Raw genomic sequence first — 288,358 nt, forward strand, 5'->3', positions numbered from 1 at the left:
ATGCATATTATAATTGATAGTTTATAAAGATTATGCTTATAAAGTGTGTAATATATAAAAGCATGTGGTTTTATAATAGTGCATTACATTTAATGTGTATTGCACTGTGTAATTTAATATTTAATGTGCATCATCAGTATATGAGTATATTGTGGAGTCCTGTAGCTCAGTGGTTAGAGCACTCGCTTTGCAAGCGAGAGACCTGAGTTCAATTCCAGGCAGAGGGCGAAACCTTGGGCAAGTTTCCTTACTCCACACAGAGCCTAATAATAATCCCTCCAAAACCCAAAACAATAATAAATTGGTCATTTTCAATCTACGACTGTTTGTGGGACATTGCTGTGCGCAATTGGCTGCCGCATTCGCCCACAAATATACAGTCAATTCACTTTACAGTGTGTTCTGTGAAGCGCTTTGGGACGTCCTCCCGACGTGAAAAGCGCTATATCAAATGCAAGGATTATTTATTATATGAAATTGGTCACTTCAAACCACGGCTGTTTGTGGGACACTGCTGTGCGCAATTGGCTGCCTTATTTCGCCCATAAGATATACAATCTACTCACTTTACAGTATATTCTGTGAAGCACTTTGAGATGCCTTGAAGACATGATAAGGCGCTATATCAAATGCAAGGATTATTATAATTACGTTACCAATCAGTGAAAAGAATTACAAATGATTCTTGGTGGAATTTCAGGCCTCAGGCGAAGACAGAATAGTGCTTTCCTGCTCTCTCAGTGGTCAAAACAGTTGATCAAAGCACAGCCAGGTGAGGAGCCACTCAGTCGGGAGCGGAGGTAGGAGCTGAGGTAAGTGAGGGGGTGGGGCGGGCGCGTTTCACAAAGTGACGTCAGCGTGACGTCACAGTTAATAAAAAAAATTATAAAAAAACCCCAGCAACAACAACAATGTCCTGGCAGCCACTGCTACTTGGCCATGATCTGGGAGGCTGAGCCTGCGGACTGATGCCGTTCCGCTGATCGCTCGCTCCTGGTCTCTGCGTGCGTATTTTGGCTGCTGTCCCGACCCTATCTTCCCCCTCTATGTGTCTCCTCCAACCCCCCTCTATGTCTCTCCTCCCACCCCCCTCTATCTGCTACTCCCCCTCTGTCCTTCTCTCCCACCGCCCTCGGCGCCTTCTCTCTCTCCTCGACCCCATCACCACTTCCCTCTGCTCCAGCCTGGGCATCCTCCGCCGGGCCCATCGTGGCTCCCAGCACTGGCTGTCCCAGAGCATCAACCTCACGTGTCCCATCACTCACTCCCTCCGCTCAAACCGCCTCCTTAAGGCAAACCCAACTCCCTCTTCCCTCATACGTACCCTCCCCAACTCTCCACTCACACCACTCTCCACAACCATCTCTCCTGTACACCCCAAAATCCTCTCCACACCACTTTCTCTTCCCTCCCCCCCCTCCAGCAAACCCACCCGCATTTCCCTACAAAACGTCCGTTCCCTCTCAAATAAAGCCCTCACCATCCTCGACCTCATCCTGGACGAGCACTTTGACATTTTGGACTCACCGAAACCTGGCTCTCCCCCAATGACCCCATTCCCCCTAGTGGAAGCCTCCCCTCCAGGCTACACCTTCCACCAACCCCCCGTCCAAACCAAAGTGGCGGCAGGGTGGCCTTCATTTCCAAAGCCTCCCTTGGTCTTATCCCCTACTCCTCTGGCTGCTTCCCTTCCTTCAAGCACCTCACCCTCTTCCACCCCTCTCTCCCATTGAAAACCCTCCTTGTCTACCGCCCCCCCTAAGCCCCCCGGCTCCTTCCACACAGACATCTCTACTCTCCTCTCTTCCCTGTCCCTCTGCTCCGAGCGCCTACTCATAATGGGTGATTTCAACCTCCACCTAAATAATAATAATAATAATATTGTATGCTCTGGCTATCTTGCATTCTGATAAAGAATAATTTATCAGACATCTTTGTTTCTTCACTGTAACACAAACTCAACTGTCGATTTCTCACTGTTCAATGATTTAAAAAAGATTAAAACAGTGGATTGGAAACAGCCACATTAACAGACACGATTGCCAAAATTCTTGCAGTGGGTTCCCTGTCTCATCATGGTCACTGTGGAACGGGTAGCAAGAAGGACTAGCTATTTGTTTGACCTTGCCAGTAGAACAATGTGTTCACTAAAAAATATCGTGACAATTTCTCACAGATTCACTTCCTCATCACGAGAATCATTCTTCTTTCATAACGAGAGACATAGTAACAGAATGAGGATACATACCTATCAAATTTCGATCAAATACCTGTGTCACAAGGAACATACTGATAGTGAGACAAAATGGGGTTGGACTGGAGGCTGGTGTCGTGAGGATGCTGCCAAACAGGATTGCAAAAACAGGAACAAAACCCTGACAATCCAGGCAAGTGGGAACCACAGAGCGCAACTGGAGCGGCGAGGGCGGGGAGGTGACATCTGGGAGCTTTTGTTGCTCATGGCCTCCTGCGGCAGGTGTACCTAGAGCGGAGATCGATGCAGTGCCTGGAGCAGGGCTTGAAGTCTACACTGATGTGGGGTCCGACGACGCCAGAGACGACCAGATCCACTACGGAGACTGAGGCTACCAATGGTGGGTGAAGCCAGTGTGGGATCCGTGGGCTCCGCTGGTCCAGGCGCCACCACGACTCTCCTGGGGAACAAACCAATCAGCTTCCGTCACTTCCGCCCGCCACATTTGAAACTCTGAGCCTGGATTAACTAAGAACATAAGAAATGCCAGACGGAAAAAGACCAAGGTCCATCTAGTTAACCTTCCTGGCGGTCGCATGCACATAAGTCCCAAACGTACTATATCCCCCAAACTTTCTAATCGGTGTTGGAAAGAATCAACATTTCCTGCTTCAACCATCTCCCCAGGGAGCGTGTTCCACAGGTTCACTATTCGATCAGTGAAATAGTGTTTGCGTAGATTTTTCAATCGCAGGCCATGTCCTCTGGTTCTTCTATTCTGGACAGGTTAAAGCAGCCTGTAATGATAATAATAATAATAATAACCCTTCCATTTGATATAGCGCTTTTCACGTCAGGAGGACGTCCCAAAGCGCTTCACAGAACACACTGTAAAGTGAATTGACTGTATATTTGTGGGCGAACGCGGCAGCCAATTGCACACAGCAATGTCCTACAAACAGTTGTAGATTGAAAATGACCAATTTATATTATTGTTTTTGGTTTTGGAGGGATTATTATTAGGTGTGTGGAGTAAGGAAACTTGCCCAAGGTTTCGTTCTGCCTGGAATTGAACTCAGGTCTCTCACTTGCAAAGCGAGTGCTCTAACCACTGAGCTACAGGACTCCAGAATGATCTATATTGTTTAGCCCCTTTAGAATCTTAAAGACAGCAATCATATTGCCTCTCTTTTCCAGCGTAAACATGCCCAATTTACTCAGTCGTTTCTCATAGTCCAGTCCCTCCATTCCCTCAATCATTTTGGTTGCCCTCCTCTGTATCTTCTCGATTTCTCCCATATCCTTTTTTGTACTGCAGTGACCAGAACTGTACACAGTACTCTCAGTACGGTCTCACCAATGATTTATACAATGGCAAGATTACCCCACTATTTTGGCTTGCTGTTGATTTTTTGATAAATCCCAACATCTGGTTTGCTTTATTCACTGACACAGAGCATTGTTGCGAGGGCTTCAATGTGTTGTCAATCAGGACCCCCAGGTCCTTTTCATTTTCCATACATATTATTTTCCTTCCGTTCAAATAATAGTCCCTTCCAGGATTTTTTGTCCCTGTGTAAAGTACTTTACATTTCTCCACATTAAATTTCATCTGTCAACGATCTGCCCAAGTCCCAAATATGTTCAAATCCTCCTGTAACATATCTTGTTCAGCTTCACAATCTACCACCTTCATTAGCTTGGTGTCATCTGCAAACTGTGCTTTGGGATTCCTAGTTCCAGATCATTTTTAAAAAATTAAACAAAAGAGATCCCAAAACAGATCCACTGGTAACATTATCCCAGTCTGATACATTCCCTGCACCACCATTCTCTGGGTTCTTCCAGTCAACCAATTGTGTATCCATTGTAGTATACCTCCACTGATTCCCACTTTCTTTACTTTCAGTATCAGCCTCTCAAGAGGAACTGTATCAAAGGCCTTACTGAAATCAGATACACAACATCCACAGCCTTACCCTTATCAAGCTCCTTTGTCACAGCGTCAAAGAAAACCAGTAAATTAGATTGGCAAGACTTCCTCTTCATGAATCCATATTGGCTATCATTTATGATTTTATTTCTTTCCAGATGCTCCATGATTTTATCCGATAAGAATCTCCATAATTTTACCCACAATGGGCATCAAACTTACTAGTCTGTAGGTTCCTGGGTCACTTCTGTTACCTTTCTTAAAGATAGGAGTAACATTTGCCTTTCTCCAGTCCTTGGTCACCTCTACAGTATTCAGTGATTTGTCAAAGATTTGTGCCAGCGTTTCTGAAACTTCCTCCCTTCATCCTCTGAACTCCTCTCCCTCTGGCCTTCAACCCTCACTGACCCTTCTTCTGCTCTCACCCTCCTCCACAACACCCTCTCCTCCACACTCGACACTCTTGCCCCCCACATCTCCCATACTGTCTCCTACTCTCACTCCTCCCTCTGGTTCACCACCCACCTCTGCTCACTGAAGAGCCAGGTGCAGGCCGCTGAACGCACCTGCCTCAAATCTGGCCTAACGGTCCACCGACAAATCTGGCTGGACCTCCTCAAAATCTACCGCTCCACTCTAGCCTCGGCCAAGTCGTCCTTCCACTCCAGGATAATCCTGGAGGCGAAGAACAACCCCAGGCTTCTGTTTTCTACCACATCCCAACTCCTCCGTCCCCCCCGCCACCCCGCTCAGGTCATCTCCTCCAACCTTCACTGCGAGGAGATGCTGGATTTCCTTGAATCCAAAATCAAGGGAATCACTCCCCCTCCAACTTCCACCTACCCTCCCAACCCTTCCCTCCCACACTCCGACTCCTACCCATCCTCCACTACACACCTTCGAACCCGTTTCCCCACCCTCTGTCACCAACCTCATCCTGTCCCTGAAAGCCACCACCTGCTCCCTTGACCCCATCCCCACTCCACTCCTTATCTCCACCTCCTTGCCCCACATATCACAGACATCGTCAACCTGTCCCTCTCCTCTGGCTCTGTTCCCATTCCCCTAAAAACTCTCACCATCACACCCACTTTGAAAAAACCCTCCCTTGCTGCGTCGCAGCTATCAAGCTACCGGCCCATCTCCAACCTCCCCTTCCTGTCCAAGGTCCTTGAACGAGTTCTCGCCTCCCAGCTGTACTCTTTCCTCTCCACCCATTCATTATTTGAACCCCTTCAGTCGGGTTTCCGTGCTGCCCATAGCACAGAAACTGCCCTGGTCAAGGTCACCAATGACATCTTGACCATTTGCGACCAGGGCTCCCTCTGCCTCCTCGTCCTCCTCGACCTATCGGCAGCATTCGATACGGTCGGCCACGCTATCCTCCTCCACCGCTTGTCCTCCCACCTCAACCTTCAAGGCCCTGTCCTTGAGTGGTTTAGGTCGTACCTCTCCCACCGTCTTCATTTTGTTTCCACAAACAGCTTTTCCTCCGGCCCCCGCACTGTCTCGTGCGGTGTCCCTCAGGGCTCTGTCCTCGGTCCCCTCCTCTTCACCCTCTATATGCTCCCCCTCGGTGACATCATCCGCAGACATGGGGTTAACTTCCACATGTATGCGGATGACACCCAACTCTACCTTTCCTCCTCTACCCTCAACTCCACGACCACCGATGTCCTGACAGCTGCCTGTCCGACATCGAGTCCTGGACGAGAGACAACTTTCTTCAGCTCAACGTGCGCAAAACTGAGGCCCTCCTGATTGGCTCACGTCAGCGCCTCCGCACCTCAGGCGCTGACAGCATCAGCATCCAAGGCTGCACTCTCCACCTCTCAAAGCCAATCAGGAACCTCGGGGTTTTGTTCGACCCTGATCTGTCCTTTCTCCCTCATATCCGCACCACAACTGGCACCGCCTACCATCACCTCCGGAACATCGCCAGACTATGGCACTACCTCACCCCTCACGCTGCTGAAACTCTGGTCCACGCCTTTATCACCTCAAGGCTGGACTATGGGAACTCTCTCCTCGCCGGCCTTCCCGGCACCTCCCTCCACAAGCTGCAGGTCATTCAGAACTCTGCAGCTCGTGTACTGTCCCGCACCAGGCTTCGGGACCACATCACTCCCACCCTCGCTCGCCTCCACTGGCTCCCCATCCCCCAGAGGATCGAACTCAAGATCCTCATCCTCACCTACAAGGCCATTCACGGCCTTGCTCCCTCCTACCTCTCCAACCTACTATCTATCTGCCCGTACCCTCCGTTCCTCTGGCTCCGGTCTGCTCCACATCCCCCAACCCAACCACCCTACCATCGGTGGCCGGGCCTTCAGTCTCTCAGCCCCTAGGCTCTGGAACTCCATCCCCCAGTGCCTTCGCCGCTTCCTCCCTTTCCTCCTTCAAGGCCGGTCTCAAGACCTTTCTCTTTGACGGTGCCTTCAGCTCCCCTCTCGACTCTCTACCCCCTCCTTGCTCCCTCCCTTCCCTCCTCTCACACTGACCATTTCCCCCCTGCTCGGGTCCTGACCCAATTGTCCAGCGTCTTGAGACGTCCTCCCAACGCGAAGGGCACTCTATAAATGAAATCTTGTTGTTGTTGACGTCCCAAGGAGCTGGACAGAGTTTCGGATCCGAGCTGGGGGTTGGGGTGGGGGAGGGTGGAGGGCGGGGGGAAGTAGGGAGATCAAAAGCACGGTCGAAGAGGAGGGTCTTGAGATGGGTCTTGAAGGAGGCAAGGGAGAGGGCGAGGCGGAGTGACTGCGGAATGGAGTTCCAGAGGGTGGGGGCAGATTGGCAGAAGGCCCGCCCGCCAATGATGTGGTGGGCGAGGTGGGTGATGTGAAGCAGGCCTGGGCCCGCTGAGCAGAGGGAGCGAGTAGGATAGTAGGGGATTAGGAAGTTGCAGAGGTAGGGGGAGCAAGACCTTGGAGGGCTTTGAAGGTAGGACCAGGATCTTAAACTGTATCTTCTGTGTGATGGGAAGCCAGTGGAGTCATGCAAGAATGGGGATGATAGGGTCACGGAGCCTGGTGTGGGCGAGGATGCGGGCTGCAGAGTTCTGGATGATCTGCAGCCTATGGAGGGAGGAGTCTGTTAAGGATCTTTGGATGCAATTTATCTCTACCCTCCAATCTTCCCTCTCTCTCTGCTCCAGACGCCTCCTTATCCTAGGCGATTTCAACCTCCACTTCACTCCCTCCTGCTCAACGTCTGCTGACTTCTACTCCCTCCTCTCCTCCCACAACCTCTCCCTCACATCAACTCTGACACCAATGTCCCCGGTCACCCCCTTGATCTGGTGATCACCTGGGGCCTCATCATCTCGGACATTACCATCACTGACAAAGCCAATTCGGATCACTACTTCATCTCCCTTAACTTCTCCATACACCTCGCCCCCACTCAACCCACCTCTATCTCCTATCACCCTTGGAAAAAANTCTCCCCTCACTCCCTCTTCGCTACCCTGGAGTCATCCGACCTCCTGCCCTTCTGGCCCTCTTCTCACAATGACCTTCCCTCCTCGCTCTCTCTTCTCCACAATTCCCTCTCCTCCATCCTTGACTCCCTTGCCCCCCTCATCTCCCGAACCACCTCTTACTCCTGTAAATCTCCCTGGAACACCAGCCACCTCCGATCCCTTAATGCACAAGTGCGTGTCACCAAACTCACCTGGATCAAATCAAACCTAACAGTCCATCGTCAGACCTAGCTAGACAATACCAAGGCTTACCACTCTTCTCTCACCTCCTCAAAATCATCCTTTTATTCCAAGATAATCTTGGAGGCCAAGGGCAACCCCAGGCTCCTCCACCACTAACCGCCTCCTCTGTCCTCGCCCATCCTCTGCGAGGAGATGTTGAACTTCCTTGAGTCCAAAATCGAGAGGATTCACTCGGCTAGCTCTCCCCCATCTCCCGCTACCCCATCCCCCACCTCCCCCTCGCAAGCTGGCCTCTACCCAACCCTCCCTACACACCTTCAACCCTGTCTCCCCCTCTTCCCTCATCTCCATCATCCCAAAAATGAAGCCCACCATATGCTCCCTCAACCCCATCCCCACACCTCTCTTTACAATCAGCTCCACCCTTCTGGCCCCTCTTAACCGACATCATCGACTTCTCCTATCCACTAGCACTGTTCCCACCCCTCTCAAAACAGCTGTCATCACCCCCATCCTCAAAAAACCTTCCCTGGACCGATCACTACTCTCTAGCTATCACCCCGACTCTAACCTCCCTTTCCTCTCCAAGGCCCGAGAATGAGTCGTCGCATCCCAGCTTTGCTATTTCCTCTATTGCCATTCCCTCTATGAACCCCTCCAATCGGGTTTCTGTGCTGCCCACAGCATGGAAACAGCCTCGGTCATTCTGTCCATCTACGACCAGGGTTCTCGCTGTGCCTTCTTGTCCTTCTCGATCTCTTTGCTGACTTTGACGCTCGACCATTCTATCCTTCCCTATAGCCTCTCCTCTCAGCTCAATAAGCTGAGCTGAGAGGAGAGGCTTTATCGTCTGTCATTTCATTTTATTGCTTGATAAAGTTCCACATAAGAGACTTGTAAGCGAAATAGAAGTCCACGGTATTAAAGGGACAGTGACAGCATGGATACAGAACTGGCTGGAAGACAGAAAGCAGAGAGTGGTGATGAATGGTTGGTTTTGTGACTGGAAGTAAGTGTGCAGTGGTGTCCCCCAGGGATCAGTATTGAACTGCTGTTTTTGATCCATATAAATGACCTGGACTTGGGTAAAGGGAATACAATCTCCAAGTTTGCAGGCGATACTAAGCTAGGAAAAGTAGTAAACAGTGAGGAGTATAGCAGCAGACTGCAAATGGACATAGACAGACTGGTAACATGGGCCGACACGTGGCAGATGAAGTTTAATGTGGAGAAATGCTAAATGAGGCACTTTGGGCAGAAGAATGAGGAGAGGCAATATAAGCTGATGATACAATCTTAAAGGGGGTGAAGGAACAGAGAGACCTGGGAGTTCATATAAGTAAATCTGTGAACGTGGCAGGACAGGTAGATAACGCTGTTTAAAAAGCATACGGGATACTAGGCCTTATAAATAGGGGCACAGAATACAAAAGTCAGGAAGTTATGATGAATGTTTATAAAACACTGGTTAGGCCTCAGCTGGAGACTGTGTTCAGTTCTGGGCACCACACTTTAGGAAGGATGTCAAAGCATTGGAGAGGGTGCAAAGGAGATTTACCAGGAGGGTACCAGGAATGAGGGACTTCAGTTATCAGGAGAGGCGAGAGAAGCGAGGATTATTCTCCTTGGAGCAGAGAAGGTTAGGAGGAGACTTAATAGAAGTTTTCAAACTGATGAGGGGATTTGATAGGATGAACAAGGAGAAACTATTTCCACTGGCGGGTGGGTGGGTAACCCGAGGGCACTGATTTAAAATAGTTGTTAAAAGAAACAGGGGAAGTGAGGAGAAATGTTTTCACACAGTGAGTTAGTTGTTCGGATCTGGAATACATTGCCTGAAAGGGTGGTGGAAGCCGACTCGATAACAACTTTTAAGAGAGAGAATCCACGGATTCACCACATCCAGGCTCGACTATGTAAACTCCCTGCTTGTCGGCCTCCCCAACTCCTCCCTCCACAGGCTACAGATCATCCAAAACTCTGCAGCCCGTGTCCTCTCCTGTACCAGGCTCCGCGACCCTATCACCCCCATTCTTGTCCGGCTCCACTGGCTCCACATTAGAGGATACAGTTCAAGATCGTGGTCCTCATCTTCAAAGTCCTTCCATGGCCTTACTCCCCCCTACCTCTGTGACCTCCTAATGCCCTTCTAATGCCCATTGGTGGGCAGGCTTTCAGCCTCTCTGCCCCCACATTCTGGAACTCCATTCCACGGTCCTCCACCACCCCTCCGTTGCCTCTTTCAAGACCCGTCTCAAGACCTTCCAATTTGACTGTGCCTTTGGTCACCCTCCAGCCCTTGTGATCACAACCACAAGCTCAGGTGAGGATCCCTGACTGCCCAGCGCATGTTGACGTCCTCCTCATGGGAAAAGCGCTATACAAATGTAATTTGTTGTTCTTGTTGATATAACTTTGACAAGATTAGAGCAAGATGTGATTATTTGCGTAAGCAACAATTTATAAATGCCTCGAATCACAATCTATTGGGTGCAAAAAATTTGCTAAGAGATTAGCACTGAATTTAACATACTATCCAGTAGCTAGTAGAATAGGGTTTGTATCAATTTTCAGTCACCATATCCCTGTCCAATGGAACTGTGAGTACATAAGAACATAAGAATTAGGAGCAGGAGTAGGCCATTCGGCCCCTCGAGCCTGTGCCCCGCCATTCGATAAGATCATGGCTGATCTTCACACCTAATTCTAATTACCTGCCCTATCCCCATATCCCCTAATCCCTCTATTTTTAAAAAAATCTATCAGTCTCAGCCTTGAAGATGTTCAAGGTTTGTGTATCTACAGCCTTCTCAGTGAAGAAATGTTTCCTCAACTCTGTTCTAAAAGGCTGACCCTTAATTTTAAGACTGTGATCCCTGGTTATAGATTCTCCTACCAGGGGAAACAGACCCTCAGTGTCTACTTTATCAGCACTTTAAGAATCTTATATGTTTCAATAAGATCTCCCCTAATTCTTCTGTACTCTAGAGAATACAGCCCTAGTTTATTCAGCCTATCCTCATAGGTCAGTCCCCTCATCCCAGGAACTAACCGAGTGAATCTACGCTGCACCCCCTCTAGGGCAAGTATGTCCTTTTTTAAATAAGGAGACACAATGCACACAATACTCTCGGTGCGGTCTCACCAAAGCCCTATACAGTTGCAGCAAGACTTCCCTACTCTTGTACTCTAAACCTTTTGCAATGAATGCTAACATGCCATTCGCCTTCTTAGTTGCTGCTGCACCTGCAAACTAACTTTTTGAGACTGGTGTACAAGGACATCCAAATCCCTCTGAACACTAACACTACACGAGTAGGGAATAATTTGTGGGAATTTCAGTCAATTCACTTTACATTGATGTGTGAAGGGGATGTGTGAGCATCTCAAAGCTTTGAGATGTCTTGAAAAGGTGATAAAGCGCTTTATCAAATGCAAGGATTATTATTATTATTTAGCACCAATTTTAACATACTTGCCCATAGAAGAGGGTTTGCATTAATTTTCAGTCACCTGTTCAATGGAACTGGGAGTAAGGAAGAATTTGAGGGGAATTTGAGGTGAACATATCACGTTGAACACTTCACCTCCAATTATTCAGAAGCTATGTCAGTCCCAGGGCTTCCCTTGAGCACCTCCTCGTGGCTGTTTTCAGGGCACCAGTTATAATATCCTGTCTGGGGAAGATGTTCCCTCCAGAACAAAGGTACTTTAGACTCATTTCAAAAAAATGTGCTCCATAAAGTGCTCCAAGACAAAAATAGAGCTTATCAAGGACAATACCAAATAACTGAGGGGATATTGACATGAAATTCCCAAGTGTCTTGATGTAGTTTCATATTTCAGTTGGAGGAAGTTATTGTATAATAAAAAAATCCTTTAATGTTTTGAGATTGCTATACATCAAAGGAATTGGTTTGTGGTGATTTTATTGGCATAGAACTTGCATTTTCCTGCTTCATTTCCAAAGACACATTGAAACGTTTGCTGAGTAATGGTGCCTGGAAATTGTTGCATTATTGCACCATATATTTGTTTTCTGTTTGGGGGTGGGTGGATTGGGTGGGGGAGTGGGTGATGAATGTAATATGTGATGCGTTTCGCCCATAAAATACAGCTTCAATTCACTTTACAATATATTATGTTGAGCACTCTGAGATGGCTCAATGATATGATAAGGTGCGATGTCAAATGCATGAATTACTATTATTATCATTATGAAAATGATCACCTGTGATAATTATCACATCAAGGAGCATTCTTGGCCTGAACAGACTGTTCCTCATCATTGTGGCCTTCGAATCTTAAATAGAACTTCAAAATGGAAAATGAAGCCCAAAGCAGAGCATTGCAGTGTTTCATGGAATGGTAGGATAGGTGTTTGCTCCATCTCATCCATACCTTCATGGCCAGTTACTGAACAGAGGCCAGCCACTTCAACAACACCAAAATTACATTTGTATAGTGCCTTCCACGTCAGGATGTCCAAAGGTGCTGGACATTCAATGTTTCGGACCCGAGCTGGGGGTCAGGATCGGGGAGGGTGGAGGGCAGGGACGAAGGAGGGTGAACGAAGGCATGGTTGAAGAGGAGGGTCTTGAGATGGGTCTTCAAGGAGGCAAGGGAGGGGACGAGGTAGCTGGACTGCGGGTTTGAGTTCCAGAGGTTGGGGGCAGAGTAGCTGAAGGCCCGCCCGCCAATGGTGTGGTGGGTGAGATGGGGGATGTGAAGCAGGCTGGAGCCCGCTGAGCGGTAGGTTGGTAGGGGGTCTCAGAGGTACGGGGGAGCAAGGCCATGGAAGTGCTTTGAAGGTGAGGACCACGATCTTGAACTGTATCCTCTAATGGGGAGCCAGTGGAGCCGGGCAAGGATGGGGTGATAGGGTCGCGGAGCCTGGTACAGGAGAGGACATGGGCTGCAGAATTTTGGATGATGTGCAGCCTGTAGAGGGAGGAGTTGGGGAGGCTGACATGCAGGGAGTTTGCGTAGTCAGGCCTAGATTTTATGAATGCGTGTATGAGAGGTTCGGTGTGGAGTGAGACAATGGCAGAGCTGGGCAATGTTGTGGAGGTGGGGTAAGGCAGAGCGGGTCATGGCATGGATGTGAGGTAGTTGTGGGTCAAACAAGAGACCAAGGTTCTGGACTGGCTTAGTAAGGTTGAGTGTGCTACTTCCTCATAGAAAGAAATAGAGGGAGTCATCAGAAGGGTCCCAGGAGTCAGCAATACAATATCCGATGTCTGAACCATAAAACTGCAGCACTCACACTCCTGAGCTCAGTTTTATAAAAATAATAGTAGTAATAATAATTAGGTCACTCAATCCACAACTGTTATGGGATACTGCTGTGCTGCCGCGTTTCACCCACAAAATATACAGTCAATTCACTTTACAGTATATTCTGTGAAACGCTTTGAGACATCTCAACGATATGATAAGGCTCTATATCAAACGCAAGGATTATTATTTGGAAGCAGAGCCTGTGCATTGTGGCTTCATGTTGAACTCATCGCTTTTCAATTCCAGTTGCACCAATTGAAATGTTACACCTCTTGGCAAAGCTGCTTGGATTTGAAATCCCAAATCCATTTTGCAGGAAAAGCTCCACTTTTTGCAGGTGATCCAATAGTGAACTTTTTACAAAAGCAAACACACTGCTTTATCTGCTTCATTTGTCTGGCTAACAGAAAATCTGGAAAGCTGAGAATTTGTTTGAAATGAGAACAAAATGGCTCCAATGTTTTTCAATAAACACCCCGGGCTATGATATTCTCTTTGAATGAATACACAAACTACTTAGTGCCACACCCACTCCAGAGTTCAAATGATGTGGTTTGGAGCATTGATGTGCTGAATCAACAGAATGTAAGGTGAGTGGTAATATTCCTTCATACTAATGAGAATTCACAAGAGGGTTTTTTCTCTTGATGATTTTCTCCCCTTTTCTCCTAAGTTGTGTGTTGACTGCTTTTCGTTGCACTGTGTATATGTATTTTTGTGTCTTTATTTTTTGTGTATGTAGATGCATGGGGGTGGCAAAGGTAATGATTTCTCTATACCCTTCAGTACATCACCCAAGTGACTGTTTTGATGTGCGACCCTCAACAGCATGCAGTTCTATCATGGAGGAGCATTGTAAGTAGCTTTGAAACTGCCTCCTCACAAGACACAAGATACCCTTCCCTACTATCCCCTCATCACAGTATCAAGCTGCTTTATAAACGTCCCATTGTCATGGCCTCAACCACCCTTCCAGTCATGCCTCTCCCAGGTCCAGGTATACACAGCTCTAGTGGGGTGATGTGGAGGGGGTATATCTCTAGAGATCAGGTCCTGGAATGAAGATAGTTCATGACAGTACAAATTGTCTGGAAGGTAGAGGAAAGAGCTCAATGTCAGTTGGCAAATGGACTTTTTTCGTTCAATACTTTAAGATCCAAATTCCTCTAAATACTGTACAAGAAACACAGATTCCTGGCTGGATCGCTGAATCATTGAGAAGCTGCTGACATTCAGTAATTGTAAATCAGAGGTCATTTGTTCAAGGTCTCCCTGTTTATCTCTTGCATGTTAAACCATACCTTTCCTTAACCTTCCAGCTTCAGAGAGGTTAAAAAGAGTCTTCCCTGGGCTTCCCTGACAGCTCGATGGCACAGAGTGGAACTGAACCACACAGAGCTGGAGGATTCTACGTTTCAATTCCTGGTCTATGCTGAATCGGCTGATCTGAACTGGGGGGAGGGGAAGAGATACAATTGCTTTAACTGCCTCCAAAGCAAGAGGTAAAAGCAAGAACAAGATTTTGAAGAGTGAGGCTCTGTAGCACCTCTCCGCAAAGTGCTTTGAGATGTTACCCTATGTGAACGGTGCTGTACAAGTTGTTGCTATGTATTGGATAGAAAAAAATCAGAGGGAAAAACTGCAAGTTAAAGAGATTCCTAATTCACCAGGAGTGATCCTGGCTGGCACTTAGGATTCAAGAATGTGACAATAGTTGGGAGTTGATCTTTTATGCAACTTCTTGGGCAACAGAAGAACCTGGAGGAGCTCAATGGCAGATTCTTCTCACTAAATTCTCTCAGGGAAATGAGCTGCTGAAAGTATTTTGCATGTAACACTAAATTCCCTTGTCACTATTTGGTGAGCTATTTATTATGTCTCATAACACAGAGGGAGAGGTGACACATAGGTCCCTGACATAGGAAGCGGTGACCATCTGCAGGAAACTGGGTATATAGGAGCTTGTTTGAAGAGACAACTTGCATTTTATATAGCATTTTATAGGCAGGGTCTCAGAGCGCTTAACAGTGTCTGACGCCGATGGGAGAGAAGAGATGACCGTAATCCCGGTCAAAGAGACCAATGTACGTAGTTCATTACGTCCTTTTCTGTCAATGCATAACTCCCCCTCCCACACAATCAGATAAAACCTATAATTCGGCACATCTTAGTGGACTCATCACAGACCGACTTCTGACAGACAGGATTTGAGATTGATTTCACAGCGAGCAAACTGCAGTCACCAAAGAATTCAACAAGATTACATTTGTTTAGCGCCTTTCATGTCGGGAGGACGTCCCAAGGCGCTGGACAGTGTACAGTATTTCAGACCCGAGCTGGGGTCAGTGGGAGAGAAGGGAGGGGAGGGGAAGGGGGTTGACCGATGGTCGAAGAGGAGGTTTTTGAGGCGGGACTTGAAGGAGACTAAGGAGGGGGTGAGGTGGAGTGATTGGGGGATGGAATTCCAGAGGTTGGGGGCAGAGTGGCTGAAGGCTCTCCCGCCAATGGTGGGGCAGGTGGGTCGGGGGACATGGAGCAGGTCAGAGCCGGCTGAGCGGAGGGAGTGGGCGGATTGGTTGGGGGTTAGGAGGTCACAGAGAGAGGGTGGGCTGAGGCCATGGAGGGCTTTGTAAATGAGGATCAGGATCTTGAACTGGATCCTCTGAAGGATAGGGAGCCAATGGAGTCGGGCGAGAGTAGGGTTGATGGGGTAACGGAACTTGGTGCAGGAGAGGACATGGGCTGCAGAGTTCTGGATTATCTGCAGCCTGTGGGGGGAGGAGTTGGGAAGCCCGACAAATTCAATCGGAGAAAGACAATGCAAATAAATCGTTATGAATTTGTTTAATACAATTGCAATACACCGAATAGAAGGAATCATACAAAGAAAAGTTAGTAATCTAGTTGTAGATATTTTATCAAAAGTAGTATCTTAGGATAATGTGTGAAAATATAAGCAATGCATTTAACCATTCTTTCAAAACTATCAGATTATTATACAAAAATACCTTGAAGTTTCACACACTTCAGAAGGGAATAAGACAACAGTCCAAAAGAATTCATAATTCATATATGGTCCCACTATATACAGTACATTTCTTTGTTTGGCTATTGCTCACAGGAAAATGAGCCGATCTTTCTGAAACAGTGCTTTCTACATCCTTTGTTAAAACAGTAATTTTCAGAGAGACGTCCATTCTTATACATCAACAAGTAAATACCACAACATGACCCGATCTAGTCTGACCGAGAGGTTTGGTCAAAGGTCTGACACTTGCTTGGTCGAAGTAAATAGTTTTGTTAATTACAGTTATTAGCAAGCACAGCTCCCATCATATTTCACTCTTGCCAGGAAAACTGCATCCCAATCCCATCCCTTCATATTTTACATACTAGTAGTGGGTTTGCTCTTAAGGGAACATCAATTGGTGTTAAGTCGGGGGCACTCCAATATTATCAATCCCCTAGAGCTGCTTGCATGTTAACACAGTACAGTCCAAATGGAGGATAATGCAGGCTGAGATCACTGTTATGTAGTGTGAGAGACCATCAATCATACCAATAAATTTGAAGATTAATCGCAGTTTGTCAAAAATGGGTTCTTGATTTATGTTTGTACCAGATATGGATAATTTGCTTTTGACATAGCTCCTTATTACGTTGAGACATCTCAAAGTGCTTTGCAGAATATACTGTAAAGTGTATTTTGTGTATTTATGTGTATTTTGTGAGCAAACTACGGCAGCCAATTTCAAAATTCATTCGGACTAAGACTGTTCCACAGTTCCAGCTCAGTAAGGATGAGTGGCAACAAATGACAGGAGATAGAAATAATCACAAGCTCCTTTGCAATTTCTTTAGATCAATGTGATCCCAAACACCCAACAGGAGGCATTGAATACAACACAGGAATGTGTCAGCTTAAAATTATTTTCCTGAAGTAGTATTCTTTCACGACCAGAAGCCATCCTATCCTGCCTGTCACAGACAAGTTTAAAGATACACTCTAGATCGATGGCTGGGAACACGTGTCTATGGGTCCTGGACCCATAAACTCAACAAGCGTTTACAATACTTATACCCTATCCTTATAGCCCAGTCATATTAGACTGTGAGCCATCAATTACAGCACTTACAACTTTCTTTTACATACACACCAGCTCGAGGCAAACATGCACAGGCCTTGCTTGAATCAATTGCTACAATGCTTGACGGATTTGCCTTTCCAAATTTTTACAAAACCACGTTCAGCAAGAACAAGATAGGAGGAAAGATTATTTTTAAGGTATATTTTTGTGTTTCTCCAGAGTAGAAAGTCCTGGTGAAATATTTGAATGTGCGCTGCGCTGGATCAGATTAATTTGGAATAGGTTCTTGAGCTGAAATCTAACTACAACAGAACATTGAGCATCATAACAGGTTATACAAGGAAGGGCTATCTCTAGCCTGTGGCATCTCCAGCTATTAAACTCAATTACAATATCTGGACTTAAATTTGGGCACAAACCTGATCCATGTTTTGTAAACGTCACCTCATTTACCTGGAAATATGCCTTTGATACAACACTCACTGACATGAACAGACACATGTACACAGCATTTGGCAGTTCATGGTATTCATAGATGCAAAATTAAGTCTTTTATTTTGTTTACAAAATATGACGAATAATTGGGGAGTCGGACACATATAGTAATACACACCAGATTCTCCTTGTCCCAACTCATATCTGCATACATATAATATGTTTTCTCTCTGAAACTATGCTTCTTTCAAATCATTATGGTGACACAAGCTTCCCTCTGCCACTCACATTGAACAGCCATTATATGCATCATAGCCACATTTCCCTCTGTGTAGGGAAGTGTGCAGGTTGTAAATGTTTCTCAACTACCACACTCACAATCTGATTATTTTACACAAAAGGTTTCGGCTCACTTTCATGGTCAATGAGATGCACAAGATATGCCAAGCTAACCTGCTGAGTGGTTAAAAGGAACAAAGCAGCATTGCTCAGTATTTTGTCAATGGGAATAGTTGGCATAGAAGATTAAAAAGGACCCTCCATCTGGCAATGGTGGCACTGGAGACACCTGAAAGACTGAGGTGGCCCTTAAAAGGACAACCTGTTCTTTTTATTCAGGAAATGGAAGACATGGAGATGACATTTTGATTGTCTGCCCGGGCTCAAACTAACTTAGAAAATACAGTGACTGAAATGAAGAATATTTTAGTGAGTAGCACAATAAAGCTGGTATTATTATCATTTTACACTCCTCTTTCAAGTTCACCTACAAAAATATAGTCACTACACTTTATTGTGAATCCTTTGAAGCCTCTGAGATGTCCTCCTGATACGCTATATCAATTGCAAGGATTATTATTACTCTTTAATGTAGGGAAACTCAAATAGTTTGATGCATTGTATCAGTTTAGCCTTCAATGAGACAGTCTCACAATAATTGGGAATCAGTGGCATTTCCAAGGGTAAGGGTTAAGATTTTAAGCAACAAAGATTTATCGCAACAATTCCGACTCATGATGTTAGCAACTTCAGCTTGAGAGATTCTGAACTGTATCTAATAGCATTTTAGTTGTAACATATTGGTTCCAGAAGTCATGTGTGATGTAACTCCTTATTCTAGCAGAAAATTTCAGTATCCTATCGGCTAATTTCCTTGTGAGTGTGAGTGTGTGGGAAGAGAAGAGTAGTGGTTGGACCACAGGATATAAAGCTACCTCTCTCACAGTTAACATCGCTTTAAAATAACGTGTTTCATTTCAAAAATTACTAACAACTTAAAAGTGATGATTAAACAACAAGATGGTTCATTATATTTAGTTAAAATAACTAAGATTTTTTTGCACAGACGTTTATAAAATTGTAAAAAAAATTGAAAAATAAATACAAAAATGTTAGTGACCATCTCGGGGCGACCTTTTCTCCAAATCTAGATCAAGTGTGTAACTAGGTGAGACACATCCAATGACCCATTATACAGCGTTCACAACTAATTGTGCCTGAAAGCTTCAGATCAAGTAGATATTGCAATTAAATTCCTATCCAGAATGAGAAAGCTGGAGAGGAAACACATTACCTTAAACATCTGCCATATTACTGAGGGAGACTGCAGTGAAGATTGCCATAAAGAAAATGGGAATTATTAAATTTGACTTGTCTGAAACATTTGTGAGACACAGAAGCTGGCCAAAATCCTTGCAATACAATACAGCAATTAATTCTAAGTATTGCACTTTTCTCTGAGTATAGACCACCGTAGGGACGTCTGCTTTCCCTAGGTAAGATGGCAGAGGTGCCACTAGATTGAGTCTTTCAATAAAATCTCCCCTCTAGTCTTCCCTTTGAAAGATCTTTGGAGAGTACATCTGTTTGGTTGGTCTGGATTGGCTGAACTTCACAAATATCCTCCAGTCTTTTCACATAGTAATAGTCTCATACTATCAAATGTTGAAGGTAAGTTTAGTTTGGTCCAAGAGATCAATTGCAAAAGTCATTTTGAAAATCATCATCTGTTCCTGAGTACTTCATAGTATCAGACAGGTAGGACATTTACAATGAAGATGTATTGTTGTGCCCACTAATTTAGGTGCAAACTCATTGCAAGTTCCTGAGGGAGCCATTATATTGTGCTGCCGTTGCTAAATATATAAACAACTTTTACATTACATTAGACACTCAGGAGCCCTGCAAATATTTGGGGTCCCAGTTGAAATGTATAGACCCCCATGTGTAGAATGGTTATTTAAAGGAGCTGCATGGATCAAAGGAAACACAATCTAACTAGGATGGAAGTTGTTCAGTGACAATTCAGAGTCTCAGGCTTCTCTGGTTGTGACGCCAGTTTGTCATTTTCATAGTAATAAAGCTTTCAAACAGCTTCAAGGATATAATCCAAAGACCAATTAGACACAGTACAAATCATTGCTTTTCAGAAAGTCTGTCAATGGGGCTTAACTGGAAATATTTAATAAGAAATATTTTGTATCGAAATCACTGAAAGTAATTTAGAAATTTGCTAATTACGCATTTCATGTTGAGAAATCTGTTAGGAAATATCGTAGACTCCAATGACTGACTAGCTTGCTGGAGTCCCTCAAACCAATCCAGTGTAGTTTCTTGCAAGACAAGTAAGTCCTGAGTTCTTTTAACAACAAAAAACAGGGTTTAACTATGGGTTACTTCCTAAACTCACTTAAATTCTGAGATCTAGAATATCAAGACATGTTTGTTCACTCGGTTGGAATATTCAAAATGATTTGTATACAGGTACTTTAAGGAGATTAGCCGATAAAACATAACTAGATGTACATTTTAAGAGCTTTAACCATGAGCCTAAACAAGCCAAAAAACAGTAACAGATTTGTTTACAAAGACAGCCACAATGGTGTTCTAACATGTACAATCAACGTGGGACAAAATGAGGCAATACATGTACTGTACAGTATTGGAGAGATATCCCTGATAAGATCAATGTCTGGTTAAGGTCACATTTTCTTCTTTGGTGAACTGGAACTGACCTCATCAGATTTCCACAGTATGTAGTAGTCAAGTGTGTGCAATAACAGGCATGCCAACTAGGTGTCAACCCAATGTAACCCAAGTTGGACAGTAACACAAGCAAACAAAATAAGGTTGGCTGAGACAGGTCATTCAAAGGGGATTCTTTCCTGCTACAAAGTTCTTAAGAGGTCCCACAGACTGTCACGTATCCTTGGGCTATAACAGTGCTGCTTCACAGTAATATTGAGAAGACGGGTCCATTTTTCACTTTACATTTTATGTAGGCATAATTCCTACAAGTGCCTGCTCAAATGTGAGTCTTTATTTCTTCCCCTTGTGTTTAAGACCACAGCATGTATAAATCCACAAGTTTAAAATGTCAACGCGTCCCTTCTTGCACATCTGCAGAGGCCCAACCTGAAGCCAACAGTTATAGTACCAAATGCTCCCTGAGCACAAGTCCAATTGTTTACACATGAGATCTCGACTGTAGCAATTCAAAATCATTCTGGTTAATGAGCACAATTTCCATTCCTCTTAAGACAAGAACTTCCACACTCGCTCAAAAAGCAAAACAGAAGTTTTGCCCATTACAAGGGGAATGGGGGGGGGGAAGGGGGGGTTAAAGAATGGCAACACTTGGGGGTTCACATGCTGTATTTGTCCATTGTAGGGAGACACTGTGTGAAGACAAAGTGGTTCCAAGGACGAACCCTCACATGCTCTTCCTTCTTGAACTTTGCACTACTTTACATGAGTGTGTGTGAGCTTCATGCCAGAGGGCTCTCCAAAGCTTCTCACCATTTTACTAAAGGGGATCCCAGCAGTTGCTCCAGAGCAACGTAGTTAAACACCTGAAAGCCTCTCAGACATACTGTAAAAAGAACTAGAAACAAAGTGAAATGAGGAAGGGTAACTTTGTCAGCTGCTGGCTGAAACGCAGCCTCTGTAGACTGACACAAAGGAAGTTCTTTTTTGCTGTCAAGGTAACCAGTGAAGCCAATCACAGTTGCTTCTCAGGATAAACTGCAGATAAGTGAGAGGGTGAGAATGCTGAAGGACTGGAAGATAGTCTGTGCATGAGCAACTCATCATAAGGCAAACCTGGCAGGACCGCGGCTCGCAGAAGGTGATTGTACATCTGCTGTGAATGGGACGCCAGGAGCTGTCGATGCTGCACAGAGCCAGGAACCATCACAGGAGAATTAGGAAGGCCAGGGCTTAGCACTGAATCTGACTTGCGTGGCTTCACAGAATTTTTATTCAAGTCCACGAGCTGAAAGTGAGCTCCAAATCTCTCTGCCATGTTCTGGAGTTGAGGCACTAATGCTGGGTGATAGCCTCCAAGCAGGTAGGGACTTGATGCTGGGCCTTTCCTGTTGTCCCCTTGACTTGTTGAAGAGGATGCCTGATTGGACAGATTTGATTCCGAATCTCTTTCAGGCGTGCCCTCTTGAGATACTTTATTCAATTGAGAGGCAAGTGACTTCTTTCCAGAAGATTCTTCTGTATCCTTTCTTGACTTGTCTGAATGAGGCAGGTGACTTTGCTCAGCTGACTTTGTGTTGCCTGAGGGAAGTGGTTGACATTCGGGACTTTTTTGGAGATCCTCTGGGCAGCTTTCCTTCATTTGGTCCACTATTATCAACCCAAGGAGGCCATTTTCTGCTGAAGACCTCTGGCTATTGGCTGCAGTGGTGGTCTCTGTGACTGTTTTGGAGGCACCTGGTAAGGATGAGATCTGGGGTGGATCAGGGGGATCTTTGCCCGCTGTCTCATAGCTCAACCTCATTTTCTTCTCTTGAGAGCTGTCAGAACCGGTTGAGGTTTCACTTGGCTTCTGGATCTTAGGATATCTTGGTAGGCTTAAGTCAGTTGGCAGATCATCCATCGTAATTGTGGAACCCTGGCTTGGAGGTGGCTCACTAAGTCCCTCTACCACAGAGCTGGGATCTAAATGTTGAGAATCTCCACTCTGGTCAGTTGCCTCGTTGCAATGGGAATCTAATTTGAGTTTCTTGACCGACTGTTCATCTTTCTCATGGCTTTCCTTGTCCTTGCAGTGGGCTTTGAGGGGTGAAGGGAGCAGATAGGAAGGGGCAGTCTTCTTTGACAGATAAAGTGGTGTATCCATGAAATCCCTAGTTCTCTTTACTGAGGAAGCCCTGCTTGATTTGCTGAGGTTTAGTGGAGAAGATTGTTCCCTGTAGTGTACTGAAGATACGCTGGGTAGTGGTGATTGTTTATTGGATAAGTTTTGAGGTAAAATCTCACACAGCGTTCCTTTATGGTCATATATATAGCTGCTATCTGAGGCCTTGCTTAAATTCAAGCATTCGCTCTTTAGATCCCTCTTCCTGGGCTGAGTCAATGACATTCCATTGGCAGCATTTACAGCCAATGACTTGAATAGCTCTGGTCTTGGGCTGGCTTTATTTTCCTCCTTGAGATTTTCAATATGTTCCAAGGAGCCTGTGTTACATAATAAAGACAGCGGAGATGCATTCTGATTCACCAATTGAATCCCATTCACTTGTCTAAACACAAGCTTCTTCCCTGGCCTAAGAGCCCCCTCGGGACCTGCCGTAGTGAGCCCTGTGGCTACATTGGCCCTTTCACTCTCTCCCAGGGTTTTACAGCACAACTTGAGCACCTGACTGTTCAGCCGTTCCACCTTGTGAGCTCTGTGCAAAGTGGGTCTGGACGCATCTTTGGACGTAGACAAGCCCAGCCTGCTTTTGAGAACATCGAGAGGTGAGACCCCTCTGGGCAGCTGGAAATTCAGGATTCCGGACTGGAGGTGTTGGAACATGGGCACCGAGGGCCGTAAGTCGATCTTTCCGCCCACAACATGCAGGCTTGGTTTAACACTGGAGTCACTGGCCAGGTCCAGCGATGACTTGTGGCTCTCTTGCGTTTCCCCACCTCGTTTTGTTTGCTCCCGTGACCTCAGTTTCTCGGCTTCTATCTTTTCACCCTTTTCTTGATCCATCGGAGGCCAGCTCTTAATTCTGGAATGTTCTCGCACGGCCGATGAACCACCCTCTGGTTTTTCACATTTTAGATGTTGGACCTGCCTGTCTGGGTGTCTCCGAGCATCCACCTGCACAGCTGGGACCTTCTTCTGATGCTTTACTTGGGAACCTTCAACATTCTCTAGGTGACCCTAAAAAGACAGCAGACATTGATTTCAGTTTTCATCCCCCTCTATTTACTGTTCCCAACACATACTTTGTTCTCTCAGCGACTTCCATAGGACTTGAAGACCACAGCACCAGCAGTCAGTCCTCCAGCACCTCACAAGTGACCATCCTTGACCTGTGAGCCCAGAGTGGGGGGTTTGTGACGTTACTCGTCGCTTGGAGGCAACAGAGCCCAGCTTAAACCTCTGCTCATCTGAAATGCACATATACGCCCTTTCCACTAGAGGTCACTAGATAGTAAATGGAAAATTTGGCCCTTCATCCAAATTTCTCAAATTAAAATCAACGCACTCATCTCCATGATCTTACTTGATCACTGAACAGGCAGGTGAAGGCTTTTAAGCTAAACCATGCAGTTAACACTGTGAGCTCAAAGCAATGCTACATACTTCCTGCATTCCATTTTTTTAAAAAAATAACATGGCTGTAAATAGATTGCCACCACCTTGTTACGATAGTCACTTGAGTCAAGTCATCACTGTGGGTGCTAAGGGGGCAGAGGGAAGCCTAGGCCAGAAACTTCCCCACAGTGAGTGAGGAAACATTACCCCAGGATCAATCACAAAATTGGTTTGGATGAAAAAGGCCCTTCATCCCATCTCATCCCTCCAGAACATCCACAAAATCATTTCTCTATCACAGCATCAAGCTGCTTTTTAAATGAGTCCAGCGTCCTGGCCTCAACCACCCTTCCTGGCAAAATCTCAAACTCCAAGTGGACAATTAGACAGGAAGATTGGTGCTTGCCAATGGAGCAAGTTTCTGGGTAGCTGTGTGTGACTGTGGATAGTTAGTCATTGCCTCTCAAAGTATTTTTTTTTGCAAAGCGAGGTTATTAGGACATGGAATGCCCTACAAAAAGCAGAGGTTGAAGCTTTGAAAGGGGATTAGAGAAATATCTGCAAAGGAAAAAAGCAACAGAATAAGTCAGGTGAGTCAGAGCGGGAGAGCATTCACAGGGAACCAATACAGGCACAATAAGCTAAATGGTCTTCTTCTGTGCTGAAAGATTCTATTTAGTCCACGACTCATTGTTGATGGGCTGAGGAAGGTAAATGTGGGGAAATGCTTTACAGAACTCTTTTTCATCAGTGTTTCTGAACCTGGAGTAGATGAATATATGCCCTTTCCACTAGAGGTCACTAGATAGTAAACTGGAAATTTGGCTCTTCACCCAAATTTTCACCGCGGCTCTTACTGTACAAGTGGATCACAGATGGACTGCGACACATCAGAAACCCAGAGTGAAGGGATGATCTCACCTCTTTCTCGGCTTTTCTCACTTTCACATGCAGCTCCCCGTTTCTGATTTTCACCTCCTTCTCCGAGTCCTCTGACATACTGGTCGTGTGCTTGCGGGCCTTGGCCGGGGGCAGCGGCTTGTCCTCCTCCCCCTTCAGATAGCGTTCGTACGGAAGGATCAACCTGCAAGGGAGAGAAACAGTCACGTCAGGTCACCTCCAGTCCACAAAATCCAGGCCATTCACCAAAGACCAGCACCAGTCACCACACCAGGGAAGTCTTACCAGTTCCACTGTTGCATAGGAGGCAGCAATCGATTCAGGTGATGGGAGTATTTATCATGATGTGTAATAATATTTCGCCCATAAAATACACAGTCAATCCACTTTACAGTATATCCTGTAAAGCACTTTGACAGGTCGGCGTATCAAATGCAAAAATTATTATTATTATATCAAACGCAAGGATTATTATATTCACATTCCTGCCAGTGTCTCCTGAAACCTACATCCGAAAGAACAGGGATATGGGGAAAAAGCAGGGATATAGAATTAAGGAAAAAGTGGGTGATTTAGTAATGCAGATAGTAGTAACACAGAGCCAATGAGCTGAATAGCTTCCTTCTAAACTTAAATAGTCATATATGCCAGGGCAAATCATCACTGTCAGAGTTTGACTCTTGCATGTGAGAATATTTAGCGGAACCGACAGAAATTCTTACGTGATACTGTATGATCCTGTTTGTGTATAATGGAGAAAGAATAATTGTTTGATTAAGTAAGCTTTTAGAAACTTCAGGCCAAACACCCACATAGCTGCACATTTACAATGATAGCAGTGACACATCTGGCAATATTTATATTGTAATGATATTAAATCTTGCATTTGATAAGTGTCCTATCACATCACCGAAATCCCTTAAAGCATTTACTGTGAAGTGTAGTGACTGTATATTGCAGATGAACGAGGCAGCCAAGTTACACAGAGCAACATTCCACAAACTGCCAATTTTATCAAGAGGATTGGTGGCTAGGAAACTGGGAGAAACTCCCTTCTCTTTTCAAATAATGTTGTGAGATCTTTAACATCCATCTAAACAGGAAGAGAGGTTATCATAAGAACATAAGAATTAGGAGCAGGAGTAGGCCATTCGGCCCCTCTAGCCTGCCCCGCCATTCAATAAGATCATGGCTGATCTATTCTAACTCCACCTACCCGCCTTATCCCCATATCCCTTTATCCACAAGAAATCGATCAATCTCAGTCTTGAATATGTTCAAGGACTGAGTATTTACAGCCTTTTGGGGCAGAGTATTCCATAAATTCACTACCCTCTGAGTGAAGAAGTTTTTCCTCAACTCAGTGCGAAAGGGCTTATTGTCTCAACCGGAGGGCTTGAACCCACAACCTTCTGATTCAGAGGTAAGAATTGTGTAAACAATGATAACTACAAACATTGCTCCTGTGCTGGTGCCAGCGTATCTCCAAAACACCGTGCCTCGTCATTATTTATGATAGTGTTGCTTGCAAAAGATTCAATAACTCGCTTGAATTCACATTTCATCACCACATCCAGTGCTTTTTTAAAACCAAACCATTTTTATTTGCTTAAGACTTTCTGATGGGACTTCCTCCCGATGTAAAAGGCGCTATACAAATGTAATCTTGTTATTGTTGATGAAATCAAAACAGGTCAGGAGCAAATTTGAACGCTGATTCACAACGCCTTGGAAATCAAAATTCCTTCAATTCACAACGGAAATTGTTTGTGAAGTCAGGTCCCTGGGATTATAATGTCAATGTTATACATTAATTGCATGGCAGTCTCCTATAAGAGACAGGAGATCCCCTCCTCTCCCACCTCCACCTCCATGTAGATATCTACTCCAGTGGGTGAATGGACAATTTGAAGATTTTTGGAGGACAAGATGGTGGCCGTGCTTTCAGCCACTACACCCTGAAACCTTGGAACTCTCTGCCTTAATCCCTCCATCTTGCCCCTCCCTCAGATCACAACTGAACACCTTCGCATGAAGGGTACTACATAAACGTAAATTGTTGTTATTGTTAGGAGCAATGCCTCCTCCAGCATTATCGCTGGCACAGGCTCAGCACTGCACTCCCATATATTGCCTATCACATAGTGAGATCTTTAATGTCCATTGAATAGGCAGATGGGAAATTGATTTAACATCTCATCCAAAAGACAGCACTTCTGACAATACAACAATCATCCCCCAGTACTGCATTGGAGTGTCAGCTTAGACTATGTGATTCCAAGTCCCGACGTGAGACTTGAACCCACAACTTTTTGACTCAACAACAACAACAACAACAAGATTCCATTTATAAAGCGTCTTTCACGTCAGGAGGACGTCCCAAGGCGCTGCACAGTTGGGTCATGACCCGAGCAGGGGGGAAATGGTCAGGGTGAGGGGAGGGAAGGGAGGGAGCGAGGAGGGGGAAGAGAGTCGAGAGGGGAGCTGAAGGCTCGGTCAAAGAGAAAGGTTTTGAGACCGGCCTTGAAGGAGGAGAGGGAGGAAGCAAGGCGAAGGCACTGGGGGATAGAGTTCCAGAGCCTAGGGGCTGAAAGGCTGAAGGCCCGACCACCGATGGTAGGGCGATTTGGGCGGGGGACGTGGAGCAGACCGGAGCCGGAGGAACGGAGGGTACAGGCAGGTAGGTAGGGTGATAGTAGGTTGGAGAGGTAGGAGGGAGCAAGGCCGTGAATGGCCTTGTAGGTGAGGATGAGGATCTTGAAATCAATGACTTGACTCAGAGGCAAGAGTGCCACCACTGTGCCAGGCTTACCTCTCGTAGTGTCTCCTGGTACAGGTGGCAGCACTGGTGCTCCCTGGGTTACCGCCTAACTCATCGTAGATGTGTTTCCACAATCGCCGGGCAGTAACCTGCAATGTCAAACAGACATAAATGGACATTACTGCTAGTGTGAACATACAGGTAGTCGGAAAGGTAATCACAGCTTGCAAGTGTTCCTTGTGATGTTGCTTTTTGCTCCATCAATGTGGGCTCTTTATGTCACTCTGGAGAATCTACCCAGCATTGAGTTATTCACCCACTAGCAGGGAACATGAGCTGGTCTTAGACAAGCTTTATGGCTGGCCGACAAAATCAATTTTCTTGATTGAATATTTTTTGATTTATGGCGTAATAAAAAAAAACTGAGAACGCGAGCCACATGTTGGCCACCACTGGCATACACCATTGTGAGATTGGTTAGTTTTACCTTAATGACGATGTGTTGTAGCAATTGCAATCGGAAGCAGTTATATATTTTAAATTTAATCCCAGCTTAATGAAAAATAATAAACATCTGATAGAGTGATCAGATACAATAACACTGGTTTGTGGTCAGATACAATAACGTTCGTTTGTGGTTACATACAATAACACTGGTTTGTGTCATAGTTATTTGTCTGAACTTTCACCTTATTCACCTTTGTCACTCCACCATATCTTCAGGAGAGATCTGCGAGTCAGAGTGTACGATTAGTGTGTGCACACTAACTGTTCCAACGACAGAAGGTAATTCTCAGGTTTCCAGGACTGAGCGATGGTTCCATGGCACTGACAGTGAGCAGCAAGGTTTCATTCTGTGATTAAATTGCTGCAGGGGAACTATACTATGGTCCAGGAGAGGCAAAGAGATTGGGCAGGCAGAAGAGGTGAACACTTCAGACTCGTGAGCAGATGGACAATGACAGTGTGGCACAATAATTCAGCATCAGACAGTATCAACTTGGTGAGAACAGTCAAAAAGGTTTCACAATGCATGATTGGGGATTGGGGTGTTGGAGAACGTTGGGATGAGAAGGATGTGTAGAACATTGGGAGCTCCTACCACATGAACACAGAATTGTCCACAAACCATCCCCATCACTATATTACCCACAATTAATTAAACGATAGTTCTGATTGGCTTCAGTAAGCAAAGCAAGAAAAGGAGAACGGCAAAATGAAACTTACCGCCTCATATCCTCCGAGTCGTTGTGTAACAGTGAACATTATGAAGAGATCAACTGTTGGAGAGGAAAAGAGGAAATGTTAATGTGGGCAAAAAGTGAGCTTTACAAAAAGGAAACACTCCAAAACCCAATACCTTCATCTCATGTGAAAGAATATGAAGGTGAGTTATCAGGAGTGGTGAGTTAAGCATATATACAAGCACATAAATAAATGCAACTAGGATACTGATAGCATGATTTTTTTGGGGGTCAGTCAGGTGTCTGACACATGAGGAAACCCATCACCATGCTTAAGAGTGTCCAAACCAAACTGAGAATTCCATGCATCCCACATACACATGGGAATCCCAGATAGACTGTTGCAATGGAATGTGCATTATCTCTCCCTGGAGGGATGCATCCTACTTACCTAATTCGAGAGAGTATTAGGTGCAGGTGAGCAAGAGCTAAGGTTTGGGGAACCTGAGTGCACGTTCGGTTACTGCTGGAGTCTAACCAGCTCAAACTGCATAGCTGACCATTGTGAGCACTGCCAGGTAAGCTTTCCTGCTGCTTGCCCACAATGACTCAAATGGTTGTGACAAGTTAAAGCCCGGGTGGAGTTATCAGGAGTTTACTGCGTTATGATTATCTTTCAAGCAACAATTTTCCATTGTGGGTTATAAAACGGTTAAGTTTACGAACAAAATTAGCAGCTCACCTGTGATTAGTCTCTGTGATCTCTTGTGATCACTTGTAAGTGTGTGAATTGACGAGGTGACACCCCTGTTAAACCTTTGCCTCTGAAACAGATCTTGGTGGCATTTGTGTTCATGTCACCAAGCTTCAATGTGTGTGTGAGGCACCGAGTACAGGTTAGGTGATTTCCTCGGTTTGGGAAGTGGGTGGAGAGCTGGGCGCAGCAAAAGGGACAGGTAAGCAATAAGAGTTGAACAGATACAAATGTATTTGGTTTGGGGGAGGGAGGGGAGGGTCGGAGAGAGTTTGAAACTGAAATGTGATAAATATCAGGTGTTAAGATGAGTTTCATTTCCAACAAAAAACAAAAAGCTCAGTTATGTTACATTATATATGGCACCTTTTCAGCATCCCATTTCTAATCTTATATCTCTCCCCTGGGACTAGAGATATCTGTAAAAGCAGGAAAGTAACACAATGGCTATAATGAATATTACATCCAAAGCGACCAAGAGACTTTTAGCTGCCAAGAGACAGACTCAGGTGAGATTGTTTGAACAAATAATAATAATCCTTGCATCACATCTTCCAGACGTCTCAATGTTCATAGAATATACTGTAACGTGAATTGACTGTATGTTTTCTGGACGAAATGCGGCAGCCAATTGGGCACAGCAGTGTCCTACAAACAGCCGTGGATTAAGTGACCAAATTATTTATTTATTTTTGAAGGGATTATTATTCCTGAAAAAGCAATCCGCCAATTGACTAACAACTGGTTAAGTAAGTAACAGAGTAAACAGAGGCGCGTGGAGTAAGAAAACATGCCCAACGTTTGACACATGCCCGGGAATCAAATCCAGGTCCTCTCGCTTGTGAGGCGAGTGCTCTCACCACTAAGCTACAGGATGAACCACTGATACTTGAAAAAACTTGAACCAAACAATGCAGCAAGTTTCTGGAGAATTATCTCACAGCTCAAGTCAACCAAGAGGACACTATATTATCTGACTCAATCCCACATTGTTCTTATCTAGGCAGCATTTTTAGACCACTTCTATGTGGTTTTAAGACACTCTGACCCCGCTCTCTGCAACCCAATCCCAGAGTCTCCACTGCACCTCTCCCCCGCTTTTAAACCCTGCCTTAAGACTTAAGTCTTCGGCTGTGCTTTCGGTCATCAATCCACGTCCCCCCACCTTGGGTTCCCAGGGTTCTGATCCGTCTTCCCAATGTGAAAGGCGCTATCTAAATGTAAAGTGTATTGATAATAATAATATCCTTGCATTTGATATAGTAGTCTATCATGTCATCGAGACATCTCAAAGCACTTCACAAAATATACTGTGTAAGGAAAGAGACATCATTGTTTGACTACCATCGGTGGTCGGGCCTTCAGCCTCTCAGCCCCCAGGCTCTGGAACTCTATCCCCCAGTGCCTTCGCCGCCTCCTCCCTTTCCTCCTTCAAGGCCGGTCTCAAAACCTTTCTCTTTGACCGTGCCTTCAGCTCCCCTCTCGACTCTCTTCCCCCTCCTCGCTCCCTCCCTTCCCTCCGCTCACCTTGACCATTTCCCCCCTCCTTGCTCCCTCCCTTCCCTCCCCTCACCCTGACCATTTCCCCCCTCCTCGCTCCCTCCCTTCCCTCCCCTCACCCTGACCATTTCCCCCTTGCTCGGGTCATGACCCAACTGTGCAGCGCCTTGGGACGTCCTCCTGACGTGAAAGGCGCTTTATAAATGGAATCTTGTTGTTGTTGTTGTTGTTGGATGTGTGAAAGAGCTGAGAAAAACATCTTAACTAATTCTTGTAATGTGACAGATGATTCAAACCAAATAGAGTTGAAGCCTGTGTCCTGGATTCTATGACATGTTTGATGACAACTTGATGGACAGATGTTATCCCTTTCTTATTTGGAAAAATGGTGCCTAACAGTATATTTCAAGTAAGCAAAATAGAGATTGTGTTTATAAAGAAAGAGTTTACAATCAACTAAAAAGATGCATCTTGGATGCATCAAGATTCACAAAGGAAGGACGTGTCTGGAGTGTGACCTGGGGCCTGATTGATGTAGGTCTTGGTGGCTGGTGGTCTGGTTGGAGAAGATCTCAGAAAGATTTTACAACCTGAAGGTGTCCAGCTAAGACCATTAAGTGATGAGATAAACTTTTCAACCACAGTTTGCCAGAACATGAAAGAATCTCCAAATTCCTGTAGGGTGGAGTTATTGATGACCTATGGGCATACCCTGGGTAAGGAAATGTAATTGGATGATTGAATTCAGGAATATGATTCGACATCTTTGATTGGGTGGAATGGCCTCTGGCTACACCTACTTATTTCATCATTATGTGACCAAACTTTGGGATATAAAATAACTAAATGAACGCTAAGAGGTAGGATACCATGGGCTAAATGAATTAGCTACTTGTTTGAGACAAAGGACCACAAATAACTTTGATCATAAGTCACTCAGGGTATGCCCAGGGAAAGGTTGAGATCATCCTGAGTCCTGAATCATTTCCCACAGTTGTCAGCATAAAATTTGTAACTGTTTAATAACCATCTTATTGATTAATAAATTAATCCATCGTCTCTGTCCACTATCTTACCTCAGGATCAACCACATTAAAAGGGAGAGGGTTAAAATCCTCTTAAAACCCTACAACTGTAAAATGAATTGATTGTATATTTTGTGCGTGAAATGCAGCAGTGTCCAACAAATAGTCATGGATTCAGTGACTAAATTATTATAATTTTTTTTTGGAAGGGATTATTACCCCCGGAAAGCAATCCGGGAATCGACTAACAACTGGTTTCCTATTTACTGCTGGTAAGAGTGTGGAGTAAGGAAAGTTGCCCAACATTTCACCCCGCTGGGAATCGAACCCAGGTCTCTAGCTTGTGAGGCGAGTGCTCTAATCACTGAGCTCTTGGACTCCACAGGAAATGCTCCCTTTCCTCAAGGCTGTGGGTCTGTGCTGCATTTCTCACCATTTTCTCCTTATTGCTATATACCTGACTGGTGACATTTCAGATTCCTCGCTCAATTGTTTCATAATCTCATGATTGCTGTACGCGTTCTATTCCCTCACACCACACCTCCTTGCCCAGAGTTATTATTTCTGTTGTCCTGTATATCTGGGCTTATATTCTCTGAAGTCAACTGTTTCTGTCGAAAGCAGCCTTTCCCTCAGGTAATGATCTGCCTCAAATTATCCCTTCCCTTGTGACTGAGTTTGACAACTCATCAAATACACACTTTTGAATCCAGTGAGATTCCATCTTCTCCTTCCCTTCCCACTCATCATGTGTTGACATCATTTGGTGAAAAATGTGAATATTTCATAATAAATTTGAAAGGTTTCAAACAAGTTATTGAAGCTGTTATGAAACATTGCATTTTTCACCTCCATGTGCTATTTTGGGCTCTTTATATTAAGCTATTACAGTATCATAGAATCATAGAATCGTACAGCACAAAAAGAGGCCATTCGGCTCATCGAGTCTGTGCCAGCTCTTTGAAACGAGGATTGTAATGTCAATCCCACCCGCAGCCCTTTCTCCATAACGCTGCAAACTCGTCCTCCTCAAATACCCGTCCACCGCATTTTTAAAAGTAGTTATCGAATTGGCCTCGACCACCCTTTCAGGCAATGTGTCCCAGATACTAGGAATACTAGGCTTTATAAATAGGACTCTGGCCTGCTCCAGCCTTTCAGCCCCCACTCTGTGGAACTCCATCCCACAATCCCTTGCCTCGCCCCCTCCTTTGCCTTCTTCAAGGCCCGTCTCAAGACCCTTCTCTTTGACTGTGCCTTCGGTCACCCTACTAACCCACCCTCCCAGCTCTTCCACCCTCATCTTGGGTGCACCTCCTTGACTATCCAGTACTTGGGATCTCCTCCCGATGTGAAAGACACTATAAATGTAATTTGTTGTTGTTGTTAAGGAATCCCTTTTCCTTACTTTTCTTGAAGCCCAGGTGAGGGATTCTGGAGATGGGAGTATTGCGGTCACGCATGAAGTTATGCAAAGCGTTGAGGAAGCGTTGCTCTTCGGAGAGAAGTTTGCTCGCATCGACCAGCTGGTTTGTTTGTGCGGGGCCATGTGCCATGCTCTCCGATTCAACTTTGACCTGGAAGGGAAAGAGACTGCATTAAGGTCAATCCGGAATCACAACTTCTACTACTTTCAAGCCTTCTGGGACTCTACCCTGCGTGAGCGGCACAAGATAAATGCAAGTTGCAGTTGTAGTTGTAACCAGGAGAGACAAACTAGTTAATTCAATCAACATATACATACAGTACATATACGTACAGAACTTCAAATGCCTCTTCAATGACCCCCTTGAGACTGCATAATATTTGTTACTATTTAGCTCCAGTTGATACAGGGTGACCAAAAGGTCATGATATCTACCCTATTATCTAAAAACAAACAAAAATATCATGATTTCTTTAATACTTATTAGTGATTGTAATGACTTTTTGGTCACCCTGTATTTAAACAGGAGAGTTAGACATAGATCTACGGTAGGGATGGGGATGGGAGAAGAGGGATGACTATATTTGTTAAACATGGTATTGGCTCTTGATGAATGCTGGGTAATTTCATGCCTTAATTTCTTCCATTGCCTCTGCTTCTCATGCCTCTCAGTTCACTAACATTGAAGCTATGGGTGCAGGCACTTAAGAAAGAAAGTTTACATTAGTAAACATTAGCCTTATCACTTTAGAACATCTCAAGTGCTTTTCTGACAGTGCCAGGACAAGTGACTAGATTTATAAGCAGACCCAACGGCCATTTAGGGACACTCTAGTTCCATAAACATCTATGTTTACCAGCACTCTGGGAGAATCTCCTTTCGCTTTTCAAATAAGGTCACAGAATTTTAACGTCCACTTGAAAAGGTAGGCGGGATCTCGACTTAACGTCTCATCCTAAGGACAGCATCTCCAACAATACAGAGCTCCCCCAGCAAAGCACTGGAGTTTCAGCCTGGACTGTGAGGTCAAGTCCCAATGTGGGCCATAGTCATGTTCTTTAGTACAACACTCATCGGTCTGTCACCTTTCATGGCTCAAAGCTACTGCACTAGATGCTTTGATTTCTCGAGGACAATACCTGTTGAGAGCTCTGTAAAGTGGACAAACGTGCTGTGTGAATAGTGAGTACAGTATCACCCATGGTATTTGGTGCAAAATGCAAAACCACCATTCAGTGCTGAAACGCTACGTGTGAAGAGTGCTGTATAAATGTTGTTGTTGAGACGCATCTCACAGGATGTTGCCACATCTGTGGAACTGGGCACACGTGATGATCTTCACAATCATCCAAACAGGCGCTGCATAAAGACCAACACAATGCACGCCACAGAATCCCCTCCTCCATTCACAATGACCCCTGTACCCTGGCCACTGGAGTCCGGAGGCTGACAGCACAGCTTGGCAGGTCTGACCTTTCGTTGTCACAACAACCACCAGAAAAGGAACAAAGAATTTTGGAAATTGCTACAGAAATGTACCAGTGAGATTTCTGGTCGAACCCATAAGACAGTTGCCTTCCCTTGATTCCCTTCCCCCCACACACACACTCTCCTATAGCTAAGGATGCTGTCTCACTGATTAAACAGCAGAGCAATATCTTGTTCACAACATAGATGAGGCCTGAAATAAACAAGCTTCCTGGTGCAGCATTGAGAAGAGATCTTGGAAACCTTTTAACTCGTTCCCTCTCATGTTCTAGAAATCAAAATGCTGTATTTAAAAGATGCTGAAGGTGACTCATGGATGTGTCCCATACTATGGAGTCCTTGCATTTGTTCCAATGCTTTGAGACGTCTCAAGGCGTTTCAGAAGGGACCAGCTTTCTCCTGGTTCTGGCTGTTAGTTTCCACTGTTGGTGGACGTGGGAAGCCAAAGGAAGAACCAAGGGCATATTAATAATAATCCTTGCATTTGATATAGTGCTTTTTCACATTATTAAGTGGTCTCAAAGCTCTTCACAGAATACAATGCAAAGTGAGTTGACTGTATATCTTGTGGGTAAAATGCGTCAGCTAATTGTGCAAGCAGTGTCCCACAAACAGTTGTGGATTAGGGTGTCCAAATTATTATTATTTATTTATTAAGTTTTTGAAGGTATTATTAAGATCCGCCAATTGACAAACATTAGCGTTCCTACTTGCTACTGGGTAAACAGAGGCATGAGGAGTAAGGAAAATTGCCTAAGGTTTCGCCCTGCTGGGAATAGAACCCTGGTCCCCTTGCTTGCGAGGTGAGTGCTCTAACCAATGCGCTACTGGACTCCTCCACTTTGCTGATTGTGGAAAAGAAAGGGCGCTTTTGTGTGGTCAAAGTGCAACTTGGCATTGCACTACTGACCACTTAACAACGGATCGCCAGGATAACTAGTGGGAACTAAATCAGACGCAAATGGGAACCACGACAATAGTTTCAGAGGAGGTTGCGCATTGAAAAGTTAATATTATAATAATCCTTACATTTGGTATAGCGCTTTTCACATCAGGTCTTCTCAAAGCAATTCATAGGATACACTGTAAAGCGCAGTAACTGTGTGTGGATAAACGTGGCAGCCAATTTCCGCACAGCCAATTGTACCACAAACAGCCATGAAGTGAATCACCAGTAAAAGCTTAAGGGCCGCGGATATCCCATAAATACTGCCTGCAGAATATTCCACAGAATGCACAAAAATGGAATGGGAGCACGGAATCCATGAAAGGCAGCTCCTGGCAGACTTTGCCCAGGGCTCCAGGATGCGAAAGGCACTACTGCATATAAATGTAAATCGCAGTGTATTGTATAGCTTTTATCCCACTTTGTAAGCATTCAACGAGGAAATAACAACAACTTGCATTTATAGTGAGCCCTTTATGCAGGACAATATCTTGGAGCTCTTAACAGAGGCGGAGCCTGAAGCCGAACCGAGGGGAGGGAGGAGGTGATCTTAAGCATGGTGGAAAAGAGAGTTCTTCAGGAATTATATAAGAGAGGGGAAGGAGGGGGTGCGCCAGGGTGATTGAGGGAGAGTGTTCCAAAGATTCACGGCATATTGGCTGAAAGAGCGGCTGCCGATGGTGGAGCAGAGGGGATGAGAGACAAGCAGGAGGAATCACTAAAGAAGCATGAATTAATCAAGTGAAATGAACTCCCCACCCAGTGGTAAATTTCCCAAAAGTGAGCTTGGAAACCTTATGAACCTTTTGCTCCTGGGTGGTGTCCGACTGGCTAGGCTGACGGTTTTCTCGTGATGCTCTCTCGTCGCTCCCCACCCCTCTGGCTTTCTTCTTCCGAGATCTCCCTTTGTGAAGAGCGGCTGCAACAGCAACAAACAAACAAACAAACAAGAGAGAAAAAGGTATCAGCTGATATGTCCAGGTAAACCTGTGCTGGGACACCACAATGGCAAAAGCAAACTTTGTGTCTTTTCCTTTTGAGTGGGGCTGGGCCTCCTACCGAGCATGCTCAGTAACAGCTGCAATTTGCATACTGTTCTTTTTGGTTCGTCTCCAGCAAAACGTTGGATTTCATTAACTGAATATCTTATCCTGGGATCTGGGTTTGAGCAAACATCACTCTGGGCAAAGTAGATCCATCCCTAGAATATAGATAGCACCACAACAGCAAACAATGCAGCTAACAGCTACTGAGGTATACAATGACCAGCCAGTTACAGAAAAGCCTTTTATCAAAGATACTCCCCCCCACCTCTTGCAAAACTGACTGTAATTGCATGCGCATTAACTTTTAAACCACTGATTCCCTGAATACAGTGCTGATTAGCGGGAGAGCCTTCAGCCACTCTGCCCCCAACCTCTGGAATTCCATCCCCCAGTCACTCCTCCTCACCCCGCTCCTTAGCCTCCTTCAAGTCCTGCCTCAAGACCCTCCTCTTTGACCATGCCATCGGCCACCCCCCTTCCCCTCTCCTCTCCGCCCCCACCACAGCTCGGGTCTGAAATGCTGTACTCTGTCCAGTGCCTTGGGACATCCTCCCGACGTGAAAGACGCTATACAAATGTAATCTTGTTGTTGTTATTCTCCCACTCACCCAAGCAAAAAAAAAGTTTTCAGTGGAAATATTCAGAACAGAAATCTTCTGACTAAATTTTGTCTCGTATGGAAACAAAACGCAACACAATTTACATTAATATAGCGGTCTTGCACCCTGGGAGGATGTTTCAAAGCACTGAATTCAATGAGTGGTTTCACTGATGATGTCTGTGCCACTTATCTCCACTCTTTCAAATATCAGCCTTTGGACACTTGCAATTGGTCTCCGACCAGCTCTTGGCTTTGTTCCAGAGCACTGTAACTATACGGAGCGCTTTTCAAAGGGGGATAGCCTTTGCAGTAAGCAACTCGCCAATGTTTCTCTCCAGTGATAGTAGCCTACCAGAGCTCCTTACTTTAACCCAACAGGACTGATGCACTTTAATGTGCTGGAAATCAAACCAAGTAAAACTCTACACCCACTGTACTGTCTAAGCAAATGGTTGTGTCAATATCTTTGTACTCCCATGTAACACAATGCCCACACCGATAGCGTTCCTCTCCTGTCAAACCAGACAAACATCATTACACTCTTGTGCAACTGAATATGTGGCTTGATATTACGCCCATATATCCAAGCTGCTATCATTAATTTCCTGCAGCATCAGAATGGTAATTATGCCTGTACTTTGACATTCCTGAGCTCAATCGCTGATCTTGCAGTATGCTGTAATCAATTAGCAGTCCAAATTCCACTCAAAAGCCTGGACACGACCACTCTGCAAGGCTGTGGGAGGAACACCTTCAGCATTAAAAACAGAACTGTCTGAACTGAAATTATTGTTCCTCTCTGAGGTTATCGAACACACGTAAATTCAATAGGACCCGCTGACTGATGTCTCTGCCAATTGCTCTCACATTCACGTGCAACCATTGAATCGAGATTCAATTCACATCCAATGTATAACTTTTGAAACAACTTGGAAAACTCCAGTCCAAAACACACGGCTCAACAGCCCCTGCGCCCTCTACTCCCCACATGGGAAACATCTACAGACGGATCTTTAAGAAACGATTCAACTTGCCCGCTTACCTTCCAAGCGGCCAGACAATGTGCTTGTACCAGCGCCTCTTCAAAGTTTCCGAACTATACAGTTGTGGTTTAACCTATTCAGCACGTAACCTGTCAAACACACTCAACAACAACTTGGCCCTCAAGCAGGGTAGCATCCCAGAGCGCTTGACAGTGGCGGAGCACGATGCTGAGCCGGGGGGGTGGTGATCGTAGGCCCAGGCAAATAGGAAGGTCTTCAGGCGTGACCTGAAGATGGGGAAGAAAGGGGCAAGCAGGAGGGATAGAAGAAGAGTGTTCCAGAGTTTCGGGGCGTAATGGCTGAAAGTGCGGCCACTGAGGTGGAACTGAAGGCACGAGGGACATGCAGAAGGCCGCAGCCAGTCTAGTGGAAGCAGCGGGTTGTGGGGTAAGCAGATTGGAGAGGTAGGGAGATGCCAGGGCATAAAGGTATTTGAAAATGAGTGTGAGGATCTTGAAATCGATCTGCTCAGCGATAGGAAGCCACTGGAGTCTGGCTGGAACTGGTGCGATTGGGGTACGTAGTTTAGTACGGGTGAGTATACGGAGCTGATGAAGTTGGGCAGTCCGGCAAACAGAGCATTTGACAAGTTGAGTCGGGAGGTGACGAATGCATGGACAAGTGTTTTGGCTACATTTGGGGTAAGGGACGGTCGGAGGCAGGCAATGTGGGGGAGGCGGAGGAAGTTTTTGCTCATCCAGGCCCTGGTGTCTGGCAGACAGGTTGAGAGAACATCGGTAGACTTGGAGTTGCAGCTGATGGAGAAGTAGATTTGTGTGGCATCCGAATACATGTGGAGGTTTAAGCCAAGTCTGCAGATTACATCGCCAAGAGGGAGCATATAGATGATCAGGAGAGGGCCAAGGATGGAGCCCTGGGTTACACCACAGGTGACCAGGTGGGGCGGGAGGTGAAACTGTTTGAGGAGACAAAGTCCTGAAAATTGGGCATTTTTAATCTACGACTGTTTGAGACACTGCTGTGCGCAATTGGCTGCCGCGTTTGCCCACAAATGTACAGTCAATTCACTTTACAGTATATTCTGTGAAGCGCTTTGAGACATCTAGAAGACATGAAAAGCGCTATATCAAATGCAAGGATTATTAAAGTCAAGGCGGTTTGTTAGGTAGGACTCGAACCAGGCTCGTGCAGTCCCACTAAGATGGATGAGGGAGAGGCAGTGGATGAGGATGGTGTGGTTGTGTCAAACGTGGCAAAGATCCAGGAGGATGAGGAGTTAGAATTGGTTACAGAAAGAGAGGACGTTGTTGATGATCTTGACAAGCACCGTCTCTGTGCTATCGTGAGAGCAAAGCTGGTCAACGACAACACGTTCCAGAGCTTTGGCAAGAAAGTTCATCACTTCCTTCCCAAAGCCGTAGTATTCATTCATCACAGGAGCCCATAAACAAAGGCTCTCTCTCCTCCCGAATTAGCTTTAAAGAGTATGCTTGGTTTCACTGAACATGCTCACTGTTAAACCTGGAGGTTCACATTGCTTAGAGTCAACTGGTCAAACCGGCTCCCTCATTTGCCTCTGAACTCGGGCGCTGGCAGCATCAGCCTCCACGGCTGCACACTCAACCTTACAAAACTAGTCAGGAATCTGGGTGTCTTGTTTGACCCTTAACTGTTCTTTCTCCCCCACATTCGCGCCATAACCGGCACTGCCTAACATCACCTCTGCAACATTGCCAGACTCCGCCACTGCCTCACCCTCAGGCTGCCGAAACGCTCACCCACGCATTCGTCACCTCAAGGCTAAATTATCGAAACTCCCTCCTCATCGGCCTTCCCAACTCTTCCCTTCACAAGCTGCAGATCATCCAAAACTCTGCAGCTCGTGTACCTTTGCGCACCAGGTTCCGTGACCCCATCACTCCCACCTTCGTCCAACCCCACTGGCTCACCATCCCCCAGTGGATCAAATTCAAGATACTCATCCTCACTTTCAAGGCCATCCATGGTCTTAACCCTCCTACCTCTCCGACCTGCTGATTCCCTACCAAACTGCCCGCTCTCTCCTTTCAGTGGGCTCTGGCCTGCTCCATGTCTCACGCCTGACCTGCCCTACCATCGGTGGCCGGGCTTTCAGCCTCTCTGCCTCCACAATATATTCTGGAACTCCATCCCACAGTCCCTTCGCCTCGCTTCCTCCCTTGCCTCCTTCAAGGCTGGTCTCAATACCATCCTCTTTGATCGTGCCTTCAGTCGCCCTCCCACCTCTCTGCCTTCCCTCACCTCTATCCCACCCCTCCCTCATGTTCGGGTCCTGACCCCTGACTGTCCAGGGCCTTGGGACATCCTCCCGACGTAAAAGCTGTTCTATAAATGTAATTTTGTTGTTGTAATCCATTATATTTAAATTAGTTCAGGATCACAGTGAAGTACAGTCTATCTGCACAGCTGTTATACAGAAACATTAAGAATCTTCTCATTTAAGCCACAATCTCAAACCCTTAGACATCACAAGGGGACTTTCCCATCTGAGTATGTTCAATACAAACTGCTGCATCAAATTTTAAATCCATTAAGCCTGAGTGACCTCCTTCCCCTGAAAACTATTTGCAAATTAAATGTTTTAAAAAAATGCAGCCAGTTCTGTGCTCCAGTTACCAAAGTGTGCGCTGCTCCTAGATAATGATTGATTCTGATCACTGGCTGACGACACCTGGCTGAGTGACTCACTGGATTTGCACTTGTGAAAATATTGTTATTGAGTCCATCACTCGACGAGATGTGGAGTCCGTAGTTTGGTGGTTAGCACGCTTGTCTCTCAAGCGAGATGACCCGGGTTCGATTCACGGACGGGGTGGAATTTTAGGCAAGTTTCCTTACTCCCACACACCTCTGTCTACTTAACAGTAATTAGCAATCCGGTTGTTAGTCGATTGGCAGATCGCTTTCCAGAGATAATCCCTCAAAAAATAATTTTGTCACCCAATCCAAACAGTTTGTAGGAAACTGCTGTGCGCAATTAGCTCTCACGTTTCACCCACAAAATACACTGCACAGTCAATCCACTTTACAATATAATCTGTGAAGCATTTTGAGACGTTTCAATGACGTGATAAGGTGTTATACCAGATACAAGGATTATTATTATTAAGGTGTTTCTGTCTAACTGCAACATTACTATAATAATAATAATCCTTGCATTTGATATAGCGCTTTTCACGTCGGGAGGACGTCCCAAAGCGCTTCACAGAACACACTGTAAAGTGAATTGACTGTATATTTGTGGGCGAACGCGGCAGCCAATTGCGCACAGCAATGTTCCATAAACAGTCGTAGATTGAAAATGACCAATTTATTATTGCTTTTGGTTTTGGAGGGATTATTATTAGGCTCTGTGTGGAGTAAGGAAACTTGCCCAAGGTTTCGCCCTCTGCCTGGAATTGAACTCAGGTCTCTCGCTTGCAAAGCGAGTGCTCTAACCACTGAGCTACAGGACTCCAATTTACTGCTCAACTTGTGAAAATCCCATAGCAATAAATGGTAAATCCACGTATTCTCTTACCTTACACTTACTGCTCTCACCCATTAATGACACCAATGGCAGGTGGAAATGGAAAATGCAGTTTTCAAAAAATCTATGCCCCTTGATATAATTCTGTTCGTAAACTATAATTATTCCACTCCACTGAATCCTCCAGGTTTGTTACAGCCCACACTCTAAAGTTCAATATTATGCTCAACGTGACTCTCCAAATTTGTTAAATTCCAAATCACAATTTGCTGGAAGTTAAGCAACAGAAAGTTATTGGAATTTCCTGATGTGAATAAATATGCAACAAATTGGGAGGAGGGTAGGGAGTTAGGGGATGGAGCAGTATTGCCCAAACAGAATTGCACTGCTCCTTTGTTTCTTCCTCTCTATATAGGCATGCATTTCTGACGTGAGAAGGTATGTATCACGGATACAACACTCACAGGAGCAGCTCAACTTAGTGCCTCAAAGCATATTCAGTAAAGATTGGGGATCAGCTCAGGAGAAATAAAGAGGCAGCGATGCCCTCGAAGTAGCAAAGCTTTGGATAACTATTCACAGCATTTCATCAACTGGGGAGATGCGCAGGCTGAGAGTCTGTGAGTAGGCAGCGTTCATATTAACAAGGGGATTCACTGGTGCAGTCGCTGAGCAAACCCTTAACTGTTCAGTGCCTTGGGAAATCCTTCCGATGTGAAAGGCACTATATAAATGTAATTTGTTGTTGTTGTTGTTGAGCGGGTTGAGAGATAGTAGTGGTGGTTGGTGGGGGTCCATGTTATTGTGTAGGGTTCCACCAGTGCGGGGATTAATTGGGAGCATGGGTGGGGGGGGGGGTAACAGTGTTAATTTGGGAATTTCGGGAGAGGGAGTAACTAGTGGAAACTGATCTGACTGAGAGCGAGTGTTGAGATTGATATGCAAAGCATTTACATCACTACAAATTTATTTGGAAACATTTTAAATAAAGAAGCAGAGGATTTCAAAATTTGGGAAGAATGGGGGTGCAGAGGATGTTAAAGACATTTCCAAATGTCCCCACGCAATGTCTCCTGAGCTGATCCCCAATCTTTACTGAATATGCTGTTTTAAAGCAGCCACAGATCAGGTGGCTGTTTGTGTGGGTTTCGAATACAGAGCCACTTTTTCTGCAGTGGTGCACTCATGTCGCCCTCTTGTGTTTCTATCTGGTACTTCAGCCACAGGGCACCTGCCATTTGGCTCAGAATTCATAATTGCACAAATTCCCTCAAGTGACTATTTACAGTCATTTCAATCTTATAGTTATTCCTATGACACTATTTGAAAAGAAAAGGGGAGTTTTTCGCTCCCAGTGTTCGTGGCAACAATCCCCCCCGTAAAAAAAATAGTTTGCAGCACTCCAGTTGTTTGTGGGACATTGCAGTGTGCAAACTTTTCGCCCACATAATACAATCAAACCACTTTACAATAAATGTTGTGAAGCGCTTTGAGATGCCTCGACGAATTGATAAGGCACTATATCAAATGCAAGGATTATTATTATTACTTTAACATAAAAGCATGACATCAAGGCAACAGAGTGCATAAGAGCAGCCACAAATTAAAAATAATAGGTGTTAAAAACTTTCAGCTGTATACCACATCTTCTGTTTTCCTGAAACTATGGGGTGTAAATTGTGATTTTTTTCAACAGATTCAATCTCTTAAAATGTCTGAATTTACCAAAACTGACCACAGAACACATCATTGTTATTGACCAGAGTGTCAATGTCACTTCACAGGATAATTTTAATTCACAGGATTGTGTTAATTCACCATAATCCAAACCATAAGTATATATTTAAAAAAACATACATCATTAATGAACAGTGCTATACTTTTGACAAATGTTATGCTCCACAATATCTCCAATCTCATATAATTCATAGATTCATAGAATTATACAACAGAGAAGGAGGCCATTCGACCCATCATGTCTGTGCCAGCCCTTTGAAAAGAGCTATCCAATTCAACCCCACTCCCCCACGCTCCCCCCATAGCCCTGCAAACTTGTCCTCCACAAATAATTATCGACTTCTCTCTTAAAAGTTGTTATCAAATCGGCTTCCACCAACCATTTAGGCAATGCATTCCAGATCCTAACAACTCACTGTGTAAACGATTTCTCCTCACGTCCCCTTTGTTTCCTTTAGCAACTATTTTAAATTGGTGTCCTCTGGTTACCGGCCCACCCACCAGTGGAAATAGTTTCTCCTTGTTCACCCTATCGAATCCCCTCATAATTTTGAAAACTTCTATCAAGTCTCCTCTTAACCATCTCTGCTCCAAGGAGAATAATCCCAGCTTCTCTCGCCTCTCCTCATAACTGAAGTCCCTCATTCCTGGTACCATCCTGGTAAATCTCCTTTGCATCCTCTCCAATGCCTTGACATCCTTCCTAAAGTGTGGTGCCCAGAACTGAACACAGTCTCGAGCTGAGGCGTAACCAGTGTTTTATAAAAGTTCATCATAACTTCCTGACTTTTGTATTCTATGCCCCCATTTAGATATGTGGTATATTTAGATTTTAAAAAGGCATCTGACAAAGTGCCACACAAAAGGCTATTGCACAAGGTTAAGGCCCATGGGATTAATGGGAACATATTAGCATGGATTGAAGAGTGGCTAACGGGTAGAAAACAGAGAGTAGGGATAAACTGGTCATTCTAGAATTGGTAGGATGTGACTAGTGGAGTGCCACAAGGATCAGTGCTTGGGCCTCAGCTATTTACCATTTACATCAATGATCCAGACGAGGACATTGAATGTTACATATCTAAATTTGCTGATGATACTAAACTAGGTGGGAGAGTAAGCTCTGAGGATGTTGCAAAAAGTTTGCAATGGGATATAGATAGGCTCGGGGAGTGGGCAAGTAGGTGGCAGATGGAATTTAATGTGGGGAAGTGTGAAGTTATTCACCTAGGTAGGTAGAAAAACAGATTATTTTCTAGAGGGGGAGAGATTAGATAGTGCTAGTGTTCAGAGGGATTCGGGTGTCCTTGTACACCAGTCTCAAAAAGTTAGTTTGCAGGTGCAGCAGCAACTAAGAAGGCGAACGACATGTTAGCGTTCATTGCAAAAGGTTTAGAGTACAAGAGTAGGGAAGTCTTGCTACAACTGTATAGGGCTTTGGTGAGACCGCACCGAGAGTATTGTGTGCACTTTTGGTCTCCTTATTTAAAAAAGGACATACTTGCCCAAGAGGGGGTGCAGCGTACATTCACTCGGTTAGTTCCTGGGATGAGGGGACTGACCTATGAGGATAGGCTGAATAAACTAGGGCTGTATTCTCTAGGGTACAGAAGAATTAGGGGAGATCTTATTGAAACATATAAGATTCTTAAAGTGCTGATAAAGTAGACACTGAGGGTCTGTTTCCCCTGGTAGGAGAATCTATAACCAGGGGTCACAGTCTTAAAATTAAGGATCAGCCTTTTAGAACAGAGTTGAGGAAACATTTCTTCACTGAGAAGGCTGTAGATACACAAACCTTGAACATCTTCAAGGCTGAGACTGATAGATTTTTTTAAAGATAGAGGGATTAGGGGATATGGGGATAGGGCAGGTAATTAGAGTTAGGTGTGAAGATCAGCCATGATCTTATCGAATGGCGGGGCACAGGCTCGAGGGACCGAATGGCCTACTCCTGCTCCTAATTCTTATGTTCTTATAAAGCCTAGTGTCCCGTATGCTTTTTTATTATCTACCTGTCCTGCCAACTTCAAAGATTTACTTATATGAACCCCCAGGTCTCTCTGTCCCTTCCCCCCCTTTAAGATTGTATCATCAGCTTATATGGCCTCTCCTCATTCTTCCTCCCAAAATGCATCACTTTGCATTTCTCCACATTAAGCTTCATCTGTCACGTGTCGGCCCATGTTACCAGTCTGTCTATGTCCATTTGCAGTCTGCTGCTATCCTCACTGTTTACTACTTTTCTTTGCTTAGTATCATCTGGAAACCTGGAAATTGTAGTCCCTATACCCAAGTCCAGGCCATTTATATAGATCAAAAACAGCAGTGGTCCCAATACCGACCCCTGGGGGCACCACTGCACACTTCCCTCCAATTAGAAAAACAACCGTTCACCACCACTCTCTGCTTTCTGTCTCCCAACCAGTTCTGTATCTGCTTTCACTGTCCCTTTAATATCTTGGACTTCTATTTTGCTTACAAGTCTGTTATGTTGCACTTTATCAAACGCCTTTTGAAAATCCATATAAACTACATCAACTGCACTACCTTCATCCACCCTCTCCGTTAAAATTGGACCTCATGAGAAGTTTGAGTCCACTAATTCTGATTGTGCCTTATAAATATGGCCGGCAGTCAGTTCTTCTGGATCCACTGCTTCCTGTCAAACAGGAAGTTGGCAAATGAACTTGCATTTCTTACAGTTGACAGGGCTCCACTGGTCCCCAGGAGATCTTCTGCGCCTGTACGATGTGCACAACAAGCCATTGTGTCAACATCATACGTTTACCACATACCAGGTACACCATAAATGTCAGGGTCCAGCGTAAACAGAGCCGCCAACAGTCCTGCTTTGTTTCGTGTAAAACAATGAACCAGTTCCCAGTTTCTATTGTAAATTGCCGACTGTGAAAGTGGAGCATCTACTGCAGGGGGTGGGAGGCCACCAGTCTGGGCGGGTGACAAGCCTACCTCCGGTCAGATGAAGATGGATGAGGGTCAACGCCGGTGGCCGTGAAGCGATCCTCAGTCTTGTTCGTATCATCCTCCCGGCAGATGTGCGTGTCAGGACACGAGGTGCTGGAGAGTAGATGGTGGGGCGGGGATGTGTCAGCAATGCTCATATTGGAGGGTTTCACCATCTTACAGTTATGGTTAGAAGCTTCTGGATTTTGTTTGATACAGAGATTTAATGCGCAGAGAGTTCAAGTTGCAGAGAAAAACTTCCTTTACACCAGTGGCAGTCAAAAGTTTGGGTAAGCCAACCAAATATATTTTCTTGATGGAATATTTCTTGATTTATGGCCGCATCAAGGGCATCGCTGTTCGGTAACTACTGGAAACAGGGCATTAATTTGTAAAGGACTCACCTGGATTGGTGCAAATGTTCGGGGGCCACTTCGGGCCTACAGGCTGGCAACCACTGCTCTACACTGTCTTATCAAGGTCTCCTACATTAGGTTTAGCGCAAGTTAGTGAGTTATAAAACTCCCTCTAATCGGGTATAACAACCTATACCAGTTGATATTCTCTCTCTCCCCAAGCTATTCCTCTTAAGTGCGACTGCCGATTTGCACCAAGTTGCAGTTGGCCTTGTGCTATGTGCTTACCCTCACCAGGAACTAACTTGAGAGAATAATATAAACAATGCCCGTATTTAGCACAGAATCAAAACATCTCCAAGTGCATCACAGGGGAATTGTTGTCAAGTGTAGTGACTCTACACTATATCAAATGCTATTATTATTATCAAAACATCTCTGTGTGTTCAGTGATCAGCAACAGAGTGCAGAGCACACAGAATAAAATATCACAGGTTTATTCCCACTCTGATCTGAGTTACTGATCTCAACCAGAACAGCGATCAGCGAGTTACAACCCAGTCTCAGCATCCCTGAGCTTGGCGTTCTGTTCGATCCGGAGCTGTTCTTTCTTCCTCATATCCTGGCACCTCCCTCCACAAGCTGTAGATCATTCAGAACTCTGCAGCTGTACTGTCCCGCACCAGGCTTCGCGACCACATCACTCCCACCCTCGCTCGCCTCCACTGGCTTCCCATCCCCCAGAGGATCGAATTCAAGATGCTCATCCTCACCTACAAAGCTATTCACGGCCTTGCTCCCTCCTACCTCTCCGACCCCCTATCCCCCTACTTACCTGCCCGTACCCTCCGTTCCTCTGGCTCCAGTCTGCTCCACATCCCCCGCCCCAACAGCCCTACCATCGGTGGCCGGGCCTTCAGCCTCTCAGCCCCGAGGCTCTGGAACTCCATCCCCCAGTGCCTTTGCCGCTTCCTCCATTTCCTCCTTCAAGGCCGGTCTCAAGATCTTTCTCTTCGACCGAGCCTTCAGCTCCCCTCTCGACTCTCTACGCCCTCCTCGCTCCCTCCCTTCCCTCCCCTCAACCTGACCATTTCCCCCTTGCTCGGGTCCTGACCCAACTGTCCAGCGCCTTGGGACGTCCTCCCGACGTGAAAGGCGCTCTATAAGTGAAATCTTGTTGTTGTTATTGTTGTCGTTGAAATAAGCTGGTGCTCCTGCTCGCTGTCCATTGACTCCCTGCGGAAGCTACACTTGCTGGGTGAAGACACGTCAGACTCAGGTATGACTCTCCGTCAACAGTCACTGTCCAAGCTCGCATATGAGGAGTGTGTACTGTGGGCTGAGGCATCGATCGGGAAGCATGCCCCAATGCGAGTCAGTGTCTCAGAAATAGAAAGGAGAAACATTAACAAATAAAACCTCAACAGTTCACGGCAAAGAGGCTCTTACAAGACTCTGGAAGGAAAATAATCACCAAATCTACAACACTCACCAAGTTCATCGCAAACACACTTGTTGTCTGCCAGCGTGGGGTGTTCGAAGGTCTCGCGACAGTAAAGGATCCTGATGTTCTGATTGGATGAAAGGATTCCTCCCAGAGCCAGGAGGTGCTGTTCACTAACACACTCAGTCGGCGCTTTCTGAATCCGCTTCTGCATGGCCCGATAGCGGCAATACTGGGGGTAGCTCAGCACCTTGACTCGTAGACGCTCGTCTTTAACCCCTGAAAACACAAAAGGTTTTGTTTAGTAATATCAAGAGGCCAGTCACTCTCAGGACTGCATCGCTTGCACGCACACATACACCACACACACACAAGACCCTGGGGTCAGTTGCCCTAGTTAGGGTTAGGTCTATGCTGCAAATACCTGCGCCGACCTTATATAATAATAATAATACTTGCATTTGATATAGCGCTTTTCACGTCGGGAGGATGTCCCAAAGCGCTTCACAGAACACACTGTAAAGTGAATTGACTGTATATTTGTGGGCGAACGCGGCAGCCAATTGCGCACAGCAATGTCCCACAAACAGTCGTAGATTGAAAAATAAAAATTTATTATTGTTTTTGGTTTTGGAGGGATTATTATTAGGCTCTGTGTGGAGTAAGGAAACTTGCCCAAGGGTTCGCCCTCTGCCTGGAATTGAACTCAGGTCTCTCGCTTGCAAAGCGAGTGCTCTAACCACTGAGCTACAGGACATATAAATGTAAATTTGTATTGTCTTATATTGCACCACTGTATAAAGTATAGACAGGACCAGGGTCGATTCCCTTGATAAGTGAATATCAGGGAGAGGAGTCAATGGAAATGCATTCCAACAGTCAGTGCTTTCAAGAGTGGGGAAAGTTGACAACCCATTGGGGACGTGCTTCAAGAACTAATGAGATCTGTCAGGATCAAGGTAAAGTTTCCTCCCCTGATGCACTCTGTTCTGTATTTCTACAGCTGCCTCTCGCTGCTCTTCTCAATTCTGGATCACTGTGTTCTGTGCAGGGATGACTCTGATGCAGATGTGCTTTTGTGTGGTGGGACTGATCATGCCAGTTCTCTGTTCACTTGCAGGCCAAAATACTCCACTTGCTTGCCAAGCCTCCACACCCTTGCTCCTCCCTACCTCTGTGATCTATTAACCCCATACCGGCGTGTCCACTCCCTCCATTCGGCAGACTCCGGGCTGCTCCATGTCCTCTGCCCTGCCCACTACACTATCGGCGGTCCGGACTTCAGCCTTTCTGCCCCACCCTTCGGAACTCCTTCCCACAGTCCCTTCGCCTCACCTCCTCCCCTGCCTCCTTCAAGGCCCGTCTCAACACCCTACTCTTTGGTCACCCTTCTACCTGCTCCACTCCTCCTGATTCCAGACCCAGCTCGGGTTCAAATCCTTGAATGTCCAGGACCTTAGGACATCCTCTCATCGTGAAAGGCGCTATACAAATGTAATTTGTTGTTATTGTCCTCTCCTCATGCAGCAACAAGGCTTGCGAACTAGCACCTATCACCCATTGAGAGGCTCCAAACACCAACTCAGTCATCCGAATTCATGTGAACTAGACTTGTGGAGTCCTGTAGCTCAGTGGTTAGAGCACTCGCTTTGCAAGTGAGAGACCTGAGTTCAATTCCAGGCAGAGGGCGAAACCTTGGGCAAGTTTCCTTACTCCACACAGAGCCTAATAATAATCCCTCCAAAACCAAAAACAATAATTAAATTGGTCATTTTCAATCTACGACTGTTTGTGGGACATTGCTGTGCGCAATTGGCTGCTGCATTTCGCCCACAAATATACAGTCAATTCACTTTACAGTGTGTTCTGTGAAGCGCTTTGGGACGTCCTCCCGACGTGAAAAGCGCTATATCAAATGCAAGGATTATTATTATTATTATTATTGCTAGCTAGGCAATGGGGATTTTAACCAAATGCTAAGCAAATGAAAACTGCTGCAAGGAGGTAGAAGGAAGTAAAATTGTTCAATGCAAAGCATGCAAATATAATAAAATGTTGAAATAAGGATAAGGGATAAGCTTTAAATGATAAAGAATTGCTGGGAATGAAGTATTGGGATTAACGATATACATAGCTAAGAAAAATATTGATATTGCTGATATCAGAAAAAGGTGAACCAAATAGTGAGCCAGGACGGTACAATAAGTTGCAACAACAGAGGGTAGGTAGGGATACCTTACAAATCAAGCTATTGAACTAGTTGCTGGAGTGCCATTGTTAGTGAATGATGCTGACACAGCAGCAGAGTATTGACAGATGTTAACAGGGGCACAGCCTTATAGCTGGCAATGATTACTCTGCCAGATCAAAGTGAACAGGTAGATAGCATCTTGGCAATTGAGAGGCAGCGGGGAAGTATAATAGCAGGGATGGCAATATTCTAGCCATCACGGAGAACGAGAAGCAAGGGACTAAAGTACAAGCAATTCCAAAGAGGTAATAAGTGACTGTTTAACACATGTCCAGGAAGCCACTAGTAACAATGCTTAATATAGGCTTAATATTTTGGAACCTGCCAGAACAGATTAGTAACAGAACAATGAGCAAACATTTGGGTTCTTATGATCATAGTGGCGCTGGATTTAAAACTGTGATAAAAGGTAAGAACAAAACTAATAAAGAAATGGAAGAGTTTAGCAGAGCAAACTTTGGGAAGAGCAAAAAGACAGAGAAGAATAAACAGATGATAAGACCAAATGAAACATACTGAAGCTTCCTTTAATACAGCCTTAAGCCAGGCTGGCAAGATCGCTGTTTTCATCTAATAGAATGTTAGCTGGGCTTTACCAATTTTCTATAGAAGAGATATGAGGTGAGAGGAAAAGAATATCAGAACTGTTAATTACAGAGATAAATCAAATTAGACTCATTTGAGGCAGAAATGCTATTTTGGATGGCAATTTCAAATGGGATTTCTTCGAAAAGAAAGAAGTCAATAATAATAATCCTTGCACATCCTTATCACATCTATGAGACATCTCAAAGCGCTTCACAGAATACACTGTAAAGTGAATTGACTGTATGTTTTGGGACGAAACGCGGCAACCAATAGCGCACAGCAGTGTCCCACAAACAATCATGGATTGAGTGACCAAATTATTGTTACTAATTACTTTTTTTGAGGGATTATTACCCCTGGAAAAGCAACCTGCCAATCAACTAACATCTGGGTTCCTACTTACTGCTAGATAAACAGCCGTTTAGCCCTGCCCGGGAATCGAACCCAAGTCCTCCACACACGATGATTTGATCCACTTTCAGGGTGGAGTTCTTGTGAGTCAAAGTGACGCACACCTGGTTACTGGAAGAAATCTCCACTCACGTTCCTTATTAAGGAATCCCATTAGAAATCACTAGACATTAGATCCTGTGATTAATAGATTCATAGAATGTTACGGCACAGAAGGAGGCCATTCGGCCCATCGAGTCTGTGCCGGCTCTTTGACAGAGCATCACTTTCACTAACCCCAATCACCAGCTTTCTCCCCATAACCCTGCAAACCCGTCTTCCCCAGATACCTATCCAGTTCTCTCTTAAAAGCTGTTATCGAATCGGACTTCACTACCCTTTCAGGCAGATCATTCAAAATTCGAACAACTCACTGAGTGAAAACATTTCTTCTAACCTCCCCTCTGCTTCTTTTGGTAGATATCTGAAGACTGTGACCACGGGTCAGAGACACACCTACCAGCGGAAACAGCTTTTCCCTATCTCGCCTGTCGAAACCTTTCATAATCCTGAAGGCCTCTATCAGGTCCCCGCGTAACCTTCTCTGCTCTAATGGGAAAAGTCCTAACTTCTCCAGCCTGTCCTCATCGCTAAGGTTCCCCATTCCTGGTATCATTCTCGTGAATCTCCTCTGCACCCTTTCCAGTGCCTTAATGTCCTTCCTGAAGTAAAGTGCCCAGAACTGGACGCAGTACTCCAGCTGAGGCCTAATCAGTGTTTTGTATAGATTAACCATAACCTCTCTACTCTTATACTCTATGCCCCTACTGATCAAGCTCAGTACACCAAATGCCTTTTCTACTCCTTATCTACCTGCCCCGCTACCTTTAATGATTCGCTTACTTGAACACCCAGATCTCTCTATACGTTCGCCCCCCCCTTGAGATTGAGCTACCAAGTCTATATTACCTCCTATCATTTTTACCTAAGTGTATCACCTCACACTTATCCACATTGAAATCCATCTGCCACATGTCAGCCCATTCCACCATTCTGTGTATGTCTGCTTGCAGTTGGTTACAGTCCTCCTCACTATTTACTACCCTACCTAACTTTGTATCATCTGCAAACTTGGAAATAGTGCTCTCTATGCCCAAGTCCAGATCATTAATATATATTAGAAAGAGCAGTGGTCCCAATACCGATCCCTGGGGGACACCGCTGCAGACCTCCTTCCATTTCAAGAAACATCCATTAACCACCACCCTCTGCTTTCAATCACTCAGCCAATTCCTAATCCAAACTGCCACTGTCCCCTTAATACCAACAGAACATAAAGCTCACTAACCCTGGCAGCTGAAGTATGTATGAATAATAAAAACTTTCTCAGCTACAAATTTGTTTTCTAGTGCCTTTCCCCTCTGGGTATCCACTTTGCACCAATAGTTCAGCCCAAGAACTAATGTGCTAAATGTAAGCAAACAGTAACTGTAAATAGGCCAATCTTGCTGGAATGTTACACCATAGGCTACACTCGGGATCCCAATCAGTGGTCAGACTAATTTCATTGCGCATTGCAGGTTAGCACAGCTGGTGTAGAAACTTTTAGTGAAACCAAAGTGCCTAATTACAGTGCTGTAATAATGTGCTTTGCTGCATCCCTGGTTCAACAAAAACAACAACTTGCATTTATATTGCACCCTTCATGCAATGCAGTGTCTCGGAGCACTCGTTCGACTACAATACAAAGCAAATGTGGACCTGTTCGCTGATTGCTCAATTACCACTTGCTGGCCAGCTCTTGTGCTAAACAATGAACGACCTCCAGGCAGGTCTTCAGATCGCGGCCGACATCACTTCCTGCACACAGCATATGCACAATTATCAGCAAATGACATCAGCAGAGACATGATCACCCAGAAGTCAGTTATTTGGGCTTCAGAAAGCGATGGTGGGGGCACTCTGGTGACCTGGAAGTTGTCCATTTTTCTGGGAGATGCTGGCAAACAGGAAGCAAGCCAGTTCATTGGGCCCATTCACAGTGAAACTGGCTATCGTATCCCTGTTAAAAGGCAGGTTGGAGTTTCATGGACTCTCAACGATTGCCTTAGAACAAGGCTCCACTGTAATTTCTCCATAGGAAGGCAAACAGGTCTAAAATCTCACTAACCACTTCCCACATTTTTTAAAAAAGAATCTTCCTTCCCAAATAAAGCTTGAGGTTAGGAATTTTCTACAATTATGTGCAATCTTGAAGTTTAAGTCGAAACAATCTTTACAGCCTAACTTGTAAGCTGACTTTCACGCCTCAGATCTTCACAGAGGACAAACAGTATAGCTGAATAATACATTGTTCCACCATCCAGTTGTTCATCTTCCACCATCCTGGCAGTCACCTGCACATGTAATGTCCCAAACTATATACTGCATCCACAGATTTTATTTCCTATTCCGATGATCCCTCACCTGGATTTTTACACTCATGTTGTGGTTCCTTTGTGTTGCGGTTGCAGCGAGACGCCGGCCTGCATATGTGCTCAGGACCCCCCCCCCATCTGCTGTTCATGTCTCTAGTGTTGTCTTTTACTGTGTCTACGTTGGCAGCCCAATGCGCTGGCTCAGCGCACAACCATTTCGCCAAGTCCTGTAACCGGATAATTATCTTCTTTGAGACCGCAATGACCTCATCCTGTCGAGAGAGAGAGAAAGAGAAATAAAAAGGTGTATTCAACCTTCAATATACTGCTGAAATTCACCCATGAAATATACAGTCAATTCACTTTACAGTATGTTCTGTGAAGTGTTTTGAGCCGTCTCAAAGACGTGATAAGGCTCAATATCAATTGCAAGGATAATTTTTCTAAAGTTGGGTCAATGTGGAAAGAGGGTATTAAATGAGTTGCAATGTTTTATTACAGACTCTCTGTTACTGCAATCATAACAATCGTTGCAGTTGATATAGTCTCTATAACACTGAAATATCTCAAAGCTAATTGCTGTCAAATGCAGTGACTATGTATTTCCAGGCAATTGCAGTCACTCACGAACAGCCATGAAGCAAAAGACAAATTTATCTGGAAGATGGCTGGCAAGGATACCGGAAAAAATTCCCATCTCTTTTGATGGGATCTTTAATATCTGACTGAACAGGCAAATGAAAACTCGGTTTTATGTCTTATTCAAAGTACGGTGTTCTGACAATGTAGTGCTCCCCAGCACTGCTCTTTTGTCTGTGAGCTTAAGTCCTGACATGAGGCTCAAACGCGTTCTGACATGAGGCTCAAAGGTGTGGCTGCACCTTTTACCGTGAATTCTCTATAAACACCCTCCACCTCTACAAACCCGCTATGAATAAAGTTTCTGGCCCGCGGGCCTGTTTACCTGACCTCACTGTGGGCGAAGCGGCTCCAGACGCGCATGCGCAATGTGGCACAAGCAGCAAGTGTGCTTCACTCGGATAATAATAATAATAATAATCCCTGCATTTGATATAGCGCTTTTCACGTCAGGAGGACGTGTCAACGCGCTTCACAGAATAGACTGTAAAGTGAATCGACTATATTCGACTATATATAGTGGAGTCCTGTAGCTCAGTGGTTAGAGCACTCGGTTTGCAAGTGAGAGACCTGAGTTCAATTCCAGGCAGAGGGCGAAACCTTGGGCAAGTTTCCTTACTCCACACAGAGCCTAATAATAATCCCTCCAAAACCAAAAACAATAATAAATTGGTCATTTTCAATCTACGACTGTTGTGGGACATTGCTGTGCGCAATTGGCTGCTGCGTTCGCCCACAAATATACAGTCAATTCACTTTACAGTGTGTTCTGTGAAGCGCTTTGGGACGTCCTCCCAACGTGAAAAGCGCTATATCAAATGCAAGGATTATTATTATTATTATATATATATATTTGCGTGCAAAATGCGGCAGCCAATGAGATAGTAAGTAGATACCGACCTCAAAGAAGTGCACGTTAATAAATTTATTTGCTGTGTGAATGAAAATAATTTTAATTACCAGCGGAAAATAACTCTGGTTGACATTGCAAAACGACATTCAAGAACTTATGCAGGGAGATTCACAGCAGTTAATTATTTTCAGTTTGGAATAAAATTCCATTGAAGCAAACGTGCAATCCAGATCTTTCAAACGCAGAAAAGCACATCTATTGGAGGTGTTCAGTAGGACGGCCAAGCCCAAAATCAGGTCCCTGCTGCCTGCCAGCGCCCAGCTCTCTGCACACTGCACATCCAGGCCTTTCCGCGGAGTGAAATGGATAACAAGACAATAGGAATAACTCTTACATTTGGTACAGCTCCTTTTCCATCAGGAAGGCATCTCAAAGCATTTCACAGGATATGCTGTAAAGTGTAGTGACTGTGTATTTTGTAGACAAACGCACACAGCAATGTCCCACAAACAGACATGAATGAATGACTTATTCTATTTGAGAGACTGTTGGCCAGGACACCAGGAGAAACTCTTTTCTCTTTTCAAATAGCGCCATGGAATCTTTAGCTTCCACCTATAAAGGCAGCTGGAACCTTAGCTTAACTTTGCGTCCGAAGGATGGCACCTCTGACAATGCAGCATGCAGTTTGCCTCAGCCTAGACTATAAGTTCAAAGTTCCGACGTGAGACTTTAACCCACAACCTTCTGACTCAAGAGTCGAGAGTACTAACAACTGAACCAGGCTGACACACAACGCTCATTTAATAGATTAAGAATTCCAAGTAAAGTATTTCCACATAGGAAAATAAACTTACCTAAAAAACATTAATTGAAAGAGAATCCATTTTAGCTTTTAAAAGGGAATTAGACAAATATTTGAAAAGGAAAATGTGACTAAACAATAGCTCTTTCCGAAGGCCGGCAAAGGCTGAATGGGCCAAATGGGCCTTTGTGCTATAAAAGGCTCTGATTCTGTAAAGTCTCTACGGAAATTGGGGAAACGGGTCACTAGCTCGCTCCACCCACAGGCAAAAAAATCACTCAATCCAAGACTGTTTGTGGGACACTGCTGTGCGTAATTGGCTGCCAAGTTTCACCAACAAGAAATTTACAATATATTCTGTGAAGCACTTTGAGACGTCTCAGCGACGTGATAAGGCACTATATCAAATGCAAGGATTATTTTATTATTATAACAACAGAGGCCAAGCTAACTGAGGAGTGAAAAGGTGTCATGAAATCTCGGAGTACTAGGCTGTAGTGTGTGTGTGTATGAATGAGCACATGTGCAAGTTATAGAGTGTATGCGGCGTATGCATAGTGGAGCTCTTGTCTCTCTCCAACCCCCGCGTTATTTTATCAGCACCACCTGAAATCACACTGAAGGCAAAGCCGGCCGCAACATAAAGCACCAGCTCCAATCATATAGAAGTTTCACAGGAAACATACAAACAGCACAATTAAGAGCTGAGTTTAAATGTCAATAAGTTGGGGTTAGTCGCAACTTCACAAATGTACATTTCGTCAGGAAAGTGAGCAGAAATCGACAGCGTCAGAGTCTAAGCCTGTGAGACCAGTTTGTCTTCAAATTTAAGATCGCACAGAACTTGGAAAACTCATAAATTCTGTTTTAATGTGGAAGTTGCTGCATTGTAAGATTTGCAGTGGATATAAACTGCATATCAGGTACATCAGTTAACACAGCCTTTTAGACAGTCAATGTGTCGACTGTTAAACCAGAATAAGCAGAATGATACAGCAGGCCTGAGGTCTGAAATTACATCGTCATAACATAGGAACAGGAGGAGGCCATTCAGCTCCCTCGAGCCTGTTCTGCCATTCTAGTAGATCAAGGCTGATCTGTACCTCAAGTTTTTAATCTTCAATGATGTAGAACCGTTTAGCCTCCCTCCACTCTATGGTATCAGTACCTCTCCCCAAGCCAGTTTCCCCAATCTGGAAATGTGCACTCACTATTCCATGTAAAAACAATTCACTGCAAACAGGAAAAACAAATAAAAGATCCTTCAGGTAATGAACAGTTTTGAAAGAAAGAGACAGTGAAAGACTCCCTCTTGTAAATCTGCAAAGCTTCCAAAACCTATACATATCAGACTCCACTCTGGTCTTCCTTGTTATTGCCTTTACAAACTTCAATTCCACAAGACACTTCTCATTCAAATCTCTGCGTTAGAACTAGTCCCATTAATTTGCAAGTAACTCTATACAGAGCAAGCAAGTTGCATTATTCAGCGAAGTCTCTCCACACAAGTGGGCTTTTAGAAACGGTTCCCACTGGGCAGTTCCTATCAGATCACTGGATTACAGCTATTGTTAAAAGTTCTCGTTGCCCTGGGAACACCTCGCTCTTAGCATTAAAACTGGGGCAAAATATGCAACCGCAATACTATGCACGAGATAAATCCAGCTGTATGTAGGATTTATTACATTCCATACAGTGTATAATGCCCCCACTGCGTGATTTAGTACAATCCATATAAAACTCTCTCTCCCCCACACACCCACCCCACTCCCCCACCCCATACCTGTATAAAAATTTAGTCGCTCAATTCACGGCTTTTTGTGGGACGCAGCTGTGCACAATTGGCTGCCGCGTTTTGCCCACAAAATATACAGTCAATCCACTTTACAGTACATTTTGTGAAGCGCTTTGAGACATCTCAAAGACGTGATAAGGTGGTACATCAAATACAAGGATTATTATTATGATGATGAATATACAGTAAATCCACTTCACAGTAAATTCTGCTAAGCGTTTTGGGATGTCTCAAAGCACTTCACAGGATCTACTGTGAAGTGGTGTGACTGTAAGTATTTTGTGAACATTTTGAGAATGAGATGAAGCAGACAGACTTTAGTGGTCTTTTCTGATCTTGCATATTCCTGTGCTCCATTGTTCCTACAATGGGGATGGGCGGCTGAATGCTCTCAAAGTTCTGTACATAGCTTCCTCAGTAAAATCAAGCACTCGGCTGTTCAGCTTGCCCAAAGTAGCACCAATATTACTTGACTATTACTGTAATGTTGCAGGAGGAAAGATCAGTGGCCAAGCAGAATGTGCAAGTTTGCAACAAAATCCTTCTCTTCGCAGGGCTGAAGGAATGTGGTCAGCAAGAATGATTGCAACTTGTATTTCTTTTTGATAAATGTCTCCAGATTGGTCTCTCTCGGAGATCTTGCTGAGCAAACAGCTCTGCAGTGCAGAATTCTTGCAGGATGCCTCAACACGGAGCAGGCAGGACCTGTATTCTTCACAACACCCAGAACCGCTTGTTAACGGGCCCTTCCTTCCCCTCAATCACACTGTTAAATAATAATAATCCATCATCCTTACATGCCTTTCACATCAGGATGATGTCTCAAAGCGCTTCACGGGATATACTGTAAAGTGGAGTGACTTGTATACTTTGTAGGTAAATATGGCAGTCAATTTAAATGTAGCAATGTCCCACTGACAGCTGTGAAGTGAATGATCGATTTTATTTGGTTGGAGAAAGAAACTCCCTTCTCTATCCAAATGGTGTCATAAGATTTTGCATGTCTATCTGAACAGGCAGACTTTGGTTTGATATCTCATCTGAAGGACAACATCTCCAACAATGCAGCATACACCCTCCATGCAATGGAGTATCAGCCTTGACTATGAGCTCCAAGTGCGGTTTGGGGCTGAGGCTTGAACCTACAACTTTCTGACACAGAGACAAGATTGCCATCAAGCGAGCCAGACTGGCACACAAAGCAATTGGTCAATTTTGCAGACCACAAAAGGGTATTCCCTTAATGGTCTGTGAATGTACGGACTTCGGTATGGTGAATACGTATTGAAAATTCCATATATTTTCCAACACTGCAGAATTTGGGAGGGCTTAAATAATTTTTAATTACTTATTAATTAATTTTAATTCCACAATATTTTGAGACATGAAGTTTGTTTATGCTTTTCAAAGCTACCGTCAGCGACTGACACTTCGATTTTGTTTTCCTTCCCTTGTTCACTCTATGAAACCCTTTCTGGGCTGGTTGAATCTCTGAACATGCCTGCACAGCAGCCTCGGAGGAAATAAGAAGGAAACAGAAATGCTTAGAATGAGAGGAATGCAGACATTTGAGAGACATAACCAGGTACCCTCAGCAACATCCAGCAGGCCTCAGTCAATAAAACAAGACATAAATCCAGTCCCATCCCTGTTGCAGATTAACATACAATTAACACACAAATTCCAGCACTGTATTACTGGACTCTTACCAAATTCCACTTAGTCTTAATCGATCAAACCGGCTTCGCTTATCATGTAAGAATTGTGTAGAAAAACCTAAATTTGTTCTTGGTTCGGAAGCCAACTTCTTTTTAAAGAACTGCAGGAAACAACAACAACTTGGTAACATCCCAGAGCACTTGACTGTGGCGGAGCATAACACCAAGCGGGGAAGAGGTGACTGTAGGTACAGTCGAAGAGGAAGGTCTTCAGGCACGACTGAAGATAGGGAAGGATGGGGAAGGTGGAAGGATAGAAGAGTATTCCAGAGTGTTCCCAACAAGCTTCCAAATAAACATTAATAATAACATTAATAAGCGTCTTTCACATCGGAATGACAACTCAGTGTTCCACAGGACACACTGGAGATTGGGAGTGACTAGTCTGGGTGAATGCAGCTGCCAATATGCATGCAGTGATGGCCCACAAACAGCCATGAAGTGAAGGACCAAGCTGAGACTGAAGCAAAGCATTTTCCCACAAGTTCCAACTTTTAAGACAGAACAACCTGGCAGGCTAAGACGAGGTGGATATGGGATTTCAGGCACCAGCAAGTTAAAGCGCACAGCAAGTATCCAGCCCAGGAAACATGCTTATAAGTAATCCATAAGTGAGCAATTCTGTAACATGAAAATCTTTGTATGTTTTCAATGTGAATTCAAGAGGCAGAATACTATACCTAAGGGGTATTACACTGGCAAGGTTTTAAAGGAAGCTGCCTCTTCCAAAAATTTCAGCACACTTTATAAAATGTCTTATCAGCGGTTTGCCATTCTGGAACAAATTCAGGACCACTGTCAAACCAATGAAACGTGATCACAGCAAGCCAGCGCCACCTGTAAAAGATCGTTTTATTACTGCCGTCAAGATGTTTGCAGTGCCCTTCTTTAGGCACTTTTGAATATTTTCAGACTGGAGATCAGGGCAAAGACAGATACATTAAGAAGCTCTTTGTTTACTGTTGGAATCTCAAATTGTGCATGTTTGAAAAGCACCTCCTGAAACTCTGGGGTCAAAAATGCAGGACATGATAATCTGGACACCACATGCCCCTTTTTTACCATTTCTATAGGGGCTTTAGGCTGAAATCTGCATTCTATGTAAAGCAGGGAAATTACATCAAAGCCCTAAAAATGTAAACTGTCTTTTAGTCCATGACAACAAATACGTGAGATCAAAGCGCTGACAAACTAAGGTGCTCTCTATATAAAATGGACACACCTTCCGGTTTCCAAATTGTGACATTACCCATTTGAAAGAATTTTGTGCTCTGGTGCATCTGTGGAAAAGAGCTCTTCTGAATGTTCAGAGCTAAGTAGCATTCCACAACATAATACAGAAGGTGCAAAATATCAGAAAATTGCTAGACACTCCTACTGAATAGAGAAACACATCAAAGACACAACAGCAATACATTGTGATGCATTATACAGAGGTAAGCTAATAAACATTCACTTTATATTTCCCAGACATTATTTTGGACATAGGCACTGGCATGGAAATTCTACATGTGTCTAGATTTAGTCGATTTATGTATTATTTCAGAGCATTTAAAATACACAGTCACTACACTTTACACTTTGCCCCTGCTCTCTGGAAATCCAACCTGGAGTCCCTTCGCCTTGCCCCTTCCCTCAGAAGATCTAGAATAGACAGTCACTACACTTTCAGAGAGTCTAGCTCCTTGCTTCTCCCTACCTCTGTGACCTCCTAAATCCCTAGCATCCTGTCCGCTCCCTCCACTCAGCAGGTTCTGGCCTGCTTCACAAACCCTGCCTTGCCCGCTTACTGGTGGGCAGGCCTTCAGCTTCTCTGCACCCACCCTCTGGAACTGTATCCCACAGTCCCTCCGCCTCGCCCCCTCCCTTGCCTTCTTCAAGATCCGTCTTATGACCCTCCTCTTCGATCGTACCTTCAGTCACCCACCTACCCCTATTCCCCCTGCCCTCAAGCCCTCCAGCTCCCAACCACCAGCTTGGGTGCGGATCCCTGACTGTCCAGCGCCTTGGGACGTCCCCCTGATGTGAACATCACTATACAAATGTAATTTGTTGTTGTTATCTAAAATACTCTGGTGTAGGCGTCAGTTTGAATCCCCAGCTTTCCTTTCTGCCCCACATCTGTTCCCTGACCAGGACCACTTTTGTCCACCTCCATCCGTACCTCACAAGCGTCACAACCAAAGCCCTCATCCACGCCTTCTTTACTTCCCGGCTGGACTCCCCAGTTCCACCATACACAAAATTCAATTAATTCAAAAGTCCACCGCCCGGATACTCAGCCGCATAAAACTTTGTATTCCCATCAAACTAGACCTTATCAGGCTCAACTGGCTCCCAATTACCGAACAGATTGATTTCAAATCCCTTCATGCCCTCCTACCTCCCCAATCTGCTTACCTCCCACATCCCCACCTGCTGCTTCCGGCCTCCTGTTCGTCCCTCATCCCCTTCACTCCACTATCGGTGGCCGTGCCTTCAGCCACTCTGCCCCAAAACTCTGGAACTCTCTCCCTCAATCCCTCCACCTTGCCCCCTCACTCCCCACTTTTACATCCCACCTAAATACCTTCCTTTTTGATTGTGTTTACAGTCACCTCCCTCCTATCTGTTTCCAACCACTATAGTGCAGCATTCAAAAATCTCTGAAATCCCATGTCAACCACACTTTGATTGTACCAATTTTTACAATAAATAATCATATTCCTCACAATTGATGATCACTTCATCGAGTAAATTGTATGCCGGCACAGTGTACCATACGTAATTGTTCTGAATTAACAGTAATTACTTCAAACTAAAAGATACAAATGCAGTACTGTATATTTACAGCAATTTCCTTCTGGTAGAACACTGCTCACTCCCAATCCCAGCTGTATTAAACCAAAATATTTCTGTTGTAAGTGGTCATCAGCGATTCTCAGAGATTGTATTATTTTTGAAGTGAAGTAGTGTGTAATTGATGCATTTTTCTGGCAAATTATGAATGAATTGAGAAATGTCATATGATGAAACACATCAGTTGTGCATTGTTCAACACAAGTACATTGTTAGCACAATAATACTATTTACTGGAAGGGTTACTTTTTATGTAATCTGCATCCAAAAGATTGCTTTAACACTCAGAAAGTTCAATTTTGTTACATGAAACAATGTAAAAGGGAGGAGGGCAGGAAACGATGGACACTTGCATTGACGGTATCCTTTTGTTCCATTAACACAGTCACATTAGATGGATGAAGATTTCTGTTTCACAAAAAAAAACATTAAACTGTAAATCACACTTCCGCTTTTAACTTTTTCAACATGGCCCTTGCAAAACACTCTGATCAGCAGCATTGAGGCTGACTTAAGGCACGTTTCATTGGTTAATGAATTACCATTGTCACTGTTAACTTACAAAACTGAATTGTCCCACGTATAATGAGCAGCAACATCTGCATAAGCTCCTGCAGGTAAACTAGTCGTCCGTTAACTTTGTTAACTGATGCAAAGCCACACTTTGTTCAATTTCCTGGCCATTGTCTGACACTATTTTGCTTTAGCATGGTCAATATTTAAGTCCTGCACCAAAAAGCATATGAAATACTTTGAGGCATCTTCCTAACGTTAAAGGTGCCATATAATCATATAGCGTCATAACATGCCTTTGAGATGTCTCAAAGTGCTTCACAGAATATACTGTAAAGTGAATTGACTACACTTTGTGGGCGAAACGCGGCAGCCAATTGCACCCAGCAGTGTCCCACAAACAGTTATGGATTGAATGACCACATTATTACCCCTGGAAAAGTGAGTCGCAATATCAAATGTAAAAGCAATATTGTTATTATCAAACAGAATCTGTTAGTTATTTTTTTGCAAATTTCCAACGTTTACTCTGCTTGGCACACAGGTCTAAATAGCCATCATAACCAGTGACCAAGTAACAATATAATATTTGCATTTGATATAGCGTCTGATCACGTCGGGAGGTTTCATGCACTTCAAAAGATTTCACTGTAGTGACTGTATTTTGTAGGTGAACACAGCAGCCAATTTACCCGCAATGTCCTGCAAACAACGGCAAAGCGAGCGACCGATTTTATTGGATGGATTGTTGACCTGGACAACTACATATACGATGTAATGTAGTGATACATTTCTGGCATTCGCAGAGCTATATTTACAGCGGTGTGATAACTTTGTAAACCACACTGTATGGTGCAAGTTTCAAATGAAAAAATGTGAAAAAGTGGCCTGTGGTGTGAGCTGTCATTATTGCGTGGTGCACACAGCCTGTGATTCTCCTCTATCTGCTCGGTCATCTCTACTGATACACCCTTCCTGGAGCTTGTGCTCAAAGGCTCTCTCCTACTTTCTTAATTTAATTCTAAGATTAGTGGCCAGTTCCTTTTCTACATCCACATACCCTCAGGTCACACTCCTTTGAAAGGTTTCCTTCCATTCCTCCAGTACACCTGGAATACTACTTACTGTTCTGGTCGATAAGACACTGGGAAAGTTGGGGTGGGGCGGGGTGGGGGGTGGGAGGAGAGAGAGGCTGATGCCCAGAATTAGAGATGAGCTACATGGAACAAGGTAAATTAGTGCTTTATGGCCTCAAATAAATACTTTTTCGAGATGTGCCTTACAGAGGTATGTAATATACAGTACTTAGAATATAAGTAGTGCACTAGAGTACAACACTTGCAACCCAAGGGATTGACTTAAATGCTATACTGTCAGTCTGACTCCAAACAGAAACCCCAGGATTGAATTTGTGAAGCTAATCTGCACAGGCTGTTTTATTCTCCCGGTGTCCTGGCTAACAAATCCCCCAAATAAAATTCATGACTCACTCTATGGCTGTTTGTGGGACATTGTTTTGTGCAAACTGGTTGCTGTGTTTGTCTCACAAAATACACAGTCAATCCACAGTATATCCTGTGAAACGCCTTGGGACATCTTCATGGTGTGATAAGGCGCTATATATGAAATGCAAGAATTATTATTATTAATATTATTAATACTCACCACACTACAAAGATTGGATGAGTTACTGGAGGTCGCCCCAGGATCAGAAAAAGGAGTGAAACGCTTCAGGAGAGAAGGGAGTGGGTAAAATGTTGTGACTGGAAAGCACATTACACCGTACTCACATTTACTCGTGAATTTCATGCAACACTGAATTAACAAAACATATCAGTCTCCAGCATGGGCTGCACTCACCCAAAGCAGTCACAGCCCTAACTGCGTGGGTGGCAGTGACACAAACAGTCCGCTATTAAAATGCTCAAGTCGTAGTTAAACATTGCCATCCAAACTTTTCAAAGTCCCTCACTTTCAGGACGTGCCAATTTATCGGGTGATTCCTTTACTAATTTAAGTCCCAGATGATTTGACCATCCTCTAATGAATTCCTGATATAAGAAACTGAAAATGAGTTACATAATGAGTGCAAAGATTTCCTCAGTCTTTATTGTGGTTTTTAATTGCAGGTCCTATTACTGTAATCTGGGACATTGTTGTGTGCAAATAGGTTGCCGCAATTATTTACCAATACATAGTAACTACACCTCTGCCTGTTCAGGTGGATGTTAAAGATCCCATGGCTCATTGAGTAAAATAACTAAAATTTGGAATTCTGCAACTATTGGCTTTGATCCTGGGGGTAGAGTTCAAAATAAACTTGATCATTTTAGTGTTGGCAAGGAGACTGCATCAAATGTGATGTGGACTATTAATGTTAACTAAAACTAACCCTTTTTGCTGTTAAGTGGTACTAAAGATACATAGTCAATCAACTTTACAATATATTCTGTGAAGCACTTTGAGACGTGATAAGGTGCTCCATCAAATGCAAGGATTATTGTTATGTCCATATCATTAAAAAGAGAATTGGATGAGACATTGAAATAAAATGTACAGTTCAAGCACTTTGTGGAGTCCTGTAGCATATTGGTTAGAGCACTTGCCTTGCAAGCAAGTGGACCTAGGTTCGATTCCTGGGCAGGGTGAAATGTTAGGCAAGTTTCCTTACTTCATACACCTCTGTTTACCTAGCAGTAAGTAGGAACCCGGTTGTCAGTTGATTGGTTGATCGATTTTACAAGGGTAATTATTTCTTTTTTTTAAACATTGTAAAAAATAAGATTAATAATTTGGTCACTCAATCCACATCTGTTTGTGGGACACTGCTGTGCGCAATTGGCTGCCGCATTTCACCCACAAAATGTTGAGTTAATTTACTTTACAGTATATTCTGAGAAGCGGTTTGAGAGGTCTCAAAGACATGATAAGATGTTATAGCAAATGCAAGGATTACTATTATTATCATTAAAAGCAGGGAATTGGAAGTAGAGCAGTAAACTCTAGTAGAGGAGCAAATGAACCTCCTTTGCTGTAGTTTCTACGATTTTAAGTCACGGCTTGAAAAGGTGGAAATTGATTAAAAACAGCTTTTAACTCAGTAACATGTTCCTAATCTTTTTGTTGTTGGCTCAAGGCATTCTGGAAACGCAGCAAATCACAACTATTGCTCCCTCCTTACAGAGATGGATGGATTACCGCATGTGCAATGGGACATTCAGGTTAGTCTGTGAGTTACAGAGACCTGACATCTCCTCTGGAAAAGGCTAAAGCCACTTTTATACCTCCTGATAAAGACGAAAATGCCTGTGTGTCTATCGGCCAAGAAAGTAATAACCGATTGACAGAAAAGTTTTACATGTGAGAGTGTCATGGCCATCTTTTTTCAGGGATCTTTTATCGTTGATGAGCCATATTAATTTTTTTAAAAAAATGCTTAATTGAGTCCCCAAAAAGGTATGCATGGTATTCTGCAACAAAGTAGCGAGAGGTCAAACACCCTTCTAGAGAAATATATCTACTACAACAACAATAACAAGGTTTCATTTATAGAGCGCCTTTCACGTCGGGAGGATATCACAAGGCACTGGACAGTTGGGTCAGGACCCGAGCAGTGGGGAAATGGTCAGGGTGAGGGGAGGGAAGGGAGGGAGCGAGGAGAAGATAGAGAGTCGAGAGGGGAGCTGAAGGCACGGTCGAAGAGAAAGGTCTTGAGACCGGCCTTGAAGGAGGAAAGGGAGGAAGCGGCAAAGGCACTGGGGGATGGAGTTCCAGAGCCTCGGGGCTGAGAGGCTGAAGGCCACCGATGGTAGGGCGGTTGGGGCGGGGGATGTGGAGCAGACCGTAGCCAGAGGAACGGAGGGTACGGGCAGGTAGGTAGGGGGATAGTAGGTTGGAGAGGTAGGAGGGAGCAAGGCTGTGAATGGCCTTGTAGGTGAGGATGAGGATCTTGAATTCGATCCTCTGGGGGATGGGGAGCCAGTGGAGGCGAGCGAGGGTGGGAGTGATGTGGTCGCGAAGCCTGGTGCGGGACAGTACACGAGCTGCAGAGTTCTGAATGACCTGCAGCTTGTGGAGGGAGGTGCCGGGAAGGCCGGCGAGGAGAGAGTTCCCATAGTCCAGCCTTGAGGTGATAAAGGCGTGGACCAGAGTCTCAGCAGCGTGAGGGGTGAGGTAGTGCTGTAGTCTGGCGATATTCTGGAGGTGATGGAAGGCGGTGCCAGTTGTGGTGCGGATATGAGGGAGAAAGGACAGCTCAGGGTTGAACAGAACCCCGAGGTTCCTGACTCTCTTTGAGAGGTGGAGAGTGCAGCCTTGGATGCTGATGCTGTCAGTGCCTGAGGTGCAGAGGCGCTGACGTGAGCCAATCAGGAGGGCCTCAGTTTTGCGCGCGTTGAGCTGAAGAAAGTTGTCTCTCGTCCAGGACTCGATGTCAGACAGGCAGCTGTCAGGACATCGGTGGTCATGGAGTTGAGGGTAGAGGAGGAAAGGTAGAGTTGGGTGTCATCCGCATACATGTGGAAGTTAACCCCATGTCTGTGGATGATGTCAACGAGGGGGAGCGTATAGAGGGTGAAGAGGATGGGACTGAGGACAGAGCCCTGAGGGACACCGCACGAGACAGTGCGAGGGCCGGAGGAAAAGGTGGTGGAAACAAAATGAAGACGGTGGGAGAGGTAGGACCTAAACCACTCAAGGACAGGGCCTTGAAGGTTGAGGTGGGAGGACAAGCTGTGGAGGAGGATAGCATGGTCGACCGTATCGAATGCGGCTGATAGGTCGAGGAGGAAGAGGAGGCAGAGGGAGCCCTGGTTGCAGCTGGTCAAGATGTCATTAGTAACCGATTGACGTAGAGACATCAACAGGAATCCTCCCAAACAGGAGTCCTCCCACTGAGTTATCCCACATAATTGATATGTGTGCAAATATGTGAACAGGGGATGCTATTGAGTTCAATAGCACATTTTCTTAATCTTAAGGGATAAAGATGCCTGAGAAGCGAAGATCAAGTCTTTCAAATACAAATAAAAATGCCAGACGAAAGAAGGCCGATTAAATGAAATTGGTTGCAAGTCGAGCTGCAACGGGAATAACTAGTATAAAGAAACCCATTACAAGAATACTACTTCCATGGCTGCCTTAAAATTACTGCTGAAAGAAGACATCAATCACAAAGGATTGATAGGAGTCTGAAAGCAGCCACACTGCTTCAAGGGTTGGTACTAGATCAATGGCTGTTGCTTTAACTTGCCAATATTGACAGTATCACAATTCTATTACAATCAAACTGGAACTGCCCTGACATTACCGGACCAGCATGAGGGCAATGGTGGAGGGAAATCAGCAGTTGGATAGCTGGTCAGCATTGAACAGTTCAAGAACACTGATAACCACGAGACAGCTGAACTATCAACCTACCCAAATAATACTGTAGCGGCTGCTAACTAACTCAAAAAATGAGAAAGTTTCTTTTATTTCGAGAAATTTCAATTCCAAAAGGCTGTTCAATGGGGGCAGAGGGAATACGATAAATCTTCATTTTTTGTTCACTAAACACATTCCACCACGTCACTTAAGCTTGATATTGCTGGTACAAAAATCAAACATGCTCGTTTCCTTCCCCCATAAAGAGAATCACACTTTAACAAAGAGGAAAAATCCATGGCAAGCTTAACCCTGATCTGAGCCCTGCTCCCTAGGGGGTGCAGGAATAGTTTGGGTCAGAGCGGCGATCGCGCAGGTTGGTGTGATGATGAAGAAACACCGCAATTAAGTAGCTCAAACTCAGCAACCCTGACGCTTGGTCTGAGGGAGCACCACCATATCTCCCTGGCTATGAAAGTTTAACTTTGCTAGAATTCTCATCCGGGTAGAGTGGCTGACATTTTGCACTGTATATATAGCTCACACACACGCCACAACAACAACTTGCATTTATATAGCGCCCTCCGCGCAGGATAGTGTCTCGGCGCCACAGTAGCCAGTTACAATGAGTAGGTTCTAATTTATATGATTTTACCAACTAAGAACTGGTGCTCAAGGAAGACACTCTGCACACAAACTATACGTCAAAATAATAATAGTAATCATCCTTGCATTTGATATAGCGCTTTTCATGTCTTCTAGACATCTCAAAGCGCTTCACAGAATATGCTGTAAAGTGAACTGACTGTATATTTGTGGATGAAACGCGGCAGCCTATTGCGCACAGGAATGTCCCACAAACAGTCGTGGATTGAAAATAACTAAATTATTATTGTTTTGTTTTGGAGGGATCATTATTAAGCGTGTGGAGTAAGGAAACTTGCCCAAGGTTTCGCCCTGCCTGGAATTGAACCCAGGTGTCTCACTTGCAAGGCGAGTGCTCTAACCACTGAGCTACAGGACTCCACAAAATGTCACTAGAGCATGTGTCGGTGCTTATGAATGAACAACCTCTGACCACGCACCTTGCTATATGAGTCTGACTATTCCCGAGGGCGGGCGATTTCAACCGCGGTGACCCGTACCCTTGGGGGTACTTTCTAAGGGACATGGAGGATACACAGGCAGGACACCTCAGATATGCAAAAATAAATATAAAAGTAAAAGGAAATGATCTTGATTTGAGTTTTTAGCAGTATTATATATTAATTCTATATCACCGTGCATAAATATTTCATTTTTATTTATCAGTTCAAAGTTTACAGTTTGACAATAGTTTCAAAATTATCATCCACCCGTACGCATAACGTGATTTCAACTGAGCAGGTTTCCACTCTGATATTAGGTGCGGCTGCCTTTAATCCATTTTAATCCAATTCAATCCACGATTGTTTGTGGGACACTGCTGTGTGCAATGGGCTGCCGTGTTTCGCCCACAAAATACAGAGTCAATTCACTTTACGGTATATTCTGTGAAGTGCTTTGAGATGTCTTGAAGACGTGATAAAGCGCTATATCAACTACAACAACAACAACAAATTAAATTTGTAGTGCCTTTTGCATCGGGAGGACGTCCCAAAACACTGGACAGACAAGCTGGGGGTCGGGGTCAGGGAGGGTGGAGGGCACAGGGGAGCAGGGTGACCGAAAGCATGGTCGAAGATGGGGGTGTTGAGATGGATCTTGAAGGAGGCAAGGGAGGAGGCGAGGTGGAGGGACTGCGAGATGGAGATCCAGCGAGTGGGGGCAGAGTGGCAGAACGTCCGTCCGCCAATAATGGGGCGGGTGAGACAGGGGACGTGAAGCAGGCCAGAGCCTGCGGAGCAGAGGGAGCGAACAGGATAGTAGGGGTTGGGAGGTTGCAGACGTAGAGGGCTTTGAAGGTGAGGACCAGGATCTTGAAACTGTATCCTCTGTGCGATGAGAAGCCAGTGGAGGGCGAGGATGGGTTTGATTCCCGGCAGGGTGAAACCTTGGGCAAGTTTCCTTATTCCACACGCCTGATAATAATCCCTCAAAAAAAAACAATAATAAATTGGTCATTTTCAATCCAGACTGTTTGTGGGACACTGCTGTGTGCAATTGGCTGCTGCATTTCGCCCACAAACATACAGTCAATTCACTTTACAGTATATTCTGTGAAGCACTTTGAGACGTCTAGAAGACTTGAAAAGCGCTATATCAAATGCAAAGATTATTATTATTATTGTCAAGGTGATATGGTCATGGAGCCAGGTATGGGAGAGGACACGAGCTGCAGAGTTCTGGATGATCTGCAGCTTATGGAGGGAGGAAGGCTGACAAGCAAAGAGTTTGCATAATCAAGCCTCAATATAATGAAAGTGTGTTTGAGGTTCTCGGTGGCCTGCAGTGTGAAACAGTGGCGGAACCAGGCGATGTTGGGGAGGGGGGAAGGCAAAGTGAGTCATGGCACAGATGTGGGGTAGAAAGGATAGTTGAGCATCAAACCAGACCCCAAGGTTCTAGACTGGCTCAGTAAGGTGCAGTGTGCATCCTTGGATGGTGATGCTGTCAGCACCTGAGGTGTGGAGGCGCTGACAGCAGCCAATCAGGAGAGCCTCGGTCTTGTTGATGTTTAATTGAAGAAAAGTTAGCTCTCATCCAGGACTTGATGTCTGACAGACATTCTGTCAGCGCAGCAGTGGTCCTGGAGTCAAAGGTAGAGGCAGAGAGGTATAGTTGGGTGTCATCTGCATAAATGTGGCAGAATTATTATTATTATTATAAGCACTTGGAGATGTCTCAACGAGGTGGTACGGGGCTACGTCAAATGCAAGGATTATTATTATAATATTATTTAACAACAATTTCAATAGTAGTTGGTTGAATTGTTTTCATTACTTGATAAGAGTACATTGTAATGGGGTACTTGAGCAGAAACCTTAAGACATTAAAAATAATGTTGAAAATTCTAGGGGGGCATTAGGCGAAACCAAATTGGGTGCCTCACTGCTCATCAGAGAGGTGAGATGGTTTATTTACATAAAATGTGCTTCATCAGCGTAAATTGCTCCAGCGAAGTGCTAATGGTGCCACCATCAAATCTGTAAATCTGCCACCCTCTACGCGAATTCCCTTGAAAAAATGGCCTGCAGGAGCCCGGAGAGGGTGCATTTTTTACGCACACACAATGGGTTAATAGGAATAACATATTACAAGCAGCTGCTGAAATGTCAATTACAACATTTAAAAAAGAGGTTGGATAAACATCTTAAGTACAAATATAGAAAAATACAGGGTAATGAGATCAGAATAAACAGCTCTGTTGGGGGAGCTAGCACGATAGGAGAACAGGTATCTTGGGCTGAGATTTCTATGATTCTACAATTCCTGATTAATAAAAAAAGCAAAAAGAACTCTGTGATACAAGATCTCATAAAAAAATTATTCACTAATCCTTTGTCTTATTGATTTGTGTAGGAGACATTGCTGGAACGAATTGGCTGCTGTTTGTCAGTTGATACTTACTTAGCTGAAAGTCACTCATAGGGTAGAGGCAGCATTGTGAGACACCATGGCAACGAATCAATTATATCATTGAGGATATTTCATCATCATCATCAACAAATTACACTTATTGAGCCCTTTAATGTCAGGATAACAACCCAAAGCTCTGGACAGTCAACGGTTTGCACCCAAGCTTTTTTTCCTCACTATTTCAGAAGATTTTAAGATCTGCTTTACTGACTGTTCAGCCACAGAGGCCACTGTGCAAACATGCATCTGAAATGAGTTTTGCAGCGCTACTCTGGCAATCAGCATCATTATTATCCTGCCCCCTTACAATGCCACAGAACATACCTTTACATCACCTCAACTACCTTCATTCCTCATCACCTTCAAGCCCTACCACAAAACCGTCCTCTTCGACCATGCTTTTGACCTCCCTGCTTCCCCATCTGCCCTACCCCACATCGACCCTCAGCTTGGGTCCGTAACTCTAGTCTGTCCAGTGCCTTGGGAAGTCCTCCCAACGTGAAAGGCGCTAGACAAATGTAATTTTGTTGTTGTTGTTGTTGTTGATTCATCTCCCATCTCCCATCCCAATAATAAGTGCCATCTACAATAGCTTGCATGTGGAGTCCTGTAGCTCAGTGGTTAGAGCACTTGCTTTGCAAGCGAGAGACCTGGGTTCAATTCCCGGCAGGCTGAAACTTTGTGCAAGTTTCCTTACTCCACACGCCTGATAATAATCCCTCAAAAAAAAATTGGTCATTTCAATCCACGACTGCGGTGCGCAATTGGTTGCTGCATTTCACCCACAAATATACAGTCAATTACAGTCTATTCTGTGAATCGCTTTGAGAGGTCTAGAAGACATGAAAAGCGCTATATCAAATGCAAGGATTGTTATTATTGTTATTTATCTAGCAACACTCTCGCTGGGCAAACTGGGCAAAACGGGTCACTCACTCCATGGTTGTTCGTGGGACACTGCTCTGCACAACTAGCTGCCGTGTTTCACCCACAATCCACAGTCAATCAACTTTACAGTATATCCTTTGAAGCATGTGATAATGCAAGGATTATTATTATAATGTCTGAAAGCCCATAATGACAACTATAAGGGGAGATCAAACAAAAAGGCAATGTAATCAGATTTACAAATCTAACAACATGTTTCATTTATTGAACAAAACCTGGTAATAAAAAAACAAGTGCTTTAAAAAATTTAATTCTGCATGAGCAGTGCTTTATAATATATAATAATAATAATCCCTGCATTTGATATAGCGCTTTTCAGGTGTTCGAGATGTCTCAAAGCGCTTCACAGAATACACTGTAAAGTGAATTAACTATATATTTGTGGGCGAAACACGGCACAAATTGCTGTAAAAATCAATAAAAAAAATACCATCTCCATATAAGCAAACACCTCACGCTGCTCCTCTGATTTTACGTCCAAAGGCATAAACTTGTTTGTCAGGAAATCCTGGCTTAGATCCAGGTGTACATTGATTCCCCTGGATCTGCAATTCTACTGGGAGTATAATAGCATTGAATAGGAAGTGCTTTTTGGATTAGGTGAGGGTGGATTTTGCAGGTGGCTCATTCTTACAAAGGGGAAAGAGAGAGGGGGAAGGTTGTAGCTTTGAGTTCATCCCTATGGTACCCCCTCAATACAAATTCAAGAGACATATTTCAATAAGGATAATCCTTGCATTTGATATAGTGCCTTATCACATGAGACATTTCAAAGCAGAATATATTGTAAAGTGATTTGACCGTATATTTTGGGGGCAAATTTCTGCAGCCAATTAATAATAATCCTGGCATTTGATATAGCGCTTTTCACGTCTTCTAGACGTTCCAAAGCGCTTCACAGAATATACTGTAAAGTGAATTGACTGTATATTTGTGGGCGAATTGCACACAGCAGGGTCCCACAAACAGTTGTGGAGTGAGTAATCAAATTATTTATTTGAAGATTATTTTAAGGTTTCTTTATATTTGCACCATTCGCATCCTGGCAGGAATCTGGGATTATTAGCTGATTTGCGCGAATATAAAGCAGGAAGTGATCCCCTCCTCCATTTTCCCAAATTAGATTACAAAACCCAATGCACAGAATGCCTTAAAAGCTCTTAACATAAACCGAATCAGCGCTTGTTGTTGATCGCTTCCATTGAAGCTGATTACACTCCACAATCGAGAGGGGGCTCCACGCCCTGTGTAACAGAGATCAAACTACAAGGACACTTTTTAATTGTTGTTACTGTATTTTAAAATCACAGCCAGCGAAACACAACCAATCATTTCAAGTCGTTTCTGTTTGACTCGGTGCCAATAACAATGTTATGTAGAGACCGGAGGGTTTCTTCCGTTTAAAAAAAAGAAATCATGTCGGTTTCATATTCAGTGTAGAATCGACATCGGACGCATTCCTTCAACTAACCTCACTGTTCGTCAACTAACAAACCGGCCATGAAACCCAGATTTAGTGCAGATATTGAAACACACACCACCTCCTTCGGCCCCAAACACACACATTGCTTTCACAATGCAAAGAGGATCGAATTATATTTTAAAAAGGATCATTTTCAGGAATCTTTTTCTAAACAAAAATCAAAACTGCATCGCTAACCCCTTATAGTTTATATACAAAAACGAATAAAATCGATTTAATCCGAGACATCTGTAAATTGAATATTTTTAAAAAATAATTTAGTGTGGGGGAGGGGGTGAGATCAAGAATATTACTGAGTGATAAATTGCACAGAACAGTAACACACACGCAGGAAAGATTTATCCCTTTTCCTTCTTCCCCATCACATACTGATAGTTACCCTTCTGACCCGTCTCTGATGTCCCCATTTGCCCTCCCCCCCACCCTCTGCCCTCCCCCCCACCCTCTGCCCTCCCCCCCACCCTCTGCCCTCTCCCTCACCTGCCCATGAAGCAGTTTCCGTCCTTGCGGGGTGTGCTCGGGGCTGCAGTACAGCCGGACACTGGCGAGGAGCTGCTGGCGGCCCCGATCCTCCCACAGGAGCTGCAGCTCAGCGATGCTCTCGGGCTCATGGGGTTGGCATCTGACAAAGAAGAAGTGGCCGAGTCTGACCGACAGCGACTTGATCTTAGCATCGGCCGAGCCCCGGGTCAGGCTGAAGGCTTTGTAGAAAGTGTAGGGTCCGTGGGTGCCGCAGGGAGACCCGATCCACTGGGAAAAGAGAGAGAGAGGAAGCGAAGGAGGGAGCAAGAGAGGGGAGGAAGGAAGAGCGAGACAAAGAGCAAAGCCATTAATAAAAAAGTATCATTTCAATCAAACGCTTTGCAGCAAAAGTTACTATTCTCATCTCTTTGCCACACACCCCAAAGTCCAAAGCCCCCGCACCATCTGCGCACACGGCCGCCCACCCGCAAAGCCATCCGCAAGCGGACTTGGTTAGTTTGACCCCCTCCCCCCCGGAAAAAGTTTGGAAAACTTTTTCAAAAAATTCACCTCGATTTTCAGCGGCTCCATTTCTTGTTGTGTTTGCGAGAGGCCGCGAGGCCCTGAGCTCCAACCGCTCCCCACACAGCCCCGAGACACCAACCAACTGCGGTGTTGGGAACAGAGAGAGAGAGAGAGAGGAAACCAACACATCAGCGACTTCCCTGAGGAAAGTGAAATGGCACAAAGAGCAGCGACCCCCCCCCCCCCCCCCCCCCCCCCCCCCCCCCCCCCCCCCCCCCCCCCCCCCCCCCCCCCCCCAAACACAGCCCCTCACCCAAACACAGCCCCTCACCCAAACACAGCCCCTCACCCAAACACAGCCCCTCACCCAAACACAGCCCCTCACCCAAACACAGCCCCTCACCCAAACACAGCCCCTCACCCAAACACAGCCCCTCACCCAAACACAGCCCCTCACCCAAACACAGCCCCTCACCCAAACACAGCCCTCACCCCCAAACACAGCCCCTCACCCAAACACAGCCCCTCACCCAAACACAGCCCCTCACCCAAACACAGCCCCTCACCCAAACACAGCCCCTCACCCAAACACAGCCCTCACCCCCAAACACAGCCCCTCACCCAAACACAGCCCCTCACCCAAACACAGCCCCTCACCCAAACACAGCCCCTCACCCAAACACAGCCCCTCACCCAAACACAAGTCGAAAAATTTAAGATATTTTAACTTTCAATTATAAAAGATTTGGGCGCTGCTCCTTTGTGTTCTATTTTTATATATTTTTTAAGAAAGCCCCCCCCCGGGCTCCCCCCCCCCCCGGGCTCCCCCCCCCCCGGGCTCCCCCCCCCCCGCCGGGCTCCCCCCCCCGCCGGGCTCCCCCCCCCCCCGCCGGGCTCCCCCCCCCCCCCCCGGGCTCCCCCCCCCCCCCCCGGGCTCCCCCCCCCCCCCCCCCGGGCTCCCCCCCCCCCGGGCTCCCCCCCCCGGGCTCCCCCCCCCCCCGGGCTCCCCCCCCCGGGCTCCCCCCCCCCCGGGCTCCCCCCCCCGGCTCCCCCCCCCCCCGGGCTCCCCCCCCCCCCCCCCCCCCCCCCCGGGCTCCCCCCCCCCCCCCCCCCCCCCCCCCCCGCCCCCCCCCCGGCTCCCCCCCCCCCCCCCCGGGCTCCCCCCCCCCCCCCCCCCCCCCCCCCCCCCCCCCCCCCCCCGGGCTCCCCCCCCGCCCCCCCCCCCCCGGGCTCCCCCCCCCCGCCCCTCCCCCCGGGCTCCCCCCCCCCCCCCCCCGCCCCCCCCCCCCCCCCCCCGGGCTCCCCCCCCCCGCCCCCCCCCCCCCCCCCGGGCTCCCCCCCCCCCCCCCCCCCCCCCCCGGGCTCCCCCCCCCCCCCCCCCCCCCCCCGGGCTCCCCCCCCGCCCCCCCCCCCCCCCCCCCCCCCCCCCCCCCCCCCTCCCCCCGGCTCCCCCCCGGGTGTTTTACCCTCTGGGCGGCGTGACGTCACCTGAAGATAAAGCGTTTGAGTGGGAATGTGCTTCCTGCAAAAATGAGATAGCGATTGGGAATATTTCCTGAAGAGTAACTCTGAGACTGGGAATGTTTCCTACAGAGAGACTCTGGGATTGGGAATATTTCTTGTAAACTGACTCTGGAATTTGGATATGTGTTCTTGTCCAGACTGGGATTGGGAATGTTATTTGCTGTGATAAAATTAAGGCTGAGATTCAATGAGGTTCAGAATAAAACTGGGATCTGGAATCTTCCTTTGGCAGTTAGAATGAAATTGGGAATGTTCTTACAATACATTGTTACATTTGTATAATGCCCTTCATATTGGGAAGACATCCCAAGGGCTGGACAGTGAGGGATCTGGACTTTTTGGACCCAAGATGGGGGTCAGGATCTGGAAGGGTGGGGGGTAGGAGGGGGGCCGAAGGCTCGGTCAAAGAGGAAGGTTTTGAGACGCGCCTTGAAGGATTCAAGGGAGGAAGCAAGGCACAGGGAATGTGGGATGGAGTCCATGGAGTGGGCTGAAGGCCCAAAGAGTTTCACAGAATATACTGAAGTTAATTAACTTACATTTTGTAGGCGAAACACAGCAGCCATTTGCCTACAGCAGTCTCCCACAATCATGTATTGAGTTACCAACTTTTTTATTTTTTTAATAATATTCTTTGCAATTTGATATAGTTAGTACCTTATCACAGCATTGAAACATCTCAAACCACTTCACAGGATTTATTGTGAAATGTAGCAACTGCATTAGAAAGCAAACACAGCAGCCAATTTGTGCACAGCTGTTTCACAAGTAGCCATGCAGTGAATGATTTTATCTGGTGAGTTGTTGGCCAGAATACAGGGAGAAACTCCTTTCTCACCTGCCCCAAAACTTTGGAACACTCTCCCTCAATCCTTGTCCCCTCTCTTTCCTTTTTCATGTACCGCCTGAAAACCATCATTTTCGACTGTGTTTTCAGTCATCCCCCCTCCCTGGCTCGGATCAGGCTCCGCCACTGTTAAACACCCTGAGACACTACCCTGCATGGAGGGCACTATATAAGTGCAAGTTGTTGTTCTCCTTTTGAATAGTGGCATGGGATCTTTAACATCCATCTGAAAAGGCAAACAACAACAATTACAAGTTGCATTTATATATTCCCCTTCATGCAGGGTAACATCTGTCGAAGGAATTTCTTGCTTTAATTACACTGGTTGGTACTTTGTTCCACAAAGTTGCCTTTGATGCTCTTCATGCTTCTCAGATGATCCGACGGCCCATCTTATGATTACTTTCTTGGCCCTTCACAAGTAAACGTACTTACAGTGGAAATACATCAGGTGAAACAGGTAGGAAGGTTCCAGGAAGACAACTGTGACTGATTCCTGCAGAAACTTTTATTTTCATTTTGCTTTCCATTTATTTGGTCCAAATTCTGGAAAATATTCCCTGCTGGCAGTAACAGTCCACGACCTTGCAAATGCAGTCATTGTTTTGATTTGGCCAGACATTTCTGTTTCAATGGCATAAGTCTCAAATACATTGTACAGCAGTGTGCTTCACAAAAAATGTGAGCTTTTATTAAAAAGCTTTTTTTTTTGCATTCACACATTGTCCCAGACGCCAACTGTAAGATAGGTTTCTGTAACCAGACCAGGCAGTTCATTGTAACAACTTACCTTCTCATAAGGCTGAGTAGGCCGTTTTAACTGTTCTGCCCCTTCACAGAACAGACCAAGCCATTGTAATCAAGTCACACAACAATGTCTCACAAATAGACATGAAGTGAATGACCAATTTTATTTGGGGGACTGTTAGCCATTGAAAGAAACTCCTCTTCATGATACAACACAAAAGCTCCTCTTGTGTAATTCAACAACCACGGTTGACAAATGAGATTCAAGGCAGCATCAAACTAAAAGAAGTCTTACACTAATGCAAGAAAAAGTGGAAATCCAGCAGACTGAGCAACTTATAAAAAGAGATACAAAAAAGGTAATAAGAGGTGCAAAAAGGGAATGAGAAAAAACTTGCAAGGGATATCAAGGGCAACAGTAAAAGTTTTCACAAATATATTAAGAGAAAGAGAGTGGTAAAGGGCCCATTAAAGACAGATGTAGGTGAGACAATAATAGACAATAAGGAAATGGCAGGATTGTTGAATGGATACTTTACTTCCGTTTTCACAGTAGAGGAAGAGGACAAAACAGCAGTGGGACAAGGGAACCTAAAAATAAGCCAAAGAGAAGTACTAAATGGATTTAATATAAATTAAAAAATGGTAATGGCGAAAATAATGGGATTAAAGATAGACAAATCAACAGGATTGGATAGATTCCACCCCAGGGTATTAAAAGAAGCAGGTAAGAAAATTGCAGATGTGTTAGTCATAATTTTCCAAAGCTCTATATTCCGGAATTGTGCCCTCGGATTGGAGAATTGCAAATATCATTCCATTATTTAAGAAGGGAGGGAGGGAGAAACCAGATAACTACAGACCTGTCACCTTAACTTCAGTTGTGGGGAAGTTACTGGAATCTCTCATCAGAGACAGAGTGACTGAGCACTTGGACAAGTAATCAAAGAGAGTCTCATAGATTTGTGAAGGGTAGGTCACGCCTGATGAATCTAATTGAATTCTTTGAGGTCAGTAACATGATGGATAAGAGAGTGCCTATGGATGTCGTCTACATGGACTTCCAGAAGGCAATTGATAAGGTTCTACACAAGAGGTTATTAACAAAAATAAAAGCACATGGAATTGGAAGTAACCTTGCAATGTGGCTTGGTAATTGGTTGGGAGGCAGGTGAGATGGTTCTAACTCTTTGAGGAGGCTGAACCTGTTTGCGTATTCCCTCCTTTGATTTATACAGAAAGCTCAGTTAAATTAGCTCAACAGAATTTTATTCTAACTTCAGATTTCTCAGTCCGTCCGATTTTATTGTAACATCAAGAATCAGACTTGATGGCACCATAAGTATCAAAAATGTTAAATACACAAAAAAAAGTATTTAAAGCGCTACTCAATATATTTAAACAACAGACAGGCATAGAAAGCAAAATGGGTGAAAGTGACACAGGAAAGAGATTAGGGATATGGGGAACGTTCCCTGATTGGTAGGATGTGGTGTTCCTCAGAGGTCTGTACTGGGGCTTCAGCTTTTCATTATAAACATATAAATTACTTGTATAATACATAAATGTATAAATAAGTAAATATATAAATATAAATGGATGAAGGGATAGAGAGTTTTATATCCAAATTTACAGATGATGTAAAGTTAGGAAGCACAGTAAATTGTGTAGATGAAATCAGGAAGATACAGTAACTTAGATAGATTAAGTGAGTGGCAAACAGTGGCAGATGGAATTCAGTGTGGGGAAGTGTGAGATCATCCACTATGGATCCAAAAATAGTGAAACAGAATATTTTGTAACTGGGGAGAAACTAAGAACTGTGGAGGAGCAAAGAGATTTGGGTGTCCATGTACACAAATCACTAAAAACAAGCTCACAGGTGTAAAAAGTTATCAAAAAGTCCAATGGGATGTTGGCTTGTATCTCAAGGGGCTGGAATATAAGAGAGGAAATTATGCTTCAACTATATGGAGCCTTGGTCAAACGCTATGTGGAGTACTGTATTCAGTTTTGGCCACCGCACCTCAGAAAGGATATACCGGCTCTGGAGGGGGTGCAGCGCAGATTCACCAACAACAACAAATAACACTTGTACAGTGCCCTTCATGTCAGAAAGACGTCCCAGGGCACTGAGCAGTCAGAGTTTTTTGGACACGAGCTGAGAGTTGGGGTCAGGAGGGGTGGAGGGCAGGGGAGGTGGGGGTGGGAAAATGGCCGAAGGCACAGTCGAAGAGGAAGGTCTTTAGACGGGACTTGAAAGAGGCAAGAGAGAGGGATAGAGTTCCAGAGATCCAGAGATGCTGAATGTCCGACCGCCAATGGTAGGGCGGGAAGTGTGGGGGGCCTGAAGCAGGCCTGAGCGGAGGGAGTGGACCGGCTGATATAGGGTTAGGAGGGTGGAGAGGTAGGGAGGAGCAAGAAAGTGGAAGACTTTATAAGTGAAAACGAGGGTTTTGTATTTGATTCTCTGAGGGATGGGGAGCCAGTGAATCGGGCAAGAACAGGAGTGATTGGTTCGCCGAGCACGTTGCAGGAGAGGTCATGAGCTGCAGAGCTCTAAATAATCTGCAGCTTGTGGAGGGAAGAGTTGGGAATCCAGTGAGGAGGCACTTGGCATAGTCAAGCTGGGACGTGATGAAAGTGTGGATCAGGATCTTGGCAGCCTTCGGTGAAAGGCAGTGACGGAAGCGGGCAATGTTGCGAAGGTGAGGAAAGGCGGAACGGGTCATGGCATGAATGTGGGGTTTGAAGGATAGCTGAGTGTTGAAAAGGACACAGAGCTTTCGCATTGGCTCGATGAGATGAAGAGTGCAGCCATGAATAGTGATAATGTCAGCGGCTGAGATGAGGATGCGCTGCTGGGAGCCAAGCCGGAGGTCCTCTGTCTTGCCAACATTGAGCTGGAGGAAGTTGGCTCTCGTCCAGGACTTGATGGAGTCCTGTAGCTCAGTGGTTAGAGCACTCGCTTTGCAAGCGAGAGACCTGGGTTCAATTCCAGGCAGAGGGCAAAACCTTGGGCAAGTTTCCTTACTCCACACGCCTAATAATAATCCCTCCAAAACCAAAAACAATAATAAATTGGTCATTTTCAATCTACGACTGTTTGTGGGACATTGCTGTGCGCAATTGGCTGCCGCGTTCGCCCACAAATATACAGTCAATTCACTTTACAGTGTGTTCTGTGAAGCGCTTTGGTCTGTCCTCGCAACGTGAAAAGCGCTATATCAAATGCAAGGATTATTATTGTTATTTGATGTCAGAAAGACAATGAGCCAGGACACCAGAATGATACCAGGGCTTAAAAGGTTAAACTGTGAGGACAGGTTGCATAAATGTGGTCTCTATTCCCTTGAGTTTAGAAGGTTAAGGGGTGATCCGATTGAAAATTTTAAAATTATAAAGGGATTCAATAGGATAGATAGATAAACTAATTCTTCTGGTGGGGAATCCAGAACAAGGGGGCATAATCTTAAAATTACAGCTGGGCCATTTAGGAGTGAAATTAGGAGGCAGATTTTTACCCAAAGTGTAGTGGAAATCTGGAACTCTCTCCCCCAAAAGGCTGTGGATGCTGGATCCATTCACATTTTCAATACGGAGGTAGAAAGATATTTGTTAGGTCAGGGTATTAAGGGATATGGGGCAAGAGTAACTGGACTCGAGGTGCAGATCAGCCACGATCTTATAAAATGGCAGAACAGGCTTGAAGGGCTGAATAGCCTACTCCTGTTTTTATGTTTCTTTGAAAAGTGCCATGGGATATTCAACAGCCTCCTGAATAGGCAGAGCAAACTTTGGTTTGATATCTTATCTGAAAGATGGCACCTGCAAACAATGAAGACTTTGAGGCTTGAACCCACAGGCTTCTGACTTGAGGCAAGAGTGCTCTAGCTGAGCTACTGTATATATTTTTTAAAAAAACAAATTGCATTCATACAGAGCCCCTCTCACTGGGTAGTCTCCCAGAGGACTTGACCGTGGCGGAGCACAACAGGGTCACAACCTTAAAATCAGAGGCCAGCCCTTTCGCACTGAGTTGAGGAAGAACTTCTTCACTCAAAGGGTGGTGAATGTATGGAACTCACTACGCCAAAGGGCTGTTGATGCTCAGTCCTTGAACATATTCAAGACTGAGATAGATATGTTTCTTATTGCAAAAGGGATATGGGGATAAGACAGGGTTATGGTATTAGCTGAAGTTAGATTAGAAGATCAGCTATGATTGAATGGCGGGGCAGGCTCGAAGGGCCGAATGGCCTACTCCTGCTCCTACATGTTATGTTATGTTAGGAGGGGGGAGGTAACCATAAGCATGGTCGAAGAGGAATGTCTTTAGGCAAGGCAGAGGGATTGAGGAAGAATATTTCAGAGTTTCGGGACATCCGTGTCTGAATTGCCGTAAGCAATACTTTCACAAGTTTAAAGTAAAATACAACAATCAGTAAATTTAATTTATTTCTACCAGTTTGCAAATCAAGATATAAATAGAATATCAAAATGCACAGTAATGTCCATTTACCACATTACAATACTGAAAATTTGTCCAGCCCTTTTTTGGTGTGGACCCAGACAGCAAAGCATAAAAATAAACACTGAAATGAACCACAGATTACCAAACAATTCCCAATTTGAGCTTCACTCTCATGGTTTTAAGTTAATGCTGGAGTTAATGGCTGTTAACACGGAATACTTGACATCCTCTCTGAAGGTGTTTATGAAGCAATTTTACATCACTCATGTAAAGTACTGACTACATCAAGCAACTCAGAACAAAAATGTATTCAGCATTAACTTTTTTTTCTTAGAGCAGGGAAAGAGGAGGGAAAACACAACCTCTAAAATATAAAAATAAATGCTACTTCATATTCGATAAGCTTCCTCAGTGCTTTTTCACCAGCAACCAGAGTGGCTGGAATGTAGAACTTCACTTCATTCAAGAAGAGGCCTTGAAAATCCCATGATAGTCACTGTACAAACACAAGGAACAAGTAGATGCCTGGTTCATCAAAACGGAGATTTAAAAGTGAGCATCTCATTGCATACAGACTCCGAATCTTTATTACTATTTGTTCGGCTTTCAGTGCTCGGTGAGTCACTGGAAATTTATTTATTACTTATTTACTCGCCCCCAATTTTTAAGCTCCTCATTCATAGAACTTTCATGGGAGGGCAAACCACTTCCAGTTTTTCACCCTTCTGAAGCCATGCAGACGGGGGGGGGGGGGGTGGGGGGTGGTAACATATATTGTAACATAATGTGATCTCCCTGATTTTCTATCACTCCCTCTTTAATTTCTCAACTCTTGGGAAGCTACTATGTTGTGCCTCGCTAGGTGGGCAAATTTAGTGCTCTGACTAGGTGCACCATTAGACATCAGTACCATGTCATCAATATTTCAGTTTGGAATTAATGCTGGGGATGGGGGGGGCATGATATGTGCATATCACATTGCAATGCAACTTTTCCATATATGGAGCAAATATGATGGGCTATTAAGCTATTAATTGCACAAAAAATATGCTTGTGTTGAACATTTCCCAAGATCTGGACTCTTGCTTTGAATTTTGGACAGCATAAAAACCTTTTATTGCCCCCGATATGAATGAAGAAGCCTCAGATCTAAATAAAAGGACTTTGGAAGTTCAGCAGGATGTAAAGAATGCCCCAAATTGTGCTGCAGCCCCTCCACGAGCAGGAATTCACAAAACAGACTTGTTCTTGACCAGATGGGCTGAATGGTCTTCTGTGTTGTAAATGTCAGATGTAACCTGCATTCATCTTTGTGGCAGTGAAATTAAACTAGTATTTTTGCATTATATATGCTTGTTGTTTGTTATAAGGGACTTCTTCCCGACGTGAAAGGCTCTATACAAATGTAATTTTGTTGTTGTTGTTTCTCCTCCATCACTCACACAAGATAGAGAGACATGGGTCTGTGTAACTTTCTAAAATGAACCTTGATGGAGAGTACCAGCAGACTTCTGAACCACTGGAGTTGCTGCTTCTATCATAGATTCCAATGGACATAGATCAGAAAAGATGGCTGATCTAATTCAGAGACAACCAAGATCAACAGTACAATTTGCAGTGAAACCCTGGCTGAGATTGATTAACTTGGGGGTAGAGTATTTAATTACTGAGCAATTGTTCCTTTCCACTCTTCCATTGATCAAAGGTGACCAGAACCCTTTCTTGTAACCCAACACATTAATCAATATTCAACTCCACCACAGCCTGGGTCTGTGTCCCGGTTTTACTTTGTTTGAGAATGCACTCCTACTTTTTAAATACACAACATTTTCCAAACCGCAGCAAAACCTCTGTACCCTTTCAACAGCAGTTATGTTCTCGCTTTTGTGCTGTTGATGCAAGTAACATCTTGACAGGAAGTCAACACACAGCGAGCGAGCACACTACCCTGAATGAAAATTGCTAAAATCCATTCAGTGGAGAGAAATCTCAGTTCAATTATGGTCTGACATACATTATTAAGTCATAATAAAAATAATCCTTACATTTGATATTGCGAATTTCACGTCAGGAGTTCATCTCAAATTATTATTCGTTCACAAGATAACAATAAAGTGTTTCAACATTTAGGTCCATTTGATTGCTGAATCACTCATTCAGGAGCTTTCGATTCCTTCTGGATAGGAACATTATTGTTGTATGTAATGGTGCATCTTGATGTATACAAAAAGCTATCCTGTACTCACAATGACAATTCTGTTAGTGTTGCTCCTTTATACGGTACTTAGCAGGGGTCAACCAGTAGCAATCAAGAACAGGAACCTTAACTGAATTTTCTCTTTGTAGCCCAGGGATGCTGAGAATAATTGTGCTGTTACTGCCTAGCACTCAGCACATATCAGAGGTCAATCTAAAACCTTCTGAGTGGCTCAATTTAACTAGGCAGTTGAGGTTGCAGTTAGCTGCTCACTCACTCTTTCTGTATCCTGTTAGCTGCAGAGAGTAAGTGAGAGCAAGTGAGGGAGATGGACGATATCCTGTAAGACAATTACTTTGGCTGAAATTTGAACTCAATAGCAAATATGAAGCCAGTCAATTAACCACTTACACCAACCTAGTTGCTGGGCACTGTGCCAATGACAGCACCAAGGAAATAAATGAAATCCAGGGCTTTAATGATCATTTTTGGAGCAGGAATTTTGTTGCACTTTTGGAATGTAAGAAATTAGAAATGAACGGTGAATAATCATTCAAAAAAATCTTGAAACTTTTAGACTCCAAATCACTTGGGCAAAGTTTATGAGCTCAATTAATTCAGGACAGGAGAGTAAACATTGTACTGTGCTGTAAATATTTGACCGTGCCTTTGACCATCCTCCCACTCCCTTGCCCTCCAACCCTCGATTCAAACCCCCAGCTCGGGTGCAAACCCTTGACTTTCCAGTGCCTTGGGACATCCTCCCGATGTGAAAGGCGCTATATAAATGCAATTTGTTGTTGCTGTTGCTTGATTCTGGTAAAGTCCTATTAGCCCACAAAGCAACTTGTTACTCTGCAGTGATGGTTTTAACTAGTCTCCAGACAAATTAGATTGTGGCTTAGTCCCTGCTGGCAGGCATTTCTGCTCGAGCTACCATCCCACCGAGTAACACGATACAATCTGTTGGAAGATCGATAAATAGTACCACCATCAATGGTTAACAAGTCCTTTTTCCTTCATTTTCGAAGAAATGTTTCTTTAACATGTTACACTGATAAAAGAAAAAAAGCAAATTGAATTGATCTTGGGCTAGATAACATAAACTAGACAGTAGAATCTTAAAGGGGGTGAAGGAACACATAGACCTGGAGGTTCATATAAGTAAATCTTTGAAGGTAACAGGACAGGTAGATAAATCTGTTCAAAAAGCATATGGGATACCAGGCTTTATAAATAGGGGCATAGAATACAACAATCAGAAAGTTATGATGAACCTTTATAAAACACTGGTTAGGCCTCAGCTAGAGTACTATGTTCAGTTCTGAGCACCACACTTTAGGAAGGATGTCAAGGCATCTGAGAGGGTGCAAAGGAGATTTACCAGGATGGTACCAGGACGAGGGACTTCAGTTATCAGGAGAAGCTAGAGAAGCTTGGAATATTCTCCTTGGAGCAGAGAAGGTTAAGAGGACACTTGATAGACGTTTTCAAAATTATGAAGGGATTCGATAGGATAAACAAGGAGAAACTATTTCCACTGGCAGGTGGGTCGACAACCAGAGGGCACCGATTTAAAATAGTTGTTAAATGAAATAGAGGGGACGTGAGGAGAAATTATTTCACACATCAAGTTGTTTGGATCTGGAATGCATTGTCTGAAAGGGTGGTGGAAGCCGATTTGATAACAACTTTTAAGAGAAGTAGATAATTATTTGTGGAGTACAAGTTTGCAGGGCTATGTGGAGAGAGCGGGGGAGTGCGATTGATTTGGATAGCTCTTTTTAAAGAGCCGGCACAGACACGATGGGCCGAATGGCCTCCTTCTGTGCTGTATAATTCTATGGGCTTGTGAATTTCTGAAGAACTTTCGAATAAAAGTTTAAGATTCCCCTCCGCTAACTATCGTGACAGCTCATCAGTACCTCCATCATCACAAAGATTTCATCTTTCATCAATCACACTGGCAAGTGAATAGTCACTTGCAATTGACTTGCAAACTCTGCTATAATTTATAATACTTAACAGCCTGTGTCACTCAACAGAAAGGGGTTCCGCTTCTATCTAATATTGCATTCACCCCAGCACCTGGACACCGCTCAGCAGGCAACACCTTGTGCTTTAAGAGCATCGCCTTTAGGAACAGGAATCTGAAATCCCATGGTGATAGGTTCATCCACCATCAAGTCAGTCCCATGTCAATTAAGTGAAATCCAATCGTTTCCAGCATCTGTCCATTCAGTTTATTACACACCAAGGGGTTTCGTTCAAATCGCATTCTAGTAAGATGCTGATAATGGTGCAATGTGCCCCTCCTATTGTGAGCTCTGCTCGGGAACCAATTTTGTATTTCAAGTTCTTTAAGCCACCCTCTGTGTCCACTTTAAACTGTTCCTGTTAATAGGAGAAGGAAACAAGAGATGCAAGTCAGTATGTACCTGGAAGAATTGGCTGGACAGAAATGCAGAGGACAAGAACCAGATTATCCAGTCACGTTTTATGAAACCGCTTTCAAGAATCAATCAATCTAGTACATATTGGGAGAAAACCCAGCCTTTATTAGATCCCAGTTGTTCAAAGCAAAGGCAAGTGGGGACACCCGACTAACAAGGAAGTCAGTGGCAGAGCTCCAGACCCAAATTTATTTTCACTCTAATAGCAAAGATTTAACTACAGCAATTTTCTCGTTTAACATACAATTTCTTTCATATACTCTTTGTAAATGTGGCTTTGGGAACCATTGATTCCTTCCTGAGTCAGTAAATTATGGAGGCTGTTTCAGGTTGTTTCTAATAGAGAGGGAGCCATAAAACAATGGGCAACAGATGAAGAGCATTATAAATGAGTAGTGTAACAGAGTATGTGAATGTCTAATATGATTCTCCATTAGAGACACCGCACAAGCACAAACAACTTGTGCCAGAGATAGGAATGTACCTCTGTGATTTCCATGATACATTCCCAATCTCAAAGTAACTAGGATTACAGCATCTCTTACTGAGATAGAATCATAGAATTATACATCACAGAAGGAGGCCATTTGGCCCATCGTATCTGTGCTGGCTCTTTAAAAAGAGCTATCCAATTCAATCTCACTCCCCCGCTTTCTCCCCGTCGCCCTGCAAACTTGTCCTCCCCAAATAATTATCTACTTCTCTCTTAAAATTTGTTATCGAATTGGCTTCCACCGCCCTTTCAGGCAATTAATTTTAGATCCGAAGAACTCACTGTGTGAAATAATTTCTCACCTCCGCTCTGTTTCTTTTAACAACTATTTTAAATCGGTGTCTCCGGGTTACTGACCCACCTGCGAGTAGAAATAGTTTCTCCTTGTTCACAGTGTCAAATTTTTAAATCTTCTATTAAGTCTCCTCTTAACCTTCTCTCCTCCAAAGAGAATAATCCCAGCTTCTCTAGCCTCTCCTGATAATTAAAGTCCCTCATTCCTGGTACCATCCTGGTAAATCTCATTTGCATCCTCTCCAATGCCTTCCTAAAGTGTAGTGCCCAGAACTGAACACAGCTGAGGCCTAACCAGCATTTCAAAAAGTTTCATCATAATTTCCTGACTTTTGTATTCTATGCTCCTACTTATAAAGTCTAGTATCCCGTATGCTGTTTTTTTAAAAAACAGCTTTACCTACCTGTCCTGTCACTTTTACTTACATGAACCCCCAGGTCTCTCTGTCCCTTCCCCCCCTTTAAGATTGTACCATCAGCTTACATGGCCTCTCCTCATTCTTCCTCCCAAAATGCATCACTTTGCATTTCTCCACATTAAGCTTCATCTGTCACGTGTCGGCCCATGTTACCAGTCTGTCTATGTCCATTTGCAGTCTGCTGCTATCCTCACTGTTTACTACTTTTCTTTGCTTAGTATCATCTGGAAACCTGGAAATTGTAGTCCCTATACCCAAGTCCAGGTCATTTATATAGATCAAAAACAGCAGTGGTCCCGATACTGACCCCTGGGGAATCGTCCAGCTCACTTCTTTCCAGTCAGAAAAACAACCGTTCACCACCATTCTCTGCTTTCTGTCTCCCAGCCAGTTCTGTATCCATGCTGCAACAGTCCCTTTAATACCATGGGTTTCTATTTTGCTTACAGGCCTCTTATCAACCGCCTTCTGAAAATCCATATAAACTACAACAACTGCACTACCTTCATCCACCCTCTCCATTACTTCACCAAAAAACTTTATCAGGTTTGTCAGACATGATTTGCCTTTAACAAATCCGTGTTGGTTGTCCTTTGTTAACCCGTATTTTTCGAAGTGAAAATGTATTTTTTCCCGGATTATAGTCTCTAGAAGTTTCCCCACTACTGATGTTAGGCTGACTGGCCTGTCGTTCCCTGGTTTATCCTTCTACCCTTTTTGTACAGGGGAGTAACATTTGCAACCCTCCACTCCTCTGGCATCACCCCAGTTTTCAAGGAGGATTGAAAGATTGTTGCCACAACATTCATTATTTCCACCCTTACTTCCCTCAGTAATCTAAGATGCAACCGGTCCAGATCGGGTGACTTATCTACCTTGAGCATCAATAACCTGTTAAGTATACCTCCTCTCAGTTTATTCTTATCTTATCCAATTTCTCTACCCTCTCCTCGAATACTGTGGTATTGGCTGCATCCTCTTCTTTTGTGAAGACAGATGCAAAGTATTCATTCAGTATGTTAGCCATACCCTCTGCCTTCATAAGAAGATTTCCTTTGGTCCCTAATTGGACCCACCCTACCTTTGACTAACCTTTTGTTCTTTATATGCTTATTAAATACCTTAGGGTTTCCTTTTATGTTACCCGCTAATCTTTTCTCATACAATCTCTTTGCCCCTCTTATTTCCTTTTTCAGTTCACCTCTGTAATTTCTATATTCTTTTTGATTATCTTCTGTATTTTGGACTTGACATTTATCCTAAGCCTCCTTTTTCTGTTTTATTTTAATCCCAATTTCCTTATTCATCCAGGGAGATTTGGATGTCCTACCTTTCACTTTGTGGGAATGTATTTGTTCCGTCCCCGAACTGTATCCTCCTTGAAGGCTTCCCATTGCTCATTAGCTGTTTTACTTGCCAATCTTTGCAGTCCACCTTGGCTAGGTCCCTTTTTAAATCATTGAAATTAGCCCTCTTCCAGTTGAGTATCTTCACCTTTAATTGCTCCTGGTCCCTTTCGATAAGTACTCTAAATCTGATGATGTTGTGATCACTGTTGTCCACATGCTCTCCTACTGAAACCTGCTCCACTTGCCCTACTTCATTCCCCAGAACTAGATCCATCACTGCTTCCTTCCTCATTGGGCTGGAAACATACTGATCCAGAAAGTTATCTTGCACACATTTCAGGGATCCTTCCCCCTCCTTGCCTTTTACAGTATTATTTTGCCAGTCTAAAATAGGATAATTGAAGTCCCTCATTATCACTACTCTACTGGTTTTGCATCTTTCTGAAATCTGCTAGCAGATTTGCTCGTTTATCTCCTTCCCGCTATTTGGTGATCTAACAAAGTAGCAGCTCCTTTTCTGCTCCTTAACTCTCACCAAACAGATCCTGTTTTTGGACCCTCTAGCACATCGTCCCTTTCCAGGAGCGTAACCATGTCTTTAATCAATATGGACATCCCACCCTCCTCTTTTTCCTTCCCTATCCCTTCTGAATACATTGTAGCCAGGAATATTCAGCTCCCATTCCTACCCTGGTTTGAGCCAGGTCTCCGTTTTATTGCCACTACATCATAACCCCATGTGGGAATTTGAGCCTGCAGCTCACCAATCCTATTTGGTCTCACAGTAACAATGAATATATAACCCTTACTCCGATCACACAGTATAGTCTATTTCTTACTCAGTGCCATGGGATATGCAATATACTGCAGTCATTCTATTTGAAAAGAGAAGGGAGTTTCTCCTGGTGTCCTGCCCAACAATCCCCAAATAAAATGAGTCACTTACTCCATGGCTTTTTGTGGGACATTGTGTGTCCCATTTGTGCATTTTTGCTACCACATTTACTCACAAAATACACCCAGTCACATCACTTTAGAGTGTATCCCGTCAAGCGCTTTGAGACGTCTCTGCGACTTGATAAGGAGCAAGGATTATTATTATTATTATTACCTGCTTCTGTCCGGACACTCTTTTCTGGTCCCTCTTCCTCCAGGCTGGGTCATGGATATGTCGGAATGTTTCATATCCCGTTGTAATTCCCGTGGGGCGGAAAAGCTATATCAGAAGAAAGAGTCTTAAATGTATTGTACAACAGAATATACCCCAATAAATTCTGTGTTACCTTGCAGAAAAGGAGCTCTGTCTCAAAGCTCACTCCTTACTTGAGGGTTTGAATATTCAGTTGTAGGGCAATTCGCAAAAACAAATGGGCTTCAAAACTAAAAAAAACTTCTCTCTCCTTAATGGGAATCGAGCCTAGATTAAAACTCAGCAACGATAGAATCTAGTTAGCAGTGACATAGGATTTTTTTTTGTGAAAGAAATTACATGCGCAGCACTAGATAGATCATTTGGTTGCACCCTCGCCTTTGAGTCAGAAGGTTGTGGGTTCAAGCCCAAAGTTTGGACTTGGAACTCGTATAGTTTAAAATGACACTCCAATGTAATGCTTGGGATATGCTGTTATGTTGGAGGTACTGTCCTTCAAATGAGTCATTCAACCAAGGCCCTTCTGCCTGTTCATGTGGAAATAAAAGATCCCATGGCGCTATTTGAAAAGGGAATGGAGTTGATCCAGTAGAGCACGGCCTCTCTCACACTGATCAACAAGAAGAGTCTAGACTCGAGCTTAAAGTCACTCGCACCAGATGCAGTGATCTCTGGAGTTGCCAGTTATGTGAAATAGTTACCTGCAAAATAGTTACCTGCAGTCCTGCTGCTCTCATTCTCCGGTAAAATTCATCATCTTCACGCCCCCATCCCCAGAACCGGTTTGACATCCCATCACACTGTAAAAAGACAGGGAAAAGACACAGTCTAAATATATATACACACATTGTAAGCAAAGGAAAAAGACGCAGTCCTACTGTAAATGTGAATATTTCAGAGCATTAACTGATCTCAAGGCAATTAGATCACAGAAAAAACTTCAAATACATGCATTTTAGTGAAGCTTACACTATGGGTTAGCTTTGTGTCAATCTTCTCCCCCATCTACGCTTCTCTTTTGCACTACAGTGAACCGAGGAGGGAGAAGCAGAATTATTTATACTGAATACAAATAAAGGAATGATCCAAAAATGGCAGCCTTGTACTCACAACCTCCTTTGTATTATCTCAGTGGGATGTCAAGCTGCTTGTATAATGCAAGTACACTAAAAGGATCTGCTCAGAGCGAGAGCTGAATCCGTGCAGGGAGGTGACAAGTTTTCGCTGTGCCAAGAGAGAGGAAGGAAAGATGGAAAATGTTTCCTCACACGCTCCTGCCATCCGGACTTTTGAGCCCATTTCTTCTGGTGGGAGACAGTGGAAGCAGAATTGATTCTTTCAAATGTAAATTAGATAGATTTCATTCAGGAAATAATATTTTTGGGATACAGGTATACGAGTTGTTCAGGACGTGACACGTGCATGCGACTGCCAAGTTGGTGGCAGGTGAATTGGATGGTCTTTATTCGTCCAGCATTTCCTATGTTCCTGTGCACCACACTCACATCTGACCCAGACAGGGTTGAAACAACCAGGTGTTAGAGATTTGCTTTGTTACTAACCAATTCAAAGTGCTGCTTAGTGAGCAGGAGGATGCCTCCCACATATGTCTTGTAGTGGTACAGGGGGTGAAGCTCTGGTGATGCTACGTGAAATGGTCCTTTTTCTGGATAACCGTAGTCCAGCTCTTCATTCTGGGGCAATAAGTCCACATCGTGCATAGCGAGGTAATCTGTGTCATTCCCACTCTCCAGGAAACCCACATTTATCAAAGAGGCTCTGTTAAACCTAACAACACAGAAACAGGTCAGCACCTCCACCAACAACAAATTACCTTTGTATAGCGCCTTTCACGTCGGAAAAATGTCCCAAGGCTCTGAACAGTCAGGGATTTGGATTCAAGGTGGTGATTGGGATAGGGAGGGGTGGGGGGCAGGGAGGGGAGGGGCAAGAAGGTGACCAAAGGCACTGGCGAAGAGGAGGTTCTTGAGACTGCCCTTGAGGTGAAGGGATTGTGGGATGGAGTTCCAGAGGGTGGGGACAGGAAGGCTGAAGGCCCGCCCTCCGATGGTGGGGTGGCCTGAGCGGAGGGACATGGAGCAGGCCCAGATCAGCACCAATGGCACAGTTACAGCCTTTGAATGTTTCACAAGACTAAGTGTTCCCCTTTGTAAGCAGTGGGACATTGTTACCAGACTGCAGTTATTGATGTGACAACACTGCCAGCCGGCAGGTAGTGATGGGACAAGCATGGCCAGCATCTCTGTGTAAAAAAAGGGAGAATAAGAATGCATTTCATTTGAATAAAATACCCAGTGTTATTTGTAGCATGTTTTCAGGCAGTCAGTGGCTGCCGCACACATTGTACAAACTTACAATCTGCTGTTCCTTTTGGCAGCAGGATTTCTCTTCTTTATGCAGTGGTTTATTTTGATTGAGTGAGAAGCCAACGTAAAACCTACTGAACAAATAGTCTGTCAGTTTCTGCATATATATTCACACCTTATAAGAGCAATACCTGAGGTGGTCGACTTGGTTGATCACAAGGATTTTGTGTCTGATCTTCTTCTTGTTTAAAAACTCGTGCATGTAGGGCACAAAGCTTAACAATTCCTCAAAGCGTTCCCTGAAAGGAACAACGATGGCAATTTTGTGAGGGCCCCAGATCGTCGGATCCTCCTCCTTCTCCTCCTGGCAGGATTGGTGTGAGGAGAGGTCAGCAATACTGCTCTGTCGGCTATTTGCTGCACAGTTGAAGTGCAGCCACATCACAGAAAAGAATCCCAGGATTGTCAGTGTACAGAACAGCTTCAAGACGGAACATCTTCTGGGCAACATCCTAAGGAGCAAGGCTGATCTGAAAAGGAATAAAACTTCATTTCTTGGAGGCATTTAAAGGCACAAAGCCAGAAGCAGCCACTGAAAGGATTAGTGGTCCACAGACAAGCTCCAGTGTTGATCAGTGCCTGTTTTTTTTAAGCAGTTGCATTCCTGCGTCAACGTGCACATACGCACACATTTCTGTTTACCTAGCAGCAAATAGGACCTGGTTGTTAGTCGGTTAGCAGATCGCGATAATAGTCCCTCCAGAAAATAAAATAAAAATAATTTGGTCACTCAATCCACGACTGTTTGTGGGACAATTGGCTGTCGCATTTTGCACACAAAATATACAGTCGATTCACTTTACAGTATATTCTGTGAAGTACTTTGAGACATCTCAATGATGTGATAATGCACTTTATCAAATTATTATTATTATTATGATCTTTGATGATGTTGGTATCTATATACTGGTAGTGCCAGGCCTGAGGCAATGTGGTTTCAACTTCTCACTGAAAACAGATTATGGAACAAACCCTGGTGTTCCACACAGCAGTTGTCCTCCATGCACCTTTACATACACCATTGGGGGGCACACACGGTGTAATGAGAATGTACATGCCACACTGGCATGTACACTGCACTCACATGCAGCAGCACAGAAGCACATGCCACTCACAAAGCAGATTCCTTTGTGGAAAGACCAGCTCGACCACAAGACCTGCCAGGCAGAATGAAGCAATGAATAGATAAGAGTACACAGCCCACTGTTTCAGGTCAGATCAATGGTCACATCCTAATAGACCTGCTGTGCAATTGCAACATTCACAATTTTTAAGTTTACAATCCACTTAATTGACCAAGTGCTCATTAATACCCAGTACAATAAAAGATGACATATTTAGCTGAATCACAATGGGGTCTATAAAACACACAAACAACACTGATTTGACCCCAGAGACTGGTAAGGTCCCAGGTTCAATCCCTAGTCAGTGCTGAATGCACACATTGCCACAATAAAGTACTAAAGACCAATTTAACTGTGAACAGAGAATTTGTCTCTATCAAAGCAACTACAATTACAAGCAGAATGAAAGGATGAACAGGAACAAAAGTACAAGCCAACTTAAGTGCTGCCATTAGCATCTTCGCAGAACAGTCAACCTTATATTGTTTTTTTCTCATTGTATATACTTTCCTCTGTTTTCTATGCGTCATTCAAGACCATTCACTTTATAAAAATTAAATTCTTCCAATATCCTTAGAAAAAAAATTATTCTAAAAATTTTCACCAAATACCAAATATTATGGAGTCCTGTAGCTCAGTGGTTAGAGCACTCGCTTTGCAAGTGAGAGATCTGGGTTCGATTCCCGGCAGGGCGAAACCTTGGGCAAGTTTCCTTACTCCATACGCTCAATAATAATCCCTCCAAAAAAAAAAACAATAATAAATTGGTCATTTTGAATCCATGACTGTTTGTCGGACATTGCTGTGCGCAATTGGCTGCCGCGTTCGCCCACAAATATACGGTCAATTCACTTTACAGTGTGTTCTGTGAAGCGCTTCGGGACGTCCTCCCGACGTGAAAAGCGCTATATCAAATGCAAGGATTATTATTATTATTATATTATTATTTCTGATTTGCGCCCAGGACCCTATCACCCCCATCCTCGCCAAACTCCACTGGCTTCTCATAACACAGAGGATACAGTTCAAGATACTGGTCCTCACCTTCAAAGCCTTCCATGGTTTAGCTCCTCCTTACCTTTGCGACCTCCTAACCCCCTACCAACCTGCTCGCTTCCTCCGCTCAGTGGGCTCTGGCTTCACATCCCCTGCCTCGCCAGCTCCACCATTAGCGGGCGGGCCTTCAGCCTCTCAGCCCCACTCTCTGGAACTCCATCCCCGGGTCCCTCCACCTTGACCCCTCCCTTGCCTCCTTCAAGACCCTCCTCTTCGACCGTGCCTTCGATCACCCTCCTTCCCCCACTGCTCTCCACCCTCCCTGACCCCCAGATCAAGGTCTGAAACACTGATTGTCCAGCTCCTTGGGATGTCCTCCCGAAGTGAAAGGCACTTTACAAATGTAATTCTGTTGTTGTAGCTGTTGGTGGGAGGTGCAATTAATCCACTGAAGGTGTGGAGATGGACAAAACTGCATCAACGTCCAAAACTATGCATATAATATAACCAACTGGGTTTGCCTACAAAACACACAATCAATTCACTTTATAGTATATTCTGTGAAGTGCTTTGAGACGATGTGATAAGGCTCTATGTCAAATACAAGGATTATTATTATGTTTAATATCTGGTAAAGGGGGGGAGAACAATCCATCTGGTTGTGCCTCAACCTGCGGATTACCTGCTGTCTTCCTTAGTGAAGTAGAGGACCGGTTTGCGCCTGGAGGAGTACATCATCTTCTCTCTGCCTCTCCTGCCCGTCACATAATCCTCGACACCTGGAGCCTGGCCCCGCGGGGGGATCTGCTCTCTCTCGCGGCCTCACAGCCTCTCGCTCCCCGGGGTTCCTACACGCTGGCGGCCTGTGCCACCCGCCCACAGTCCGGCGGAAACACAGCACTGAGCACAAAGGTTCCGACCTGGATCTCTGCTTCCCTGCACCTGGTCCTGTGATGCAGGTCAGTGTTCTCAGACACATTTAAATAAATTTAAATAGAGTGACCATACTGTATTTTGTAAAACAAATTACAAAATACATATATATCACAGTTAAATAGGCTAACGATAGTTTGTAAGCCAAATCTGGGAATACAAGCGTATTTAAAAATTTGAAAACTGGCAGCAATGGAGAAGGCTGTTGGATTAATGGCTGTATTTCTCTAATGAGTGCATCTGCTTTAGAATGTTTCTTGCTCAGTTTGTTGCTAAACTCAAGACGGGGCAATCATGGCCTCAGGGACACAATGATTCATCCGGTGACAGTTTCCGGAGATCCGGGACATATGGTCACCCTTTCAAATACTATACACCAACTGGTCAGTATTCTGTGTGTGTGAGTAGGTGGGCATTGTAGCTCAGTCTTCTTAACAGTCTCAATAGTCCAGTTCCTGAGCCAGGCGGGTCCGCAATACTCTCAAGCACTTCTGAAGTCAGCACAGCTCGTTGGCAGAATTTAGAGGCAGCTACAGCAAGCCAAAACCCTGATGATTTGGGTGGTCCAAATCTGGTCAAGTATTGGGAAACTTGCCATCCAGTGCTCTCAATTTAAATTCTGGCCTACTCCACGTCCCCGCCTGGCCTGCCCCACCATCAGCAGTTGGGCCTTCAGCCTCTCTGCCCCCACCCTTTGGAATTCCATCCCACAGTCCCTTCGCTTTGCTCCTTCCCTTGCCTCCCTCAAGGCACGTCTCAAGACCCTCCTCTTCGACTGCGTCTTTACCTACTCTCCTACCCCGACCCTCCCTGCCCTCCACCACTCCTGATCCCAAACCCCTGCTTAGATCAAAATCCCTGACTGTCCAGCGCTTTGGGACGTCCTCCTGACGTGAAAGGAGCTATACAAATGTAATTTGTTGTTGTTGGTGGTAGTGCTGACCTGTTTCTGTGTTGTTAGACTTAACAGCTTCTTTGATAAAACGGAAAGTGGGAATGACACACATTATATTGCCATGCACGATGTGGACCTATCTTAATAATAATAATTCTTGCATTTGATATAGCACCTTATCACACCTTCGAGATGTCTCAAAGCGCTTCACAGAATATACTGTAAAGGAATTGACTATATATTTTGTGGGCAAAACACAGCAGTCAATTGCGCACAACAGTGTCCCACAAACAGTCGTGGATTGAATGACCAATTTATTATTTTTGTGAAGGAACTATTACCACCGGAAAAGTGATCGATTTAACAACCGGGTTCCTACTTACTGCTAGGTAAACAGAGGCTTGTGGAGTAAGGAAACAACATTTCGTCCTGCTGGGAATTTAACCCAGGTCTCTCGCTTGCGAGGCGAGTGCTCTAACCACTGAGCTACAGGACTCGACAGAATGGAGTCCCAGAATGAAGAGCTGGACTACGGTTATCCAGAAAAGGGACTACGTGACATCACCAGAACTTTATCCCCTGTACCACTACAACACCTATGTGGGAGGCATCCTCCTGCTCAATAAGCAGCACTTTGAACTGGTTAGTAACAAAACAAATTTCTAACACTTGCATCATCTTGTTTTAACTTTGTCTCAGTCAGAGGCGAGCGTGGTGCACATGAACATAGACGAAAAAACACCAGAGTCCTTCCAGTTCACTTTCCACCATCCTGTAGTCGCATTTTGTTGTTGTTGAGAGGATGTCTCAAAGCCCTTCACAGGATTTACTGTAAAATGTAGCAACTGTATTTGGTCGACGGATGTGGCAGCCAATTTGCACGCAGCGATGTCCCACAAATAGCCACATCCGTACCCTGACCAGGACCGCTTTTTTCCACTTCTGTCACGTTGCCCGCTTCCATCCATACCTAACAATCAACGTAGCTGAATCTCTTATCCACACCTTTGTCATTTCCCAGCTGGACTATTCCAATGCCCTCCTTCCTCGCTGGTCTCCCCAACTCCACATACACAAGATTCAATTAACGCAAAACTCCGCCACCCAGACCTGCACAAAACTCCATACCCCCATCGCACCATTCCTTGCCTGGCTCCCAATTACCGTAACGGATCGATTTCAAGATTCACTCACTCATTTTCATATCCCTTCATGCCCTCGCACCTCCCTACCTATCGACCTGCTTACCCCCTACTCAACCATAGGCTGCCTCCGTTCGGCTGGCTCCAGCCTCCTATTTGTCCCTCATCCCTCCGCTCCACCATCGGTGGCCATGCTTTTAGCCACTACGCCCCAAAACTCTGGAATACCCTTCCTCAGTCCCTCTACCTTGCCCCCTCCCTCCCCACCTTGAAATCCCACATGAAGACCTTCCTCTTTGATCGTGCTTATGGTCAACTCCTGCCCTCCTTCACCTCCTGGCTCAGTGTCAGACTCCTCCAGTCCGCCAAAGTTCGTAGCAGGTACTCATTAAAACTACTTTAATAACCACCACCAATAAACATGTTTAATATCCATGAGACAAATAAATTAATCAACTGACTCCAGAGAACCACGATCCCAATCTGAATCCCCTTTATAAATCTCCAAAATCCAGTTGGATTTAAATACTAATCCCAATTGGTATATGCCCAATACCGTTAAAAAAAAATCTATTTCATTATAAAATCAAACAATTCGGAGGCCCAAGATATCTCATGGCCTGAGCTTTAAGACTAAAGTTTTAACATTTGAGATTGTGCAGATTTTGGGAAAATTCATAAAATTAGTCTAAATTTGGAAGTGTTTTTTCCACATTTATCCATCTTCCAAATTCAGACCGAAGTTAAGAATTTTCCTAAATACAGCTCAAGAGAATTGTCTCAAGGCTAAGCCTATGAGAATTTTCATGCCTCTACCGTCTAGAAAGTGACAGGAAATTACAAGAAATTAATCGGAGATTTCTTAACAAAATACCATTAAAAAGTATTTTTTTAAAACAAGGTTAAAGGTCATCTGGTTGCCTTGACACAAGACAACAAGGTCAATGGTTTTGAAAGGCTTTGTTGTATCTCTCCGCCAACAAATATAATTGCTAAAAACTTTCATGAAGAAATAATCCCTTTAAACAGATCCCTGAAATCCAAAGTCTTCAGTTTAACTAATAGTACCATGTTAACTAGCTTTACTAATTCCAGTCTCCAATAACCTTTGTTAGCAAAGCTGGAGAGTCATCCAGAGATAAGGTGCTGCTACATCGATTCCATTATGGGAGTAAATCACACCCTCATCTTCATCACAAAAGCGATCCCTGTTACAATGATTATCACAGTCATAATTGCCAACATCAAGAAAATCCGCGACCGGCTGGATTTGAGGCTGTAGGAGGCCAGGATCTGACTGCCCCCATTCTCGTGGCACCGACACTTATAGTCACCGATTGCATTTCCCATTACTAGCAACCCTTTGCTATGGTAATCGAAAGGTATCACCTTGCCGGGCACCAGCCACTCACAGCGAACCAATGCAGATAAGGGTTTGCAAAGGAGGGTCACAACCGAGTGATGGTCAAGGTACAGACTTTGTTTGACCATTTCTGAAATACAAAAGAATATATTATTATAGAATCATACAGCACAGAAAGAGGCCATTCAGCCATGTGCTGGCTCTTTGAAAGAGATATTTAATTAATCCCACTCCCCCGCTCTTTCCACATAGCTTTGCAAATCTTTTCTTTTCAAGTACCTATCCAATTCCCTTTTGAAAGTTGTTATTGAATCTGTTTCTGCCACCCTTTCAGGCAGTGCTTCCAGATCGTAACAACTGCTGTGTAAAACATTTTTTCCCCATCTCCCCTCTGATTCTTTTACCAATTACCTTGAATCTCTGTCCTCTGGTTACCGACCCACCTGCCAGTGGAAACAGTTTCTCCCTATCCAATCTATCAAAACCCTTCATAATTTTGAACACCTCTATTAAATCTCCCCTTAATCTTCTCTGCTCTAAGCAGAACCATCCCAGCCTCTCTACATAACTGAAGTCCTTCATCCTTGGTACCATTCTGGTAAATCGCCCCTGCACCCTCTCCAAGGCCTTGATATCTTTGACGGGATAAATGCTTTAAAAAGTTATCCCAGTCTCATTCAGGATACTCTGAAAACTATTTGCCAAAGAAACCCCTAATAAAATCTGGCTTTGGTGTTTAGATGAAGAATTAAAATTAATGGAGGAGAAAAAGAAAGAGCAACAGACCAGAGGCCTGACATTTTTATAAATCTCAGCCTATAAGATCATTCTGACTTTGCATTTGATCATTGCATTTGGTATAGCGCAGTGGAGGCCAACCTTTTGCTAAGGTGTGCCACAGTGTGAGCCCAAGACATATCGCCTTGCCACAAAAATAATTAAATTAAAAAGAAAAAATATTACTGGAAAAGAAAGATGCATTTATTAAGAAATTCACAATGAAATATCAAACAAGTCACTTAATGAGGCTTGTGAATTTGTTTTTAATTTATTATATCTTCAATATTTGGATTCAGTTTTGAGCACACCAGTAAAAGAAGATGACAAAGGTGATCATCTGTTGGTTTGGGATAGTATTTATCTTGTATGAATGAAGTTCATGGTGGAGAAGGACTGCTCACAGGTGTAAGCTGATCCGAATCTGCACACATAATCTAAGAGCATGGTCGTGCAATTTAGGAAAATCACTCTCAGGGACGAATTTACAAAGCAAATTCAACCTCATTAAACCTCACTCCCCATCATGCCTTGTTCAGGGTGGATGTTAAAGATCTCCCACAACACTGTCAGAGAAAGGAGTTTTTCTTTCTCTCCCAGTGTCCTGGCTGACAGATAAAACTGCTGTTTGAGAGATGTTGCTGTGCTCAAAATTGGCTACCACTACACTTTACAGTGAATCACACAGTCACTACACTTTACAGTGAATCACACAGTCACTACACTTTACAGTGAAACCCTGCGAAGCGTTAGGAGACGTTTCCCGGAGTGAAAGGTCCTGCGTTGAGAGTTCGTATCAGTTGTTATTATCATTATTATTAATATACAACAGAAGTTTAAAAAAAGGTTTTTACAGTGTGAAGTACAAGTGGAATGTGGAGGAACTTTGCAAATACAGCAAAATGTGCGTCAGATATTCGGGACACGCACACAGTCACACACACACAGTCACACTGTCTCACCATGTTTCTCGAGGGGACGTGTAATAGTCACAGTGAGTTACGGTTTCCTCTCCTCAGGTGACGCTGCCTCGCGGGGTCTTCCCCCCCACCTCCACCCACCTCCTGCTGACCCACAGGAAAGTGCGGCATTGAGAATGGGTGGCCAAGATTAATCGCCCCCTGGTGCCTTCCTCACCATCCTGAGCACACACGGCTCCTGGGTTGGCTGAGCAGCAACCTCCATACAGTGGCCTCCAGTCATAAAAGGTGTTCCGTGCCACTAGCATGGGCGTGGTATGCCCACCACTGATAATAACACCTTATCATGACTTCTAAACATCTCAAAGCTCTTCACAGAATATACTCTAAAGTGAATTGACTGTATATTTTGTGGCGAAACACGGCAGCCAATTGCAACCAGCAGTGTTCCACAAACAGTTCATGGATTAAGTGACTAAATTACTGTTATTATATAATTTTTTTGAAAGGATTATTACCCCCAGAAAAGGGATCCACCAATCAACTAACAACCGGATTTCTACTTACTGCTAGGTAAACAGAGGTGTGTGGAGTAAGGAAACTTGCCCAGCGTTTCGCCCTGCCTGGGGAACCGAACTCAGGACCTCTTGTTTGTGAAGTGAGTGCTCTAACCACTAAGCTCCAGGACTCCACTTAATTTAATATGCAGAATTATGGAAAATTCTTTAATTCAGTCTTACGTTGGAAGCTGGTTGTTTTCAAGAACTGCAGAATAACAGCTTCCACATTAATATTGTATTTAAGAATTGTTCACAATTCTGAGAAATCTTAAACTTCATGACAAAATGGTTGTTCAGGTTGAGTCAAGGTGGAATTTCAGGCACCTGGAGTACAGATCTCAGAATAGGTATGTCTAGATATAAAAACATCCTGGTTTTGATCAGTAAAATTTGAGCTGTATGTGTATGCAGTACACAAATTCATACGCCTGTATGAAGGACCTTTAAAATCCGCACTGTTTGAATCCAAAGGTAAAAAGCAGGGTGTAAAACACCAACAACGGAAATCAGAACAAGAGTCTTCCTAGATTGTAAAAGAAGCTGGGAGATGGAGAGCTTGAGTGAACTATCACAACACAAACATATATGTAACTCTCAGCAGTTCGGTTTACAGAATCTTAAACAAGGTGATGGATCTCTGTGTACGTTGGATATCCAGCCTACAAAACTAAAGACCAGTGTTTAAAAGCAAGCCGGGCACAGTTGATGACACCAAGGAGCAGATCAGTGATGACCCCCAGAGAGAGTCAAGCTTTTTACCTTGTTGCACTGGACACAGAACTGCAGCATTGCCCTTCTGAATATCTTGCAGGAAGTCCCTTAAAACAAGTACAAAGATGCCGTTTCAATCTAATAGTCGTTGCCTCCACACCTTCAATACAAAGCTAGTGCAGTAAGGCTGTGGGTCAGTTTTAACTCTATCTTATTGCACAACATAGCACTTGCATGTGTACACATTGAAGATCTAGTTTCACCCACAAAATATACAGTATATCCTGTGATAGTATATCCTGTGAAGCGCTTTGAGACATCTCAACGACGTGATAAGGCACTATCAAATGCAAGGATTATTATTATTATTGTATTACGCATTTCAGTATAATATAACAACAACAACTTGGATTTATACAGCGCCCCCCACGCCGGATGGCGTCTCAGAGCGCTTCACAGGAACGGATCCCGGGGCCCATATATTTGGATGACAATAGATCTCTCGTTGACTGGGTCCAATAGCTCAGAGACACGACAACGGGGTCCCCCCACACAATCAAAGAATGAATGCTGAAAATGTGTAGTTGATCGATCAGCGTGTGACCCTTCATTGGAGTAACAAAATACAAATTATTTATTTAGTACCATGTTCCAGCCACTAGATGTCATGAATACACTTCGTAAAAATCCCAAACTGCACTGTTAACAGGAATCCAGTGACATTGAACTCCGTTTGAACCATTTACTAGAATTTCATGAACTGTAAAAAGTAAAAGACAAATGAAATGAAAAATACACAATTTATCTATAATTTTGCTCAGATTTCTCCCTCCACTGGATTTCTCACGCAAGATCAAAAGTTATAAATTATGCTACCAGTTTATTTTGTAAGGACTTCAACCCATTACAAAAAAATGTATCGTAAACATTTCTACAGAAGTCCCCAAAGAACTCTTGTAAATTAAAAATGTTATGTGAGACCTTCCTGTCCAGAGTAGCTATTTTACCCTGGATGCAGTGAAAATGAAACTTACACCAGATGCTGAATGGATTGTAATAAAGTGAATAAAATTTCCATGTTCTAGTGATCTAATAATAATAAATAACAATCTTTGAATTTGATATAGCAGCTTATCACATCTTTGAGATGTCTGAAAACATTTCACAGTGTGCGGTAGAGGACAAGAGAGGATAAAGGTTAAAACAAGAATTTAAGTTAAAAGACTTGAAATAAAACTACTGAGCTGGAGGTGAATTTCAGTTCAAGATGATGGGTCATAGTGGCTGTCATCTGAGAGATTTTTTATATAGCTCGTTAACCTGTATGCAGTGATGGTCAGCTGTCACTGTATCCAAATCAAGCAGGTGCAGGGTTCAAAACTGATGTGTGCAACATTTGGTATGTATATGTGCACTTCATCTGAAGTCTGTGTTCTCAAAGGACATCATTAACCTTTTCAAATATCTGCTTTTAAGCAAGAAAGCTTCTAGGCCTACAACAATTGCAGACAGTTCTCCTGTTCTCAGTCTATTTCAAAATATAAATTATTGGTCTTGGCTATGAAACTGGCTGCCACTGGATTTGGTCATGTTATTCCTTCTCTCCATGCCCACTGCATCCATGTCTGCAGTCTCTCTTCCCAACCATGTCTGCAGTCTGTCTATGATTACAGTGGTGAGACATCACCTTGTTGACGAGTATCAACAAGATAATAGTAATCCCTCCAAAAAAAACAAAAAACAATAATAAAAAAAAATTGGTCATTTTCAATCTACGACTGTTTGTGGGACATTGCTGTGCGCAATTGGCTGCCGCGTTCGCCCACAAATATACAATCAATTCACTTTACAGTGTGTTCTGTGAAGCGCTTTGGGACGTCCTCCCGACGTGAAAAGCGCTATATCAAATGCAAGGATTATTATTATTATTATTATAGGTTGAAAATCACCTTGCTTATCAATATAATAGAATTGAACAAATTGAAATGTGTTTGAAAAGCGTAAAGGAGATGAAATAGATTAGTACATAAATTAAGTGTTCTATGACTCCAAAATGTCAATGAAGGAACATAGGAACAGGAGGCGGCTGTTCAGCTCTTCAAGCCTGTTTCACCATTTAATTAGATCATGGCTGATCTGTACCTCAACTAATACTTTCAATTCCAATTTCCCGCTTTATCCCCATATCCCTTAATACCCTGACCTACCAAAATCTATCAACCTCACTCCTGAAGGCGTGGTTGGATCCAGCATCCACAGCCTTTTGGGGGAGAGAATTCCAGATGTCTACCACCCTTTGAGTGAAAAAAATGCTTCCTGATTTCACTCTTAAATGATCTGGTTCTAATTTTAAGGCTATGCCTCCTTGTTTTGGATTCCCCCAAAGAGGAAATAGTTTCTCTGTATCTACCCTACCAAATCCCTTTATCATCAAAAATACCTCAATCAAATCACCCCTCAACTTTCTAAACTCAAGGGAATACAATCCAAGTTTACGCAGCCTTTCCTCATAACTTAACCCTTTTAGGCCAAGTAACATTGTGGTGAACCTGCGCTGCACCCCCTCCAGGGCCAATATATCTTTCCTGAGGTCTGGTGCCCCAAACTGAATGCAGTCTCCAGGTGGGATCTGACTAATGCTCAGAGTAGAGATTTAAGAGTTTTTATGAACTTTTGACACTTGGGACCAGGGGTCTAAAGCAGTGCAAAGGAATGATTGGATGAACCAGTTTGGGAATCTGATTGGCTGATCAAGGATGGAATATGATTGGACAAAATGATGTTTAAATTCCATTTTTGGTTGTAAGAGTCACATGGACTAAGGGGTATAAATGAGGAGGATTGAGCTAAATTCTGGGAAGAGAATAAGGGTCTGAGTTGGATTAACACTTGAACTAACACAACTCCGTGGAGTTCTGTAGCTCAGTGTTTAGAGCACTCGCTTTGCAAGTGAGAGACCTGAGTTCAATTCCAGGCAGGGGGCGAAACCTTGGGCAAGTTTCCTTACTCCATACGCCTAATAATCCTCCAAAACAAAAAACAATAATAAATTGGTCATTTTCAATCTACGACTGTTTGTGGGACATTGCTGTGCGCAATTGGCTGCTGCGTTCACCCACAAATATACAGTCAATTCACTTCACAGTGTGTTCTGTGAAGCGCTTTGGGACGTCCTCCCGACGTGAAAAGCGCTATATCAAATGCAAGGATTATTATTATTATTATTATTATTATAACTCTAAGATTCTAAAAGCTTCTAAGAAGAGGTAAAATTGGGTAAGGTCATCTCTTCTGTGTTTCCCAAGAGGTCATGGTGTATGGAGGCTCAGTATATTTAGCAAGTATAAGACTTCCTGACCTTTTTAAAGTTTGGTTATACTCAATACTGTTAAATGTATTGTTAAAGCATAGTTAAAAAGTATTGCCGATGTGCTATATTTATTGTTTTTGCGCCGCTGTGGAGAAAGTTATAGTTTACTGGTACTTGTCGGAATAAATGAGAATAATTTAAGAGAAATAAAGTGTTGTGTTCTGTGAGATTGCTCTGACTGGGTTCATATCTTTTAACAAAATTGAGAAGTGAAGGATCATTCCTTTCAGAGTGCACCTAGACTGAGAAAAGAGATAAGAGTACCGTGACAACAGACTATACTGTACAGTAAGAAGACTATATATTGGGCCGAAACATAACAGCCAATTGTGCACAGTAGTGTCCCACAAACAATCATGGATTGAGTCGACCAAATTATTTTTTNAATAAATAATAATAACAATAAATGTTTTTGAAGGATTATTACCCCTGGAAAAGCAATCTGCCAATCAACTAACAACTGGGTTCCTACTAATGGAAAGTATCTCTGACCTTGGACCTATATTGAATGCATCTGAATAGTGAAAGAAGTGACTGATTTTAAGCTGCAAGTCTCTCCCACCATTTTTGTTGCATACTCATTAAGACAATAAGAACCAATTGACTAGGACCAATGGAAGAGGATCAGGAGGTGGAAAAGCAGTAAGCAGGGCGAACTGAGTTTTTTTCGTGGATCTGTTTGTTTTTGTAACTTGCAAGCTGAAATAAAAGAGTGTTCTACACATTGTTGAGGACATAATTTTAAGTCTTACTCCCTTGTATTTTTCTCTTCCTACTCCACGTCACCCTCCCCATCATGGAAGCATTTATCGATGCCACGAGCCGTAAGCAAGAGTGGAGTGACCATCAAACTCATTCTTACCCACTGGAATCACGTTTCTCATACAATTTGCATCTAGATGCCACCTTGCTCCACCCACAGTAGGGATCCCGGGCCAAGATACAGTCGTAACAGCTCTTGTATTTCTCACAGTCTGCCACCGCTAGCTGCACAACCTCACTGGGAGATCCAATGTACAGGAAGCCCTAGGGAATAAACAAAATGGTGACAACCTGTTTGCATAACCCAAAGAGAGGTTCAGATGAAGAAGGCCCCTCGACCTACTGGATGTCTGGGGAGACGTTCCACCTGAGTCTAGATTTACTCTAGTTATATTGTGTTTTAGACCTTCCAGAATTTGGCATATTCTCAAATACAATCTTAATTGCATCACCTCTATCCTCAAAAAATCAAAAAAACCACGTCATCTCCACAAATGGCTTCTCCTCCAGCCCCCACATGGTCTTATGAAGTGTTCCTCAGGGCTCTGTCCTTGGCCCTCTCCTCTTCAACTTGTACGTGTTCCCTCTTGGTAACATCATCCGCAGACATGGGGTCAACTTCCACATGTATCCAGATGACACCCAACTCTATCTCTCTGTCTCCACTGTCAACTCCAGGATGCGTATCCTCTAGCACACCAGACTCCGTGACCCCATCACCTCCACCCTAGCCCAGCTCCACCAGAGGATAGAGTTCAAAATCCTCGTCCTCACCTTCAAGGCCCTCCACAGCCTTGCCCCTTCCTACCTCTGTGACTTGCTAACCCCATATCCATCTGCCTGGTCTCTCCACTCAGCAGGCTCTGGCCTGCTCCATGTCCCCTGCCTCTCTGCTCCCACCCTTTGGAACTCCATCCCACATTTCCTTCGCCTCATTCCCTCCCTTCCTTCAAAGCATGTCTCAAGATATCAAGTCTCCTCTTCGACTGTGCCTTTGGCCACCTTCATACCCTCCCTTCCCTCCACTCTCCCTGTCTCCAAACCCCCACCCCACCGGCTCAGATCCAAATCCCTGACTGTCCAGCGCCGTGGGACGTCCTCCCAACATGAAAGGGCAATACAAAATGTAATTTTGCATTGTATTAATTGTGAAAACAATTTTCTGGAAATTCTGGAATTTATGGCTAACAGCTTGCGGTCTTGCAGGCTCTGTTAGTCACCGTCACCTGATGGTGTTTGAGGTTCTGAATGGGCTGAGTACGTTCGAATAAATTCTTCTCGTCGATGATGTGACTTGCGGAACCAATGGAGACAGCTTTGTGCAATCGCCCATCATCTGCAGAGAAACAGAGATTGAAAGAGAGATATAGTGAATGGCTCCATTGGTCTGAAATTCCTTGTCTTGCAGGGATTAGATTCATTCCCTTGTTCCTTTCATTTATGGACAATAATTGCCGTACTGCACATTGAGACACTATAATAATAATCTACATTTTATAAAGTACCTTATCACGTCATTGAGACTTCTCAAAGCTCTTCACAGAATATATTGTAAAGTGAATTGATTCTGTGTTTTGGGGGCAAAATACGGAACATTGCACAAAGCAATGTCCCACAAACAGTGGTGGATTGAGTGACCTAATAGTTTTTTTGAAGGGATTATTACCCCTGGAAAGCGATCCGCCAATCAATTAACAATTGGGTTCCGATTTACTGTTAGGTAAACAGAGGCGTGTGGAGGAAGGAAATTTGCCTAAGGTTTTGTTCCGCCAGGGAATCGAACCTAGGTCCTCTCGTTTGCAAGGCGAGCACACTAACCACTACACTACAGGATTCCACAGTACAAAAACACCCAGGGCTCCCACTCCAGTATGGTATTAAGATTCCACTTGTCTTTGTCTGATCACTTTGCCTTAAAATTTAAGATGAGTGCAAAGATTAGGGAGAATTCTTCAATTCAAATTGTAATTTGGAAGATAGTCCTTTTTTAAATCTATGGAAAACTAAACTTCCAAATGAAAAACAAATTCAAGAACTTTACACAATTCTTAATCTTTTTAAGACAAAGATTGTTTAAGACAAGGTGGAAATTGGGGCTTCTAATGTGAGAGAGAAAGCTGTTGGAAGGTGAGTGTGTTTGGACATTGGGTGAGGGGAGGATTAGATCTGCTGTAATGACTCTGGGATCAAAGAGACAATTCTCATTATCAAATCTCACAAGTCAACAATGGTTATTTGGACAAGGCACCAGAGGCGATAAGAACCTGTGGAACCTCTATTCCACTGGAGGAGAAAACAGAATCACATGCGTTATAATAATAATAATAATAATCCTTGCATTTGATATAGCGCTTTTCACGTCGGGAGGACGTCCCAAAGCGCTTCACAGAACACACTGTAAAGTGAATTGACTGTATATTTGTGGGCGAACGCGGCAGCCAATTGCGCACAGCAATGTCCCACAAACAGTCGTAGATTGAAAATGACCAATTTAATATTGTTTTTTGGGTTTTTTGAAGGGATTATTATTAGGCGTGTGGAGTAAGGAAACTTGCCCAAGGTTTCGCCCTCTGCCTGGAATTGAACTCAGGTCTCTCACTTGCAAAGCGAGTGCTCTAACCACTGAGCTACAGGACTCCATTCCGTTCAGAAGAAGAGGAGGAGGGAAGGGAAAACATTGGATGTGAAAATTTGGCAGAAAAGTATCTGTGATATTAAAGGAAGAGTCAGTGTTGAGGGCACACTGTGGATCCCAGCAGATGCTCAGAATCCATCTGTGACTTTCTCCTGTGCATTGTGAGTCCAGGTACTGTGCTGACTGAATCACATGTAAATCCCATGGATATTAACAGTTTTCTTGCCCCAGCCACCCCACGGGGATTGCCGTACTCCTGAACTGCTCGCTCCCTCTCTCATTCCCTTGCTCATCCCCCCCCCCTCAATCACTGAATCATTCCCTCATTCGCTAACTCACTCACTCCCTCTTTCCCTCACTCATGTTCCATGTCCCACACAAGCCAGACATACTTACTTGTTGCCAGGAAGAGGACCTCGTATGTGCGCCCGTCGGATGCCTTCACTTGTTGGACGGCAATGTGGGAATACTGAGCTTCGCGGGTCACAAGCACAGGCCGCTGGCCAATGGGCAGGATGGTATGGTCCATGAGAGGATGCTTCCTGGAAAAGAGCAGCACCTGGTCCGGCAGGCGGAGTGAACTGCTGATGGAATTGTTCCGTTGTAAATCTGTGATACACTGTAAGCCAAAACAAGGAATATGAAGTGCTCAGAGCTCGGGGTCCATCGTCATCACTCCTCCTGCCACAGACACTGGAGATTATCATTAGAAATTTGTATTCATGCGTATGTGTGTGTGTGACCTGTGCAACTACAACGTATGTAAAGGCATTACACTATACAGTTAGCCATTTGCACACCTCCCTATTTGTTTACTGAACATTTTAATTTGTGAAAGGAGTCCAATCATATTCATGCCTAACTGTGAGTATACTATGGGTGTCTATAAAACCACTCCTCGTGATGTGAAAGGCACTATGTGATACAGTACAACAATAGAGTACAAATTTACTTTTATATAGCACTTTTCACATGGGAAGGACGTCCTAAGGCATTTTGAAACTGTGACATAGCAGGTCTGGGAGGAATGTTCTACCTGAATTTTTTGATATTCACTGAAGTTTATTTCTTGATTTCAAATTTAGGTAAAATCATAGGACAATTTCAGAAGCAAGCAGAACTCGCCAGTGATTCTCCACAGCTTTTCTCCTGATTGATCAGACATCAGAAACCCTACAAACAGTAAAAGTACACTGCTAAACAGCAGCCCATCTACAATCTAGTTAACAATTTACAGTTTAAAAAGAGCCGTGTGCCTAGGTAACGCTTAGTTACAGGCAACAAATGTCAGAACAGTCTTACTAAGCAAGCATGTCACATGGTTCAGCCTGCACTCGCCACTTAGAATCATTGAATTATAGAATCATAGAATTATAGAGCACAGAAGGAGGCCATTCATCCCATCATGTCTATGTCGGCTCTTTGAAAAGAGCTTCTCAAAGCAATCCCACTCCCCTGTTCTCTACCCACAGCCCTGCAAACTTGTCTTCTTCAAATAATTATCTACTTCTCTCTTAAAAGTTTTTATCAAATTGGCTTCCTCTTTCAGGGAAAACATTCCAGATCCGAACAACTTGCTGTGTGAAAAAAATTCTCCTCATCTCCCCTCTGTTTCTTTTAACAACTTTTAAATTAATGCCCTCGGGTTACCAACCCACCCGCCAGTGGAAATAGTTTCTCCTTATTCACCCTATCGAATCCCCTCATAATTTTGAAAACTTCTAAAAAAGTCTCCTCTCAACCTTCTCTGCTCCAAGGAGAATAACCTTAACTTCTCTAGCCTCTTCTGATACCTGAACCTTAACCAGTGTTTTATAAACGTTCATCATAACGTCCTGATTTTTGTATTCTATGCCCCTATTTATAAAGCTGTATGCGTTTATAATACCTATCCTGCCATCTTCAAAGATTTACTTATATGAAACCCCCAGGTCTCTCTGTTCCTTCACACCTTTTAAGATTGTACCATCAGCTTATATTGCCTCACCTCATCCTTCCTTTAGATAATTATTTGGGGAGCACAAGTTTGCAGGGCCATCCTCGGTGCTGTATAATTCTATGATTCTATGATTTCATTCAGAACTCTGCAACTCGTGTACTGTCCCACACCAGGCTTCGCGACCACATCACTCCCACCCTCGCTCGTCTCCACTGGCTTCCCATCCCCCAGAGGATCGAATTCAAGATCCTCATCCTCACCTACAAGGCCATTCATGGCCTTGCTCCCTCCTACCTCTCCGACCTGCTATCCCCCTACCTACCTGCCCGTATCCTCCGTTCCTCTGGCTCCGGTCTGCTCCACATCCCCCGCCCCAACCGCCCTACCATCGGTGGCCGGGCCTTCAGCCTCTCAGCCCCTAGGCTCTGGAACTCCATCCCCCATTGCCTTCGCCTTGCCTCCTCCCTTTCCTCCTTCAAGGCCGGTCTCAAGACCTTTCTCTTTGACCGTGCCTTCATCTCCCCTCTTGACTCTCTAACCCCTCCTCGCTCCCTCCCTTCCCTCCCCCTGACCATTTCCCCCCTGCTCGGATCCTGACCCAACTGTCCAGCGCCTTGGGACGTCTCCCGACGTGAAAGGCGCTCTATAAATGAAATATTGTTGTTGTTGTTGTTGATTTATGATTTCTCTACCCTCTCCTCCGATACTGTGCCATTGGCTACATCCTCTCTTTTGTGAAAACAGATGCAAAGTACTCATTGTCAACCAGCGTCAACCATGTCCTGTGCCTCCACAAGAAGATTTCCTCTTTCGTCCCTAATTGCCCCCACCCTACCTTTTTTTTTCGTATATGCTTATAAAATACCTCAATCTCTTTGCCACTCTTAATTCCTTTTTTCAGTTCTCCTCTGTACTTTCTATATTCTATTTGATTATCTTCTTTATTTTGGACCCGACCCGTACCATAAGCCTCCTTTTTCTGTTTTATTTTAATCCCAATTTCCTTAGTCATCCAGGTAGTAGTTTTGGATGCTCTACCTTTCCCCTTTGTGGGAATGTATTTGTTCTGTCCCCGAACTACCTGCTTCTTGAAGGCAGGCATAGCTCGTTTGCTGTTTTACTGCCAATCTTTCTTTCCAGTCCACGTTGGCTAGGTCCCTTTTTAACTCACTAAAATTAGCCCTCTTCCATTTGAGTATCTTCACCTTTGATTGTTCCTTGTCCCTTTCCATAAGTACTCTAAACCTTCCCTATCCTCAACTACTGAAAGGGTTGAGGAGAGGTGAAGAAGCAAATACTATCAGCCCATCAAATACAGTCCATACGTAGACAACTAAATCCTAGCCTTTAATGGATGTCATCTCCTATTCTATTTCCTGTGAGAAAGATCCTCCATTGATCCTCAATGGTCTCAAGCAAAAACTCCAGGATTTTATCCTCACATTTCCTGTCCTCAATCCTGATCTATTCTTTCCATACACAATATGACATCTTGCAGCACATTTCACAAATTAGCTGCTACACTTCACAGAAACCTTATGAAATGTTTTGAGATGCTATTGCTACATGCAAATGCTATTTTTACTACTTATTAATCTGATAAATTTGAGATCTTACAGCACCAGGCCTTGGCGATGGGACTTCATCCTCAGACTTTATCCAAGTGGAACAGTCAGGTTGGTATTCTTTATATGGTCCGTCCAGGGCTTGCTGGATGCTTTTGATGCTGAACACACAGACCGCAGAGAGAGCTTCACTCCTAAAAACCAAACACAGAAACATGGTGAAAATCAAAGCCCAAGGAAACCTGGGAAACTGACAAGTCCATACATATTCAAAGACTTTGTACAGCTCTCTGAGTCCTCTCTACTGGTTTGTCTGTGTACATTTCACCCATTAGGGTTTATGTCTCCTGATTGTGTGTTGACCTGGCTCAGTTGGTAGCACTGTTGTCTCTGAGTCAGAGCTCCATGGGTTCAAGCCCCACATCAGGACTTGTAACTCATATAGTCTAAGCTGACACTCCAATGCAGTGCTGGGGTATGCTGCATCGTTGGAGGTGCTGTACTTCATATGAGACATTAAATCAAGGCCCCTTCTGCATATTCAGATGGATGTTAAAGATCCCCTGGCACTATTCGAAAAGAGTTTCTCCCGGTACCCTTGGCCAACAATCTGCAAATACAATTGATCATTTGTTTCATGGCTGTGGGACATAGCTGTGTGCAAATTGGCTGCTGCGTTCTACAAAACACACAAAACACACTATGAAGTGTTTTGGGATGTGAAAGGTGCAATACCAAATACAAGTAGTAGTATTATAATTGTCTCTCAGAACATGTGTGCATCTATTCTCGCTCTGCATGTGCACAAAACCCACATTCAGAGGCCGGCAGACAGGCAGGCAGGCATCTTTTGGTTTTTCACAGTCACTATGAGTCCACCTTTCATCTATGCATTTCGCCTAAAAAATTCACTTCAAGGTGATAAGGCGCGATATCAAATGCAAGGATTATTATTATCTCTTGCTTCCTCTGACTATATGAGTACCTTTCTTTCTCGCTCTCTCTCTCTCTGCTTTTATAGCTGCTTCTCTCTCCCTCTGTATATGTCCCTCTCCCTCTGTGTATGTGCCCCTTTGTCTCTTTATATTATATATCATATATTAGATGAATAATATATATTCTATATTCTCTGTATGTATGCCTCTGTCTTCTCCTGCAACATTTGAGACTGAGATTGTGAGCCTATGTTAACCATCCCATGGACTACACGGTTTTGAGTTGGAAGTTCAGTGCTTTGGGACATTCTCCTGACATGAAAGGCACTAGAGAAATGTAATTTGTTGTAGAAATGCTCTTTGCAGATTAAACAGGATCATGACCCAGGCCAGTTATGCAGTAATCCTGAATCCGAGTTGCCAGGATCCATATAGGATGGTGGCTTACCACTGAGAGGTGAACGCTGTGTAAAACAGGGTGCTGGACCAGTCCTTGGGATCTGGCTGCAACACAAACACGTCCTGAATCACGTCCAGGTAAAGCTTGCTCGCTGGATCGCTGCATACCAGCTGGGTCTTCAAGAAGCTGGTCCACTTCCTCTGTAGTGTCTTCAACCCACCAAGATCACCCTGATCGCGAAGAATAAGGAGGAAGGTAAGGGAAGACTCAGTCAAACGCTCCTCACAGAAAAGGCGAAGCATCCCTAAGGACTAGTTTCAATATTGACTGCTTTCCTAATCCTTTGGCAAACACTGCATCATCTGCAAACCAAACCCCTCAGAGACACATGGACAATAATGTCTCCCAATGGGCTGCTGCACCATTAATTACCTGCACCCTGCTGACGGAGAGAATAGTGGAATTAAAGGCATTTGAAAGGCAGTTACATTTAATAATAATCCTTGCATTTGATAGTGCCTTATTACGTCATTGAGACATCTCAAAGTGCTTCACAAAGTATATTGTAAAGTGCAGTGACTATGTATTTTGTGGGCGAAACGCAGCAGCCAATTGCGCACAGCAGTGTCCCACAAACAGTCATGAATCGAGTAATTTTTTTTAAAAAAGGAAACCTGGTAATAATTTTGTTTTTACCTTGCAGACCCGAGCGACTCTGGAGACCCGCAGCTCAGTGTAATAATGAAACTCCTCGCTCAGCTCATTGAAGAAAAAATACAGTTTATCATCGTCTCCCACCTCACTCCTCAAGCTCTCCTTTATCATGGCAGAGCCAACAAACACTGGGTCTATAAGGAAAGAAACCTCAGCTCAAGCATCATCTGCCTCAAACCACACGGAGTATTCCGAATATGCAGATATATTGCGGGCAAAACTGTGCTAAGTTAGATTCTAGGTGGCTACGTTAAATGTTTACTGCCCAGTCATGCATGTCAACAGCCAATGTAAGACACAAGGCTCCAGAGACTGACACTGTGCTCATGTCTTCTCTCAATAGAGACCAGATGCAACTCTTTGCCTATGGCCACAAGTTTTGTTGCTTAGCAACAACTGCAGGTTCAAAGTAAATGTTCACATGAGCGTTGCTGGGTTGGCAGAGATAATGAAAACTGGTAGGGATAGTGAAGACCCCTCCATTTTTCTTTATTGCAGGAATAAAGAGGAACCTTGTTATAACACAGTCAACTGGCTCCATTATCTCAATGTCTGAGTTATAAGCGAGGCACAAAAAAATGGCTGACTTCTGGTTTGTCAGGTTGCAGCTGACATCACTGTACATGACCAGCACTGATGTCACTTTCTCAATGAACAGGACGTGATGTGAGTGGTGCTTCTAGCACGTAGCGTGCATGCAGGGATTCCACAGAAAGTGACTTCAGCTGTGACCTGACAACCCGGAAGTGGAACATGGTTTAGTGCAGGACCAGCTGATCAATGTTGGAAGCTGGGTGTACTGAGCTTCCAGTTAGTGTAGATCAATAGGAAAGCAGCGATAAGCTAAGCAGTGTTATATCAGTGCAACCTTGTACCTTTACTCCCTCCCCCCCCTCCTCTATCAACACTCACCATTCAGCCAAGACGTTAACATTTCTGTTGAGATTCGCTGGTTTAAGGGACCCATCGTCCTGGAGATGAGCGGTTGAGTCCCATGGAGATTGGATGTAGTAGCAGCGTAAAGCACTCCATCTGTGTTACAGGGTCAGAGCCAAGAGAGGACAACATTAGTTATTGAGCACAACACAAGAATGCACTAATAGTAACCTGTTTCCTAATTTAGTAACACCCGCAATTTTGATATCATTCCCTTGTCAGAAACATTTATGTATATGAACAAGAGAAGTTCTAGTGCACCACTGGGGCATGCTACTGGCCAGGTCTCATAAATGTGAAGAACATTTCTACACTCTGCCATTGTCCCTGAGCCAATCTTGTGTCCATGCTGCCATTTCGCCCTCAATACTTGTCTGGGACGTAATCTTTGCAACTATCCTCTGAAGTGGCTTTTGAAAGTCCACGTCAATAACATCTACTGTGTTCCCTTTTTCTATATGCTCAGTATTTTCCTAGGGCAAGTAGACAGTTGAGTGAGGTGCTGAAGGGTGCAGCAAACACGTAACTATACATCAGTGTGAGTCAGCAACTGTCTGGAAATTGTTTCCATTGCTTGTCCAGCTAGGACTCCATTAGGGCTTTGGCTTGCAGGGTTAACAGGAGCTGAGTGGGATGACTGGTCTCCAAGTCCTGCCAAGGAGTCAAGTTGGCTGTGCTGTCATTAGCAGTGCTCTGGAATACTGCGCACCTGCCTGGTTCAGGAACTGGACTACTGAGTTTGCCACAGAGGGCTGTCTCGATTCTGATATTTCGCTGCTAAACATATCACCTTGGAGCCAATTGAGTTTCAAGGAGACCCTGAATTCAGAGGGTGGGGGAAAGAAAGGTTTTATTTTGGAAGATTAAATTTACCACTGACCATTTGCCTGCAGTGTTACAGAAACTAACCTCTGCATTCAAACAGAGGTGGAAACAGGAGAAAATGTGAAGAGACACTACCTGCCATCACGACGGTATGCCTCAAAGCCGGATCATATGGACACTTTGTCTTCCCACTCTCCAGGAGCACCTCTCCATCTCCATTCTTCACCAGCTCAAAGTCGGAGACCTTCTGAAATAAGAAACATCCTTCCTCACTGTGTTGTCTTCCCGCTTCACTGACACTCAGACGCTGACAGCATCACCATCCACAGATGCAGGCACCACCTCACCGAGCCAGTCTGTAACATTGGCATCTTGTTTGACCCTCAACTATCCTTTCTATCCCACATCCACGCCGTGACCCGCCCTTCCTTCCCCCACCTTCGCAACATCACCGGGCTCCGCCACTGTCTCATACCACAGGTTGCCGAGACCCTCATACAGGCATTCATAATACCCAGGTTTAACTCTGCAAACTCCCTGCTTGTCAGCCTCCCCAACTCCTCCCTCCATAGGCTGCAGATCATTCAGAACTCTGCAGCTCGTGTCCTCTCCAGCACCAGGCTCCGTGACCCTATCACCCCCATCCTCGCCCGACTCTACTGGCTTCCCATCACACAGAGGATGCAGTTCAAAATCCTGGTCCTCACCTTCAAAGCCCTCCATGGCCTTGCTCCCCCCTATCTCTGTAACCTCCTAACCCCCTACCAACCTGCCCGGTCCCTCTGCTCAGCAGGCTCCAGCCTGCTTCATGTCTCCCGCCTCACCCACCCAACCATTAGCGGGCAGCCCTTCAGTCCCTCTGCCCCACCTTCTGGAACTCCATCCCACAATCCCTCTGCCTCGCCCCCTACCTTGCCTCCTTCAAGACCTGTCTCAAGACCCTCCTCTTTGTCCGTGCCTTCTATCACCCTCCTTCTCCCCTTGCCCTCCACATCCCCCCAATCCTGACCCCCAGCTCGGATCCAAAACAATGACTGTCCAGCGCCTTGGGACTTCCTCCTGTTGTGAAAGCTGCTATACAAATGTAAGTGTGTTGTTCACTGGGACCAGCACCTCCACAAGTTTCTATACATACAAACACATCAACACATACATACACATGTGTACTCACATAAACTTAGTAGCACGCACTCCGACACCAACGCACACACATGCACTAGCACAGTACAATACAAAGGCACGTGCGCATTGAATAACTTCAGGAACAGAATTGCTCTTACGATGTAGGTGCACTGAGGGTTAAATGCAAAGGTTCCACAGGTGAAGATGTGCGTGTGGTTAATGTACTCCAACACACGTATGAAATTGTTACACTCCTCCTGTAAGAAACCAAACACAGCCATTTCCCACCTCTTATCTCTCACCTCCGCATCACCTTCAACTGGAGATCACATGCATTGCATGGGAGTCTGCCTGCAACACCAAGGCTATTTCTGGAAATGGGAGGAAGGATGTCTGGTGATAACATCAGAGTTATTTTGGCAAAGGGTTCTGCTATCAACACAACCAGTGCTGAGAGCAGTTCTACTGAGCACTGGATCAGTTATAGTTGATATGCTGTTGATATCCAACAGCACTGTAACTCCAGTTCCTATGTCTAATACTTTCCAGAATTAGGTAAGCAGGATACGTCCCTCCAGGAAGAGAGTGTGCATTCCGTTCCAAAAATTTATCTCTAGAATTTCCTTGTGGAGGTGGGAATTCTCAGTTTGGGTTAAAAGATACTCTTTTAAGTATGGTGATGGGTTTCCACATGTGTCAGACACTCGGCTGACCAAAAAAATTAGTTGGAACCTCAGTGAAGATTGATCCAAACGCAAAATAAAATGTAAAGTAATCAAGGAAGTGATCTGTTCAACACAAGGACACAATTACATCAAGAACAACACTATATAAATGTAAGTTATTATATAATAAACACAAAATAATCCAAAAATCAGGGAATCGGTTTCTGTACTTTGCGGTTTCAGTTGAGTGTTCTTAGAAAACTTATGCTGTAATATTAAAACTTACTGTTTCACCTGATCTTACACCATACACTAATTTTATTTTCTCCAATCTTTCTTTTGTTTCCTCCTCTGCTTTTCAGTCTTGCCCTGAGATCAAATGAGCTGCAAGCCCTTCTTCATCCAAACTAATCTTGTGATTTCTCCCTGATCTGTAATTACACTCTTTCCCACTCTCCCTCACTTTTGTTTCAAGCTATAAAGAAACAGAGCTCAGTGGGAGTTCATACCCACTATCTACGTCCGAGACCTCTTCCGTCACTCTAGGTCTCTGCCTCAATCCCTCTACCTTCCCCATTCTTTCCCTGTCTTCACATCACATCTGAAGACCTTCCTTTAACCTTGCCTATGGTCACCTACCATCTCTCCTTGGCTCAGTGTCAAGCTCTGCCACTGTGAAGAGCTCCGTCACACTACCCACATGAAGAGTGCTAGATAAATGCAGGTTGTTGTTGTTGTCCTTTCTTGCTCATGGTTCCTTCAATTTTTTTACATCCCTCATTTCTCTCCTATACATCTCTCCCGCCAATCCAGCCATTTGTCCCTTCTTCTCCTACCTGACATTTGCCTTGATTGAAGGCCCTGAGGCCCACAGAACCTGTTGGCACAGACAGACTTGTGATTATACCCCCCTGGGTATGATTCACATAACTAGAAATAAATTGGTTTAACATTGGAGGTTATACTGGGATAGCTCCACTTTACATAGGAATATACAAGACCTAAGAAGACCATTCTAGTCCATCTGGCCAGTGTCAAAGAAATCCCTTTACTAGATCTCTCATACTTCTCAATCAATCATCAATAGAGGAATCCCCTGTGGGAATGGAGCACGGACCTACAGTTTTCAGAAAAATTTAGAAACATTTAATGTGAAAAGGAGTTCAATACCCAAGTCTTTCCTTTTGTGGTGCAGTCCACCCTCTGTTCCTCTGACATGGTCCATGTGAGCTGAGGAAGCAATAGCAGCTTGTAAATATAAAGCTGAGATGTGAGAGGACAAGGCATTCTCTGTGTCCCATCCAAAATCTCGGGAGGGTGGAGCAATGACCAATGCACTCACACACACATGCACAGATATACACAGACAGAGAAACACACAATGACACACAAACATACACACAGATACAGAATATACACACACATTGACGCAGAAACAAACACGTACACTGACACAGAAACGCACGCACATAGACACGCTGACAAAGAAACACACATGTTGCATAGACATACTGACACAGGAACATACACACATAGACAGCTCAAAAACTCAGAAACAGGTGTCCACAAGCATACACAGACATACAGATACACACAGTGCACCAACCATGTATATAGTTGCGCTCACACAGAGACCAAGACAAACACTTACACAGACAAAAAATGTGCATACAGAAAATAAGTTTATTAACATCACAATCCAGCAGTGGTTAGAGCACTCGCTTTGCAAGTGAGAGACCTGAGTTCAATTCCAGGCAGAGGGCGAAACCTTGGGCAAGTTTCCTTACTCCACACAGAGCCTAATAATAATCCCTCCAAAACCAAAAACAATAATAAAATTGGTCATTTTTAATCTACGACTGTTTGTGGGACATTGCTGTGCGCAATTGGCTGCCGCGTTCGCCCACAAATATACAGTCAATTCACTTTACAGTGTGTTCTGTGAAGCGCTTTGGGACGTCCTCCCGACGTGAAAAGCGCTGTATCAAATGAAAGGATTATTATTATTATTATAATAAAATCTCTTTCCCGGCTCCTCCCCGCTATAAGAACCTCACGCACACTATTTTTGGGGGTCAGCCAGGTGGCTGACACATGCGTAAACCCATCATCATGCTTAAGAATATCCAAACCTATGCACACGACTCATAACAGCTTACTCACCGACTTCTTAACCTCCTGGGTCACAGTGTTCAGGCTCAGAGCAAACACGGCCCCTTTAGCTCCCACGTACAGAACCTTCTCCCTCTTTCCCAGGAGGAATGTGGCGTAGTTAGACACGTGCTCTCGGGAGAAGCGCTGGACAGTAGATGTAGTCAGATCTAAAACACAGAAAAAACACTTTGATTTGCTAATGATTGCTGCGTGGCCCGTGCTGTGTTATTTATTGTGACACTGACTGTCCAGAAGTTTGTGGAGTCCCGTACAATTGTCATTAGCGTGCTCGCCTCTCAAGCAAGAGGATATGGGTTCGATTCCTGGGGAGGTGAAACCTTAGGCAAGTTTCCTTACTCCATACACCTCAGTTTACCTAGCAGTAAGTAGGAACCCAATTGTTAGTTGATTGGCGAAGCGCTTTCTGGGAATAATAATCCCACCCCCAAAAGAGAAAAAACTCATTCCATGACTGTTTGTGGGGCACCCTCAATCAATCCACAGTCAATCCACTTTATAGTTTATCCTATGAAGCACTTTGAGACGTCTCAATGATGTAATAAGGCGCTATATCAAAAGCAAGGATTATTATTATTACTGGTGAATGACAATCAATGATGCTGTTGGTTTTACAAGCGATCTGCAGAGCCAGAATTAAGGAGATACAGTATATCTTCTCAGGTTTATAATATGGACTCAATACTACATCTTCCTGCATTTATAATATGTAGAAGTTATAATGTAAACAAATTATTTTCAGAGAAGTGTGAAAGACATTCCTTAGGATGACTGAGCAAGAGGCCCTTATCTGTACACCAGAGTATTGTTTGTCTTAATTGGTAACATTCTCTTTACTGGGTCAGAAAGTTGTGGAATTAAGCCCCATATCTCGACTTTGAGCTCATTGTCCAGGCTGATGTTAAGCTCGCTGGGATTTTAGCCTGCGTGAGAGACACTATATAAATACGAGTTGTTTTTGGTGGTGGTGTTGAAAATTTCATGGCATTTTTTGAAAGAGAAGAAATTTTTCTCTAGCCAGAAGACTAGCCAGAAGTAAATGGCTAGTCATGAGGTGAATCCCTGACCAGGACCATCTTCTTCCATCTTGGTCACATTGCCCGCCTCCGACCGTACCTTACCCCAAATGCAGCCTTGTGCATGCGTTTGTCATCTCCCACCTGGATTACTCAAACGCACTTCTTGTCGGTCTACCCAGCTCCACTATTCAAAAGATCTAGCATATTCAGAACTCTGTTGTCCGCATACTGACCCGGAACAAACAAATCTCACCAGTTCTGGCCGTGGCTCCACTGGACCCTCACCACCGAACGGATCGACTTCAAGATCCTCACACTCGTGTTCAAATCCATTCACTCCCTAGCACCTTCTGACCTCTCCGACCTCCTCGCTCCCCAATCCATCACCTGGTGCCTCTGCTGAAGTGGCAGAGGCTTCCTGCTTGTCTCTCGCACCCTCGGCCTACCATTGGAGATCACGCTTTCAGCTACTATGCCTTGAAACTCTGGAATACTCCCTCAATCCATCCTTTTTGCCCCTTCTCTACCCTTTTTCAAGTCCTACCTGAAAACCTTCTTCTTCGACCGTGTTTATGGCCACCTCTCGCTCCCACCCCTCCCCACCAGCTCGGAGTCAGGCTCCACCACTATTAAGTGCTCTAAGACCCTACCCTGCGTGGAAGGCGCTATATAAGTGCAAGTTGTTGTTCATGTGACTTAGCAGTGTATAAAGTGGCTGCTGCATTTATGTACCAAAATAGTCATTGACTTGACAGAGACCATTTAGACAGGAAAAAGCTCTATAAAAATGAATGTTTTTTCTTTTTCCTTTCACTGAACTCTCAATGACACTGAACATCTTTCCCACATCACCGAAGCAGTTTTACAATGAAACAATTTGGGAGACAATGACACACATTGGAGAATGTTACATTTTTCTTTGGAAGTCATTCGACACACATCACTGAACGTCACATCTGAAATACATTTTCATCAGATAAACAGTCATTTGTTAATGATGCTTGCAAGGTGCAGCATATTGTAACTCTAGTGGGAACTGAAGAGAATCTGGGCCAGAGAAACAATACAAGCCTTCTTTCCAATGGGGGACTGGGAAGAGCAGTCTGTTTCAACTCCTAGATAAATTGCATGGGAATCCAGTTTAGACAGAGTGTATATGGTATTGGATGTCATCATTAGTCAGGAGTTGGCCTCTTTTCACTCTGTAAACTTTTTTTGCCACATTGCTTAAATAACAAAGTGGAAACTGTATATGAGCCAGGCCAGGGCCCAAACTTATTGTCTCAGAGAAAACATTAGCTCCTGCCCCTGATCCAGTTGGACGTTATCCACAGTGTGTCACATGCAAAGAGTTATCATATGTTATCATTCACTTCATATCTGTTTGTGTGATCTTGTTACACTCGCTTGGCTGTTGCGTCTGCCTAAATATACAGTCACTAAACGCAACAGTACAACGACAACTTGTATTTATATAGCAACTAGCAATTACCTGAGAAGCGCTTTTAAAATGTTTCAGTGTTGAGTGAGATATAAGGACATTATTAAATTATCCTACATGGGGATTACTTCTCTCACCCTTTGAGTTCTAAAGAGGCCCATTTTCCTCTTTCAGGTTCTTTGTTGCTGCAATGCAGTCAATCCTGATAAACAGGTTAAGGAGCTTGCACCAGCACTTCTAAAGATTTCTTTAAAAATCAGCTTCTGAAAACAAACCTGAAAGACAAAAACAAGCCAGTTTGAACTGCGACTAAGAATGGGACTGGGTGGCGTCCCTTTCTTTACAGCACAGAACGAGGCCATTTGGCCCATGGTGTTTGTGCCGATTTTTTGAAAAAAAGCTCTCCAAATCAATCCCACTCCCCCGCTTTCTCCCTATAGCCCTGCAAACTTGTCCTCCCCAAATGTAAATTATGTTTTCTTGTCACACTTGAAAGCACTTTGCAGCTTTACAATCTCTATCCTATTTACCATCTATATACCTCTTCTGAATAAGACACTCTCTGAGAAATTGTCTTTAACTCCTAGTTTATCTAGTTCCATACCCATCAGCTTCCTTGTTCTCCAGTGACTTTCTGTATACTGCGTCATCTGCCTCCCCAATTTATTCAGTTTGACATCACCTAGTTATTATCTCTTAATTTAGCTCTTGTGTCTCCATCTGGACAGTGTACAGATCTCGGGTGACAGATTTGTTCCATTTGAGTGAACAGTACTTTAAACACAAGCCCTATTGTCAGCCTGACTCTAGCATTGCACTCTTGGGCCCAATTACCCATTTCTTCTCCTCTTTAGAGATTGCTATGGTTGGTGACAGGGAGATTGAAAGATTTCCTTTGAATACAGAGAGTCTGGGGATCAAATTTAAGTCTGTTTGGATATGTGTTCTCGTAGTTAAATTGGGGAGTTATTAACAAATTAAACACCAAGATAGCAAGGAATCACAATCCAAACTAAGACAATTATGTATCTAGTTCAATCCTAGTGCTTACAAATAACTGCACCTCAGCTAGACACAACAAGTTTGAGGGATTATCTGGAAATTTGGTTCTATTTGTAAAAAGAGGATCAATATAATAAAGGTTGTCGCTATATTAAGGAGGTTTTTAAACAGCTGAATGACCCAGAAGCCAGCTGCTCTGAACACCATTGGCAGCCACACCATCCAGTTATACAAAGGTTCCAATTTAGGTTAACTTTATAATTTATTTCATTGCTTCATGCACCTCAGGACTTTACAATAGCTTTACGGGTCCGTCCCTCATAGTATACTATACAACAGTAATAATAATCGTTGTATTTGATATAGCGCCTTATCACATCTTCGAGACATCTCAAGGTGCTTCACAGAATATACTATAACGTGAATTGACTGTATATTTTGTGGGCGAAACGCGGCAGCAGTGTCCCACAAACAGTCATGAGTTAGTGACCAATTTTTTTTAAAAAAGAATTATTACCCCGGAAAAATGATCTACCAATCGACTAACAACCAGATTCCTACTTACTGCTAGATAATCAGAGGCGTATGGAGTAAGGAAACTAGCCCAACCTTTCGCCCTGCCGGGAATCGCATCCAGGTCTCACACTTGCGAAGCGAGTGCTTCAACCACTGAGCTACAGGACTCCATAATAACAACAACAACTTGCATTTATATAGTACCCTTCACATGGGGTAGCATCCCAAAGCGCTTGTCAGTGGTGGAGTCTTAGACACCGAGCCAGGGAAAGTGGGAGGGGGAGGTAACCGGAAGCACAATCAAAAAAGAACATCTTTAGGTGGGATTTGAAAGTAGGGAGGGAGTGGGCAAGGTGGGGGGATTGAGCGAGAGAGTTCCAGAATTTCAGGGGGTAGTGGCTGAAGGCACGGGCATCGATGGTGGAACAGAGGCGCACGAGGGACAAACTGGTAGCCGGAGCCAGCCAAGCAGAGGCAGCGGGTGGTGGGGGTAAACAGATTGGATCAGTAGGGAGGAGCAAGGGCATGAAAATGATTTGAAAACAAGTGAGAAGATCTTGAAATCAATCCGTTCAGTAATTGGGAGCCAGTGGAGCCTGACAAAGACTGCTGTGATGGGAGTGCAGAGTTTTTAATCAATTGGATTTTGTGTATGGTGGAGCTGGGGAGACCAGCAAGGAGGGCACTAGAATAGTCCAGCCGTGAAGTGACAAAAGAGTGGACGAGGGTTTCAACTGTGTCAGTTGTGAGGTATGGACGGAGGTGGGCAATGTGACAGAGGTGGAAAAAAGCGGTCCAGGTCAGGAATGGATATGTGGTAGAAAGGAAAGCTGGGGATCGAACCTGATGCCTGAGTTGCACACGGATACAGACAGTCTGAGGGAGAGTCCTGGGAGATTGATGAGTTCAGACCTGCAGGAGAGAAGACGTTAATGGGAGCCAAAGAGTATGGCTTCCATCTTGCCGATGTTCAGCTGCAGGAAATTTGCACTTATCCCAGGCCTTGGTGTCCATCAGGTTGACAGGACATCAGCGGACTGGGAGTCTGGAGGAGAAGTAGATTTGGGTGTCATCCGCAGACTTGTGGAAATTTACCCCAGGTCTGTGGATGGCATCACCAAGAGGGAGCATGTACATTAGGAAAAGAAGAAGGCAAGAATAGAGCCTTGGGGTACTCCACATGTGACCAGGCGGAGGAGTTATGAAAAACTCTGAGATGAAGTGCTGGCGGTTGGTAAAGTAGGACTCGAACCATGCGAGTGCAGTCCAACTAAGGTGGATGAGGGAGGAGAGGTGGTGGAGGAGGATGGCGTGGTCAAACGCAGCAGAGAGCTCCAGGAGGATGAGGAGGCACAGGGAGCCCTGGTCACAGAGACAAAGGACATCATTTTGTTAATTTGAGGAGTGCTGTCTCTGTGCTGTGCAGAAACCGACTGGAGGTGTTTGAGTAGGGAGTGGAGGGCGAGGTGTGAGTGGGACTGAGCCTGAGGAGAGGGACTGACTTATGTTGTCTGCCAGCAGTGGGTAGAGGAGGGTGTTGAGTGACTAGAAGCTGGGTGGGGAGGAGTCCGAGGCAGGAGGTGGTGGACTTCAACTGGGTGATGGAGGATGAGAGGGAGAAAGGAGAGGAATGTAGATTGGGGCCTTTGGTAGGAGCCATGGGAGGAGGAGTGGTTGATTGAGAAGGAATGGGGGGGACATGGGCCAGAAGTAGGAGGTGGCCAGGTAAATGTTATTTATCTTGGAGATTAAGAAATCCAAGACCTCTTCGGACTTGGAATTAGATGTTAGGATTGAAGGTGCTTGAGGAGGTGGTGGGTGGTGGAGAATAGGATTTTGGAGTTCATTTTGGCCTCCGGAATGACCTGTGAATAGAAGGCAGTTTGGGCTTGAGAGAGGAAGTGACAGTAGGTATGAAGATGCTGGAGCCACAGCTGGCGGTGAACCGTGAGGCTGGTTTGGTGCCTTTTTTTTCTTTTACAGATGTGGATTGGCTCTTTAGGATTTTCCAAAAAGAAACCGTGAGGTCTCGCAGCAGTCTTAAAGTTGTGGTGCACCAATATGGTGACAGAAGAGATTGGGAACACAGTCTGAGAGAATTCACTGCAACTCTCTCTCACTCTAATCGCAGAAGCAACAACAACAACAAAATTACATTTGTATAGCACCTTTCACGTCGGGAGGACATCCCAACAAACCTGAAACAAAGTGAGTGTAACAGTTACTCTGAAAATGTTGATGTATTATCATTTATAATATACCAAATTATTCTATTCAATTATTTATTATCACTATATAATAATATTATCATATGTATTATCATTATAATGCACTAACTACACCAATAATTATAAATGATAATACAACAACAAAATTACATTTGATACACCAAAATTTTCACCAAGTAAAATGCAGGAACTGTCACGCAAACAGGTGACACAGTCAATCCGCTTAACAGTATATTCTGTGAAATGCTTTAAGATGTCTCAATGACGTGATAAGGTGCTATATCAAATGCAGGGATTATTATTATTATTAAAGTTAAAATTGAGTTTTTTGCCAGCAAATTGACCTTAAAAGAGAAAAAAGAAACATGAAGTTTAAATGGTTAGGGTTGGTTGTGGCAACTTTAGATTGATCTGAGACAGACAGACAGACAGACAGACATATGGGAAGAGCGCTCTCACCAGTGAAGTCGCTTGTGGTCCTGGGGGCAGAGTTGGCGTTCAAAGCCAAACCTCCCGTTCCAAACAAAGCTCCAGGAAAGAGCAACAGCAACAAAATCTGAGGGATTTCCTCACCAGACATGTCTCGGGCTCCAGGGTTTAACGGGTGGATCGGGGATCTGTGTAACTTCTGCAGAAGGTACCGCACGGAGCCCTATCGTCTTTGCAGCTCCTTCCCTGGAGCCGGAGCTGCTTCTCGCCTTTGCCTCACGATTCCTTCAACCGGAGATTAAATATCCCTAAACCGCGAGAGCACAGTAACAGTGCCTTTGCCTCCAACGCAGGAATATTTCAGCTGATGTCCTGTCTTTAAATCCCCATTGATCTCCGCCCGTCCCTTTCCCGTCCCCTCGCAGTGCTGTTAATGATTTTCGTGGTTGTTCATTTCCTCCATTGCAATCTCTCTGTCAGAGGGCGACTCGCACTCAGTTCTGCTGTTGACAGTCACGGATCACCAACACAATGACAGAGCCAACGCCTCTGTTGGCTTCTCGCCAGTAACCAGGTGCAGGTCGCCCCTTTTTTTCTAAAGAAGCCCGAATCAATCCCGAAAATATTAAGAGATGAAAGCGGGAGCCTCGGGTAGTGCGATTGTAGCAATTCCACAATAGAGGGCGTTAGCGTTAAGTGGCTTTTTTTCTCAGGCTTTGGTTCAACGCATAAGGTGGGCAGCCCACACCTGACTGACTGCTGTCAGGAGACAATAATAATACAACAACAACAAAATCACATTTGTAAAGCGCCTTTCACGTTGGCAGGACGTCCCAAGGCGCTGAACAGTCAGGGATCAGGACCCGAGCATTGGGGGGCAGGGTTGGGGTGAGGGAGAGCAGAGAGGGAGCGGGGCAGCTAAAGGCACCGTCAAAAAGAAGGGTCTTGAGTTATGCCTTAAAGGAGGCAAGGGAGGCAGCAAGGCAAAGGGACTGTATGATGGAGTTCCAAAGAGTAGGTGCAGAGTGGCTGAGTGGTCGGGCGGGTTGGCCAGGAAACATGGAGCAGCCCGGAGTCTGCTGAACGGAAGGAAAGGACAGTTGATAGGAGGTCAGCAGGTCAGAGAGGTAGGAGGGGGCAAGGCCTTGAAAGTGAGGATGAGGATTTTGAATTCTATCCTCTGAGGGATGGGGAGCCAGTGGAGCCGGGCAAGGGTGGGGGTGATGGGGTCATGGAGCCTGGTGTGGGAGCGGACACAAGCTGCAGAATTCTGGATGATATGCAGCTTGTGGAGGGAAGAGTTGGAGAGACCGACGAGGGAGTTTCTGTAGTTGAGCCTTGAGGTGACGAATGCATGTATGAGGGTTTCAGCAGCCTGTGGAGTGAGGCAGTGGCAGAGTCAGACAATGTTGCGGAGGTGGATAAAGGTAGAGCTGGTCATGGCACAATTATGGGGGAGAAAGGATAGTCAAGGAATGAACAAGACACCCAGGTTCCTGACTGGCTTGGTGAGGTGGAGTGTGCATCCATGGATGCTGATGCTGTCAGTGCCTGAGGTGCGGAGACGCTGGCGTGAGCCAATAAGGAGGGTTTCAGTCCTGCTGATACTCAGCTATAGAAAGTTGGCTCTCATTCAGAACTTGATGTCTGACAGATATTCTGTTTGGACGTCAGTTGTCCTGGAATCGAGGCTGGAGGCAGAGAGATAGAGTTGGATGTCATCTGCATACCCTGAAAGGGTAATGGAAGCCAATTCAATAACAACTTTTAAGAGAGAAGTAGATGGGTATTTGGGGAGGACAGGATTGCAAGGCTATGGAGAAAATGCGGGCCAAATGAGGAACACTGCACGAGACCATGCAGGGGCTGGAAGAGAAACCGTTGGCGGAGACAAATTGGAGATGGTGTGAGAGATAAGACCTGAACCATTCAAGGAAAAAACCTAGAAGGTTGAGGTGAGATGAGAGCCGGTGGAGGAGGATGGAGTAGTCCATGGTATCGAAGCCAGAAGAGAGTTGGAGGAGGACGAGGAGACAGAGGGAGCCCTGGTCACAGATGGACCGGATATCATTTGTGGCCTTGACCAGAGCAGTTTCCGTGCTGTGAGCAGCACAGAAACCCAATTGGAAGGGCTCATGAAGGGAATGGTAGGAGAGGAAGGAGCGAAGCTGGGAAACAACAACTCTTTCAAGGACCTTGGAAAGAAAAGGGAGGTTGCAGATGGGCCAGTAGTTAGAAAGCAGGGATGGGTCCAGGGAAGGTTTTTCCAGGATGGGGGTAATTTATAGCTGTTTTTAGAGGGATGGGAATGATACCAGATGATAGGGAGAAATTGATGTTGTCAGAGAGTAGAGGGGCGAGGAGGCGGAGCTGGGAGGTAAGGAGAGGTGTAAGGAGAGATAATAATAATCATGCATTTGGTCGTGCATTCCATCACCCTCCCACCTCCCCCACCCTTCTTGATTCCAACCCCCAGCTTGGGTGCAAACCCTTAACTGTCCAGTGCCTTGATTCGTCCTTCTGACGTGAAAGGTGCTATATCAATGTAATTTTGTTATTGTTGTTGATATAGCACCCTATCACTTGGAAGGACCTCTCAAAGCACTTCACAGGCACTGTGAAATGGAATTACTCTATTTATAGGCAAATCCACTAGCACAGTTGTGCGCAGCTATGTCCCATAAACATCCATGGAGTGAGTGACCGATTTAATTTGGGGAATTGTATGCCAGGACACCGGGAGAGAGAAACTCCCTTCTCTTTTAAGTAGTGCCATGGGATCTTTATCATCCACCTGAGCAGACAGACGGACTTTGGTTTTAAAATCTCATCCAAAGGATGCCATCTCCGATAGTGCAGCACCCTTCAGCAGTGTCATCTTAGACTTTGTGAATTACTGCAACTGAATTCCCAACATGGGAATTGAACCCACAACCTTCAACCCTCTGTGCCAAGCTGACACTTAAACAACAACAACTACGTGCATTTACATAACACCCTTCACACGGGGTAGCATCTTGGAACGCTCCACAGTGGTGGAGTCTAACCCGAGTCACAGAGAGAGGGGGTAGTAAAAGGAAAGTCCTCAGGTGAGACCTCGGGGAATAGCCTGTACCCCTTTATCACCATTGGACGACATGATAAGGTGCTATATTAAATGCAATGATCATTATTGTTATTATTGACAGGTTCCTTGTCTGTAGTATTGGACTTCCACCCACTCCCCCCCACATCAAATTCAATACAATTGAGCGTGTGTGTTTTGGGGTAGGGGCTGGGTGGAATGGGGAGGGCAAGTTTGCAGGGCTATGGGGAGAGAGCGGGGCAGTGGAATTGATTTGGATAGGTCTTTTTAAAGAGTCAGCACAGACACGATTGGCTGAATGGCCTCTTTCTGTGCTGTATAATTGTATGATTCTATGAAACAAACCTGTATCCCTCCTGATTACCTGCAGGTGGAGTCCTGTAGCTCAGTGGTTAGAGCACTCGCTTTGCAAGTGAGAGACCTGAGTTCAATTCCAGGCAGAGGGCGAAACCTTGGGCAAGTTTCCTTACTCCACACAGAGCCTAATAATAATCCCTCCAAAACCAAAAACGATAATAAATTGGTCATTTTCAATCCATGACTGTTTGTGGGACATTGCTGTGCGCAATTGGCTGCCGCGTTCGCCCACAAATATACAGTCAATTCACTTTACAGTTTGTTCTGTGCAGCGCTTTGGGACGTCCTCCCGACGTGAAAAGCGCTATATCAAATGCAAGGATTATTATTATAATATCAAATTTATTATTTTTATTATATTATCATCATCATTATGAAGACCATTTTTTACAATCCTGTCAACTGGTTTGAACTCCACTCTGAAGCACATTGCATTGGAGTAATGGTTGAGCAATTCAGAGCAATACACTTCCAGTTTCAGGAAGGAGTCCCTATTTGCTTGACATCCATCAAGTACAGTGATTCCTATTAAGAAATCCAACTTGAAAGATGATACATAGTACAAGCACAAGTTGCTGCCTTAGAAGTAAATGGCACATGCATCCCACAGAAAAACAAAAGGGGATTCACAACAAAAGAAACTCAAGCCAGTAAATTATTGATGAGATTTTTTTAAAAATGTTGTTTTACCTCCCCTAAGAATTACATTAATGTATAAAAGGTTTTGCTCCATCAAAGGCACATATCATTAAATATTTAAGACTATCGAAGCAGTTTGCTTCATGCGTGAACTCTGAACCACAGTGACGATGCAACCTGCGAATAATCAGGACAAATTTTTCCAGTCATTATATCCCGATCATCACAAATTCAGTGTAGAAAATACACACTTAGGAGCAATTATCACTGGCTTTGCGAGCATGTAGTCACACGTATTGGAAGAAATGACTCTATTTATGTAACATTTCAGAGTATCTAGATTTTGGCAAATACAGCCTTAATGAAGTCAGCTTTCCATACATTCTTTTAAGATCTGCAGAAAACCGACTGCGAAGTTAAGACTGAATTCAAAGTTACGACAACTTCCGGATAGTCTCCATAGAGTAAAATTAGACCTCTAATATCTTCTCCCCCATAGTTTATGTTACCTCTATGTTACTGATTCAATGTAATTTGTACAAATCTTCAACAAATTCCATAAGCTGCTTGTTTAAAAAAGTGAGAGGACTTCACACAATGGACTTCGCACAAGTGTAAACAAATTATATTTGTATAGCACCTTTCACGTCGGGAGGATGTCTCAAGGTGCAGGACAGTCAGGAATTTGGACCCGAGCAAGGAGTTAGGATCAGGAGGGTTGGAGGGCAAGGAGGGTAGGGGTAGGAGGGTGGCTGAAGGCGCGGTCAAAGAGGAGGGTCTTGAGACATGATTTAAAGGGGGCAAGTCAGGGAGCAAGGCAAAGCGACTGTGGGATGTAGTTCCAAAGAGTGGGGGCAGAGAGGCTGAAGGCCTTGACCGCTGATGGTAGGGCGGGCCAGACGGATGATGTGGAGGAGGCTGGAGCCTGATGAGCGGAGGGAGTGGACAGGTTGATAAGGAATTAGCAGGTCACAGAGGTAGGAAGGTGCAAGGCCATGGAAAGCCTTGAAGGTGAGGATGAGGATTTTGAACTCTATCCTCTGAGGGATGGTGAGACAGTGGAGCCAGTGGAGGGTGGGTGTGATGGGGTCATGGAGCTTGATGCAGGAGAGGACACGAGCTGCAGAGTTCTGGATGATCTGCAGCTTGTGGAGGGAAAAGTTGGCAAACAGTGTGTTTGAGTAGTCGAGCCTAGATGTGGTGAACGGTGATCGAGGGTGTCGGCGGCCTACGGGGTGAGGCAGTGGTGGAGTCGGGCGATGTTGCGGTGGTGGGGGAAGGCAGAGCGGGTCATAATAATAATAATAATAATCCTTGCATTTGATATAGCGCTTTTCACGTCGGGAGGACGTCCCAAAGCGCTTCACAGAACACACTGTAAAGTGTAAAGTCATGGTACGGATGTGGAGGAAAAAGGATAGTTGAGGGTCAAATATGATGTCAAGGTTCTGGACTGGCTCAGTGACATGGAGTGTGCATCTCTGGATGGTGATGCTGCCAGTTTCTGAGGCATGTAGGCGCTGACAGGAGGTAGCAGTTGGGAGGGCAGAGGCGGCTGAGCGGATCTCTTCAATTTTGGTCTCGAGGAAATCCAGCATCTCCTTGCAGTTGGAGTTGGAGGAGAGCATGAGCGAGGCATGCGGGGGTGGGCGGTGAGCCGGTAGATGGTGCAGAAGAGGAGCCTGGGGTTGTCCTTGGCCTCCAAGATTGTCTTGGAGCAGAAAGACAATTTAATGGAGGTGAGGGTGGAGCGGTAAGTTTTGACATGGTCCAGACAGAACTGCCGATGGATCGTTAAATTAGATTTGAGCTAGGTGTGTTCGGCAGCACGCACCTGTGCCTTGAGAGAGCAGAGGTAGCTGGTGTACCAGGGTGAATTGTATGTGCAGGATATGATTCAGGAGGTACTCAGAGGAAGGGTATCAAAAATGGTGGAGAAGGAGTTGTGGAGGAGAGTGACCGAGGAGGGTACGTCATTGCCGGGGGGGAGTGGGAGGATTTCAGGTGAATCCAAGGCAGTGGAGAGGGAGTGTAAGGAGATATTTTTTCCAGGGGTGGTAGGAGATGGTGGTGGGCTGGTGGGGAGAGGGATTGAAGTTAAGGGAGATTAAGTGGTGATCCAAGATGGCTTTGTCGGTGATGGTGACGTTTGAGATGCTGAGGCCCTGGGTAATCATCAGGTCAAGCTGGTGGTCATGGACATGAGATGCAGAGTGGATGTGGAGTGAGAGGTTGTTAGAGGAGAGAAGTCAGTGGAGATAGAGCAAGAAGGGCAGGATGAAGTCGCCTGGGATGAGGAGGTGTTCAGAGCAGAGGCAGAGGCAAGCTAGAAGGTCATAGAGGAAGATGGGGGAGGGTTGCAATGGGGATGAGGGGGCGATAAACAAGGAGAATTTTAAGGGAAAGATTGGAGGATGGTAGAGTGTAAGCTGCTCGAAGGAGGGGAAGGAACTGGAGGAGTAAGGGGATAGGCCAAGTGAGGTCTTAGAGATGAGCCACACCACCACCACGGTGGGTAGGTCGTGGAATATAGTGGAAGGTATAGCCGGGTGGTGTGACCTAAGTCAAGGGGAAGGTGTCACCTGGGTTGATCTGGGTTTCTGTGAAGGCGAGGATATCAATGTTTTCATCAACGATGAGATCGTTGATGGTGAGGGCTTTGTTGGAAAGGAGGGGACATTTTGTATGGTGATGCGAAGGGGACAGTCGGCAAAGGAATGTGTAAGATATGAGGGGAGGTGGGTTCGAGGATTGGCAGTTAGGGGGAAATGTGGATGAGTCAGGAGAGCTTTATCTCTGGTGTCTGGGGTCAGTGGGCCTTGCGGCGATTATGGGGGATGGTGCAATCAGTGACGCTGCTGCTGGACAGAGAGTGCCACAGTGAGCCTAATGGAGGATTCCCAGGCTGGAGCAGAGAGAGGCTTTGGGACGGTCAAGTGGCAATAGGAGGTGAGGAGGACGGAGGGAGAGGAGGACAGAGCAGGAGTGATGCAGATTAGAGGTCAGAGATGGGGCATTTTGGGGGAAAGCAGCTCGGATCGGGGGTGGCAGCCAAAATGTGCACGCCAAGACTAGCGGTTGGCGGGGCATAGTCAGCCAGTAGGCATGGAGACAGCGGGGGCTAGAGTAGACATCGCAGAAGGGGGAGAGGGGCCAGAGCACTCGTGTTATTTACCAGGTTTCCCAAGAAGCTTATGGTGTCAGGGTTTTTCTATTTCTTAACATTGCGACCGTTTATCTTGTACACTTGAGCTTTACATAACATGGGTATACATTAAGGGGTGAGAATTGTGCACTTGGCATTCAACATGGGAATCAAGAGAACTAAGCAGACCAATAGAAAATGTTTTACTACTTAAACTTAAGGATAATGGGGGACGCAGCAACCGGGATGGAATACTAATACACCACATTCCAAATCTGCACTACACGTAGACAAACTCAGTGGGAAAACACAATCTCAATGGTGGAATGGCCATGCAAACGAGGCATACTAGTTAAAGACAAAGAAACCAAAGAAAGGGTAGGTGTAGTCAGAATTAAAAGAAATGATCAGTCCGATGACGAGACTGATTATTTTGAGTACCGAGATTGTGATTGATAGAAAATCAGAATATAGGTAATTGAGGAGATCAAAACGTTGAAATTAGCTGAACCAGGCAATTTAAACACACAAATGGGAGATAATGGGGAAGCTAATACCTCAATCCTGCAGCCGTAAACTGAGGCAATTTAAGAGGTCAGGCGACCTATCTAGCAAAATTAAAAGAAAGCAGAAAATAAATAGTAGGATGAGTAGTGTGGGCTCGACCATACTTGGCTCAATATACCCGAGCGTAGATTTAGTGAATAGGGCATCCAAGCACCAAACGGTCATTTATGGGAGGGATGGATTGTTCTTGGGATATTGCGTGGGATTCAGGAAGAGATGAGTTTTTGGGGTTCAGGCGAGGTAATAAACGTACCAACAACAAACAGGAGAGTAAGGGGTCAGAAGTGGGAACCATGAGGGAAAATGTCACAGCACGGAGTTGGGAGGGAAACTAAGAATGCTTAATCAATTCAGGACTTGGGGAAATAACCTTAGCAAGGGGACCGAGGAGCAAAGATTGTAGGCAAAACTTCCAACACGAGAGGAGATCCAATACTGCATCTGAACAGCGGGGCCACCTTTCTCCAGGAAGGATAAACAGGAGCAGTCATTTTGGCTCTTGCAGCTGGAGTGCTAGCGGGGTTGCAGGCCACTAAAAAGAATAGGGACTGCGCAAAAGCCATTGTTAGAGAAACAGAGCCAGAACTTATACTCAGTTAGACAGACATGAGAACATTGTTAATTAAATGAATATATCGCTTAGAGAAGCAAAGGCAGAGGTAGAAAGGCTGAACGAAGAGCTTTGACAAGCTGAAGGTATAATAGGGTAACGTAGCCTACAAGACAGAGAGAGCAGCAAGCTCAAATAATAGATTTAAAAAATGAACTCCAAGGAGAACTCATTAACAGAGAACACACCAAGCAGTTGATTTTGCCTCAAAAGCTGGAATTTGCGCATGGGAAAAAACCCACATTGCAAGTAAAGAAGAAATAATAATAATAATCCTTGCATTTGATATAGCTCTTTTCACGTCTTCTAGACTCTCGAAGTGCTTCACAGAATAGACTATAAAGTGAATTGACTGTATATTTGTGGGCGAAACGCGGCAGCCAATTGCGCACAGCAGTGTCCCACAAACAGTCGTGGTTTGAAGTGACCAATTTATTATTGTTTTATTTTCTTGAGGGATTATTATCAGGTGTGTGGAGTAAAGAAACTTGCCCAAGGTTTCACCCTGCCGGGAATCGAACCCAGGTCTTTCGCTTGCAAAGCAAGTGCTCTAACCACTGGGCTACAGGACTCCAAATGCAGGAAACTATTAATACCCACAGTGAAAGCGTGAAAGCGTGTTCACTTTGAAATCTCTAACAGGTGTAAGGCCTGATATGAACGATGCAAAACGATGGCTGAGTTCCACCCTTGCAATCACAAACTTAGTTACTTTACCAAATAAAGTAGCAGTTCAAATTTACCTATAGTCTGTCATAAATAGACAGTGGAAAGATTTAATAAATCCTAAACGGGACAATTTAGTGGTAGCATTGAGCGAGATTAAAAAAAACATTATCCAGGAAAAAGGCTTCCTGAAAAAATGGACCCCTTTTAGTAAGGGGTACCCCAGGATCCCAGCTTCCAAAGTCACCAAGTAATTTTCCAAAGAGTTATGGGGAGAGATATTCCACATGGCAATGATTCCAGAGTGAAGAGGGTTTGTGCTTGCATCAGAAGTAGATCCCTTGGAGCCAGAACAGTGGGAACTGATAGTGAAGCATGCTGAGAAGTATTACTGGTATTGCTAGTCTCTAGCTTAGTGGTTAGAAAATTTGGCTTGCAAACAAGAGGACCTGGGTTCGATTCCAGGCAGGGCAAAACGGTAGTAAAGTTTCCTTACTCCACACTCCTCTGTTTACCTGGTAGTAAGTAGGAACCTGGTTGTTATTCAATTTCCAAGGGTATTAATTCCTTCCCCAAAAAATTAAAATAATAATATTTGGTAACTCAATCCATGACTGTTTGTGGGACACCGCTATGCGCAATTGGCTACCGCATTTTACCCACAAAATATTCAGTCAATTCCCTTTACAGTGTATTCTGCGAGGAGCTTTGAGAAATCTCGAAGTTGTGATAAGGCGCTATATCAAATACAAGGATGATTGCTGTTATTACTATACTGAAAACTTATTTGAGGTAAACATAGATGGTAGGATAGTAAAGAAAATAGAAATAGACCAAATAGCACGACTGGACCAACACCTATGTATGCAAGTAAGAACATAAGAAATGCTAGACGAGAAAAGGCCAAGGCCTTCTATTTCGCCTTCCACATTCCTGGAGATTACATGCACATATGTCCCAAACAACCTATGTACTATATCCGATAATGTTATTTACTAAAAGAAAACTATCTAATCTGTTTTTGAAAAAATCAACACTTCCTGCTTCAACCATCTTCCTAGGGAACCTGTTCCACAGGTTCAATATACACTCACTGAAATAGTGTTTGCGAAGATTTGTTTTTAATTTACCCCCTTCAATCACAAATGGGGTTAAAATAATAACAAAATGAGAGAATTTAGTACGTGGCTATAGCCGCGTGACTTTCCTAATGTTTCCAGTCCCTAAACTTGACTTAGATCTGACGGGTCAGAAAAGAATAACAGACAGGCAGGGAGTTCACATCAAACTATAAGTAAGCACTACAACAGGGGTAATCTCTCGCCAGAAGTAAACTTTGCCAGCCGACCCCGAATTCCTGTGGTAATAGAGGGTAAAAATGTAACTCTCTAGTGGACATGGGTGCTCAGGTAACGGTCTAAAGTAAAAAATGTGTTAGGGGAAGAACCAAAAAATCAGGAAAAGAAGCAGGTGGTTGTTCAAGGAGTGGGGCCAATTTAAGCCAAATGTAGGAGCAGACAGTGGAGATTGAGGATGCAGAACAAGAATAACGATGTAGAACAAACAAATGAGGGTTGTAATCAACCCCAAAGAAGCTTCTTGGAGGCTAAACATAACCCTAAAATCCTTTTTTCCACCACCCACTACCTCCTCCGTGCGCCCCCTCAGGCCTCCTCAATCTTCGTATCAAATGCCAAGTGCGAGGAGGTCATGGAATTCTTTTCATCTAAAATATTTAACATCTATAATAATAATAATAATAATCCTTGCATTTGATATAGCGCTTTTCATGTCGGGAGGACATCTGCCAGGCATCCTCATGTACCTGCCCCTTGTCACCCACCACCACGCCCTCTCTGCCCCCATTACCCTCCTCATCATTTGCTCCTATCACCACCCCCATTCTACATTCCTTCCTCCCCATCTCTGCCTCCTCCCTCTAACCCACCATCACCTCCATGAAACCCACTACCTGCTACCTCGACCCACTCCCCACCATCTTGCTGGTCACCCAGCTGCCCCTCCTCTGCCCACTACTGGCTGACGTCATCAACCAGTCCGTTTCCTCCGGATCAGTCCCTGCCTCCCACAAAACTGCTGTCATCACCCCCCTCCTGAAAAAACCCTCCCTAGATCCCTCAAACCCCAGCCATTACCGTCCCATTTCTAACCTGCCCTTCCTCTCAAAAGACTTAGAACGGGTTGTTGCCAACCAATGTCGCGCACACCTCTCCTCCCTCTCCCTCTTTGAACCCCTCCAGTCCGGTTTCCGTCCACAGTACAGAGACTGCGCTTGTGAAAGTCACAAACGACATCCTCTCTATCTGTGACCAGGGCTCTCTCTGCCTCCTTGTCCTCCTGGACCTCTCCGCCGCGTTCGACACAGTCGATCACATCATCCTCCTCCACCGCCTTTTCTCTGTCATCCACCTCAGTGGCACCGCACTCGCCTGGTTCGAGTCTACCTCACAAACCGCCAGCAATACATCTGCACAAATGGCTTTTCCTCCCGCTCTCACCCGGTCACCTGCGGGGTACCCCAAGGATCCATCCTTGGCCCCCTCCTCTTTCTGATGTATATGCTCCCTCTTGGGGATGTCATCCGCAGACACTTCTACATATATGCAGATGACACCCAACTCTATTGTTCCACCTCTCTTTGCGACCCCCAGTCGCCTGATGTTCTGTCAGCTGCCTGTCAGACCTCAGGGGCTGGATGAGCGCAAATTTTCTTCAGCTGAACGTTGACAAGACAGAAGCCATACTCTTTGGCTCTCGTCAACATCTAAAATCTCATGGCTCTCACCTCCTCCCCTACCTGACCTCCCCTAAAACTCTCCAAACCTGTATGCAATCTAGGCGTCAGGTTTGACCCCCAATTATCCTTCCTCCCCCACATCTGGTCCCTCACCAGCACTGCTTTCTTCCACCTTGCCTGTCTCCGCCAATACCTCTCCCCAAAATCCGCTGAAACCCTGGTCCATGCCTTTGTCACCTCTCGGCTGGACAACTCTAACGCCCTCCTCGCCGGTCTCCCATCCACTACCATCCATAAAATCCAACTCATTCAAAACTCTGCCCGCATTTTCACCCGCACGAAACTCCGCTCTCCGATTACCCCAGTCCTTGCCAGACTGCACTGGCTGCCTATCCCAGAGAGGATCGATTTCAAGATCCTCACCCTTGTATTCAAGTCCCTGCATTCCTCTGTACCCCCCGACCTCTCTGACCTCCTCTCTCCTCAAAGCAGTACCCGTTGCCTTCGTTCCTCCGGGTCTGGCCTCCTCCTCGTCCCCCAACACCTCCGCTCCATCGTCGACAGCCGTGCCTTCAGCCACTATGCCCCGAAGCTCTGGAACTGCCTTCCTCACTCCCTTTGCCTCGCTCCATCCCTTCCTATTTTCAGGTCTCTGCTGAAGACCTTTCTTTTCGACCACGCCTTTGGTCACCTTCCTCCCCCTCCCCCTGGCTCGGTCCCGGGATCCGTTACTGTGAAGCACTCTGAGACGCCATCCGGCGTGAAGGGCGCTATATAAATCCAAGTTGTTGTTGTTGTTCAGAGGGGATAACTTTCGGGTGCAATTTCCTGCAGGAAGCACATCGCCATAATGTTAAAGTTAAAAAACCTGATGAGAATGGTAATTGATTTCAGACAGATAATCTGACCACAAAAGCTGCAGGACAAAATATCCATTTAAGCAGTGAATTAGACAATTTACCTAGAGACAAAACCACTTTAAATTTAGCTAATGTGTTTTGGAGCAAGTCAGTGGAGATTGGTGGAAAACTGCCTTTACATTCAAGGGTCAGCAATATGTATGGAATTGGATGCCACAGGGCTGGTACAAGAGTCCATCCATTTTCAATGTATACAACAGACAGTGATAGGGTAAGCTGTTAGGTTGATGATATATTCTGGACTGATGATAACCCAAATGACCATATTGACAAATTAAAAAAGGTGCTGGAGGCACTTACGATGGCAGGGTTTAAAATAAATCTACGTAAAAGCCGAAAAGGAAGACTCCAAGTGAAATTCCTTGGGCACACAGTGTCCGATGATGGTATAGGTCTTTCTGAAGGCTACCTTGAAAAAATTGAAAATGTGAAAACACCTACAAACAGAAAGCAGTGCAGGGTGTTTTAGGACTATGTAACTATGCCCTTAACTATGTACCAAACTACACTATATTAGTAACACCACTATACAGAAGGCTTACTAAAATAGAGGCAATAGAGAGCATAAAAGACTTTGACCAAGTTAAAACGGAGAAGGGGAATTGCAGAAAGCAGGTTTGCAGGGATGCCCTTTAGCCATTAGAATACGAGTAACAGATTTACTAGTAACCTTTAAGGTTAGCGAAAATAACGCCATAGCGAGGATTGGGCTGAAAAAAGAACCCATTCCTTTTAAGTGTATTAGCTTTGAGTTCTCTCAGGCAGAGAAAAAGTTTGACCTGAAATAAAAGGACCTTAGCTGTAATAACTACAATGCTAGCGAAAGTGAGTGAGGAGCTTAGCTCAGCATAATGAAAAAATTATCCTTCTAACGTTGGTATTCAGTCTGCAGTGCAAGGGAAATGTAAAAATCTAAAGGCTTTAAAGCAAAGATGGGCTCTGTGGGAAGGGCTTTTGCAAGATCCCATGGTAGAGTTCCAAACTAAAACTGAACTTGATATAGATTTACTGTTTACTACCAGAACGTAAACCCTCAGAGGAAGTTAAACGTTGGGAGTGAGTGGATGGATTGACTGTACTGCATTGTGATGGTTCAGTGCAAGTGGTGGAAAAAAGAAGGGATGTAGGAGTGGATATTGCTGTTAGCAAATGGATGACAATGGGGTGGGAAGAATCAGAAAACCTATCTATCATATGTAAGGGGGCATCACCACAAGCGGCTAAAGCTATTGCCCTGCCGGAGGCTTTAAAGCTTTTCCCGTCAAGCACAAAGGCAGTGGTCGTCATTGATTCTGCTTATTTGTGTAGAGCCTATTCTGAAGACCTTATTAATTGGGTTGTGGTGGATAGGATTCATTACAAAAGTAAACCCTTGGTTCATAAAACAATATGGCAACAAATCTGGAAAACCTCTAATCCAAGTTTGGCACATGTTATGTCATCAGAGAGATGACATTCATAACGTTGGTAACAATCATGCAGACATGCTTGTCCGATCTGAAAGGGTTGTTGACTGCTGTTTTGCTGCAGCCTCCGAACTAACGGAAGTAGTGACCCACCTGGAACCTTCCAATTTGGGCCAGAGGAAAACAACTTTTGGTAGGATCCAAATTGTTCTGGCAAAGGGAATCAACAAAAAAATTGATTCCACCAAAATGAGTTTGGGGATACTTGATTACAACGGCCCATGAGGGACAGGAAGGTTTACATTATGGCATTAAGGGGAACTCAGGAGATTCTTAGAGAATACTGGTGGTCCCAGATCAAGAGGAAGGTTAGACAATATGTGGAAGAGTGCATGCGGTCCCTTCAAGTAAATCCTAACAATGTGCTGGTAGTGCGAAGGGCACTGACTGAAGCATCCCATTGTTGTGCTATAAGGCGTTGGGATTACCTGATGTCATGTTAATTCTCACATAGTGAAGTTTCACATATAGAGGGAACTTGCATGTCACAGAGAAGAATCTACACAGAGGCCACCTAGCACACTGCGCTTTATATAACACGGGTATATTTAGGGGTGACGACCGTCGCAGTCTCATCCACACACATATGGAAGTTGACCCCATGTCTGCAGATGATGTCACCAACAGGGAGTGTGTACATCTTGAAGAGGAGAGGACCAAGGACGCCACACGAGACAATGCAGGGGCTTGAGGAGAAGCCGTTTGTGGAGACAAAGTGGAGACGGTGTGAGAGGTAGGATCTGAACCAGTCTAGGGCTAAACCATTAAAGTTGAGATGAGTGGAGAGGCGGTGGAGGAGGAGTGGTCAATGGTGTCAAAGGCAGCAGAGAGGTCAAGGAGCACGAGGAGGCAGAGGGAACACTCAGGAAAACTCTGGAACACTCTTCCTCTATCCCTCTGGCTTGTCCCTTCCTTCCTGATCTTCAGGTCATGCCTGCATGAGGGCACGTAAATGCAAGTTGTTGCTACTGTTGTCACAGAGGGACAAAATATCATTTGTCACTTTGACCAAGGTTGTTTCTATTCTGTGGAAGAGAGATTTTGTAATGACGTCTCCGAGTAAACTCTCAACCGCCGGCCTCAAGTCGGCTCTCTCCCGTAAGCGCTCTGCCTGGTCTGCTCCTCTCCTCCAACACCTCCCAGATCCCATAGCACTCGCCTGCTCGCTTCTCAACGTGGAGACTAGTTGTTGAGACCCAATTCACAAGAGAATCACAATAACATAAATTATGCAGTCAGCTGTTCAGAGAAAGAGTAGATACTTTATTTTGTAACGGGATTCTTTCCTGTACAATGAATTGTGAGAAACTGGGTAACAGTTTGATGTTGCTATTGTTTCTGTGGGTCTGGGGTGTGAGTCTGAACACCTTTTCTAGAATGAATGCTTTCTCCTATCATGTTTGTAGGAGTAATCTCTGGATGTGGCCTTGCCCTCTATGACTTTCTGTTTCCCTTGCCTGGGGTCTAATCGGCCATTATAAAGCTTGAGAGCTCTGGGTTAACCCCATTTCATAGATTTTCTCCAAATTCCACCTCACTGGAATATAGGAACAGAAGCAGGCCATTCAGCCCCTCAAGCCTGTTTCACCATTCTATTAGATCATGGCTGATCTATACCTCAACTTCAATTACCCACTTTGCTCTTATCCCTTGATCCCTTACCTAACAAAAATGTATCCTCCACAGTTTTGAAAATTTGAATGGATCCAGCATCCATTTTAAGGCAGAGAGGTTTGCACTGGCCTCAACATCTGTCAGTGGCTGGAAAAAGGGTCTACATACCCTCCCCTGGTCTACTGTTTCATCAAATTACCTTGGATCCTTCAATCTGATGACTCTCCGTTTTCTTCAAGCCTAGATGCAACCAGGTGAGAAATAAATAAACTCATACCCTGGGCACCACACTTTAGGAAGGATGTCAAGGCAAAATTGGAGAGGGTGCAAAGGAGATTTACCAGGATGGTACCAGGAATGAGTGACTTCAATTATCAGAGAGGCGAGAGAAGCTGGGATTATTCTCCGTGGAGCAGAGAAGGTTAAGAGGAAACTTGATAGAAGTTTTCAAAATGATGAGGGGATTCGATAGGGTGAACAAGGAGAAACTATTTCCACTATAATAATAACAATAATCCTTGCATTTGATATAGCACTTTTCACGTCCTTCTAGACCTCCCAAAGCGCTTCACAGAACATACTGTAAAGTGAATTGATTGTATATTTGTGGGCGAACGCGGCAGTCAATTGCGCACAGCAATGTCCCACAAACAGTCATGGATTGAAACTGACCAATTTATTATTGTTTTGTTTTGGAGGGATTATTATTAGGCGTGTGGAGTAAGGAAACTTGCTTTGTGGAGTAAGGTTTCGCCCTGCCTGGAATTGAAGGTCTCTCATTTGCAAAGCGAGTGCTCTAACCACTGAGCTACAGGACTCCACTAGCGGGTGGGTCAGTAACCAGAGGGCACTGATTTAAAATAGTTGTTAAAAGAAACAGAGTGGAGATGAGGAGAAATTTTTTCACACAGCGAGTTGTTCGGATCTGGAATGCATTGCCTGAAAGGGTGGTGGAAGCCGATTTGATAACAACTTTTAAGAGAGAAGTAGATAATTATTTGGGGAGGACAAGTACAGGGTTATAGAGAGAGTGCAGGGGAGTGGGATTTAATTAGATAGCTCCTTTCAAAGAACTGGCACAGACACGATGGGCCAAATAGCTTCCTTCTGTGTTGTATAATTCTATGATTCTATAATTCTATGATTCTAAGTGGCAAGTGCAGACTGAGCCATGTGACATGCTTGCCTAGTAAGACTGTATAATTCTATGAATCTATGGTACTCCTCCCGCAATAACCTGGTGGATAAAGGCTGAATAACAATAACAACAAAATTATATGTGTATAGTGCCTTTCACGTCGGTTTCAGGTTCCTGCTCTGTGTGCTGAGTTAGGAACATAGGAACCATTCAGCCCCTTGAGCCTGTTCTGCCATTTTGTTATATCATGGGTGATCTATATCTCAACTCCAATTATTGACAGTTACAGTTGACAGAGAAGCCATTCGAAGGTACAATTGGCCTAAATTGCTCTGTGTTAGAGAAAGAAAATCAACCAGGGTTTCTGTTCCTCAAACAACCCCCAACAGTAACTTACAAAGATTTGCAAAGAATGTACAGCACGGAAACAGGCCACTCAGCCCAACCAGTCCGTGTGTGTGCTTGTTCTCCACACAAGTCTTTAACCATTCATTATTTCAAGAAATGGCCTTTCAAATCAGCCAGCGTTGCAATCATGAAGGTCCCTTTAAGTTTTTTTTACAGGTAGGCAGAATGTCAATGTCCTTGTTTGTTTGTTCATTCCATTCTCTTTTCTTTCTCTTTACATACTTGTTTTCCTTACACAGGTGGTTTGCCACATCTGTCCATGGAGCTTTCTTGTGGAGTCTTATTCTTACCAATTTCTTTTGAGTACAGGCCAGTCAGCTTCTCTCGGAATCCAGGTGGAAGCGTTGTTTTTGTGACAATAGAAGATCGAGGACTTTCAGAACTGGAACTTTCCTTTCTGTTTTGACGAAAAAAGGTTGGGTCCTCTTCAACCTCCTCAATTTCTTGAGATTGCTCTGTGTCACTCTCCGAACACTCCTGGCTCAGTCTGCTCCACTTACCGTCTGTCTGAGAGACTGGCGATGGGATCAGAGAATAAGCAGCTTCCTGGTCAATCCAACCTTTCTCTTGATTTTTGTACAATAGTTTCTCCTGGGAATGTGCGCCTTTGAGCAAAGTCAGCTGCTCCTCGCATAGCAACGAACGTTTTATGTTGGAGATGTTCATGTAGATGGGACTCATCTTACAATCATCAGTATCATTTTCGATGTCTTCTTCAAGGGCCTCAAAGCTGTCTTTCTTTGGCAGAAGGTGAAAAGCACTGACTTCAGCATAAATGATTTCACCAGGGCAGTTTGCAGACTCCCTTTTATCAGTGGCAGTGATGCTTCTTTTCTCTCCCAGGTCCACGCACTTAGTAGGAGTGTGAACTTTATGGGTGGAATTCTGGAATTTCGATAGAGCCTCACTGTCAATCTTCTGTTCCTGGTTTGCTTTTACGTTTGTCCTTTTTGAAGTTGCCTCAAAAGATTCTGCCTCCTTCGAGGCTGCAGCCTCCAGAACTTGTGATGTTTCATCTGGCAAATCGTGGGCAGATGTTTTGGACAGTTGTGTGTTGAACGTGGTGGAACCAGTTGACTCAATGGAGGTGGAACTTAGCCGGTTTTCTTGGCTGTTGGACTTTACTTCCTGAACAGCTTTATCAATGATGGAGAAGATTTCACCAACTTCTTTCATGCTGAACACAAATAAGCCTTCTCCTGAAGCACACCGCCGGCCTGCTTCAAAGCTAAATTTTGACTAAAGAGAGAGAATAAATTTGTCAGTAAAACCTCAATTAACCTCACCAGGTTACAAACAATTAGTCATTGGCTTTTTAGCAAAAGCGAGACAAGCTAAGATTCTTGAACATTGACAGGCTACTTTATACAGCAATGCATTATTATGAATAATTAATAAATAATTAATAACAATAATTATTAATGGTATTAATTATATAAAAATAATTATTAAAAATAATAAGGATTGTTATTATGCAAGTTACATAATAACATACTAATCTTTATTCAATATAATGCCTATAAAATTTCAAAGGGCTTCACAGGGAATTGCAATCAAGTGTGGGGACTTTGTAGGCAAACAACACTGCACTTAAAGTACTGGTGTGGGGGCTTGAATTCACAAGTGTCTAACCTAAAGTGTAGACTGCTAATGACTGAATAGGTTAGAGAAAATAATGCATAACGATACTTTAAGTCAAGAAATACACCAAGTTAAAGTTTAGGGTAGACATCAGGAAGTTATTTATTTGCACACAGGTGGACAGCTGGACCAGATTACCAGGGAGAGTGATTGAGGCCGTGTTAACCTTTTAAGTGACATGAGGACAGTCAAGTAGGCAGGAGCTCACTGTCCTGGCACTCACATGAAGAATGGCCAGAGATTGCCTGGGACCCCAGTTATAGCAACAAAGGAGTCACTGCCTTCAGGAGAGGAAGGTGGGGGGACATGGACATATAAGAGAGCATAAATTTGTAAAAGATCAACTTCACTTTAAAGAAAGCAAAAGAACTTTACCTGATCTTTTCCATATCTGCGCAGGAATTTATAAGGCCATGTGTAGACAACTTCATTAGTCTTGGGATAGCTCAGAGTCACAGAATTCTTGTCAGCTACCAACACAAATTTGCCTTGGAGTTTGCATCTGGTTGCAGCCTCGGTCTTCTGTATCTTCACAGTGAAGTTATTAACAGGAGGAGCTGAAGAGGATAAAAGGAATGAATTGTTTGCTGGCGAAAACCATCCCTTCAGACTTTTTTTTTGTCAGCCAGGTGTCTGAGCCATGCGGAAATCCATCACCCTGCTTAAGAGTTTCCAAACCAAATTGAGAGTTTCACCGTGCATCGACACATGGAACTTTCCCTGGTCAGGAAAGGATGCGCACCCTCTTCCCGGAGGAATGCATCCTTATTACCTAATCCCGGAGGGTTATAATAATCCTTGAATTTGGTATAGAGCCTTATCACGTCGTTGAGATGCCTCAAAGTGTTTCACAGAATATGTTGTAAAGTGTATTGGCTGTGTATTTTTTGGGGGAAGCACTTAGAGATCATTTGAAGAGGTAAGGCTATATACTCGTATCGTACAAGTATCACTTTTATTATAATAATTCTGCCCCTTGGGTGCTTTGCTGATGTTCACCATGAAGTTGCTCAGGGACAATGGTGTGGAATTGGTGTTCACACATGGGATAAGTGAATAGGGCAAACTTTGCCCTCCACACTGACAAACTGAATCCTAATGACCGAACTCTACTAATGGGAAGATATGACTAATTCTCCGCACCCTCAATGTTAGAAGTTGCTGCTGCATACACCCACACATGGTTTGCTCATTCTTACTCACCTTCTGCCATAGATGAATAAATCTCATTTTCCTCCATTTTCAAATGAGGAGAATGCTCCTTTGGCCATTTCATGTTGGTGTTCTTAAAAAGGTAAAAGAAACAAATGTTCAGTTTGATATTGTACTTCAGACTTTTCCTGCTAAATGTTTTCTTCCATTTTTAATAATACAGTAACATTGAGCAGACACAAGTCAAGGCCTGAAAACTCAACACTTTAACAACAACAGTGCCCTTCATATAAGATTACGTCTTGGAGAGCTTCATAGTGGCAGGGTTGGACGCAGAGAAGAACAATGACTCATTGCCAGAAGCTGTGGTTGAAGCAAATAGCATCAATGCATTTAAGAGAAAGTGACGCATACGTGAAAGAGAATAGAATAGAGGATAGAGGAGGGGTGGAGGCTTGTGTGACATATAAACACTGACATGGACTATTTGGGCCGAATTGCCTATTTCCTTGCTGGATCACTCTATATAACTCCCATTGGGAGGACGTCTCACAGTGCTTCACAGGATTAGTAGTAAATAGACCAATAGACCACACTTTACAGTAATAAAGTGTGGTCTATTTTGTAGGCGATTCCTAAAAACACATTGGAGTTTCATGTGTGAAGTTGTCCCAATCCAAGGTGAAACCTACCTGAAATGCTAACTCGCAAATGCGCTCGATCCAACCCGACATCTCACATTTCTGAACGGCCATCACGTAGGTCTTGTCAATGGTGCTGATGCAGAATGCAGACATTTCTTTAGGAGGGGTCTCTGAAAGCACCTGGCTGATGCTGATGCAATCGGACAAACGAATTATTCTCCTCTCAACCTTCTTTGTGTTCTGCTTGTCAATCGCATTGGAGCTGTCGAACTGCTGAAGTCTGGCAATGCCAAATGGACTCGCGGAATACAGCTCTGACCAGCTCTTCTTCCAGTTTTTCTGAAAAAAGGATGAGGGAAGGCACTGATGTGATGGGAGTCCAGATCAAACCAAGGGACAAATTTTGAATAGGATATTCCCAATTTTCAGTGAAAAGGATGACAGCAAAAAAAAGTAGGCACCTGGTTGTTTTCAATTGGTGGATCGCTTTCCGGGGACAATAATCCCTCCCCTCAAAATGAATTACGTGGAGTCCTGTAGCTCAGTGGTTAGAGCACTCGCTTTGCAAGCGAGAGACCTGAGTTCAATTCCAGGCAGAGGGCGAAACCTTGGGCAAGTTTCCTTACTCCACACAGAGCCTAATAATAATCCCTCCAAAAAACAAAAAAAACAAACAAAAAAAAACAATAATTAAATTGGTCATTTTCAATCTATGACTGTTTGTGGGACATTGCTGTGCGCAATTGGCTGCCGCGTTCGCCCACAAATATACAGTCAACTCACTTTACAGTATATTCTGTGAAGCGCTTTGGGACGTCCTCCCGACGTGAAAAGCGCTATATCAAATGCAAGGATTATTATTATTATTATAATTAATTAAACAATAATTCCCCCCCAAAATAATAATAATTTTTCACTCAATCTATGACTGTTCGTAGGACACAGCTGTGCGCAATTGGCTGCCACGTTTCACCCATTAAATATACAGTCAATTCACTTTACAGAATATTCCATGACGCGCTTTGAGACCTCTATATGTGACTTATCACTTATCACACCTTAGTGCTATATGAAATGCAATGATTATTATTATTATATGATAATATCAAATTGCTAATTGAACAAGTGGACAAACTAAGGATGCAGCATAAAGGATTTATGTTATTATGTTATTGGACAGGTGAATCGGAAATGAAATACAACACTAAGAAATGTATTCAACATTTCCAATCACATTACTTTACAGTACAGAAGGTTATTTAGTCCATCATACACAGGCTGGCTCTCTGACAGAAATATCCATTTTGTTCCTCTCTGCTGCAGTTGCCACGAAATCTTTCATTTTTTTCATTTCCAAATATTTGCCCCAATTCTCTTTTATTAGCAATTATAACAGCCACTGATTTTAGCAGGCTGTCCCTCCACGTCCTAATAACCCCTCTGTTTTTGAAAACAACTAACCTCTCTTTTTGGTAATAATCTTAAATTTAGGCCCTCTGGTTACCGGCTCACCATTGGTAGTGTTATCTGTTTGCACATGTGTCAACATGAATTTCAGTGAAGAGCGTTCTCTGGTCTGCATCCTGAGGCTGTGGGGTGAGTAATTACATGGAGAATTTTGTAAGATAGAAAACAGCAGCAGCACTAACACTTTCTGGAAGTGCAAGGTTTGGGCTCCCTCTGCTGGTGATAAAGTAACACACATGCTGTGGACCCCAAATCTTAATTCATGTCAACCTGATGTCTTATCCTCTCCAAAATTAGGTAACAATGGCTGAAAGCTGCCCACTAATGGTGAGCTGGTCAGAAGGAAGACATGATGCAGGCCACTGTTGATTGAGTGAGCAGCCTAGTTGCTAGAAATAAAGGAATTTGCAAAAGTAGCATGTGGGCGAAGTGAGGAGCGATTTGAATGCAAGGATGAGGATCTTGAATTTGATTTGCCGAGGGATGAGGAGTAAGAAGGCCCTGAATACATGGTTTCAATTTTGTTGACATTCAGCTGATAGAAGTTAAGGATTGACAACTTAGTATCTGATGAGGATGGAGCAAAATGGCATCACACTGACTGGGAACTCTCAAGTTCAATTCTCTGAGCTGAAATAGACAATATCATCTGGTACTGGTTTAGGCGTACTACAATTGGATTCAGCCCTCTCGTAGAGGGAAATCAGGAAAGAGTTTCCACTCTTGATTGCTGGAAAGTGTGTGTGGACATTGGGTGAAGACAAAATCATACTATATTGCTGCCAACCCATCTACAACAATAATAATAATAATAATAATTCTTGCATTTGATATAGCGCTTTTCACGTCTTCTAGACATCTGAAAGCGCTTCACAGAATATGTTGTAAAGTGAATTGACTGTATATTTGTGGGCGAAATGTGGCAGCCAATTGCGCACAGCAGTGTCCCACAAACAGTCGTGGATTGAAAATGACCAATTTATTATTGTTTTGTTTTGGAGGGATTATTATAGTCCTTGCATTGATATAGCGCCTTATCACATTGTTGAGATATCTCAAAGCCCTTCACAGGATATACTATAATGTGAACTGACTGTATATTTTGTGGCAAATAGACTGCCAATGTCCACTGCCTAGGCTCCCACATGACGAATAGCCACTTGGGTAAGGTTGTGGCAAGACTCTGCCTCCCATTAAATTGGCAATGCCGGTGTCTTCAGTGAAGAAGAAAAAGAAGTATACAGCGATTTCCCTGGAAAGAAAAGCACAGCACAGGCAACTGTGGGACTGGTGACCAAGGGGCTGAGCTCACAACCGTCTGACCTTTCAATAGAAACATACACTTACTAGACATCACTGAAACAGAACTTGTACTTCCTATAAACTGCTAGTTCCCATATCTAAAAAGCATCCCTTCGACACTGAAAACACTGATTGCACTCAGGAAGCCACCGAAGTGAGAACCTGAGATGATGACTAGGTCTTTGCATCCTTGCAAACATCTGACAGCCTGAGAAAAACCTGGGCAAGTGAGGATGAAAGTACAGCAAGACTGGTCAGAGACGCATGGGTTCATATGGCTTTAGATTTCCACCTGGTTCAAATATTTCCAGAATTTGACAAATGATTGAATTCAGTTTTAACTTGAACGTTTTCTGTAGTTCTTAAAAGAAACTTACAGAAAAGCAGCTCCAAAATTAACATCAATTCTCATATCAATTCTAAAATCAGCTCCAATTGAAGCCACAAGTGATATGCTGAGTATAAATCTGCATTTAAGAATTTGACAACTGCATAGTAGAATGATTTATATGATTCTATACACCTTGATGTTCCAGAGGTCCAAATCCAATGCATTATAATAATAATATTCCTTGCATTTGATATGGTGTTTTATCACATCTTTGGGACAACAACAACTTGCCTTTCATCCATGGTAACGTCCCGAAACACTTGACAGTGGTGAAGTCTGACCCCGAGCCAGGGGGAGATGGAGGGGGTAGGTGACCATAAATATGATCTAAAAGGAAGGTCTTTAGGTGGGATTTGAAAGTGGTGAGGCAGGGGGCAAGGCAGAGGGATTGAGGGAGAAAGTTCCAGAGTTTTTGGGGTGAAGGCAGAGCCTCTGATGGGGCAGCGGAGGAGACGAGGGACAAATAGGAGGCCGGAGCCTGTGGGGGGGTGGGGGGGGGTGGGGTGGTCGAGCAGGGAAGTGGGAGGATAAGCAAACTGGATAGGTAGGGGGGTGCAAGGGCATGAAGAGATTTGAAAACGACGAAAGGATCTCGATGCACTTCACAGAATATCCTGTAAAGTGAATTGACTGTATATTTCACACAGCAGTTCCCTCTGCCTTGCCCCCTGCCTCACCAAACTGTCATGGATTGAGTGACCAAATTACTGTTATTAATTTTTTTTAAATCGAAGGGATTAATACCAGTCGATTAACAACTTACTGCTAGGGAGCAAGAAAACTTTCCTAGGGTTTCGCCCTGAACCCAGGTTGTCTTGCTTGCGAGGCGAGTGCTCTAACCACTACACTACAGGACTCCTTGCATATGGACCAGGATTAATTCAGCTGCTTTCCAGAATTGGGTCAACGGGGATTTCAGAAACAGAAAAATTTCCATGTGTAAGTGTCATGGATAAGTGGAGTTCTCAGTCTAGTTTGGATGCAGCTAAGCATGGTGTTTGTCAGACTGACCCCCCAAAAATCAGGTTGTTTTCTTTCTTGAAGAGTGACACATAGGAGGGTGGGACCAGTACCGGGAGTTGGGAGAAACAGATCAATCCTGAGAATCGGTGATAGCTGCCAATTATCCACTCAATCATTGTAAGCACAGAACTGATGGGATGTGAGTGAGTAGAAGTACAAAACTAAACATAATAGAAACAATGCCGATCTGCATGGAACAGAATCGAGGATGTATATATGTTAAATGTTTTCTGAATTCTCTAAAAACAAAAATTTCCTTCACATAAAGATAAAATGTAACTCCTAAATCTAATCTTGGACCAAAAACTCTGTATATCACAGTATAGCTTCAAATGGAGCTGATTTTAGAATTATACAGTAAAATTGCAGATCTGTATAAATTGTATAATCGTCTAAGACGTACATCTGCCCGAGTCCCATTTAAGAGTATATATTCTATGCAAGTTTGACATAACTCATAGTTTGCATAAGTCATATAAATGTATGGTCCCAACTCATCAACTTATTGTTTACTGTAATTGATTTTCCAATGTACGTTTGACATTTTGACTGATTGGGGGTGGGTGGGGGGGTGGAGAAATGAAGGAAATTTTTTGTATTCTGAGAAAATTCTCTCTTTGAGTTACTCACCAGCAACAGAAGATTCCAGTATGTTCTGTGCTCAACTAAGACTTGTCTATTTGGCAGATATTGATGGTGGGGGTGGGAGGGAGAGGTCACTCATGAAATGAACAGACAGCCTGTGGTGTCAAACAGATCAAGACTTGCAACATTCTAAAAGAGGAAGTCTTTAATAACTAGATCTTATCAAGAAGTAACTGTGCAACTTCATTACCAACAGTCAGGACTAAAGAAAAATTGAACAATCGGGCAGTTAATAGATCATGCCGTGAAATATATATATGTATATACAAGATCATCATATCTCATACAGACAGATATATCAGTCAACTTCCATCTCATCACATTTGTATTTGTGTCATTGTTCATCACAAACAAGATTGGAAAGCTACAAATATATTTAACTGAAGGTCATAGCTTGGAATGGGATAAATTTCAGACCATTGAAAATCAATCAAATCTTCCTGCTAGCAAATTGGTCCTTTTAGCTTTGGCAGTCACTGAGAGAAGTTTTTAACTCATCAATATCGTCCAATGTTCTAATCTCCATAAATTGATGACTACAAACTTACACCTCAATAATTCATAGATTGAAAATGATCTTTACATTTCTTTGATATAGCACTTGTAACATTGAAACTTCTAAAGTATTTCACAGGTAATCGCTGTAAAGTGTAGTGTAGGTAGACACGACAATCAATATGCCCAAAACAATGTCCTACAAACAGCCATGAAATGAATGACCAATTTTATCAGGAGGATTGTTGGTCAGGATTCTGAGAAAAAAAACTTTTCTTTTTCAAATAATGTTACAGGATCTTTAACACCACCTGAACAGACAGGATGGAAATTTGGTTTAACAACTCAACTGAAGAACAGCATCACCGACAAGGCAACGTTTCCCAGACACTATGGTATCAACCTTCACTGAGCACTCAAAGTCCCATCACGAGTCTTGAATTCACATCCTTCTAATCCAGAAACAAGAGTTCTACCAACTGAACCAAGTTAACAGCTAAGTTACCAATATTGACTTACCATTCCAAATTTATAACATTGTATGTGCAGGACTCCTTCTTTGATGAGGCTTTCCATTTTGTCTTTCTTGGCTTCTCTTTCAAGTCTGTCAAACAGTTGCTGTACAGATCTATACAGGATAATGGTAACTTCACTTCCTATAGTCTTACTTCCTTTTTTCTAATAACATTTGATTTGACTCAGTCTTGTCCTCACATAACTGACATATCCTGCAGAATAAATTCAATTCCACTAGCTTTCTTCATTAACTTTGTTTCCACCCAGTTACTCTAACACACATTGTACTGAAACCCAAACTTTTCATTGGGTATTTTACCTTGCTGTGAATTTTGTACCTCTACACTTTGCATTATGTAAAGTTCTAGCTGGTTAGTCTCCAGCAGTTACCCCAATGCACTCTTAATGGGAAATCTTATTCTAAATGTAGAACAAAGCGTTTGCTGGCATTGGCGTTAACTGAGAGAAAAAAGAGCTGGTGAATGACAGAAAAGAGAACTCATTAACTGAAAGAAGAGGGGATATTAAAGTTCCCTTTGGTGTTCAATAGCATGTTCCCATCTACTTGAGCTTTCTGCCTTTCTCTCACTTCTTATGTTACCTTCTTTCACATTGGTTCTCTCGTTTTCTAATCTCCTTAGAGATTTTGCACCCAGTACCCATGTTGGATTTCTGTGAATTACGTTTGCTGTGAATTCTGCTCCTCTGCATTTTGCATTATATAAAGGTTTTAGCTCGTTAGACACCAGCAGTTATCCCAACACACATTCTGGGGTCCCCAAGCCTTGGCTATTGCCAAACTGCACCTAATATTTTCCAGAAGTAGGTAAACAGGATGCGTCCTTAATTGCAACAATCTATCTTTGGAATTTCCATGTGTAGGTGGGATGCATGGAATTCTCAGTTTAGTTTGGATACTGTTAAGCATGGTGATGGGTTTCTGTCAGACACCCGACTAACCTAAAAAAAAAGTTATAGCTGTTAGAATGATCCTCTGTCAATGTGGGGTTCAAGCAATATGCATGTTTGTTAGCATTAATACCTCCCTCTTCCAGCATTACCATTGTCACAGACTCAGTACTCTGCTCCGATATAGTGCCTGTCATCAATATCAGTAAGTCAGCTGTATTAGAAAAAATGGGTCACAGTGTAAAATAAGATTATATAATACAATATAACATGACAGTTGTAGGACCATAAAATCCCAACCTGCGTAAGAACAAGGGTATCATCCCTGGTTAGTGCTTCCACATTCACTGCAAAGCGAAAATGCAATAGGTGCAATATATGACTGCCTGATGCTTGATGTGAGTGTTGATAATCTAGCATCAATATTCTGATGCTAGGGTTGTTCCTGGAAACGGATGCTGTACTGTCTTGTGGTTTTGTTTAGGGTTCAAAGCTGCTGATCTCATGTTTGAGGTGGAAATGAAGAAGCTCTGGCTTCCTTGAAAGGAGTAGAGCCTGAGTTAGCAAGAAAAGATAATAATATTAATAATCCTTACATTCGGTACAGCGCCTTTCACGTCAGAAGGATGTCTCAAAGATTTTAACAGGATATATTGTAATTTACAGTGTGTGTTTTGTGGGTGAACGCGGCAGCCAACTTGTGCACAGCAATGTCCCACAAATAGCCATGAGGCGAATGAACAATTTTATTTGGGGATTGTTGGTCCTGACGGGTTCTTTAATGTCCACCTGACCTGATAGACTGGGTCTCAATTTAACGTTGAAAGGATGGCACCGCCAACATTGCAACGTTTCTCCATCACTGTACTGTGCGGCCATCCTAGACTGTGAGCTCAAAGCCTTTAACCCCTGAAGCGAGAAAAAAGAAAGAATTGTGAACGCGATTCAGTTGATAACAGTATCTTTGTTTGTGCCAACTAGAAACCTGAGCTCAGCTGCTGTTCTTCTCTGTGTAACAATATTGTACTAATATTCATGCAGAAAGATTAATGATTGCTGTGTAATATTTCACAAGAAATTACATTGTAGCAGATTTCAATGAGATTGGCTGGATACTGAATGCATTCAGTTAGTTACATTTTATATTTACAGAGAAACAAAGTTGGAAAATAAATCAAAAAGTTTCTTTCAAAAATGATTTGAATGGGTTGGAAGAGTAAATAGAATTTTTTTTCATGTTTCTCTTTCCTACTGTGGGAAAGAGAGACATGAAAAATTTCATGACCACAACAGCTGAACAAACAGTTCAGAGCAAACCTGAAGATCAAACAAAATTTGTCTTAAAAGATACAAGGAAACAGAGAGTTGATCAAAGACACTGCAAGTTAAATGAAAAGTATTAGAAGGAGTAAGGCAGAAATCCAGATAGCAATCCAGATCTTTTTTTCAATAGTCAACAAATTACACACTTTTCATGTCAGGAGACGTCCCAAGGTGTTTAAAAAAAATGTTTGGAGTAAAAGACATGCAAAGCCTCAGATAGGTCAGGAGATAGCAGATTATTCATAGATTTCAAGAACAATTCCAAATTCAGGCATTGTGGCTCAGGAAGCTTTAACTCGAATAGAGCATACGTTACCAAGAAACTCTTCAGCTCATAGTGTATGAGGGGTGTCTGCCTCATTGTGGGAGGTGCTGAAATCGAGTGAGACCGCCCCATTCAGGTGAACCTTAAATGATCCCATGGCACTATTCAAAAAGAGAAGGGAGTTTACAGTGAATTTTGTGTAACGCTTAGAGACAGCAGTGCCTTTCACGTCGAGAGGACATCCCAAGACGCTGAACAGTCAGGGATCAGAACCCGAGCGTGGGGGAGGGAGGGGCGCAGGGTTGGGGTGAGGGAGGGCAGAGAGGTAGCAGGATGGCTGAAGGCATGGTCGAAAAGGAGGGTCTTGAGTCATGTCTTGAAGGAGGCAAGGGAGGAAGTGAGGCAAAGGGACTGTGGGATGGAGTTACAAAGTTATGGGGCAGAGAGGCTGAAAGCCCGGCCGCTGATTCTAGGACGGGTTGGGCAGGAGACATGGAGCAGGCCGGAGTCTGCTGAATGGATGGAGTGGACAGGTTGATTAACCTGTCAACCCCCTGTTGATTAACAGGAGGTTACCAGATCAGAGAGGTAGGAGAGAGCAAGGCCTTGAAGAGTCTTGAAAGTGAGGACACGGATTTTGAACTCTATCCTCGGGATGGGAAGCCAGTTGAACTGGGTGAGGGTGGGGGTTTTGGGGTCACGGAGCTTGATGAGGGAGAGGACACAAGCTACAAAGTTCTGGAAGAGATGGGGAGGCCGACAAGGAGGGAGTTTCCTTGAGGTGTGTATGAGGGTTTCGGTGGCTTGAGGGGTGAGGCTGTGGCGGAGTCAGGCAATGTTGCGGAGGTGGAGCAAGGCAGAGTGAGTCATGGCATGGATATAGGGAAGAAAGGACAGTTGAGGGTCGAACAAGATGCCCAGGTTCCTGACTGGCTTGGTGAGGTGGAGTGTGCATCCGTGAATGTTGATGCTGCCAGTGTTTGAGATACGGAGTCCCTGGCACAAGCCAATCAGGAGGGCCTCAGTCTTGTTGACATTCAGCTGTAGAAAGTTGGCTCTCATCCAGGACTTGATGTCTGACAGACAGTCTGTCAGGACGTCAATTGTCTTGGAATCGAGGGTGGAGGCAGAGTTGGGTGTCATCCGCGTACATCTGGAAGTTGACCGCATGTCTGCAGATGATGTTACCAAGGGGGAGCATGTAGAGGTTGAAGAGGATGGGATCAAGAACAGAGCCCTGAGGAACACCACATGAGACTGTGTGGGAGCTGGAAGAGAAACCTTTGACGGAGACAAATTGGAGATGGTGTGAGAGATAAAGGACAGAACTTTGAAGGTTGAGGTGAGAGGAGAGGCAGTGGAGGACGATGGAGTAGTCCATGGTATTAAAGGCAGCAGAGAAGTCGAGGAGGGCGAGGAGGCAGAGGGAGCCCTGGTCACAGATGGACAGGATGTCATTTGTGACCTTGACCAGAATAGTTTCCGTGCTGTGGGAAACCAGATTGGAGGGGCTCGTGAAGAGACTGGTAGGAGATTAAGGAGCGAAACAATGACTCTTTCAATGACCTTGGAAAGAAAAGGAGGTTGGAGATGGGCCAGTAATTAGAAAGCAGGGATGGGTCCAGGGAAGGTTCTTTCAGGATGGGGGTGATTATAGCTGTTTTTAGGGGGATGGGAAGTGAACCAGATGATAGGGAGAAATTAATGGTGTCGGAGAATAGGGGGACGAGGAGGTGGAGCTGGGAGGTAGGATTGGGGTGGGGATGGGGTCAAGGGAGCAGGTGGTGTGTTTCATGCTGGATATGGTAGTGATGAGAGGAGGGGGACACAGGCCCGAAGATGTGGAGGAAGGGGTGGGTAGGGCTTGGAGTGTGGGGGGAGATGGGGAGGGAGTGCCGGTTGGGTGGAGGCAGCTGAATAGATCCCTCGATTTTGGGGGCTGTGGCAATCTCGGTAGCCCCGGTTCCTGAGCCTGACAAGTCCGCAGTATTCGAGGGCACTGCTGATGACAGCACAGCCAGCCTGGCTCATTGGCAGAATCTGGAAGGGCAGACCAGTCACTGGGGGCAGGGACTTCTCCCATTCGGCTTCTGTTAACTACATGCTGTTAACAAAGCCCAAAGCCCTAAAGGTAGGGTTCGCCTAGCTAGACAGGAGGTGGGAAAGGTTGCCAGAAACTGCCTTCAATGTGAAGCAGATAACAAAATGGGATGCACAGAAATAATGACCTTCACTACGCATGTAAAGCTGACTTCTTGTTATGATATGTTTAGTGCTCATTTTAATCTATGACAAAAAACATTATTACATTGTTGAACACCCAATAAAGCCCCAATATACCAGTATCTGTTTTGATATAATTATACAATATCACAGCATATTCTTTATACTCTTGGTTTTCTTGCTTTCTTAAACCTTTGATTTTGCATCAGAAGCATTTCCTTCATTTTCAAGTTTATTTTTATTGTTAATTCCTGTGTTCATCCCTTTGTCCTCAGTTTCTACACAATGTCTATTAAATGGCTTCCCAGTGGCATCAAGATAGGATCCATCTTCAGTGTTGTGTTGGAACCTGCCACTTTCTGATGTACATCGTTTGGTTGGATGCTCAGCTCCTTGGGACAAACCATGCCCTTTTGCAACAGATTCAGAGGAAACAAGCTGATTTATTTGTTCCTGGGAGACTTTTCCCATCGTTTTTTGCATTTTCTTTGTTTGCTTTATCAGCCATTCCTTGATATCAGCAATCTTCCCTTTATTCTTCTCACTTGTTGAGAAACTGTACCTTCGGGTCTTTTCCTATTGAGGAAAGGCAAGAAAATTAGGTATTATAGAGCCATTTCAAAATGGGATTAGTGGGGAGTGGGGGAGGTGGGGGGGAAGGAGAAAGAACTTGTCCAAGAAACAAATGTAAAATAACAACTTGAATTTGAAAAACACTCTTCAGGCAGGGGAGAATCTTGAAGTCTTAAATGTAATGTTCTTTCCCCTAGGAAACTTTGTTCTATTCTGATTCACAAATCTATCTATTTCTCTTCTGAATAAAACTTTATCCATGCTACATGAGATATGTGGCAGGCTGTAACAATAATTCACAGTCAATGTAATCAGTGTCAGTCTATGGTCAAACATTTATGGTGAGGATAATACTGTAACTGCTTACTCCCATCTCCACCAACCGCTGCCTCCGTGCAGCTGGTTCTTGTCTCCTGCTTGTCCCTTTTCCTTTTTGTTCCACCTGTTCTTTCAGCTAGCAGCTGTTCTTTCAGCCAGTATGCCCCAAAACTTTGGAGCTCTCTCTCTGAATCCCTCTGCCTTGTCCCCTGCTTTCCCTTTTTCAGATCGAGGCTGAAGACCTTCCTCATTGACCGTGCTTGCCGTCACCTCCTACCTCCCCTGGCTCGGCATCAGGCTCCGCCACAGTTAAACGCAAGAAAGAAAAACAAATAAATCAAGAGACCCATCTTACAATGTTAAAATCCCTTGTTCTGATAGAAGGAAACGGAGCTGGTATGTAATATTTGCTTAAGCAAATGCCCTTCAATAATCCTGCAACAAAAATAGTTGTGTCAATCTATTAATACATAAAACCCTTTCAGACCAACCTCTTTGTTATTCTCATTTGACGATGACCCGGCCATTTTGTCACTTATCTGGACAGAGGTGTTGGTTAAATTGTACGGTATCTCCGCACGTTGATACTGTTCTTCTTTATGGCAAGGTTCAGTGTGACAACATGCAGCATCCATGTCTTTTTTATTGCCAAACAGACATGCGTCTTTCAGGCTTTGAATCGAAATTCCATAATATGCTGTATTTTTGTATTGTAGCTTGAGCTTTTGCATAGTGATAAATGCATGTTTCAAGGCTATATTTGCTCGAATGCGCTCTGAGGGGTCGAGGTTGAGAATTTTCTTGATGAGATCCACCATCATCTTCTGATCATGCAATTCAGCCTTGACCTCTGCACTTGGGAATGACTCAATGTTGGTTCTCTCGAGTTGGTCCAGTGAACTCAATGTAAATATCCTGCTTTCTGAAGACTGCTGCGTAGTTTCTTCTGAATACTCCTCCTTAGATTTCAGTTCCCATTTCAGGTGCAAATTCTGCTTGAAAAACAGATGGGTCTTGATTCCCGAACTCAACTGCTTTATCTTTGGTAACCCTTGGGTTTCAACAATGTATCTAATTTGGTCATACTCATTACTGCCAGGATAGAGAGGCCAGCCAAGATGAAGTTCTACAATAACACAACCAAAGGACCACATGTCCATCTGTTCACAGAAGGGCAACCCAAGCAAGATTTCTGGAGCTCTGTAAAACCTGGACTGGATGTATGGTCCTAGGATGGAGTGAAAAAAACATTACTTCATTTCTTTTGACAGAAAATACTGTAGTAATAATAATAATCCTTATATCTGATACAGCCTCTTTCATGTTGGAAGGGCTTTACAAAGCGCTTCACAAGATTTACTGTAAAGTGGGAAGATTGTGTTGTTTTATTTAGTAGGCCAATGTGGCAGCCAATTTTGCACACAGCAATGTCAAACAAACAGCCACAAAATGAATGCTGGGCATTTTCGAATAGTATCATGAGGTCTTTAACATCCAGCTGAACAGGCAGACAAAATCTCAGCTTAACATTTCATACAAAGGACAATATCACCATCAATGCAGTAAACAGATAGACAAGGCTATGAAGTAGGTAGATAAGGCTATAAAAAGTTCCATGAAGTATATGGAAGGCCTAAGTAATGGATGAAGAGTTGTGTGGAGTATAAACACAGGACTGATTGGGCATTTAATATGACTCGTGCAAAGTATGAGTTATGTCAAACTTGCAACAAATGTTGAACAGGACTTGGCCAGATGCACGACTTAGGTGATTATATGATTTATACTTATGCAAGTTTTACTGTAGTACTTATGTTTTGAATTAAAAAACTTGAGTTTTGGTAAGCTTCGCGGGCCACACACTTAATATAGATGCAATGCTTAATAATAGCTCAAAATCAAGTCTTATCCTTGTACATGTATAAAATAAAGTCTATATAATTGAATTCATTAAAATTAGGTAAAATAAAAACAACTCATTGAGCAGACATTTATTCGATATTTATTCATTTATTCAAATATTGATGAGAATGTGAGAAGCTCGCTCAATGGGAAGAATGAAAGCCCTAATGTGTGTTAATCAGACAATTGAAGTCAGGCATCGTCTCCGTTGTTGCAATGTGGAGTACTACTGCAAGGTAGTCATCAGACATCACAAATCTATGTTTTGATTTATTGAATTTCATCACAGAAAATGTCTCCTCACAAGCATCTTCCAGGCATGAGCCTTTATTTTTGGAAAGGTATATTCATTAAGAGAGGCATAAAAACTGGGAAGCGGCACTGATTTGAATTGCTCCACAAGCAATGGATCACATTGCAGGTCAAAAAGCTTGAGTTGGAGGTCAATTGGGGCTTTGTCAACATCAAATGAGAAAGAGACCAAAGACAGGACATTTTCGATCAAATTGAAATCCTGGAATCGGGGAGAATCTTACAGAGGACCTCTTGGTGGATAATGCAGTGTAGAAAAATAATATTCTGTTCTGGATTTGTTTCTTTGACTTGATCTTGAATTCTTTTCAGTAACCCAACATTTTTGCCTGTCAGATTTGAGCTTCCATTGGTGGTCACATTCACCATTTTTTTCCACTCCACTCCTAATTTTAAGATACACTTATTTACTGCCTCCAAAAAGTCTTCTCCAGGTGTTGTATCTTTCATTGACTGCATTGATGCCAAATCTTCTGTGAGCTCAAAATGTTTGGTGATACCTCGAATAAAAATGATCAACTGGGCTGTGTCTTTGACATCACAACACTCATCGAATGCCAGTGAAAAACATGCAAAATTGCTTACTTTATTTTGTAACTACACAGTATTTTTATTTTCTTTATTTATTTTATAATTTATTTTTATTTTATTTGTTTTTTTCCATCCACACAAAAATATTTAGAAGTCCATTCTTTGTTGAATATTCGGCCTTCAGAGTCCACTTTCGGCTTCTTTGATAAACTCATTTCGAATTAATGTCCTCTTCAGTGAATAGTATTGTCGCTGTCGCCACTCGCGCGTTTGAAAATTTGCCGATCCGTACATTTCTGACATCAGCCTGATTCAACACTTAAGGGAGCGTGCACACAACTAACCAGTGTGATTGGCTAATGTTCCCGGTCTGATTCAAGTGCAAAATTTGTGCAACTTTCTGGGACTGAACAAACTATAATTTTTTCTATTGCTAGACACAATGACGGGCCAGATAGAATCATTTAGCGGCCCGGATATTTGTCCTTCCCTGGCCTAGACTCTATGAGTTCCAAGTCCCAGCATGGGGCTTGAACCCAAACCTGATTCAGAGGCAAAAATGCTACCAACTGAACCCGACTGACATGGTGGGTTTCATAGCTTGACCATTAAGATAAAGTAGCAGAGAGCGCTTGGTGGCTTTGGCATTGGACCCTACACCATAGTTTAATCTGTTGCTAACTGGGTACTGAGTCAGAATCCCCCACATGGTCTGTGACACTATTGCCATAATAAAATGCAATTCGGATATTGTTTTCACAATGCCTTAATTCCAGTTCCACGCCCACCACCCCCCTCCCCCCATCATCTTCCCAACAATTCTCTACACCAGTATTCTCTCTTGAATACATTTGATTAATTTCCTTTTATCAGGACCATGGACATCTGAGGTCTGAGCACACCAACTTTACACAGACTCAGGATCAAAACTGGAGCCTTCCGAGTTGGCTTAGATTGCATAAGCAGCGACGTTTACCAACTGAGACATTAGAAAGACAATACAGTAAACCTCACATAAGCCGTATCAGTTGGGACCATACATTTAATATGACTTATGCAAAGTGTGAGTTATGTCAAATTTGCAATAGAATATAAAATGTTGAACAGGACTTGGGGAGATGCATGACTTAGGTGATTATATGATTTATACTTATGCAAGTTTTACTTTAGTACTTTTGAATTCAAAAACTTCAAAACTAAGCAGAAAGGATAGAATAAATATCAAAAGGTATATCAAAGGTAACATAGTCACTACAGCTAAGAGTATCATGGATTTTCTTGTTAGCAAAGAAAGAATTAAGATATGCCCAAACCTTTAATATGTTGGATATCAGCCAGTACACTGGCCGATCCAAAATCAATCAATTTGACTTTGAAAGGGTACCGACTGTGATTGACCAACATGATATTTTCAGGCTTGATGTCCGTGTGGGCAATGGAGAGCTCCTTCAGCTTCTGTAGAGCTGTCAAGACCTGTTTGCTGATGGTACGAATGTGTCTGACTGGAATCGGAGCAAAGTTGTGATCCTTCTGAAACTCAAACAGGTTTTGCTCCAGCAGTTCAAACACCAGACACAATTTGTCATTGTCGTTGAAATATTCAAAAAGGTGGATGAAATAAAATTTATCTGCATTAAATGTTCCCAAAATCTTTAATATTTTTAACTCAGACTTCAAATATCCTGACCGTTCAGTAAAACTGTTGAGGATTTTGATGGCTACAAACTGGCCAGTGCTTCTTTTCCAGCATTTAGCAACTTCTCCAAATGTTCCCTTTCCTAAAATGTCCACCATGTCATAGACATCGGTATCCGAATGCATCACAAACATCTTCAGAGGGACTTGGCCCGAGCCCTTGGCTTGCTCATCCTTTAACCAAAGATTCCCGTTGTGGTCAACAGAACTATTGAGATGTTCCACTGCTGCTACGATGATGCAGAAGGTATCTCTATTGTGACATAAGTCACCCCACCCCACCCTCCCTTTACACAGCAATGGAATCTCAATCAACAATGCTCTCACTTGTATTGTTACTGGACAGGTTGTGCTGTGACGAAGGGGGCATCATTAATTCACTCCTGTGTTAGCTAGTATTGAAGGGAGAGAAAAAACAGACTTGAGAAAGGGGATTGTTTCCAGCACAAAAATCTGGGGTCATATGCCGCAATACGGGTTGGTGTGAAATCCGGGAATGGATTTTACCTGGGCCTTTTTCCACTCTTTTCTATGAATCTGCATATGCAACGTGTAACATTTCACCTGCATCCATAAGCCAATTCTATCATTGGTTGGTTTCACAGTATCAATCCAGCCAGGATGTCTCACCATGGGTTGAAGACATATCTAGAGTTCTTAAGTTTACTCATACGCCAAATGAACAATACTCTGCATTATTGCAATGTGACTTCTTGGGAGTCATGATAATACTCCTATAGTCTTGGTACTCCATTGCCACAAGGGGGTGTGCCACATTGTTGGAGGCAACTTCTTCAGATCTTAAACCAAGATCTGTTCAGATAGATGTTAAAGATCCCCTGATACTAATTGAAAAGAGAAGGTAACTTCTCCTGATGGCCTGGCCAACAATCATCCATATTTAATCCTCCAAAACTCCAAAATAATAATCCCTCCAAAACAAAAAATAATAAAATTGATCATTTCAATCCACGACTGTTTGTGGGACACTGCTGTGCGCAATTGGCTGCCGCGTTTCGCCCAGAAATATACGGTCAATTCACTTTACAGTCTATTCTGTGAAGTGCTTTGAGACGTCGAGAAGACATGAAAAATGCTACATCGAATGCAAGGTGAGGTTCACCTCACCCCTCAAGCTGCTGAAACGCTTGTTCATGCCTTCATCACCTCCAGGCTCGACTATGCAAACATCCTGTTTGTCGGCCTTCCCAACTCCTCCCTCCATCGGCTGCAGATAATCCAGAACTCTGCAGCCTGTATCCTCTCCTGCACCAAACTCCGTGACCCCATCTCCCCCATTCTCACCCGACTCCATTGGCTCCCTATCCTTCAGAGGATCCAGTTTAAAATCCTGGTCCTCACCTACAAAGTCCTCCATGGCTTCACCCCATCCTATCTTTGTGACCTCCTAACCCCCTACCAACCCGCCAGCTCCCTCCGCTCAGCCAGCTCTGGCCTGCTCTACGTCCCCCAATCCACACGTCCCACCATTGGCGGGAGAGCCTTCAGCCACTCTACCTCCAACCTCTGGAATTCCATCTCCCAGTCACTCCACCTCACCCCCTCCTTAGCCTCCTTCAAGTCCCACCTCAAGACCCTCCTCTTTGACCATCGGCCACCCCCCTTCCCCTCCCCTCCCTTCTCCCCCCCTGACCCCAGCTCGGGTCTGAAATGCTGTACACTGTTCAGCACCTTGGGATGTCCTCCTGCTGTGAAAGGCGCTATACAAATGTAATTTTGCTTTTCATAGAATCATAGAATCGTATAGCACAAAAAGAGGCCATTCGGCCCATCGAGTTTGTGCCGGCTCTTTGAATAGTTGTTGTTGTTGTTTGTGGGATTTTTCTGCGTGCAATAATGGCTGTCATCTACACACCTGACAGTAATTACTGTGAAGCACTTGAAACATTTCAATGTTATAAGTGCTGTAAAATATAAATTTACCTGCTAAAAGCTCCTTGCTTCTTCATGCCTCTACCAACAGGTGGCACTATTTGATACACACATTGTCATTGGATTACATCTTCAGACTGTTCCTTTCTCTGCATGCTGCAGTTGAGAGATTTCATGTGTGCTTTAAGTACTCCTTATAACTGATTAAAAATAGAATCATTTATGCCACATCTATACTTGGAGAGCATTTAGCATCAGAACTGTAGTGAACTCTTCCACATGTGGTCTCTGATTGGAGAACAGCCCTAGTTAGCTTTACATCTGTTGGGATCCGGTCCATTTTCAGCTTTTTTTGATACTTGCATGTGTGATTCAGGCAGCGCAATCCGTGTTACAAAATCCCAAAGGTGTACTGAATGATTAGTTAGGTAATGCTCACCGAAAGCTCAGAGCAGGTGCCATAGTGCCATATCAACAACAACTTGCATTTATACAGCTCCCTTCACGTGGGGTGTATATACAAATATACAAAGAAACATCTCTGATGCTGAGCATCACCAGAAAGCTCACAGAGTGTTCCTAGTACCTACCATTCTGCTCCTGAGGGCTTGTTAGATTTCAAATGACTAACTAGTGACTATCATCCGGGGGTGGGGGAGGGGGGGAAGATAAAGAGTAGGAGGAAATAGGTAAAGCCAGGTCCTCTTGGAGCTGAACTGGCTCCAGGGTATAAGTTTGGTAATGGAATGTCAGAATTGAGCCAGCCCTCTGTGGTTGTCCAGTTCCTGAGCCAGGTGGGTCCACAATACTGCTGATGCCAGCTCAGCCAGTCTGTCTGTCTCATTGGCAGAAGGGCAGACCAGTTACTAGGGGGACGCATCCTGCTTACCTAATTCTAGAATGCATTAGACACAGGTTGGCAAGAGCCAAGGCTTGGGGAATCCAGAGCACGCATTGGGGTACTGCTGGAATCTAACCAGCTAAAAACTACATTGAAACACTGTCTGGCAAACTTTCATACAGAACCACCCTACTCTTTAGGCCTTTGGTTTGCAGGTTTAACAGGAACTTAGTGGGAGGAGTCCCTGCCCCCTGGAATTGGTCTATCGCTCTGACTCATGATGTTGAGCAAGTTCACCTCCAAGGACCCACATCGTAACTAAATGCTGAAAAAAACACACATTTTAAAGCTAACAAACATACACATCTGATACCTGTCACGATCCCCTCAAAAAAACAAGATACAACTTTAATGAGTCTCTTTTTTTTATTTGAAACAGCATTTGACCCATTAAATAACAGTTTGAGCAGGAGGTCGAAGGGGGTTGAGTTTTCTACTCAAGGCCAGTGTGGCAGCCCCAACCTGATAAAAGGATAAGGGTAAAGGAAAACATGGGATCGCTTTCCAAATATCTAATTCTTTAAAATTACTTCTGAAGAACTTAGAGAGGTGCTGAAACCAACACATACAGGCAGCCAGGGGAAGTATATCCTGGAGGTGAAAATAGAAGCTTGATGGAGAATAGAGACTAGGACTGTTTTAGTTGCATCTGTTGAATCTCGTCTGGATTCAAACAAGATGAAGGAAGGTATTTTGGTAACCCATCGGACAACCCCTTCCCCCTTTACTCTAGCATTTCAGATAATTGGATATTTAGCACAATACACCTCAGTGCTGCACTGCACAGTCACTTACAGTGAAACTACACCTGAAAAGAAACATTTGACAGTCAGTATAAACTGGTCCGGAAGCATTCCTGTGATAATTCAAGGGCTCCCATTTTTTGTTGGGTTCTAGTTATTTGGTGTAAAACACTTCAACTGAAGTCATGCAAGAGGTTTTACATGGGCTTCCCTGTGGACTATAACAGGATCAACTCCACTATCACCAATGCTCTCACTGGAATCAGGTCTGGAAGTGTCTTAGGCAAGTTTCTCAACAGTTAATGACTGTACATGATTTAGCGTTGTTACAAAATGTACCAATTGATGTTACCCACTGGTTTCACGAATTTCACCAAGTTCCCTAAATTGGCCTGGCCTGTCAGCATAGCGTGGGATTGTGTGCAAGTGGCAGAGGAAAGGCAAGTCACATTAACCTGGAGGCAGCAGGAAAGCAGATGGAGCGAGCATCGGAGGAGGGAGACAGCGACCATCATATTGGGCATCTTGGCACAGTTCATTTTGGCGGGTAGGTGGAATTCCCCAGGAGCAGGTGTGAACAGAATTGAAATGAGAGGATGGCTGGGACTGTTTTGACCTGCAGTAACTTGTGAAAGCCCTAGTAGTTTTCATTAATCTGGTGCTTATATTTGTTATCCACTAACCTGCCTCTCCCAACCCGTACAGTTGTTCAGCGTGAATAAACTATCAGATTTCCCATGCAGGAGGACTCAAACCTTGTGGCATCCAGGAAGAAATGGTCACCAGAAATGTTAAAAATAGTTTGACTTTACTTCAAAAGTAAGTTTCATCGGGTGGAAATTCTGGCTACAAGGCAGAAATTCCCATCAATGCCTCACGTTTTGTTACTGCTTCGATAGTTGGTTGGTTCTTTGCGCACATGAGCATTGGACTGTACAGGAAATGTCCATCGGATTAAGACCCAAAAAGTCACGAGTTAATTCCCTTGATCAGTTGTGTGAATCCAGTGGTCCATCCTAGGTTGGTCTGAATTTCAATGCCAGCAGTTTCACAAGTTTCCAAATTCTGTGCCCAAACACTGCAATAAACCCACCCATCAGTTTTAAGCAATCTACCACCAGATGGTTCACCCTCTCTCAGTGCCAGGAAGCTCATTGCTGGGCAAACAGTCGGAAGCTGGACTCCTTTGACATTATATTCTCAGCAGCAGTATTTTATGTCACATTATTTGCCATCCAAAAAAAAGGATTCACCACTTTTGACAGTAGTTATGGTCAAGTGCTTTCAGATGTTGAAATGTCATAAGGCACTATAAAAAATGTAAATCGGTCTTCCTTACATAACTGTTTCCCTACTCTGCTGGTCAATTTTCTCCTCTCCTCTTCTGAAGATGCAGATTTTACTGCAGTTCTATGGATGCTAATAACATCCACTAACTTGCCCCAAGTGTCTGATGTTCCGGGGTGAGCCTGGATGTGGGGGGGGAGGGGGGGGGGGGGCGTGGTAGCAGGACAGCACAGCCAAAGACAGATTAAATGCTTCAATCACAGCACTGATTTGAGTTAAAAAAAATACTGGAATATTGGAGCTACTTTCATTTATTTTCAATGGATGCACATAGGGAGGAGGGGACAATTCATTAAAAAGTCCAATAAGTCCAGAAGCAGATTTGCTTCTGTAGGAGGAAGTCTGCTAATAGCACGGATTGGCAGAGATGAAGAGAAATACTTTTGCCTAGGTTAGATACCGCTCTGTGCTGGGCTGTCTCCCATAGGCTTAGGGCAAAGGTAAGGATGTCCTCAGTAGGACGTAGAGGAAATTTGTGGAGTCCTGTAGCTCAGTGGTTAGAGCACTCGCTTTGCAAGTGAGAGACCTGAGTTCAATTCCAGGCAGAGGGCGAAACCTTGGGCAAGTTTCCTTACTCCACACAGAGCCTAATAATAATCCCTCCAAAAAAACAAAACAATAATAAAATTGATCATTTTCAATCCATATGACAGTTTGTGGGACATTGCTGTGCGCAATTGGCTGCCGCGTTCGCCCACAAATATACAATCAATTCACTTTACAGTGTGTTCTGTGAAGCGCTTTGGGACGTCCTCCCGACATGAAAAGCGCTATATCAAATGCAAGGATTATTATTATTATTAAATGAACATGTCGAGTGACCACACAACCCAAGGATGATCATATAACTGGATCAGCAGAGCTCAACTTCTCTAGTGAACACCCTGGAGGTAAATTGTCAGCTCTCTGTCTGTGTCTCTCTAACCTCCCCCCAACCTTTAACCTGGATAGCAGGCCAATTGCTCTATATAATAATCCTTGCATTTGATATAGCGCCTTATCACGTCATTGAGAAGTCTCAAAGAACTTCACAGAATATATTGTAAAGTGGATTGACTGTGTATTTTGTGGGCAAAACTCAGCAGTCAATTGTATACAGGTGTATCCCACAAACAGGCAAGTTTTGGTTACCCAATCGTCGGTTAAGGTTTTGCTCTGCTCGAGAATCCTCTTGCTTGCAAAGCGAGTGCGTTAACTAGCTTCTCTCTCCTGAATGGACCCCACAAGCTCTATATGCTTGGGATATGTGAGAGAGGAAGAAAAAAGAGAGAAAGATTAAAATTGAAAATCGTTATGTTGCACCTGAGAACATAGCATTAGACCAGGTCACTACTCAGAATTCCGACAAAAAGTGACCCAGGCAGACTAGCTCTTTTCAGGAAGAATTGGACTACTTTACACAAAATTGTATGTTTTGGGCTTGCAGGTCAACAATTAGGTAGCACAGTTAAGCAAAAGCTGAAAAAAAAAGCAGCCACATTTCAGGGAATGAAAAAAAAATTTCAAATCTAAAATAAATCTTGTGTCCTCTTCATTGTCTTACACGGTTATTCAATATTTATTTTTAACATTAAAAATCAACACCTTGCCCACTGAACATGGGCACTCACTTTGTTATGCTATGAGATTTCAAATGTTTTGCTCAGATATTTTTGACTCACAATGTTATTACAGATAGAAAATGTATAGGGCTTTGGTGAGATCGCACCTGGAGTATTGTGTGCAGTTTTGGTCTCCTTATTTAAAAAAGGACATACTTGACCTTGAGGGGGTGCAGCGTAGATTCATGAGGTTAGTTCCTGGGATGAGGGGACTGACCTATGAGGATAGGCTGAATAAACTGGGGCTGTATTCTCTAGAGTACAGAAGAATTAGGGGAGATCTTATTGAAACATATAAGATTCTTAAAGGGCTGATAAAGTAGACACAGAGGGACTGTTTCCCCTGGTAGGAGAATCTATAACCAGGGGTCACAGTCTTAACATTAATGGTCAGCCTTTTAGAACAGAGTTGAGGAAACATTTCTTCACTCAGAGGGTAGTGAACTTATGGAATTCACTACACCAGAAGGCTGTAGATGCTCAGTCCTTGAACATTTTCAAGGCTGAGACTGATAAGATTCTTGAAAAATAGAGAGATTAGGGGATATGGGGATAGGGCAGGTAATCAGAGTTAGGTCAGAAGATCAGCCATGATCTTATTGAATGGCGGAGCAGGCACGAAGGGCCGAATGACCTACTCCTGCTCCTAATTCTTATGTTCTTATGTTCTTATGCACTAATTATCCAGAGTATTGGCAAAATATAAAAATAGCTCACTCAGGATCATTTCACAAGCTAAATTTACGGATTAAAGTTCAACTTTGGCTTATACTGTAAGCCATGGTCACAGGTTCAGTCATGTGTGGCAACCTCTCACCCAGGCAAATATCCATATCAAATGGAACGGAGAGTTGAAGGTTCCCTTTCATTTCTATTCCCCAAACCTCTAGCAAATTGTACTCAAGGTTATCACTTCCCAGGTTTATCATTATCCTGTGTTAAGTTAGTCACCAAGAGAAATCCAGCACTTTGAAGATTGATTTGTTTCAAACTTCTATCTCCTGAATGGACCCCACAAATTCTCGTTCCATCTCTTTTCACAGCCATCAGATCTCAGAGGATTCGATTCTCTCAATCCAGGGCAGATTCTGTTTGACATCCACCATGTTTGTCAGTTCCAGTTTAGCTGCAATCTCCTGAATCTCTTGCTCGAGGATTTGGTTCCTTTGGTACATCTCCAAATAGCTGGACTGCAGCTGTTTCTGATACTTGATAACTTTCTCCTTCTCCTCCTGCCAGGTGCTCCTCTCCATCTGGAAACTGGTAGCCTGGGCTTCACACTGCCTTCGCTCCAGCAAAAGTTCTGCTTTGAGTTGTTCCACCTGAAGGACGAGGTTTTGAGTGTTCTCTTCCTGAAGGCCTCTAAACTTCAGATCATCCGTTTCACCACAAAGGAAAACTCTCATGGTTTCAGGCGTACCGTCTTTCCTCAGAGCAGTTTCTTGGATTAGGATGGCTTCCTCTTGTTGGTGCAGGTTGCTGGTTCTCCTGGCCAACACCACCGAGCGCGACTGTACGGCACCCTTCAGCAGTGAGATGTGCTCGTCTTTGGCACTCAGCTCCAGCCGGACTTCTCGGAACTGGGTTTTGAGGTTGAAGATCTCGCTCAGTTTCTGCGCCACTTCGGCCTGAGAATCTCGGAGCTGCTGTTTCAAGAGGGCAATCTCGCCTACCTTCTGACAAACCTGGAACAAGAGAAAATTTCAAGGAAAGTGCAACAGCATACAATGTACAATGTAAGATAATAATAATCCTTACATTCAATATAGTGTCTTATCACGTCATTGAGACGTCTCAAAATGCTTCACAGAATATACTGTAAACTGTGTTTGTTGGCGAAATGCAGCAGCCAATTGCGCACACCAGGGTCGTTATTCACAAGCAGTTATGGACTGAATGATCACATTTTTTTTAAGAAAGGGCAAAGTGCATATAGATGCTCACCTTAAACTCTGAGCAGGATCAAACACACAATGTCACTAATCATGTGTACTGTTGGATACTCTGAAATAAAGAACGGAAGTAATTCTGATCCAAGGGATATAGAATCAATTGACCAGAGGTCCACAGTTTACACTCTACGGTCGTGCAGAATTTTGGAAAATTCAACCTTAAATATTATTGAAGACTTCATTTTAAGAATTGTGGAAAACTGGCTTCCAAATAGGCCGAATTCAATCATTTTTTCACAATTCTGGTGGGGAATCCAGAACAAGGGGGTATAATCTTAAAATTAGAGCTAGACCATTTAGGAGTGAAATCAGGAGGCAGTTTTTCACCTAAAGAGTAGTGGAAATCTGGAACTGTCTCCCACAAAGGCTGTGGATGCTGGATCCATTCACATTTAAGACAGAGGTGGATAGATATTTGTTAGGTTAGAGTATTAAGGGATACGGGGCAAGGGCGGGTAATTGGACTTGAAGTACAGATCAGCCATGATCTTGTAGAATTGGCATGCAACGGTTCTCACCCTAATGTAAACCCGCAAAGTTTTCCCACGTAGTGAACTAGGTGGCCTCTGTGTTCAATCCTTCTCTATGAGTGCAAGTTCCCTATTCTAAGATGTAACTTCACTAATGCGAGTCAACACGACGATAGGTATTGCCAGTGCTTTATAATTATAGCAAGGAGAAGTTTCCAGCAGAGTCTTTGCACTAACAGACTGTGACATAGGCTCAACCTGTGTATGTATCTCCCTCCCTCCTGATTTATACAGAGACTCAAGAAGTATGATTAAGAAAGCTCAATGGTATTTTATTGGCATTTCAGACACAACCCTATGCCTTACTTATCTGCCCGTTAAATATGAAAATGGTCACAACGTTCATTAGTAAATCCTAACACACCAAAACTATACAGCTAGTCTAACAGCCTTGTCTAACAGTCTATACAGCCTTGTCTAACATTAGTAAACAACAGAAAAAAACAATCTTGACCCAGAGACTCCTCCTCAAATCAGGTATGTACTTCTTTGATGACAAAACAAGGTGAATAGCGACCAGGAAGCATTTGGGTTCGCTCCTTTTAAGAGATTAAGCCCACCCTCTTCAGAAAGTATCTACTGATACTTTTCCCCTGCCAAATTTACAATCTATCGCTATAGCTCCACCCACTGGATCCTCCTGATTCTCTTTTACTGCCAAATTGTTGAGAAATCTACCCTTGATGTTGCCAACAAGGTATTTTCCTTCAATTAAAAATACTGGCTATTTAAATTGCTCTTAAAGCTATATGCCATCGCTGGGTAACTGCGCATGCGCAAGCTTTCCAATAGCACAAACATCAAGCCTAACACAGGCTAACAATATAGGTACAAATATACATATCAAAAGGTTAAGAACAAATAACAGGGCAAGGCTCAAGGGGCTGAATGGCCTACTCCTGTTTCTATAATACAGCAAATCTCACGTATGTCTGATCTGTATAAATTGTATAATCGCCCAAGTCATAATCACCCAAATTCCATTCAAGAGTTTATATTCTATGCAAGTTTGACATAACTCATACTTTGCATAAGTCATATTAAATGTATGATTCCAACTGATACGACTTGAGGTTTACTGTATTACATTTTAAGATTGAAGCTTTCAGGACCCAGGCACTAGGATTCTCTCCCTTTGCCTTTGAGATCCAAGAACCTGAACAAGTTCCACAGTTTCTTCATCTGCTTTTTTGTCAAACTCTACACAACCCGCTCCATCGCTTCTTTACCAGCAAGGTTAAAGAAACTTGAAATTTAATACATTTGCATTTAAAACCATTGAATTCTGAGCTGCAAAGGATTATAAGTAGCATACCTTTGGACATCTTTTGTTGACATTTATACCGAGTCCGAGTGCTTAATCAGTTTCGTTAACAGTAAACCTACCTCCCATCTGGTTTCCTCTAGCCTTGGGTTCAAGTCGTCTTGTTCCTGCTTGTAAGACGTACAGTGGGTTTTCAGCCCCTCGCATTCCCCCAGGAGTTTGTCAAAATCCTCCTGGAGCTTCTCCTTCTCCTGCTGGACCTTGAAGACTTGGAGTTGGAGGGTCCGTTGGGTATGCTGGGCCTGCTGGGTCACTTGCTGGAGTTTTGTGGCATACACTCGCTTCAACTCCTCCATTTCCTTCTCCCACAGCCTCTGCTTATCCTCAAACACCTGGGCAATGGCGTCCTCACTCTCGTTTAGATTCTTTCTCATCTGCTTCAGCTCCAGTTCTTTCTCATGGAGCCGGTCCTCCAGCTCCTGCATAAAGTCCTCCATTGACAGCGAGAGCTCACAAGATGGGGGCATGTTACCCAGAGGGTTCAGCCTGTTTAGCACAGCCATACTCTTGCAGGAAAAGCGTCCACTGTCACAGTTGGACGCATCCTTGGATCTCAGTGAGCCCCCGTCAACGCAATTTGATCCGACGTGGTTGATTTGGCTCATAGAGGCACTTATCTGGCCTACGTGATGTTTGACGCCTGTTCCACAGGGAGGAAGGCTGGTCATGGAGTTCCGCCCGGAGTCAGACATGTCTTCCTCTTGACTCACAGTCCTGAAGTAATCCTTCTTTTCACTCCTATTCCTCAGTGGCGAAAGCTCAGTCTTACTGAAGACATCGAGACTGGCTGTGCTGTCAGACAGTTCCTTACTCTGGGGCGGATACAGGTTCTGCATCGAACTGAAGTTTTTTGGGACGACAGGCTTAAAGGCAGATGGTCGGAAACGGGACTACACAAGGAAGGCAGGAGAGAAAAGAACCAAGTCAGGGAAGCAAATGATTTATAGAGAGACTGTTCCAATTAGCATTCTAGTTCATTAGAATTACAATGTGTTTCGCTCACAAAATACAGTCAATCCACTTTAAACCTGTGAAGGGCTTTGAGATGGCTCAATGTGATAAGACGCTGCATAAAATACAAGGATTGTTATTACTATTAATGCAAAACAAGTGTAAAATTTTATGTCGAATGAGGATGTGAGATGCCGAGTATATTCTCTTCTCTCTTAACTCTATCTCCACTGACTCATTCAGAACTCCCTAGTTAGCTGCAACATCAACTTCTTCTGTATTGCCTTAAAACACATCCCCAGAAGAACAATCTAGTACAATACCTCCAGTAGTGCAATATTCACACTGATCATCCTTGTTGGTCCAGGTCCCAATATCGTGGCAAATTATGGACAGCTTTGTGCTGTGGAGCTCTACTCACCCAGAAATACCAGATAACCCCAGACCCTAGTTTTACACAGGACTCCTAACTAGCGAGAGAGAGAGAGAGAAAGAGAGAGACTGAAAATTGACCTGAGTCAAACCCAATCCCCTGAGCTGAAAGGAATAGCATGAACAGCTCACCCACTGCATAACCTTTACAAAGAAAACACAAGATAGAAATTTTCAATGAGTGGCAGTAAATATTGAAAGACCCAAATGAGAAAAGGAACATCCTGAGTTCCGCACACAATTTAGTACAATCCAGAAGTACTTGACCTGAATGTCACCCAGTGAGATTAATCAGTTTTACATACAAGATATTTCACAACACCCAACAACAAATTCCTGCAATCAAAAGGGTGTGATATTTAAATTTCCCAGGCCAGCACCCTGTGGCTTCAACTTGAAAGTGCCACATGACAAAGATTGCAATTTTCTGCTTACCTTACAGAATGCCTCCCCAAACTTACTTCACGTGGGACATGCAGACAACAAACTTTCATCTCAGCAGCTTGGGCTGGATTTGAATGCACACATTTTTGATGCAAAACAATCTGTGACATAAGCATCATCACTAACACCCAGTGCCCGAAGGCTCAGCCCTTCCCAATCGGAGAACCAATATCATTTGAATTCAATTATTGGTTTCCATTGATTTTAAATGGAATAAACGCAAAGGTTTTTTTTGGTCAGCCGGCTGTATGACACGTACAGAAACCATCACCAAACTAAACGTGTCCAGCCCAAACTAAGAAATTCCATGCATTCCACCTACACGTGGATAGATTGTTGGAATGGAATGCGTACTCTTTCCATGGAGGGATGCATCCTGCTCACCAATTCCGGAAAGTATTTGGCGCATATTGGCAAGAGCTAAGGCTTGGGACAGATGGATGGCAGAAGATACCAGTGAATCTTTTTGGGATGCATTAAGATAGGGCTGACTGAACAGGAATTGGTTAATTGGGCACTTTTAGTGTGGCAACATCTTAGCTACCCTGTAAAGAGAGTTTTGTTAAAAAACACAGCACATTCTCGCTTTGCTACTATTGCAATATTTGGTGTACGAGGGTAATTACACCAAATGTATTGCATCTCTCCATCTCACCCAGACACACCAGAGAAAGAGGTTAAAATCAGCATTTCTACAACACAGGAGAGTTTGAAGGTTTAATTAACTTTTATTTGCTGATCATCAGTAATGTTGGCTAAATAGTTTATATTCTTCATTTGTTTTAATAGCCTAAGCTCACAATATGATTCAGAAACTGCATTGGACATCAACACTGCACGGTTGCAGTGAAGCTTGAAGTGAGTTAATGGATATTTAAATACACCAAGAACTTTGAAAATGACCCCTCACCATACCAAGTCCAAAGAGAACATCAAGGAGGAGCCCAACTGTGGTCTAAAATGAAGCACATTCCTCTCCGATGGTGCTGTATCAAAGATGCTTCCTGTTTAATGAACACTCACTACTAGAGGCAAGTTTAGGAAACAACTTTCCTCAACTGATGGTTACAGTGCACCAAATAGCAGCAATTCAGGGAGACCTGATGGAAATGGTTGTACAGGAACAGGAGTAGGACATTCAGCTCCTCGGGTCTGTTCCTCCATTCTATTTGATCATGGCTGATCTGTACCTTAACTCCAATTATAATATAATAATCCTTGCATTTGATATAGTGCTTTTTCACGTCTTCTAGATGTCTCAAAGCACTTCACAGAATATACTGTAAAGTGAATTGACTATATATTTGTGGGCGAAACGCGGCAGCGAATTGCGCACAGCAGTGTCCCACAAACAGTCGTGGATTGAGTGACCAAATTATTATTTTATTTTTATATTTTTCTTGAGGGATTATTATCAGGAGTGTGGAGTAAGGATACTTGCCCAAGGTTTCGACCTGCCAGGAATCGAATCCAGGTCTCTCGTTTGTGAGGCGAGGGCTTTAACCACTGAGCTACAGGACTCTTATTAATTAAACTGGTTAATATCGAAACTAGAGGAAATCATTCAGCCTGCTGAGCCAGTTCTGCCAGATCACAGCAGATCTTTTCATCTAATTTCCCACCTTTATTCCCCACAAACACAAGTTCAGACTCGTGCGCAAGTTAATGGAACACTTTGCATGATTGATAACCTAGTAAAAGCAACAAAAATATAATTTTTGGAAACAGACTTCAAACCTTTTCAAATTTCCCTCCAACAGGAAATGAGTTCTTCGTCAAATCGATTTTCTTCCCATCTTTATAGCACAATCTCCCAAAAATCTCATTCTGCTGGACCTTGTGACAGCGTTCCCTGTCCATGGAGGAGCTGCTGGATGCGATCCGCTTCTCAGTCTTCGATCCATTCTTCGTGCTGTTCAGATAGTTCAGCAGCTCCTTTTGGCTCAGTCCTTTTTTGAACAGCCCGTCCTGCTGCCGCAGGTTGTAAGTGTTCCCATTCCTCTTCAGGCCATTACCTGGCAGCTCAGACTTCTCAGCCACGAGGCTGCCCACGCTTCCCATAATGTACTTTTCGTCAGCAGGGGAGAGAGGATAAACGTCTCTGCAATGACTGGTGGTGGAATCACTGGCTAGAGTCAGGGTCTGGATTGTAGCCATGGAACCTCAGGATGACAGAGAAAGTGCTTGATTGTAATACTGTAGAGAGGGAAGAAAACAAAAAATTAACATTAAAGAAATTGCTTTTTTTTTAAAAATGTTAAAATATCCCAGAGCATTTCACAGGTTTTTACTGAACTTACTTGACTATTTTTTATAGGCAAGCACAGCAGCTATTTTGTCCAGACAGATTGGTTATTTACTTCATGGCTGTTTGTGAGCCCCTGCTATGGACAAAATATAGCAATGTGCTTCCCCAGTACTACACTCGAATGTCAACCTGGACTGTGAGCTCTGGTCCCATCTTGTGGCTTGATTCCACAACCTTCTGAACCAGAGGCCAATGCGTCATCAACTAAGCCAAGCATGTGTATAAATGATTAATCAAGATCTAAATCCCAATCTAGCAAAATCTCAGCTTGATGGAAGGTCAACAATAACAACAAAATTATATTTGAATAGTGGCTGTCACGTCGGAGGACATTCCAAGGTGCTGGACAGACAGAGTTTTGGACCCAAGCTGGGGGTCGGGGTCGGGGAGGGTGGAGGGCAGCGGGGGAAGTAGCGAGATTGAAAGCACCGTCAAAGAGGAGGGTCTTGAGATGGGTCTTGAAGGAGGCAAGGGAGGGGGCGAGGTGGAGGGACTGCGTGATTGAGTTCCAGAGGGTGGCGGCAGAGTGGCTGTAAGCCTGCCTGCCAATAGTGGGGCAAGCGAGGCGGGGAACGTGAAGCAAACCTGAGCCCTCTGAGCGGAGGGAGCGAGCAGGGTGGTAGGGGGTTAAGAGGTCGCAGAGATAGTGGGGAGCAAGACCATGGAGGGCTTTGAAGGTGAGGAGCAGGATCTTGAACTGTATCTTCTGTGATGGGAAGTCAGTGGAGTCGGGCGAGGATGGGGGTGATAGGGTCATGGAGCCTAGTGCAGGAGAGGACACGGCTGCAGAGTTCTGAATGATCTGCATCCTATGGGGGGGAGGAGTTGGGGAGGCCGACAAGCAATGAGCTTTGCATAGTCAAGCCTCGATGTAATGAAAGGTCAAACTAAAAGCTAAGCTGCCTACATACTAGAGCTTTATAAATTTTTCCTCATATTGCATTACGCATTTAGATAACTGCTCAATGAATTCAAAGCCATCTCACTCTGTGATGAGATCTTCTACTGTAAACAACTATCTTGCCTTCCAAAATTGGGTGATCTAACAAATGGACATAAATAATCTATTCAATAAGAAATCATTGTTTTAAGGTATCTTGCTGTAAGCTATAATAAATGGGGAATTGTAACAAAACTATCCTTACTTATGCTTACCCTTACTTTTTTTGAAATACTGAAATAAAAGGATAAGTGAGAAGTGAATAGCAGGGGTGGATGCTCATGTGGCGTATAAACACGTACGGATTAGTTGGGCCAAATGGTTTGTTTCTGTGCTGTATCGTTCTATGTCATTCTACATACATTCAAACAGGACTTAAAGTAACCTGATTTTTTTAATATAATGAGAAGAAATTTGAATAAAACATTCACATTACCTAAAAAGATGCAGAGCATTAAACTCCTTCAACTTTTCAAATACCCCTTTAACAGAATTACTGTACAAGGAGAGAAATATGAACTTGGCAAGAGTGCCCTGTGCACCACAACCTGAGGATTCAATTTGTGCCAACGTCACCCCCAAACGTCAGAATTTGGTAATTTACACTAAATTGTATAATTCCTCCAAAGTCAGCACCATAGTTACTATCCTAGGGCAATCGCTTCCCATGTTAACCATCCTGGTGCAATGGTAGAAGGTTGTGGGTTCAAGCCCCACATCAAGACTTGGAATCGCAATGCAACACACCCCTAGCCCTGCATTGGCTGACACTCCAATGCAGTGCTGGGATTGTGTTGCATTGTTGGAAGTGCCGTCCTTCGGATGAGGTCCCATCTGCCTGTTCAGATGTTCGAAAAGGGAAGAGAGTTTCTCTCTCCCAAGGTTCTGGCCAACATCCCCCAAAATAAAATTGGTCACTCACTCCATTACTGCGTGCAAACTGGCTGCTGCGTTTCTCCCACAAAATGCACAATTTATGAACTATAACCTTCATCTATTACCTCAAACTCACACTGTAGAACTAAACAACAGTATACCACATAGGCTTCACCACTAAACACAGTGTTAAAGGATCATTAATGATTTCTACTTTGCTCTGAATATTTGTTGAAACTCCAAGTGATAATGAGGAGGACCAGTGGGGAGAAATTAGTTTCCCTGACAGACTGAGGGAGTGGAATTAACATTAACACAGTCAAAATGACAAAACTCCTCTGAAGCAGCCTTGGGTTACTGATGCAATCACTACTGATGATAGCTCAGCTCCACCATCACTGCCAGACTCAATTAACTCATCCAAATGAGAGGACAAAGGCTCGGGGTTGTGGAGGGCAAGCTGAGGACAGAGACCAGGAAGTATTTCCTTACACAGATGGCGATTTAAAGCTGGAATGTCACCCAGGAGTGCTGGGACAGGCCACAGAAGAACTGTCTGGGAGGAAAGCCTCCCTCATGTTCAGGCACTGTTCTTGGTCTTCACTTGGTTGTGCAGAAGTCAATCAGGAAAACATGTTACTGTGCACACGCACAATGTGCAATAATTATTGTGCATGGAAAGTAATAATATCACTCATTTTACATATGTGCAGACACAAAAACTGCTCAGGACTTTTAAAGGGAAAAGCTAGGGCAAGAAGTAACTCAAATGTCAACAACTCAACTCGAATGCTGTTCTCAATGCAGCAGAGAATGGTCCAAACCCAGGCATTAGTGCTGCACCACACAATGTCATCACCCGACAGGCCATGAGGGGAGGCATGAAGGAACACGTAATTTTTAAAAAACACTAATGTTTTTTCCAAAGAGTTTGGAAAGTAAAATTTTGCATTTAAGTGGAGTGCTGTAATGTGAATTAAGTGTTAAACTAATCAGTTTGTACCAGATTAGCATTTAAACCAGTCAGGATAGGCCTTAATCTGTACTTGCTGTAAGGTTCACAGAGGACCTGAATACCTAGTTTCAGCCTCTCTTGCAATGCAAACTCCATTACAAACCAAGTGGAATACACACAGACTCATAGGAAGCAATGTATGGGCATATATTGTGAGAGATGAGCAGTACCAAGAGTGACTTGTGTGCAAGAGAATCTAGTCACTTGGCAATCCTACCTTCTACAATCTCACCTGATCTGAGCATCCAAATATCTCGGTTCAGCCACGCTGCATTTACAACTCTAGTCACTTCAACTTAGTTGCGGCATTATGATATCTTGGGCTCTTGGCATGATGAAATCCATTCAATTTACATCGTAGTACCCAAGCCAGGAATCACCCCTTGCACTCTGAATGACAAAAAGTCACAGTGCATCTACAATGGTGACTATATTGCTGGAAGCTGCTTTTTTTTTGAGGGGGGATAGAAAAACATAAGAAAAGTACACACAAAACCAAGGAGAAGTAGGAAGCTGAACTTCCACCAAGGCCAAGACATTCACAGGAACAACCTTTTCCACCAGTAACAATATTCACAAAGTATAACAGCTTGGTCCTGTACCAAGTCCATTCTACTTGTTATGAAAGCAGATAAACCAGTCGCAGAGTTGGGTCTAATATGTGATATTTCTTAATAGAGATCACCAGCACATTTGATGTTTCAGATATTCAATATATTCAAAATACCTGTTTAAGAAATACTGGAAATTTAGGCAATGCTTTTGTCTATTATAATAATCCTTGTTTTTGATATAGGGCCTTTCACATTGAGAAAATAGCTCAAAGTACTTCACAGGATTTAGGTAACAGTGCATTTTGTAGGCGAACTTTCATCTCAACCTTTAGTACCTATTGCTACCCCAAAGGCAACATTCGCAGACTTATTTCTTGATGCACAAATCATTAAAGAGAGTCACATTTCAGACAGATCCATGTACTTACCCCATGCACAGGTTCTCAGCCACACTTTTCTCCCAAGAGTGAAATCATTTGCCCGCTGAAGCAGAGGATCGTAAGACACTGAGCTGGAAGGTGAATATCACTGTTAAGAGCAGCTACTTTCAAGTCTAATCCTATAATCACCTGATAATAACCTGACCACATTTCCACATTTAGCTCACAAGTAACATTAGGCAAGTGGTGTTGGCCATGGGCAGGTTTGGAGGCTGCACAAATTCCTCAGAGCATGAAGTGATCACAGAATCAAATAACCCTGCAACAAAAATTTATACACACAAAGCTACCAGGCGTGGAACCAACAACAAAAAATTGCATTGATATAGTACCCCTCATGAAGGGTAATATCCCAGAACCCTTCACTGCGGTGGAGCATGAGGTCAGGCCAGGGGGAGGGAGAGGTGACCATATGCATGGTCGAAGAGGAAAGTCTTCAGACGCAACCCAAAGATGGGGATGGAAGGGGCAAGACGGAGGGATACAGGAAGAGTGTTCGAGAGTTTCAGGGCATAACGGCTGAAAGCGCAGCCACCGATGGACACGAGGGGACATGCAGAAGGAAAGAGCCAGTCGAGCAGAGGCAGCGGGTAGTGGGTTGGAGGTGAGCAGGTCAGAGAGGTAGGGAGGTGCCACTGCATGAAGGGATTTGAAAACAAGTATGGGTGTCTTGAAATCGATCCGTTGGGTGATAGGGAGCCAGTGGAGCCTGGCTAGAACTGGTGTGATGGGGATACTGAGTTTATTTCAGGTGAGTATGTGGGCAGCAGAGTTTTGAATCAGCTGGATCCTGTGCATGGTGGAGGTGAGGAGACCAGCAAAGACGGCATTTGAGAAGTAGAGTCGGGAGGTGATGAACGCATGGACAAGTGTTTCAACTGCGTCTGAGGTAAGGTACCGTCGGAGGCAGGCAATGTGGCGGAGGTGGAGGAAGGTGGTCCTGGTCAGGGATCAGATGTAGAATCATAGAATTATACAGCAGAGGGAGGCCATTCGGCTCATCGTGTCTGTGCTGGCTCTTTGAAAAGAGCAATCGAACTCAATCCCACTGGCCCGCATTCTCTCCATAGCCCTGCAATCCTGTCCTACCCAAATACCCATCTACTTCTCTCTTAAAAGTTGTTATCGAATTGGCTTTCACCACCCTTTCAGGCAATGCATTCCAGATCAGAACAACTCGCTGTGTGAAAATATTTCTCCTCACCTCCCCTCTGTTTCTTTTAACAACTATTTTAAATCGGTGTCCTCGGGTTACTGACCCACCCACCAGTGGAAATAATTTCTCTTTGTTCACCCTATCGAATCGCCTCATAATTTTGAAAACTTGTATGAAGGCTCCTCTTAATCTTCTCCACTCCAAGGAGAATAATCCGAGCTTCTCTCACCTCTCCTCATAACTGAAATCCCTCATTCGTGGTAAACAACAACAACAAGATTCCATTTATAAAGTGCCTTTCACGTCAGGAGGACGTCCCAAGGCGCTGCACAGTTGGGTCATGACCCGAGCAGGGGGGAAAAATAAACCTCCTTTGCACCCTCTCCAATGCCTTGATATCCTTTCTAAAGTGTTGTGCTCAGAACTGAAGACAGTACTCTAGCTGAGGCCTAACCAGTGTTTTCTAAAGGTTCATCATAATTTCCTGACTTTTGTATTCTATGCCCCTATTTATAAAGTCGTGCATCCCATATGCTTTTTTAACTGATTTATCTACCTGTCCTGCCACCTTCAAAGATTTACTTATATGAATCCCCAGGTCTCTCTGTTCCTTCACACCCTTTAAGATTGTACCATCTTATTGACCACTGTGAGGAAGGACGGCTGTGGGTCGAATGTGACACCTAGGTTGTGCACTGGTTCGGTGAGTCTGAGGGATAGGCTAGGGAGGGTGAGGAGGTCAGAGCTGCAGGACAGAAGATGTTGACAGGAGTCAATGAGTATGGCTTCCATCTTGTCAACATTTAGTTGTAAGAAGTTTGCGCTCAGCCAGGCTCTGATGTCTGCTAGACAAGCTGACAGAACATTGGTGGACCTGGAGAAGTAGATTTGTTGTCATCCGCATACATGTGGAAGTATACCCCATGTCTGCAGATGATATCGCCAAGAAGGAGCATATAGATGAGGAAGAGGAAGGGGGCAAGGATGAAGCCATGGGTGACAGAGTGGGGCGGGAGGAGAAACAATTTGAAGAGACAAAGTGATGGCAGTTTGCTAGGTAGGACTTGAACCAGGCTAGTGTGGTCCCACTGAGGTGAATGAGGGAGGAGAGGCGGTGAATGAGGATGGCATGGTCGACTGTGTCGAACACGGTGGAGCGGTCCAGGATGACGAGGAGGCAGAGGGAGCCCAGGTCAGAGAGAGAGAGGACGTTGTTTGTGACCTTGACAAGCACCATCTCTATGCTATAGGCAGGACAGATACCAAACTGGAGGGGCTCGAGAAGAGAGAGGTGAGAGCAAAACTGGTTAGTGACAACAAGTTCCAGAGCTTTGGCAAGGAAGGACAGGTTGGAAATGGGATGGTAATTTGTAAGGTTGGAGGGGTCAAGATTTTTTTTTGAGGTGGAGAGTGATGACAGCTGTTTTAAGAGGGAGAGGAACAGAACCTGAGGAGAGCAACTGGTTGACCGTGTCAGCCAGCAGTGGGGAGAGGAGGCAGAGTTGGGTGGCCAGCAACTGGGTGGGGAGGGGTTCGAGGCAGCAGGTGATGACCAATCAAAAGCTGTTGAATAGAATGGGCTGTCACTCATCGAACATCTTCACTTTTGGAAACCTGTACCATAGTGGTTAGAGCACTTGCCTCACAAGCAAAAGGACCCCTGTTCAATTTCCGGACAGAACAAAAACCTTACGCAAGTATCCTTGCTCCATACGCCTCTGTTTACCCAGCAGTAACAACAACAAAATTACATTTGTGAAGCGCCTTTCACGTCGGGAGGACGTCCCAAGGTGCTGACCAGTTGGGGATCAGAACCCAAGCATGTGGGGGGAGGGTTGGGGTGAGGGAGGGCAGAGAGGTAGGGGGGCAGCTGAAGGCACGGTCGAAAAGGAGGGTCTTCGAGTCATGTCTTGAAGGAGGCAAGGGAGGGAGCAAGTGAAGGGATGTGGGATGGAGTTCCAAAGGGTGGGTGCAGAGAGGCTGAAAGCCCGGCTGCCGATGGGTCGGGCATGAGACATGGAGCAGGTCGGAGCCTGCTGAACAGAGGGAGCGGACAGGTTGATTAGGGGGTTAGCAGGTCAGAGAGGTAGGAGGCGGCAAGGCTGTGAATGTGAGGGCGAGAGTTTGAATTCTATCCTCTGAGAGATGGGGAGCCAGTGGAGCTGGGCGAGTTTAGGGGTGATGGAGTCACAGAGCCTGGTCCGAGAGAGGACATGAGCTGCAGAGTTCTGGATGATCCACAGAAACTCTCCTTGTTGGCCTCCCCAACTCTTCCCTCCACAAGCTGCAGATAATATTAATGCAAGGATTATTATTATCTGCATCTTATGGAGGGAAGAGTTGAGGAGGCCATCAAGGAAAGAGTTTCAGTAGTCAGGCCTTGAGGTGACAAAGTAGGAACCCAGTTGTTTGTCGATTGGCAGATCGCTTTACAGGGGTAATGATCCCTCCAAAAAAATGGTCACTTAATCCATGACTGTTTGTGGGATATTGCTGTACACAATTGGCTGCTGCGTTTCAGCCCACAAAATACAGTCAATCCACTTTACAACATATTCTGGGATGCACTTTCAGATGTCTGTGATAAGGCACCATATCAAATGCAAGGATTATTATTATTATTTCTTCCAGCTCACACTCACTCCCAGGGCGTTGCTGAGGTAAATTTCCATAGTCAGCTGTCTGGTCCCAGATGGCATTTTTATCACATTGAGTCTAGACAATGAGTGCCAGCTGGCTCTTTGACAGGGCACTTTGATAGGATAGCGATCAGAAGGAACCGTGGCAGAGACTAAAACTTGGGTGGTCTTAACACTATTACTTTGAGGTAGATTGGACTAAGGCTGGTGGCTGTTTGGGAAGCGCAGGGAAGGATAAGATGTGGAGGGATCAGGAAGCTATAATAATACTCATACTTCATTTTGATATAATATCAAAATGTCTCAAAGTGCTTCTCAAGTGCAGAGATTTTATTTACAACCAGTTTGCCCCACAGCAATGACCTGGAAATGGTCATGAAATGAATGACAATAATAATCCTTGCATTTGATATAGCGCTTTATCATGTCGCTGAGATGTCTCAAAGCGCTTCTCAGAACATATTATAAAGTGAATTGATTGTACATTTTAAATTGTGCATTTCGTGGGCGAAACGCAGCAGCAAGTTGCGCTCAGCAATATCCCACAAACAATCATGGATTGAGTGACCATTAATTTTTTTAAAAATAAGTGATCTGCCAATCGACTAACAACTGGGTTCCTAAATACTGCAAGGTGAACAGGTGTGTGGAGTAAGAAAACTTGCCTTACGTTTCATCTTGTCCCGCAAACGTGGCAGCCAATTGCACACAGCAGTGTCCCACAAATATTTGTAGCTTGAGTGACTTTTTTTTAATAAAGATATTATTATCCCTGGAAAAGCAATCCGCCAATCAACTAACAACTGGGTTCCACTTACTATTAGGTAAACAGAGGTGTGTAGTAAGTAAACTTCCCAACGTTTCACCCTGCTGGGAATCGAACCCAGTTCTCTTGCTTGCGTGGTAAGTGCTCTAACCACTCAGCTATAGGACTCACAAGTTAGCCTAGTGGCGAAGCAGAGGCTTAGAAATGGAACAGCAAGAAATTCGGAGAAACTGTAGATAGATGGGCCATCCCAATAGAGGGTTGTGAATTTGGGGGCCTTTTCTTGCATAGGCAATAAGATAATTTCTTTTCCCTACTAGGAAAAGAATGGGAAATTGGTCAGATGCTACATCAGATGCAAACTCTGTTTAACTGAAAAAGCCAAGTGGATCCAATTAATGAAAAAAAATCACAACTTCAGGAAGTCACAAGTCAAATCCATTAGTCATTTTACATATACAGTGTTACATATATAGAGAAAACTATAAATGTTAACACTAAAATAGTGCTCAACTAATAATAATAGTCCAATATCAGGACAGTGAGGTGTTTTTTCAATTCACTGAACCATGAGACTAAAATTTCATGCCCTAAGCTTTGCTAGTAAATAGCGAGCCACCAATTGCACTAATCCGCTCTAAAGAGACATCCTGTAAACCCGCTGAGGGGACAAGGGGAATTTCACTGCATTTTCAGACTATTTAGAGATTTGAGTGCAATGACTCAATCACCCAAGAAATCAGATTGGCTTGGGTACTTACTGGCCTTTAATCCACAAAGTTCTCCTTCACAAAGCATTGTCCAGCTCTGATATTTTAATTTGCAACTATGCTCAAGGAAAATGGAATAAGTTAAACTGTATTAAACTAAATGCACAATTAAATTCACCTTATTTTTTGCATTAAGACCATGCAAACATTCTTGTGTAACCTTACAGATGTAATTGCAAGTTTCTGACATGGAGACATCCTTCAGAGACTTCAGAATGAAGCTTTTAACTTATGTATGTACTTAATAGTGACTTACAAACACTGCATTTAATCCCTTGAGCAGATTTAATTTAGCCATTCTAAACTTAAACAAGTGCTTTTTTAAAAAATATATAAAGACGTACAGAAACTCAGCAGCAGTCCTTGAAAACCAGGCCAAATGCCACCTTCAATCCATCTTGCTAATGAACTGCTCCTGACAGCTCAGCAGCTCATTGCCACAAAGCTGTTATTGGGCCCTGGGTAGGCCCCACCAGCCAACTCTTGCCAGATGCTGCTCTAATTAAAATGGCTGCTCTGGGAGGCAGGTTATAAAAGCACAATCTCAATCTTCATATTTAATGCCCAGCCCTCTCTCCCTACAATTCAGTAGATTGTAAAGTATGCCGCCTACATTTATGCTGAATAGGCGGAGGGTGCCTCCCGTTTGAACCCCAACCTTGTAAAAGGTCCTGAAACTTGCTTTGAGACATTATATTGTACAGTGGATCCCTTCCCTACTCACAGGCTGAACTGTTGGAGATTGGACATGGAGTATGAGAGTATGTGATGGATCAATGCTCACAACAGGTCAAACAAAATTACAGTGAGTGCAAATGGAACCAAAATACAACAAAGCACTGGTTCAAAATGAACTTTCGAGATGCTCAGAAAGTCTATTTGACATCTTTTCCAAGTTGACCTTCATTTGCTTGGATTAATAACGGCGCCGGCGGCAAAATCACTTCCCTCCCAAATACTAAAAACACTCTCCACCACTGCAGAAACTATACCCACAACACTGTCAGAGGCCCTCAGATCCCTGTTTCAGTCTTAAAACAGTCGACTAAGCATTTAAGGTTGTGCAGAACTTTGCAAAGTTATTAATCTAAAAGTATTTTTCTATTTAAAAAATAAGAACAAAGAACAGATCGATTCCAAGATCCTCACATGAGTTTACAAATTGCTTCACGTTTTGGCACCTGCCTATCTCTTTGACCTGCTTATTCCCCACATGAGCATCCACCGCCTTCGGCCGCTTTCATATCGCTCGTCCCTTCCGATCCACCACTATAATAATAATAATAATTCTTGCATTTGATATAGCGGTTTTCATGTCGGGAGGACGTCCCAAAGGGCTTCACCGAACACACTGTAAAGTGAATTGATTGTCTATCTGTGGGCAAACGCGGCAGCCAATTGCGCACAGCAATGTCCCACAAGCAGTCGTAGATTGAAAATGACTAATTTATTATTGTTTTTGGTTTTGGAGGGATTATTATTAGGCTCTGTGTGGAGTAAGGAAACTTGCCCAAGGTTTCGCCCTCTGCCTGGAATTGAACTCAGGTCTCTCGCTTGCAAGGCGAGTGCTCTAACCACTGAGCTACAGGACTCCACACTGCCACTGACAACCATGCTTTCAGCTTTCAGCCACTATGCCCCGAAACTCTGGAACTCTCCCCCTGAATTCCTCTGCCTTTCCCTCTCCTTCTCCATTTTCAGATCATGCTTTAAGACTTCCTCTTCAACTATGCCTATGGTTACCTCCAACTTGCTCGACGTCAGGCTCAGTCACTGTTAAGAGCTCTGAGAGGCACCCTGTGTGAAGAACGCAATATAAATGAAAGTTGTTGCAAGAACCTTTCTAATCTCCACAGAATGCAGTACCAGGAATTTGTAATCACATGATGCCCTATGCTGCTCATTCAGCAGGAGCCAGAGACTGCAAATCTCCAAAGTAGTTGCTTGTCAAGAATTTAAAAGCAAAGTCTTGCACTTGGAAGCTAGCACTCTCTTCAATAGAAGCTCAGGACGCAGCAGCAGTCTTAATGAGGAGCCTTTTAAGGTGGTTTGGAGGAGGGAGGGGGGAATATACGGAAACACCATGTTGATGTAGTGAGCAATGATTGTCACCTGTAAAGCATATTATACATTTTTTTAAAAAATATGTTTGGTGAGACACGAGCGTTACGGGAACAGGGAGGTGTTGGAGGACAGGAGCAGACCAGAAAGAGATGATCAACCTTGCCCTTGCCTGAAGATGTGAGCGGGGAGGTCAGAGCACCCAGAGCAGAGGCCTCAGGTGAGCCAACAGTCAATGATCGGCGAGGGGCCAAGGGTTTTGGTATTCCAAACGAGGAGGTTCCAGGCGCCAAGACGCCATTTCAAAATCTCCTGCCTGGACCAGCATCTCCAAACCACCTGGGTTCCACACGCCGTTTTTCAAACCCTGCACAGGCTAAGTATCTTTTTTTCACATTTCCATTCATCTTTTCCCTGTCCTCCTCCTTTATGTCCCGTCCACTAACCCCCTCCCTCTCTGGTTTTGGTCCAAACAAAGCCACGAGAGCCATCCCCTTTGTGCTGTCTTCCCTATCCCCCGCCATGTCTGTGCGCTGTGTGCCCTAACCCCTGCCATGCCTGTGGCTGACCATGCACCGCTGAACGCCTTGCTCCCAGGCTCCGCGCATGCGTTTTGGTTGCTGCCAACCCAAGATGCCATCCCCCATTGAAAATGCTCCCCTTTCTACTCCCCACACTCTGCTACTCCCAATCAGTCCTTCTCTCCCACCGTCCTCATCGCCTTCTCTCTCTCCTGGACCCCATCACTGCCTCCCTCTGCTCCAGCCTGGGCATCCTCCTCTAGGCCCATCGTGGCTCTTGGCAATGATTGTCCCAAAGTAGGCCCTCCCAACCACCCCATCGCCCACTCTCCCTGACAGAGCCGCCTCCCCCATCTCTGAAAGGCAAACACCTCTTCCCTCATCCACATCGTTACCTTTCCAAACTCTCCCCCCACCTTCCACGGTCAATTCTCCCCCAGAGCCTAAAACCCTCCCTTCGAAGTCCTCCTCCACCACCTCCCCGACTCGCACTTCCCTCCAAAATGTTCGCTCCCTCTTAAATAAAGCCCTCATGATCCATGACCTCATTCTGGACAAGAACATCAACATTCTTGGGTTCACAGAAACCTGACTGTCCCCCAGTGACCCTGTCCCCCTGATCAAAGCCTCCCCACTGGCTACGTCTTTCACCAGCCCCAACCCCACCCCCAACTAAACTGACGCCGCGGCGGGATGGCTCTCATCTCCCAAACTTATCTCGCTCTTTCCCCCTCTTTCTCTGGCTCCTTCCTCTCTTTTGAACACTTAACCCCATCCCATCCCTCACTCTCCTTCAAAATCCTCCTCATTTATTGCTCTCCCAAACCGCCTAGTTCTTTCATCCCTGACATCTCCTCCCACCTCTCATTCCTCTGCACTAAACACCTGATCATAATGGGTAATTTCAACCTTCACTTAAACTTTCCTTGCCCCATCTCCTCTGACTTCATTGCCCTCCTCTCCCATTCTAGTTCCTCCAGTCTGGTTTCTGCTCTGCCCATAGTGCAGAGCTTGTCGAGGTCACAAACAACGTCCTCTCTCTCTCTGTGACTAGGGCTCCCTCTGCCTCCTCATTCTCCTGGACCTCTGCGCTGCATTCAACACAGTTGACCACACCATCCTTATCCACCACCTCTCATCCCTCGTCCACCTCAGTGGGACCGCACTAGTCTGTTTTGAGTCCTACCTAACAAACCGCCTTCACTTTATCTGCTCAAATGGTTTCACCTCCCGCCTGGTCACCTGTGGTGTACCCCAGGGCTCCCTCTTGGCGATGTCATCCCCAGATATGGGGTAAACTTGCATATGTACACGGATGACACACAAATCTACTTCTCCAGCTGCGGCTCCAGGGCCGATGTTCGCTTGTCTTGTCTGGCATAAATCAGGGCCTGGATGAGCGAAGACATCCTACAACTAAATGTTGAGAACATGGAAGCCATACTCATTGACCCCCTTCAGCATTTTCTATCCTGCAGCTCTGACCCCCTCAACCTTCCCAGCCTATCCCTCAGACTCACAGAACAGGTGTGCAATCTAGGCATCAGGTTCGACCCACAACTGTCCTTCCTTCCCCACATCCGGTCCCTGACCAGGACCGCCTTCCTCCACCTCTGCCACATTGCCCACCTCCGACCGTACCTTACCCCAGACACAAACGAACCACTCTCTGTGCGTTCGTCACCTCCCAACTCGACTTCTCAAATACCCTCTTTGCCGGTCTCCGCAGCTCCACTATGCACAGGATCCACCTGAACCGAACCTCCACCGCCCGCATATTCACCCATACTGAACTCCGTATCCCCATCACACCAGTTCTACCCAGGTTCCAGTGGCTCCCTATCACCAAAAGGATCGATTTCAAGATCCTCACACTCCTATTCCCAATCTTCACCATGGTTCACCAGCCACCTCTGCTCGGTTAAGGGCCAGGTGTGCGGGCTGCCGAACTTATTCAAGACCTACTGCCCCGCTCTCACCTTGGCCAAATCGGCCTTCTATTCCAGGTTAATCCTGGAGGCGAAGGGCAACCCCAAGCCTACTCCAACTGGCTCCTCCGTCCTCCCCACCAGGCCTCACGGATTCTTTCCTCTGACTCTCACTACAAGAAAATGCTGGACTTCCTCGAGTCCAAAATCGAGGGAATCCGCTCAGCTGCCACTGCCCTCCCAACTTCCACCCTCTCCCTATCCCCCCACCCACACTCCGACAATTACCCATCCCTCCTTCCACACCTTTGAACCTGTCAATCCTTCCTCAATCATCACCACCATATCCTCCATGAAGCCCACCACCTGCTCCCTGGACCCCATCCCCACCCCTCTTCTTAAATCCGAATTCCACCTCCTTGCCCCACTACTCGCCGACATCATCAACCTCTGCCTGTCATCTGGCACTGTTCCTTCCCCACTCAAAACAGCCATTATCACTCCCACGTTGTAGAAACCTTCCCTTGACCCATCACAGCTATTCAGTTACTGGCCTATCTCAAACCTCCCTTTCCTATCCAAGGTCCTTGAGAGAGCCGCTCTTTCCTCTCCTGCCACTCTCTCCATGAAACCCTCCAATCAGGTTTCCGTGCTACCAACTGCCCACTGCTCTGGTCAAGGTCACAAACTACATCCTGATCAAGGTCACAAACGACATCCTGACCATGTGCAACCAGGGCTCCCTGTGCCTCCTCGTCCTCCTCGACCTCTCCGCTGCCTTGGACCATTCAATTCTCCTCCACCGCCTCTCCTCCCACCTCAACCTTCAAGGTTCTGTCCTTGACTGGTTCAGGTCCTACCTTTCACACCGCCTCCACTTCGTCGTGGCAAATGGCTTCTCCTCCAGCCCCCGCACTGTCTCGTACAGTGTTCCTCAGGGCTCTGTCCTCAGTCCCCTCCTCTTCACCCTCTGTATGCTTACCCTTGGTGACATCATCCGCAGACGTGGGATAAATTTCCAGTCAGGAACCCGGGTGTCTTGTTTGACCCTGAACTGTCCTCATCTTCCCCACATCCGCGCCATGACCGGCACTGCCTACCACCACCTCCGCAACATTGCCAGACTCTGCCACTGCCTCACCCCTCAGGCTGCCGAAACCCTTATCCATTCATTCGTCACATCAAGGCTCGATTATGGAAACTCCCTCCTCATCGGCCTTCCCAGCTCTTCCCTTCACAAGCTGCAGATTGTCTAAAACTCTGCAGCTCATGTACTCTCACGCACCAGGCTCCGTGACCCCATCACTCCCACCCTCGCCCGACTCCACTGGCTCTCCATCCCCCAGAGGATCGAGTTCAAGATCCTCGTCCTCACTTTCAAGGCCATCCATGGCCTTGCTCCCTCCTACCTCTCCAACCTGCCCATTCAGCGGGCTCTGGCCTGCTCCATGTCTCCCGCCCGACCCACCCTACCATCGGTGGCCGGGCTTTCAGCCTCTCTGCCCCCACACTCTGGAACTACATCCCACGGTCCCTTTGCCTCACCTCCTCCCTTGCCTCCTTAAGACCGGTCTCAAGACCCTTCTCTTTGATCATGCCTTCAGTCGCCCTCCCACCTCTCTGCTTTCCCTCACCTCTATCCCACCCCTCCCCCATGCTCGGACCCCGACACCTGAATTCAGTGTTTTGGAATGTCCTCCCGACATGAAAGGTGCTCTATAAATATAATTTTGTTGTTGTTGTTTTCAAATCCCTTTATACCGTGGCATCTCCGTACCTCCAAGACCTGCTTATCGCCCCACAAGACCCTGCCTCCGCTAGACTGGCTCCAGCCTTCTGCATGTCCCTCGTACCCTCTGTTCCACCATTGGTGGCCATGCTTTCAGCTAGTATGCCCCGAAACTCTGGAACACTCGTCCTCTATCCCTCCTCCTTGCCCCTTCTTTCCCCATCTTCAGGTCATCACTGAAGACTTTCCTATTCGACTGTGTCTACGGTCACCTCCTTCTCCCCCCTGGCTCGGTGTTGTGCTCCGCCACTGTCAAGCGTTCTGGGACGCTACACTGCAAGTTGCTGTTGTGCAAATCCCTGACTGTCCAGCGCCTTGGGGCATCCTCCTGACGTGGAAGGCACTATATAAATGTAATTTGTTGTTGGATATTATTCAGGTATCTTCACTTGTCTTCTCTTTCATATGAGATTGCTCAGCTCCTTTGGCAGAACATCCAACATCCAGAAAAAATAAGCATTTCCAGATGGGAAGGGCACTAATTTGATCTCTTCTATCCCTCACTTAGTCCATGGTGGGCAGGTGGGATAACAATTGGCTGCCGTGTTTTGCCCACAAAATACAATCAATCCACATTACTGTATATTCTGTGAAGCGACATGATAAGGTGCTGTATGAAATGCAAGGTATATTATTATTATTAATTTCACTCATGTTTTATTGCAAATCAAGTGATGGAACAGGCAGGGCTAACAAAAAGTCGACTCACAGGAGAGCATTTGTATCCAATATTAATCCTACTAAATTCTAGCCAGAAAAAAATTCATGAAAAGCAGTCGTTTACCCACCAGGCTGGGAGATGTTCTCCGCATCCAGAGAAGCTGCTGATCTCTCATTTCCAGGGAAGAATAGATTTTAGACAAAAACCAAGAGGCAGATTAAGTGATTGGAGCAGATGTCCTGAATTAGAGCAGCCCTACTCTGTGCCAGAACTGTTTCCTCCAACCCAGGGTATTTCAGAGGCAACCAAAACCAGCAGGAAATTTCTCATTAACCTTCAGCTTGGAATGTAGAGCATACACGTCACAACAGCAACTATCACATATTAACATCTCAACATGCTTCATAAAGACATTGGAGACCGCCGAGCAAGGGAATTTAAGACTGTTGGCCAAAGGTATGGTCAAAGATAAATTCTCTTTATCTTTAAACCCAGCAGAGATGCGCAGATTAGAGGTTTTCCAGTGAATGACATTGACTTGCTGAACGGCGTTCTTTGGTATACGAGTTTGTGCATAAATACCAACATTTGCCTTAACATAAGTGCTCTGAGATGCTGAAGAGTGCTATATAAATGCAAGTTGTTGACGACATAGTTAGCATTGATACTGATGCTCACTATCAGAGCAGCAAGATAGAGATTCAAGTCTTCAATTTGCTCATTTCAGCCTTACCGTTGGGGAGCATTACCAAGCAGAAGACATACCAATCTCTTGGAGAAGTGTGAGAAATGGAGGAGCTGGTTAACCTTTACAGTGCTGGACCCATCCACATCAGATACAAAATCACAAATTGAAACGGGAGCTTTTCCAAAATGCTTTCCTCCAATGAGCAGCACTTGCAATTCCTGATTACTTTAGTGACATAGATGGTGACAGAGAGGTTTGTCTTAAGTCTCTGTGCAGCTCGAAAGATCAATAAGGAAGTACAGAAGCTTATTTAGTGCTGAACAGGGAATCAGAAGAAAGCACAAAAGGGAAAGAAATGATAGGAAAATAACTGCATTGTGCTCTTCTTGGAAAGCCAGGAGAAGAGAGAATATTAAATGCTCAGTAGCAGTTACTGGACACCCAAAAGGTCAAATACAGTTCTTGGAAGCAAACATATTGATTGTTCTTTACAATCAACTGGTATGTATTGAGCAACGAGGAGAGAGAACATTTTTGTAAGCCTCTCAAAATGGTCCCATACTTACCTGAACCTTCAGGAACTTTTATACTCAGGCCATGTTTGCTAGGAGAGGCAATTCAAAGGCAACTTCATTCATAAAACTGGGTGCCAGACACTTCAAAAGGCTTTTTTGGGCATTATGTGTCGAAGTGATCCACTGTGACCCCATTATGCAGTCTGCATGAGCTCTAATCTGGCCATTGATGTATGAATGCTTTGGGAGGGCTGTATAAGTATGTTGGGTGACACAGGGTCAAGCAAGTGGAACATACACCAGCCTCTGTTCTACAGAGATGCAGCTGCCTCCTGTCAGCATGAACCGATTCACACAAGCACAAAGAAATAACTTTGGCATCTAAAGAATGCTCTAAACTGCTATTCTGCAGATACCACTATAAATTGATATACCTACCTACCTACCGCTACAAACTCTCAGTAACATCATAGGTTTCAAGTGTTTCTGCACAATTCCCTCTCAAATGGATTGCTAACATGCAATTTTCTAAGGCATGTGGGGGGGTGGGGGCAAGGGAATTTGCAGTGTGTGAAGTGAATTCAGGCAATTACCCCTCCCCCCACCCCATCCTGCTCCGCCAAGCAGAGTGTGGAATTGGGAAACTGGAGCTTTAGACTTGTGAGAAAGATAGATGGTTACACAATGACCAAATTCTTGGGCAAATCTATACACCTTGAGTTCACCTAAAGGTTATCGAAGTGCAAACACTCTAGGACATTTGGACCCAGTATCTCAGAGCTTCATTAAGTTCAGGAATATTTAACTGGCGAGTAGAAATTCCAATCAGCTCCTGGTCAAATATTAGTGGAGGTGATGCAGGCCAATGATACCTACCTAATCCCTCAGGGGAAAAAAAATTAAAACCTTGTATTACAGCATTGCACAATTTCAAACCTACCGTGGGCTTTCAGTGAACTCAAAACCTGAGCAATCTGCAATAAAAACATAGGAAAAGGAGCAGACACCACTAAGCCTGTTACACCAGTTGATAGATCATGGCTGGTCTCCAACTTCATACCATCTCCCTGTCCCTTTACACCCCTGCCTACCAAACAGTCACCTAACTCTCTCAAGTATTTCTACTGATCTGACATCTACTACAACAATAACATGCATTTATATAGCAACCTTCACACGGAGAAGCATCACAGACCACTATACAACCTACTGGGCTAGTGAATTGCACCTTTTGCGGGCAATGATTTCCAACACCCTTTGTGTAAAAAAATGTTTTCTGATTACACTTTCTTAGTGTGTTACAAAGCATGTTACACCTGGTGGCCGCGCTGGCTGACTATGGTGCTGTAGTATCGTGCGTCACCGAGCACCTACGTATGTACGCACGTACTGCAGTTACACCTGGTGGCCGTGGCAGCTGACCGTGGCGCTGTAGCATCCTACATCACAGAGCATGCACCGTAGCCAAGTGGCAGTGGGAACAAAATAAAGAACACAGATGAAGCTAAGCCGCGGCAACAACAAAATTAAATTTTTAAAGCGCTTTTCACATCGGGAGGATGTCCAAGTGATTACAACTTATACATTTACATTTATCATTATAAAGATGTCTAAGCGAAAATCAAACCTTTCAAGGATAAGTAAAAATGCAAGACAAAAGAGAGAAGACCATTAAATGAAACTGAAGAACAAAGTCCTCCCACAGGAGTCCTCCCAGATGAGTATAGATGAAGATGAAATGTGTATCAATCTACATTCTATATTGGATCCTTTGGTTGCAAGCATAGTTGCACAGGGTTCAGCTCGTATATTGTAAAGTGAATGGACTGTATATTTTTGTGGGTGAAATGCAGCAGCCAATTTGTTCACACAGTAGTGTCCCACCAACAGTAGTGGATTTGTGACTAAATTTTTTTAAAAAAATTTAAGAGCTTATTACCCCCGGTAAAGCTATCCGCCTACCGACTAAATGCCAAGTTCCTACTTACTGATAGGTAAAGAGGCATGTGGAGTAAGGAAACTTGCCTAAGTTTTTGCCCTGTCCGGGAATTGAACTTGGGTCCCCTCGCTTACGAGGCATGTGCTCTAACCAATAAGCTACAGTACTCCAAGTTATTTAAGATTAATGATACAATCTTGAAATTTATAACACATAAATAGTCTCCAATATTCTTCCTCCAGACTAAAAGCCATATAGTGTTCAGCCTCAGAGGTACCATCTATTTAGCAATCTTTAGGGTCGACCTGAACAAGCATCTGTTCCTGCCACTTTAGTTACCACTGTCCCTAGTAACCTGCTCCAGTCCCAGCCAACGGAAACTCAATGTTTATCAAACCTACTGGAATGCAAGAGCAATACAAATTCTTGTTCTGTAATCATTAATGTAACCTTTTTGAACACAAATAAAGCCTTCCTTTATGCAGTCACCAGCCAGAACAAGCAGAGTGCTAGATCAGTGTTTACAAAACACTGCCCACAAACCAAAGGCCCATAGGCCCTTATTTGTTCCTCTAGTTCTGCCAAGTATGTAAGGAGATGGAGTTTCCAAAGTCAAAAGACTGACAGGTATGAAAGTCCAGCATTCTTTAAAATCCTGACACCTCACTGAAGCCGGGTGTCAGGAAAGTGGAGAGGCCTCTGTGCAATTCTCATTGTGCATGATGGAAAAGCAAATCTTTGTTAAATTTAGCTCAGCTGATAGTACTCTCGGGTTAGAGCTGTGGATTCAAGCTACATTATCATTGGTGCCGTTTTACAAGCAAGAGGCCATGAAACTATTCAAGAACAAGAGTTTTTATGGGCAATAATTACTCTACAGCACTTTGAGATATTGATATGATAATGTTCTACATTGAAAAGACTGCAGAAGTAGTCCTCCAAATTTCTTCTCTTCTCCCCCACCCCACGACCAAGGGACAGTCTGCATTAAGGGTGTTCAAACAATAAAACCAACGAAACAAAATACAACACTATTTCCTGAAAGGAAGGTTGTATTTAACAGGTTAATTGAAATTTAAGAATGGATTACATTTGTGGACAAAGGAAACTATTGACACACTATATGCTTCCGCAAAGCATTTGGCAAAGTTCGTCTGGGCTCACCATCATTCAGACAGAGCAAAAGTGCAATTATCTCCAGAGTTTATTGAAGGTTCCCTGAAAATTGTCTGGGGAACTACTCTGTGTTCATTACTTCAGACAATAGTACATCAAAAATTCACTTTCACTGCTGTCAGCAGAGCTGAATATATTGTAGTAGAACAATAGAAGTGTTGTTGCTTCACATGTTCAGTGAGACTAAGGTTACCTGGGTGCACGTTTACCCCAGTGTCATTCTTCCCATTTGAAGAGTTTTCTGCTTGTCTCCACAAGCTTTGTGCATCAACACAATAGATCTATGGCAGATACCTGTCTACTGAGTCCTTTGCAAGCAGCCAGATAAGAGGCCACTGGACCCAGCCTCACTCTTCTCTGCCCATTCCACCTGCTATGCCTATGTTCACCCACATAATAGTCACTCACTGTACATCCTTTGCAGTGAAGTGTATACAACATCTCCGAGACTTCCTCCCGATGTAAAATACACTATATCAAATCTAAGGGTTATTATGAATTATTATTGTTTTGCTCAGTGGGAAATCTCCAGATTTCTAAAGGAGGAAAAATTATCCTTGCAAACCAGCATTTCACTGCCAACCTCCCTCCTCTTACAACCACAATGTCTTTCACGTCCAGCTTTCTGCTGCTTTTCAGGTGAGTCAATAAATGATCCCGTCTGATCTCATTTTTCCATTAAGTATCTCTGAACTCAGCAGAGATTGTGGGAATGAATGAGAGAGAGTGAAGAGAAAGAAAATGAGAGCAGCAGAGAGAGAGAAAAACAGCATGAGAAAAAAAAAGCAAACTAGAATCGCACCCCCACCCGCCACACAAGAATTTAACCGTGTTTATTTGTTACAATTCACCACACAACAGGCTCATAAGCAGTTTGTACTTCAATGCCTTCCCTTCAGATCTGTTTTCCACAGTGAGGTTCAGGACCTATTCCAATTACTGGAATAATGAGGCTGCAACTTTATGAAGTACACACTCAAACTATCTGGGACAATACCAGCACTGTATTGCTATCTAACACTATTGCTTTACACCCAAATACAGAGACTTACCTGCCCATGTGTGGATGCTTCAATACCCAGAGTAACTGCCATTCAGAGTCTAGCATTCAATACCATTCCCACAAGAGATGCAGTGCCAGCCCTGCAACCTTGAGGCATTAATCTTTTGTTTTCAATTAGAAAATAGAAAGTGTCAAAGAAGTCGAGACGTAGCAATATTTTTGTTCAGTAGGCAAACACAGCAGGCGTTTTGTGAGCAGCAAAGACCCACACATAAAAAGGAGGTGAATGATCAATTTATATGGAGGACTATTGGCCATGAAAACAGGAAAAATTCCATTCCCTTTTTCAATGACGTCTACATGAACCTGAACAGTCAGATTAGATCTTGGCTTAAAGTCTCATTTGAATGAGGACAGTGCTGCATTCCGTCAGTATTGCACTGGAGAGCCAGCATAGATGCTTTGCTCGAAATCAATATAGGGCTTGACCCCACAATCTTTTAAGCACAAGCCAGACCATTTGGTTACTTGTTTGGAGGCAACGCTGGATGGAGTTTTTCCATTTATAAACTCTCGTTTTTCTGTTTAACAGTATTTGTCAGAGTCACGTCACCAAGTGAAATGCTCCCCGATGGCATATTCTACCTTAACAGGAGAGTGAAAGGTAATACACCAATACAGTCCAACGCAGATTATCTGCACTAATTTGGACTGGCTGCATTACAGACAACCAGCCAGTGTGAATAATTGGACATCACACATAATACAAATTACCTACAGTGCTACTTAATAACATGTTATTAACATGCTACATGTTGGTGTCCTGTAGCTCAGTGGTTAGAGCACTCGCTTTGCAAGCGAGAGACTTGAGTTCAATTCCAGGCAGAGGGCGAACCCTTGGGCAAGTTTCCTTACTCCACACACCTAATAATAATCCCTCCAAAAACAATAATAAATTTGTCATTTTCAATCTACGACTGTTTGTGGGACATTGCTGTGCGCAATTGGCTGCCGCGTTCGCCCACAAATATACAGTCAATTCACTTTACAGTGTGTTCTGTGAAGCGCTTTGGGATGTCGAGAAGACGTGAAAAGTGCTATATCAAATGCAAGGATTATTATTATTATTATTATGTTCCATTAGGAACTATAGTGTATAGCTATAGTAGTACCACTGCCAGATCGTCTGTCTTGTCTTTCTCTCGCTCTACCACAATCAACTCTCTTTCTCTGGGTCTCTCTCTTTCTGACTCTAACCCTACAATATGTAAAAGTATAAAGAGCAAGTAGTGCTGAGAGAAAAAAATCCCTGCAGGTGTTAAATTGCGTGTAAGGATGCTAAGGATCTGATTTACATAGCAACCGTACTGCCCAGCATCCACTTCACAGCCACATGAGGATAAATAGACATACAGGTAATTGGTATGCAGGTAACCAGCTTTCGTCCCAGACCTTTCTTCTGCTCCTTGTACAAGTTAACCTGAATATAAATTAGCACGGATAGGAAAGTCGGATTAGAACGAGGTCTAAACCCACACAGAGGGGGAATAATACAAACCTTTGCACTTGATACAGTGCCTGTCAAAACATCTAAAAGCTTCGCAGGTAATTGCTGTTGACTGTGTATTTGGAGACAATCACAGCAGACAATTTGTGCGCAAGGTCCCACAAACAGCCAAGAAATGAATGACCAATTTATCGGGAGGATTGCTGACCAGAAAGAGGAAAAAGAGGAAGAGTGTGGGAAGGTACATCTTACTAGCTTTGGTGTGTGGATCATGGAGCTCAGCAGAATTGACTTCAACTTGCTGGAGTCCTCTCTGCCCTGACGCCCCTTGCTTGAATGAACAGGATGCTCCGCTGTGGTACAAAAAGGCTGCAGGCTCACATCTCATGGTCACTCCCTCTTAAAGTTCACTTTGACTGGATAGGTTTGGATGCATATAAGTTATCCAAAGCAGAAAATTCCCATTACAGCTGCACTAGTTTCCTGTGTTTACAATACACGGTTGTTAAGGTGAAGGTGTCAGCCTGGTCTCAGTTGGTAGTGCTCTTTCCTCCAAGTCAGAATGTTGTGGGTTCAAGCACCACATCGGGACTTTGAACTTATATCACCTAGGCTGATACTCCAATGCAGTGTATGATGTAGGTTCATCTTTCGGGTGAGACATTAAATTGAGGCCACGTCTCCACGTCCAGGCAGATGTTAGAAATCTCACGGTGCTAATCAACAAGAGAAGGGAGTTTCTCCTGATGTCCTAGCCAACAATTCCTCAAATAAAATTAGACATTAATTTCATGCCTGTTTATTGGGACACTGCTGTGCACAAATTGCTTGCATAATAGTAGATAATAATAGATAGATATAATAATAATAATAATAATAATAGATATAATTTTAATTATAAAATATACAGAAACTGCACATTATAGTATATCCTGTGAAACACTTTGAGAGAGCCCCTCATCATGAAAGGATTATTAAAGGTGTAGCCTAAAATCCTATAAGGAAAAATACTGTATGAGGAGATCCCATCTTTTTTCATTGGGGCAGAGGGGGAAAGGGAGGCTCCATTGCATATCATTCCTCTCATTAACATTCCCGTTTCACCCTCTTGTTTGTGTGTAGGTTCATCAGCAGCAGTTTGCCAAGAGTAGCCCAACTCACCCTGTCACGTGAATGTTGTGACTGGCAAGGCATCTGCATAAACACTGTATTGCTTACAGGTGCATTAATTTTGTAGCAACCTCAAAGCCCAATACCCTTCACAATGTACCAAAGCCATATAATTTTCATTGAGAATTTATGAATCTTATTGATTTTCCCCTCCACCCACATGCACCTCCATTAAACAATGGGCTCTAACTCGAGGAAGCACCAAGACACATGTGGGAGAGCTGCCTTGTATCAATGAAACTCTTTTATCAAGCTTTTCTTGAAAAAGAATAGAGAAACGATTGAATTGTGCCTCAGGCTCTCATTTCTTTGCTGGTTTAATAATACATCGCAAACACAAAGCATTGCCATTCCTTTCTGGCAATGTACTTTAGCTTCTATAAAGACCAGGCCCTTCCCCCACTTCCACCACTCTCCCACAAGGCTGCAACCCTATGATCTATTACATAGGAATTTCCATGTGTAGGTGGGTTGCATGGAACTCTGTTCGGTTTGGATATTCTTAAGCATGGAGATGGGTTTCCGCATGTGTCAGACATACGGCTGACCAAAAATAAATATTTTTCGGGGGGGAGGGGGTGGGGGGGGAGGGGGTGGGGGGGGGTGCGGAGGAGAGAGCAGGCATTGGTCACTCTGCAGTTTACATACAGTTCAGCATCCCAACTTTAGCTTGATTATAATTTTTGTGAAATAATATAAAACCCTCGAGTTGCCAGGAACAGGCCCGGAGATAGGCCAACCCCACACCCCCCACACTTGCTTATCTGATTTGTAAAAAAAATTGTCCGACTAACAGCAGTAGAGACTCTTTAACAGTAAGAGAGCAACGACAGCAAGGACAACTTTGTCTTGTCCTTTCCTCCTCAGGCCTTCCCTCCCCCATCTGTAACTTTGCCATTATTAACACATGTATGGCCTTCAATCCTGCCCTATTCAGCTATATTGAGTTCCTGCACTAAATGCCTTGGCCCTTCACCAAAGCTTCTCAGTGATATTTTAAAATCAAAAAATGATAATTATTCTGTGTTGTTGGGAATGTACAAATACATTTTTCTCCCAGTCTAGCCATGCTAAGTAAGACATACTATCCGCATACCCAGACAGGGCTTGGAGAGAAAATGGTGGAACAGTGTTTATGACAACTTGCACTTATGTAGTGCCCTCCATGCAGGGTAGCATCTCAGAGTGCTTAACAGTGGCAGAGCCTGACTCCGAGCTGGGGGGCTGGAGGGGAGGTGGCCGTAAGCATGGTCGAAGAGGAAGGTCTTCAGGCAGGAAAAAGGTGAGAGAGGAGGCAAGGTGGAGGGATTGAGGGAGAGTATTCTGGAGTCTTGGGCATAATGGGTGAAAGTGCGACCTCCGATGGTGGGGAATATTTTACCAACAACAATGACAACAAAAATTGCATTTATATGGTCAGGAGGAAACCCCACACTGAGAGTTGAGCTCATAGACGAGACTGACACTCACACTCTTGTGCAGTACATGGAGAGCTCTGACACTCTAGTCCAGTACTGGGGGAGCCCTGCATTGTCACAGGAGCCATCTTGCTGACGAGATATTAACCCAAGTCCCTTCTGGCAGTTCAGATGGATGCTAAAGATCGCATGCACTTTTAGAAAACAGAACTTTCTTCCTGTGCCTTGGCCAATAATTCTACAGATAAGTTGGTCATTCAATTCATAGCCGTTTGTGAGACATTGCTGTGTGCAAATTGGATGCTAAAACATATAGTTACTACACTTGACAGCACTTAACTGAGAAGTGCTTGGAAATTTTCGATCTCATAAGTGTAATATAAAATGCAAGGATTATTGTTGTTCCTGTTGTGGTTGAGTTCAGAGGGTAGAACCCACAGTAGCAAGAGAACAAATCAAATTAAAAAGATTGCTCCCATTCTTATTTGACCTTGAATTGGACCATGCCCGACAACAGTGCCTTCGGAGATCCCATATGTAACTGGATTAATACACTCAGGCCCACAATAACTGGGAAAGCAGAAGTAGGGCAGAGTCACTCCATGTGCCTGATATCACTTAAGCTGCAGCAGAGCCAGGCAGATTGTAAATGGGACAAGCATGTACTCCAGTGCTGTGCCAGAGGTGGCTACTAAATGACGCAGGAGTCTTTCCACCTTCCAAGGCCCTTGTCAGTAAAACTGTTGCATATTACTTTAAGGCTAAATGGGCAATTGACCAATGAGAAGCAAACAGGAAGCATAAAAGGATTCTGGGAAAGGGACTTGCTGGAGGGCTGATCAGAGATGAAGTGGATGGTTTAAATAGAGGAGCTATTGAATCTAAACTGTTGTGGATAACACAAAACATACAAAAAAGAACTTGCTTATCTCCAGGGAGCCAGGGCAACCCAAACTGGCAGCATGACTGAGAACAGCATTACCCACAAACTATCATAAACAGTCATTTATTTTCATTGATGAAAGTCAAGATTACATTTCTTGGTTTGAAGAAACTTCCTTCTCCCTGACAGTACAGAATAAAGGCAGACATTGCTTGGAGCTTGGTCATATAGGCAGGGGAGTGTGTGTGGGGGGGGTGTTTGTGGGGGAGGAGGGTGGCAGTTGTAAGTTAGTGGATAATGGGCCTCCCTTCTGTTCAGCATCCCGAATGAAAGACTACAAATGTGCACTGATCCCTGGAGCCTCTCACTAGAGGGATTCTGCTAAGTATGAATAATGGAGGGCATGAATGGGAAATTGCAAAATATTACATTAAATTGCCAAGGTTTCTTTCAATGAATGGGTGGGGTCAACTTAGATCAATGTTAGCTGCACAATGAAAGCAATTATTTGGGAGATGGAAAAGCCACATGCCAAATAAGCTCTTGTGATTGCACAGCTCTGTTCACCAAATGAGGAGGCATTGACCTGATGTGGATGTAAATAACTCCCATGTGCAGCTGAACCACAGAGAAATGTAGCTTTGTGGGATTGTTCAATGGGGTACTAAAGGAGAAATAAACCAGATAAACTAGTGCAATTGCTAGGCAGTTACCCCTTGTTGTTGATCTCCTCCATGAATTTCATTTTAGGAGCTGCAGTCACAGATCTGCCCCACCCTTTGGAATTCTATCCCACAGCACCTATGCCTCACCCCCTCCCTTGCCTCCTTCAAGAACCTCCTCGTCAACTGTGCCTTCGGTCACCCTCCTACCCCTATCCTCACTGCTCTCCAATAATGTTCTAATAATAAAATAACAACAATAATAATAATTCCTGCATAAGGCCATAATAGGCCACACTAAAAAATATAAAGTGATAAGGTGTTGAGAGCTCCCCATTACATTCAGTCCCCGATTACGTCACAGCTCACACACCCTTTTGCTCTTTGTCCTTGCTCTTATAAGGGTGGGCACTGACAAAATACCCAAATTGGGCACCAATGAGAGAAATCAACTACTGCACAAATAAACATATACAGGATAACTGCTCAGTCTCACTGAGTCAATAACTAATCCAACACTAAAAAATCAACAATGTTTCTTTGTTGATCAGATTAAATCTGGATCAATAGTTATGAAACTGAACACTGTAGTCCATTTACGCACAATGTTCTGTTGACCTGTTTCATCCAAAGCCCTGTTGACACATTTCTGAACATGCTGTAATGGGAATGCAGGGGTCTCTGTTTGTATGTGTACACCAATGGTCACAAACAAAGCCTTACATCTTCATGGTGGTTTGCATTTACAAGGCGTCAGCCAGACACTGCGTGACATATGTTAGCTGTTTGTTCACGATGGCCCCCAAGTCTCTGACCCAGACAATTAAAGAACAAATAAACTACTTCCTAGCCATCATTTGACACATTCGTCAATATAGCAATTCTATCGCCAAACAACCACTATGTAAATGGTATCAATTAGATCTTATGCAAATGATGCATAGAGTCACAGGTCAGCAGTGTGAAATTCCAGTTGAGTTCTTTAAACTCAGCATAGGCCATATGGTTCAGTGCAGACAGATAGCAAGAGGCACCAACGAATATTGATAAATGCTCCCAGTTTTTAACTATGCAGTTGGTCAGGCAACAGGAAGGAAGGGAGCAAAAACATTTCTGCTTCAAATAATAATAATCCTTGAATTTGATATAGCTCTTTTCACGTCTTCTAGATGTCTCAAAGCGCTTCACAGAATATACTGTAAAGTGAATTGACTGTATGTTTGTGAGTGAAATGTGGCAGCCAATTGCGTACAGCAGTGTCCCACAAACAGTCGTGGATTGAAGTGACCAATTTATTATTATTTTTTTTCTTGAGGAATTATTATCAGGTATGTGGAGTAAGGAACTTGTCCAAGGTTTCACCATGCCGAGATCTTGCCACAGTGACCAAGCTGGTAGAAAACTTTCACTCTGAAATGATAGAAATTGGTCAATTGATAAGAATTTGAATCAACAATACAATATTGGAGTGTTTCTTGTCTGTATCAGAGATTCCTTTTACAATCTTTATGCGGCAGCAGGGTTTTGAGTGAGGTTCTTAGTGTAAAAGGCTGTTTAGGATCAGTTCCAATGAGGCATGCAATTTCCTGCACATATTTCTTTATCTGAATGTTGTTGAAAGAGGTGGACTTTAACTCAGTTTTATTACTTCCTGTTATAGGGTCAGTTATCTGGCAACTTTGAAAGCACAAAAAACAATGAAAATACCAGCCTCCTTTCCACAAAATTACTGGGCACTGGGAGCGCACATGAAGGGCGCCCATCCATTCCCCCACCCCCACCCAACACCCACACACACAAACAGTCCCTCCCAGTTTCTGCTCCTTCGCGCACGCAAAAAAAAGTGTCTAAGTCTTCCATTCAAAAGTCATTAATCCATCAAGCTCTCATCAAGAATGAGCCCTTTATTGAAAGACCCCTTCCCTCCCCACTACTCCCATCATCAGATTCTAAAGGAGATGAGAAAGATGCCACAGCACATTATTGAGTCCCTCTGAAAAGGTTAAGCAATCTGAGGGATTTGCAACACAGCAAGAAACAGATCACCGTTCACCTCATGTGAGAAACAATCACAGCAATTCTGACACTGCTGACAAAAGTAATCATCTCCCTCTATACATGAACCTGGTCCAAGCAGACTCCTGTGGACTAAAACCTCTTGTTAGACAACTCCCCTGGAGGCAATGCTCAGGAATAGGCAAATCCAGATCACAAGAGAGGTTTAGATAAGAAGTTCCTGTGGCCTATTTGATTCCATCTTTCCAGAATACCTACTGTCTTCCTATTTCAGCATTAAATGGTTTCTTAAACAAGCCCAAGTTCTCACCTCACTCTTACTTTTCCTGGTAGGCTGTTCTCTCTGCATCAACTCCAAGCATATATTCTGCTCCAGTGATTAGACTAAAAGGCAATTTGGCCCAGGAAGCATACTCATTTACCATGTTTTGCACATTACTGCTAGTGCTAATCTCAGTAGCTACTATTGTAGAACTGTACAGGAATCCATTTATCCTTCATATATACACATACAGAGAAGAACGAGGGCAAGCATTGTATAGAAAACATTCAACTGAAAGTATTCCAATCTATGGCGTGTACATTAGTACAGTATCACGCTCTTCCTCAGGAAAGTGTGACTGATCAGCAGTGACAGTTCAAGGGCTCATGTTGTTGATAATGTTCTTGTGGCCTTATGTAACACTATGTAAAAATGAGTTGCCAGAGCAAACCAATACAAGCTAATTGTCCTTTCCAGTAACCTTGACTGAACCCGCATGTAGGGCTGTGCAGAGGGGGAGAAAGGTAGGAAAGGGAAACATCTGATCATATAGAGTGCAAGAAATTTTTTTTAACACTTCAGCACTTAAAAGATATTCAGCACATCACAGTACTCTGCGCAGCTAAGACAGAGACACAGGAATGGGGAAGCACTCATCACTTAGTCCTGCGTCTTTCAAGATCATATCAGATAGTTTTAGTGAAGTTGTGTACAATTTTTTTTACACACTCAAATCATTCTCATTCATAAAAGGTACGAACCAGTTCACACTGGTGCAAAGTACTCTTCCGATTACAAAACTGACTGTTTTCTCTTCCGAAGTTCAAATTTGGTTTTCATGTCAAGCTGATCTCAAAACTATATTCAGAGTTTTAAAATGTGTTGATTCGTGTGTGAGCTGATAGTGAAAGTCAGCAGGCTATTTCAACCCCAGGACACATCTCAGCCAAGCTCAACCCATCCTTACCCAACAAATTCACATATAAAAATACAGTATCAATGGTTAGTGATTAGCAGCACTGGCAGATGGTACTCAAAAACTCCACCAAGAACACAACAGAGTACAGGATTCGTAAAGATCATTGCCCATTTCCATCCACTTGCCATCCATTCCTTCTCAAAAGGCCCGACAATAACTACATCTACTGCTTTGCTTGGACAAACAATTTTTCATAATGGTCAACAGGTTAAAGTTACATCTAAACTGGATATTCACCTTACCTTTTGAGTTTGCAAAAATCATCCAAACATATTAATAGAGTCCACCTATCCTTCAGATATAGAGAGTTTCACAAATTGTACTTATGTCTTTTCTCTACCATCCAAATTCCCAATTATCCAGAGTTCATTTTTTTTAAAGATTATTGTAAACAAATAATTGACACATTTTAAAACTCTCAATACATTTATATAAAATTAATTTAAGTTTCTCCTTTTATGTATGTATGTATGTATGTATGTATGTATGTATGTATGTATGTATGTATGTATGTATGTATGTATGGATGGATGGATGGATGGATGGATGGATGGATGGATAGCTCGGCGTCAGGCTCCACTACTGTCAAGTGCTCAGAGAGGCTGCCCGACGTGAAGGGCGCTATATAAATGCAAGTTGTTGTATTTTAGATGCCATCCTACACATTAATCTGGTCCCCCATCTTTGCACCCCTCTCCAGTAACAGATATTTCTGATCTAGTAATGGGGCCTCCCTGTCTGAACTCACTTAAAGAATTGCTATTGTAGATATAAATAACAGAAGATAGCGATCGTACCTCAGCACCAACCACAACCTTCAGAAGAACAAGAGTAGAAAAATAAAAAGCTTTTGACCTACTTCAACACAGCAAAGTTTAAGACATCCTTCGATATATGACACAGAATACCTGAGCAATGAGACGCCAAAAATGTCAGAATCAAAGATTGTGTTCAGAGAGCAACAAGGCGAGCTTTGTTTTAAAAGCTATTTTCCAAATGAGAAGAAATGTATGCTCACCTCCAGCAAGGGCACTAATATTTGAAAACACTGAGTCCTCAACACTATCATTTGTGTGGAATACAATACAATATAATATTACATTTGTGTAGCGCCTTTCACGTCAGGCAATGCGCTGGTGTGGGTGGGGGGTGGCGTTGAAGGGATTATTAACCCGGAAAGTGATCCACCAATTGACTAACAGCGTTCTGTGATGCTACCCCGCATGAAGGGTGTTATATATATGCAAATTGTTGCTGTTGGTTGTTGTAATAACTGGGTTCCTACTCACTGCTAAGTAACCAGAGGTTTGTGGAGTAAGGAAACTTGCCTAAAATTTCACCCTGCCCGGGAATCAAACCTGGGTACTCTTGCTTGTGAGGCGAATGTTCTAACCAACACACTACAGGACTCCCTTGTACATCCAAAGTTAAGAATTTTTCAAAATTCTCACAATCATAACTTTTATGGTTTTAAGGTTAAGATTTGGAGAATTTCAGGCTTCAGAAGTAATAGGTTTCTCAAGGCCAAATTCAGTCCATAAAAGTTATAAAATACAAGTTAAGTGTTAAAGAAGTTAACTTATGAACAAGTTAACAGTCCATAGGAAGTACATTGTTTGAAAAAACACTTTCCTTTTACCTCTCTGTCAGGAAGATTTTTCCCTACTGCCACTTAATCAGCATTTTTCAATTACAACAACAATTTACATTTGTGCAGCTCCTTTCATGTTGTGGTGGTGGGGGGAGAAGGACGGACCGTCATTTCGAAGCACTTCACGGTGCTGAGAAGCTGAATTAACCTGAAATCATCATTAGCAGCAGTCTAGAAACCTGCAAGCAAGAGATTCTACACTCCTGTAATATCTGGTTGAATGTCCCATAAAATAAACTTACCTTTTTGTTAAGAAACACATCACTATCTCTGAATCCCTGTTATCAATCTGGTAGCCAGGCTGAATTCTGCTGGTAAATCCTTCATTTTAGTACAGAGACAAAACTGAATCAAATCTCAGAGTCAACAGGCAGATGGAGGTTGCCTTGTGTAGACTAACAATGGCCCTTATCAGGAGTACAGTATCTCAATGCAAAATAACTGTCGAAGAGGAGCTGAATGCTTCGAGAAACGTTGGCAGTCTAAATCACTCTTTGTGAGGAAACCAAAAGGCTGCCCATAGAGACAGAATCAAACAAAGTCTCAAAGACGTGGACTACTCAAGCAAATCAAGGAATGTAACAGTCTCATCCCACAATTAGTCAAAACAACAGCCTGCACCTGAACTGCTGGCTCCTCAAGACCATTGTTTGTTGAGGCTAACTAAAATTCCTATTTCCTTCTTCTGGGTAAACTAGATTAGGTTGGGCTAGCTTTAATTTTAGTCAGCCAATGTCACACACGCAGAAACCCACAAGCATGTGCTTAAGAATAGCCAAACCAGAATTACACATATGTATGGCCACTTGTCAGGCCACTTACACCTAGAAACTTCTGAGTCTAGAATGGAACATGCACTCTCTATCTAAAGGAACGCATCCTGCTTATTTAATTGCACAGAGGGGTGCTAGGCACAGGTTGGTGAGAACCAAGGCTTGGGAACCCCAGAATGGAGTAACTGCTGGAGTTTAACCAGCTACAAGCAAATAGATTGCCATTGAGAGCACTGCTTCACACTTCTTGCTCAGCTGGGACCACCATGGCTTGCAGAGTTACCAGGAACTGAATGCTCCCAGCAACCTACAGAACGAATGTTCAAAAGTCGGCTTGTGTCCACTTTCCTTATCTACGGCCACATGTGTGGTAACCAAACTATTCAATCTGAAAATGCACCCTCTTCATTGCCTCCTTCCTTGACTTGTCACTTTACATGCTCATTCTGACCTCCTCTGGAAAAATCACATCAGTAACCTGAAACTTTCTTTTTCTGCTTTAACTTTTCAAAGTGTACGGAAAATTAGCCCCCATCTAACTCTCTGTGCGAGGTGTGTGTGCAGGCAGGTTTGCTCCAGAGGAGGTTAGAAATAGCATGGAAAATGACAAGTCAAGGCAGGATTCAATGAAGAGGGTGCATTTTCAGACTGAATAGTTTGCTTACCACGCATGTGGCCATAGATAAGGAAAGTGAATCTGATAATCTATTGCAGTGCTTTCATCTTCAAAATGATGGGATAAACAGACAACTTACAAGAGCCCCAAATGAAATATGCTTGATGCAGATTCAACCCAATTCTTTGTGAGTGATTATTTACAAGACTATATCCTTATAAATCTGCGGAAATACTATTTCAGAATGATGGTAGTAAATGTATTGAACAGGTTCCCTCGAGAGACGGTGGAAGCAGAGAGTGTTGATTCTTTCAAAATCAAATTAGATCGATTTCTTTTAGGAAATAATATAATAGGACACGTTATATAGTTTGGGACACCAGCATTCTACTGGCAGGATGGTGGAAGGTGAACTGGATGGACCTTGATTTTCTTTCATCTAGCAATTCGTATGTTCTTAATCTGCAATAGGAGCGTAATCCATCAGAAGGGATAATGACACCCGGAGTGACAAAATAAAATGTTCACACAAGGGGAGTCAGAGGTTAAGGTACACTGTTAGGAGAAATCCGCGCCAGTCTACATGAAATCAGGTCGGGCCCAGTCAGTCCGTCAATGTGGAGTCCTGTATCTTAGTGGTTAGAGCACTTGCCTTGCAAGCGAAAGGTCCTGAGTTCGATTCCCGAGCAGGGTGAAACATTGGGCAAGTTTCCTTACTCCACATACACATACTGTTTACCTAGCAGTGAGTAGGAAACCGGTTGTTAGTCGATTGGTTGATCTTTTTTCCGGGGATAATAATCGCTTCAAAAAACTAATAATAATTTGGTCACTCAATCCACAACTGTTTGTGGGACACTGCTGTGTGCAATTGGCTGCTGCATTTCGCCCACAAAATATACATTCAATTCACTTTACAGTATATTTTATGAAGTGCTTTGAGACGTCTTGAAGACGTGAAAAAGCACTATAGCAAAATTATTATTAATATTTTTTATGGCAGGTATTTTAATCCCGTTTCTAGGAGATCATAAAGATAGGGTATGGCTGGGGAGCAAAGAGATTTATAGGTGCAGCTGAGGACCTTGAAATTGATCTGCTGGAAGACAAGACACACAACCAAAGAAGAGGCCATGTATGCCCATTGTGTGTTTCATCATCAAAGTATACAGTCAATTCACTTTATATTATATTCCATGAAGCGCTTTGGATGTCTCAACAACGTGATAAGGCGCTATATCAAATTGCAAGGATTATTATTATTTCCTTAATCCATGTTTCTTTTTTACTTGTTAATAACCAGCATTTCTGATCATTTCACATGTCCAGCATCTGCACATTATTTGTTAAAATCAGGAGAACAACAACAACAAGATTTCATTTATAGAGCGCCTTTCACGTCGGGAGGACGTCCCAAGGCGCTGGACAGTTGGGTCAGGACCCAAGCAGGGGTGAAATGGTCAGGGTGAGGGGAGGGAAGGGAGGGAGCGAGAAGGGGGTAGAGAGTTGAGAGGGGAGCTGAAGGCACGGTCAAAGAGAAAGGTCTTGAGACCGGCCTTGAAGGAGGAAAGGGAGGAAGCAAGGCGAAGGCACTGGGGGATAGAGTTCCAGAGCCTAGGGGAGAAGGAGTAACTACTGTAATATAGGCATGTGATAAAGAAACCCAACAGCAACCTGGGAGACTAGGGTAAAGAGTTCAGGTGTGTGAACCCTATGCATGGAATTGTACCACAGGAAATTAACTGTCGCTGAACTCCTCAATCCTGATCTTGCTCTTTGAAAGGAAATGAATGGGGACTCATTAATCCATCATGAAAGAGGACTTGAACCGAAACATCGAGAATTTCTTTACTCTTGAAGAGAAATTACTTGTGTTGGTTTTAAAGAAAAATGTATAAATAATGCAATAAGTTAGAAACAGTTGCAGATGAATATCATTTGTATAACAGAACAAGGGCTTTGACTATAAACATTCTGGGTTAGTTTCGGCCGACAGAAACCTGGCTTTTAAACACTTTTGAAACCTGGCTTTTAAACTCTTCAAAGAACTTAAATTCTGGCCTAAATTTTAGCCTTGTTAAGACTGCCCGAAATTCAAAATTCCACAATTTAGATTCAGTTTAGATTTTGGAAGATTTTTTTTAAACAAAAACTTTATTAGTTTTTAAACTGGACCCGGCTTAGAAATCAAATTCTGAATTGAATTATGTGAGTCTTTAAAGTTTAAGACTAAATATTTACGATGAGAATTTTAAGAGTTAAGTATAATTTCACAAGTTCTGGAGTCCTGTACTTTATTGGTTAGAGGCTCGCCTCGCAAGCGAGACGACTGGCTTCGATACCTGGGCTGGACAAAACCAAGTTTCCTTACTCCACACTCCTGTTCACCTAGCAGTAAGTAGGAACCTGGTTGTTAGTCGATTGGCAGATCCCTTTCTGGGGTTAATAATCCCTTCAAAATAAATAATAATAATTTGGTCACTCAATCCGCGACTGTTTGTGGGACATGGCTATTCGTAATTGACTGCCATGTTTCACCCACAAAATATAGTCAATTCACTTTACTGTATTTTCTGTGAAGTGCTTTGAGACGTCTCAATGATGTGATAAGGCGCTACACCAAATGCAAAGATTATTATTATTATAAGTAGTGCAGAGATCCACACACAAACATAAAGTCAGGTAGGGAAAGGCAAGAAGAAAACAGAATCTATGCATCCTTACATCCCTCCCCATTTACCAATCAGAAATATTTCTCTAGTCATGCTTAGTGAGCTGAAGGGAAGAGGATAACTAGGCCTATTCTCATACAATGGGTCATTACAACATATTTGGGAGGGGAGGGATTTGGTTCCCTCTTTAGCAAGTTTCAATCCGTCCCTCACATCACAAAAGCATTTTTTTTGTCTGAGCAAATTCTATGTGACGGGATTCCACCAAACTATTATTTTCTTGCAGTCAGTGGAGGCTCCTTAAATCCTACCATTCACTTTGGATTTACATTGTCAAAGCCCGTTAAATATATTAATTTAAGTCAACTATCATAAAGCAAAGTGCTGGCATCAAAAGGGATTCCTTTGCTGAGAGAGATTAAAGGCAGCAGGAGATTCAGAAAGTAACCACGCCCCTCGCTCCCTCAATGAGGCCTGGACAGATTCTGCAATTTGAGTTGATTCCTGATGGGTCAATGCCACTCACAATAACCGTTGCCATGATATACTGCCTTTTTCATCGAAAGTCTCAAAGTGCTTTGCAGAAAATTGCTATCAAATGCTATTTGCAGGCAAATGCAGCAACCATTTTGCATTCCTTGTTAGAATCCTGGAACCCATTGTTGCAGGTCAACTTTGGTCACTCCATTCCCTCCTGAGCCCCTGCAGTCTGGTTTTCGCCCTGCCCACAGCACAGAGACAGCACTTGTCAAAGCCACAAATAACATTCTCTCTATCTGTGACCAGGGCTCCCTCTTCCTCCTCATCCTCCTGGATCTCTCTGCCGTGTTTGACAGTCGACCATGCCATCGGTTCTGCTCCCTCATCTACCTTAACGGGACCGCACTCGCATGATTCAAGTCCTACTTAACCAATCACCTCCATCTCCTCTTAGCAAATAGTTTCTCCTCCCACCCCTGCCTGTGGGGCACCCTAGGGCTCCATCCTTGATCCCCATTCTTTTCCTTATCTATATTCCTTGCCTCCTCCAGTACCAACTCCAGGTCCACTGATGTTCTATCAGCTTGTCTGGCAGACATCAAGGCCTGGATGAGTGTTAACTTCCTGCAGCTGAATATGGACAAGACGGAAGCCATACTCCTTGGCTCCTGTCAACGTCTTCACTCCTCTGGATCTGAACTCCTCAACATCCCTGGGCTCTCCCTCAGACTCACCGAACCAGTGTGCAACCTAGGCATCCGGTTCGACCCCCAACTGTCCTTCCTCCCCCACATCCAGTCCCTGACCAGGAGCACCATCTACTACCTTCGCCACATTGCACGTCTCCCACCGTACCTTACCCCAAATGCGGCCGAAACCCTCGTGCATGCGTTTGGCATCTCCCGCCTTAGATTATTCAAACGCACTCCTCGCCGGACTCCCCAGCTCCAGTATTCAAAAAATCCACCTCATTCAGAACTCTGCTGCCCACATACTAACCCGGAACAAACTCTGTACTCACATCTCACCAGTTCTGGCCAGGCTCCACTGGCTCCCCATCACCGAATGGATCGATTTCAAGATCCTCACACTTGTGTTCAAATCGCTTCATTCCCTGGCACCTCCCAATCTCGCCGACCTCCTCACTCTCCAAACCACCACCCGGCGCCTCCGCTCGACTGGCACCAACCTCATGCTCGTCTCTGCCCCACCATCGGAGGTCGTGCTTTCAGCCACTACCCCCGAAAACTCTGCAATCCCTCCACCTTGCCCCCTCTCTATCCTCTTTCAAGTCCTGCCTAAAAACTTTCCTTTTCGACCGTGCTTACGGCCACCAACCGCTGGCTCGGAGTCAGGCTCCACCACTGTTAAGCGCTCTGAGACGCTACCCTGTGTGGGGGGTGCTAAGTAAGTGCAAGTTGTTGTTTGTTGTACAGCAAGCCATAAAGTGAACTGCTCCATTTATTTAGGGGACTTTTGGCCAGGCACCACTTGACAACAACTCCCTACAAAGCATTTTGAGGCATTTCAACCTTACAGGCACAATATAAAATTATAGGAATTATTTACTTACTTCTAGCCTGTATAAATTGCTCTTTGCTTTTGATGCAGCAAGAGCAAACCAGAAAGAAGCCTAAAAATCAAAATGAAACAAAGCTTCTTTCAAACCTATTTTTCACACATCACACGCACAACTGTACCTTCCTGAGTTTACAGATGCCCTCATTTATTAATAAGGGAATCAAGTTGATCAGATATGGCACATACTGTAGTTGAAATCATCATTTATGTAAACACAAAGCTTATTGCAATTTCTTAATGTGGCTCACGAAGGAAAGTGAGGTGCACTGCTCTTTTACCCCTTTAGCATTAATAGGATGGAACATGCCTTCATCTCCACCAGGGTATTTCAAGTAATAGAACGAGAATTAAAAGAATTACAATTGAAAGGCTCTCAGTATAATAATAATAATGATAATAATAATAATTATAGTTGCTGCACCCATTTTGAGATGCTGTCACTAAAGATCTTTAGCTCTGGGTCACTGACATTTACGTTGATTACACACTCTGAGATGCTAATCCATATGAAGGCCGCTATATGAATGCAAGTTGTTGTTCTTACACCCAGCAGCCGCAAAACAAATCGCTGCTTTATTTTTTGACCGCAAACCTTCTTTATTTTCAAACAAGCAATCCAGAGCCTGCAACAGTGGTCTGGATTCTCAGCTCAGCTTGTTGGATACTCCTTAAAGAATAAATTGACAATTAACACAGATAACACAGATGATTTTCTTGCAGTCAATGGAGATGCAGATGAAGAATACTTTGTGAGTCCCTAGAAAGGTCTCATACCTTTAGATGATCTAATAAATATTATAATAATAATAATCCTTGCATTTGATATAGCACTTTTCACGTCTTCTCGACATCTCAAAGCACTTCACAGAATAGACTGTAAAGTGAATTGACTGTATATTTGTGGGCGAAATGCGGCAGCCAATTGCACACAGCAGTGTCCTACAAACAGTCGTGGATTGAAAATGACCAATTAATTATTGTTTTGTTTAGAGGGATCATTATTAGGCGTGTGGAGTAAGGAAACTTGCCCAAGGTATCGCCCTGCCTGGAATTCAACCAGGTGTCTCACTTGCAAGGCGAGTGCTCTAACCACTGAGCTACAGGACTCCGAGAGAAAGGACATAACAATATAACCGTTGACAGATATAAGTTTGACACCAGAAAGCAAGGGCCTGAGGAAACATTTACCCAATATTATGCTGTATTAAGGTCACTCAGCAAAACATGCAACTATGGAGCCCTGAGAGAAGAAATGATTAAAGATCAAATTGTGATAGGGATTAAAGACAACAAAATAAGCAGCAAGCTTCTGAAACATGAAGATTTGAAATTGCAGAAAGTGGTACAAATAATAAACATAGAAGAAATGTTCAAAGCACATGTGACAAGAGTTTGAGCAAAATGGGGAACAAGAGATGGAAATTGATGAACTGGTTAAGAGGAGTTGGAATAAAACAAATGAAGATTTTGGAGTATAGCTGGTATACAGATCTAAACGAAAGATGTATAACAAGGAGACATATGAGCAATGCGAACTAGAACATTCTTTCTCACAATGTCCAGCAGAAGGGAAAGTGTGTCATATTAGTAACAAAAATGGGCATTATGCCAGAAGGTGCAGAAATAAACAAAGGCCGGGGAGGGACAGGGGACTGAGAACACCAGGGATCACAGGGAAGTAGAATGTCAGGAAGAAGAGAATATAGGACTGACTATCCGAGAACTAGGATTGCACAGGAAAAATGGATAGGAGGAGGAGACTGGGGTTGTGTGTTTGGGGGTGTATGGGGGGGAGGGTGTTTGTGTGTGTGGCAGTGTATGTTTGTGTGGGGGGTGTATGTGTTTGTATTGGGGTTTAAGTGTGTGTGGAGGAGGGTGTATGTGTGTGTGGGGGGGGTGTAGGTGTTTGTGTGTGGGGGTGGGGGTGTGGGGGTGTATGTGTGGGGGTGTATGTGTATGTGGCAGGAGATGTTTGTGTGTGTGAGTGTGTGTGTGGGGGGTTTGTGGGGGTGTGTTTGTGTGTGGAGGGGGGGGTGTATGTGTGTGTGTGGGGTGCGTGTGGGGGGGGTGTTTGTGTGTGGAGGGGGGGTGTATGTGTGTGTGTGGGGTGTGTGTGGGAGGGTGTTTGTGTATGAGTGTGTGTATGGGGGGAAGTGTGTGTGTGGAGGTGTATGTGTGTGGAGGGGGGGTGTATGTGTGTGAGTGTGTGGGTGGGGGATGTTTCTGTGTGTGTGGGGTGTGTGTAGGGGGGTGTTTGGGTGCGTGTGTGGGGTGGGAGGGTGTGGGGGTGGTGTTTGTATGAGTGTGTGTGTGGGGTGGGTGTTTGTGTGTGAATGAGGGGGGTGTTTGTGTGTGAGTGTGTGTGTGGGGGATGTTTGTGTGCGTGTGGGGTGTATGTATGTGTGGAGGGGGGTGTATGTGTACGTGTGTGGGGGGGTTGAATGGGTGTGTGGGGGGTGTATGTGTGTGGGGGTGATTGTGTGCGAGTGTGTGTGGGGGTGTGTGTTTGTGTGGAGGTGTGTGGGGAGTGTGTGGGGGTTGTTTGTGAGTGTGTGTGGGGGGGTGTTTGTGTGGGGGTTGTTTGGGTGTGTGTGGTGGGTGTTTGGGTGTGTGTGGGGTGTGTTTGGGTATGTGTGGGGGGTGTTTGGGTGTGTGTGGGGATGGAGTCAGTAGCTGAGGTAAGTGAGGGGGCGGGGCGGGCTGATTCACAAAGCAAGGTCGGCGGGACGTCACAGCTAAAAAACCCCAGCAACAACAACAACAATGTCCTGGCAGCCCCTGGCATTGCCATCCCAGCCATGACCTGGGAGGCTGAGCCTGCAGACTGATGCCGTCCCGCTGATCGCTCGCTCCTGGTCTCTGCGAGCGCATTTTGGCTGCCGCCCGCCCCATACGAGCCTCTAAATTTCTCTCCTCCCACCCACCTCTATGTCTCTCCTCTGTCCTTCTCTCCCACCGCCCTCTGCGCCTTCTCTCTCTCCTCGACCCCATCACCACTTCTCTCTGCTCCAGCCTGGGCATCCTCCGCCGGGCCCATCGTGGCTCCAGGCACTGGCTGTCCCAGAGAATCAACTCCACGTGTCCCATCACTCACTCCCTCTGCTCAAACCACCTCCTTTAGGCAAACCCAACTCCCCCTTCCCTCATACGTACCCTCCCCAACTTTCCACTCACACCACTCTCCACAACCATCTCTCCTATACACCCCAAAATCCTCTCCAAACCACTCTCTCTTCCCTTCCCCCACTCCTGCAAACCCACCCACATTTCCCTCCAAAACGTCCGTTCCCTCTCATATAAAGCTCTCACCATCCTCGACCTCATCCTGGACGAGAACCTTCACATCTTGGGCTCACCGAAACCTGGTTCTCCCCCAATGACCCCAATCCCCTAGAGGAAGCCTTCCCTCTAGGCTACACCTTCCACCAACCCCTCATCCAAACCAACGTGGCGGCGGGGTGGCCTTCATTTCCAAAACCTCCCTTGGTCTTACCTCCTACTCCTCTGGCTGCTTTCCCTCCTTCAACCACCTCACCCTCTTCCACCCCTCTCTCCCACTGAAAATCCTACTTGTCTACCGCTCCCCTAAGCCCCCCGGCTCCTTCCACACAGACATCTCTACTCTCCTCTCTTCCCTGTCCCTCTGCTCCAAGCGCCTACTCATAATGGGCGATCTCAATCTCCACCTAAACTCCCCTTGCACCACTTCTTCCGACTTCACTGCCCTCCCCTCCTTCCTAAACCTCACCCTTCATATAAACTCACCCACCCACAACTGTGGTCATGCCCTTGACCTCGTCATCACCCACTGCCTTGACATTTCTGACCTCAGCATAGTGGACAAGGCCATATCGGACCACTTCCTCATCTCCTTCTCCTCCCACATCCCTCTCTCCTCCACCAAGCCCTCAACCATCCTCTACCGCCCTTGGTAAAGGCTACCCCCTGAGACCCTCACAAAGGCCCTCACATCATCAAACATCCTATCCCTCTGGCCTTCCACCCGTGAAGATCCTTAAGCAGCCATCCAGCTTTTCCATGATCGTCTCTCCTCCACCTTCAACTCCCTCGTCCCATCTGAAATCCAGGACCATCTCCAAACCCATCCAATCCCCCTGGTATAACAACCATCTCCAAAAAAACCAAACCCGGCTGCTCGAGCGCAGATGGCAGAAAACTGGCCTGACAGCACCGTCAACTGTGGCTCGAGCATCTCGAAAGCTACCGCCGTTCTTTTACACGCGCAAAAACGGCCTTCTACTCCAACATCATCTTGGAGGATAAACACAACCCTAAAATCCTTTTTTCCACCACCCATTACCTCCTCAGGCCTCCTCAATCTTCATATCAAATGCCAAGGCGAGGAGGTCATGGACTTCTTTTCATCTAAAATACTGAACATCCGCCAGGCATCCTCATCCACCTGCCCCTTGTCACCCACCACCACGCCCTCTCTGTCCCCCTCACCCTCCTCATCATCTGCTCCTACCACCACCCCCTTTCTACACTCTTTCCTCCCCATCTCTCCCTCCTCCCTCTCACCCACCATCACCTCCATGAAACCCACCACCTGCTGTCTCGACCCCCTCCCCACCAACTTGCTGGTCACCCAGCTCCCCCTCCTCTGCCCACTACTGGCTGACGTCACTACTGGCTGGATTCTCCTCCCATTCTCACCCGGTCACTTGCGGGGTACCCCAAGGATCCATCCTTGGTTCCCTCCTCTTTCTGATCTATATGCTCTCTCTTGGGGATGTCATCCGCAGACATGGGGTACATTTACACATGTATGCGGACGACACCCAACTCTATTTTTCCACCTCTCTTTGTGACCCCCAGTCCCCTGATGTTCTGTCAGCTGCCTGTCAGATCTCAGGGGCTGGATGAGCACAAATTTCCTTCAGCTGAACGTTGACAAGACAGAAGCCATACTCTTCGGCTCTTGTCAATGTCTAAAATCTCACGGTTCTCACCTCCTCCACCTACCCGACCTCCCCCTAAAACTCTCCGAACCCGTACGCAACCTCGGCATCAGGTTCAACCCCCAATTATCCTTCCTCCCCCACATCCGGTCCCTCACCAGCACCGCCTTCTTCCACCTCCGACGCAACACCCGTCTCCGCCAATACCTCTCTCCAAAAGCCGCTGAAACTCTGGTCCATGCCTTTGTCACCTCTTGGCTGGACTACTCTAATGCCCTCCTCGCCGGTCTCCCATCCACTACCATCCATAAAATCCAACTCATTCAAAACTCTGCTGCCCGCATTCTCACCCGCATGAAACTCCGCTCACCAATCACCCCAGTCCTTGCCAGACTGCACTGGCTCCCTATCCCAGAGAGAATTGACTTCAAGATCCTCACCCTTGTATTCAAGTCCCTGCACTCCTCTGCACCCCCCGACCTCTCTGCCTTCCTCTCTCCTCAAAACAGTAACTGTTGCCTTCGTTCCTCCTGGTCTGGCCTCCTCCTCATCCCCTGAATCCTCCGTTCCACCCTCGGCGGCTGTGCCTTGATCCACTCTGCCCCGAGGCTCTGGAACTCCCTTCCTCACTCCCTTCGCCTCGCTCCCTCTCTTGCTCTGTTCAGGTCTCTGTTGAAGACCTTTCTCTTCGACCGCGCCTTTGATCACCTTCCCATCCCCCGGCTCGGCCCCGGGATCCATTACTGTAAAGTGCTCTGAGACACCGTCTGACGTGGAGGGCACTATATAAATCCAAGTTGTTGTTGTTGTTTGGGTGTGTGTGGGGGAGTGTTTGGGTGTGTGTGGGGAGGTGTTGGGGGGGCGGGGCGAAAGGTTAATATTTATATACTAAATCTGTCCTAGTTTCCCAAAGTATAAAAACTCAAATGTTGGGATTTGGACCTAAAATAATTTGATAGCTTTGCTGATATCTGGCCTAGTGTTTTAATGCCCTCACAATTAACTCCTGAATGATACTGTTAAAGACGTTGAACAGAAGTTTATTTCTATCCTAATAGAATTTTGCAGGTCGACTTCTCGAGTGAACGTAAGCATCAGCAACTCTGAGCCAAAAACAGTTTAAAGACAGACGTGTTGTGGATTTATTGGCTGCTTTTACTGCCAATTCCCAACCACCAAAATGTATGAATCTGAAGTGGCCAACAAAATCTTCAGTCAACAACAACAACAACTTGCACTTATATAGTGCCCTCCATGCCGGGCGGTGTCTCAGAGTGCTTAACAATGGTGGAGCCCAAGCCCGAGCCAGGGGGAGGGGGAAGGTGACTGTAGGCGCTGTCGAAAAGGAAAGTCTTCAGGCTCGACCTGAAGATGGGGAAAGAGGGGGCAAGGCAAAGGGGTTGAGGAAGGGAGTTCCAAAGTTTCGGGGCATAGTGGCTGAAGGTACAGCTGTCGATGGTGGAACCAAGGTTTTGGGGGACGCGGAGGAGGCCGGACCCAGTAGAGCAGTGGCAGGGGGTACTGCTGTGGGGCGAGAGGAGGTTAGAGAGATAGGGGAGTACCAAGGAATTGAGGGATTTAAACACTAGAGTCAAGATCTTGAAGCCGATCTGCTGTCACAGGAGCCAGTGGAGTTTGGCAAAGACTGGGGAAATCGGGGTCTGGAGCAGTCGCCCACAAAATACAAAGTCAATTGCCTTTACAGTATATTCTGTGAAGCACTTTGAAGTGTCTCAATGATGTGAAAAAGCCGCTATATTGAATGCAAGGGTTGTTATTAGTAGTATTATATCAAATGCGTGGATTATTATATTATGAATAATGTCCTGCATATTTCTGCAACACTCAGTTTGAAAACAAAAGGTATTGAAGCGGCGACGCTGCTCTGAAGCCTCAACACCAGGCGATGAGAGAGGAACCCAGCAAAGTGGCTCCATCACAGCAAATGAAGTCTTTACACACCGAGCATGAAATTATATTTCAGTTTGTCACTAAGGTATCGAAATTCCTTGGTGCAAACTCTGATTGTATCTGACAGCAGGATTCTCAAAAAACAGTAAAGAAACACAATTTGCACCACGGGATAAATGGAGCGGTTTCCTATTATTTCAAAGTGAGACTGACCCATTTCCTGAGCGTCCGCAGCCCTCTGTAGCAACATTCTCTTTCCGCCCCATCTATCTCAATGTTGATTCCCCTGATCGGGAATGGAGTGGGGACAGAGAGAGAGAGAGAGAGAGAGGTTGCCCACTGTAACCAGACACTTTATTTAAATCCTGGATCACATCTGAAGGATATCTGTCTGCAAGTCAGAAGAACTTATTGCAAAGATGACTGCAACACTAATGAGGTCACGTTACGTACATGAGGTAGAAGGAAATAATAGAGTACAGGGAGAGCAGGTTAAGAGCAGGATAGAAGGGGTGGAGGCTCGCGTGGCGAATAAACTAGTTTGGCCAAATGGTCTGTTTCCTTGCTGTACATAGATACTTACCTATGTAAATCCTAATTAAACACTTTGAGATGTCCTCCCAATGTGACAGGCAAGGAATATTGTAATTCTATGTAATTTCGAATACTTTGACTGGATTTTAATTAAGAAATCTGGATTTTCCATGACACAGACCCATGGGAATGCTGATCCAATGTTCAAAAAGAGTAGGGAGCTTCCCCCAGTGTTCAGGTCAACAACTGCCCAGAATAAAATTGGCCATTGCTGTGTGCAAATTGGCTGCTCGGTTCACCTGCAAATACACAGTTGATACACTTAACGGTAAAATCCTGTGAAGCGGTTCACGATATTTCAAAGATGTGATAAGGCATGATATCAAATGGAAGTATTATTGTGAAAATTCCCATTTTGAGGCAGAACTCACTCTCTGGGCAAACACACAGAATAAACACTTGGACAAGGTACCATTGGGCAGGCAGCATTCAATGACCTGTAAACCAGCCCACACAGAAGTGGAGACATGTCCTGTGGGCAGCAGAGCAGATGGGCTTCAACTGGTGAGATTGCAGCAGCCGTATATATCTTGGCCACTGATGTTAAAATCCTGCTGGTTCAGCTACCCTGCACTGCATCTGGCGCATCAGCAGAGGAAAGAGATTGAAAGTTCCGAGTCACTTTCAAAAGTGCTTGTGTGGATAAATCAGCCATTAAAAAGTATGTGAAGAAAATCACTAAATCCATTCTTGGGAATCTCAAAATCCAAATCTCCCAACAGAAACGGTATCCCAAATTGACCACTGACTGAAGCTTGCTCCTTGGGAAAGAACTGCTCATCTCTATCGGAGATCAGTATTGTGCCCTTGGCAACGAGACAATGAATTAGCATTGTTGGATATTTAAGTTTTCCACTAAAAATAGGTCATTTTTTTTCACACACACACACACACACACAAAGAAACAAACAAAGACAGGGAGTGCTATTTATCTGAGAGCGAGGGAGACAGGTTAGAGAGATTAGCCAAAGCACTTCAGTAAAACAATCATCACCTCCAAAATATGCATTTAGAATAATATATAATATAATAATCCTTGCATTCGATATAGAGCCTTATCACGTCTTTGAGATGTTTCAAAGCGCTTTACAGAATATACTGTGAAGTGAATTGACTGTATATTTTGAGGGTGAAATGAGGCAGCCAATTGCACACAGGAGTTTTTCCACAAATCGTCACAGATTGAAGCGACCAATTTATTATTATTATTTTTACTGAAGGAATTAGTACCCCCGGAAAAGCGATCTGTCAATCAACTAACATCCGGGTTCCTACTTACTGCTGGGTAAACAGAGGGGTCGAGTAAGAAAACTTGCCCAACATTTTGCCCTGCTGGGAATCAAACCCAGGTCTCTTACTTGTGGGGTAAGAGCTCTAACTACTGGGCTACAGGACTTCACATTTAGCTGATGATGAACAGCACAGATCCTAAAAAGCTGCTGTTTATACATTAATCAAGTAAAAACTCCACTGCCATTTGAGCAAAACCTGAACAAACCCCGGACACACACTTCTTTCCCAACAAAAGCAGATCTCTGAAAACATCACCTACATTTACTTCTCACTCTGACCCATCTAAGGCCGCATTCCCTCAACACCTCTCTGTGAGAGGCAATTATGTTAGTCATTTTCACACACCGTCTCCTTTCACTCTATGTTGATTTCTTTAATGTTGGAAGCTTCCTGCCCCTGTGTGGAAGTTGTGGGTTCCACGTCGGCACTCTGAGTTTTTAGTGCAGCATTGGGTGAAGCGCTGCATTGTTGCAGGTGCTGTCCTGCAGGTGAGACTTTAAACCAAGTTCCCATCTGCCTGCTTGTTAAAGGTTCGCCCACAAAATACACAACCAATCCACTTTACAATATATTCTTTGAAGCGCTTAGGACTCTCAACAACGTGATCAGGCACTATATCAAATGCAAGAATTATTATTATTGTTTTAAGAAGAAAAAATAATTTCTCCTAGTGTCCCCGCCCATTCCTCCCCACACTCTCTCTCCCAAGCGTGGGGTCACTGTCTGCAGCCGCAGGAGCCAGTGGTTGGTAAGAGACACATTTGCCTTCCTGACAGACTACAGTAAAGGCTCTGCTCGCAGCGTCCTCCCAACTGTTGGTTCCTGCCGCTGCCCGGGAGAGCATTCACCAGGGAGCCAGGGAGGGAGCAGGTTGGAATGTTGGAAATGGTCTTGGGCCGCTTGCGGCCCGCGGGCCTTTCTCAAATAGGAAAGTACCCATGGCCGCCAAAAGGCTGGACCACCCTGATCTAAAGGAATGTTCTATTATTACACTGCGACGCAGAGTACAATGGCTCTAGCAGAACCGGAATTGGGTGGAAGTGGTGGGGAAGAATGGAAGGAAATGAATACATACACAACATACCTGACTAAATGGGGCTGTACAAACCAATGGTCCACAGTCCATACTCAATGCCTCTGACAAGGCTCTCTCCTCCCATTAACCTACCCTCCATCAGGGGATCTGAACAATCTCTCGGCAGTCCTTGATGACATTCCCCTCGATCCAGGAATGAGGGTTGGGATAGTTTTGACCGAGCCTTCAGCTCCCCTCTCGACTCTCTTCCCCCTCCTCGCTCCCTCCCTTCCCTCCCCTCACCCCTCATGACCCAACTGTGCAGCGCCTTGGGACGTCCTCCTGACGTGAAAGGCGCTTTATAAATGGAATCTTGTTGTTGTTGTTGTCTCCTTATTGACAATAGCAGCAGAAGGTGTTGCACACAGTTGGAATCCAATAGTGCTTTAGTATGCTACCCTACGTGAAGGATGCTATATAAATGCAAGTTGTTGTTGTAGTAGTTATTGTGATTGAATGTTGCTGAACATGGGTTACCTGGTCCCTTTGTAGAGCATTGGAACTGAATACATATCTCTCTTTTTTCTCCCACTCCCCCATGTTGCCAGGCTCCTGGAACTCAGCAAATTACATGGAAGAATAGGATCCGGCTCACAAGGGTACCAGAGAGGATAAGTCAGGAATCTGCTGAATAAGGGGAAAGGGATTTATATGGAGAATAATGAAAGCATCTGAACTCCTTCAATAGATCGTTCGTTCACTCACTCCCAGTGAGCAGCTCTGTTAACACTATAGGCTTCCACTGTGAACAGCTAGAAATCAGCGCAGACTGGAACACCTCACAGATAGCTCCTGTGGAACACAAACTTCGCAAACCTGGGCGAATGCCAGACTGAGAGGGCACCAGAGAGAGTGGGAGGGAGAGAGAAACAAAGAAAAAGAAGAGGAAGTTAAAGAGAAGAAAGTTAGAGAGGAAGGGCGAGAGAAAGACAACAAAAGCAGAGAGAGAAAAGAAAAAGAGAACTGGGAAAGAGAAAGAGAGTGCAAGAGAGGGGACAACTCTTAGCGAATTGCAAGGTAGCAATTTAATAGAGCCGTGAGAGATCACAAGCTGCCCTGGTTTACAGCGCCACATTATCCTCAAGGATAGCTCCTGCTTCATGAAACCAGGTTGATATCACCGGAAGCTTTGAGCACCTTTTATGTTCTCACCCGCAGGAGGTGGAGAGAGGACCTACTTAACATATTACATTGCACTTAAAATGGGAGAAAAATGCGCAGAAAAAATTATGACTAAAATTGCAGTGTATCTGTGGAGCAGCAAGACTGGTTTGGGCACGCCTTAGGAACATGTAACTGCAACACATTGCTCTCAGAGCATGTTAACCGTTACTAAATTATTCAGCGCCTGTCAATGTCACTGTTAAAAACACAAGTTGGAAAAATAGTTTACATAGCATCAGTCGGTCAGACACACTTCATTCCAGTCAAACCCAGCAACACTCCCTTCCTGTCCTTCGGCTCCAATGTAAGCTGCAAAGATCCTTTCACAATAGCTGAAGCTTGATAAATGCAGCCTGATAAATCCATCACCACCAGGCTGGGATATATTGATAATGTAGACAGCGATGGTTGGGGGAGAGACTTCAGTGGGACCCAGATCAAAGGGAACCGCTGTAACAGCAACAACTTGCACTTATATAAGGATCTGAAGTGTTTATTAGAAGTTCTTCCGTTTTGGAGCTTTTTCCAGGATTGAGATAACATGACCAACAATAAATATTTCAATGACAAAAGTTATTTTAGCTGAAAGGTGGTCCAAGGGAACCTGCTGAACATCACAGGCAACTTTAACAATGCAGGACCTTCCCAATAAACTTTGCTTTTGAAATCCCGCCTAAAACATCAAAAACGCCTCAAAGCACTTCATAAGCAATTGATGTCTGTATTTGTAGGAAATGCAGCCACCAATTTGCACACGGGAAGGATACACAAACAGCCATGAAATGAACTACCAATTTATTGGGCGGGGGGTGGAGTTTGACCAGGACACCCAGAGAAACTCCCCTCTCATTTTGAATAGTCCCCTGGGAACTTTTAACTTTCACCTGAACAAGAACATAGAACAGTCTCATCCCATTAGCACCTCTGACAATATAATAATCCTTGCATTTGATATAGCGCCTTATTACATCTTTGAGATGACTCAAAGCGCGTTGCAGAATGTACTGTAAAGTGAATTGACTGTATATTTTGTGGGTGAAGTGTACTTCCTCAATGTTGCAGTAGAGCCCAGACAGACCATAAGCTCCAGTTTCTTGTTTTACTTGTGCGAAAGATTCCTAAGCTAAAATGACTGGTCATCTGCAATCTCCTTTAGCACCTATGTAGGTTTTTATCTAGGTTAGCACTGTAAGGCTTTGAGATGACTAGTATTAATTATTACTGTTATTTGCATTTGATATAGTGCCTTATCACATTATTGAGACGTCTCAAAGTGCTTCACCTAATATACTGTAAAGTGAATTGACTATATTTTGTGGGCGACGTGTGGCGGCTAATTCCGCACAGGAGTGTCTCACAAACAGTAGTATATTGAGTGACTAAATGATTATTATTTATTTATTTTTGTGAAGGGATTATTATCCCCGGAAAGCTAAGCAAATAACAACTGGGTTTTGCCCCGCAAGGGAACCGAACCCGGGTCCTCTTGCTTGTGAGGCGAGTGCTCTAATCACTGAGCTACAGGACTCCAAAATGGGAGCTGATCCAGAGCAATCCCATCCCAGGAAACGGCAGCAATTCTAGCTGGCACCAAAATTTGCCAAAGTTGGAGTTTCCAGCCGGATGGCAGGTGCGATTGGAAGTGCTCGCGGGCAGAAACCACAGTTCCATTCACACCAATTCCTCCCAGCACAAGTGGCTCTGAGGCAGAAAGCAGCCCAACACAGGCACAACATTAAAGCTCTATTATTAAAGGGAGTTCAGCTCACAGTCTAGGGCAGGACTGAAGAGCTTTGATTAGGCAGTGATGCCGTCCTTTGGATGAGACCTTAAGCTAAGGTCCAGTTTGCCTGCTCAGGTGGGAGTTAATAATCCCTTGGCAGGGTTCAAAAAGAAAAGGGAGTTTCTCCTCGTATACCATCAACATTCCAGATACATTGGTCATGACTGTTTGTGGCACCTTGCAGTGGGCAAATTGGCTGCTCCATTTCCAGTCACTAGACTGACAGCAATTCCCTGAAAAGCACTCAGAGACATTTTAACATAATATAATAATCCTTGCATTTGATATAGCGCCTTATCACGTATTAGCGATGTCTCAAAGTGCTTCACAGAATATACTGTAGAGTGTAATGATTGTACATTTTGTTGGCTAAACGCAGCAGCCAATTGCGCATAGCAGTGAGATGCAAGGATTTTTTTCAGATTTGTTTTATATATACAGTATATGCAGAGCTCAAAAGAGCTCCTTCTAACTTCAGATCCCTTTGAAATTGCATTGTGAGTTGTTCCTAGCTTGCACCACGTGCCAAAATCTGTTATATAGTCCCTTTATGTCACAAGCAGACATATATTTTTATTTTAAAAATCTCCAGGTCCAATAAGATTTTTTAAAAAAAGGCAATACAAGAAAAGGATATTCAACACCTAGAGGCTATTTCATCTGCCAGTCTGATTTCCAAATATAGCACTTTCAACGTCACAGAAACTGTGGCTATTGAGGGCAAAACATGAGATTGAGAAACCTCCAGAGGGTGAGGAGATATTGAAACAGTTATGCACCAATGCTGGCCTGACACCAGTCCTTCCTTACATCTCTCTATCAACACCCCACCCCAGCCCTTTCTGAGCACAGATTTGCAAAGCTGAGGAGTGACATGTGCTCCAGTTTTTAGTGAGTTTCAGGTCAGGAACCGACTTCCACCTATCTAACCCCAGAGCAAATAGGTGGTGGGAGGATTCTAGGGTCAGCATTCCTCACTACTGGGGCTTGTGCATTGCTATAGAATGGTCTTGTGGCTTCAAAAGAAAAAAAAGTGTGTGAGAAAGAGAAAGAAGGACAATACAATGACAATACAAAGAGAGAGAAGGACTACAACGAGGACCATCCACAGAAGGGGATGCAATGTACCCATCCTCAAATTTATAATAATAATCCTTGCATTTGACATAGCATTTGCATTTGATATTTATTTAAAATAGTTGTTAAAAGAAACAGAGGGGAGGTGAGGAGAAATTTTTTTCACACAGCAAGTTGTTTGCATCTGGAATGCAATGCCTGAAAGTGTGGTTGAAGCCGATTCAATAATAATTTTTAAGAGAGAAGTAGATAATTATTTGGGGAGGACAAGTTTGCAGGGCTGTGGGGAGAGAGCGGGGGAGTGGGGTTGATTTGAGAAGCTCTTTTCAAAGAGCCGACACAGACACGATGGGCCAAATGGCCTCCTTCTGTGCTGTATAATCCTATGGTTCTAAAGCACCTTATCACGTCTTTGAGACGTCTCAAAGTACTTCACAGAATATATTGACCCTATATTTTGTGGGTGAAACAATTCCACCAAAGCTGCCCTGATGCCAGTCCTTCCTCCTCTACCTCTCTTACCGCTCCCTCCCCCCCTTTCTGAATACAGATCCCCAAAGCTCCACTTCATTAAAGTGGGGAAACTTCCAAAAACTTTCTACGGAGTATTGTAATCATCTCACTCTGGTCGACACATTGTTTCACAAGTTTATAGGATCGAACTAGAAACAGATACAACACCAGTTGCCAACACAGCACAGAGAGATTTACAGTGAAATGCAGCTCTCTCTACTCACCATGTCCGAGGCTGAGGCTGAGGCTGAGCTCTGCCCCCGGGGCTGCCCCTCTGCTGGTGGGTTTGCGGGGTGATCGCTGGCTTTGGTCAGGCTGCTGGTTGTGTCTCTGTGCTGTGCTGTGCTGTGCCCCCTCCCCTCCCCTCCCCTCCCGATGCCCTCTCCCTCCTCTCCTCTCCTCTCCTCGGGATGCACTGAGTCGCTGTGAAAGCGGAGCCGCTTCTCATCTCACTTTTATCAACACAATACTGAGCTGAGGGGTACAGCTGCAAAAGAGGGACTGGAGCGTCCTCGGAACTCGGGACTGGGTCATTTAAAAGACTTATTGACTGAGAGACAACCTACACTGTACAATACAATTTACATTGATACAGCGCCTTTCACAGGACTGCATAATCAAAAGCAAGGATTAGTATTAGTATAATAATAATAATAATCCTTGCATTTGATATAACACCTTATCATGTCGTTGAGATGTCTGTCCTGGCCAACAATCCCCCAAATAAAATTGTCATTCGCTCCAAGGCTATTTATGGGACTTCGCTTTACATTGTCAATATAAAACATGATGATAATAATAATTCTTGCATTTGGTATAGCGTCAGGATCACATTGTCAAGACGTCTCAAAGTACTTCACAGGGTACAATGTAAAGTGCAGTGGCTGTATTTTGTGGGCGAAACGCAGCAGCCAGTTGCACACAGCAATGCCACACAAACAGCCATAGAGTGAGTGATCAATTTTATTTGGGGGATTGTTGGCCAGGACACCAGAAGAAACACCCTTCTCTTTCAAATACTACTATGGAATCTTCAACATCCACCTGAACATGCAGATGGGACCTAGGTTTAACATCTCATCTGAAGGTTGGGTATAAATTTACAGCACAGATGGAGGCCATTCAGCCCACAGTGGCTGCTCTGATAGCATTTAAGTCCATGTATGAATGGGGCACACAGTGCACTGGGGAGAGAGATTGGCAGATAAACTTAATATATTATTAACAAAGAATAATAATAACAATATCTTTGCTTTTGGTATTGCACCTTATCATATTGGAAGGACGTCTCAAAGCTCTTCACAGGATTTACTCAGAAGTGGAGTGACTATATTTTGCACACAGCAATGTCCCACAAATAACCATGGAGCGAATGATCAATTTTATTTGGGAGATCATTGGTCAGGACAGCAGGAGAAACTCCCTTCTCTTTTCGAATAGTGCCATGGAATCTTTAACATCCACCTGAACAGGCAGATAGGACCTTGGCTTAACATCCCATCTGAAGGATGGTACCTCCAACAATGCAATACACATTGGAGTGAGTGTCAGCTTAGACTACATGAGTTCAAGTCATGCAGTAAAGGGCAAGGTTGTACATTTTGGGAGGAAGAATAGGGAAAAGTACAGAGCAGAGACCTGAGGGTTAAAACTTGTATACGCAGATGGACATAGCTAATGAAATCCTAGGTTTTATGAATGTAAGTACCATATAGTAGTGAGTGTTAGCTCAATCACAACAAATTCTTTCAACTGGGGGGGAAGATGTCAAAGAAAATGAGCAGGTTTAAAACATAGAAGGATTTCATAGCTGACATGTTCATTGTTAATAATAATAATCCTTACATTTTATATAGGGACTTATTATATCATTGAGATGTCTCAAAGCTCTTCACAGAATATACTGTAAAGTGAATTGACTGTATATATTGTGGGCGAAACGCGGCAGCCAATTGCGCTCTGCAGTATCCCACAAAGGGTCATGGATTGAGTAACAAAATTATTTCTTTTTGTGCTTATTGTGCTTTGCTTTGCTTAAGATGGAGCTGCTCCTGTCCTGGTTTTGCAACTGCCACACATTGATCATAAAAGGTACAATAGTAACAGAGAACTCCCAGATTTCCATGTATTTCAGTCAGCAGCAAGTGGCAAGGCATCATTCTGTTGTAACAAAAAGACTGTTAAAAATCTCTGCACAGCAGTCAAGGGCTGTTATCAAGCAAGTAGAAACATCCACTTTAAAGCTGGTTTTCACAGCGTGGAATCTTCCTGGCAGTGATATCAATCCTGCTAACACGGTCACTTCACAACCTTTACGCATTGTAACTACATCCCCCTGACACTTAATATTCTACCCATAGGGAGGTGATGCATATAACTACTCAAAAGAAATTTGGTCCCTCAATCCACAACTGTGTATTGTTGGCTGCTTTTCGCCCACAAAACACAGTCAATTTACTTTACAGTATATTCTGTGAAGCGCTTTGAGATGGCTTAGAATCATAGAATCATAGAATTATACAGCACAGGAGGAGGCCATTCGGCCCACTGTGTCTGTGTCGACTCTTTGAAAAGAGCTTTTCCAATTCAATCCCACTTCCCCACTCTCTCCCCATAGCCCTGTAAACGTGTCGTCCCCCAATAATGATCTACTTGTCTCTTAAAAGTTGTTATCGAGTCGGCTTCCACCACCATTTCAGGCAACGCATTCCAGATGCGAACAACTCACTGTATGAAAGAATTTATCCTCACCTCCACTCTGTTTCTTTTAACAACTACTTTAAATCGGTGCCCTCGGGTTACCGACCCACCCGCCAGTGGAAATAGTTTCTCCTTGTTCATCCTATCGAATCACCTCATCATTTTGAAAACCTCTATTAAGTCTCCTCTTAACCTTCTCTGCTTCAAGGAGAATAATCCTCGCTTCTCTACCTCTCCTCATAACCATACCATCAGTTTATATTGACATTCTTCATTCTTCCTCCCAAAATGCATCACTTCGCATTTCTCCACATTAAACTTCATCTGCCACGAGTCGGCCCATGTTACCAGTCTGTCTATAATAATAATAATCCTTGCATTTGATATAGCGCTTTTCACGTTGGGAGGACGTCCCAAAGCGCTTCACAGAACACACTGTAAAGTGAATTGACTGTATATTTGTGGGCGAACGCAGCGGCCAATTGCGCACAGCAATGTCCCACAAACAGTCGTAGATTGAAAAAGACCAATTTTTATTATTGTTTTGGGTTTTGGAGGGATTATTATTAGGCTCTGTGTGGAGTAAGGAAACTTGCCCAAGGTTTCGCCCTCTGCCTGGAATTGAACTCAGGTCTCTTGCTTGCAAAGCGGGTGCTCTAACCACTGAGCTACAGGACTCCACTCTATATCCATTTGCAGTCTGCTACTATCCTCCTCACTATCCTCCTAGCTTAGTATCATCTGCAAAATTGGAAATTGTACTCATTATCCCCAGGTCCAGGTCATTTATATAGATCAAAAACAGCAGTGGTCCTAATACCGACCCCAAGGGGGCACCACTGCAAACTTCCCTCCAGTCAGGAAAACAACCATTCACCACCACTCCCTGCTTTCTGTCTCCCAGCCAGTTCTGTATAACATGCTGCCCTGTCCCTTTAATACTGAGGGCTTCTATTTTGCTTACAAGTCTCTTATCAAAGTCACTTTATCAAAAGCCTTTTGGAAATCCATATAAACTACATCAACTGCACTACCTTCATCCGTTTCTTCATCAAAAAACTCAATCTGGTTTGTCAGATATGATTTGGTTGACTGTCCTTTATCAACCCGAATTTTTCAAAGTGAAAATTTATTTTGTCCCGGATTATAGTCTGGAAGTTTCCTCACTACTGATGTTAGGCTGACTGGCCTGTAGTTCCCGGGTTTATCCTTCAGCCCCTTTTTGTACATTGGAGTATTATTTGCAACCTTTCAGTTTTCTGGCACCACCCCACTGTCCAAGGAGGATTGAAAGATTGTGTCCAGAGCCTCCGCTATTTCCACCCTTACTTCCCTCAGTCACCTAGGATGCATCCCGTCCGGACCGGATGACTTATCTACCTTGAGCACCATCAACCTCCTCCCTGTTTATACTTATCCTATCTAATTTCTCTACCCTCATAATCACCTAATAAGGCTCTATACCAAATGCAAGTATTATTATTATAATCAGCATTCACTGTCGCTATAGATATGTAGGTTTTGAATGATGGATCTCAGCACATGAGGTCATGAAGTCCCTTCTCAGTGCAGTCCTTCAGGACAGTGTCCATGCTGAAGTCCACTACAACCCCAAGGTACAATTGGGACTGATGCCCCTTGTATCTTCCAATCAATACCCTCGATGTTTTCCCTTGGGCCATGCAGAACCATGATTCCGCACTTAGGGACGCTTACGGATGTAAATTGGGGTCATACCTCACACACTTCTTGAACTGCATCTTCTCTCAGTTAATCTGCCCAATCACTAAGCTGCAGTTGTACTACTGAGCTCTCAGTAGTGTAGCAATCTAAGATTTCTTGCATTTGATGCACCGTTGACGTCCCAAAGAGAGTCACAGGACGTCACTGTATGGTGTAGTGGCTGTGATTTGTAAGCAAATCTGGAGGGCGAGGCATACATCAGTGCTTTATAGGGTAACAAAGATACCAAAAATGTTTTTCTGTTTGAAACAAACAGAAGAAGTGGTCACTGGAGAACTCTCACTGACGTGTCTGAAAGTTTAAGGTTCAAATCCCCCACTTTGAGACTTGAGCTCAGCGTCTGGGCTAGCAGTCCAAGGCAGTCGTTGGGAACCTTATATTGCTGGAGGTACCAGGTGGTCAGATATTCTGCATCTAACCACCACAATACCCAGAAGAGGACTAGCTACACGAGTGCCCCATCGAATGGTTCTCGATACTACCACCATGGTGGTGGAGGCCGATTCGATAACAACTTTTAAAAACATGGTGGACGGGTATTTGAGGAAGACTGGTTTGCAGGGTTATGGGGAAAGGGCTGGGGAGTGGGATTGACGTTGCATTGCTCTTTTCAAAGAGCCGGCACAAACTTGATGGGCCGAATGGCCTCTTTTTGTGCTGTACGATTCTATGATTCTATAGTCCCCGACATCCAGGTGAGTGATAGCTCAGACCAGCCAATCATTGCCCAGAGACTGCCCTCCTTGATGAGTGACAACTATGATAGTCAAACACTGCCTGCATCCCGCCCTTCTGTTTAAGTGCCGGCAAAGTTTTTCAAACATGCAAAGGTTTTATGCCAAATTACCTTGAATTTGCGCCCCTATTTTACCTGAAAATCACAAGCCCTTTCAGGGAGCTAGTCCGCTCTTGGCTTTTCTGTAGTTAACTGCTGGGTGCAATCAGTGGAAACATTTTCTATTTTCCAGATCTCGTCCTTGCATTTGATATAGCACTGTACCACATCATCAAAAAGTGTAGTAACTGTATTTTGTTGGCGAAAGCAGCAGTCAATTTGTGCACAGTGACGTCCCACAAACAGCCATGAAATGATCAATTTGTGCGCAACAGTGAAATCTTGGAGAACGGATTCTGTAGGAGGTGTAATGTCCCAGTATGTAGTGTCCCTCAGCACAAAGTAAAATCTCACCTTCTATGACTCACAATTCAGTTTGAATCCAGGTCTGGAATGACAAAAAGTTATAGTGGAGTGAGATCCAGTATAAAAGAAACACAGTCACGAGCCAAAGGAACAGATACAGAGGTACAGAGATTTAGACTAGAGTAATGTAATCTGACATATTTCTGTATCTCGAGCGAGAACAGTGGAAATGCAACCTGATACCTCGTTTTGGACTTTGGACTATAATCATAAACTTTGTAATCTGATGCTCCTGGTATCCTATGGGGGATGATCCATGCCATTGGCACCAAATACTCTGTGCTTGTTGCTGTCACATGTACCACATGTACCTACCTTCACATAGGCTTATTCACAAAATAAACAGAGAAGGGGTACCAAAAAGGTTGACGGTGTTTAAGGTAGATAAGTCATCCGGTCTGGACGGGATGCATCCTAGGTTACTGAGGGAAGCAAGGGCGGAAATAGCGGAGATTCTGGCCACAATCTTTCAAGCCTCCTTGGATACCAGAGTGGTGCCAGAGGACAGGAGGGTTGCAAATGTTACAAAAANGGGGAGAAGGATAAACCCGGGAACTACAGACCAGTCAGCCTAACGTTAGTAGTGTGGAAACTTCTGGAAACTATAATTCAGGACAAAATAAACTTTCACTTAGAAAAATATGCGTTAATAAAGGACAGCCAACACAGATTTGTTAAAGGCAAATTGTGTCTAACAAACATAATACATTTTTCTGTTGTAATGGAGAGGGTGGATGAAGGTAGTGCAGTTGATGTAGTATATGAAAAGCGCTATATCAAATGCAAGGATTATTATTATTTATTATTATTATGTGTGGATTTTCAAAAGGCAGAGAGTGGTGGTAAGTATACAGTGGTGTCCCCCATGGTTCAGCATTAGAACCACTGCTGTTTTTGATCAATATAAATGACCTGGATTTGGGTATAGGGAGTACAATTTCCAAGTTTGCAGTGATGCTAGGAAATGTAGTAAATGGTGAGGAGGATAGTAGCAGACTGCAAGAGGACATAGACAGACTGGTGAAATGGGCAGACATGTGGCAGATGAAATTTAATGTGGAGAAATGCGAAATGATGCATTTTGGGAGGAAAATGAGCAGAGGTAATATAAGCTGATGGTACAATCTTAAACAGGGTGTGGGAACAGAGAGACGTGGAGGCTTACATAAGCAAATTTTTGAAGATGGCAAGCCCTCTTGATTGGCTCCCATCAGAGCCTCCATACCTCAGGCACTGACAGCATCACCATTCAATGATGCACATTCCACCTCAGTGAGCCAGTCCGGAACCTTGGTATCTTCTTTGACCTTAACTATCCTTTCTACCCCACATCTGTGCCATGACCCGCTCTGCTTTTCCCCACCTCTGCAAAATCCCCAGCTCTGCCATTGTCTCACACCGCAGGATGCAGAGATCCTCACACATGCATTCATAATATCCAGGCTTGACTATACAAACTCCATGCTTGTTGGCCTCCCCAACTCCTCCCTCCATAGGTTGCAGATCATCCAGAACTCTGCAGCCCGTGTCCTCTCCCGTACCAGGCTCTGTGATCCTATCACCTCCATACTCACCCGACTCTACTGGCTTCGCATCACATAGAGGATACAGTTCAAGATCCTGATCCTCACCTTTAAAGCCCTCCAGGGCCTTGCTCCCCTCTACCTCTGTGACCTCCTAACCCCCTACCAACCTGCCCGCTTCCTCCACTCAGTAGGTTCCAGTCTGCTTCATGTCCCGTTCCTCGCCCAAATCACCATTGGCAGGTGGGCCTTCAAACACTCTGCCCCACCCTCTGGAACTCCATCCGGCAGTCCCTCCACCTTGCCTGCTCCCTTGCCTCCTTCAAGACCTGTCTCAAGACCCTCCTCTTCAACCATGCCTTCGATCATCCTGCTACGGCCCCTGCCCTCCACCCTCCCTGGTCCCAACCTTCAGCTTGGGTCTGAAACACTGATTGTCCAGCACCTTGGGATGTCCTCCTGATGTGAAAGGTGCTATACAAATATAATTTTGCTCTTGTTAAAAAAANTATGTGATACTCGGCTTTTTAAATAGGGGCATAGAAAACAAAAGTAAAGAGGTTATGATGAAACTTTATAAAACACTGGTTAGGCCTCCGCTAGAGACTGTGTTCAGTTCTGGGCACAACACTTTAGGAAGGATATCAAGGCCTTGGAGAGGGTGCAAAGGAGATTTACCAGAATGGTACCAGGAATGAGGGACTTCAGTTATGAAGAGAGGCTAGGATTATTCTGCTTGGAGCATAGAAGGTTAAGTGTTCAAAATTATGAGAGTTTCAATAGTGTGAATAAGGAGAAACTGTTTCCATTGGTGGGTGGGTCGATAACCAGAGGACACATATTTAAAACAGTTGCCTAAAGAAGTAGAGAGGAGATGAGGAGAAAATTTTCACACAACGAGTTGTTCGGATCCGGAATGCATTGGAGAGGACAAATTTGCAGGGGTATGGGAAGAGAGTGGGGGAGTGCGATTAATTTGGACAGCTCTTTCAAAGAACCAGCAGAGACACGATGGGACAAATGGCTTCCTTCTGTGCTGATAATTCTATGATTCTAGGTTTGCCCTAGTGAATAATTCCCCTCTCCCTACTGTTTGTCCCTGATTCATCTCTGTTTAAATCATTGGTGAGACTATTGGTAAGTACTGTGTTCTGGTCACCACAGTACAAAAAGAATATGGGAGAAATCGTGAGGACACAGAAGAGGGCAACCAGAATGATTGAGGCGAATGGAGGGACTGGACTATGAGGAGTGACTAAGTAAATTGGGCATGTTCACGCTGGAAAAGAGAAGACTGAGAGGCAACATGATTGATGTCTTTAAGATTCTAACGGGGCTAGACAATATTATAATAATAATCCTTGCATTTGATATAGCGCTTTTCACGTCTTCTAGACGTCTCAAAGCGCTTTACAGAACATACTGTAAAGTGAATTGACTGTATATTTGTGGGCGAATTGCGGCAGCCAATTGAGCACGGCAGTGTCCCACAAACAGTCGTGGATTGAAGTGACCAATTTTTTTTTTTTCTTGAGGTATTATTATTAGGTGTCTGGAGTAAGGAAATTTGCCCAAGGTTTCGCCCTGCTGGGAATCAAACACGGGTCTCTCGCTTGAGAGACGAGTGCTCTAACCACTGAGCTACAGGACTCCACAAATATTCTAAAGAATTCTAAAATAGGCACTAAAAAGAGATCTTTTCTCTATCCCAAAAGTCGATGGACGCACCTCTGATAATTCAGCACTCACTAGACATTTCACTGGACTGTCAGTCTAGACTATTAATCTCAAGACCCAATATTGGGCTGTGAGCTCATAACCTTCTAACCCAGAAGTGAGGGAGGAGCAATTCCAACTGAGCCACACTGACATCCTAAAATACTAGAAAATCAGCACTATTTAAACATTCCATTAGAGCGTATTCTTAACCAAATCAGTTGTTTTCTTTAAAATAGGCAAGACATATTAACTGACAAAGAGCCTGAACAACAGTCAATAACAAAAATCATTGTCACATCTTAGGGATATCGATCAGATTCACTGGCATATCAAAGACTACCACATTTCATTTGGTTGTCTGTCTGGTGAAGGAACAATATTATTGTAGCTTGTATATGTATTAAATTTAATTAGCTTAAGTACTTTTCAAGTTCTGAAGCAGAGATTCAACAGACTTTAAATAGAGAAATATAAGCTTGGAATAAAGAACTGGTGTATCCAAAACACTTGTCCAATTCAAATGCATGTCATTAGATAATTAACTGATGTAGAGTGTTGGATCAGTTTCACCTTAACAGTTCTGTTCAGGTGGATGCTCACCTCAGAAATATAGATCATGACAGGCTGTTTCAACTTGTCCAGGATAGTAGAACAAGAGGACATGGCCTGCGATTGAAGGGGAGTAACTTCAGAACGAATCTACGCAAACACTATTTCAGTGAGTGAATAGTGAACCTGTGGAACAGGCTCCCTAGGGAGATGGTTGAAGCAGGAAGTTTTGATTCCTTCAAACACTGATTAGATAGTTTTGGTTTAGGAAATAACCTTAGGGTATATAGTACATAGATAGTTCTGGATATGTGCGTGCGACCGCCAAGAAGGTGGAAGGCGAACTAGATGGACCTTGGTCTTTTTTTTGTATAGCATTTTTATGTTCTTGTGTTTTTTTTATTTTTATTTATCCCACAAAACACACAGTCACTTCGCATTATATTACATTATATTCTGTGAAGCGCTTTGAGATGTCTCGACAACATGATAAGGCGCTGTATCAAATGCAAGGATTATTATTGTTATTATTATGTATGACATTGCCCGAGGCAAAGCTATGTTTTGTGCGTGTATGTATCTTCTAACTTGTTATTATTTTTAAAAAGTGCTTTAAAAATTCTCCCATTTAACATTCTCCCATTCAGCAGTTGCAGAAGAGAACAGGCAAAAATAGCAGGTGTGGAAACGCTGTGGGATCGGAGACTAAAGGAACACATTGTCCCAGGCAATGCAGTCCTATGGTGCAGCAATTGTAGTCTCCATCGGAAACAGTGCAGTAATACAACAACAACTTGAATTTATATAGCACCGCTCATGCAGTAGTGTCCTACAATGCTTGCTCAGTGAAGTCTCCCCGAATTGGTCCCAGCCTGCTCCCCCCCAATAACAAGACACTTTAGCCCTTTCCATCAATGACTCCTTCCAGGTGCTTCAAGATGCAGCGCTCTAAGGCTATCTATAAGGAGAATGTCTTGCATGATGCTCTGCTCTGTTGTAAGAGAAAAGAAATACAAGAGCTGCCTTGTGTATCGCCCACAAAATTCACAATCAATTCACTTTATTCTGTGAAGTGCTTTGAGATGGCTCAATGATATCATAAGGAGCTATATCAAATGCAAGGATTATTATTAACAGGAGTCACCACACCACACAGCAATATATCAGCTCCACACTCACTGTTGTCCTTGAAACTGGGTGTGACTGAGCTGCAGAGATCTCAGAGAGGCAGGACCTGGAGTCTAGCGTGACCAACAATGAACAACATCCATTGTTTTGCTGACATTGAGGAAAACATTTGAACTTGCCTTTGGAACAGTTTAAAAATAACAGAGACAAACTGCAACAACTATTTTAGTGTAACGTCACAGAATATTTGGTCCATCAAGGCTGCAATGGTATTTTTCTCCACAAGAGGCACCTAATCTCACCCACTCTTATGCTGGTTCCCCAAATACTTTAACAATCCTCTTTTTAAAACAGCTACAGTACGCAACCGGAAAATCATTTGCTGACTATTTGCATTGCCACATTGCATAAGTGACCATGGAGCAACCATACCAGCAAAAAAAATCAAGTTGTGTACATAATAATAATAATCCTTGCATTTGATATAGTGCTTTTCACATCTTCTAAATGTCTCAAAACTCTTCACAGAATACGCTGTAAAGTGAATTGTCCGTATATTTGTGGGCGAAACGTGGCAGCCATTTGTGCACAGCAGTGTCCCACAAACAGATATACACACGCAATGCAATCAGTAATAATATTAATTCTTGCATTTGATATAGCACTTATCACATCTTCTAGACATCTCAAAGCGCTTCACAGAATATACTGTAAAGTGAATTGACTGTATAATTTGTGGGCGAAAAGCGAGAGCCAATGTTACTACACAAGATAACGTTAGCGAGTCAGAAAGAGAGATAAAGAAAGTCAAACACAGAGAAAGTAGTAGAGAAAGAAAAATAGACAGAAAGGGCCATAAAATCAGAGAGATTCAGAGAGAAAGAGATCTAGAGAGAGAAAGTCTTAGAGCAAGAAAGACTCAAAGGGAAAGAACGAGTCTAAGAGAATAAGAAGGCATTAGAGAGGCAGAAAGAGATAGAAGATCAGAGTCATGTGGTACTAGACTACAGTATAACTCCTGATGGAAGAATTTTGGGGTTAGCACTGTAAAAAATTTGTATTTCACGTGATGACTAATTATCAGCACTGTTTTCTAATCTATATTACAGATGGATTAATTAATGCAATTAACTGGGCATACAATACAATATTACCTTTGTAAAGCACATTTCAAGTTGAGAGGAAGTCCCAGGGCGCTGAAAAGTCAGAGATTAGGGATTAGGATCCGAGCGGGAGTGGGGTTGGGATCAGTGAGGGTGGAGGGTAAGAAGGTGGCCGAAGGCACGGTCGGGTCTTGAGGCGTGCCTTGGAGGAGGTAAGGCTCCAGCGAGTGGGGCGAAAGGAATGTGGGATGGAGTTCCGGAGGGTGAGGGCAGAGAGGCTGAAGGCCCGACAGCCGATGGTGGGGCAGGCTGGGCGGGAAACAAGGAGCAGGCCAGAGCCTGCTCAGTGGAGGGAGCAGACAGATTGATAAGGGGTCAGCAGGTTGCAGAGGTAGGAGGAGGCAAGGCTATGGAGAGCCTTGAAGGTGAGGACAAGGATTTTGTACTCAATCGTCTGAGGGATGAGGAGCCAGTGGAGCCAGGCGAGGGTGGATGTGATGGGGTCATGGAACCTGGTGCAGGAGAGGACAGGAACTCCTGAGTTCTGGATGATCGGCAGCTTGTGGAGGGAAGGGTTGGGAAGGCCAACAAGCAGGAAGTTAGCATAGTCGAACCTAAATGTGATGAAGGCATGTATGAGGGTTTCAGCGGCCTGAGTTGTGAGGCAGTGGCGGATTCGGGCAATGTTGTGGAGGTGGGGGAAGGCAGACCAGGTCAAGGCATGGATGTGGGGGAGAAAGGCTAGTAGAAGGTCGAACAAGATGCCTGGGTTCCTGAATGGCTTGGTGAAGTGGAGTGTGCATCCATGGATGCTGATGCTGCCAGTGCCTGAGGTGCAGAGGCACTGGCGCGAGCTAATCAGGAGGACCTCGGTTTTGCTGACGTTCAACTGTAGAAAGTTAGCTCTCATCTAAGACTTGATGTCTGACATCGGTGGTCCTGAAGTCGAGGGTGGAGGCAGAGAGATAGAGTTGGTTGTCATCCACACACATGTGGAAGTTGATCCTATGTCTGCGGATGATGTCACCAAGAGGGAGCATGTACAGGTTGAAGAGGAGAGGACCAAGGACAGCACCCTGAGAAACACTGCACGAGATGGTGCGGGGGCCGTAGGAGAAGCTGTTTGTAGAGATAAAGTGGAGCTGGTGTGAGAGATAGGATCTGAACCATTCAAGGACAGAACCTTGGAGGTTGAGTTGAGAGAGGTGGTGGAGGAGGAAAGAGTGGTCCACAGTGTCAAAGGCAGCAGCGAGGTCGAGGAGGATGAGGAAACAGAGGGTACCCTGGTCACAGGTGGACAGAATGTCATTTGTCACCTTGACCAGGGCTATTTCTGTGCTGTAGGCATGATTGTAAGCTGTGGAAATGTCGGAGAGGTCCCATTTAATGCAAGTAATCATTTCTCTACTGTGCAGTAAGACTGTTACGCCTTTAAGCGCTTTATGATCTATAGATCGTATTATAATTTTAAAGCGATAAGAACAGCCTTGGCGACACAAAGTCTATGATCTGGGAGAGTTTTGATACAATTTGGTGGGAGAAAAGACCACATGTGTCCTCAAAGGAAGCTGATACCCCAACAGTGGGAAAACCTTCCAGATATTTACAAGGTGTGATGCTCAGATTTGGTTCTAAATGTACAAATCTCCCTGCCCTGTTATTCTTGGTATCTCTTTCCTCCCACTCCCTTACCAAGCCAGGCATATTTCACAGCTCAGGACTCAGATGCATGAGTAGCTCCTGATAGATAATAATAGTAATCCTTGCATTTCATATAGTGCCTTATAATAATCCTTGCGTTTGATATAGCACATTTTCTAGACGTCTCAAAGCGCTTCACAGAATATACTGTAAAGTGAATTGACTGTATATTTGTGGATGTGGACCCTTATCACATTGTTGAGACATCTCACAGAATATACTGTCGTGAATTGAGATTTTTTTATGAGGGATTATCACCCCGGAAAGTGATCCACCAATCGACTCACAACTGTGTTCCTACTTACTGCTAGATAAACAAAGGCATGTGGAGCAAGGAAACTTGCCTAAGGTTTCGCCCCACTTGGAAAATGCTATGGAAATTGCTGTGACCACAGTCTGAACAGTCTGCAGTCGATACTACAGTCTGCAGTATCGAACTTAGGTATTCAAGACAGTATATAGGCAATATTCATACTGAGGTCATTCTGCCCCCTGGTTATACCCAATTATTCACATTTTCAAATCATAGAATCCTAGAATCATAGAATTATACAGCATAGAAGAAGGCCATTTGGCCCATCGTGCCTGTGCCAGCTCTTTGAAAAGAGCTATCCAATTCAATTCCCCCGCTCTCTCCGCACAGGCCTACAAACTTGTCCTCCCCAAATTATTATATAGTTCTCTCTTAAAAGTTGTTATCAAATCAGGTTTTACCACCCTTTCAGGCAATGCATTCCAGATCCGAACAACTCGCTGTATGAGAAAAATTTTCCTCACCTCCCCTCTGTTTCTTTTAACAACTATTTTAAATTGGTGTCCTCGGGTTACTGAGTCACCCGCCAGATAGTTGACACTGGTTTCACTGACACACCCATGGGACTCTAAACATTCTGAGAAAGCACCTTCTATGAAAGCTCATTGTTGATTGACTTGATTTATGATTTTGTTTGATCTGCGGGAGCAGGCTTTTTGTGTATATTAATGAAGAGGGCCAATATATCAGTTGATATTTAAGGAACTACATTGGTCCTTTTGGAGGACCTAAAATGTGGTCACTGTCAGGGACATTCTTTAGATAAGACATTAAACCAAAGTCCTGCCTTCCACGAGACTAGTCAAAGCAAAATATTTTTTCCTGGTGCCTTGGTAAATAATACTCAAGATTAATTGATCATTCAACTGATGGTTGTTTATGGGGCCACACGAGGAAACCCATCACCATGCTTAAGAGTATCCAAGCCAAACTGCGAATTCCAAGCATCCCACCTACATATTTGATAATGATCAATTCTGCTTCACGATTTACTTACAGGTTTATATTGTCCACATTTTACCTGGAAATTCCAGAATAGATTGTTGGAATTGAATGTACATTCTTTCTCTGGAGGAACACATGCTGCTTACCTAATTCCGAAAGGTATTGGTTGGCAGGAGCCAAGGTTTGAGGACCCCAAAGTGTGCTTTGGGTTACTGCTTTTCGCGTGCAAGGATTGTGGGGATAAGCGTTGCAGATTGGGCAAGTGTCGGGATAAGCCTGTTAATGGGAATGTCCCAATATAAATCCTGATTTTCACTGAAATTCAGGGTTGTGTTGGATGTTAAATTCCTCCCCTCCACCAGGTTTTCTCATGTTGAAAGAAAACTAAAAGAAAAATTACGCAGGTTTCTATTTTATTTTATGCATAAAAACACCTTTAATGGTCCTTGCCGGAGTTTTGGTATACAAGAGCGTCACCTCTGATATAATAAATAATCCTTGCATTTGATATAGCGCTTTTCACGTCGGGAGGACGTCCCAAAGCGCTTCACAGAACACACTGTAAAGTGAATTGACTGTATATTTGTGGGCGAACGCGGCAGCCAATTGTGCACAGCAATGTCCCACAAACAGTCGTAGATTGAAAATGACCAATTTATTATTGTTTTTGGTTTTGGAGGGATTATTATTAGGCTCTGTGTGGAGTAAGGAAACTTTCCCAAGGTTTCGCCCTCTGCCTGGAATTGAACTCAGGTCTCTCACTTGCAAAGCGAGTGCGCTAACCACTGAGCTACAGGACTCCACAACACCTTCATTACAAGGCAGTAGAAGGAACTCCAGCCTAGATTCAAATCATTCATAGCTCTCTGTCGTTCTCATGACATTTAAGAAAAACTAAAATAGCAAAACTCATGACAAAGTAAACGTAAACAATGTAAACCTGCAAAGTAAAGCAGAATTGATCATCATCAATTGTAAGGATTATTATTGCTATTATTATTATTATTATGAAGATGTAATTCCAGGTACAAGAAGGAATCTCCCAATTATGCAGTTTGGCTGTGGCCTCTTCATTGGAAGAGTTCCCCAGAGGGAAGAGCTCCCAGGAAGAACTCCACATGAGGTAGAGCTCCCCATAGATCAGGGCTCTTAATAGACCTGTGTATGGAGGCAGGGCTATTGAGTTGAGCTCCATGTGTGGGGTACAATCCTGAATGTGACGACAGAGGGAACGCTTAACATGATCAAGGCACTGGACTTTAGTTAGACTTTGATTGCAGAGACCCAGATTCCCACAAGGTGTCAGTATCTGCTTATTGGAGCCATTAACAGCACTAAACACATTAGGAAGTTATATTGCACTGTTACAAATGAAGTGATATTCCATTTTACACATTAAGTGTAACAACTTGGGCAATACACACTTGAGCTATCTTTTCATCTTATTCATCTTATTTATTTTCATCTTATTCTGCCTTTCATTTTGATTGAGGCACGAGATGAAAATGGGTACTGTAATCAACAAGTGGGCTTGTTTCAGTTGTAATAATTATCCTTGCATTTATCCTTGCATATAGCACCTTATCACCTCATCGAGACATCTCAAAGTGCTTCATAGGATATACTGTAAAGTGGACTGTATTTTGTGGGTGAGTTGTACAAAGATTTAGATTTCATTTAGTCCAAAAGAACTGTTATGGTCAACCAAATGCAACTATCTCCTTTTTTTGTGATCAGCCGTGTATCTGACACGTGTGGAAACCCATCACTATGTTTAAGAGTATCCAAGTAATGCTCTAAAAGAGGCCAAACTGAACTGACAAATAACTCCAGATCGCAAAAATCAGTCATTTACCTCAAGTGCACAAGTTATGTTTGTTTGGGTTACAAGTTTGTTAACACTCAGTGAGAACCAAATGAACAATAAGTTCATTAAATCAATTTTGGATTCTACTCGGGCTCCTTATCTGTAAACCCACAATGCCTAGAAAGACCTAATTGGAAAAAGGCCACGATATGGTCAAAGTTTGGTGACAGGTTCCCTAGAGATACAGTGGAAGCAGAAAGTGTTGATTCTTTGAACAACAAATCAGATATATTTCTGTTACGAAATAATATCTCAGGATACAATATATAGTTTGGGACATGACATGGGCATGTGACTGCCAGGATGGAAGGCAAACTCGATAGACCTTAGTCTTCTTTCGCCTAGCAAATTCTTATGTTCTTATATTGCACTGTTACTATGACTACCAACAGAGTTTGTCAGTCCGGAATCCTGTCACTCTCTTATTACACTCAGTCAATCCAAGAATTCTATCGTAATAGCCTGCAAATGCTTTGTGGCAAGCGGATTAACTAGTAACAGCTTGTTGTTTGTGTCCATCCCATTGTGGGGGCTGTAAATACAAGCACTGATGTGAAGCCAACACAATGAAGACAAACAGTGGCAGCTTCTATGGGAAGAGGAGGTAACTCAATGGTTTATGGAAAGAAGACTGGTCACACAATACCTATTAAGTGCAACCTGACTTTGTCAAAGGCAAGAAAAAGGTGGTCTGAACATCAAACATGGGGCTCATCAACAGAATTAACAACCCAAGTGACGCTCACCTAATTTGTACTGTGGTGATGGACACAAGAGGTCCAAAGAACTTTCTTTCTGTCCTCTAATCTCCCTCTTTTGTTCCGAGGGTGTAATTTTGCTCATAGTAGAGAGCAGCTGGGAGTTAATTAAGCTAATAGTTATTTAATTCCATTAAACAAAACAATTTATAGCATAGTGTGACCCACACCAATAGGCTTTCCCTCGCGCCCTGTAATCTTAATGACTTAATCTTCCATTAATTCTCTCTCAACCTTTATCTTTCTCACCAAAACTAAAGACAATTGTCCTTGTAACATTGGAGAAGTTGCTTTGATGTTGGACTCGGGATTCCCACTGTCTGATCACTGAAAACTTTTTATGGAACACCTGCTAATGGAGTTTACATTGGGATTGGGGGAGGGAGCAACAGGAATGGAGGGGACTGGAAATGGGGAGGGAATAGTGGGAATTGGAATAAACAGTTGAATTGTGGAAGGAACAGGGGAATTGGAGAAAGAGTAATGTGAATGGAGTGTAGGTGGGAATGGAGGAGCTGCTTTGGGCCATCTTGTAGTTATGGTTTCTTTGATTTTTGTGTTTAATAAAAAGCTGAAATCCCATTAACTAGCAATCAAATGTTCAATACTGTACAGGTTTCACTACTGAGGTCGGTGTTGGGGCGAGGAAGGGTGGCAGGATATTTAATCAGATAAATATTGAATGTGACTCTCAGTCATTTATCTTCTCTGTATTAGACCTACCTCCACCCACAACAACAAATTACATTTATATAACGTCTTTCACATTGGGAAGACGTTCCAAGGTGTTGGATAGTTAGGATTTGGACCTGAACTGGGGTTTGCGATGAGGAGGGATAGAAGGCAGGGAGGGTAGGGGTAGGAGGATGACCGAAGGTGGGTTCGAAGAGGAGGGTCTTGAGATCGGTCTTGAAGGAGGAAAGGGAGGGAGGTGATGGGATTGTGTGATGGAGTTCCGAAGGGTGGGGCAGAGAGGCTTCATTTAACTGTTGTATGTACAGGATCCCCTTGTTTTTTAAAAAATAATCCTTTACCAGCTCCAAGAGTCGTGGAAGTGTAAACGAGAGAGAGATGGGTAGATAGATATATAGATCCATTTTCATTCCATTCAACCATCACTAAATCAATCAGTCATACCACTCTTGCAATATTTTAATGGTGAACTTCCTCGTCCAATTAACCAGTCATGAAGTTCTTTGACCCCTGAGCTGTGTTGTCCTTTAAACACCTGACATTTGCTGATCTGAGGTGAAAGGAGAGGATCAGATGACCACTCATTCCAGCTCATTATCAATGATTATTTGACATTTAAAGACAATGACCCTGACCCAAAGATCTTTTGAAGAATTGCTCTCCCACTTGTGATGTCAGCAAGGTCTTAGAGTCCGACAAGACAGTGTCTGACAGTGTAGAGCCAAGCAGCAGGCTTCAGAGGCATATAATAAAAATTACTAATAATAATGTAGAGTCCTGTAGCGTAGTGGTTAGAGCACTTGCCTCGCAAGCGAGAATACCTGGGTTCGATTGGCTGAAACGTTGGGCAAGTTTCCTTACTCCACATGCCTCTGTTTACCTAACAGTGAGTAGAAACCCGATTGTTAATCAATTGGCGGATCACTTTTCTGGGGTCATAATCCCTTAAAAAAAATGTGATCACTCAATCCACGACTGTTTGTGGAATACTGCTGTGTGCAATTGGCTGCCACATTTTGCCACATGCCTCTGCTTACCTAGCAGTAAGTAGGAACCCAGTTGTCAGTTGATTGGCAGATTGCTTTGCAGAGATAATAATTCCTTCAAAAAAATAATAATAAATTGGTCACTTCAATCTATGACTGTTTGTGCAACACTGCTGTGTGCTGCTGCGTTTCACCCATAAAATATAAGTCAATTCACTTTACAGTATATTCTGTGAAGTGCTTTGTGACATTTCAAAGACATCATTAGGCACTGTCAAATGCAAGGATTATCATTATTACATTTGATGTAACCTTCTTTTATGTCTGGAGGAAGTCTCAAACTTCATATGATTGAATGGAAAGTGTACTGACTGTGTATTTTCTAGGCGAACACGCCAGCCAATTTGCACACAGCAATGGTTTGCCTTCAGTAAGCCGTTCAGTTACCAACCTGTCAAACTTCACGGCTCCTGTCGGAGGTTTATAATATTTACACCATTGGAATGAAGCCAGTGGAAGGGTATTGGGGCAATGAAGAGATGCGGAGGACAAAGAAATTCCCACTGGTTTCTGCGGCTTGGGATGATCAGGATTTTTTGAGCCTGCCTGAATCCATATATGTAAACTGTTGAGAGTTCAGACTCCCACAGCTGGTCACACCCTTCAAAAATAATCAGTCAATCAATCATTGATAGACACACCGTTCACAGTCAAATAGCTTGTCAACACTCACGGTCTTGGTTCACAAGTGAAGAATGCTTTCTTGGGTAACTTACTGAAGGAGAGTCAGCACCTGTGGAAGTTTAGCCAAACTGTGAATCATTCTCTTCAATAGCGGAGTAGGCGGAAAAATTGTCAAAAAAAACAATGGCTTCATTTTATCACTTTTGCCCATGCACACCAGAAACAAAATAAAGTTAGTCCAACTGTAAGTAGCTGATATCACCAACATAAATAAAAAGTACTTATATTAGATACAACGCCCTTATTACATCAAAACGTCTCAAACCATTTCACACAATTAGCTGCTTTTTGAAATCTAACAGCTCATGTAAGCAAATATGTCAATTTATCTGGATCAATAATGTTATGAATCTACAACAACAACAAGATTAATTTGTATAGCGCCTTTCACGTCGGGAGGATATCCCAAGGCGCTGGACAGTGTACAGCATTTCAGACCCAAGCTGGGGTCAGGGGGGAAGAAGGGAGGGGAGGGGAAGGGGGTGTGGCTGATGGCACGGTTGAAGAGGAGGGTCGTGAGGCGGGACTTGAAGGAGTCTAAGGAGGGGGCGAGGCGGAGTGATTGGGGGATGAAATTCCAGAGGTTGGGGGCAGAGTGGCTGAAGGCTCTCCCGCCAATGGTGGGGCGGGTGGATCGGGGGACGTGGAGCAGGCCAGAGCTGGCTGAGCGGAGGGAGTGGACGGGTTGGTAGGGGGTTAGGAGGTCACAGAAGTAGGGTGTGGTGAGGCCATGGAGGGCTTTTTAGGTGAGGACCAGGATCTTGAACTGAATCCTCTGAAGGATAGGGAGCCAATGGAGTTGATGAGATGAGGTCACGGAGTTTGGTGCAGGAGAGGACACGGGCTACAGAGTTCTGGATTATCTGCAGTCTGTGGAGGGAGGAGTTGGGAAGGCTGACAAGCAGGGGTTTGCATAGTCGAGCCTGGAGGTGATGAAGGCATGAACAAGAGTTTCAGTGGCCTGAGGGGTGAGGTAGTGGCGGAGTCGGGCGATGTTATGGAGGTGAGGGAAGGCAGAGCGGGTCATGGCTTGGATGTCAGGAAGGAAGGACAGATGAGGGTCGAACAAGACACCCAGGTTCCTGACTGGCTGGTGAGTTGAAGTGTGCAACCATGGAGGTTGATGCTGCCAGAGCCTGAGGTGCTGAGGCGCGGGCGCGAGCCAATCAGGAGGGCCTCAGTCTTGTTCACATTCAACTGTAGGAAATTTGCCCTCATCCAGGACTTGATGTCTGACAGGCAGTCTGTCAGGACAGCAGTGGTCCTGGAGTTGAGGGTGAAGGCAGAAAGATAGAGTTGGGTGTCATCCGAATACATATGGAAGTTGACCCCATGTCTGCAGATGATGTCACCAAGGGGGAGCATGTAGATGTTAAAGAGAAGAGGGCCAAGGACAGAGCCCTGGGGGACGCCAGATGTGACAGTGTGGGGGCTGGAGGAAAAACCATAAGACGCAACAAAATGGAGACGGTGAGAGAGATAGGAATCGAACCAGGCAAGGGCAGGCCCGTGAAGATTGAGTAAAGCAGAGAGGCAGTGTATGAGGATGGAGTGGTCGACAGTGTCGAAGGCGGCAGAGAGGTCAAGGAGGACAAGGAGGCAGAGGGAGCCCTGATCACAGATGTTCAGAATGTCATTAGTGACTTTGACTAGGGATGCTTCCGTGCTACGGGCAGCCAGAAGCCGGATTGGAGGGGTTCAAAGAGGGAATGGCGAGAAAGAAAGGAGCGGAGCTGAGACGCAACAACTTGTTCCAGGACCTTGGAGAGGAATGGGAGGTTAGAGATGCGGCGGTTACTGGAGAGGAGGGTTGGGTCCAGGGAAGGTTTTTTCAAGATGGCGGTGATGACAGCTGTTTTTAGGGGGGTGGGAACTGAACCGGTGGACAAGGAGAGAGGTTGATGACGTCGAACAGCAGAGGGACCAGAAGGTGGAGCTGGGAGATGAGGAGAGAGGTGGGGATGGGATTGAGGTAGCAGGTGGTGAGTTTGAGTTTGCGAACAGTCATGGTGAGGGAGGAGGGAGAGATAGGGTCGAAGGAGTATGGGGGGGAATGGAGGGGGTGAGTCATGAGGGAGAGGTGTTGTGGGGGTGGCTGTGGACAGGGCTGAGGTGGCTGAACTTATCCCCTCAATTTTAGATTTGAGGAAGTCCAGCATCTCCTCACAGTCGGAGTTTGAGGAGAGGATGGGTGAGGCATGGGAAAGTGGATGGAGGAGATGGTTTGTGGTGGAAAAAGAAGCCTGGGGTTGTCTTTTGCTTCCAAGATAACCTTGGAGTAAACGGAGGATTTGGCAGAGGCAAGAGCGCAGCGGTAGGTCTTGGTGTGGTGAAGCCAAACCTGCTTTGAATCTGGGAGGAGTATTGGCCAGTTCACAAGAACACTTTGTTCTCTTTTGAAATGGTGCATTGTTGGAGGTGATGTCCTTCAGATGAGACATTAAACCAACGCTCCATTTGTCTGTTCTTTGGGTGCTGGTTAAAGAACTGTGGAGGAGCAAAGGGATATGGATGTCCATGTACACAAATCATTAAAGACAAGCTCACAGGTACAACAAGTTATTAAAAAGGCTAGTGGGATGTTGGCCTTTATCTCAAGAGGGCTGGAATATAAAAGAGAGGAAATGGCGCTTCAACTGTATAGTCTTGGTCAGACCTTAGCTGGAGTACTGTGTTCAGTTTTGGGCACTGCACCTCAGGAAGGATATATTGGCTCTGGAGATGATGCAGTGCAGATCCACTAAAATGATACTAGGGCTAGAAGGGTTAAATTATGAGGACAGGTTTCAAAAACTTTACCTCTATTCTCTTGAGCTTAAAAGGCTGAGGGGTGATCTGATCGAGGTTTTTAAAATAATAAAGGGATTTGATAGAATAGATACAGAGAAACTATTTCTTCTGGTGGGGATTCCAGAACAAGGGGGCATAATCTTAAAATTACAGCTAAGCCATTTAGGAGTAAAATTAGGAGGCAGATTTTCACCCAACAGGTGGTGGAAATCTGGAACTCTCTCCCCCAAATGGTGTAGATGTTGGATCCATTCACATTTTCAAGACTGTGGTGGATAGATATTTGTTAGGTCAGGGTATCGGGCAAGGGCAGGTAATTGGAGTTGAGATACAGCTCAGGCATGATCTTATAGAATGGTGGAACAGGCTCGAGGGGCTGAATGGCCTACTTCTGTTCCTACGTTTCTATGTTAACAGTGCTTCAGATAAATTATTCATTCAACTTGGGGCAATTTATGGGACTTTACTGTATTTAAAATGGCTATTGTGTTTGCCTATAAACAGTGATAATAATTACTCTAAAGAGCTTTGAGAAATGTATTGTGCTAAGATATAAAAATACAGATTCTTTCTTCTTAACTGTGTATCAAACGTTATTTGCAAAAATCAATTTCAGGTATATCTAGTAAATATTTTTACACCTAACACACGTATTTAAAAAAGGTTTGGGATCTATTTTTGTATCTAAGTGTATGGTTTGGACAAATTTTTGGTAACTCCATCTTCACCAATCCAGAATTTTTTTTTAAACACAGAGAGTTGTTACGGTCTGGAATGCACTGCCTGAAAGGGTGGTGGAAACAGATTCAATAACAACTTTCAAAAGGAAATTAAGGGTGCCTGAAAAGGAAAAAATTGCAAGGATGTGGGGAAAGAATGGGGAGTGGGACAGATTGGGTAGCTCTTCCAAAGAGCCAGCATAGGCACGATGGGCTGAATGACCTCCTTCTGTGCTGTAATATTCTATGATTCTATGAGTCTAACACCATACCAGCTTGTCTGCTCCCTCCCCTTGGCTGACTCTGGCCTGTTCCACGTCCCATGCCCTGCCTGCCCCACTATTGGCTGTCAGTTCTTTGGAACTCCATCCCACAGGCTCGTCCCTCCCTTGCCTCCTTCAAGGCCCATCTCAAAACCCTCCTCTTCAACCGCACCTTCGGTCACCCTCCTACCCCCAGTGCAAACAATAATAATAATCCCTGCATTTGATCTAGTGACTTATCACATCTTTGAGACTCACAAAGCGCTTCACAGAATATACTGTAAAGTGAATTGACCGAATATTGTGTGGGTGAAACGCAGCAGCCAATTGCGCTCAGCAGTGTCCCACAAACAGTCATGACTGTCCAATGCATTGGGATGCCCAATATGAAAGGCACTTTACAAATGTACTTTGCTGTTGTTCATCAAGATATTGTGGTCCATTTTATATCTGGTTGTTGAAAGTTGAGGCAAAATATTTTATAAAGTTACATATTAATTGAGAAAATCTTCACAAGAAGTCCTTCTCAAGAGCAATGTTGGCTGCTCCCCAGCACTGAGCAGAGTATAACTGTATGTCACAGCTTAACATTGGCCTTTGAACTCAACTGTGATCTGCAACCAAATGGACAGATTATACCAAGTAAGATAATTGTATTGCGGCATTGTCACAATGTTATTTACAATCTCACTCACTTTCAAGACTTGATAATGGCTCCTACACAATGACTGCAGTTCTTGTGGACTATGTTACAATTCATGAACGAATAAAATTATTCTCATTTCCAAAGGAATATCGATCATTCTAAGTTCGAGTTACTGATCTAAATTCAAGAAGGTAGAGAATCCTATCATATGTTGTGAAAAACAGCCAGCTACATTTGTAAGTCTTGTCTCAGTATCCAATGTACTTTTACCCACAAAGCATATAATCAATCAATTTTACAGTAGATTCTGAGACATCTAGAAGATGCATTAACGCGTTATATCAAATGCAAGGATTATCATGATTATTTTCAGAGTTTATTTTGAAAATCCAATATAAGTTCAACTCCTAAATTATGAATGCACAATACCTTCAGGTATGACACTCAACATTCTGCGTAGCCTTAAGATGTCAGAGCATTTTATCTTAAAATTTAAGATTGTGCAGAATTGTGAAAAATTAAAAATCCTGTCTTAACTTGAAAGCTGGTTTCTCTTCAAGATCAGTAGAAAACCAGCTTCCGAGTTAACACTGAATTGAAGAATTTTTCACAATCCTGCACAATCTTAAACAGTTTTACAGGCTAAGATTTCAGCCCAATAATAATAATAATCCTTGCATTTGATATAGCGCTTTTCACGTCTTCTAGACGTCTCAAAGCGCTTCACAGAATATCCTGTAGAGTGAATTGGCTGTATATTTGTGGGCGAAACTTGGCAGCCAATTGTGCACAGCAGTGTCCCACAAACAGTCGTGGATTGAAAATGACCAATTTATTATTGTTTTGTTTTGGAGGGATTATTATTAGATGTGTAGAGTGACAATTGATGTCAAACAGAAGGGAAATTTCTACTCACAATTGCTGATGTCCAATTCTGTCTCAGTATCACTTTCGAAGAACAAGAGAAAAGTTATGCATGACTAGGAAGTTTCAAAGTGGTAAGAAGTTAAACAATAAAGGAAAATTCATTACCTATTGGTACTGTGAATGATAACCGATTAAAGATAGTTCTCTAGTTGCTCATGTCAATTCATGAACATTGGCTGTGAACCTGAGACAAAATAGCAAATCATCTCTCTGGACATACAAGAACTCCAAGTTCATATAAAAGACAGTCAAACAGACTGTCAACACCCACTGTCTAGATTGAAGCATAAGATTTTGCAGATTAAGTGGTCTGGGACTCTACTCCCCGTGAGACGCATCATATAGATGCAAGTTGTTGTTGTTGACACTTGGGAGAGGTATCAGAGGTCGCTCGTGGCCCTTGAACTAATAATAATAATGAATCTAATAATCCTTGCAATTGATGTAACACCTTATCGCCTCGTTGAGACATCTCAATATACTGCCATTGCTATTGCAATCAATTGAAAAAAAATTATAAAACACAATTCCACAGCCGTGTGGTGTTAGAGTTGCCCCACCTACATTGTGCTCTCAGGCCAGAGATCTCATTATAATGCAATTAAAACAGTGCTTTCTCACAGTTCTCTCTCCATATTGTAATGTTACTACCATGTCCTTAAGGTGTAGCTTCCTCTGTCTTTTCAGAGAAAAGAAAGCCAATAAAAAGAGAATACTGATTTTTTTTTAAAAAGTGAAGGGAAGGTAAACTAACTCTAAGCAGTAGCATTGACCTTCAAATTAATCTATTGTTTCTCTTGGATAGTATTATGGACTGTTTCTCCACATAGACAGAACATTGAGATGCCCTTTAACCTTGATGGTGACTAGAAACTTAACCAGCAGATTACTGGGGGGTAGTGCCCTTCTGGTGTCCTTTATATCAGGACACTATGGGTTGCTGCCAATGTCACACACCACTCAAAATGATTTTTAGCTCACACACCTCCCAATTTAATAATGATTCAAATTTGGCAATCCTGAGGGAGTCAACCACAAGTACTGAGGTTGTGGAGTCCTGTAGCTCAGTGGTTAGAGCACTCGCTTTGCAAGGGAGAGACCTGAGTTCAATTCCAGGCAGAGGGCGAAACCTTGGGCAAGTTTCCTTACTCCACACGTCTAATAATAATCTCTCCAAAACCAAAAACAATAATAAATTGGTCATGTTCAATCTACGACTGTTTGTGGGACATTGCTGTGTGCAATTGGCTGCCGCGTTCACCCACAAATGTACAGTCAATTCACTTTACAGTGTGTTCTGTGAAGCGCTTTGGGACGTCCTCCCGACGTGAAAAGCGCTATATCAAATGCAAGGATTATTATTATTACTATTATTAAAACACAAATCAGCTGCACACAATAAAGAAGGCAACAGTCCAGCACCCACCTAGTGCGGGCTCAAACCCACCTAATGCGGGCTCAAACCCATGCTTGTTGAATTTCAAATGAACCTTCCTTGGGTGGTAGGTAAGGGGGGTTTCCTTGGAGTTGAACTGTCTCCAAAGTGACATGTTCAGCAACTAAATGTCAGAATCGAGCACACCCTCTTTGGGGGCCTTGGTAGTCGTGTTCCTAAGCCAGGCGGACCGCAGGGCACTGTTGATGACAGCACAGCTCACCCTAGATAATCAGCAGGACATCGGGACAGGGGCTGTTACCATTCAATGCCTGTTAACCCCGCAAGCCAAAGTCCTAACGGGTAGGGTGGGCTTAGCTGGACAACAGCGGGAAACCTTGACAGGCAGTACTCTCAATAGCAAACTACGCGTTTTCAGCAGTTACTCCAATGCACACTATGGATCTCCAAGCCTCGGCTCTTCTCAACCTGAACCCAATACTTTTTGGAATTAGGTAAGTAGGTTGTGTCCCTCCAGAGAGAGAGTGTGCATTCCATTCCAATAAATATTTTTAAAAATTCCTTATGTTGGTTGGATGCTTGGAACTCTCAATTTGGTTTGGATACTCTTGATATGGTTCCAATATGTGTCAGATACCCAGCTGACCCCAATTTTGTTTGGATGCAAATGAATATAAATTAGTTGTTTCAAAAGCTGGTGGTTAATACATAATAAAAATAATTCTAAAGGAAACGGCAATTCCTAAATCTATGATACCTCAGTAAGCTACCATCTTATCTGTTCTAGATAAGTTAGAATACAACTAGCTTTAGGTTTAACAATTTTTGGGGCACCCAGCTGTAACTAACTACAATATTATGGAAACATTTGATTTTACATTCTAAGTGATTCTGAGTAAATTGAATTGAATTATCTTAAGTTAATAAACCTCTCAAATAACTTCACCAAATCACAAAGCAAACCAGAGAAAACTACTAATAAGGCATTGAATCAATTAGTTCCTTCACAACAATCACTCAGCTCAGAGAATCTGAGGCAAGACAGTAAACAGCTGTCCCAGCATATCAGTCACTTAATAGGAATGCAGTGGACAGAGCTATCAATTATGCAGCAGTTTAGTCAAAGGAAAGGGCCGTGGAACTTAATTATTACCACGAGGGAGCCACAGAAATCGAGGAAAATTTATAGGATTCCAAACTCTCTACGTAGGGAATCAACTATAGGCAATAAAAAAACACCTTATACCACTGAAAAGCCTTTATATATATGTATATATATACATAAACCTCAAGGCTCTCACAGTGTGGATTTTGAATCAGAATATTATAACCTGAACAATTTTACTCCAAAGGTTGCATTGTGGTGTAGCACTCTCTTTTGACTAACAGAGAGAGGCAACGTTTTGAAGCAAAATAGTTCGGATTCTTTGTATTATTGTCAAATAGCGAATTAATCTATATAAATTGTTGCAACTTGAAAATATTGCTTCCTCTCCACCCTCTATCTTTTAACTTTTCATCTTCTTTGCACTACATTCCATCTAAGAGTGACATTCTGTTTTTTGTCTGGTCGACATCTAAACTCTGTTTGTAGCAAGTGCACACTATTTGGTTAATTGGAGTAAAGGTGGCACAGAGGCTATAAATGATCTCATTCACAAGATGCTAACATACAAATGCTAACACCTGGAGGAAAAGTACTGCAACTTAAACATAAGTATAAATGCTTGCAGTTTGAGAACACTATGATTTAAGACAATGCAACCAAAAGGTGACTAAACTTTACCAGTAAACTGAATACAATGTTTGCAAAAATAATAATCCTTCCATTTGATATAGCATCTTAGCCTGTTGAAATGTCTCAAAGTGCTTCACAGGGTTTTCCGTAAAGCATAGGGACTGTATTTGTAGCCTAACACACAATCAATTTGTGCACAGCAATTTTCTAGCTGTAAAGTGAATAATCGTTTTTTGTATCTGGAAGACAGTTTGGCCAGAATACAGGGAGAAACTCCCTTCTCAGACAGGATCTCAGTTTAACATCCTGTAGCTTAGTGGTTAGAACACTTATAAGCGAGAGGACCTGCGTTTGATTCCCTGGCAGGGCAAAACATTGGGTAAGTTTCCTTTCTCCACGCGCCTCAGTTTATGTAGCAGTAAGTAGGAACCCAGTTGTTAGTCGATTGGCGGATTGCTTTTCTGGGGGTAATGATCCATTCCAAAAATAAATTAATAATAATTTAGTCACTCAATCCACAACTGTTTGTGGGACACTGCTGTGCACAATTGGCTGCTGCGTTTTGCCCACAAAATATACAGTCAATTCACTTTACAGTATATTCTGTGAAGTGCTTTGAGTCGTCTCGAAGATATGATAAGGCGTTATATCAAATGCAAGGATTGTTATTATTATTATTATTATTAACATCTCCTATGAAGTACAGCACCTTTAACAATGGAATGCTCCCCCAGTATTACATTGCAATGTCACCATGGACTATGAGCTCCAGGTCCCGCCATGCAGCTTGAACCCACAACCTTCTGCATCAGAGACAAGAGGGCTACCAACTGAGTCAGCTGAAACCTAAAGTTTCTTAGCAAAACTACTTTTGTTCTATGATTTGATGCAATCAAAGCAGAGTCAGACAATGATCTAATCTTTCCGTAGCCAGACATCAGGGAGAGACATTAATAAAAGGCAATCTCAGTCCACACCTCTGACCTCCATGTAAGCTGTCTGACAGATGGAGTCCCAATGTCAATGACAGGAGTGCGGTAGAATTGAAGAAGGGGATTGAGAGCATGGCAGGCAGGTGGTACATAGGAAGCACCTTGACCTCCTACACATATAAAATGATGGATTATAACAGGAGACGCAGCGCCTGAATCAAAAATGACAGATTGTAACCAGCAGGATGGGGCAGTTTGTATGTCATGGGATTGTGTAAAAGAGGTTAATTTAAAGAGATAGGACCATCATTTATTTACCAAATATACAAATGGTTCTCAGCATCACTGAAATGTCTAATTGCCAATGAGGATCTGCCAGCAAGATCAGGATGAGCCAGATTTATTGTCTGCCCAAAATAAAACACATTAAAAACTGCATTTACAGTAAAATACTACAGACAAGGTAAAACAAAGAGGAACTTGCAAAGAATGCTTGATTCTATGCAAAGAGTGTGGTGATATTCCAATCAACAGACGTTTAAGACTGCTATACAGCAGACAGATGTCACCTTGCTTGGTTAGACTCTTATCTCTGAGTCAAAAAGTTGTGGGTTCAAGCCCCACGCTAGGACTTCGGACGAACTGACCAACCAAAGGCCAGCTTCCTATTCAGGTAGAAGTCAGAGATTTTGTCACACATTTGGAAAAGAGAAGGGCGTTTCTCTTTGGTATCCTGTCCAAAAAATAAATTTGTCATTCACCTCTTGGCTATTTGTTGGACATTGATGTGCACAAAAAGGGTTGTTGCGTTTGCCTACAAAAACATTCTTAATGTGCTATAAACAATGAGCATGCCATTGCCTGGACATTTATAAATTTATAAACATTTATAAACCTACCTGGTATCAAGCCTCGGGTTGAGGTGAGTTTCAGACTGATTCCCAGAGTTCAGAAAATAAATGCAGAATTCACTTTGGAATCTAATGCCCTTTTCTGTGAAGTAAATGAGGTAATTGAGAACAAGGGAGCATTCCCGAAAATCACTAAGGAGAGCAGGACCCTCTGCGGATTTATTCAATGGAGAACTTCATCTAATGACACTTAACGACACCTCATTCTGCTGAATTTGTCATGCACTTTAATACTGAATGCTGCATTAGTGAGATGTGAAACACTTTTGGCCAGAGGCGAAAGAGGCCTAGCATAGTTCACATAACTCCTGCAGGTGAGGACAGGTCCAAACTCCATAGCCTACGAAGGTGTATTTGCAGGTGTATTATGAGGAGTTCAGAGCTAATGGAAAATAAACATTCAGTTCCTGTTTGTGACAAATTGTGTTCTTTCATCAGGGAAATATTAGTGCAAGGTGTCACGTGCACAATTTATTGCTGCTTTAATGCTGGGTTTAGGTTGCAGGCTGGCCTGGGGTGTTCAACTCTGCCGTCAAGGCTGATGAGGAATGAAGAGGTGGGATTCTTTGAGGCGCCAGAGGATGAACCAGACTGTGGGCGGATGCCTCCAGTGGCTGGCGCTCCCAGTGGCTGAACAGCTGATGTCGGCCAGGTTCACTTTGACTCCTGCACATGAATCAACACCTCACAGATACATGTCTCTGCATAAAGAATAAAGTAAAAATCCATCAATTTATTGTCATTCTTCTCATGTTGGGAGGGCGTCACAAGGTGCTTCATAGCAAAATGCAATGACTGTATATTTCGTAGGTGAATGCAGCATCCAATTTGCACACAACAATGTCCCACATACATACATACATACATACATACATACACACACACATACATACATACATACATAAGGGAGAAATAAATAGAGAATAACAGAAAATAGAAAATAGAAGGGAACAAGGAGAATAAGCCTGTGTGGTGTATAAACACCGGTTGGGCCAAATTACCAATTTCTGTGCCGTATCACTCTGTACTACTCTATATAACAAACAGCCATGAAGTGAATTTACTTGGAGGATTGTTGGTCAAGACACTGGGAGAAACTCCCTTCTTTTCAAATAATGAGATTTTTAATCGGATAAAAGATTAAAAGACATTAATTTAAATTAATTACCTTGGATGGATGGAAGTCTCACTGCAACATTCTCAAACACAGGCACTTCCAGTTGTAGTCAGGTGTTGAGTCCTAATCTCATTACAAAGCAACTCAGGCAAGAAACCAGAAAGCAAAGTCAAATAATATTCAAGTACATCCCTCGCTCTCTCTTGTCACTCTTTGGGGCAGTCTCTATTTGCATAATCTTCCTCCGAGGCTCATGCATGGGTCTTGGAACTTATACATTAATTGTGGCATCTGGCATGCTGTTGGCTGTGTCCAGTACATTTTACAGTTGTTTGGAGCATTAGGAGTCTGTACAACTGTACTCAACATGTGGCTTCCCACCAGTCCCCAGTAAATATGGAACCACTGCAATGGTAACAATGATAGCAGTGGTTCCATATTTACATGTGACTTTCAACACTAAAAGCCTGAGTTGCATAAGAGCTGCAATCACTGAAAGAGAAAACTTTGCAACACACAAGTGAGAAGGGGCTCCAGCTGCTATAGGATACACACAAATCAGGAATAACTACAGTATCAATGCAGCTTCAAAACTCAATATATATTTCAATTACAAATAGGAAAATAAACTAATTGAATCAATTAACTGTCCAATTTTCATTATCACTGTCCTGACCAGTTAGATTAATGACACTATGTTTCTTGCCAGAGTTGCTTTGCAATCAGATTAGGACTCAATGCCTTGACTACAGCTGGAAGTGCCTGTATTTGAGAATGTTGTGTAGTGACACTTCCATCCAAGCACCAATCTTTGTGAACTAAATAATTATTCATGTGCTTTCAATGCCACATGGAACAGTGACTGACATAACAGACCAATAATAATAATAATAATAATAATAATAATAATCCTTGCATTTGATATAGTGCTTTTCACGTCTGGAGGACGTCTCAAAGCGCTTCACAGAACACACTGTAAAGTGAATTGACTGTATATTTGTGGGCGAACGCGGCAGCCAATTGGGCACAGCAATGTTGCACAAACAGTTGTAGATTGAAAATGACCAATTTATTATTGTAAATGACCCCCTCCTTTACAGAAAATGTTCTATGTTGAGCCTAATTTGAAATAATTATGTAAAATGTGATACTATCACACAGTCCATTGACTCCATATTTGCTCAGTAATTATATATGGTGTACACAGACTAAGTAGCAAGCACATCCAATTAAGGTAAGTAAACAGTGTATTTATGTTTGCATATCCTTTCACAGTGATCCCAAACTGGAATTTCCTGCATAACATTTCAGATTCAGTGTATTTAGGAAGACGAGCACTACCTAGTTAGGCTGAGAAACATCAGAGTGGCTTTTTTATAGGCAGACAATCTATGAACCAACAGCTGCTTCAGAAGAACATTAGCAAATCTGGCAGCCACACAATAGTGTACTTTTATAAAATGATTTCTCTCCCTTCTCTCATGAAGGTTTTGCTGCTAGTTTGCCTTAGGTTTCTACCCCTTAACAGTCTAATAAGCCAAGGCTCAACTACCTACTTAACTGCGCTTTTGGTCATCTTTCCCCTCCCCACCCTCCTTATTCCCACCCAAGCTTCGGTATCGAGCTAAGCTAAGTGTTAAGTGCCTTGGGACATACACCCAATGTGAAAGGCACTGTATAAAGGTAAAGTTGTATTATATTGAATATCAAGGCACAATGCACAGCTGAGGGTTGGGGTGGGGGAGGGGCGAAGGGAAAGGGGGAAGGAGGAGATCGAAAGCACGGTCGAAGAGGAGGGTCTTGAGGTGGGTCTTGAAGGTGGCGAGGGATGGAGCGAGATGGAGGGACTGCGGGTTAGAGTTCCAGAAGGTGGGTGCAGAGTGGTGGAAGGCCCGCCCGCCGATAGTGGGGCAAGCAAGGCGGAGGACGTGAAGCAGACCGGAGCCCGTTGAGCGGAGAGAGTGAACAGGGTGTGAGGTGGTTAGGAGGTCAGAGAGGTAGGGGGGAACAAGACCGTGGAGGGCTTTGAAGGTGAGGACCAGGATCTTGAACTGTGTCCTCAATGTGATGGGAGTCGGGCGAAGATGGGGATGATATGGCCGCGGAGCCGAGTGAGGGAGAGGACACGGGCTGAGAGTTCTGGATAATCTGCAGCCTGTGGAGGGAGGAGTTGGGGAGGCCTACTGCTCCTTCCTCATTCGCTTATTGCAGTTCTTTCCTAGCTATGAATTTCCTGCTTTCTTTCTCTCCTTGGAACATTGCATATTTGCACTGTTGCCCATATTTGGCCTGCCCAACACCACCAGGCAAGAAGCATCTTACCCACCCTAGTCCCACATCTCTTTTATGGTCCGTTGTCTGCCTTTCATATCTTTTATTTGTTCCTGTGACCGTCACCCCTTACTTATCGGGAATTAGAACTCAGATTAATCTATCGTGATGCTCCAATACAGTCCTGGGGGTGTGCTTCATTGTTGGAGGTGCTGCTCTTTGGATGACATGTTAAACCAACCCCCCCATCTGCCTGTTCAAATGAACTTTAAAGATCCATGACATTATTTAAAAAGAGAAGGAAGTTTCTCTCAGACTCCTGGCCAACAATATCCCCATAAAATGGGTCTTTTATTTCATGGTTGTTTGCAGGACATTACCACGCACAAATTAACTGCTGGGTTCGTCCACAAAAAAATAATAAAGTCACCACACTTTACAGTATATCCAGTGAAGTGCTCTGGAATGTCCTTTCAATGTGAAAAACGTCAAATGTAAAAGTTATTATTATTATCTACTGCACTACTTTTCCATATCTACTCTGGTTTTCAATAACTACCTTTCTCTCACCTACACCAGCATCTCTACCTTATGTATTGTCCTTATCTACTCTGTTGTCTCATAGCTGTTAACAGTAGTAATAATAATAATAATAATAATGCTTGCATTTGATATATTGCTTTTCACGTCTTCTCGACATCTCAAAGCGTTTCACAGAGTAGACTGTAAAGTGAATTGACTGTATATTTGTGGACAAAACGTGGCAGCCAATTGCGCACAGCAGTGTCCCACAAACAGTTGTAGAGTGAAAATGACCAATTTATTATTGTTCTGTTTTGGAGGGATTATTATTAGGCGTGTGGAGTAAGGAAACTTGCCCAAGGTTTCGCCCTGCCTGGAATTGAACCAGGTGTCTCGCTTGCAAGGCAAGTGCTCTAACCACTGAGCTACAGGACTCCACAGTAGCCTTTACATGCTAAGGAGCTGACACACCTGTTGCAATATCTCTTCCCTACTGTGATGTTGTTTACCTTTTCTTGTGTTCCATATTATTTGCAATATCCTTTACCTGCATCCCCTATCTGCTAAAATGTTCTCTGGTGGAGCACCTGCATTCAATGTTCCACACACATTTACTCTTGACTGCCATGGCTGGGGGCTATAACAGGAATACCCTCTCTGTATTGCTGCACACACAGTATGAACGCTTCACAGATGACAGCTGTCACCACATAAAGCATCAAATAAATAATGTTCCCTGGAAGAGATGTACAACATGGAGATCAAAGGGCTTTAACCAATTAGAGTAATCACATATCACCTTCAGCCATCAGATGTGGCTTCTTTCAGATGCTTCTCTGTGTTGGGGAGATGATGGCCATACATTTTCTTACCACAAACAATTGGATCTGGGAAAATAAACACATTAGAGCCTTTTGAGAGTGTTTATCAGGTATTAATGTTCTGTAATTAAAGAGCTGATGAAAAAAGGGGGATTTACAGCTTGGGTTGATAAGAGGCCAAGCCCAGAACAATAAACATTCAGATTGTAACAAGATATGGAGAGCATTGAGGCTAAACCTCAGCCAAAGGTGAAGAACACAAATGTAACCCAAAGATAAAGAAGCTTGAGAGTCATTAGCACTTCTCCAGTGTCTTTAATGGAGAGAAGTGATACAAGAATGATACCATGGATGAGGAACTTCAATTAAGTGGAGAGGCTAGGATTGTTCTTCTTAGAGCACAGAAGGATGAGGGGAGAGGTGTTCAAAATTATGAGGGGTTTTGATAAAGTAAATAGGGAGAAACTGTTTCCTCTGGCCAGTGGGTCAATAACCAAAATACACAGATTTAAGATAACTGGCAAAAGAACCAGCGGGGGGAGACGAGAATTTTTTGTTACGATCTGGAATGCACTGTCTGAAAGTGTGGTGGAAGCAGATTCAATAATAGCTTTCAAAAGGGAATAGGATAGGTATTTGAAAAGAAAAAACTGTAGGGGGAGTGGGACTAGTTGGTAGCTCTTTTAAAGAGCCGGCACAGGCCAATAGGCCGAATGGCCTCCTTCAATGCTGTAAGATTCTATGATTCTAAGTGAGACTAGAATCTTCACTGGATATAACCTCAAATTACCTATTGTGAGTCGACATGATTTACGCATAACTATTGAAGTTGATGTCTTTATTGAAGAAAAAAATCTATAAATTTCACAAATAATGATGCTGAATTTTTCACAATTAAAGCAAAAGAATTGGGAAATGAAACATCAGCATCATTCAGTTTAGATGTCAGCTCTAACTTCTAGAATGATACAGCACAGTTTTTTGCTGTTCTTGTGCAGTAGTGGTAACTATTGGAAGCAGTGCATCAATCTGCACTGAAACTGGAAGGAGCTGTGCTGAATACAAACCCTCTCAAAATCCTGCATCTTGTTTGAAGTACAGCACAGAATTGTCAGATTAGTAGCACCTGGACACCATCTATAATAATCCTTGCATTTGGTATAGCGCTTTACCACATCATCAAGATGTCTCAAAATATTTCACAGGTTATATTGCAAAGTTGTTTGGTTGTATAATTTTTGGGCAAAACGCAGAAGCCAATTTGTACATAGCAATGTCCCACAGATAGCCATGGAGTGAGCCACCAATTTTTATTTGGGGATTTGCTGGCTAGAACACCGAGAGAAACGCCCTTCTCTTTTCAAATAGTACCTTGGGAACTTTAATGTCCACCTGAACAGGCAGCTTCAGCTGAATGTTGACAAGACAGAAGCCATACTCTTTGGCTCTCGTCAAAGTCTAAAATCACACGGTTCTCACCTCCTCCACCTACCCGACCTCCCCCTAAAACTCTCCGAACCCGTATGCAATCTAGGCATCAGGTTTGATCCCCAACTATCCTTCCTCCCCCACATCCGGTCCTTCACCAGCACTGCTTTCTTCCACCTCCGACCCATCGCCCGTCTCCGCCAATACCTCACTCCAAAAGCCGCTGAAACCCTGGTCCATGCCTTTGTCACCTCTCGGCTGGACTATTCAAATGCCCTGCTCACCGGCCTCCCCTCCACTACCATTCATAAAATCCAGGTCATACAAAACTCTGCCGCCCACATTCTTACCCATACCAAACTCCACTCCCCGATTACCCCAGTCCTTGCCAGACTGCACGGGCTGCCTGTCCAAGAGAGGATCAACTTCAAGATCCTCACCCTTGTCTTCAAATCCCTCCACTCCTCTGGACCCCCCAACCTCTCTGACCTCCTCTCTCCTCACAACAGTGTCCGTTGCCTTCGCTCCACTGGGTCTGGCCTCCTCTTTGTTCCCCGAGTCCTCTGCTCCACCATCGGCGGCCGTGCTTTCAGCCACTACGCCTGAGGCTCTGGAACTCCCTTTCTCACTCCCTTCGCCTCGTCCCCTCTCTTCCTATTTTCAGGTCTCTGCTGAAGACCTTTCTTTTCAACCGCGCCTTTGGTCACCTTCCTCCCCCTCCTCCTGGCTCGGCCCCGGGATCCGTTACTGTGAAGCGCTCTGAGACACCGTCCGGTGTGGAGGGCGCTATATAAATCCAAGTTGTTGTTGTTTAAAACTTGATCCAAAAGAATACTGCATTGAAGTGTCAGGTTAGACTATATGGTTTGGATACTCTTAAGCATGGTGCTGGGTTTCTGCATCAGACACCTGGCTGACTAACCTTATCCCCACTCCTGCCCCACACACACACGTAGATTTACTGAATAATATGAAACATATTGAGTCCTCATCCAAAACCAGAGGTGTGGCTCTATAGTGACAGGGAATGAGATCAGCCTTAATAAAATTAATGTTGTCATTTGATACAGCTTCTTATCCTGTCAAAGTACCTCAAAGTGCTTCACATGATGCAGTACTTTGAAGTACAGTTGTTATGTAGGCAAACATGTGGTCAAACCTGTGCCAGCAATACCCCACAAACAATAATTTATTTTTTTGGTGAATTCTGGATGAGTGAAGAGTTTATAATATTAATACTTGAATTTGATACAGCATCTTATCAAGCTTGTCTGGGGATAATAATCCCTCAAAAAAAACAATAATAATTTGGTCACTCAATCCACGACTGTTTGTGGGACACTGCTGTATGCAATTGGCTGCCGCATTTTGCCCACAAATATACAGTCTATTCACTTTACATTATATTCAGTGAAGCACTTTGAGATGTCTTGAAGACGTGAAAAGCGCTATATCAAATGCAAGGATTATTTCTAATTATATTTATATACCAATCGGTCTCAAAGCATTTCACACAAATTACTTGTGAAGCACAGTGACTGTTATGTTGGCGAATGTTGGCCAGAACACAGGGAAATGTGTCAAACTGTGTTTGAGCTCTAGTGTCTTCTTTATTGTTAATGAAAATTCCCTGAAATAATTAATGATCTTGACAATTATATCCAACTGAGAAGATAATAATAGGCAAAAAAAGTTTGATTTTATTAATAACTGAGCTTTTGGTGTTTGGTTTACGTTTTAGAAATTCCTAGATAAGTCATTCTCAAATTACACGGTCACAGCTCCAATGTCTTAATCCAGCCTTACTGCACCAATCACAGTCCCAATTCCAAACCCAGCCATCAATCCAGGTAGATTTAATACAGGATGTTACAGCGAGCCCCAGATACCAAACCAAAGCCTAAACCCAGCCATGAATAGATCCACTGCAACAACAACAACAACAACAAGATTCCATTTATAAAGCACCTTTCACGTCAGGAGGACGTCCCAAGGCGCTGCACAGTTGGGTCATGACCTGCAAACATTGGACCCTAATTCTAGATTCCAACCTTAGGCCTAACTCCAGCCATGTTAGACTCATTTGAGGATGGAAGCTCACAGCCTCAGTGATTTATATAGTTCTTTGATTTTCATTCTTAATTCTTTCACAATTTACATTTGTGTAGAGCCCTTCACTTAAAAGAAGCTTCAATTAATGTGCTTTACAGAATGAGTTTAATTCAAAATGACGTTATGCAATCATAGGATGGTAACTAATTTGGACAAAATTTGTAAAACAAAAGAAAGCTTTATAAATTTAAATTTAAATATAAATTTAAAGTTTATTAAAGTTTTTAATTTTTTAAATCTAATTCTACTTTGTAATGTTCAGCATTGGAAAAGACATGTACAGATTTCCCAAAGTAGCAAACATCTGTTCTGTGAAAACTATAAAAACATTCTGTATTCAGAGTGCCTTTGCTGATGCTTCTGTCACCCATTGACTTTGAATCTTCATTCCCTAAATGAATACAGAGAGAGCTCTGCATGGTCAATACTTCAACAATAAACTCAACCCCACTGTCGACATCAGGTAAACAAGATCCTCCAGAAGGTTTCATTGCACTCCTCTGCCGTCCAGTATAACATTCTGTTACAACGTGGAGATGCTTCCCAGAAAAAGCACTGTCAACGTGAAATCATTCTTACAGATCTGAAGTGGTTAGACACTGGTACTGACGTTATCCTGAGTCGTGTGAGGTGGTGGGTTTTGGGCAAACACAAGCATTGCGTTGAATGAGCATTAAGTGCTTAGACCCTACCTCATGTGAAGGTGTCATATAGTTGTTGCTATAAGCTTCAATTTCTTTAGGTATCCAAAATAGACCCATCTCAAAGGGGTGGTACTATTTGAAGGCGTATGGAGGTGGCAGCAAGTAGCAGAATTATTCAAAGAAATGGTATTTAAATCCGCCAAACACAAGAAACCAATCAACCCATCACCAAAATGCGTGCAAAAGCTGTTAAGAGTGTTATATACGACACCTGCCTTTGACTTGAGCTCACGTATCTGTTACCAGACGCTGTGTTTACTATGGAAGACACATTGGCCTTTAAGTAAAGTTAAAATATTGTTTTAGAAATACGTTGAGTGATGATGTGTCGACAGATGCGCATATATATATTAATTATAAAAACTATTTAACTCTTTTCCTGAGGAAAGTAAGAAACAGTCATCGCAGTGTCATTCCTCACTGTGAACCAAAGATTTTATTTGCTATCTTTTCTATTCTTTTACATTTTAATATTTTGAAATTACTGCAGTAGAACCTACAATTCCTAATGATTTTAACCTTAACCTATTATTATATAATAATAATAATAATCCTTGCATTTGATATAGTGCTTTTCACGTCGGGAGGACGTCCCAAAGCGCTTCACAGAACACACTGTAAAGTGAATTGACTGTATATTTGTGGGCGAACGCGGTGGCCAATTGCGCACAGCAATGTCCCACAAACAGTCGTAGATTGAAAAAGACCAATTTATTATTGTTTTCGGTTTTGGAGGGATTATTATTAGGCTCTGTGTGGAGTAAGGAAACTTGCCCAAGGTTTCGCCCTCTGCCTGGAATTGAACTCAGGTCTCTCGCTTGCAAAGTGAGTGCTCTAACCACTGAGCTACAGGACTCCACATGTCTTCAAAGTCTTACTTTTCATATTGGCAGGATGTCTCAAAGTGTTTCAAAGGATTTACTGTAAAGTGCAGTGACTTTATTTTATAGATGAACTGTGTTTCCAAATTAAGACTGAATTAATTTTTTTTCAAAATTCTGCACAATCTTAAATGTTAAAGCAACAGTCTTAAGTGCAAGACCATGGAGAATTTCAGATATCACATTCCTCTACTTGACAGAGGCTTCACAAATCATAAAGCTCTTGCAAAGCTTATTTGATTGTGAGACACTATCTTGTGTGAAGGGCACTATATAAATGCAAGTTGTTGTTGTTATTGATCGAAATTTCCACTGTCACTTGTAACTTGTTTTAATCTCCAGTTTATCCTCTAAAATGAACTTTGTCCATCCCATAAATTACTCATTAATGAAACGAAAGAAGGCAAGTTTCTGTTCTTTCATACAGCAGTGTAGTCAATATTTTGGTGGTATACATATGCATTAGATTTAGATACTATTGTCATATTGTCCAAGGTTGTGGGTTCAAGCCCCATGTTGAATCTTGAGCTCATAGCCCAATGCAATACCAGAGGAGCATTGCATTATCACATATATTGTCCCTTGGATTTAAATTGTTAAATCTAGGGTGGTCCTAGTTGGACATGCAGCAGGAAAGCTTGCCAGGCAATAGTAAGCTATGTAATTTTATCTGGTTAGACTCCAGCAGTAACCCAACACACTTGGGTCCCCAAGCCTGGGCTCTTCGTCAAACTGCACCTAATACTTTCTGGAATTAGGTAAGCAGGCTGTGTTCCTCCAGGGAATAAACATTCTAATAAACATCTCTGAAATTTCCATGTCTAGGTGGAATGCATTGAACTTTCAGTTTGGTTTGGATACTCTTAAGCATGGTGATGGGTTTTCTCATGTGTCAGACACCCGACTGACCAAAAAAAAGGTTCAATTTGCCTCTTCTTCAACCTGAAGTAGTCACAGTCTGACAAAATTACTTCTAATATGACTTCTGTAACAGAAGTATTGTGAGATTTCCAAACATACTGTGAATGCAATTGATTGCAACTGTTGGTGAGTCTGGGATTTAACAATTGAAACTGGATATTACAGGTAGATATTGGCAGAGAATTAGACTACAGCTAGATGGCAGCAAAGACTGGAGCTACAGCAGATGGCACGAGAGAGAGATTGCAATTAAGCAGCAACATAAGCGCACTTTATGGAAAATATCAGCATAGAGCAAGGCTGCAAATAAAGATCAGTTAAGTCAATCAATGCAGTAAATTAATACTACTGTTCTCTTTGTTTTTATTTTCCCTTCAAAATAATAATAATAATAATCCCTCTTTGGTCAGGCTGAAGGCTTAGCCCACACACAGCCCATGTAACTAAGAGAGCTGATCAATGTTCTCTGGGGTCCAATTGGCAATGAACAGCAGGTTACCTCAAATTAGCTCAATGTTACAAATGAAATATTCCCCCTCCGAATGTGTTGACTTGCAATAATTATATTATTCATTCTTGCATTTGATATAGCTACTTCACATCAGGAGGCTGTTTCAAAGCCCTTACTTCACAGGCTATACTGTAAAGTCTGTGTGGCTGTGTCACAGAAAGAGCCATTAAGTCAAAAACAAAGAGAGCTGGGAAAACTCAGCAGGTCAGGCATCATCTATGAAGAAAGGAAAGTGAGTCATTGTTTCGAGTGAACAACCCTTCGTCAGAACTTCATCAGAAGTGAATGATCAATGATATATGGGGGATTATTGCCCAGAATATTCTTGTTGAATAGTGACATGAGATCTTTAAAAGCCAGCGTGAACAGCTGAAGGACAATATTTCAAACATTATGCCCCCCACCTCACACCACCACCCAGCACTGCATTGGATTGTCTACTGTGTTCAAAGTCCTGACCAAGACCAAGAGCACTGGCTAGTGAGGTACACTTCAGGGGAAGCTGGACAAGGAGGAAAAAAGGTCATCAAAACATTTTGAAAGTCAAACGTTAATTCTGCACAGGGCCTGATGATGGTGATATCATTCTTTAAGGAAAACAAAAGCTTTCCTGAGTGCCTATGGTACTTGTTCCAATTGACCTCTTTCTGATGAATCATTTGTACGTTTCCCTGTGCCTCACACCTCCACAGCATGCGCAGCTTTAAAAGATACAATCATTAAGACAGGCCCCTTAATCACATTTTAATTGGAAGCCAGGTTTTACTGTCAGAAGCTGTAATTTGTGCGCTCTGCATGCAGGCTGTGCTGTCTTAAACTCTCCACCCTTAAATATAGCACAAAATTGATGGCGACAGACTTCTGGCAGAGTTGAAGTTGTGCACCATGCACAAGAGGTCATGGTGCTGCCTGGAATTGCTTTTCAAAGGTTTAAATAAGGAAAACGATTTTATTTAGATTTGTACAACTTGTACAGAAATCATCTTTTTGTAACATTTTAATGAAGGCACAGTGGTCCTGCATACCGATTGATATCATTAGCATTCTTGGTAGTCTTCGGCAATTATATTAAACAGCTCAGCAAATGTAAGATCAAATAACCACAACTCCTGGAACACGATCTAAATAAAACTATCTTTAAAAAGTCATTAAAAGGATTCCCATCTTCTGAATTGGAAATCCTCTCCTTCTTAACAGCACATTTATTCAGACCATATTTTAGACTATTGCTCGAATAAAGATATCCATTGTAATCCATTTGAAGTGTCTTCGGATCAATTTGCATTCAAGGCAGGGGACTATGGTATTAAGTCACGTAACTCACTTATTTCTGCCTAGTGTCTGTCATCATCTGAAACATGGAATGTTTAATTTATTCAACAAAGAGCACGACAGATTTTAAGTTTGAAAATGAAGGACCTAAAATAACACATCATATTGGCTGAAAAATAACCAAACTCAAGCAACACTCTGGTCAAGAAACTGGTCAAGTATTTTGTAAATACTTGAGATAAACTGTTTGAGCTACTAGTTCACAATCAGGCTTCTTGTAGTGGAGAACTTTCTTCTTCTGTAGACTTTTCTTTAAGACCATGAGCAACTTTCTCTACCCAGAGGTGGGTTCTAACCGCACCTAGAAAATACAAATCAATGAAATTGCTGCAAACAAGGTATTTAGCAGAGTTGCAAATAAATGCAATTAGGTGAGTGTCTCAAACACGTAATAAGTCAACAAGTGGTAATGGTGTGAAAAAAGAGAGAGAATGGAGAGAGAATGGAAGCACAAGGCAATCAAGCTGCAGCTGGACAAAATGTGACTGAAAACAGCAGGAGATCCCAAAGAATGAGTCCAACCCAACCACATTCTTCCTGCAAAATAAAGGAATCTCTATTAGTGGAAGGGGTTTCGTGTATGTGGTTCTCCAGGTATTCCCATTCTAAAACTGAATACCAAAACAGGCAATAGCTGTCCCATGTGGATTGATGCAAAGTCAAGGAAGCAGCCTTACACATAGTTATGAGATAATAAAATGCCCCTGTTTTATCTATGTATCATGCCAAGAAAGTCCATCCAGATCTGTGCTGTGTAACTGAGGACTAATGTGGACTGACTCTGTATAACAGGTCCATGTGTTGTACAGAGGCAAAAAAAATTTGGTCACTCAATCCACGACTGTTTGTGGTACGCTGCAGTGCACAATTTGATCCCGAGTTTCGCCCACAAAATATACAGTCAATTCACTTTACAGTATATTCTGTGAAGCACTTTGAGACATCTTAATGATGATAAGGCGCTATATCCAATGCAAGGATTATTATTGTTATTATTATATGGACTTGTTCTGTATAACTGAGGTCCATGTGGAATAGCTCTAAAAACTGATGTCTTGTTGAAACAGGTTTGCATAACTGAAGTTTACCTGGACCAAGTTCATGTACCTCAACTCGATCTGGAGCAGGTTTGCACATCCAAAAGTTCAATGTCATCAGTAACTTGCTGTCAAGAGACAAATGTCCTAAATGTTGATTGCATTCAAGTTCCAATGATGCAACAACAACTTGCATTTATATAGCGCCTTTCACGCGGGGTATCATCCCGTAGCGCTTCACAGTTGTGGAGTCTAACAATGAGCCATGAGGACAGGGAGAGGTGGAGACTGTAAGCACAATCGAAAAGGAAGATCTTTAGGCGGGATTTGAAGATGGGGACGGAGGCAAGGCGGAAGGATTGAGGGAGAGAGTTCCAGAGGCAGAGTGGCTGAAGGCACGGCCACCGATAGTGGAATGGAGGGCCCAAGGGACAAATAGAAGGCAGGGGCCAGCCGAGCGGAGTGGTGGAGTGGGTGGGTCGGATAGGTAGGGAGGTGCAAGGGAATGAAGTGATTTGAAAACAAGTGAGAAGTTGATCCGTTTGGTGATGGGGTACGGAGTTTCGTGTAGGTGAGTATCCGGGCGGTGGAGTTTTGAATTTGGCGGTAGAAGTGCAAATGCATAGCCATGCACAACATCTTCATACCACATTTTGTAATGCACATGCACAACTATAGAACATGAGGTTTGTATTCTTATATTGCTTGGAAAAAGTGGTATAAATTGGTTATATTTGCAATTGTAAATTGGACACTATTGTATTTCAACACCAGAGTATATCTGCTTAAATGGGGATTCAGATCCTTCATGTGTGTCCTGTGCTAGATCCAACTCTTTGTAACATGTTGCAGTTTTGTGCCAAACACAAGATTTTAATTCCTTTTTATCATGAATTTCCCCCGATTATAGCTCTGGCACCAATATGAAGCATCTCAGATACTGAAATCCTCACACTGAATCACAGGTTAGTGGCAAACTTCCTGTTGATTTCACTGTCATACATGTCTCAGTGTTACAAAGTATTGTATGATAGATGATCCAGCCATAGGCAATTACAGAAATTCTTCTACTGCTAGGTGAAGTCTGAACAGAACATCCAGGGCCTTGAGGGCAAAGCATCAAATGTCCTAATTAAGTGCAGAGCCTCCTTTTTAATACAAATAATTTCATTCTCAGAAATGCATGCAGAACCTCAATTCAGCTTCACAATTAGATGCTTATTTGAGGCCATTGTTTTTTCCTTTGGCTCAGGAAATCCAGGCTATTTATGGTACAGGAGAAAAAGCGAAAAACCTAGGCTGCCAAATGCTCCGTGCTCTCACCCTTGCTCTCTCCTGGCTTTCCCTCCTGTGCAGCTGATGTTGCCCTAAGCTTTAAGTGCAAAATAAGCAAATAAAAAGTGTTGCTGTGCATGTGTATACACAACCAAGCGCCTTTCACATTGGGAGGACGCCCCAAAGCACTGGACAGTCAAGGATGCGCACCTGAGCTGGGGGTTTGGATCAGGAGGGGTGGAGGGCAGTAATGATGTGGGTAGGAGGGTGACCAAAGGCGCGGTCGAAGAGGAAGTTCTTGACATGGGCCTTGAGGAGGCAAGACGAATGGACTGTGGGATGGAGTTCCAAAGGTTGGGGGGGAAGAAAGGCTGAAGGCCCGACCGCCGATGGTGGGACTGGCAGGATGGGGGACATGGAGCAGGCCAGAGAGCAGAGGTAGTTGCCATTATGGGGTTAGCAGATCACAGAGGTAGGGAGGAGCAAGGCCGTGGATTGCTTTGACTAATGTGTGAGTGGCTAGTGTGTGCAAAGAGCTTTATGATGGATGAACCCAAGACAACCAAATCAATTAGAAAATACAGGTAAACGCATCTAATATTGTACTATTCTAATGTCACAAGGCACCTATAGGCATAGGAGTCCTGTAGCTCAGTGGTTAGAGCACTCGCTTTGCAAGTGAGAGACCTGAGTTCAATTCCAGGCAGGTCAGGGCGAAACCTTGGGCAAGTTTCCTTACTCCACACAGAGCCTAATAATAATCCCTCCAAAACCAAAAACAATAATAAATTGGTCATTTTCAATCTACGACTGTTTGTGGGACATTGCTGTGCGCAATTGGCTGCCGCGTTCGCCCACAAATATACAGTCAATTCACTTTGCAGTGTGTTCTGTGAAGCGCTTTGGGACGTCCTCCCGACGTGAAAAGCGCTATATCAAATGCAAGGATTATTATTATTATTATTATTGTTATTATTATTATTATTTAAGGAAAACTTCATCTTGGCTCAGAAATAAGCCAGTTATAGTAAAAATTTTTGACGAACCTGAGTTCTTATTGAAAGAATCCTGTAGCTCAGTGGTTAGAGCACTCGCCTGGCGAGCAAGAGACCTGGATTCGGTTCTCGGCAGGGCGAAATCTTGGGCAAGTTTCCTTACTCTACCCACCCAATAATAATCCCTCAAGAAAATAAAAACAATAATAAATTGGTCACTTCAATCCACGACTGTTTGTGGGACACTGCTGTGTGCAATTGGCTGCTGAGTTTCGCCCACAAAATATACTGTCAATTCACTTTACAGTATATTCTGCGAAGAGCTTTGAGACATCTAGAAAACATGAATAGCGTTATATCAAAGGCAAGGATTATTATTATTATTTAACCCAAATTATATTAGATATTGGTGATATTGGAGTTATTTTCAATAGTTTTTTTGCTCATCCGCAAAGTCCTCATCTTCTTTAAACACTTCCCAGATAGTCTGCAGTGGACACGGGGGTCTGGTAATGACTAGCTCAACCAATTGCAGTGACAGTGAGGAAATAGCTTGTTTCTGCTATGAATTTTAGACATGCAAAGGTGCCTTTGGTTCCACAATAAGCTGCAATTTACCTACAGCACAACCAAAATGTGACAAGGACTTTCTTTATCCAAGGCCAAGGACAACCCCAGGCTCCTCTTCTCCACCACCAACCAACTCCTACGCCCACCCTCTCATGCCTCACTCATCCTCTCTTCCAAATCCAACAGCGAGGAGATGCTGGACTGCCTCAAAACCAAAATCGAGGGGATTCGTTCAGCTGCCTCTGGCCTTACAACTGTTAGTCCCTACCCAAACTCCAGCCCCTACCCATTCCTCCCTCCATACCTTTGAACTTGCCTTCCCTTCCTCTCTCACCACCATTATGACCTATGTGAAATCCATCACCTGCTCCCTCAACCCCATTCCTGCACTTCCCCTTACCTCCCAGCTCCACATCCTTGCCCCTCTACTCACAAATTTCATCAACCTCTCCTAGTCCACCAGCACCGTTCCCACCTTCTTAAAAATGGCCATCATCACTCCTATCCTCAAAAAACTTCCCTGGACCCATCCCTGCTCTCCAATTACCGCTCCATCTCCAACCTCTCTTTCCTTTCCAAGGTCCTTGAATGAGTCATTGCTTCCCAGCTCTGCTCCTTCCACTCCCTCTATGAACCCCTCCAATCGAGTTTCCATGCTGCCCACAGCACAGAAACAGCCTCAGTCAAAGTGACAAATTACATTTAGTTCATCTATGACCAGGGCTCCCTTTGTCTCCTCATCATCCTTTACCTCTCTGCTTCTTTTGACACTGTTGACCACTTCATCCTCCTCCACCGCCTCTCATCTCAACCTTCATTGTCCTGTCCTTTCACACTGTATCCATTTTGCCTCCACAAATGGTTCCTCCAGCCTACGCACTGTCTTGTGCAGAGTTCCTCAGGGCTCTGTCCTTGGTCCGCTCCTCTTCAACATGTACATGCTTCCTCTTTGTAGCATATCCACGGACATGGGGTCAACTTCCACATGTATGTGGATGACACCCAACTCTGTCCCTCTGCCTCCACCCTTGACTCCAGGACCACTGCTGTCCAGGCAGGATGTCTGTCAGACATCAAGTCCTGGATGAGAGCCAACTTTCTCCAGTTGAACGTCAACAAGACTGAGATCCTCCTGATTGGCTCCTGTCAGCGCCTCCACACCTCAGGCACTGACAGCATCACCATCCATGGATGCAAACTCCACCTCACTAAGCCAGTCCAGACCCTTGGCATCTTGTTTGACTCTCAATTGTTCTTACTATCCCATATCTGTGCCATGACCCGCTCTGCCTCTCTCTGTAATAATAATAATCTCTGTAAGATTCTGTAATTAGTTAAATAATATCTCAAATTATGTTTGCGATATATATATAAATATGAAACATAAGAAATCTCATATGTGGGGAGCTGGTTGTAACTAACTTCGAAGAAGATGCTTTCTCAAGGAGACACAAAAGACTGTTTACATTACCTTATCAAGTCATGTTCCTCTTATGGATAAATGGTTTGCAGCTGGAGAGAGCTATATTGCATTTGTACTGTTTTCATTTCCTTATCAATCATGTTCTCATGGAAAATTGTCTGCAGCTGTATAAAGCTGTTGCATTTGTTTTTACGAAGGAACCATCTGGACAATAGGTGAAAGGTCACCTAATCAACGGTATAAACAAAGATCGATTTGAGTGAAGGAAGAAAAAGAGAAGGAATAGAGAGAAGGAAGAAATTAGAACTTGAAGTCGCGAACCATAAGCTTCTAAAGAAAGAAAATCAAGACTACGATTTAAACGGCACTAAAGTACAACAATACATGGATACCTTTCGATAGACATATATTTGGATTAAATTGGACACTGCTCCTCTATCTCTCCTGTAGCATTGGGTTTGATCAACTTAAATTGTTGTGAACTACAGTATACATAGATATTTATTCATAAATAAATAAGTAAGCATAATTATGTATTCCTTTAATTACTTATAACCATTATTAATGTGAATTAATAAACCTTGATTTAATTGTGCAATATTTGTGTCAGTGCAGGGTCACACAATTAAACTAACCCTTACACCCCACCTCTGCAACATTGCCCGGCTTCGCCACGGCCTCTCCCCTCAGGCCACCAAAACCCTCATCCATGCATTTTTTACATGTACACTTGACTACACCAATGCCCTGCTTATCGGCCTTCTCAACTCTTCCCTCCCCAAGCTGCAGATCATCTAGAACTCTGCAGCTTGTGTCCTCTCCCGCACCAAGCTCCATGATCCTATCAACCCCATCCTCGCCCAGCTTCACTGGCTCCCCATTCCCCAGAGGATAGAGTTCAAAATCCTCGTCCTCGCTTCAAGGCCCTCCACAACCTTCCTGCTTCCTACCTCTGTGACCTGCTAACCCCATATCAACTTGCTCCACATACCCACCATTGCCCGGTCTGGCCTGCCCCACCAATGGTGGTTGAGCCTTCAGCCTCTCTGCCTCCACCCTTTGGAACTCCATCCCACAGTCCCTTCACCTCGCTCCCTCTCTTGCCTCCTTCAAGGCATGTCTCAAGAACCTCCTCTTGGACCGTGCATTTGGCAATCCTCCTACCCCTACCCTCTTTGCCCTCCACTCCTCCTGATCCTAACCCCTGCTCGGGTCCAAATCTCTGACTGTCCAACACCTTGGGACATCCTCCTGAGGTGAAAGGCCCTGTACAAATGTAATTTGTTGATGGATATCAGGAGCCTGTCTTCACAGAGCATTGAGTTGCTGGCACTTAAATTGAGCTCAAGCTGGTCTGCTGAGTGAGCCTAGCAATCCCCTCTCACACAGTGTGATTCGCTCGGACTAACAGGTGACCAGGACCATGCAAAGCCTCCAAATACAAATCAGGCTGAAATTAATTCAAACAAATCTAATCTGAACTGAATATGGCCACAAGGGTAAAGTGATTAAAAGCCTAACTCATGCAGGGCTGCCACTAAGAGTGCGAATGTGTGGAAAGCAGCTTATGAACATGGCCAAATGTGTAATCGGTACAAAAAGCATTCACTTAACAGGAATATTGCCAGCAAGTATTCGGTTAGAGGACTCAAATTCAATAGGTAGTAGAAAGATTATTCGATTTGTTTTAAAGTTTTCCTATTCATGCTTTTGGATAATGGAGTTCTCAGGTATTCACTTAAGTGGAATCAGCTCCATTTGTTCGTACCAGTTTCTTTCAGACAACGACCATACACTGAGCGCTTCATCTGCTTTCTCCGGCATGTCAAAGGTTATGCATTAAGCGCTTGGTAAACAAGAGGAAGCTGTTGCTGGTTGAACTGTAGTGAAGCCCCTTACTGGTGAGAACCAGATAATCCAATCACGTTCACTCTTCCATTTGCCTCGGAACACAGGCCTTGGCTTCTGGGCCATGAATCCTCTTTATCAGAGTTCTTTGATAAAGAGAATTAAAGAGACATGGACAATCAGTGTCAGAGCTTTTCTCTGCAATTCAGCCCTATCCTTTAATTAGATAAAGAGATCCCACCACACATATTAGATGCCACTTTAAATGGCTCCATTATTAGGGCCTGGATTGAAGGTCCTGACCTGGTGATTATCACCTGCTACTGTTATTTAATTACATCCTGCTGGCAGCTAAGGATTTTTGGTGCTCTTGCTTCAGATCTGATTCACTTGAAACAGCTGGTTTGGGGACAACATGCAGCACAAATCAATTCTACCCTCCTCAACGAACACCTGAACTCTGTGGAGCATGAGCAAGGCAATGAGTAAGGAGCAATGAGCGAGGTCTGCCACTCGGCTTCACTTTTACTGCTCCATACTTTGTGACAGCAGAAAAAGACACAGAAACACAGCTGCCGACTGTTCGAGTTCATTTAACAAGCAGATCCGAAGCAGCACAATTATTTTTGAACAGGAACTGAGCTGATCTGCTCATGCCAGGATTTTAAGCTGATAGTCTAGTTCAGGGTGGTCCAACTGGCAGCCCCTCTCCCTCCATTTGATTCGGCCCACCCATTCCCTCCATAACCTGTTATGTTATGTTGTTAGTTTCTGTAAGGGAAACACAAACATATTGCTTATGCAGCCTGAGGACATCCAGCCCTCAGCAGCCAAAAGGTTGTAACCCTTGTCTAGATTGTGGTACTAGAGGAACATTGCTTTGTTGGAGGGACCGTTCTTCAGCTGAGACATGAAACTGAGGAGGTCCTGTCTGCCTGTTCAGGTAGAATTTAAAATACCAACACTGTTTTTCCTGGTGTCCTGGAAAAACTTCACTTCACCTATCCTCCTTTCCTCTAATTAAACAGTCATTCTTCCCCTGTCACCTCAGTTTGGAGTTTAATTGCTCCCAGATGCTTGGAGGCTTCCTGGCTGGGCAGCATAATGAAAAGAGGTAACCATGTTTTTTTTGATTCATAGAATTATAGAATCACACAACACAGAAAGAGGCCATTCCGCCCATCGCATCTACGCCGGCTCCTAAAAGAGCAATCCAACTCAATCCCACTGGCCCACATTCTCTCCATAGCCCTGCAATCCTGTCCTCCCCAAATATCCATCGACTTTTCTTTTAAAAGTTGTTATTGAATCGGCTTCCACTACCCTTTAAGGTAATGCATTCCAGATCCGAACAACTCACTGGGTGAAAAAAATTCCTCATCTCCCCTCTGTTTATTTTAACAACTCTCTTAAATCGGTGTCCTCGGGTTACTGACCCACCCGCCAGTGGAAACAGTTTTTCCTAGTTCAACCTATCAAATCCTCTCATGATCTTGAAAACCTCTATTAAATCCTCTCTTAATCTTCTCTGCTCTAGGAAGAATAATTTTGTTAACCTCTTCTCATTCCTGGTACCATCCTGGTAAACCTCCTTTGCACCCTCTCCAATGCCCCAACATCTTTCCTAAAGTGCGGTGCCCAGAACTGAATGCAGTACTCCAACTGGGGCCTAACCAGCATTTTATAAATATTCAACATAACCTCCTGACTTTTGTATTCTATGCCCCTATTTATAAAACCTGGTATCCCGTATGCTTTTCTAACAGCTGTATCTACCTGTCCTGCCACCTTCAGAGATTTGCTTATGTGGACCCCCAGGTCTCTCTGTTCATTTGCCGCCTTTAAGATTGTACCATCAGCGTGTACTGCCTCTCCTCATTCTTCCTACCAAAATGCAACACTTTGCATTTCTCCACATTAAATCTCACCTGCTATATTTCTGCCCATTTTACCAATCTGTCTAAGTCCTCTTGGAGTCTGGTGCTATCCTCCTCACCATTAACTACTTTTCCTAGCTTAGTATCATCTGCAAATTTGGAAATTGTGCTCCCTGTATCCAGGTCCAGATCATTCATATAGATCAGAAAGAGCAGTGGTCCCAATACCGATTTCTGAGGGACACCACTACACACTCCCTCCAGTCAGGAAAGCAACCGTTTACTACCACTTTCTGCTTTCTGTCTCCAGTTCTGGATCTATGTTGCCACAGTCCCTTTAATACCGTGGGCTTCTATTTTGTTTATAAGTCTCTAATGTGGCACTTTGTCAAATGCCTTTTGAAAATCTAGATAAACTAAGTCTACTGCACTACCTTCATCCACCCTCTCAGTCACTTCATCAAAAAATCCTATTAGGTTTGTCAGACACTATCTGGCTTTAACAAATCCGTGTTGACTGTCCTTTATTAAACCATATTTTTCTAAATGAGAGTTTATATTGTCCCGGATTATAGTCTCCAGAAGTTTCTCTATTACTGATGTTAGGCTGATTGTCCTGTAGTTCTCAGGTTTATCCTTCTGCCTTTTTGTACAGAAGAGTAACATTTGTAAACTTCCAGTCCTCTGGCACCACTCCAGTGTCTAAAGAGGATTGAAATTTGTGGCCAGAGCCTCCGCTATTTCCAACCTTGCTTCCTTCAGTAACCTGGGATGCATCCCGTCTGAACCAGGTGACTTATCTATGTTGAGCCCCGATACTTTTTAGTACCTCCTCTCTGTTGATTTTTATCATATCCAATTTCTGTTCACATGCCTGCGATATTGTGGCATTGGTTGCATTGTTATCTTTTGTGAAGACAGTTGCAAAGTACTTATTTAGTACATCAGCTATGTCCTCTGCCTCCAAAAGAAGATTTCCACTTGGGTCCCTAATTGGACTCACCCTATCTTTGACTAACCTTTTACTCTTGATATGCTTATAAAATACCTTACGTTTCCCTTTTATGTTTCCTGTTAATCTTTTCTTGTACAATCTCTTCGACCTTCTTATTTCCCTTTTCACTTCTCCTCTGTACTTCCTATATTCTATCTGATTATGTTGTGTGTTTTGGACCTGACATTTGCCATAAATCTCCTTTTTCTGTTTTATTTTAATGCCAATTTTCTAAGTCATCCAGGGAGGTTTGACCGTTCTACCTTTCCCCTTTGTGGGAATGTATTTGCTCTGTCTCAGTAATAGATAAAAGATATACTTTTATGGCACTTAGGGCACACAATATCCTAGGTGCGGTCTCACCAAAGCCCTATACAGTTGCAGCAAGACTTCCCTATTCTTATATTCTAAACCTTTCGAAATGAACGCTAACATGCCGTTCGCCTTCTTAGTTGCTGCTGCACCTGCAAACTAACTTTTTGGGACTGGTGTACAAGGACACCCAAATCCTTTTGAATACTAACACTATCTAACTTCTCCCCTTCCAGAAAATAATCTGTTCTTTTATTCTTGCTACGAAGGTGAATAATTTCACACTTGCTAACATTGAATTCCACCTGCCACCTACTTGCCCACTCCCCGAGCCTATCTTTACCTTGTTGCAATCTTTTTGCATCATCCTGAGAGCTCACTCTGCTACCAAGTTTAGTATCATCCGTGAATTTAGACACATTACATTCAATGTCCTCGTCCAGATCATTGATGTAAATGGTAAATAGCTGAGGCCCAAGCACTGATCCTTGTGGCACTCCACTACTTACATCCTGCCAATTCGAGAATGATCCGTTTATCACTACTCTCTGCTTTCTACCCGATAGCCACTCTTCTATCCATGTTAATATTTTCCCATTAATCCCGTGGGCCTTGATCTTGAGTAACAGCCTTTTGTGTGGCACCTTGTCAAATGCCTTCCTAAAATCCAAATATACCACATCTACTGGTTCCCCCTTATCCAACCTGCTGGATACATCCTCAAAAAATTCTAAAAGGTTAGTCAAGCATGACTTCCCTTTTGTAAAGCCATGTTGACTCTGCCTAATCTTTTTATGGTCTTCCAGGTATCCCATAACTACGTCTTTTATTAAGGACTCAAGAATTTTCCCTACAACTGACGTCAAACTAACTGGTCTATAGTTTTCCCTATTTTCTCTCCCACCCTTCTTAAATAGTGGAGTTACGTTTGCAATCTTCCAATCAATGGGAACTTTTCCAGTATTCACAGACCTTTGGAAGATTATAGATATGCCATCCATTATCTCAGTAGCCACCTCCTTTAAAACTCTCGGATGCAGACCATCGGGTCCAGGGGATTTATCAGTTTTAAGACCCGACAATTTACCTAGAACCATCTCTTTACTAATGTTAATCTCCCTAAGTTGCTCGCTAACATTGTCTTCTTGGTCCTCTATTTTTGGTATGTTTCCAGTGTCTTCTACGGTGAAGACTGTAGAAAAATACTTGTTTAATGACTCTGCCCCCTACTATGATTCCTCCGGTCTCTGCCTGTAATGGACCCACATTCACCCTCGCTAGCCTTTTCCTCTTTATATATTTGTAAAAACTCTTGGAGTCTGTTTTTATGTTCTTTGCTAGTTTGCCCTCGTAATCTATTTTCTCCCTCTTGATCAATTTTTTGGTCCTCCTCTGTTGTTCCCTAAAGTTCTCCCAATCCTCGGGTTTACTACTCATCTTCGCTGTTTTATAGGCTTTTTCTTTTGATTTGATACTTTCCCTAACTGCTCTAGTTAGCCATGGCTGCACCACCTTTCCCATGGCATTCTTATTCCTCAAAGGAATATGTGCTCGTTGGGAATTTTGCACTATCTCCTTGAATGTCTGCCATTGCTGGTCTACCGTCAAATCTTTAAGTTTAGTCTCCCAATTTATTCTGGCTAAATCCTCTCTCATACCAGCAAAGTTGGCTCGATTTAAATTGAAGACTTTTGCTTCAGACTTAACTACTTCCCTCTCTAACTTAACGCTAAATTCCATCATATTTTGATCGCTTTGCCCTAGAGGAGCCTTAAGTTCCAGTTTGCTGATCAGCCCTGTTTCATTACACAAAACAAGGTTTAATATGGCTTGTTCCCTGGTCGGCTCCTCAGCATATTGATCTAGAAAATTATCTCTAATACATTCTATAAACTCCTCTTCTATGTTATCTTTCCCAATGTGGTTGTCCCAGTCTATGTGCAGGTTAAAATCACCCACAATTAGTGTCTTTCCTTTGCTACATGCTCCACTAATCTCTTGATTTATACCTTGAGCGATACTTTGACCACTGTTTGGGGGTCTATAAACTACTCCTACTATAGTTTTCTGCCCCTTGAAGTTACGTATCTCTACCCATACTGACTCTACATCTTGCTTTTCAGATTTAAAATCTTTCCTCTCTACTGTTTTTATCCCATCCTTTATTAGCAGGGCCACTCCCCCTCCTCGTTTACAACATCGCCTATCTTTCCTATATACCACGTAGCCGGGAATATTCAGTTCCCATCCCTGATCACCCTGTAACCATGTCTCGGTGATAGCTACTAGATCATACCGGTTTGTCTCTATTTGTGCAACTAACTCATCTATCTTTCTTGCTATTACTTATGAGGCCCGAGCTGACCACAGAGTGCAAGGGAAATGATAAATTACAGCCTTGAAGAACCAGCAACTCAAAGGAATACATTTCTGATTACATGGGAGGACCAGAGTAGAACCTGTATATGGTGTTCAGGGTTATTACTGTCATGTGAACAACAACAACAACTTGCATTTATATAGCACCCTTCATATGGGTAACGTCTCGGAGCACTTAAAGAACACAGAGAACAGAGCAGAATATAACTGGAGGAGACCAGGAAGAAAGTCACAGTAAGGCGAGAACCAGAACAACAACAACAACAACAAGATTCCATTTATAAAGCGCCTTTCACGTCAGGAGGACGTCCCAAGGCGCTGCACAGTTGGGTCATGACCCGAGCAGGGGGGAAATGGTCAGGGTGAGGGAAGGGAGGGAGCAAGGAGGGGGGAAATGGTCAGGGTGAGGGGAGGGAAGGGAGGGAGCGAGGAGGGGGAAGAGAGTCGAGAGGGGAGCTGAAGGCACGGTCAAAGAGAAAGGTTTTGAGACCGGCCTTGAAGGAGGAAAGGGAGGAAGCAAGGCGAAGGCACTGGGGGATGGAGTTCCAGAGCCTGGGGGCTGAGAGGCTGAAGGCCCGACCACCGATGGTAGGGCGGTTGGGGCGGGGGACGTGGAGCAGACCGGAGCCAGAGGAACGGAGGGTACGGGCAGGTAGGTAGGGGGATAGTAGGTTGGAGAGGTAGGAGGGAGCAAGGCCGTGAATGGCCTTGTAGGTGAGGATGAGGATCTTGAAATCAATCCTCTGGGGGATGGGGAGCCAGTGGAGGCGAGCGAGGGTGGGAGTGATGTGGTCCCGAAGCCTGGTGCGGGACAGTACACGAGCTGCAGAGTTCTGAATGACCTGCAGCTTGTGGAGGGAGGTGGCGGGAAGGCCGGCGAGGAGAGAGTTCCCATAGTCCAGCCTTGAGGTGACAAAGGCGTGGACCAGGGTTTCAGCAGCGTGAGGGGTGAGGTAGTGCCGTAGTCTGGCGATGTTCCGAAGGTGATGGAAGGCGGTGCCAGTTGTAGTGCGGATGTGAGGGAGAAAGGACAGCTCAGGGTCGAACAAAACGCCGAGGTTCCTGATTGGCTTTGAGAGGTGGAGAGTGCAGCCTTGGATGCTGATGG

General features: G+C 43.9%; 4 protein-coding genes, 1 long non-coding RNA gene and 1 other non-coding gene across 12 annotated transcripts; 1 reads left to right on the forward strand and 5 right to left on the reverse strand.

Annotated features, from left to right (window-relative positions):
* Positions 1 to 21,206: 21,206 nt before the first annotated feature.
* On the reverse strand, positions 21,207 to 76,685 carry LOC103189474 (AT-rich interactive domain-containing protein 5B-like). 3 transcript variants are annotated; one of them, XM_042340024.1, is made up of 12 exons: positions 76,624 to 76,685; positions 75,976 to 76,072; positions 75,424 to 75,693; positions 54,479 to 54,701; positions 48,832 to 49,062; positions 46,990 to 47,097; positions 36,924 to 37,039; positions 33,668 to 33,836; positions 29,024 to 29,076; positions 27,848 to 27,945; positions 25,057 to 25,219; positions 21,207 to 23,757 (listed from the first exon to the last, which is right to left on the reverse strand). In XM_042340024.1, exons 2-12 carry the CDS (start codon positions 75,994 to 75,996, stop codon positions 21,595 to 21,597), a joined length of 3,615 nt encoding a protein of 1,204 aa, XP_042195958.1. In that variant the 5' UTR covers positions 75,997 to 76,072; positions 76,624 to 76,685; the 3' UTR covers positions 21,207 to 21,594. The 3 variants fall into 3 exon arrangements, with proteins under 3 accessions (XP_042195958.1, XP_042195956.1, XP_042195957.1); XM_042340022.1 differs by lacking the exon at positions 76,624 to 76,685 and having other exon boundaries at positions 75,976 to 76,160; XM_042340023.1 differs by lacking the exons at positions 46,990 to 47,097; positions 76,624 to 76,685 and having other exon boundaries at positions 75,976 to 76,160.
* A 6,816-nt stretch (positions 76,686 to 83,501) lies between these two features.
* On the reverse strand, positions 83,502 to 128,844 carry b4galt7 (xylosylprotein beta 1,4-galactosyltransferase, polypeptide 7 (galactosyltransferase I)). Of its 5 annotated transcripts, none has more exons than XM_007909884.2 (17): positions 128,391 to 128,844; positions 121,717 to 121,874; positions 120,724 to 120,783; positions 119,047 to 119,145; positions 117,902 to 118,013; positions 116,918 to 117,037; positions 115,988 to 116,139; positions 115,340 to 115,521; positions 114,009 to 114,150; positions 110,849 to 111,071; positions 109,044 to 109,153; positions 107,918 to 108,081; positions 94,396 to 94,734; positions 93,440 to 93,665; positions 92,594 to 92,677; positions 91,839 to 91,943; positions 83,502 to 84,018 (listed from the first exon to the last, which is right to left on the reverse strand). In XM_007909884.2, the coding sequence occupies exons 1-17, from the start codon at positions 128,509 to 128,511 to the stop codon at positions 84,016 to 84,018; spliced, it is 2,400 nt and encodes a 799-aa protein (XP_007908075.2). In that variant the 5' UTR covers positions 128,512 to 128,844; the 3' UTR covers positions 83,502 to 84,015. The 5 variants fall into 5 exon arrangements, with proteins under 5 accessions (XP_007908075.2, XP_007908073.2, XP_007908071.2 ...); XM_007909882.2 differs by lacking the exon at positions 83,502 to 84,018 and adding an exon at positions 87,549 to 88,113 and having other exon boundaries at positions 117,902 to 118,010; XM_007909880.2 differs by lacking the exon at positions 83,502 to 84,018 and adding an exon at positions 87,549 to 88,113.
* Positions 98,637 to 98,708, reverse strand: trnaa-cgc. Its single transcript has one exon. It is a non-coding gene; the product is annotated as a tRNA-Ala (tRNA).
* LOC103189469 lies at positions 98,674 to 116,027 on the forward strand. Its single transcript, XR_489066.2, has 4 exons — positions 98,674 to 98,854; positions 111,538 to 111,712; positions 114,011 to 114,067; positions 115,995 to 116,027. It is a non-coding gene; the product is annotated as an uncharacterized LOC103189469 (long non-coding RNA).
* A 30,910-nt stretch (positions 128,845 to 159,754) lies between the features above and the next one.
* Positions 159,755 to 165,195, reverse strand: LOC103189466 (homeodomain-interacting protein kinase 4-like). Its single transcript, XM_007909878.2, has 3 exons — positions 164,679 to 165,195; positions 161,112 to 161,848; positions 159,755 to 160,305 (listed from the first exon to the last, which is right to left on the reverse strand). Exons 1-3 carry the CDS (start codon positions 165,193 to 165,195, stop codon positions 159,916 to 159,918), a joined length of 1,644 nt encoding a protein of 547 aa, XP_007908069.1. The 3' UTR covers positions 159,755 to 159,915.
* Positions 165,196 to 172,187: 6,992 nt separating this feature from the next.
* On the reverse strand, positions 172,188 to 201,186 carry n4bp3 (NEDD4 binding protein 3). Its single transcript, XM_007909879.2, has 5 exons — positions 200,973 to 201,186; positions 183,300 to 183,382; positions 178,916 to 179,374; positions 175,414 to 176,241; positions 172,188 to 173,230 (listed from the first exon to the last, which is right to left on the reverse strand). The coding sequence occupies exons 3-5, from the start codon at positions 179,333 to 179,335 to the stop codon at positions 172,592 to 172,594; spliced, it is 1,887 nt and encodes a 628-aa protein (XP_007908070.1). The 5' UTR covers positions 179,336 to 179,374; positions 183,300 to 183,382; positions 200,973 to 201,186; the 3' UTR covers positions 172,188 to 172,591.
* Positions 201,187 to 288,358: the final 87,172 nt, after the last annotated feature.

The sequence above is a fragment of the Callorhinchus milii genome, unplaced genomic scaffold (genome assembly GCF_018977255.1).
Source record: "Callorhinchus milii isolate IMCB2004 unplaced genomic scaffold, IMCB_Cmil_1.0 Scaffold13, whole genome shotgun sequence".
Taxonomy (NCBI): domain Eukaryota; kingdom Metazoa; phylum Chordata; class Chondrichthyes; order Chimaeriformes; family Callorhinchidae; genus Callorhinchus; species Callorhinchus milii.

Coding starts and splice junctions, on each gene's coding strand:
- LOC103189466 (XM_007909878.2), bottom strand. CDS start 165,195: ATGTTTGTGATGCATTCGGATACCGATGTCTATGACATGGTGGACATT. Junction 161,849..164,678: donor TGATATCCAACATATTAAAG/GTTTGGGCATAT, acceptor ACTCCATCCTAG/GACCATACATCCAGTCCAGG. Junction 160,306..161,111: donor CAAATGAGAATAACAAAGAG/GTTGGTCTGAAA, acceptor TTTCCTCAATAG/GAAAAGACCCGAAGGTACAG.
- n4bp3 (XM_007909879.2), bottom strand. CDS start 179,335: ATGGCTACAATCCAGACCCTGACTCTAGCCAGTGATTCCACCACCAGT. Junction 176,242..178,915: donor TTGGAGGGAAATTTGAAAAG/GTTTGAAGTCTG, acceptor TTCCTTGTGTAG/TCCCGTTTCCGACCATCTGC. Junction 173,231..175,413: donor TAGAGGAAACCAGATGGGAG/GTAGGTTTACTG, acceptor CTCTTGTTCCAG/GTTTGTCAGAAGGTAGGCGA.
- b4galt7 (XM_007909880.2), bottom strand. CDS start 128,511: ATGTCTGGTGAGGAAATCCCTCAGATTTTGTTGCTGTTGCTCTTTCCT. Junction 111,072..114,008: donor CATCGCCAAGGCCTGGTGCT/GTAAGATCTCAA, acceptor TTTGGCTTACAG/TGTATCACAGATTTACAACG. Junction 94,735..107,917: donor GAGAAACGTGATTCCAGTGG/GTAAGAATGAGT, acceptor ATTCCTTTTCAG/ATCAGCCTTGCTCCTTAGGA.
- LOC103189474 (XM_042340022.1), bottom strand. CDS start 76,119: ATGTGTTGGTTTCCTCTCTCTCTCTCTCTCTGTTCCCAACACCGCAGT. Junction 75,694..75,975: donor TGGAGCCGCTGAAAATCGAG/GTGAATTTTTTG, acceptor CTCTTTTCCCAG/TGGATCGGGTCTCCCTGCGG. Junction 33,837..36,923: donor ACACCACCCAGGAGCAAAAG/GTTCATAAGGTT, acceptor TTTCCCTTCCAG/GTCAAAGTTGAATCGGAGAG.